Source organism: Pteronotus mesoamericanus, unplaced genomic scaffold (genome assembly GCF_021234165.1).
Source record: "Pteronotus mesoamericanus isolate MK-2021 breed Mesoamerican mustached bat unplaced genomic scaffold, CSHL_Meso_final scaffold_31, whole genome shotgun sequence".
Classification (NCBI taxonomy): domain Eukaryota; kingdom Metazoa; phylum Chordata; class Mammalia; order Chiroptera; family Mormoopidae; genus Pteronotus; species Pteronotus mesoamericanus.
In genome coordinates, this window is record NW_026555312.1 from 21500331 (window position 1) to 21788688 (window position 288358).

Below are 288358 nucleotides of genomic sequence, written 5' to 3' on the forward strand. Positions count from 1 at the left end.
TTTTCTGAGATTTGTTGGGGTAAGTGCTCTCGTTATATCTTACTGCATTACAGATTACCTCAAACATGATGGCTTTAAAACAATAACCATTTAACATATCTCATAATTTTGTTAGTCAAGAATTTGGGCAAGGAGTGGCAGAGCGAGTCTTCTGCTCTCAGTGGTATTGACTGAGGTCACTTGATGGCATTCAGCTGGCAGATGGACTGGTCTGGAGGGCCGAGGATGGCTTCATTTTCATGCCTGGTGCCTTGGAAAAGATAGCTGGAAGGCTGAGCTGAGCAAGGATAGTTGACCAGAGCATCTACATGTAGATTCTCCAATATGGCATTTTCAAAGTAGATGAGCTTTCACATGGAAGCTCAGGACTTCCATGGAGAGGATTTCAAGAGACAAGGAGTGAAAGCTGCCAGTTTCCCAAGGCCTAGGCTGAGAACTGATACCACATTCCAACCATCAAAGCAATCATAGAGCTACCTAGAATCAAAGGGAAGGGAGGAAATTTGGACAGTACCTCTCAGTTGGAGGAGTAAAGATATTTTATGGTTATCAATAACTCTATCACTTGCTTTTATTAATAGAAATACTTACTATGACCCTTTACATTTGATTAGTTTCAGTAATGGTAAAATATTGCTTAGATAATTATTGAAGTCCTAGAATGATGATTTATTAATGTGAAATGGGAGTTTAAGAATTGTATCAGCAGTAAGCTTACCAAGCATCTTTTTAAAAATGTCCATTGTCTTTGGAGTTAGAAAATGCTCATTGTAACTCCTGGCGACTGAGATGAGCACAATTTCATAGTAAGTTTTCCTCCTGCAACTAAGGAGCTTTTTCCCGTCCCTCTTCTCATTTATTTATGTGTTTGTTTTTAAAGGATATCTGACAGGCACACTCAAAATATGTTGTTGTTATTGTTGTTTTCATTTTTTGAATAGTCTTATGAAAGCAAAATGGAACCTAAATTAGGCTCTAGTTGAGGTACTAGAACAGAAGGAAAACCTTGTCCTAAGATGGAAAGAAGTGTCTCTAGAAGCAGTTGGAGTTCTTGAGTTCTGAGTTGCAGACCTTTGCCTTTAAGGCAGAAGTGCACATGGCCCTCTGAAAAAGATTCTGAGTTGTTAGCACTCCTTACTCACAGTAATTCCATGGCTGCCCAAATGTTAGCCTCTAGAAAGTTGTCTGTCACACACTTGTATCAGTTTTTGGAAAGGGCAGCTCCCCTCACTACCTTTTCCACTTTGTCTACATCTTATTTCCCATATTCAAACCCAAATATAGCCACACCCTGACCTTGTACCTCTCTCACTTACCTGAGTTAGGCATTCGACCCATACTCTCTTGGCCTTGACCCACCTATAGTTTTTAGTTCTGAATCCAGTGTGTTAGCTTCCCTCAATGGCACGGCCTACAAGGAACAAATTCGCATTCATGGGAGTGCTCCAGCTATGACCCATACCTGCATTTCTTGGCTAGAAATCTTTGCAGATACTTCCTCATGCATGATCTCGTGAATCATTATGGTGAATATGGAAAACTGTGCCTCTGCTTGTGGATATTTTCTCTCTTGTCATACTCAGCTAATTGAAGTTCTCTAAAAGGGCCATGTTCTTCCTGTCCTCTAAGCTGTGACACAAACTCTTCTCTGCCAAATGATCTCCAACCTACCTCCTATTCTTTTTTTTTAAGATTATATTTAAATCTTTTCCATATTCTTGCAGATTTTGGGGGAGTCTTTTTCATGCATCTTTTTCTGTTTATTTCTGTGGTACTCTGGACACACTTGTATTAACATATCTATCCTTTTGTACTTTATTTATGTATCTGGCTCCTCCTCCTCTGGCTTGTGAACTCTTCCTGGGTAGGGACCACAGAGTTTCCATCTTTGAATCCCCAAGCTCTAGTATGATGCTTAATATTCAATAAATACTTTCTAAATTCATTCCTGAATACATTTATTAATGAATGGTTGGGTCATTAGATGGATGATTGGAATAAAGAATGGACAAGTGGCTGGAAGGCTGGCTGGCTCGCTGAATTGTGGGGGGATGGCTGAACGGTAGAAAAAGTGAGTGAATGGATGGTTGAGTTGAGTACTTATCAATTTGTAATAATATTGGATGGATGTTCATAAATGAGCTTATGCCTAGAATTCTATGATTTTTAATTGCCAATGAGTCTAGCACAAACTTCATTTCCCCCATATCACTAGTATATCTAAGTGCACATTTTTGTCTGTTATACTACAATTCTTCAAAAAGCCCTGAAGTTGATTTTAAATCAGCATTCTTAAAACTTTGGAGACAAGAAATTTAGAGTGCACAGAAATCCAGAGGTTGCTTTCACTGCCTACTCCCACCCCAGTTAATTTGCCACAATATATGGCTTCTTAGTCCTTTTTTAAGTTCCTCATCAACAGTTTGGAAATAATTACATTACTCCTTTTACAGGTTGGTGAAGTAAAATTATTTGAAGAAACATCACTTTTTTTGTAATATCTATCTATCTATCTATCTATCTATCTATCTATCTATCTATCTATCTTATCTATCTACCTACCTATCTATCATCATCTATCATCTATCTACCTAGTTTTGTATGTGTTATTGTTAAGGCTTTCTTCATATGTCCCTCAGAAAATCCATGTGGAAATGTAAGTATTATTACCCTCTTTAGTTATTGAAACTATAAACACAAATAAGGATTTGTTCAGAAGCACAGAAGACTAGCACAGGCAGAAACTAGGATTCAGAATCTCTGCTGCTATCTGTGATACATTGCTTACCGTTGCCAAATACAATTTGTAGAGCAACAGTGTTATTACATAGTGTAGAATCCCAGCTATCAAAAGAGTTAGGCTGGATCTAAGGTAGGCATAGCAAATGGATTTTGTGTACCAACTCCAAATTAGTTGGTAACAGCTTCCTGGAGTACTGTACTGTGTTGAGAAGGACTTGGAGGTTCTGTCTGAGCTACAATTGTTTAGTGATAACTGCCATAAATCAAGGCTCCCCTGTGAATATTTGCCATATATTTTTTATCTCTGTTTTAAGACCACAAAAGGTGTTCATTATGTTAGATATTTGATAGGTATTCATGCTGGCTTGTCCACTGATTCACCCTAATGATTCATGAGATCATTCATGAAAGTTTCTGCAGATATTTTGAAGTTTCTAGAAGCTAGTTTTTGAACTAAATATGTAAATATCCTACTTCTGTGGATGTGGTTAAAATGTAGAGAGAGCAGTGAAGAAAGCTAACTGTGACATCAATAACTATTAGAGTCATATTTTTGAAAGGGGAGATGCTTGTTTTCCTATCCAGGTGGATAATACACTGCTAAAGGAGGGTGACTCATTGAGCAGTAGTGATTAGTAGTATGTTGTATTGAAAATTCAAAGCATTCACTTCTGTGCAGATGCAAATACAATCAGATTAACTTTATTTTAAGCTTTGATTACATTCTAGATAATAAGAACATACTATGTTAAGCCAGTTTAACAGTCTAGCAAAATGCATTTAATTTTAAAATTGGATATTGGAAGGCTTGGCAAATGCTGGGTGATTACTTAATAGAGTTAGTATGGTGTTCCTATGGGGACCAGCTACCCTCATGGATTCCTGGCGCTGAAGGCTCAGGAATAGTCTCGAAGGCTTGAAATGTGGTTATATAGACCAGAGAATTCCACTCTTGTTTCTCCCTCAGGTTTGTTCCTGCTGTTTTTTTATTTGTTAAGAATCACAATCTATTGATCTAACTCACACCCTAGGCATACCAGTGGATAATTCTGACCATGAATCAGTCTTGCAAATAAATACCCAGCAGGCTTGTCTGTTGAAACCTTGGAGCACAATACAAATGATAGGGTCTGCAGTACTGCTGGCTATTTGCAAGGTGGATTTTACCTCTCAGCACCTGAGTGATGGGCTGAGGTCTCCACATGGGTAATGTGAAGGACACGAGAGACTTAGTGGCTGCCCATCCTCCCACATGCTTGGTCACTTACTCTGCCAGCTTATCCAAATTGTTGGGCTTATTCTTATTCTATCTCTAAAAATGTACCTGGGTCTGAATCAGTACGCAAAGATGATCCTGTAGAGACAGGTGAAGTATAATCACTAATTAAAGAGACTAATTCCTCAGTCCTCCCGTCCCAAGCCAGCCTCATCACTTTATAGTACAGGCATACTTACATTTTTTTACAAATTGAAGGCAAGACCCTCCACCACCACAAAGATTACAATTTGTTTTATTGGGATAATCACTTAGTGAGGCAGTCCGGAGTGGAACCTGCAACGCCCCTGAAATATGCCTGTACCACAGCCCAGAAAGGGTTAAAGTAAGGGCTATTGGTCCCTGCTCATCAGGCCATGGTGTGACACCTCCTATAAAGGGCACCATAAAACTACATTATTTAATAGATATAAATATTGCACCTGCTTTCTTAGCTCCTCCTAGATGATTAAGTTTCTCAAAAATGCAATTTGTTAATATGGGGCCACATCTTTTCACAAGGTAAATCTGTGAAATTTGGCAGGCAGTTGCTTTGCTGCAGGTGCAAGATGAAAGACCTCTCCCTGGCTTTGCCAAGAAGACAAATGATGTTGTACTCAATCCATGGGAAAAATACTCTGACATAGAGGGCAGAGCCTGTTTCTATGAAAGGAGAATAGAATGCTAGGGCTCAACTCATGTGCTTCCCTCATTTGGGGGGAGTATGTTACACTTAAAGGCTGAATGCGGGACCAGAAGTCTTACATGAGGCCAGGTATTAAGCGAATCCACTTTCTAAGGGAATCCTCTGATATTTGAAGCTGCAGCCGTTTGCGATGATAAATGATGACTTTTACTCTTATGATCTATGAGAGCTTAATTAGGGCTTAATTAAAGCTAATGCTCAGAATCCTTTGGAAGGTGAAGCCATTACAAACTAACTTCCTCTCTGAATAGCCTGGGTTTGGAAAGTGTGTCTTTGCATTCCCCCTTTGGTGCCCTATCCAGTCCTCTCTAGGTCTTCACACCTAAGATAAAGCAAGAGCTAACTATTTTTGTATTAGAATTTCTTTAGGCAAGACTACAAGAGGCCAAGTGCCTGGTTGCATCTCAGCCTCCAGTGCAGTTAGGCAGAAGGTTGTCTTTGAATCTGCAAATCCAGCTCGCCATACACATGTCTCAGGGAGTCACTGGTCATGCTGGCTATCAGCTTCCGGGGGCCGGAGACCCAAGGCCGACACACTTCTTCCCATTGCACAGTGGAGTTGGGCCGAATTTCACTGAAAGGATGAAAAGAGAAGAAAGGTTTTACTTCCAAAAGTGGCAGATCCCATTTCTCACCTTGATCAGGAAGCAGTGAGAACTCCTGATCTCTTCTCTCAGCTGGTGGTGGTGGAAAGTTTGGCTGGTCCAAGAGTTACAACCTAAATAAGTTCCCTAAGAATGCTCTGCCACAGGGTCTGCCAGTGACAGTCCCTTGGGTCATGTTTTCTCCCTTTTGGATGCATCAGCATGTCTCTCAATATATGTGGTCCATGCAGTGTGTGCTGGAGTGGGGCTGAGCTGTATGAGCTACAAGTTAACTGAACTCTAACTTGTTCCCAAGCCTCCACAGTAGCCTTGTCGATGTGACTGACCTTCCTTGGCTGAATTTTTGACTCTCTAGTTCCCATCTGGGACTCAGCTCCTATCTGAATCCCCTGATGCCTTTGCTCAGGTGCTGACACTCTGATACGTTCTTATCAGCCCCCTTGGGATAGACCTTGTTCCCTGGCCCCAGGTCACAACCCTGCCTGCTACCCTTGAGTATCTGTATGTTCTGTGGTTCGTAATCCTGTTCAACCATCAGACTGGGTCCTCTGCCTATGTTGTTGCCTGCTCTACCTTTCTGCTCCTCATTTGTTGCCTGCTGATAGTGGTCTTGGCATTCCTCTCTCCCTCTGCAATCCATGCTCTGAGGCCTAAGCTTCATGGCCAAGCCCACTCCAGTGCTTAAGTAAGGTCAGTGTTGGGGGTATGCAGGCTTCTCTGGAGGGCTTCACATATATCACCCCATGCAGGCTTTAAAAGGAGATTATAGCAGGGTTTATGTGTATGATAGTCCCTTGAAGTAGATGTTATTTGACACATTTTAGAGTTAAGAAAAATGGAAAATAAAACAAGTGAAACAATTTTTACCAGATCACAGATATATTAATGGGCAGGAATAAGATTCAAACCCAGTTTTATCTGATTTCCAAATCCATGCTTTTTCTACTACTATATACTCTATTTCATACTATCTATATCTTATAAAAAGATGACATTTTGATCACTGTGCTTGCTTTTCCACCTGTTTGATTTCTAGAGCAAGATAGATACTTTTTTTATTCTGTACCAAGGGCTTCCTCCAAGTGTTGTTCATGAACTCCTGGTCTTTGCTCTCTGACTCTCAGGGAGGGCATGTGCTGGGTCGCTTAGCATGGGACCCTCGGCCTTTTCTGGGAGAGCATCAGGGAAATGAATGGAGGCCCCATGCATGTTTTGAAAAGAGGGAAAAAGGATCTAATTATTTTCAGGGTGTATTGAGGCACAGCATGTGAGAATTGGAAAGCACATTGACACGGAGAGTATAAAGGTCTCAATTAATTTGGTATTTGCTAACACTTTTTAAAATTTTTGTTCTTTATAAATGTGACAAACTATGTGAAAAGCACACACACATAACCTATATATGTATTTTTCAAAGTCAGTAAATTGATTTTATGATTCAAGGTTTAAAAATCACTGGCCTCACAATGGATTTCCTCACCAGTAAAAGGTGGACACTATGGAATATTGAATAGGATGTGAAGAGTTTATATTTGTACTGTCCTTAGAACTATGACAAGCTATCATAAATGCCAAGTGTTAAGTATGTGGTATTATTTTTGTTATCACCATAACTTTTATGGTTGCTGTTTGCTCTGCCTGGACCCTCTGCAAAATAATTTAGAATAAGTTCCTATTGCCTGTATGAAGAAAAACTGTTCTCCATCCTTAATTTATAGTGATTAATTCAATAGGTGTATAGGTTTTGAGACAATTATTTCTCAATGGCTATGTTAATTTACCCTGATCCATTCATTTTCTTTTCTCTGGTTTCCCCAAGTGATCAATCAGAAACATTTCATGGAATAGTCATCTTGCTCAAATATCTGACTTGGAGCTGGGTAATGCAGGTAAGTATTGGGTTGGCCAAAAAGTCCGTATGGCTTTTTCCACAAAATAAACGACACATTTTTCATTTTTACCAATAACTTTATTGATATGGTTATTTTGAGTATGTTGGCAATCTCCTGCTACTGGCTTCTAGTGGGTAGAGGCCAGGGGTGCTGCTAAATATCTTCTAATGAGTAAGACAGCCCCAGAGCAAATAATTATTTGGCCAAAATGTCAATAGTACCAAGAAACTTTGTGAACCACTTTTGACACATGTCATCAGTCACAACACTTTCTGTATACACCACACAAATATTTTTTTGTGTGTGTTTCAGTTGCATTTTTATCTTTTTGGAAATAATATAGCATAATATGCTGAAAATGTTGCATGTCTTCTTCCATCTTCAATATTAAAATAGCTCCACAAAAATTCACCAATTTTGATAAGTTTTTAAAAATGCACACTGATATGACAGCTGTCACAATACAATCTAACAGAATTGTTTTGAATGAAGTTAAAGACAACTAAGCACTACTAGAGACATTGCACAGAAAAAAACAAATGGACTTTTTGGCCAACCCAATACCTCAAAAAGAAACTATAGTCTCCAAGCTTTTCTTCATCATTTATGCTTGCTCATTAACTTGTCCACATGATGATATTCATACCTGTATCTCATACATGTATGTATATACAGTCATCATATATGAATATCACACAAAGATACTCATAAAAGAAGATACACATGCATGTCTAAGTATGCATTTACCTACAGATAAATAGATACAAAAAGAGAGAAATAAATCCTTTACCCATCTTGGTAAGTAGAGTAATACTGGAATAATTTCATTTGCCTGGAAATAGATGTGGTGATAAATGGTTCTCAGTAATGTGCTGAGCCATCAGGATATGCTGGCCATTTATCATCCTGAACACACGCAGGCAAATGGGATTATTATTACAATAAACTGCAACTCTCTATAGTTTGTCCTTTGTGTATCTAGCCCTCAGCTTCTGTCTTACTTGAAAAACTCAAAATTTAAATCAAAATCACAAAGTTGGGGAACTTTTCTCTTGAAATAACTCCCTGAACCTCATCATTTTTTTAAAAGAGAAAAATGAACTTGGAAGATGAATTATTTGATGTCCTGGGAGTATCAAGTGCAGCAACTTGAAAGCTGAGTGTCTGTGGGAGGATGATGGGGGAAGAGCAGGAAGGCAAGCCTTCTTGGAGTAGAACTGGCTTGTACCCGATCACGGAATGAGACACAGCACCCACTGCCTTCCTTGTTTCTAGTTCAATTCCCTGCTCACCGGCTCCCACCTCCCAGGCCTACTGCTTTGAGTAAGAAACCCCTGCCTTCTAGGATCCTGGCAGGGGTGTGGGTGGACAGGCGGAGCAGTGACTCTCTCGACTATTCACGATGGGTATCCTAGAAAGGAACACAGTCTTGTGAAGGATTCTGGTTTTACAGAATTGCCCCTTTTTAGGAGTCCAAGCTGTTATCTAAATCTGCCACTTTTAGTTCAGATCTTGGCAGCAGAAGGTACACTGGCATGTTTCTAATTAGCTGGCAATGGGGATGTGGGCACCGGCTGGCTCCAGGCTTGGTTGTGAAGGTGTGTGCTGGAGTCAGAAGGAAACAGATAAACTAATGCTCTCTCCAAAGTCCGAAACCCAGCCTAGATAATAAATATTTTCCAGTTTGTTGGCAGTCTCTGAAAAAAGGCTTCCCTGGTTTTGGAGAGATCTACCCCCTTCTTCCCAGGATCTGAATTCCCATAAGAAACTGAGGACCTGGTGTTCTGTCTGTTACTTATCTGCCATAGACAGATATATTGAAGTAACTAGTTATAGTACCTTAAGCAGAGTATGGGTAGGACATTTGCCTAGCGTCCATGTAGGGACTGGTTTCTTTCACCCTTTCATTGATTAACTCCATTTTGTCCGCCCCAATGTCAGATATTAGAAATAAACAATTCACTGGACACTCAACCTACTTTGAGCATCATACCTCCCAAATGGTGGGTCATTGCACTGTATGAGCATTAATTTTTCTTTTAACACATAATTTCTTTTCATGCATTGACTTTTGACCAAGGTAGGATTCTTGGCACAGCCCAAGTTTAAAGGTATCAGGAGGTTCTGGTATCCTCAGAAGAAACTTGTGCAATTACTGTTTGAGAAGAAAAAACGGGATACAGCAAGGGGCTGTTTTGAAGATGAAACGTGTTTCACTTTGCCTGAGCAATTTTTGCATCTGATTCTAGTGGGAAGGTGTGAGGATGGGTGAGTGAGACTATCATTTCTGACGAAAGTGGCACTATTATTGCTGACCTCTCCCTCTAGCTGTGGTTGATTTCTAATTTAATTCTTTTTTTTCCTCCTGCAACTTTCCTATTAGCACAGGAAGGTTGTTATGTTTTGTGCTTGCATATTTTTAAAGCACTCAAGTTATTTTCTCTGCTGTTTATTGCATCCACAATCATCAGGCATCTCTCAAACTATGGGAAGCAAAAGCTGTGGGCACCGTAATTTGAAAGAAATGCAGAGAGCCTTTAGTGGGCAAATTGGTTTTTAAAGGTGCCCCAGAAGGGGTGAAGGAGGCCTTGCAGTTGTCCCACAGATTTCAGAGCAAGGTAGCTTCTATAAAGGACATTGGGGAAATTCCTAACGTATCTGGTCAGCAGGCAGTTTCCAAAGCTTTCCACATCCCTTTCTATACTTTAGAAGGTCACTCCACAGGAAATTTGCTAGATTGATTGATCCTGGCAGGAACTTATTTGTGGCAGAAATGAAAGTAATAAACCTCAAAGATTGGGATCTGTTCTGGGTGTCACACTCTAAGGGAATCAGTGACAAATTAGAGTATGTGGGAGAGGGAGGGAGCTAAAACCACATTAGAAGTAAGAGGGATGAAGCCAGGGCAGTTAGAGAGAAGACTCAGGGAAGATGTGGCAGTTGTCTGTAAACATTTGCAAGCCATCAGATGGAAGAGAGTGGGCCTTATTCTATGTATAGGTCCAGATGACAAAATTAGGTTCAAAAAGTACAATTGTTTTCTAACAATTAGAGTTACCTGACCATGGAATGGTCCGTTTTTTTGGGTGACAGTCTTTGTCAGAAGAGGTCACAGAAGCTGAGAATTGTATGGCATAACCTGATGGTGTTAGGTATGAATGAAGCAGTGTCATTATGTTATTACAGAGCCTGGGTTAGTCATTGGTTCCCTGACTAGGGAACTAAATCTACAACTTTTCAGGCTTACCTTTATTCTACTGAGAGCAATAGTTCTAGAAAGAATGCTTGGTTGGTAAAATCTGGGAGCTGGAGTTGGAAAGAAAGGATCCAAGAAAAGGAACACCTAAGGAATAACTTTATATTTGACACATAGTACATACTCAATGAATATTAGTCAAATTGTTACATGAGGAAGTAGTATGGCAAAATGCTTGAAACTTGGGTTCTGCAGTCAACCACCCTGAGTCCAAATCTTGGTGCTACTCTTATAAGCTGTGCACCTTGAGGCAAGCCAGTTGACCTCTCAAAGCCTCAGATTTCTCTCTTAGTGAAGGGAGATAATAATGGTACCCACATCATTTGGGTGGTTTTAGGGATTAGAAAATGGGAGTGCCTATCAAACCAAACCTAGTTTTGGCCCATGCCCCACAGAACTGCCAGTAAGGAAGTAGGAGCTTCTCAGACATTTTCACTGGGAATTAGACGTAAGTTGGGAAAAGACACACAGAGAGAAAACTTCCCGGAGTCCCACATCCCCTTCCTACAACCCCCAGCACATACCGGAACATCTTCCTCATTGGTTTTATCACTCCAGGACCATCCAGGCGTATCCAAACATTTTGCAGAGTTTCATTTAAAGGATTGGTGAACTCAACGGTCACAACCATGTCATAACCAACCATTTTAGCTCCACGGACCTGAGAAATGAGTTGGGGGAGAATGCAGCTCATTAGCAGCATATAAACCTCTCTCTGTTCTCCTATGTCCTTAAGCACCTTCACTTCTGCTTTGGTTTTACAGTAGGATTATTTTTTGGCAGTGGAACCGGTGTGATGAGGATTATTTACTGCTTTGACTGGGAGATACCTATTGAGAAAAAGATGGAAAATTACTAATTAGAATCATACTCTTTTCCTCATTATAAAACCACCCTAATTAGAGCTCAGGTTAATAGCCTGGCTACCGGCTGCTCTTTGTCAGCAGGAAGTGGAAATGCACTTGGTGTAGCAACAGATTTCCATGGTGAGGGCAGCAGGGCCAACTCTGCTTCTGGATAGGGCTCAAGTTTCCTGTCAGGATTTTGGGGGATTCCTGAGTTCAAGAGGAAAAGGTGCTCCAGGGGGCCTGTGCCTTTTCACTATTAGAGACACTGTGGAGAAATATGTCCAAGAAGGGAGTCCTCATTGCTGAACTTGAAGGAAAGGAAGCTGGACACTAAAACAGTCAGAAGAGGCTTTATCTACAGCTACAACATCTGAGTCTGGGAGGATGTGAGGCTATTTGTGGGTGAATTTATCCATGAGAAATCCTAGAAACATCAGGTATCTGGCAGGAGATGACAGAGTTCAATGCCAGCTTTAACACTTCCTAGCAGTAAGACCTTGTGACTTCCTCAACCTTTCTGAGACTGTTCCCTTTTCTCTGAAATAGACTGACATTTCCATGGGGTGATCTATGGAGAATGCTATTATTAGTAGTTGTTTTGATGCCATGTTTACTCTGTGCCAGCACTGTGCCACACATTGAGAGCTATATGCTTCTGCAACACCAACACAATGTGCTGGAAAATGGCCTTTGCTTGTTTGCTTAGGGGCTGGGTATCCCAAATGGATGGATCTCTATACATGCTAAGTAACTTGGGAACAATATAATAAAAGGTCTCCCTCATAAGAAAGGGGTAGAATGAGATAATATGTAAAAAGCAGCTACCATACTGCATAGACCCTCCTTTTTTGAAGTGGCAATGCTTAGAGTAGTTTGTTTTATTCACCTTATATTCTAACCCACTTTCTACTCCAATATGTAGCCAATGCCCAGTAAATATTTGTTAGATTAGGTTGACTGCTTAAAAAAGGAATTTAATGATTATTTGATTTTTCTATGTAACAAACCATTATTATACCTTATTTCTTTAAGCAGTATGTATAATATAGGAAATAGCATGTGGAAATGAACCTTTCTTATGAAGGAGCAAGAACAGTATCCAGAGAAGATGACTCTACAATCAAGAATAGAACTTTATGGTTTTACTTTTTAAGATGCAGTTTATGACTAAATCTGTATTTATGGGATCTTTCAACTCTGCAAGAAAAATAAAAATTGCAGTCAATTCCCACGCCCCCATCTCCTGGGGTGGGATCGATGGAGAGTAGGTTCAGAGGAGTCAGGAGTGGAGCGGACAGTGATCACGATGCTGACTACAGCTGACGTCACCGACAGAGCCCAGACTGCGGGCCAGGCAGTGTGTTCAGCACTGTAGCCCATGGTTTTCAGCCTGGCATGCACAACAGAATCACTTGGAGATCTTTAAAATTACAGACGTCTACGCCCACCCCAAGCAATGACATTAGAATTTCAGGTGGTACAGCCTGTCTACTTCAAACACCCCTGTTGATTTCTAAGACTAACTTAGAAAACTGCCCCCAACCCCAGTTGCAAATTGCTGATGCAGACAAAATATTTGGAAGACAGACTGGATTTTTCCTTTTTCCCATATGTCCTGACTCTATCACAGATTTTGGAGGTATAGAAGTGCATTATGATACTACTTCACATGATACCCTAGGTTTAATTCTCAAGTATGTCCAGAATATATTTCCTAAGTTGAAAAATTTTTTTCAGAACATTTTTGCATTTTTAAAAATACAAACTAAAGATAACATTTACAAAAACTGTCTAAATTTGAGAAAGTGGGGCTGCTTCAGAGATACTATTGGTAAAAGTATTTGCTCTGGTCACCTGATTAAGCTGGGGGGGAATATTTTGGAGCCATCTGCCTTCACTTGCATGCTTTGATAAGTCTGAGCACAAGCCCCTTAAAAATATCCAATAATAACTACTGACTCTTCCTCCACACAGGCATACACAGTGACAAATATAAGAGACAGGCACAACTCACATGTAGTTTTAGGGGAGTCATTTAGGTAGACCCATATCATCTGTCCATGGCCCTCTGGGGCTCATGGGCTCCAGGTCGAGAGTCATTTCCATACTGGTGGGCGAGCTCTACAGGGAGATCCTGGGGCTGTGGAAAGCCAAGTGTACCTTTCCAGGTCGCTGATGACAGTGGTGGAGGATTAGGTATTTAAAAGGTTGGCCTATGTGTTTGGGCCTTCATGGATAGGTTTTAGATCTGACTATATTTAGAAGAGTAAGTCTTCTCAGGTAATTTCATATGTCATGCCTAATCAGTTTGCTTCTAGAGATTACCTTTACAATTAGCTGCTGACAGGGGTATATACATACTGCCCAGGCTTCCCTGATGCTGGAGGGGGGAGGAAGATGGGGAGGGGTGGGAGATGAAAAAAAAAAAGAGGCTGTAGATTGTTTCTTTTGTGATTAATGGACTCAGTGCCCCTTTTCTGACATTTGTCTCCTGTACCCAAATTTAAACTTCCTTTGCCTAACTACTGAGATGATAATGAGCCTTAAAACTCAAACCAAACCAAATACAAAGGACTGCCTAACATTTAACATCACTATTTTTTGTTTAGGAATTTAAGTGGTGATATTTTCCTCCATTCTTTTGAGGAAAATGGAGCATACACATAGTATTTTCATATCGTGTGTTCATTTAAGTGATGTGTCATGTGATGGTATCTGTGAAATGCTGTGAATGATGACTGTTGTGGGTGAAAATGTCTGTTCAAATCTAATTTTTTAGGGAATCTGCACTGCTTTCCTTCAATGCTGTAAAAAAATAATTCCATATCCACATAATTATATTTCTGATTTTCTTGTTTTCATAAAACCTTAAGTAAAGGGAGCCTTTAACAATCCAGAGATGGTTAGATTAAGATGACACTTTTGTGTACATTCCCCTTACAGAAGAGAAGCTATTACTTGAACCAGAGAAAAGGATAAAGTTTATGTCATAATTGGTGACATTAAATTCTTTTCCTTGTGTTTGATGATGCCGATTCTCTAAAATTTAAATATATCTGTTTTGAAAAGTTGACAAAATATGCTTACCAAGGTAAACATCATTCACCAATATTGATGTACTGAATTCTTGTCTTTTATGCTATTTCATGATAATGAACAACTTATGATCCTTTAGGAAACAGGAAAGTTACTGACACACATACACATACACAAACTTTGGGAGGATAATTCTTTTTAGGAAATCACAAGATCTCTTCCATGGAGTATATGCTTTACAATATACAAAGCTATATTCAAAACTGAAACTGAAATGAAGGAAACATCTGAGAAAGAATGAATATAGTTGGCAATATGATTCATATGATTTATGAATTCACCTCACAGCCCTTACTTCCGGTGCTTTCAATCATTTGTTACATGTATTGCTGGAAGATGAACTTTTTCTCCTCCTCAGCCTGTGATCACTGCAGGTAATAGGCAGCTGCCTGTTTGTAAACTGTGGTCCTTGGAGCCGGCACCACTACTGCTATTAGCTAACACACTTACGTTGGCATTTAATAAACAATGCTAATGGTTTAAGATAGCCAGAAAGCCCTGGCCTGTATGGTTCAGTTGGTTGGAGTGTCGTCCTGTAAACTGAGTGGTTGTGGGTTCAATTCCTGGTCGGGGCACGTGCCTGGTTTGTGGGTTTGGTCCCCAGTCAAAGCACATATGGGGCACGTACGAGAGGCAAACAATTGATGTTTTTCTCTCACATCAATGTTTCTCTTCCTCTTTGTCTCCCTCTCTTCCCCTCTATCTAAAATCAATAAGCATGTTTTCAGGTGAGGATTAAAAAAAAGAGATGGCCAGGCAATGTTCTACATCTGCTCTGTCTATTATGGTGGCCATTCACAACATGTGGCTATTTAAATTTTAAATTAATTGAATAAAATTAAAATAAAATTAAATAAAATGAAAAATTCAGTTCCTTAGTTGCACTAGCCACATTTTAAGTACTCAGTAATTACACGTGGCTAGTGACTATTGTATTGGACAGCACAGGTTTAGAATATTTCCATAATCATAGAAAGTTCTAGTGAATAGTATTGTTAAGTGATTTATGTATATTAACTCATTTAATCCTCACAACTGTATGAGATAGATACTATGAGTCTTCATTTTACAGATGAGGGAAGTGGGGCACAGAGAAGATAAGTCACTTGTTCAAGTTCACACAGACAGTAAGTAGGGGAAGGAAGTGAGGCTTAAATGCAGACACTCTGGTGCCAGAGTCATTGTTTAACTGTACTCCTAGACTGACTCTGATTAGTAATAATAATATTAATAACTTACGTTTTTTAGTGTTCAGTTAGTAATGCAGGTGTTCTGCTCATCATTTCGTTTGTATTATCTTATTTAATCCCTACAGCCCTATGGGTTTGGTAGTAGACATGATCATTTCATATTGCATATCACATTCCACTGATGTGAAATTGAAACTTAGAAGGTAAACAAAATGCCCAAGTTACCCAGCTGGTAAGTTGGTAGAACCCAGATATAAATTGAGGTCTTTCTGACTCCAAAATGTTCATATTTAAACACCACATACATTGTAATCTCTCACACAACGGAGGCAAAAACAGTAACTTCTTCTTTGCTGGCAATAACATCATTATATTCTGAAATCCACTGAGGAATCATTTGCTGTATTACTTTACATTGTCACTAAACTACCAGTTGAGTGCAATGATTATAACTTGACCCTGAACTAAATTTGAAAACATATATACAACCAACTTTTTTTTTTTCTTTTTGACATTATGGGGAGAGAATCAGATTCTTATGCCAGAGTAAAATGTGGCAAGATAGCCTTGGGGCCTTGATATATTATATTACCCTATGATAATAGGATTTTCCATTTAGTATAAAGATAGAGATATCATTTAAAAAATAACCAGTAACCCAAATATAGGGGGTTTATATGATAAGGTAAATGGGACTCATTATTCTTGATGTCTCACTTTTTTGTGCGCCTTTTTTTAAGATTAAAAAAATGGCAAACAGGCTATGCATAGAGCAAATTATGTTTTAGGCATCCCAGTTATGAGAGGTTTCTCATTTCACTCTCCAGTACAGGCTGTTCTGCAGCTGCACTGCCAAGGGAGATGGAAATGTGCACGCTCCGCCAGCCGGGTTCACTCACTGCCATGCTCTGTCTAGGGTGTGCTCTCCTGGCTGATGGAGCACACCCACTGTCTGGTCCTTTGTGACCACCAGCCATGAGCAGGTGGGGAGTCAGCAACCTGAGCATGTAAAGTCATGGCTGGTGGTGCCTTGCCTGGGATCCTCCCAGGATATGTAGGCTTTAACTGCTCAGAGTCCCTCATTATAGGATCTCACATACACGTGTTTGATTTTCTCCAGAGAGAGTCTAGCACTGTGCCATGGGACACAACCAAGGTGGCTGAGACAGAGACAGTGACCATATTTGGGGAAGCTGAGGGGGAAGCTTGCTGGACTCAGGGTCTGAAGATCAGAGGTTGCCACAGTGTGTCCTTGGGCCACGTGGTTTGACCTCTCTGGCACTGGTTTCATATGTGATTATGGAGGGGATTCAATGTGAACAGGTCTGGTGGAGCATCTGAAACTTACTAGTATTTACTGAATCTAAATGCTGCTGAGGTTTAAAGGAAGAAATGTTGTTGGGGTGACCATGAGAACCTCCTCCTCATCTCTAAGTTCCTCTATGGAGAATGAGATGGACTTCGTTTCTTAGGTATTGTGGAAGAGAACCACAAAGGAGAGAAGCTGGGAGCCTCCACCAACACTCTCTAAAGAGAAATGGAGAAGCCTATCTCCCTGTGCCCCTGCCCTAGCCTCCTCCTGAGGGGCCACGGAGCCAGGCAGGGCAGTGGTATGTCCTGGTGCACAACAGGGAGAACACAGGGAGGTGGGAAGGGAGACAAGTGCTTGGTTGGAGGCATGGGAGGGAAAATCATTCAGGGTCAGGGCTTAATTAGAACATAGTCTCTGTTTCGTTTTCTGTCTTGATGGAAAGTTTCAGATATTTAGGTTTTCACAGAACAAAACTAAACTGTAGTTAGGTCTCACAATTTACCCACTGGCCGTTAGGCATTTGGGGGACACTGAATACCTCTCCAGTGGTTCTCCCAAGTTTAACCATTCCTGTGGGATAAGGGTATATGAATTTGGATGTTGTAGGAACAGGGCCCAGACACCCACCACAGCAACCATCCTGGTCTTGCTCCACTCTGGTTAAAATGGGGACGTCAAGGGCACGAAGAGAATTCTACACTTAACCCCAGGGAGAACTGTGTGCTCAGTTAGAACACAACATTAGAACGGCTGTTAAGAAAAACTGTGCAGTCTCTTGAGTCAGAAGAAATCTGGGCATGGAGCCAGCACTGGGTCTGTTTGTGCAAGTTAGAAATGGGTGCCCCTTTTCTGGGTGGGTGTAGCTCTCTACATGCCTTGGTGAGGGGTGAGTGAAAACAGGGCTGGTTTTCGTGCCTCACAACCACCCTACCTCCAGGCCAAACACAATCTGCATAAGGAGGTGTTGGCGTGGAGTGGAGCACACCCAGATGTGGGCGCCAGCACTCCCCTGGAGGGTTGGTGAGGACATTGCCCATGTGATCTGAGTTACCTCACTGCTGGAGGACCAGAGCACTGAGGCCTGGCCAGTCAAAGCTGGTGGTGCAGACATCCTGGTGGTGGACTTCTATGGATTATCCACTTGCATAGGCCCTGTATACACTGGCTGTGGGAGAGGAACCCCCTACGCTGTGTGGCAGTGGTGGTCAACCCATGAGAAAACAGGGCAGCTGTGCTCCTGGAGCTGACCAAGGGTTGAACAGAAAGACCAGCAACCTTTCAAAGAAAAAGTCAATAACAATGTTCTCAATATTGAATTTTTCTCTGATAATTCTTAGAAAGCATTTTTATGACTTATGTACAGAGGGGGCACCAAATAACTATTTTTTTGAGTGAATTAAATAAATGAATTAATTAATGTGATAGGCTAAACAAAGGGATGAATAAACACTAGAAGTTTCCTTTAGTCAACGGAACAAGTAAGGAGCAAATGTGTGTAAAATCTTGTTAATGCCACTCTAAGACATTTAACTTGTGGGAACTGTGTTCACCTAGGGGTGGGAAGGGCAGTGAGGCATGTTAAAACACATGTTAAAAAAATCTTGGAAACAGTTTTTTTTTTTTTATTTTAAAAGTTCAAAAGAATTTTTTAAAATTTGGAGGCACCTGTATGTTTATGGTTGTAATTTTAAAAATTATACACATAGAAAGTTGTTATATTTTCTCTTAGCAAAACTGCTCCTAGCTCATATGAGACAATGAGTTCTGCTGGTGTTTTGTGATGTTCTGCAAAGGCTGCAGGACTTGTTTCACCAGATAATACTACCAAGGTCTTGGCACTTGAGCTTTTTTAGAAGGGCACTTGGAAGAGTTCATTTCCCAGGTACTAAATGGAGGTTATCTGAGGGATATGTAAGAGCTTCTGCTCTCTCCCCCACCCAGGCATACTCCATGCTCTTGAGGACTGGCTTCCCTCACATGAGGGAACAACAGCATACACTAGACACCCAGCAGTCAGATTCAATGCCACCAGGTGTGTGTCACCTTCACTTCAGGCCAGAGGGCCACATGCTGCTCCAAGCAGTTCTCAGGGTGTGACTGTGGGATTTCCAGGAATAGATGGGACTAAGTGGGGTGGGAGGAAACTTTTATCAGCAACTCTCAGGTCCTGGCATGGGCTAAGCCTTCTCACAAACATTACAATTGTTAACTCACAAAAACTTTGTGTTTTACATGTGGTTGTAATTAATAGGAATAATGTTTTAATTATTAGTGGGTTGATCATTTTGCAAAAGAGGACACTGAAATTCAGAGAAGGAGGATGTGTGTTTATTGAGAGAGAGAAGAAAGAGGAAGAGGAGGAGAGGAGAATAAAGAAGGAGAAGAAAATTAAAGTGGAGGCTAGATATATGTGGTGGAAGCTAAAAGATGTTGGTCTTCATTGAGAACTTACTATGGTCAAGGTATTGTGAAGTCATTACTATTATTGGACACATTTTACTTCTGAGATGGTTGAGTAATTATCCCAAAGCAGCCCTGGCAGGATTATGAATCCAGGTGGTCTGACTGCAGCCATCTCTAAGCCATCACCCTACTCTGCGTCTCTACAAAAGGGGCTGCAGGTGTCCTTGCTGCTGTTCTTGATCTAGCAGACTTGGAGAAAATAAAAAATGTGAGATGTTCTTGTTGACTGACAGTGGGAGAAACCCCTAGAATGCTATTCCCACGTTGTATACCACAGATTCCAAACAAACCAGTCTGTGGCCTGGAGACTGGCTGAATTTCCCCCCAGTGCCTCTATCCCCTCCAAAAAAGTAGCTGTTCATTAAAAATCAAAATACTGAAGAGTCTTTTTCTGACTTAAAACATCTTACAACTATCAACACATGGAAAGGCAGAGAAAAATTCTATGTTGGATTTTAATAAAATATACTTTTCTCATCAAAATATTTTGATAGCATGGAAAAAGAAATGTGTGCTCATTAAAGTTTAATGAGTGTCTCTCCCTGCCATTTTCCATATGAAGATCACACACTATGACTCATGCATGGTGGGTGGTGGGAATAGTTGAATAGTTAACTTATCATCATGGGGAAGAATGCAATCCAAAACTGGGTTCACAAGGATGTAAGTACATGTCTACTGGCCAACTGCTTTTGTTGACAGGTGCCTAAATCCCACCTGTGGATTCAGACAGGCAGGCTCAATATTGTTGCAGGTTGGCTTTTACTTGCTCTAAAATGGGGGCTAATTAAGGACAGCTGCAAACTTGCTGCCAGGTAACTCTAGTCCCAAGGCTGAACTCGGGACTCCCAGAATAAAGCAATGACTTGGGCAAATGCTTTGAGGAAAAGGGAGAAAGAAAAGAGGTTCTGACTCTTGGGAGAGCAGAATTGACAATAATGTTACATCTATGTTCTAGAATCTTCAATGAAGCCTCTGTTCATAGACTGAATTATAGAACTCTCATCCAAAAATTTTAGGCTCACCCTAAAATGGGCCCAAGCTGCTTTTCTGCATTTTATCACCATTAGTCCCCTGCTTCCAACCAAAGCAGGCTCTAGTTTCTCCCCATACCTGTCATCTACTCTCTCCTTTTCCTTATTTACACTTTTTTTCAGGATCTTCAGTGATCTCTCCATCCATCTCTACTGCTTGAAATGCTGCCCATTCATTAAGGATCATCTACTGCTCTATGGCCTTAATTTTTGATACCCCACTTCAACTTAACTCATGTGATCTCTCTCCCTTGAAAAACACAGATGCTTTTGTGAAGGCAGTCACCATCTTCCACTTTCTGTGAAGGTTCCAGTGTGAAAGCAAGGTAGCCTAGCAGTTATCTGCAAAGACTTTCAGGTCAGAAAGACCTTGGTAGAAGGTTCACTCCTCCCCTTATTTAGGTACGTGATCACAGGTGAGTTGCTACAAACAGTAATAATGACAATAATAACAACAACAAACGTACTCTTGGCATTTACTGTAAATTGGGCGTTAGGTATCCATTAACTCATTATACACTCACAACAACCCTGTAAAGTAAGTATTGCCATTATTTCTTTGTCACAGGTAAGAAAAAGATGCTAAGAGAGATCAAGTGACATGTCCAGGGTCACACAGTTATTATGTTGACTTTGAACTCAGTTTGGTCCCAAAGCCCATGTTTTGAAAACTGTGCTGCAGGGGCCTACCCTCTCTGGGCCTCAGTTTTCTCATCTGTGGTTAAGATTACAAAAATGTGGGTTACAGTAATAGCCACCTTGTAAGTTGGTATTGAGGATTAAATAATACAAGAGAAGCATAATATAGAGCTCACTAATTCATAGCTGCTATCGTTGTCATCACCCTGTGCTAGTTTGTCTCCTCCTCCTGCCCGAGGGCTAAGAACATGTCCCCCTCACTCTTTGGCTTTCATATCATCTCCCCTGTGCCCAGCACATTCATTGCAGAGCTCCTGAGAGGTTCTGCCAGCTGTGGACCCATGTTAGGCTCGGAGAGATTGACGAAGTCTTCTAGCATTTTCCTAGAATTTGGGGAAGTGTCCTAGGTAATTCTAAACCTCTGAGCCATTGTGCTTTTATTTTTTTTGTACTTTCACTGCATTTAGCTCCCTCCCGAACTCCTGTTTTATTCAATTTATTTGACTCCTCTCCATGAGGTCTCTTGTGTAATACTTCAATGTAACATTTTCTTTCTCTTCTCTCCTTCCCCTTCTCCTCTCTTCCTTCCCTTCGGCTATTCCCTCCTCTTCCTTCCTCTCATCCCCCTCCCCACTTTTCTCTGTTCTCTTTCCCTCCTGCAGTCACTGGCAGGATGAAGACTGCTGTCTGAATGCCACGACTGTATTTTATTTCTCCAGTAGGCCAAGCAGCCTCCCAGATCCTTAGTCCATTAGCCAGAGTTTCTGGAATCAGTCGGAGGTGCTTTACCCAGGAACACCTCTTTCCCTGCTCTGATTTAGTTTGTTCTTGAGGTTAACATGGTTAATAGGGTTAGTGGTTAAGGGGCAGTTTATGGGAGTCTGCCTCCTGCCTCCTTTCCTGAACGATCTGGGCACCGGACCGAAGTCAGAATTTCCATTTCCCTCATGCTTGAGTCCCTGTCAAACAGTTCTACCTCTAAATAAGTTTCCTCCAGGAAAAGTATCTCTGATACCTTAGTGGATATTAAAAACAAAACAAAACCACAACTTTTTAAAAAGTGCACCCTCCTTGCCCAGCTTGCACAGCTTGTTGTAGAGGGTATTTTATTGATTCTGCCCCTGGGGAATGAAACTGCTCTTTAAGTAAACGGGGAAGATAACTAACAATCTTTCAAATTAGTAATGTCTAAAAGATGAAAGTTATTAGTTTCTTTTATACATCCAGTTTGCTAGCAGCAGTGCAATTCAATTCCATTCTGTGCCATGGTGTGAGTGCTGCACAGCTCAGCAGGGCTCTCTCCTGAGCCCTTGACAGGGACAGGCTGTCGTTGCATAACTGGGGAGAGCATGCAGGCCTTCCCTCTGCTGGGAAAGCCTCCTAGACTGAGACCATGAAAGAGAGCAGGAGGGGATAACGGAGAGGCCTTCAGGGCACTGCCCATGTCTCCCAGGGCCAGCAGGCCAGGAGGGCAGCCTGCCCATTTGGGGATGGTAGGCAGACCAGCCCTGCTTAGGGTGTCCAGCGCCTTACACTATTAAGTTCATGTTTTCACAGATGGATGGCACCCCTGGAGGAACGCCAGTACTATATCTCCATTTTGGGTTTATTTCCTATTCTGCGTGCAGACCCTGCACATCCTCATTTTTGTCTCCTCAGGCCTCTTGTGCAGATGGTGCTTAGATGGGCCTGTCAGGGGTGACCGGCGTGAAATAACCAAAGAGAGATGAAAACTTAAGCCTTTTAAAAATGAAGGGCCAGGGCTTCTTATTGTCAGTGGGCACTGCATGTCTGTGCTTGGATGAGCCTTATCCTAAGGTGACTCATTGTATGGTAGTCCTCAAGTGTCACCCACATAGCACGAGATGCGACAAAAGCTGCCATTTGGAATGCTATTCAACAATTATTAGTTTTACAAATGATTCACAGAAAATCATTCATAAGAAACAAGGTCCAATTCCCTCCAACTTCCATTGCTTCCCCCTGTCCCAGCTCTAGGGGCATTTAAAATATGAGAAATTTTGTAAGACTTTGATTTAGCTATTGCTTTAGAGGAATGCAGCTTAGGATTTGCACTAATCACTCTTAATCACTTCAAGAAGTATGTTCTCCAGAGACTTGGGAAGGTCTCTAAGCCCTGGATAAAGCTAGCAGGAGATACCATGCCCCAGGGACCTGCTGGAGGCCTGGTTTTGTGCTCACAAGGCAGAAAGCTGTGTCAGGGATGCCGCTATGATGCTGCCAGTGCTCCTGAGATGCGGGAGCTCATGGGCTACCATACTGAGCCCTTTTCTGCCAACTCCCTTCGAGCCATCTGGGCAGAGATTTCTGGTGGTAAATGGAGAGACAGTGTTAAAACTGCTAGTCAAGTGGGCCAAAAAACAAAACAAAACAAAAACAAAAACAAAAAAACCCTGGGGACAAAAGTCAGAATGGTAAGCGGGGAGGAGGTTATTTACTGGAAAAGGCATGAGGGAACTTTCCAGGGTGTTGAAAATCCTCTGCATCTTCATCTGGCCAGTAGTTGCAAGGTGCGTACACATGTAAAAAGTCATTGTCATCAAGCTGACATTTCAGTTTGTATATCCTGCCGTATACAATTATATCTTAATGAACAAGAGTACTGTCCAAAACACAGGTGGGAGATGGTTCAAGTGGTTTCCATTTTGTGCCATGCCTGACCCACTTTGAGCTGGAGTCAGTGAGAGTTCTAAGTTTATGTATCCATTACACATCTTTATCTTCCTCCACATGTGTTTTTATACCTACAGGTTATATTTATATCTGCAGCCAGATCTATATATGTAAATCTGGAGAGGAGAGAAAAGTGTTATATATGTAAGTCTATATATAGGGTGGTTTACTTCTTTCCAAGAACAGGAGGATCCTAGATCCATTTTTATTTTTTTTGGAGCCAGGGGACACACACACACACGAAAACAGAGTAAGCCTGAATAAATAATCAACGACCTTGCTATTCTCTCTTGCCTGAGATGCTAAAACTGACCTTGATGATGATCTTGGGGATCGTCAGCACAGTGGACTTCTGCTTCGCTAGAATATCCCCAGTATCATTGACACGAGCGGTGACAAAGAAGTGCAGGGATGCTTGCTCCAGCAGCTGGCCCATGTACTCTCCGGCTCTGACCAGCACCTCCTCTTTCTTGACTGGCAGAGGGAAACAAACATGCCGGGTGTCAAGATCTGAGACAGGATCTGCTTCACTTTTCCCTAGCACCCCCATCTTTCCCACATTAGCACATCACCCACTGGAAACACAGCAAAGGTCGGGGAGGGGCAGATGGCACAAAGAGTCAATCAGGAATAAGCTCTTCAGTGTCTGGGTAAAGAAAGAATGTGTTGGAAATTTAATATTCAGTAAAATCGTCTTAGAGAAAATGTGTCACATTTTCCAAACAGTGCTTTTTCTGTTGTAAAATATAATGTCATGTTTAAAATCAAGGACCAAGGGATTTAACTGTAGTTGCTTTGATTTGGACAAAAACAATCTGAACATAGCTGATGTGGAGGAGTGAAGTTCAAGGATACCATTCCGTGTGCTGACCCCTCACGCAATAAGAAACATTTCATGCAGGCCAGAGGCCACACTGGAGCAAGACTGTCAATTACCCAAACCTTTCATTCCCGTGTAGTGCTCCACATTTTCTCTCTAGCTTCTTCTGAACCAATCTGACATTGTTTCTCTATTTAAAAGAAAGAAGCTGTTGAAACCAGTTTTCACCGTAGGCATTCAACTTCTTCCCACCCCCTCTCCTGTTTGCCACTTAAAAGACCTTTGTGCCAAAAGCTTGTTTCCTCAAGTCACTGAGGTTAGCTTTTGGAATGGTGCTGGAGGATGTGCAGTGGTCCTGGTTCTCTGTGCACCATCAGGCTGAGGACGCGGATTCTATCATGTGGCTCTGGCCATAGCAATGAGGTTCAATTTGGCTGCATCACCCACTTCCTCTGTCAGTTCCATGCCCCACAGCCCAGGGTTCTAGAGAGGAAAGAGCAGTCTTTCTGCAGGCCGAACCTGGGCCACAGTGCAGCACCTGCTGCTGCCTACATGGTCAGAGCCACAGCCACCCACGTGTTAGTGTGACATTGTCAGGCAGCAACCCAGCAGGGAAATGGTGACTCACACCCCCACCCCCACGCACAGAGCACAGCTCTGCAAATGTTCAGAGAATTGAACATCTCTACCACTGCTTCCCTGCCTGATGTCTGCCTTTTGCCAAAGTTTCCTTCTTTTTGTGAAAATTATTGAAGGAAGTAACTCCCATGATCGATAGTTCCAAGTGCAGAGGGTAGTTCCTTACACCCCTCCGTAATGAGCAGTGGCCCCTGCAACCAGGAAGGACCACTGTGTGGAGGCAGCACCAGGGCACAGGGAAGCCTCCTGACTGGCTGGCTCACAGGTGAGGGTGCATCAGCCCCTGATTCAAAGCTCCTTACGAATGAGCAGGCACTGTGACAGCCTCCAGCTCTCTGACTGAGGAGTTCTCAATCTTGGTTGCACATCACAATCACCCGGGGATATTTAAGAACCTGCTCTGCTGGATCCCACTCCAGACCAATTAAATTAGAATCTTGTGGGTTGGGGCTGGGCATTGTTTTAAGTGCTAAGGCAGACTTTAGTATGCAACGGTGGGGGGAGGGTGGGGGGGGGGGACAGAGAAGCAGCTTTCCAGCCACCAGGGGTTCTCCATGGAATCAGCCCTGAAAAAGCTGTGGTGCAAGCAGAAAGGATGTCCTTCCCAACCCAGGCCCCTGCTGCTCCAAGTGTGGTTTGCACCCCAGCAGACCGCCATCACCTGGGGGCTTGTTAGAGATGCAGGTTCTTCAGCTCTACCCCACCTACTGGATCAGGCCCTGCTCTTGACTAAGATGCCCAGATGATGGGTATGCAGGTTTGAAAAGCTCTCAGAGACCAGAGGTTTTAGCAGCAGAAGTGGCAGAGTTTGAGCAGACTTAGGACAGCCTCAGTTTTAAAATGGAAAGTTCTGTACCCCAGAACCTACTCCATTCTGTACAAAGTGGAAAGGCTGGCCATCCTAGACCAATGGTTGTCGACTGGGGGCAACTCCCCATCCCCATCCCCAGGGGATGTTTGGCAATGTCTGGAGACATTTTTGGTTGTCAGAACTGAGGGTTGCTACTGGCATCTAGTGGGTAGAAGCCAAGGATGCTGCTAAATTCCTGCAATGCACAGGACAGCCCCCACAAGAATCACCCATAACCTGGAATGCAGGTGGTGCCTCTGCTGAGAAACCCTGCCCTAGGCTGTGCAGAGTTAATAGAAGGTTTTGGTCCATCCTAGTCACGTACTAAACAACCTGGATTGATTCCTGGGGCAGTCTTATTCCAGTCAGAGCCAGCCATTTGAATCTATGAACTGGCCTTGATCTGGGCCCTTGAATTCTGCGCTTTTGAATGACCCAATTATACCACCTTTTTTGGGCCTGAGCCTGGACTCTGCATCCTCCATGGCTTCCCCATCAATTAATTGTCCAGATGAATAAGATTCTGCCCCCCAATTAGACATAGTCTCAGATGAGCATATGGGGCCTGCTTTTCAGTTCCCCTGATCTGGACAAATGGGATGGCAAAATGACAGGCCTTGAAGAATGTGCATTTTTCCTCTAGATACCTCCAGAAATAATAAAATATGGGTCTCTCTGGCTATTTCTAAAGGATTGTGTTTGACCATTGGGTTACTTTAGGTTGCTGAGATTACCTGACTTCTTTCCATCAATCCTTTGAGAGGCTCTTGCTACCTTTGTAGTGTTGGCATCAGGGCCCCTCTATCTCCGAGGCAGAGTATTCTCTCTCATAGCACCAGGGAAACTGGGCTGTGCTTCCAGCCCAAGAGAACAGCATGCTTGAAATAGTATGTTACATAAGTGCTGTATTTTGCCACCCCACAAGAAATTGTTCTAGATAAAGTTTATTAAACGTGGCAAGAGAAAGAAGAATAGGTTTTCATTCTATGAGTGGTGGAGCTGGGATCCTGCCAATATCACTTACGGTGTCTGGGGAAAGCCAAGGGAGACACAGACTGGAGCTGCCTCGTCTCTTTTCCAAAAAGCAAAGAAAACTAAATATAGCCATGTGGAAATGATAGCACCTTTGAAGGTACTGGCAGGTTTAAGTTATTTAAGTTTTCCAAGCCGATTCGAGCCCACACATTTTCTTTAATCATCTATCTGGAAAGTATGCCTCCCATTTTACTTGAGAAACTTTATTTGCAAGACAGCCTCCTAGGAATGTACTCTGACCTGCTAAATCAAGGTCTAGAATCATGTGGCTTTTTACAATAAGGCACAATTTACTTTAGATTGCAATATGCAATTTATTGCATGTAGTTAATGCCACCTACTTGTAGGGTAAAGCAAGAAATAGTCTCCAACTCCCTTCAAGTTATTCAGGACGAGCCTTGGGGTGGGCTGAGTGGGTAAGGCCAGTGTTAATACTGAGTCCAGCTTAGGTTTGGTCAGCTGTCCCCAGATCAGCAACTGAGAGGGCTAATATATCATTCTAGCTCACTAACTCATATGAGCTCATTCATTTATTCAGTTATGGAGAGAAGGAGAAGGAGAAAGAGAGATGGGGCTTTCACGAAGTGGAAAAAGAAGGGCATGTAGTTCCCTGTTCAGTGGAAGGAGGGGTAGCTGGACTCTAGGTAACAAGGGCACAAGTAGGGAAACTGGCCCTCTTAGGGCCCAAGGTTACAGCAAATTGGCTCGCTGTCATTGCCTGAATGGGACCTGGATTCTATTATCTTCTTTGCCTCTAATTACTGTGTGTGACCTTGAACACATCAACTCATCTCTTCAATCTCAGTTTCCAAAAATGTAAACATGTTGGAAATTAACATTTACTGAGAGCCTACCATATGTGAAGCATTTCACATATATTTATCTTATTTAGTTTCCTCCACACTCTCCTTTCACACTACCCATCCAATCTGTCAACCAATCCAGTGGGCTAAACCTTCAGAACATCTGACAAGTTCTCACTAACTCCCTTGCTACCCCACCATCTCTCACTAAGTGATTGCAAGAGGGTCCTAACTAGCATCTAAGCTTTAGCCCTACTTATCAGAGTTTATTCTCGACATAGCAGCCAGAGTGATCTTTCAAAATCTAAGTTATGCCATACTTCTGCTCTGAATCCTCTAATGGTTCTTCAGGTCACTTGGAAACAAAGTCAAAGTCTGTAAGGGCCTACAGCTCTTTCCATGGGTTGCACCCTCCACTGTCCCCTTGCCGCTTTTGCTCCTGACTCTGATCTCCTTGCTGCTCATTGGAAACATCAGACATGCTCTGGCTTCAGGGACTTTGCGCTTATGGTTTCTCCTGACTGGACAGTTTACTTCTACCCTTCTTTTAGGTTTCTCTTAAATCGTTTCTTCCCCAACCACCCCATCTCCACCACCAATTCATATTTCCCTTAACCTGCATTCTATTTCCCTATTATAGCCCAACCACACTACATATTTGCTTGTCTGATTGTTTATTGTCGAGCCCCACCCCTACCACAGGAGATCATAAACTCCATGAGGGTAGTAGCCACTTCCCTCTTGTTCATTGCTATACCTCCAGTACAAAGCAGAACTGGACTTGTGAGCATAAAGTGAAGGTTTGAGGAATGAATCAACAACCCTGTGATGTGGGTGGTATTGCTTCCATGTACAGATGAGGGGAGTGAGCTCAGGTTGCTAAAGTACTTGCCTAAGGACATACACCTAGTAGGTGACATAGTCACACCTCAAATCCAGATTTGGCTAATTCCAGGCTCAGGCCCTAAAATTCACTGTGTCTTCCTGTGCTAAACAATTGTAATGACCATTCTGCTCCTGAGTCCTTTACCAAATGCTCTTTTCTGTAAGAATTCCTTTTCCAACCCCTAGGGCTAGGAAAAGTGCTGGGTCTTCCAGTTTTCAAAGAAAAATACTCTATGATTGATTTCCTAGTTGTTAAAACCGCATTACTGAAACTAGGGAGCATTGCTTCCTTCAAGTTTGGGTAGGTTTCTTAGAATTAGGGTTTTTAGGAATAGTTTCCCATTTTTTTTTTTTTCTGGGAATGTCTTTCTGAACTTATTGTGGCTTGGGACAGGCACCAAATCCAGAAAGCTTGAACACTATGGAGACATGATTTGGTCCTATGCTTTGTGAAACTTATGATTCATATACCTTTCCTTTTCTTTTCTTTTTAAGTGCCACACATCAGGTCAACAAAAATCTGGTGTCCTGAAGTGTTCAGATCCTTTCCAATCTGCTCTGCCTGACTTGACATGCTCTGCCTGGAGACTAGCTCTTTTTGCTTGACTTGTTCTGCCAGTTGTGCCCAACTGTTGTGTCCACAAAATATTAGGACCTGAGGAAATGAGATTGATTGAAATTGCAGTCCTCATTGTAAGCTGCAGCATGTCAATCCCAATCCTTCTCAAAATATTCTGGATTTTTATAGTGAAGAAGATGCTTTGGAGGGCCACGTATACAGGGAAGGCTGGAAGGGATCAAGGATGAGAAAGAGTCCCCTGAGAGATGGTAGAGAGAGAATAGCCCCTCAGAGGCTCCTGGAAAGAATATCCTGAGTGCCCCACCTCCTCTCCCAATGATGGGTTCTCTCCTGTCTTTAGATATCAGACAGATCAATTTTCAGTAATGGCCTTTATGCAGAACTTAGATCTCCCAGCCTCCTGAATGGTAAAGCAATATCCATTATTCCTGCTAGGGCAGCCCCCTAAAGCCTGACTTGGAGAAAGGCAGCACCAGGAGACCTGCTTTCTGAGGTGTGCTCTTTACAGACTTTCCTTTGTACTCCATACCCTTGGGATCTTATTCAAATGCAGATCCTAATTTGACAGGTCTGGGTGGGGTCTGAGAGTCTACATTTCTAACCAGCTCCCTGGGGATGCTGATGCTTCAGGTCCTCAACCCACACTTTGAGTAGCAAGAAATTAAGTTATATTTAATTTCCATGACTCATGGGGCTGCTCTAGGTTTTGAAAATTTCAGTGTTCACTTCTATGCATGGGGCATGAAGATGAAAAGTGAGGCCTCTCTAAAAGAGGTTGGTTCTACCATGTGGCTCCCGCTTCTGAATTCTGGGGCAGAACTTGACCTTCAACAGAAAGTTATTAGAAGGTATCAGCACTGAGCCATACAGAGAAGCAGATCACAAGTCCTGGAGGGAACATCCCCCTTGATGAGCTTACAGGACAAAGGCTGCAGGGTCACTTCGAATGTTTCCTTCTTGAATTCCTCTTTGGAGACCCCAGTGTAAAAGACGATGTTGCCAGAGAGATAGGCTGAGATGGTGTAAGTGTTGGGGCTCTTGTTCTGGAAGGTGATGGTGAGCTTGAAGTCTTTTCCTAGCACGGCATTTTCCACTTCAAAGTCCATATCTACGTCAGACTTTGACTTCACGATGTCTTCTGTGTTGAGGGGTTTTTTAACCCCGTACATCAGGGCAGTTTCGAGGGCCAGCCTCTCTTCTTTTTGACCTAGGAAAGATGGAGAGATAATGACAGGGTAAAAGAAATGAGAAGAGAAAGAGAAAGTTGTGGTAATAGACACCTTGTGCTTGAGCACTGTGTGCTGTACCTGTTGCACTGCCTCTAAAAGCCACACACCTTGCTTTGAGACAGGTGTCAACATTATTCTTAAGTTACAAATTCTGCCAAATCAAGTTCCCAGAGACCTGCCCAGGTTCCAGAGTTAGGCGGCATTCCCAGGACCAATCTGACGGGGTTTATAAGGGGCTTGCTTTAACAATTGTTTCTGTAGTGTTCAGCAGTAGAATTGGAAAAATCTAACTCTCAAAATGTCGTATCAATTTCTTCCCTCCCCAAGTCCTAGCCATGTAGCTAGCTAGAATTTGGGGATCTCTTAGCAAAGATGTTGGCAATAGTAACACCTGGCCATTTCTCATTCTGCATTATGAATTTTCTACTATTCCTGAATATCCCCAACAATACCTGTCTTCCCATCTCTCTTTCCACTTAGGCCTGTTCCATGGGCTCCTGCTGAGCTAATCCTGGGAAGCTCTCAACCTGCCTTCCACTTCTTTCTCTGTTGTCACTGGCTTCCAGCAGAGTGCAGAGATTGCTGTTTCCCAAACAGTGTACTGCACTGTAGTCTATGATCTAGCAAACCGTTCACAAGCCTTCCCTGCTAAAAGGCTCTAAGGCCAAGTTCCCTTGGGGAGCACTGGGTTCTCTAGTGCCTCCTGGGTGTCAGCAATGTCCAATAGCATATGAAATGTTCTGATATTGAGCTCTGCAGTGGGGAGGCTTGTTTAACTAGGTTCTCCAAACTCATCTGACACCGAACATTTTGTTTTTGAGGAACGCCTATTAGCATGGTGGTACTGTTGAGGCAAGTGAGCTGTTTTTAGGAATGTCTTTTGTAGGGTTTCCAAGGTAGTGGTGGTAGAGATGAAGGTAGGGAGAAAAGGAGTAGGGGTGAGCACTAGACAAAGAAATAAATAGTTTTTCTGCAGGTGAGGATATGAGAAATACAGGTACAAGTTAGATCTCAAAGTTTGCTGCTCCCAACTCCAAGCTGGGCAAACATTCCTCGCAGAGCATAGTACAAAAATGCTTGGCCTTGAGGGACAGGGATTGAAGAGGTGTGGAGGAATAGTTGCTAGTCTCTTTACCATCCTAATGCCTTTGGGTGTATCTTAGTGTGCTGTGAAAACTAGAGAGGTGCATTTTTTGGCTTGTAAAAAGAAATCATGGGAATGGCTGGCAAAAACAAAAAACACTTCAATGTAAAAATGCTGGCTTTTATAATTATGTTAATTTTAAGATATTGTCTTTCAATTAGTTTATAATAAAATACAATGGAAATGAAGAGGTCAATTAATAATAATAACTATCATTGACAGCTAACTATGCAATGGGTGTTGTGGAAAGTATATCGTATATAATCTCATTTAATCCTCAAAATAACTCTACAAGGCAGGCACATTATTACCATCAGTTTCCTGGTTTGCAAAACAAGGGAGCAAACATCATAGAGTTATTAGGTGGATTTAAGGTAGTACATGCATAAGAATTGACAGCTACTAGTACTTTGCAAAGACAGAGAAAATGCCAGAAGGTTTTGCAAACAATGGAAAATGTGTATTTGTGTGTGCACATGTATTAATAATTTCTGTGATTGTTCAGACTGCCAGAATGGCCCTGATTGGTGTGGCTCAGTTAATTGGACCTAGTCTCACAGAGCAAAGACTTGTGGGTTCAATTCCTGGTCAGGGCACATGCCTGAGTTGCAAGTGATGTCCCCAGTTGGGGTGCATGTGAGAGGCAATCAGTCAGTGCTCTCTCTCACATTGATGTTTCTCTTCCTCTATTTCTTCCTCTCTTCCCCTCTTTCTAAAAATAAGTAAATAACATCTTTAAAAAAAAGACTGTCAGAATGTGCCAGAAACCATTTGTCTAGGACAAGCATTGGCTAGAGCACACGTTTACAGATCAATAGCGGGGGAGATAGTAAAGAGGGAAGGAGGGGCTGTGACAAGGAAAGTGCAGTGAAGTATTTTAGCAGAATGCATCTGGCAAGTAGCTTTGTGAGAAAGAGAGCATTAGTGGCTATCATTTTGGATGAATACCAAACATGCATTTAGGAAAAACCCTGGGGGTGAACATCAGCAGCAAAAACACTGTCAGGGAGGTTTCTCCGTGGCTTTGGGGAGAGAGGCTGAGCTGGGTAGGTTGAAGGGAGGGGGCCAGGGAAGGCTAGTGGGGCTCTAAGAGATTTTACAGCATGTGGTGTCATGGGTGGGGCAACCTCTGGTTTCCTTCTGGGGACAAGAGTGCCCCTGTGAGCAGGAAGTGCCAGGCAGAGGCAGGCTGGGTTGTTATTGGAAGCAGAGGTCCGCACAGGAGACAACAAGTGCAGGGTTGCCCCAGAGCTTGGCAGAAGTCCCTGTCACTCTGAAGTTGGGCTTTGTGCTCGGATATTTCACATAAGTCAGGCCATGAATTTAATGCTGTGAGAGAATGATCTAAAGCCAGATTATATTTTCTGAGATTCCTCCGTGCCTCCAGGAGCAAGGCCACCAACATCTTTCTGTTGACTGGAATGCAGTGAGAGTGCCCTTCTCTTTGACCGAGGCCCTTCTCATTGTTTGAGTCTTAGCTCAGATGTCCTCTTCTCAGAGTGCCCTCCTTCCAGTTACCCTGGATAGTGTGTCCCCAACCCCAGTCCTCTCATCTCTCACTAACATATTACCTGGTTTTATTTCCTTTTGTATGTACATGTCACTGCATTATATTATATTATTTCCTCTGTTGTAACACAAGCTCCGTCCTAGGACCTGGCCTGTCACAGAGCTCTGAAGGACCGAGGTTTGGGGAAGCCCTTTTCTTTCATCCAGACCCAAAACTTTCATCTTTGTAATAGATACTAAATAGTCCACTTTAGGACATTTGGTGTTCAATTAATCTCACCCATAAAACTGCCACCTGAGTTACCATGCATTTGATCATTTTATGCTAGTTGAGTCCCTACAGTGTCCAGGCACTGTGCCCAGGTGAGAAGCACAGCACTTCCCTTAGAGGTTTAGGGGGCCAGTGAAGAGGGATCACCATACCCCCCTCTGTCACAGATGCTGGGGCAGGTGTTTTCTGTGTGATGCAGGAAACAGAGAGAGATTCAATAGCACCTGGGGGGCAGGGAAGGCTTCTCAGAGGGGTTTTCCCTCCACAGTGAGAACAAAGACCTGGAGGCAAGTGGGAGCCTGGCTTGAGGGAGGAACTGTCAGCAGCTCCCCTGGCTGCAGCCTATGATACCTGTGGGCATGGTGAGGAGGGGCAGTGAGGGGGCCAAAAAGACAAATAGCAGAGGCTGGGCCAAGCTCTGACTGCAATGCCCAGGAGATGGCTGAAGAGAGTGAGGGCTTTTTAAGTAGTGCGGTACCGGGCTCAGTTTTACGTTTTAAATATGTCACTTATGGTGGCAATGCAGGGTTTAGAATGAGGTAAAGAGGATAAGGGGAAAGGTAGAATTGGGAAGCTTTAGCAGGTTTCCAGGAGAAAAAATATCCTAGCCCAAGCTAATGGTAGAGTAATAGTAGGAATAATAAAATTACTAGCAGTAACAGAGACTTAACTTTTATTGGATGCTTTCTGGGTTTCTGGCACTACGCTAAGGGCTTTCTGTACATGATACCAGTTAATTCTCAGAGAGGGGCCATGGAGAGAAAGAGGAGCAGATGAATTTCACCTCTTTCAGAGGGGGCATTTAGAAGATTCGCTGCTTGACTGATTCTCAAGTTCTAAATTTGGTTGGATCCTCGTTCTCTTCACTAGGGTAGGGAGTGGAGGAGAAATAGATCTGGGGTTGGGGAAGGGCGGGAAAGGTGACATTTGGGAAAGTTCAGTTTCAGGTTTCTGGGGGACATTTAGGTAAATGTGGAGCTGAAAATTGAAGTCTAAACTGGAGTCAGTGACCTGGGAGTGATCAATATATATGTGGCTGTGTGCAGAAAGAATGTAAAGGAGGTGGGCCTAAAACCCAAGGATGGGAACCTAGAATGAAGTAACATTCAGAGGGCATAAGAGAAGGGGAGCTTAGAAAGTAGGAGGAGATAGAAAAAGGAACCCAGCAGTTTGAGATGGAAGCAGGAGACATTTGTATCAGAGAAATAAAACAGAGAATTTCAAGACTCAGGAGTGAGAAATTGCATCAAAAAGTGTAGGAAGGTCAGGCAAGCTGAGGCCTGCAAAATATTTGTTCCACATGGCAATCTGGTGGTCTTGGCAACCTTGAGAAGTTCTTCAAGGATAGGCTGTAGCAGAACACAAGATACAATAGGTGAGAAATAAAAGGAAAAGGAACCAGACAGGATGCCAGGTGCACGTAGCTCTCCCAAGACACCTGGCTATGGAGGCAAGGAGAAAGCAAGCACAGGCATATCTGGTGGGGGGGTATATTGTTAGGAAAGAGTTTTGTAGGCTTTTTAAACATAGGTGGCATTTGAGCCTGCTGAAACTCTAGTGGGAAGGAGCTCATAAAGGAGGGATAAAGATATAAGTGATGGAGGGAATCACTGACAGGGCAATGACGAAATGGGATCCAGACACCCTCATAAAGATACATTGCCACAGAACAAATTTTAGGGATTCTGATTTTCAAAGTTTTATAGTATAAAAGGTATAAAATTAATGTTAAGTTTTAGTTTATCAAAGTGAAAAGTGATCTATACACAATTTAGTTAATTAAAATAATACATTTCTAAATCTGGTAATAATTTCTTTTTTATGTTTTTACTCATTGCCAAACTTTAGCGGCCTCCCTCAGAATTTGTGGATAGAAACATTAGATGAGAGATTAAATAATGAGGATCAGCATGGCCAGTGCATGGTCACGAATGCTGGCAGCCCCTTCCTGGACGCCCAGGCAGACAACAGTTATCACTCACCCTTTCCACTATATTTAAGAGCAGTCTCAGCATCCTTCTCTATACAGTTCTCTACTTGGTCATTCCCAAAGCTAGAATTTGAAATGCATATGCCAACTATGATTAAGAGGCTAATTATCCATCTACCTTGGATCAAACTCCAGCCCAGAAGCAGATTGGGTGCGTCTTACAACTATCTATGCAAATTTAGGGGCTTTTCTTTTTTTTTTTTTTTTTTAATTAATTTATTTACTTTTTAAATACATTTGTCTCTGCCTTCCCCCCCCTCTTTCCCTTGCCCCCTCCCACCTTCCCTCCCTCAGCTCTTCCCCTTTGGTTTTGTCCATGAGTCCTTGCTATATGTTCCTTGACTTTCCCCTTCCCTTCCCTTTCCCTGCCCCCGCCTCTTCCCTCTTGTCTCTGTTGATTTCTTTTCCTTTCAGTGTTGCTGGTCATATTTGCCTTGCTTCTTTGCATTGTTGGTTAGGTTCCGCTTATAGGTGAGATCATATGGTATTTGGGGCTTTTCTATTCTAGACCAGATTGCCACACAGTCCACCTATCTGAGCCCTGCCTTCTTGCCAAACTCTGGAGGCCTGGACTGCAAATGTTTTTCCCATTCAAAGCTGGCACGTTTTATGTGTTTTAATCTGGTGTCCACCCCTGGCAAAACCCCTGACTTCTTTTTTGTAGACTGACTTTGGGTCCTTCCCTCTTTGGCATCTGACCCTTATGTGGATTTCACTGTCGCCTCTGCGGCTGACAGCTAATGGCATTCTGCTCTGTGGCTTAGACAAGAGAGCTGATGGTTTGGGCGGCTCCCTGTAGGCTTATGCCTTGTTCTCTTGTCCAGTTTCCTAGGGGAGTTTACCCACAATCCTTGTCCTGCTGTCTCTTCCTGGAGCGCTCTTTCCCCATGTTTCACCTAGCCAATTTTCGTTTGTCTTTCTATCTCAGTGAGCCCATCATGAAAGTCCTCTGGGATCCCTGAGCCTGACTTGTGGCTCCCTTTTCTGTGCTTTGTAGCAATTGTCCACCTCCTTTTCAGGACACCCATCACACAACTTGGTGATGGTTTGCTTCCTGCTTGTCTCTCCAGCTAGACGGGAAGGCAGGGGTCTTCATGTCTCCATTTGTACACAGTGTTGAAAATATGGGGGTGGCTAATAGCAAGTTGTTGAATGAATGAATGAAAGAATGGATGTTGCAGCTAGTTTATTCTACCCTTTTTATGTGCTTTTCTTTTTCCTTTCCAAACCTTTTTGCCTGTAACTCTATAACAAGAGGGCATTTGCCTGTTTGGTTTATTTTATCATGCTTATTTTTTTTTTTAAGCACAGAAACATTTTTTTGTTTCTATTGCTATGTCTTCAAATTAATTATTTCTCTCTCTTTTTAGGAAAAAGCCAAAAAAAATCTTTTGTATTTATGTTGTACAATGGATGATAACCAACATAAAAGAAGGATGAATCATTTCAGAAGTACAGCAACAATTCACTAGGTCAGTGACAGAAATTTTGAATTTCTAATACTATACTCAAGAGTTCTTAGTTCAGCAAACTTTCTCTTTATAGTGCAAATTGCTTTTGTAAATAAGAGCACAAAGAGTGTCTAAAATATTTGAAATAAATTCTGCACTCCTTAGCACTTCAGGAATACTGATAAATATTTAGATATATGCTAATTATTATCATTTTTATCCATTTACTAAAATAAAGACCACTCTTAAGAACTCTGATGGTGAATTGTCTATAAAATATACTCTATAATCCCCATCAAGAGACGTAAGCTCCTTCACCTCCTGTTTGCTGTTGACCTTGGGCAGCTTTGTCTTCAGCCACTAGGCACCTGGAGCTTGATGCTTTAGTAATGCCTGCAGGACCCTGAGCACACCAGGTGCTTCACAATTCCATGCTTTGGTCATGTTCCCACATGACTGGGAGCCCCTGGCCAGCTCTCTTTAAGTATGGTCTATGATTTCTCTCACCCAGCTTTGCTTTTTCTGCATCTCTTAGTGGGATTGAGTGTCCCTCTTCTTTGCCATCAAAGATCAAAGCCTCCTCTCCATAATGATCCTATTACTTGGCCAGAACAGAAATTGGGTCCTGCTCACTAAGATGGTCCTCAGCACCAAACACAAACCCAGGCATAGAGTAGGCAATTAATAGTTATTAAGAGAGAACTGAATTCAATGGCTCCATTTAAGGCATTCTACACAATAAAAATTAACAAAACCATCTTTTCATTATTTTATAATTGAAATAGGCCTGCAACTTAATTGGCCTGAATTAGTGAGATTGCACTGTCCTGTTAATATTGTATTATCTACCTCAAGGGATTTCCATGATAATTCAGTGGAACTATGTATATAAGAATAGTGTATAAAGTACTAAAATATATGTGAATAATTATTTAAATTTATATTATAGAACTAAAATTACATTAGTTATACAATATTTTCTAACATAATTATTTAAAGTTATTTTTGTTCTTTCATATATTCAGTATGCTGTTAAAGTAGATATGACTTGAAATCAAATAACTTTGACAAGTCATGTGAAAGGGGATTCCGCTCAAAGAAAACATACAAATGAAACTACAATGAAAAATTGCAGGTGTAATGTATCTTTCACTAATGAGAGTTCATACTTCTGCTCTGACTCCCATATGCTGAAAACGCCAGTGCATCCTCTGGACCACAGCTTGTAGGGACCGTGGGTAAGTACTAAATGGACTGGGGCAAAGAAATCATCACTCAATTATAGTAAATTACCTTCTTGGAATTTGTAGGTATCAGTAATATCTTTCATGCCATCTCCTTCAACTTGTTTTGTCACAATTAATTTCCCAACGTGGGTGGTATCAACAGCTTCTACCACATGAGTGCCATCTTTCTTTGCTGTAATGTAAACAAGATCACTGTTGACCTGAAAATGATAAAAAGGAGTGTTAGCCATCATAAAATGTCTTTGTTATCAAAATCTCTAATTCTCAATGGTGTAGTCATCTAAAATCCCTGGAATGACATGTTTCTTCAACAACATTGGATTCATGGGGCTAAACTCATTTCAAAACTGTTCTGAAAGGGGATCTAGTCTAGATTAATGACCAGGTATTTTCAATTAAGAATACTTAAGGCTGGGAGCATCAGTTGTCTAAATATCAGTCACCTCCCACCCCCTTTTTTCTTGCTGGCAAACTCTACCTTCTCAGAGAGAGCTGAAAACTCCCTGTTAACTGTCTTTCCCAGACTTCTTTTAAGCTAGCATTAGCTGTGTGATATACTTCTAGGAAAAAGAGAAAATCTGTCGGGTGGCTTCTGGGAAAGGCTTTTTTTTTTTTTTTTTTTAACAAAAGGAGAGAAGGACTTGGGAGAGTTTGCACTTCTCTTTCTGTTTTTGAATGTTTTCATGTGAAGTGAAGTGCTGCTTGGAGCTGCTTTAGCCATCCTGAGACAGTGAAGAGCAACATTGCCAACAATACGAAGACAGTAGAGTAGAAACATAAGCACTGAAGGCTTCACAATGCTTTTAAATGGCTAAGCCAACCTTGGAACTACCTACTTCAGGACCTCTTGAGTTACACGTCATTGAGTCACTTCTGACTCCTGGCAACTCTATAAATGAGTGATTTCCCAAATATTTTATCATCAATGGCCCTGCTCAGCTCCTGTAGACTTATGCCTATGACTTTTTATGTACCCAGTTCATCACATACTTGGTCTCCCTCTTTTCCCTCTCCTTTCTATGTTTCCCAGCATAACTGTCTTTTTACAAGAACACTCTTTACACAATGTGCCTGAAGCAGGACAGCTTCAGTTTTGTCATTTTTGCTGCCAGTGATGTCTCAGGCTTAATTTGCTCTAGATTCCACCTGTTCATTTTTCTGGTGGTCCAGGGTATCCACAGAGCTCTCCTCAAATGCTGTATTTCAAATAAATATTTTTTCTATTAGCCTTCTTTGCTGTCAGACTTTTGCATCCATGTATATTAGTTGGGAATACGAAGGTATAGGTAATCTTAGCATTGGTCTCTAATGGCACACCTTTGTTCTTGGTGATCTTTCCTAATTCTCTTATTGCTTCCCTTTGAGTCTCCATCTTCTCTTGATTTCTTGGCAACAGTCTCCATCTGAACTGATGACTGAACCAAGATAAGCAAAATCTTTAATAGTTTTAATGTCTTCATTGTCTAGGTTAAAGTTGCATATTTCTTTTGTAGTCATGATTCTTGTCTTGATGTTCAAGGGCAGTCCTGTTTTGGCCCTTTCTTCTTTCACTTTCATCAGAAGTCATTTCAAATCATTGTGACTTGTATATCTCAAGTTATTATTAATATTTATGCCACCAATTTTTACTCCTCCTCCCTCTGAGTCTAGCCTAATGGTTCATATGAAATGTTCCATGTACAGATTAAACAATAGGGAGATAAACTGTACCTTCGCCTGACATCTTTGCCTGTAGGAAACCATTCTGTCTCCATATTCTAGACTTACAGTGACTTCCTGTCTCTGATACAGGCTAAGCATCAGGACACTCCAGTGTTGAGGTATGCCCATTTCTTTCAGAGCAGCTTTCCAAGATCCCCACAGTCAAAGCTTTACTGTAGTTTGTAAAACATAATCTAACCTTTCAACCTTTAGGTTTTCTTAAATGAGAAAAATTAAACTCCTTAACTCCTTAAACTCCTACTGTTTAAGTCATTTTAATTGTTATGTGCAGTATAGCATTTTTATTGAAAAATGATATTATCCCTGGCTGGTGTGACTCAGTGGATTGAGTACCAGCCTGCGAACCAAAGGGTCTCTGGTTTGACTTCCAGTCAGGGCACATGCCTGGGTTGTGGGCCAGGTCCCCAGTAAGGGGCGCATGAGAGGCAAGCATACATTGATCTTTCTTCCCTCTTTTTCTCCCTCCCTCTTCCTCTCTCTAAAAATAAAAAAAAAAACTTGTAAAAAATAGCTTTCTTTAAAAAAAAGTAATATTAGACTATCTAGGCAGAATTCAGGCAATTTTCTGGTGATTCAGCAACTAAACCATGCTATCTGTGGGGCTTGGAAATAATGTTTTGGGGCCATGGTAGCTGACCCCAAACTCTTCCAAGGTTCTGCCTCATCACTCTGCTTTTGAGAGACAATGTCTAAATCTGTGCCTGAAGGCTGATTCCCTCAGAGTTCCTTATTATATTCTTTACACTTTCTTGGTGGTCCACGTATTATCATGGAAGCAGGTAGGAAACACAAATTTCACTGCTATATCAGGTGCTCCAGCTGAAAATTGTCCCTGATAGATTTACTAAATATTTTCCAACACCCCTTTCAAGCCTCAGTTCCCTCCTCTTTAAAAAAGGACAATAATAGCTCCTTCCCCAGGGTTGCTCAAAGAATTAACTGAAATAAACCCGTGGAAATTACTTACCATAGTGCCTGGCACATAGCAAACACTCATAAATATTATCAGTAATAAAAATAACAAATTATTCATTAGTATGGCCAGATATTGTTTTAGGTGCTGGAGTTCTAATGACATAGATGAACCACATAGATTAAATCACTTAGAGGGTTTATACTCTAGTAAGAAATATCCTGTGTATCAGAATCACCCGAGGGAATGTAAAAAAAAAATTACATGTCTGGTCAAGGAGGTCTTAGATGGGGCCCTAAACCTATTATCTTGTAAAAAAATGTCCCAGGTAATTCTATTGGACATATAAGCTTGAGAGCCCCTGTAATACAGTACAAAGAGCACCTTACAGGGGAATGTTTAAGATACCACGGTGGGTTGGGGGTGCTAAGAAGTAACAGCCAAGTGGAAACTTGAAAGATTCATAGAAGTTAGTGAACTAAATGATCCCATGTTAAGTGTTCTTACCAAAAAACAAATAGACAAACACACACAAAACTCACAAAAGAGCACAAGGACATTTTTATGAGATGATGGATATGTGTAGTACCTTGGTTGTGGTGATGGTGACACAGAATTAAATGTGTGCAATTCAAAATGATCGGTTATACCCCCAATAAAGCTAAAAATAATTAAAGCATAAAAATGGAGAGAAGGAAGGCTACAGCAGGCAGAAGGACCAGTCCCTGTAAACATTGCGAAGAACATATTCAAAAGGCATACCAGATTAGCTAAAAGACACTTGGGTTTTGATTTTGCATGTGTACTTTTAGAAAGTTACCCTATCCTCTATGACCTTCACTATATGCTTCTATAAAATGCAAATAGTTGTACTTGTCTTGCCAATTTTACAGCAGCATTTTAGGACTGAGTGAGATCAGATCTAGGTGAGCATGACTTGTAAATTTCAAAATGGAGTAAAAAATCTAATGGGGAAACTTAAATTTTAACTTTTAAATAGAGCCTTAAGTTTTAAAGCTGAGGTTAAAGAAATTTAAAATCTCTATTTTCTCACAAAATGTTTTTTAACTTACATAAAATTTGATTCTACTAAGGAGAAAGTAAGTAGCCAACATTTATTAAATACACACAATGTTTCAGAAGCATGTTAAAATTATTTAACTTAAACTCCACAACAATCCTGTGAGGTGTGCACTATGATCCCAGATTTACAGATGAGGCCACCAACACTCAGAAGGTCAGCCCAGTGTTTGTGGACACATGGCTGAGAGCTGGTAGAGAAGAAGTACAAACCCTGGGTTGGCTCATTGTCTGCTCCCTGACTCTGACCCTGAACCGGCCCCTGGCATATTCCTTGACCTTCACAGCTCATGGCCTCTCCCACAGCACCCTGCAGGGCCATGAGCATCACCGTGCATGGCAAAAAGTTTCCCTGCTTGGGCCTCAGAGTTCTGAGGGGAGAATAATGGCGACCCTGCTCCTTAGCAGAGCCTCTGGGATAGGTGGCACTATCCATAGGAAGTGAAAGACCGAAATGTGAAATCAGGAATCAGGGCGGGACATGACAGAGCAGACTCCTAAGGAATGTTTGTCATTTTGGAAAAAAAAAAAAGTTAAGTAACCTTTAAATGAGCCTCCTGAGAACTTTGCCTTTTCCTCTGGGGGAGGCCATGCAAGCACAAACAGCCCCTTCTTCACTCACAAATTACAGCAAAAATAATGACAAATATCCTCTTAGTCATAGCCCATACAACAGCTTATGGTTATCCAGGGAGACAGGGCTAAATATGAAAATGGCTAAATCCTTGTCTCCTCTTGCACACAGCTTAGGAAATTTATGTAGGCGAAAATCTCAGGACAGTCCAACATCACTGCCCCTTGTAGAGAGAGAAGAAACACGTAAGAAGTGGCTTTTTGCATGTGTATATTGGGAGTGGGGGGAATGGGAAGTATTCTATCAAATCAGTATGACACCCTCAAGCTTTTCTTTTCAGTTTCAGTCACTACACTAGTGGTTCTCCATCCTGATCGTATATTAGAGTCACAGAAGGGCTTAAAAACCTGCAGCGATAGGCCCCCACACAAAACCAATTGCACTTCTACAATAGAATAGTCATAAGTGCAGGGGATGCTGGAAAAAATACTGGATCCAGGATGTGTAACCTTAAGCAAGTTACTGAATGTCTCTGGGTTTAATATTACTATTCTTGTAGGGCTGGTCGGTAGATCAGTACTATTTGTGAAAACCTGTTTAAGACCAATTTCTTTTGAATGGAAAGAAGTCTTCATGATTATCTAGTCCTACCCCTATATCTGAAGGGACTATGGTCCCAACCATAATCTGAAATCATGCATCCCAACCTGAAATCTGGTGCTATTTTTTGCATACTGCGCCCTTGCCTCCTGGTCAGACACAGGCATTTCCCACACAGCCTCTGCTGAGGTACAGACCTCAGGGGCTCTGTGAAAGTTGGCCGGTGTAGAAGGCTAGAGGGGACTCTGCAAACTTCTGCTTGTGTTCTTAGAATGGAAACATATGTCCACTGCTGCCAGAAGCTACACTCTTCCCCACCAAGGATGGAGATTTTCTTCAGAACCCAGGACAGGGTTTTCTTTGTTCATTTCTTCCCAGAGATTAACTACACAGCATGTAAGTTGTGCAAAGTGGTGGTCCTCCGAGGATACATTGAGGCAGTTGGCACCTGCTGGGCCCAACTGCCCTATGTCTGCCCTGTGCTCACTGTTCCTGCAGCCTGTGGCGGCCATGCTGCCAGGCCCCCCGGGCCTCATCTCCCACCAGCGCTAGGGGATGCCATCTGGTCCCTATCTTGCTGAGATGCTGTTCTTAGCAGCGTACTCAAGTCAGCTTTTGTTTGCTTGCTTGCTTGACTCATTCATTCATCCAACAAGTATTTATTCATGACTACTATGTGCCAGAACGTGCTTTCACCAATGAGAACATAGAAAGAGAAATAATCAACACTAAGGCAGCATAGAAGGATTAAAAACAACAGGGGAGGGTAGGGTGAGTCAAGGCCTCTTTGGGAGGTGACCTGAACAGAGAGAGGGAACAGAACATTCCCCTAACATACAGTAGGGAAGAGCTTTCACAGCAAGAGGAACAGTATGTATAAAGACTCTAAAATGAGAGGATGTTTGGAAGTTTTCAGAAGAGAAAGAGGGTCAGTGTAACTGGAGGGGAATGACCAAGGGGTGTGTGTGAAGGGGAAGCCAGGGACCAGATCACAGCAAGTCCTATAAAGATTTATGTTCAATTTTATTTTAAGGGTGGTAGGAATCTATTAGAGTTTGGAGGCAGAGTAGTGACACACTTTTATTTACATTTTGAAAATAAAATTCTGGCTGATTTATGGAGAATAAATAGAAAATGGGCCAAGAGGAGGATGGAGATGGATTAGCAGGCAACTTCACAGGGCTCAGTGTTGTGAAGAGCTCAGAGGGTAACGATCAACCATCATAGACATGGCTGATGAAAGACAATTTTTAAAAAAAATTTTATTTATTTCTTAGAGAGAGGGGAAAGGAGGGAGAAAGAGAGTGAGAGAAAGACCAATGTGTGACAGATACATCAATTGGTTGCCTCTCACATGCTCCCAACTGGGGACCTGGTCTGCAACCCAGGCACGTGACCTGTCAGGGAATTGAACCTAAGACCTTTTGGTTTGCAGGCCAGTACTCAATCCACTGAGCCACACCAGCCAGGGCACAATTTTTAAAGGTTTTCCTGGCAAGATGCCCAAGGAAGATTATGGAAAGAAGCCAAGATGATTTCCAAGTTTTGCGTTATTTAAGTGAATAGATGAATAATTTTAGGTCAGATAAAAGGTGCCAAAATGGGCTGCATCTAATAAGTGGTCACAATATAAACAACTTTGAATTGAGAATAAAGAGTCTGCAGAGAAGCAACTACACAGGCTGGATGCAGAGAACTGACAGCTCGGAACTTGGGAAGGTTCTGGAGCCACAGGGTGGTTACTTCTGGAGCCACAGGGTGGTTACTGTGGTCCTCAGGAACCAGTCATCACCACTGCAAAAACCAGCTCAGTGCGCAGGAGGGAAGACAGGAGTGTGTGTGTTTGTGTGCATGTGTGCAAACATATGTGTTTGCATGCATGTGTGTGTGTGTGTGTTTGAGTTTGAAGTGTAATGGTGTGAAGGAGACAACAGATCCAATCAGAAGAAGCTGAACTAGAGGAGAAGCAGCAATTCCTGAGAGCTTAGTGAACACAGGAATTCAGAAGGTGATTCCAAACTTCTAGGGCCACTCTGTTCCCCTTTCACCTCTTTGGGAGCCTGAGGGCACTGTGAATTGGGGAAAGAAAAGGCAGATGGCCCTCCAGAACTGAGAAACTCACCCCTGCACTCAGGGCATGAGAAGGGAGGAGGAGAGAAGTAAGTTTTAAGCCTTGAAAAGAATCTATAAATGCTCAGGATAAATTTCCAAAATGGAGGAGGAGAGGAAAAGGGACAGAGGTAAGATGCTCTCTATTCATAACCCCTCTTAGTTGGGGTTCTGCTTCACTAAAGAAGACCAAGGTCCTGACAGGAGCAAAAATGTCAATAAACAATGCTTGCTCTGGCTCAGAAATGAGTAAGGAATGACACAAAAAGCATGCCAAGAGACAAGGAAAGGCAGACTCCAGCTGATCTACCTGGGGTAGGTGGAGAGAGGCAAGTTTACGCAGCCAGGAAGTAAGAAGGGGAAGAGAGGACGCAGTCTAAATCCTGAGTCATGAGATGCCCCCCGTGGTGTCCTATTTTAGGTACCATTGAGAAAAGATTCTTCATACCCTTTTCAACAACTCAAACATCTCTTATAGGTGACTCAGCCCTGGAGCTCAGCCTGTACCAGAGCAACAGACTGTACACTGTACCAGATGAGTCTGCAACGGTGAGTAGAGTATTTATAATCTTCAAATCCCAATGACATTCATAATGCCCCAATCTATATTTAATAACAGCAAAAGTGTTTGCATTAACAGCTATTAGGCAATTTGCTCTTGGAGGGAGGTTCCTTCTTCTTTCTTTCTTTGCAGTAATAAAGCATAAGAAAAGTATAAAAACAAAGCTTTGTGGATTTTAGAGTGATTTTCTGTTAAGAGGTTCTCATAGCATCATATACTATTAGATGGCAGCTGGGAGGTTTAGATAAATCTTCAAATCCCAAGGTGAAATTGAGGAAATAAAATTCCAAATATGATATGCTTGTTCTCCCAAGGCTATTAGAAACTATAATGGGAGATATGGTGGAAGAAACATTGTTCATTTGTGTATTTCACATTTCTGAATTTTCTGTTGAAATATTTACACTTTTTGTACTTCTAGAACATTCCCCAATCCTGCTTCCACCTTCGCCCTCAATTGCTATTTGTCCAGTCCTTTCTGGCGTGGAGTAATGCCGCAGCCTTCTAGCTGGTCTCTGCACTTCGGTGGCGTTGCTGTCCAGTCCATGCTCTCCAAATCTCATGTCTCTCCCCTGTGGCAATGCTCTTGTTTGCAGGGTGAAGTGCCCACTTCTCAGGACCTAAGTCCCTTACATCTACTTCCTTCAGCTGTCATCTTTTGACACCTGCTGATGCGTCATTTTTTTTGTGAGCTTTGAATAGATAGCTTTGAATGCCTCCCATCCCCATTTGGATGCTCAAATAATCCTCCCTAACTGAAATTATTTCCTTCCTCTGGCTTCTTTCTTACCCCTTTTGCCCAAATAACTACTAATTATCCAAAAAGATTCAACTCAGGCACTGATTCCTGCAGGCAGTGTCTGGACGCTCCTTCCAGGCTTTGGCAACACTCTGATCATCTTACTGTGACTGTCACCAAGGTGTCATTACTGTCTGTCCCTAGGCCACCATCCCACCCTAGACATGGTGTTATGGCCTTTGCTCCCCTACTTCAGTTCCTGGCCCATATTTCTCAGTTAATGAATCTGTATGTATAAATGCAGGTAATTTATCACTTACATTGGCCATCTGACAGTTAGTTCTACAGCATCTCTCGAACTATTATTTAACTTTTGATATGTTTATGTATTCCACCCCCTCCCCATCAAGAATCAAGTTTCTTAAGGACATAGGCCTCTGAATTCCCCACAGTACACTGCCTGGTGCATATTAATAATAGGTATTTACTCATCCCAGTCATAGAGTGTGGTGGTTAGTAAAGCAGTTGCTTTCAAGGGAAAAATAATCTCAAAACATCCAGGAAAGAAAAATGTTAGCTAAGACCTGCATTTAGAATTAATAGCCTGGAGGTTGAAATGGTGTCTAGTTAACTTTGTAAGCACAAAGCATATGCCACATACCTGGGAAATTTAGAAGGAAAAACTCAGTATCTTACTCTTTGAGGTGTTAAGAGGTCCAGGAGTAAAGCAGCAGTTTCCCTGGCTTTCCACTTACCTCTGCAAAAACGAAGGGTGCATCAAACTGGAAGCAAACATGACCATGCTTAATGGCTTGAACAGAGGCCGGACCACACCGATACATCCCTGCACCACACAGAGGAGAAGAGGGTGAGTTTGTGTCTTCAAGTCTGTCCAGATTCAGGATAGGACATAGCACTGAGAAGGCTCTGCAGAGCTAAGTGTTCCTCAAGTTTGTCATTGACTTAGCTCAATACTTTCCATGACATGGAGGGCAGAGGACCAATATGTGTAATCAGGATTGTTTTAGTGGTAACGTCTCCTCAAAAACAAATTTTAAGCCATGAAAAAAATGCAGGAAATCACTACTCCTGTGTCTACATTCTTCCACCTACAACCACATACTCAAGTGTGAGTCCCACGCTGTTGGCTAATATAACATTTATGCTTTTACAGTTGGAATCTGGAATGTTGGAAATGGTGATATGTCCTCAGGGGTTGTGTTGTTGTTTGTTTTGTGTTTTGGACATTGAGAACACCTGCCAAGAGGATCTGGGCGCTAATCACACACATTGACCAAAGCCCAATATGCACTAAGGAAGTCAATAGGCCCATGTTTGTTTATGTTTACAAAGTTTTAAAATTGTAACCAGCTGTCTCTAGTTAATAAGAGATTTACTGCTATTAGTCATCTCTAAAGTCTTTTCATGATATACGGTAAGGCAAAAGTAGGTTTACAAAACACAGTATGCAAAACACAGAATTTATTTTTTTATTACTATTTATTAATCATTGTATTATTTTCCATACAAACAACTGTAAACCAACTTTTCCCCACACTATATAACCTGGAACACCAGAAAGTATTGAATTTTCTCCCTTAAAATCCACTGTTTTTTTTAATAAACATGTGATGAATGTTTATGTACATGTACTCGTATACATAAACACATGCTAAAATCTCATATCAACACCCGAGGAAATAAACATAATGTCCCCAGGCCATCACTTTTCATCATCATATTAAAGATAAATAGAGGCTTATGATGTGATTTTATTAAAATCTTGTAGGGGAGTCATAGCTGCTAATCTCTGCTTAGCATAATTTGCAAGTTAGATGACAAACACCCACATACTCAAGTTTTGAAAGAAATCATACAATATAAAAGGAAATTAGATTCTGGGAAAACACCAATTTTTTGAGTCCTTTATTTTCTCTACTACCTTATTTCTTACCACTGTATACCAGGGAGGGTGGAAGTATGTTTTATAGCCCAATAAAAGTGCTTACACAGATATTTTTCCCCCTGTCTTTTAAACTGCTTATCAAAGCAGGAGTAGATGAATTATGTATGTTAAGTTTTATGCTTTTTTTCCCCTAAAAGTTATAAAATAATCAGGGTAAAGCCAACCATTTAAATGAAATTAAGTTAAAGAACAAGTTTAAATGACCCATGGACATGGACAACAGAGTGGGGATTGACTGTGGGAGTGGGGGGTGGGTGGGGAAAGGGAGAACAGTGGGGGAAAATTGGGACAACTGTAATAGAACAATAATAGAAAACAAACAGAAAGAGAAAATAAAAAGAAATGAAATTAACCCTGATTGGCAGGTGGTTACTACTGTGCATGTGCACAGGAAGCTCATTTTTGATGTTGGTTCCCACTGGGAGTGTTTCCCACACTTCAATGGCAATCATAAAAGCAAAATGAACATCGGCAGTTAGGCGGTATCTTAAGAGGAAGGATGCAGGTTTACCATCACTGTTTTCCTGTGGGGTGCTGTCCACGGCTTGCCAGCCTCCAAATCCAACAGGAAGATCAGGCCTCGTCATCCAGGCTTCATTCCAGCAGTGGTAGTTCCTTGGAAAACACCAGTCCAGTGAGAGCCAATTTTCCATTATAGTCAATGCTCCAAAAAATTAAAAAGTGACCAAAAATCCTTATAATACACCATCTACTAATTATTGGAATGGATTAAATTAACTGAGGACTGTCAGAGATATTCTGAGCTCTAGACTTGAGTTTGCTAGGCAGGTCCATTCTCTTCGGTACCTCTAGGGGCACTCACCTGGCTGGACATTGCTCTTCTCCAGCTAATCTCAGTTTCAAGTCCCCCCAGAAATATTCTAATTGGCACATTAAACAGTTTTGATCTTAACCCTTCTCTGTTGCCTAATGAAACAGAACTTACTACATGCTAAAAGGGTAGGAAAAAGTTAATTGAAAACAAAATACATACATCTTTGCATTTCTTTTGTATTTATGTATATTAGATTTATAAAAAGCATATCCCTTGTAACAATTAAGCAAGAAAATGCCTGTGTTTATGGGTTTAGACCATTGCAAAGGATACTATAACATTAACTCTTGACTAGAATTGTCTATAATTGTGGCAAATTTCCATTTGCTGTTCAGCAAGAAGGAAAGGTTGTTGGGGGGGGGTGTCTCTTTACCCTTTATCAAGGTGGACAACCCACAAGATGAGGGCCATTCAAAACTTGTCACAACTTTGCATGTGACCCTGAAGGCAAGAGCATGGAACAAAATGTCATCATGAATTGTATTATTATGTCCCTGGAAAGACCTGAAATTATATGACACTATAGAAACAAATGAGAACACATGAACCCATCCACACCACAGAAAACTACAGAAAAATATTCATGTAGTAATAACAATTTAACGGGAGGTGAAGCAGGTGCAGCAGTCTTTGTTTACAGCACTGATTAATTTCAGATACAACTACTAACTATCCTTTTCCTAAATGTCCTTCAGTGTTATTAATTTGTGCATGTTCCCATCTCACTGATGGCTCAACTTTGATTGGCTCAATTAATAGGTATTTATTTAACTATGACCCATTATGTGGCAGACACCATGCTAGACACTGGAGATTCAGCAAAGATCAAGATGTAGGTTTTTGCCCATAAAGAGCCTTACAATCTAGGAGAAATGAAAAACGTGTAAACCAATTGTTCAAATGTTTCCTAAGTTTGCTATGAGGCTTAAACAAGATGATAAATGTACAGCGCTCTACATATGTCATATAATAATGCTCAAAAATGGTAACTCTCAGACTATTAAAAATAATTGATGTGATGCACACTACAGTGGAAATTCATCTGAAGTGTAATAGGCCTTGGTGGGAAACTCTCAGGGCATACGCAAAGACTTCACAGCAGAAGTGATATTTGAACTGAGTCCTGGAAAGTAAGTTGGACTTTTACAAGTCGACAAACAGAGTAAGAACAAAGTTGTGAAGGCATTAAATAGATCCACAGTGTATTTGGGGAACTGCATGCTGTGGCTGGGCCTGGAGGGTAGTTTTTTTTTTGCATATTAGTGTGCATGAGAGAAGAGGATGGTGGGTGAGGGTGGGCAGTAAGTCACAACGCTGACAAATACACATAACACTTAATGTGTGCCAGGCATCATTCTAAAGGCTTTTTGTACATTAACACATCAGATGTTCCTAGTGTCCTATCAGAAGGGCACTGTTATTTATTATCCCCTGTTTACAACAGAGGAAGCTGAAGCACAGAGGGGCTAAGACTCTTGCCTGTGGTCACACAGCTAGTTAGTAATAGAACTGCAGGGTCTGAGTTATGCTGCAGGTAAGGATGAGGTAGGTAGTGAGACCCTTTTATCTCAAATTAAATATTTGGGTTTTATTCTTGGGAAAGTTAAATTTGCAATTCTGTATTTGTGAAAGATGTGTGAACAGGCAACATGAGAGATTGAGTCAAATTACCCCTGCCCCCAAATACTACAAATAGTTGCAATGGATCAAAAATGTATTCACTGCAGAGGTGGTCATCACAGTGGAGAGGGAGAGGAGCCACTGGGAGTTTCAATGATGGCTTAATGGAGATAAGTTGAGGAAGACTTTTACATTTACCAAGACTGAATGAAGGAGGCACTGAACAAGGTTTGTGCTGAAGGGGGCAGTGTTGGGTGGGTGATAAGATTATATTGGACATGATGGACTTGAGTGTCTGTGGCAAATCCAGGAGATGAAACCCAAGAGGGATTTCTATATACATATGTCACATTCAGGATTGGGAGGAAGAAGTCTGTGACATCTTTATGGGTGATGGAGGAGAGTGGGGGGAAAGAGCCAGAGGAGGAGTGAGTGAAGGGGAGAGGTGCAGAGTAGATTTCTCCCCTGATAGTGATCTAGACTGTGAAGGGAAGAAGAGAAGATAGGGCAATGGCTAGAAATAATGCTATGCCAGGAAGAGTGTTTGGATTATTTTTATGGTAGGAGAGATTGTCAGCTTGTAGGGGGGAAAAAAACAGTCTAGAAAGAGTGGGAATAAAGAGAGATGGAATGAAAGGAGGTTCCAATACCAAGGATGCAAGTGATCAAGAGCAGCACCATGGACATGTGTGGGGAGCAAGATATTGTCTATGGGGGACAGAGGTGCAGATGAAGATCAGAATCAGGGTATGGAGGCTCTGGGGCAGGAACATGGGTTGGTTCCTACTTGAGAGCCTTTATCTTTGCCCTGGAGCTGGAAGACAGGTCATAGTATGAAATGGTGACTGCTTGCCTCTCTTTAGAAGAGTGGAGGTTGCACCATTACATTAAGAGATACAGAAAACACAGCAATGAAACATTTGCAATCCCAAATGGACACAGTCCTGCTTCCTACATATACAATGCGTGGTGTTTACCAACCCTGGCTTTCACCAATACATTACCACTCTAGATTAATAGGCCCCAGAATCTCCTTATTTAAATTTAAATATCTTGAGCAAAATTAAGCCTTGAACAAGATACACAAGCTTTGCATTTAAGATCTCAGGTAAAAACTTTTATTTGAGGATAATATTTCTTTTCAAATGACCAGGAGATGGGGAAAACATTGTTTTCTCTTGTTATGATATCTAACTAGTTATTTGCGATCTCTTCCACTTTAACCCATGACTGAGAACTTATCTAAGGGTGGAAGAGTTTAATAAGAGGATCAGGAACTTGTAAGCAGTGGGAAAGGTAGACATAACTATGAGCTGTATACCTGACCTACTGCCTAAGAGTTTCTGGTGGTTGGGTCTTAGCACACAGAAAAGCAATGGCTGGGCTCCCAGCATGGCTGTGAGCAGAGGAAGCCATGGGGCTTTTTCCCATCATGCTATTCTCTGTTCAGCAATGGCTAGGGAGAGTGTATTTTGGGCCACTCATGCTATGAGGATTCCCTTTTGGATGGATGTTAAGTATTTCTGGGTACACATACTTGTCCTTTATATTTCAAGTTCCCCCATTAAAGACGCTAATAATAATGATAGACATTCCATAATTCCATTTACCTACTTTCTAGGTTGGGAAGTCTAGATGCTTCTTGAAGGGTCATTCTTATTTTGTAGCTTCTTTATCTAGATTCTTAATAGCTATTCTGCTTTTTTCCTGTGGTTTCATCTTGCATGTGCAGAGTACATGGATTCACTTTGGAGCTCTGTCTTATTTGCCATCACATTCTCAACACCAAGCTAGCCCTTGGGAGGCACTTGCAAAGTAATGGTTAATTAAAAGGTGAGGACATCTAACAAGGCAGGTGTAATTAAACCTTTGTTTTTGAGATTCAAAGTTTTATATTTTTTCAGAGCCTTAATTTGAAGCCTGACCTTCCACTATACCACCAAAATGTGCAGTGTCCTTTTAGAGTGAAAAAAATTATAAACCTTCAAAGAGATCTACTTTCCTTATTGCTCTTTCTAAAGAAGCAGTGTCAAATTAAAACAAAGCCCCTGTTTCACAGAGAATTATTTAATCAAGTTGAAATAACTTTTTTGGGGGGTGGATGATGATGGAGATGACAAGTGAAGAACACATTTTTGTTTTATGTTACTTTCTGTGTGCTTCCTGCAGTGGCAGTGATTTCTGGAGCTCCTTTCAAGGATACTAATAATACAGCAGTTTCAGTACAAAGGACCCAGAAAATCTTCATTGAAGGCAGAAGCTCCCTAATAAAACAGAACCATGTACTGCTTGGGGACCCTTGAAGGTATGTCACAGTGTTGAAACTAAAGTTTATGCTTTGATTCAGGCAACCCCTGTCCTTGGAATTTGCACACAGGAGATAATCATGCAGATGCATTGGCAAGTGCATATCCATGTTCATCCTTGTGTTATTTGTAAGAAGGAAAAATTGGAAACAGCCCAATTGCCCAATATGTAATTAATGTTCTGAAACACAAACTGGAATACTATTTAGCCATAAAAATGTAGGTCTATATTTACTAGACAAAAAAGATACCTATGGCATATTAATTTTTAAAAATCACACTACAGAACACCATATATGGTGTATATGCTTATTGTGTATGTAAATAAGTATGAAAGGCAGAATCTTAAATGACCCTCACTCTTGTATAATTTTTTCCCCTTAAAATCTATTAATAAGATGGTATATCACTCTTGAAATTGTGTTACTTTATATGGCAAAGAGGATTTTGCATATGCAATTAAGGTAATTAATCTGTTGACTGAGTTAAATGAGAGATTACCAAGGTGGGTCTGACCTAATCAGGTGAGCCCTTTAAATGTGGGTCTAGAGCACAGAGACTGAACAAACCAGAGATTCAAAGCAGCAGAGACATTATACTGCTGGTCTTGAAGAAGATGGCTGCTTATATGACCTTTAAAGCTGCAAGAAACTGAGTTCTTCCATGAACCTGAATGAGCCCTGAACATCAAATTGGACAACAGTCCCAGCTAACACTTTGATTGATGTTATTTGAGACCGTGAGCAAAGGACTCAGTTAACCTGTGCTCAAACTTCTGACTCACAAAAATGGTTTGATAATAAATTTTTGTTGTTTTAAGCTGCTAAATTTTTTGGTAATTTGTTATGCAGTAATAAAAAATGAATACAATATTCAAAAAGGCATGTTAAAGAATGTTTAACAAAATGTTGACAATATGAATAGTTAGAAGTATATGACTCTTATTTTTGACCTTTTTTTGCAATGTTTGATATTTTTATAATAAACATGTACTAGTTCTCCCTCCCCTCCCAAAGAAAACATTAAGAGGACTATTTTTTATTAAAAGATGTTGGATATTCCAACCAAGATGGAGGTGTAGGTAGATACACTAAACTTCCTCACATAACCAAAAGTATAACAACCAATTTAAAAACAAAAAACAATCAGAACCGCCATAAAACTGAATTGTATGGAAGTCTGACAACCAAAGAATTAAAGAAGAAACATTCATCTAGACTGGGAGGAGGGGTGGAGACAGCAGTTGGGGCAGAGAAGATTGTGGCAAGGAAGTGGCTGATGGACTGGGTGACACCACATTCTCATGCAGATAAGCTGGGAGTAACAACTGGGGGGAGAGAGTGACTGGACAACCCGGGGTTCCAGTGTGTGAAACTAAAGCCTCAAAACCTCTGGCTGTAAAAATATGTGGGGGTTGTGGTTGGAGGAGAAACTCGCATTCTCACAGGAGAGTCCATTGGAGGGGCCCATGGGATCCTAGAATGTACACAAACCTACCCATCTGAGAATCAGCACCTTAAAGGACACAATAAGCTTGTGGGGCATGAGGGAAGTGACTGAAAGCTGGGAGAGAGCCAAGCAAGTGGTATTGTTCCCTCTATGATCCCTCCCACACATAGAACAAAATGGGTTGCCCTGATCTGGTGAACACCTAAGGCTCCACCCCTTACAATGTAACAGGTGTACTAAGAAAAAAGAAATATGGCCTAAATGAAAAAAAAGATGAAAAATCCAGAAAAAGAACTAAGAAACAAGGAGATAACCAACTTATCAGATACAGAGTTCAAAACACTGGTAGTCAGGGTGCTCACAGAATTGATTGAGTATGGCCACAAAATAAAGGAAGAAGTGAAGGCTATACAAAATAAAGAAAAATATACAGGGAACCAACAGTGAAGGGAAGGAATCTGGGAATCAAGTAAAAGATTTGGGACAAAAGGAAGAAATAAACATTTAACCAGAACAGAATGAAGAAACAAGAATACAAAAAAAAATGGGTAGAGGCTTAGGAACCTCTAGGGCAACTTTATACACTCCAGCATCTGAATCATAGGGGTACCAGAAGGAGAAGAAGAAGAGTAAGACATTGAAAACTTATTTGGAAAAATAATGAAGGAATACTTTCCCAATCTGGCAAGGAAATAGACATGCAAGTCTAGGAGCTCAGAGAGTCCCAAAGAAGTTGGATCCAAAGAGGAACACACCAAGACACATCATAATTAAAATGCCAAAAGTTAAAGATAAGGAGAAAATCTTAAAAGCAGCAAGAGAAAAACAGAGAGTTACCTACAAAGAAGTTCTCATAAGACTATAAGAAACATTCATCTAGACTGGGAGGAGGGGTGGAGACAGCAGTTGGGGCAGAGAAGATTGTGGCAAGGAATCTTAAAAGAAACTTAAAAGAAACTTAAAAGAAACTTAAAAGAAACTAGCAAGAAAGATTCAATGTGATGAAAAGGAAGGACATACAACCTAAATTACTCTATCAAGCAAAGTTAAGCTTGTGCTTCCCAGACAAGGTAAAGCTAAAGGAGTTCATCATCATCAAGCCATTATTATATGAAATGTTTAAAGGGACTTTTCTAAGAAAAAGAAGATCAAAACTATGAACAGTAAGATGACAACAAACTCACAACTATCAAAACTGGATCTAAAGAAAGAAAACTAAGCAAATAACTAGAATAGGAACAGAATCACAGAAACGGACATCACATGGATGGTTATCAGCAGGGAGGGTGATGGGGGAGAATGGCGGAAAAGGTACAGGGAATAAGAAGCATAAATGGTAGTTACAAAATAGACAGGGAAAGGTTAAGAACAGCATAAGAAATGGAGAAGCCAAATAACTTTTATGTATGACCCATGGACATGAACTAAGGAGGGGGAATGCTGGAGGGAGGAGGGGTACAGGGTGGAGGGTGTTAAAGGGGAGAAAAAAAAATGGGACAACTGTATTAGCATAATCAATAAAATATACTTTTAGAAAAGATGGCTGAGCACAGTCAAATCTGCCCTGGTTGTAACAGCTGGCTAAGGTTACATCCAGATTGCAAGAGCTCATGGGAGTGTGGAGAAGTAGACAGAGAACACAGCTGAAACCATGATGGGCTTCAGAGCTCTTTATGCTATATATTCAAGGAAAATAATGTGGATCATTGAAGCAAAGAGTCTTTTACTGACTTTAACTTAGCTAACTCTTTAAATATTCCACAGGGTCATCTCATTTACAAATTGTCCAGAAAGGTTTCAGAGAATAGGAATCCCTAAAAGGGAAGAAAGAGTTATGAGCTTGTAACTTTGCTTCTGCAGCTTTATTAGGGCTCAAGGGACAGCAAAAACAAGATCCAGAGAAAGCCCTGGAGGAGATGTCTTAGACCATCTTCAAGTGTAAACCAAATGTTTGAATTATTTTATTTTAAAAATGGCAGGGGGTGGAGGAAAGGCACTCATCTTGCTTGCAAATTATTTGTGTATTCATAGAAAATGAGCACAGCCCCACCACTCTGACTCTGCTGATATACTTCTGATGCAAGCAGTGATGTTAGTGACAAAATGACAGCACACCCTGGAACTATTAAGCCTTGGCCATTGCAATGGCAGCAGGGGTGGGGTGGGGTCAGAGTTTTTGGAAAGAAGTTGGGACAAGCTGGTGGATTTGGATACTTGTCTAGTAAGACATTCCAAAATGGAAATGAAAGCTTAAACCAAGAAAACACTTGTTAGTTAGGAAAGGTAACGAAGCAAGACAACAAAAAGGGATTATTCAGAGGACCAGAGGCAGGCTGGAGGAAACTTGTATGGATCTGGGAGCTGGAAATACCACACTTATTCAGAATGCAGCTGTTCACTCTCAGTGGCTTTTGGAGTGCTGAAACTGGGAAGGAGCATTCAGAGTCTCTCAAAGGTCATGCCAGTCAAAGGCTGGAGGCTCAGTCAGGTGGAGACCAGGCCAATCCCCTCTGTAGGAACCAACTGCTCACCAAGAAGAAAGAGAGAATATGAAAGTATTTGCTTTTGCTTGTCTTGTTGGGGGAAGTTGTCCTACCACACTCATTGAGAAGTCAAAGTTTAAGCACAGTCTGATGTAGCAGGAGAGAACCCATTACAGGGGGATGAAGATGGTGGCAGACTTGAGTGTATACTGTAACTTCCAAAATGAAACTATGAGGTATATTTACAATAGGGGTTATACACAAAATAATAACTGCCCAGACACAGACATGAACCAACTGGAAGATGCAACCGATCAGAAAGGACACTCACTCTAAATACCAGTAGAGTCCTACAAGGACATAACAGATAAATGCCAGCCCACATGTATTCAATTACATGTATGATGGTACTTAAGTTTCTTTCCATTTACAAAGTTATCTGGGAGTATGTCTTTCCTTAGTCCTGAGAGTATAGCTTTTCCACTTTTCTTAAGCTTCCAGGTACTGATTTCTTAAATATTTGTTGAGAGAATTCTTGTTGGTGGAAATGCAGACTGGTGCAGCCATTGTGGAAAGCAGTGTGGAATTTCCTCAAAAAACTGAAAACGGAACTGCCTTTTGATCCAGTGATTCCTCTGCTGGGACTATACCCTAAGAATTACAGTAGTCTTATTGACAATGATTTTTAGAAAATTAGGAGACGATCATGTAGATTTCTTTTTTCTTCTTTTTTGATAGCTCCCTTCTTTTTATTATCTATTTTTTTTCATTGTGGGACACGAATATGGAAGAGTCAGAATGAAACCAAGTTTGGAAAAAACAAAACAAGCAAACAATCCCCCGAAATGCTCAGGAAGTAGATACCACCCATTCAAATAAAGCACATTTGCCATCACTAATTAGTAGAAGTTCCTCTTTAGTTCTGCTGGAATCATTTTTGAAAATAAGCCCATGTCCCTCTTTACCATTCACTCTGACATAGCAATTAGGAATTGATATTCCACCTGAGAATAAAGAAAAGGTTAGATATTGGGAGTATTTGTTTGGATAATGCTAATGTGTAAAAAACTTTATATAATAAATTCTGGCCAAGTTTATCTATAAATATTAAAGAAAATGTTTAAGAAATATAATCAACAATCTTTGTAAGTACCAAAGTTACTGTTTTGCACTTTAAAGCTGTTTATTAGTATAAGATCCTAAGGTTGATTGCTCTTATTTATATAAAGTTTTTCTAGAAGTCTTATTAATCATCAAAAGAAATTAATTTACATTCAGTATAGCTTAGGTGGCACATACTTTATTAGCTTTTAATTATTTGAAAACTAGTATTCTTCAAATGTTGTACATGATGACTCTATTAGGCAGAATTTATGATTAACCAAAACACTATTTTTTTATGATGAAAAAATACCTTATTATTTTCTGTGGGGTTTATCAGATGACTTCCAGTTTCTCTTTCATTCTAATCTCCTGTCATTTGTAATGACATCTGATTTTTAAATCTCCCAACTTTCTCTTTGTTCACTCTCAAATGGGACTTGAGTAGAATGGGACTACAGGCTCTCTTTGCAGATAATGCAGGACTAGGGTAGTTGCATGAGAGGCATGGGAAAAGAGTCTAGTGCACTAAGTTTCAGCCTTCAAAAAAGGCCCTTCCTAACTTTAAAACAAGTATTTTAAACAAACAAGGGGTTTAAAAACAAGGGGTATTTTATAACACCCCTTTATTATACTGAAATGTAAACCACAAATAGCTTTCCATACACATAGTTTTTCAAATACCAATATAATGCCCTATAATATTAAAACATGGAGAAATAAAAGGATATACATAAAATAACATGTATTTCAATAGGTATATGTCAGAAAGATGATGATAGGCACCAAAACACTCCTACAAAATATAAAATCTGTAAGGAGTGTGGCAGACCCCTAATTTGGGACCACTTTGTAGTGGTTAAGTGTATGCTCTTAGGAAACACTTTCAGGACAGCAGAATGAGGACCTTCAAAAACTTTTCCTCTGTATAAACAATGAGAATACTAGCAAATATGATCAAAATCAACTTTTCCAGAACTCTGAAAATGAACCAAAGACTTTCAACAATCTAAGGAGGATTAATACATAAAAAAAAATGAGTCTCTTAAGAGTAGTGACCTTTGTAACATTTTAATTTGCCTTATTCCCACACCTCTATATCTCCTCTCTATATCTCCTCTCTATATCTCCAATGTAGTCTTGAAAGCCAAAAGCCTTGCAACTATGGTAGTTATAAAAACTTGCACCCTATCAACCAACGAAAGGGAGGAAATGGCTTTGGAATTCTCTGGAAGTACCATTTTCAAAGAATTATTACTATTTAACCTGTCTGGAAGCTCTCTAAAAAACTGCACTCTCAGGGATTATTTTAATTTGATCTGATTCAGAGGTCACTCTGTGCAACTAGTCCTATTTTTATGATGTTTTTCAAAAACAGTTAGAAGGAACTGTTTAACATCATGCCTCCCTGAAGGGGTGATGCAAGTTGGAGATAATAAAGGCTGCCCCCAAAAAACTTAAAAGGAAAACCTAAGACTGAGATGCCTGTAGGGGGTTTTGAACAACTTTAATAGGCTCTGAGAGTCTAGATGGCCACATACATGTGTGGGGTTGTGTGCATGTCCAGGAAAGCCCCAAGAAAGTCCTAGTCCCTAACCTCTGGGTGATCCTAAGGCTTTGTATAAACAGGGAGTGAAGGCTACAGCAGAATTGTAAACTTCCTGCTGGATCAGTGAAGTCACCCAACATATTCATACACAGAACTCCTGAGTAAGACTGGGAACTTGTTGGTTCAAGATATGTAAGGAAATCTGTCCAGTTGTTAGTAGCCCACAAAGTTAACTCAGCAGAGATATTTTTGTGGCCAGACATGATAAAGAATACAGACTATAGAATTAGCACAGGAAAGTCACTAAACAAACAGCAGCAACAACAACAAACATCAACTATGGACTCTGGAGGAGGAAATCTGATTTTTAGAATTTCCATATTTATTATCTAAAATGTCCAGTTTTTAACAAAAATTGCAAGACATATAAACAAAACAGAAAAGTATGAACCGTACACAGAAATAGAAAGCAGTCAAGAGAAACTGCCACTAAAGAAGTCAAGACATTGCACTTACTAGACAAAGATATTAAGTCAGCTATTATAAATGTATTTAAAGAACTAAAGAAAACCATGAGAGTGATATCTAACTAAAAAGAGAAAATTAATGAAAAGTTAAAAATTATGAAAAGAAAGCAGACAGAAATTCTAGAGTGGAAAAGTGTAATAACTGAAATGAAATTTTCAAAACTGTACCTGAGGATCTCAAAAGCAGATTTAAGTAAGCAGAAAGAAGAATAAAATCAGTGAGGGCAAAGTGAATTGAAATGATTGAATCTGAATAACAGAAGAAAAAATATAAAGAAAAAATGAACAGAGGCCCGGACATAAGTGGGACACCACGAAATGTTATCAACATACTTTACAATGTGGCTCCCTAAAGGAGAGAAAGAATATTTGAGAAATAATAGCTGAAAACATTCCAAATTTGATTATAGATATTAATATACATATCTGAGAAGTTAAAAACTCCAAATATGATCAACTCAAAGATACACACACCAAAATATTTCATAGCCAAACTGTCAAAAACTGAAGACAAAAAAAAAATCTTGAAGATGGCAGGGGGAAAATGATTTATGTACAAGGAAGTATCAGTAAGATTAAAACTAATTTCTTTTTTCTAGTACATTGTTGGTGGGGATGCAGACTGGTATAGCCACTGTGGAAAACAGTTTGGAATTTCCTCAAAAAACTAAAAATGGAACTGCCTTTTGACCCAGCAATTCCACTGCTGGGATTATACCCTAAGAATCCCAAAATGCCAATTCAAAAGAACCTACGCACCTCAATGTTCATAGCAGCACAATTTACAATAGTCAAGTGTTGGAATCAACCTAAATGCCCATCAGTAGATGAGTGGATCAAAAAACAATGGTACATTTACGCAATGGATTACTACACAGGAGAAAGAAAGAAAGAGCTACTACCTTTCGCGACAGCATGGATGGAACTAGAGAGCATTATGCTAAGTGAAATAAGCCAGGGGGCAAAAGACAAATACCATATGATCTCACCTATAAGTGGAACCTAACCAACAAAACAAACAAGCAAGGAAAATAACCAGCGACTTTGAAAGAAAAAAGAAAATATCAGAATCAAGAGGGAAGGGGGCCGGGAAAGGGAAGGGAAGGGTCAAGGAACATGTATAAAGAACCCATGGACAAAGCCAAAGTGGGGAAGGACTGTGGGAGGGAGGTGGGGGAAGGGGGCAGGGGAAAGTGGTGGCTGGAAGGTGGAAACAAATGTATTTGAACAAAAAATAAAAGTTAAAAAAAGTAACTTCTTTTTTAAAAAATATTTTATTTATTTTTAGAGAGAGGGGAAAGGAAGGAAGAAGAGTGGGAGAGAAACATTGATGTGGTTGCCTCTTATGTGCCCCCTACTGGAGACCTGGCCCGCAACCCAGGCATGCACCCTGACTGGGAATCGAACCTATGGACCTTTGGTTCACAGGCCGGCACTCAGTCCACTGAGCTACACCAGCCAGGGCAAAACTAACTTCTTATCAGAAACCATAAAAGCTAGAAACCAGTGACAATGATATATTCAAACTGCTGAAAAAAAAGATGTTAACCAAGAATTGTATATCTTGCAATACTGTCCTTCAAAAGAAAAAATAAAGGTAACTACATAGAATAATAGGGAACACAGTATAAATGTATATTTGTTTGTAATTCTCTCTGTGATTTTTAACAGAACTTCATAAAGCAATAATTCTAAAATTGTATTTATGAGCTTATAATGTAGAAAGATGTAATCTGTATTACAGCAATAGCACAAAAGGCAGGGGGAATGTAACAAAGTTATTATATGCTATGGAAATTAAGCTAGTATTAATCTGAACCTGATTGTTGTAAAGTTTGATGTTAATTGCAATCCTCAGGAAAACCACTAAGAAAAAAACTGAAAAATATATAGTAAAAAGAAACAGAAAATGTATTAATATGATATACTAAAATACATGTTTTACACAAAATAAGAAAGTAATGGAGAAACAGAAGAAGAAAAAATATAGTACATATAAAAAGTAAATAGCAAAATGGCAGATGTGAAACCTATTTGTCAGTAATTACATTAAATGTTAATAGATGAAATGCTCCAATCGAAAGACAGGGATTGGCCAAATACATAACAAAACATGATTTAACTATCAATATATACTGTATATAATAGATAAACTTTATATTAAAAATGCATATAGGTTGAAAGTAAAAAGACAAAAAAAAATACCATGCAAGTAGTAGCCAAAAGATAGCTAGAGTGGCATGTTTGTATCAGAAAAAATAAAATTTATGACAAATATTGTAGTAGAGACAAAGAAGGACTTTTTTAATGACAAAAGGATAATGCTATCAGGAAAACATAACAATAATGAATACATCTGCATCTAAAAACAGAATCCCAATATACAGGAAGGCAAAACTGAGAGAACTGAAGAGAAAAATAGACAATTTAACAATTCAAACAGAGGTAAGGTGTATTGGTTGGATGAAATGGATGAAGGGAGTCAAAAGGCACAAACTTCCAGTTACAAAATAAATGTCATGGGTTTGTAACATACAGTATGGTAACTATGGTTAGTAATATCGTAATGCATATTTAAAACTTGCAAGAGAGTAGATCTTAAAAGTCCTCATCACATAAAAAATATTTTATAACTATTTATGCTGATGGATATTAACTAGTCTAATTGTGGCAATCATTTTGTGACATATACACATACTATTTAATCATTATGTTATACACTTGAAACCGATACGATATGTCAATTATACCCCAATAAACACAAATAAACAGCCCTGGCTGGTGTGGCTCGGTGGATTGAGCACCACTCGAGATCCAAAAGGTCTCCAGTTCAATTCCCTGTCAGGGCACATGCCTGGGTTGCAGGTCAGGTCCCCAATTGGGAGTGAGCAAGAGGCAACCAATCGATGTTTCTCTCACACATTGATGTTTCTCTCCCTCTGTTTCTCCCTCCCTTCTCCTCTCTCTGAAAATAAATAAGTTTTATTAAAACTTAAAAACTTTAAAACAAATAAACAAAAACAATGAACAAATACAAATTTGAGACTGTAATGCTGCACTTTCAATCATGGATGCACAAACAGGTAGAAAGTTGACAAGGAATTAGAAGACTAATAATAAGTCACCTAAACATAATAGACACTTATAGAACACACTACTCAACAGCAGAAAAATACACAATGTTCTCAAGTGCAAATGAAACATTTTCGTAGCAGACAACATGTTTGGTCATAAAACAAATCTTAAAGTTTGTTTCATTAATATTTAATGTAATTATCGATAAATAGGATTTACATCTGCTTTTTGTTATGTCTTGTTCATTCTTCTGTTTCTCCATTACCTCCTTATTTTGTGTAAACAAATATTTTCTAGTATACCATTTTAATTTTTTCCTGTTTCTTTCCACTATATGATTTTCAGTTTTATTCTTAGTAGTTTCCATGGAGATTGCAATTAACATCATAACTTAAAACAATCTAGCTCAGATTAACAACAGCAGTTTAATTTCAAGAGCATACAAAAATTTTTCTTCCATTCCCCTTGCTCTTTGTGCCATTAATGTAATATAGATTATGTCTTTCTATATTATAAAAACATCAACACAATTTTATAATTACTGGGGTTAATTTATTAAAAAGTAGGCTCTAGGGTGAGACATCTTGGGTTTGTAATTTAGATTCTGCCACTTTCTGGCTGTAGCCAGGGTCAAGTTACTGTGCCTCATTTTCTACATCTATAATGGAGGCAGTAATGGTAATTTAAAAATTCCCATTACCTTAACAGGTTGTTAGAAGGATTAGATGAGCTAGTACATGTCACCCACTTAGATGAGGATCCAGTTCCAAATAAGCTTATTTCATAATCATGAGCTATTTTGATTTTTGTGGGGTGGTAATGCCTTTCAATTCTTTCTTCAAGACACTGGTGTGGGTTCACAGTGTATATTCTTAGTTTTCTAACAATGACAGCTCTCGTGATTCTGCTCCAGGTAATTTTCCCAAAAACAATCTGGCTGACAGTAATGTGGTTAAGAAGATGATCTATTTGCAAATAATATTATCTCTCACTCTCCCTTCCTCTTCCTCTCTAAAATCAATTTTAAAAGATTTTAAAATTAAAGGAAAATAAATATCTTTGGTAGGTGTTCAGAACTCGTAACTTAGATGCATTGTAGGATAATTTTATAAACACTTAAGTATCTTGAAGTAGTTTGGTCTGTATTTATAATTTTTTTCCTACTTTAAAAAATTTTTGGATTCATTTTTTTCACATGTAGTCATTAAAACCCAGGATAATAGAGCAATATGAAAGTCCAACTTGTTGGAACACATTGAACATCTCAAACAATGGACAAGGTGGATTAGTCGAAATCTCAAAAACACACTGACAGCGTGCAAACGACCACACCAAGGACTGCAACGAGAATTAGAATTGGTGGCTGTGTTAAACCCAGGACTGACTTCAAAGTGTGAAAGCTGCTTAATTTCTGTTCTAAAACTTGCTTTGAAAGAGCTTTGCTTACAAATTCAGTACTACTCATTGCAGCACAGAGATTTTTGCATTTGGAGTTAAAAAACAAAACAAAACAACAGTAGCTATACTCTCTAAAAAGTATTAAAGAAAGTTGGAACTTTTTTCCTTTTCTTTCTTTTTTCTTTTTTGTTCATTTTTTGTTATTCTGTTACAGTTGTCCCAATTTTCCTCCTTTGCTCTCCTCTGCCCATCCCACTCCCTGCTCCCACAGTCAACTCTCACACTCTTGTCTATGTCTGTGGGTCATTCATACATGTTCTTTGTTCCTTCTCCATCTTTCAAAGAACCAGATGCATTTAAGCCAGCCAATAGCAGAAATTTTCTGTGATATGTTTTATTTCAGTTTTGTTTTGTTTTGTTTTTTCTTCCTGGGGAGCTGATGTGAAGCCAATGTGCAAAGCAGCAGCTAAATGTGAGTAAGCAAATCACAGCCTGGCCCTGTGCAGATGAATAGGTCTTCACACAAAGCAAGTGGTAAAATCTGATGAATACTGGCTGGAAGAGCAGTAAAAATCATTTAAAACATAAATAATTAGGGTCATTTAGAGCTGAAAATGACCCTAACACTCATTAAAACCAAACTCATACATTTATATATTTATATCTGAGAAAATTAAGGCCCAGAGACATCAAGTAACTTGCCCAAAGTCACCCAGCTAATTTGTGGCAGAGTCAATCACATTGCTTTGCACCGTAGAGAGAGAAAAATGACAAGAATAGTTTGACTTGATTTATTTGGTGTTTTTCCATGAAGCCCTGAGGAAAATCAAAATAAAACTGATTTCTTCCCACTTGAATCATTGACTAATTTTTAGATTAGTTGAAACTTTGAGTCAAAACTGAAAAATACAAATTTGCTAGTTCACAATTTACTTTAAAAGATTAAACTTAAAAATTCAGTTTAATCAACCTTATTTAATTTTGAATGAAGAGGCAATAAAGGAAATAAAGACTCTTGCTAATTGTTTTAGCACTTACCATTTTTACAATTATCAGTAATATCATACAAGATGTTTACCACTCTGAGTTAGGCTGTTTTTTACATCTGCCAATTGGCCAATCAGCTGGACTTTGAGAAGCAAATGGGTCAGCTTACGGGCCTTAGTGTAAACACGTGCTCAGCCCCCTTCTCTTCCTGTCCTGAGGGCTCACATTTCCCCACACTGCACTTGGAACTCCACTGTCCAGAGATGAACAACTTTCTCTCGAACATGTGCATGAGGAAGGGGCTTAGGAGCTAGACACAAAAGAGTCACAGCATCTAGAAAGCTGTTGGCTCCAAGAGGGAATCTGAAACTATTGACTATTGGACCCACAAAGAGGGGGAGAGAGGGTTTATCTCAAAGGAGTCAGAACCTAAAATTAGACAGCACCTAGAGGATTGACAAGCAGAAGGGGTGACAGAGGGGTAACAGATACCTGTCCTCACCCCTGAACAGCATTAACTCCATCTGCTCCTTGTGAATGCAGGCCCGGAGGCATTAGCCCTTTCAGGAAGGCAGGCAAAGGGCTAAGTGTTCTTGATGCTGCACAGGAAGGAGCAGCAAGGGAGTGGATCATGAGAGTTACAGTGAATTTCAGTATTCAAAAACTGTAGTCATAATACAGGATAACTCTATGAAACTCATTCCTTCCTGCCTGGTCTATGAAACATTGATCTTTGGTTGTCTCAGTACGTGAACAGCTTCTCTCCTTGCTCCCCTGGGCTTACGACGGAAGCCCCTTCCCCTCATCTCCATGACTTCTGGCTCACATTACAGCCTATCTGATATGTTCTGTGGAGTGTTCTATACGTGCTTGTCTCACCCACAAACAGTGAATGGAGCTCCTTATGGTCAGTGACCTGATTAATTTCTCTCTGAATCTTTTGCATCTAGGTATTCACACATATTAGTGCATGATAGTGTCTGTTGAATGAATTATATGACATTCATTCAGTTAAATGAGCATTTACAAATTTTCAACTAATTCCATTTGTTAAGTTCTTATTCTATGCTCTGCACTCTGTTACATGCTGGCAAAATAAACAAAAATAAGTTAGATCAGACACTGCTCTCCATTGTAGGGGTTGCATTCTGATGAGGGAAAACAAGAGATTGGCATAGTTCTTTCACCCAGAGTGATAAAATCTGACTAAATCGTTTCCAGCAAAAGCACCCAGATAATGCTTTTATTTAGGAGAGAAACCTTTTATTGAAATATCTTTCACAACCCTAACAAATGCCACCATCTACCTTTCTTTTAAAATTGTTTCCATTTCCATTGTGATCGTCATGTAATGAGGTAACTAAATTGACCTTTTTCAAGGTGAGGCCAAATAGAGACTATGCCCCTGCCCATAAGAGTGAGCCTGTACTCTCCCTCCTCAATGAGCCCTCATTTTCATATTCACTGTGAACTGCAGCTTAAAGTGGTGCAAGTGTCTTCATTAGAGTGTCCACAGTGATTCATAGATGTCTTCCCCCAGAGGTTACGCATAATTCAAAAGCCATCAGCACACTGGGGACAGGCAGCTTAAATTGATCCTTCCAGGATATGTTATTGTGCATCAGCCCACTTGGAATTTCATTTGCTACCCGGAGGCCCAACTACTCTGCCTAGCTGTGTCCGTCTAAGGTTTTTCAGTCCTTCTCTCTCCCAAATTGCTAAGAAGCTGACTCTTCCCTCTGTGGGCATCAACACTGTGCCCACTCTGTGCAAAATTGCTGCCCCCTGTCTGCCAGGGCACTCTCAGAGGGAAACCTACCATGCAGGGACCTAAGGAAGCAAACCAGAAAGGAGGTAAATAAGCAGTCAGTCCATGATGGTTTGTGTTGATGAAGGGAGAAGGGTCAGAACCCGGGAGGAAGTCCAAACCTCACTTCTTTTGTCTCAGGATTATATTGAGCATGATGCACTGTCATACTCACCTTTGTACTCTCCTCTGAACACATGAACTGGCTTATTTCTGCCTTGGGCTTGCTGGACCTGGCTGTCACAGAGAAGAGGACACCCTGGGCTTTGAGACCCAACCAGATAAATAGATACACCACAAAATTTGTACCGTCAGGACTTGAGCCAAGAGATGGTGGATATACAAGAGAGAGAAAAACCAAGAAATCATTCTCATGGTTTCCTTTGAAAAGAGAGGAAAGAGGGCAAGCAGGGCAGGAACCACTGACAAACTGAGAAGGAGTTGGGGCAAGTCTGTTTGACTGGAGTCTATGGAGGAAGGTGAGTCTGGGGCTTGGGTGAGGCCAATTGCTCCTGAGACCCTTGCAAGAAAATTCTCTAGGCCATGCATTGCCAGCCAAACTGCCCTGGACTCTCAGGGGTCAGTGGATGCCCACTAAATCTTCCCTGCATTCACCTCTGCCTCTATTAGACTTCTTCCCCCTACCACCTGTGCCCTCCCAGCAGCTCAGGTGGTCCCTGTCCCTAATTTCGTTAGCAGGTCCTGATGGAGCACTCCTTCTGGGCCCACTACCGTGGTAAGTGCTTTGCCTGGGTCACCTCATTTGTCACAGCTACCCCACCAGGAAATAGTTGTTATCAAGATTATCCTCCCTCTACTGATAAGGAGACTGAAGCTCAGAGAGGTAAAGCCATTTTCTCAAGGTCACATGACAAGTAACTCCCCAGGACAGAGCTGCTCTGGAGGATGTGACGGTAGTGATCCTGTACTGGTTAATGTGTCAAGAGCAGCCCCCTGCCAACCTCCTCAGTCAAGAAAGGGCTTAGGAATACTTTTGTTTTGAACATCTGTATTCCTACATCTGTAGCTTCTAGGGTCTAGTAGGGTTTTTGCACTGGGGAGGCATACATTTCTGGTTTTGTTTTAAAAATACCCCAAAGTAACAGAAATAGCACAGTCATCTTAGCACAATGGCCATCTTTTTTTTTTTCTGACTGCTTCTGTTTCTGGTTAGGTTGATAATGACATATGGCCTCTAAGAAATTCCAGCTGTGTGACTAATAATGAAGGCAATAATAACAGCTAACATTCATGAGGCACCTGTTATGCTTGGCTTTGTGTTGAGTAAAGTAGAAAATTTTGTCATCTCTACTTCAAAGGAGAAAAGGGAGGCACAGAGAGGTTATGCCTTACCCAAGGTCACACAGCTGGTCAATGGCAGAGCCAGTCCTTGGACCCAGACCAGAGTGAGCCCTTTGTTCTCTGTGGTCCATGATCTGGTGTCCCCTGAGTTAGTTTAACATCAGCCATTCAGTTAGTCAGACGTCAGTCATACAATATATTAGGAACCCACTATGCCTGCATCAAGTGAGGGGAAAGGAAGGGAGCCTCAGTCAGTAGTCTGATTGTGGAGTATGGGTAATGGTCCCAGACCAGGGAACATAGTTTCAGGTGATGGGATATTTGGGGAAGGCAAAGGAGCAAAGGATGACAGGAACAGGGAAAGGAATTTGGAGCAGGGAGCTGAAAGATGAAAGGGTTACCAAGAACAAGATCTATCAGCTTCACAATCTTGTTTATGGCCTTGTGGGGTTATTTGTTGGGGTGCTTCATGGGAATTTACGATAGGAGGCATTTGGATCAAGAAATAGGGAGGAATAATTTTGAATTGCAGTTGACTACAAAGACTGTGTGTGTGTGTGTGTTTGTGTGTGTGTGTAAGGAAGAAGTACACAGTGCAGAAAGCCAAATAATTCTCATTTTGCCAGTTTTGACTGTCACAACAGGCTTTTGGGTCAGCTATTTGGGCCGTTTTTTGTCATTTAATGTACATGCAGGGCTTCTATACTGCAATTCCAAGGGCTTAAATGTGCTTTAAATTGCCATTCAGCTTAAGGGGTGAGGTGTTGTCTTGCCTATACTCTCTAGCTTACCATTGCTCAGCTCATTCCCTGCAAATGAACTGCACTATTTTTTATTCATAGTAGCACTTTGCTACTAGTTCAGCGATTTCCTTCTTTCAACATTCTCAAAAGAGCGTTTACTGGTACTAGTGAGTTAATACTACTCCTACAACTGTGATCCATTCCTGTAGTATGGGGGAGTTAAGGCACTTCTAACTCTTAATTTCTCTTAAAATGAGCTTATAACTTCCTACCATCCCTATCTGGATGCTTTTACAACTGACAGTGTTTTAGCTTTATTACTTACAAAAAACAACCAAAGGGGACACATTCTGAGCTTAGAAATTCCACCTAGTTCAATGCCTGGCAATTTCCTCCCATACAGACCCTCATAAATGCTTTTTATATTTGGATTCTTAGGATTTTTTTCTTCTTTTTTTGAATATTGCTTTAGACTGAGTGGGTGCCATGGACGAAAGAAATTCCTTTGGAATCTTCAACTCTCTGTAGCCAGCTCGTGGTGTAGCTATTCAGAGCAGTGAAAGAACAGTGTGATTGACATTTGACAACAATGTCACCCCTACTCTTATTTCTATCTCTGAATGAATGATGATGTCATACACTAAAGGGAATCACATTGTTACACTCAAAGATCAATCCTATACTGCAAAGACAAAAAAAAGGTTGTGGTTAAAGGTCAGTTGGTTTTCACTCTCAGCTTACCAGATATGTGACCTTGAGTAAATTACTTTAACCTCTCTTGGCCTCAGTTTCCTTATCTATAAATGGAGATATTAATAAGCATTCACCTGATCAGAATTAGATAAGAGCATGCACACACAAAGACTGGTACATAGTAAGTGCTTAATAAATATAGCTACATGACTCAGAGTATTGACATAGATAATGCCAAGCTTCCATATCTCTACCATTCACAATTTTCATAAACCAAGGTAGAAAAGAGCTAGTGTAGGTTCTAGCCACTAAAACAATAGCCTTTATCACTGATTGTGGTCATAATGGGATGCTTGATTTTTATTACGAAGAGCCCAAACTGCCTGTTCAGTAACATTTCTCATTCAATAGGTAAAAACAATCTCTGACAGTTAGACATTTCTGCCTATGGTATTGAACAGTTCTTAATATAGAAGAGAAAGAAATAGTAGACCAAGTCTGTCTTGTAGTAAATGTGTAATGTCACTTTACTTAGATATCAGCAAATGTCCTTGTAAATCAAACTCACCACACTGAATCCTTTGTGAGTTTGGAGTTTACATTCCCATCTTCTTCCAGGAAGATATCCATTTGCAAATTGGCATCATTATCATGGGCTGAGAAATAATTGGTAACAACTCTTGCTGGTATCCCAAGGCATCGCAAAACTGCAGGAAAGAAGGACAGGCCACAACTAACCACATCACCAAAATTTAATAAATACACAGGGCACAATCTCTTCTTATAGGGACTGTTTTCTTTAACAATGTCAAAAATTCTGAAATAACAGAAGGAAAACCAATGAATCACCAAAGTAGTAATAAATGAGAATTTATTGTGTAGACACCAAAAAGACAGTTCACAAACCAGCAACACTCAAAATAAAAATGAAAGGTGGCTCAAGGATATATTATTATAAGGCAGCTTATATAGTGAGGAAACAGTGACTGTTTATTTTTCACAATGAATTGGTTATATTAGAATTTTCCTAAAAAATAAGGAATTGGTTGGTGGTTACCTTATATTGACCTTAGGAAGCAGTTCAAGTTTTGCTGACAGTTTCCAGAGGTAGAAGCAAGAAATGACCCAGGTCAAGTTAGACTTGCAAAACAAGCTAAGCTTTGTATGACCAAACTGATTTTTTCTGCTTGGTGTATCTTCAAGGCTGATCTCTGTTTTTGATTTTGACACTAACATGAAAAGCCCTATTGGCACATGTTGTCCTCAAATATTCGACACTGGAGACGGGGGCTAATGTCCGGCATACAGACTTCAGAGAGAAACCTCACTGCCTGATCATTCAGAACTGCATTTGGGCCAGACAAAGCCAACTGGAAAAGGAGCCCAGAAACAGGGTTCCAATTGTTTAGTCACTAATCATACACCAATCAAAGTGGTGTTATTTTAGTCCAACTAAGGAGATTATGTGCCTGGAGATAAAATAAAATAAGAAACCAGATAATGGAAAGTTAGGAATTTGCAAAGCAGATCCTCTCCTTGCTGGCATTTGCTCTGTGACACTCGGTGGAGGGTGACACCAGAGATTCATTTTAATTGTTAGATAATAAATTACTAGGATGCATCTTTTGCCATATGTATGTATTGATTAAACTTAATCCAAATGCCCTCCCTGGCTCCCAGGATGCCACACATCAGGGCTCATTGAAAATAATTCTGCTGACAATTTTAAGATTAATGATTTGGCTTGCCTTTTATTTTCTCAGAATAGTTTAGCATTTTTAAAAGATTTTATTTATTTATTTTTAGAGAGAGGATAAGGGAGGGAGAAAGAGAGGCAGGGAAACATCTATGTGTGGTTGCCTCACACGCCCCTTACTGGGGACCTGGTCTGTAACCCAGGCATGTGCTCTGACTGGGAATTGAACCTTTGACCCTTTGGTTTGCAGGCTGGCACTCAATCGACTGAGCCACACCAGCCAGGGCTGGTTTAGCATTTTTAACCTAAGACAATCCACCTACTTCAACAGAACAGCCTTGGAAGTCCAAACTGGAGTCTGCTGAGGTGGCACTTGACAATGGGTCACCAGGACCTCCTTCCCCCCAACTTTCCTCTTTGGGTTCATTCTCACTGTATTTCTCCACTTTGTGGTTCTGCCTTTTCCTAGCTTACCATCAAAGCCTGTAATAGATCTGATGACCCTTTAATACAAAAGGCATAAATAGATAGAGGGTGCTCACTGTTTCATCTGGTTATAAGCCTGAAGGAATTACACAGGCATAATGAAATTGTAGGCAGCAGAAGGACATGGAGAGGCAGAGGGCCCTTTCTATTTTCCTGGAATCATTTCATAAGAGTGGCTGCCATCTTCTACATAGTCTTGGCTTGTGAACCATGAGGGAGGGGAACTACTATCTTGAAGCCTGGGCTTCTTCCTGGAACTTCAGAGACCAGCCTTTCTAGGATACTGATAAACTGACCTTGATTGCTCTCAGGAAATATGTATATATTCCTTTAGTTCTTGGGTATACTCAGATGGCTGAGAAAATAATCTTATTCATTTTGAAGCTATGGTGAAACAAAATACCTGATTAAAAAAAACCTCATTATTTCTCCTGCTTGGATCACTAATTCTTAGACTGTCACAACATTGAGCTGAAACTGATAGGCTTCATAATAATTTATGGAAGAATGGCCTCATCCCAGCTTCCAGCTTCCAACCCCTCCTTGATATTTCTAAATAAAAAAATGCTAACTAGGTAAAACATTCTTTATTAATGAGCAAGCAGAGAGGACGCTCCCATTCAAGCTTAATGTTTTCTCTAAGGCTGTTGAAATGGCATGTGAATGAAAATCATTACCAATGATGAGATCACACTGAAATATATGTATTTTTAAAAGTAGTCACTGAATTAACAATAACGTTGGGCTTAGATAGGCAAATGCCATTTCAAAAAAATGATGCATGAGGCTGAAGAGAATAATTTTGTTCTCATGTGCTCTCTTCTATGGGTTGGATGTTGGGTGGATTAAATGCCAGAAGGGAAAGTGGGGAGTAAAGATTTTTCATTAAATTCTGATATCCAATTGCTCAGGGTCATTGAGACTTGCATGTAAAAGTGGAGATGAAAAAAAAAAATGGAGATGAGACCACCTGCCACAATCCTTCCATAGCTAGGATAAAAATTCAGTAAATATATTTATAAAAGCTTTCAGTGATAAACAACAAACAAGTAAGCATATTTATAAAACTCCTCAATAACAAATAAGCAGCATCCATCTTTTCTTACTGGTATTTATTATTTTAAATTTGGCTACTTTTAACCTTTTTAAAATGTGGGGGTTACTGAAAAGAAATGCCACATCCTTTCCCTTACATCCTTACTTGGGCCCTGGGACCCTCCATTTCTCTGGGTGTAGAATGATGAATTATGTAGGAAATAGTCTGTCATTCTTTCTATAAAGATTCTGCAGTCAAAGAGAAACTATGAGCATATTTGGTTGAAGACAATTTAATTATGCATCGACTACATCCCAGAATAGCCACCCATAAATTCTGTAGAGCCAACAGGGATTGCTAGGGCTCTATGCCAGGTTATAGATAAAATGTCATGAAGTGAAATTTCTTTTACATTAAAAAATATTACTCAGTTGGATACTTACATGTGTTAAAGACACCAGCAAAAACCCAGCACTGACCATAACGAACTGGATTCTTTGAACTCTGATACTCCAACAGAATATCAATGCTTCCAGTCCAGGCTGATGGGGGGACACCATAGGCATAGATATTATCCCAGGATCCAACAATGACTCCTTCATCATCTTTGGAATTAACCTAAAAAAGGCCACAAGTGGTAAGAGGGAAGGAAGATCATTTAGAAAAGTTTTCTCCAGCCTTTGATATTGGGCAAGATAAGACTCCCAGTGCCTTCCATAGGTCCTACATGATGGAAATAGTTCGCTACTGTTTAATTCACTGCTATATTATCAGAGAAAGTGATGTAATAACTAAGTGTGCAAGAGGAAACCCAATAACCAGACTTCCTCTTCAACAGCATATCATTGTAATAAGGTGGTGTTGAATAGCAGATAGGAAGACTTGTAATGTCTTCTCCAGTGCTTAGGAGAAGACACACATAAAGTTCTTGGTCTGGTTGAAATAGTGCTGGAGAATAATATGAGAAGGAGAGGAAGAAGGCCTACAAAATAAGAGAGCTCAAGTAGGGATCAAATAGAGATCCTCTGTTGGTGGAAGGAAATTCAAAACTGACAAATGATGAAAGACATATAGGTAGAGAGAGGGCCAAAAGTCTCAAGTTCTAAGGAGTTTTGACTTCGATGATGAATGGCAGACACAAATGAACGGAAAAGTAAACAGATGCTGACATAGGAACCATTGAAAGTTAGTAAGGTTCCCATTGGTACTTTATAGAATCTGTTTTAAATTGTTGCATTAAAGAAGTATTTTAATTTATGATTATTTTAAGGTGATTAAGGTTTTATAGTTTTGTTAAAAGATATTTCCATTTACATAAAGGGTCTGGCGTATTTTATAGTTTAAATATGGAGGAGAGTTAAATAATGGCAACCTTGGATATTTAGGAAAACCTATCTGCATATTCAGACCATAGCCATCTGGTTGCAGCAGACCTTAAGTGCAGGAACAAAAACACTTTGTACTTAGAAAATAAAATAAAGTTTGGGAAGTAACAGTTTCAAGGCAGTCTGTCAGTCATTTTTGGGGGAGGGGCATTGCTGAATCTTACCTCTCTTGGTGTAACTTTTTAAAATTAATTTACTGGGGTGACATTGGTTAATAAGATCATATAGGTTTCAAGTGTACATTTCTATGATACTGGATCTGCATATTGTACTGTGTGCCCACCACCCAAAGTCAAACCATCCTCCATCACCAAATATTAGGATCCCCTCCACCCCTGAACCCCGACTCTTTTCCCTCTGGAAATCACCACATTGTTGTCTGTGTCCATGACTTTCAATTTTATATCCCACATATGAATGAAATATGGCTTTTACATTTTTTATCATGTTTAAATACAGTCAGAAGAATGTCTGTGTGAGTAGCTGTGGGAGTTTTTCAAAAAACTGGTGCTACTTCAACAATGTTTATATGTTGACATGACTGTAGTTTGCAGTCTTCCTCCTCAAAGTGTGATCTGTGCCTGCAGTAGTGGAATCCCCAGGGAGCTTGTTAAAAATGCAGAATCTCAGGCCCCTCCCCAGACCTGCTCAGAGTCTGCATTTTAACAAAATGCCCAGGTATGTGTCTGCACATTAGTTCGAGAAGCACAGGTTTAGCCTATGCTGAGAAGACATCAGTAAGCAATGTGAAACATGCAGTTAAAACAGGTATGTTTGGACTATGAAAACCATAAGAGATATATTAAAATATGGTGAGTTTTAATGTGTTCACTTCTTTACCACTCATAGCTCAGCATCAGTGCTTGCGCAGACCCCTCTCTCAGGCGTGCTGCATTTAGCTATACAGGAGTCTATCTTTTCCAGCAGGTTATGAGTTAATTGAGAACAGAGATAAAAATCTGTCTTTCTGATTTCTAGCAAGTATTGGCAAAAAGCAGATGCTCAATAGTTGTTGAATAATCACTCGTATAATCAACAAGCATATGGGCATTGTTTACAATTGACTACAAGTAAAACTTTCTCCCTGAGGAGAGAAAGGTAAGAAACCAATCAAGTCCAGGTAAAGTTTACTGGTATTAAGACCAAAATATGTACAGGTGGGAGGGGCCCAAAGGAATGAGGAACCCATTTTATCAGACAGGAAGGTGGTGATGGTCGTGGTGATGGGCTGAAAGGCCACTTAAGTAGTGGAAACAGTTTGAATAAACACTTGGTGTCATCAAACAACTTGGCAGGTTTAGGGACCTGCTAGGAGGAGCTGCCTGGGTATTGTGTAAGAAGGCAATATTGGATGAAACAGAAAATACTAGAAGAAAACAATTAAGATGTGCAAGTACTTTCTACTTTAAATGACAAACCCTCCACTAAAATATGAAAGTTACTCTGGCGCTGAGGGGCATTTCCCAAAGACGGTCCTTCTGGGGAACGTTCTCTAGATCACTATTACATTTGATTTAGGTAGACTACTTTTCCCCTTTAACTCTGTCCAGTCAGGTTACAGTGAAGGTAATTATCTTGTTAATTCGTTTAATGTAGAAAAATGGTAATTCTTTGAAGATTTCTGAAGAACTTGGTTCAACTAATTGCAAACTTAAGCCTTTGATGTAAACCTTTGACTTCATTCTGTAACACGAGATGATAGGGCCAGTGAGGTTAGCCAACCATTTTGGCTCTATTCCTGATCAATACTTTTTGCTGCAGTTAAGTTGATTATTTAAAATTATTCATTTATAATGAAGCCTGAAGAATGTCTTTGCAGGCTATGATGTGGTTTGAGTTTTGTGGGTAGGTAGATTCAGCTTTAACTCACATTATTATTTCCTTATCCTTATCATTGAGAAATAGAATAGGGCTTATGATCCTCAGAGGTAAAAGTTTCTAAACTATTGGTCAGTGACTGATTTTCAAACAGATAGCCATTAATTAGAAGGGCTATTTATAGCTTAAGGTTGAACCAACTCAGCTAAGGGGAAGAGTTAAGATAAAAAAGGATATCTCCTCTACAGACCTTTTAATTGTTAATGCTGAGCTGTTCCCCTGTTGTTAGATAAATCACAACTCTCACTTATTAGCATTTGGCCAGATTAGCTACTGTTTTCTAATTATAACATTGATTTTTGGGGAGCACAGACGCAGAAACAGTGAAGTTTTAGTTACAGATGTAAAGAGTTAAAGCAGTAACTTTCTGCCTAGACAATAAGGTATGTTTGGGGGTACTTCAAAGGCATTTTTAAAATGTCACAATGGGCTGTTTTTAAGACCTATCATGAACTCAGAGTTTGACCAGTGACAGAATGAAATGTCTTGGTCTTGCATCACTGATGGTCAAGGAGACAATATGGGCTTTGGATAGGGAGCGCTATTAAACTTTATTAAGGTTTGTGCTAAATTATCCTCCCATAAGAGCTACAATTATTAGAAAAATGAAATACCAGCCCTCCTCTTCAAGTCACTGTCAGAAACCTCAGGTGCATAACATAATTAAATAAACTTCAAAATCTGGTTCCAAGAAAAAATGATTATGGTGGGGAGCAGAAGGACAGCATGGCTCCGTTCCTAACCCTAACCACAAGGTCTTCAGAAGCTCTACTGTTAACTCAACACAATCCTGAGACTTATCATTTGTATTTCAAAATCTGGAAAGAAACAGACCAAATTAAAATGCAGATCATTTTCTTGTCCTGACCAGAATAGTGGATACAGCTGCTGTGGACAAATGGGTGAAAAAGGTCTGCATCTGTAAAAGGATAGAGATTCTGGGACAGTGGGGAAAGGATACAAAGCCTTAGAGTTATTCCACCATAGAAGTGATTTATATTTCCAACCAGGTGGGGTAGATTCTGGAATGAGAAATTTAACATAATCTTAAAGAGAGAACACAGCTCAAGTATTCTAACAGAGATTGTCATATCTTCAGCTAAACTCCCTCCCCTGCTCCAATTATTCTCAGGGTTCTAAAGATAAAAAACATTGGTCTAAAACTGACATTCAGAGGACATATCAAACTAATCTCAGACTGGGAAGAGTAAAGATATTATCTACACTGTGTCAGAGCAAATAGAACACTTGGAGAAGATTATGCAAGTATGAACATGAATAAAAAAGAAGCAGTGAGAAAAGAAGAGAAGGGGTGGGAGAGAGAGAATATTACAAAATAATTCATACAGGAAAACAAAATTAGGGAACACAAAGAATTCTCTTACAATCTCTAAGGTGATCACAGACATAAAGGAAAAAAAATGAGGACTAAATTACATCATCATGGCACTAAAAAAATATAAACAGAAGAAACAGAATAGTTACTGCTAAAAATATAATTAATACAAGGAAAAAAGTTTGATATAAAGAACATACTAATGAAAAAGATGGACAAATGAAGCTATTCAGGCAGAGGCTAACAGTTATGGAAGAGGAGAATGATATACTGTAAGAATAGTTTGTATCCTTAAAATAGAGAACTCCCAAAATGAAACAGAAGATATATTCACGACATAATATAAGGAAATTTTACCAAGTTGAGAAAAAACTGAATTTATACATTGAAAGAGTAATCTGTGCTTCAGGGTAACTTGATGCAGAATGCTCATTGCCTAGGAACTTCATTAATTAAGCCATTTGAACTTAGGGATAAAGAAATAATACAGATGGAAAATGCAAATTAGCAACAAGGGAGGAAATCAGGCTGCCTTCATAGCACCATAGCACCATTCAAGGGCAACACAAAGTCAATCAAAACAATCAGTAGTCCTGAGAGAAAGAAAGGTTGACCCAAGAATATTATGCAGAGCTAAGATGTTCTGCAAATATAAAGGCTACCAGCATACAGTTCAAACATGAAGGATCTTGGGAGGTAGAACATCCATCAAAACCAAACTACTTGAAAAGGGATATTAAGATAATTAAGGACTGAATCAAATAGAAAACCCAAAACATAGACTCTGTGGTAAAAAGTCCAGTGTTAAGAAAATCCATACAAGTGTAAAAATCTTTGAGAATTACAGTAGTAATAGAGTGGATATGAATTATAAAACTTGATAATATAAAACAGTAATAATCCTAAGAAAAATTAGACATGAGGGAGGAAAGAAAGAATGGAAGTGCTAATGTCTTAGCAAGTTGATCTCTCTTAGTTAATTGACACCATATAAAATTAAAATATAATTAAAAATATAATTACTTTATTCTTTTAATGGTTTCATAAATTTTTAATAACCTTAGGGGAATCTGTTAGGAAATAAAATTTTCGGTAGTGTAGAAACATTTATTTAAAGTTAACAATTTCATCTATGATAATTTAGTTTTCCTCATCTGTGAAAGTAAAATTAAATAAAATTTAATACAATCTGAATACAATTAAATGTAGTACTTTAAACTAAATAGCACAATACTATTTGGTATCAATATGAACAAACAGAGCAATGGAACACAATAGAAAGCACAGAAATAGACCCCAGAAATATAATTAATTAATTTTGACAAAGTTGTAAATGCAATTTCAAGGTAAAAGAATAATTTTTTCAACAAATGTTGCTGGAACAATTAGATACTCATGCAAACATGAACTTTGATTCACACCTTTATCATAGACAAAAATTATCTCAAAATGAATCTTAAACTTAAATTTAAAGCCTAAAATTATAAAACATCTAGAAGGAAACATGGGAAAAAAATTTGTACCCTTTGGTTAGTCAAGTATTCCTTAGATATAATACTGAAAGAATGACCCCTAAAGAATATATTTACAAATTTGACTTTATCAAATTAGAAATTTTTGTTCTTTGAGAGTCACTGTTAAGAAAGTGAAAAGGTAAGTTCAGAGTGGGCAAAAATATCTGTAAATCACATATATGATAAAGGGCTTATAATGAGAATATTGAAACTTGATAATAAAAAAATGAACAAAATTTAAAAACATGGACAAAATAAATGAGCAGATACTGCATCAGAGAAGATACATGGATGACAAATAAGCACAACAAAAGATGCTCAACATTACTAGTCATCAGGAAATGCAAATTAAAACTATGGGATAACATTACACACCTATCAGAAAGTCTAAAAATTAGAAAGACTGATCATATCAAGCATTGGGGAATATGTGAGCATTTGGGACTCTTATACACTGCTGGTGGGAATGTAAAATGGTACAACTGCTTTGGCAGTTTCTTAAAAATTAAACATACACTGATCATATGATTCAACCATCCCATGCCTCGGTATTTATCTAAGAGAAATAAAAGCTTGTGTCTACACAAATATTTCTATATTAATATTCCTACCTTTATTTCAAAAACTGGAAATACCTCAAATGTCCATCAATAAATAAATGGATAAACAAATTGTCATTCATCTATACAATGTAACACTCCTCAGCAGTAATATGAAATGAACTACTGATGTACACAATAGCATAAGTGAATCTCAAAAGGAGATAAAGAAGCATGAAAGAAGCCAGACAAAAAGAGCACATACTGCATGATTTCATTCATAGAAAATTCTAGAAAATTAAATTAATGTTTAACGACAGAAAGCAGAGTGATGATTACCTGGGGACAGCAGACAAAGCAAGGAGTCATCAAAGGGAGAAATTATAAAGGAAACTTCTGGGCAGAGATGGACATGTTCATCATTTTCATTTTGGTGATGGTTTCATGAATGCGTCAAAATCATTAAATTGTGCATTTTAATTTGTACATTTTATTGTATGTGAAAAATATCTAAATAAAACTTCCAAAAGTAAGTATAATATTTTTAAATTAAACTACCATTATAGTATAATACACTTTATGATTTTAAAATTATATATAATTAGTATGATACACACTAAATATTAATAAAGGTTATTTCTTGGTGGTGAAATATGGGGTGATTTTTTTGAGAAAAGAATTTTTTAACTAACTTTTAAAAGTTTTTCTAGAATATTCAAATTCTTTTTCAACAGCATTATCTTTTTTTTAAACCAAAAAATAAAAAAGATCTTTCATTAAAAATCCTGGAAGCAGGTATGCCAAGATACTAATTGTTATCAGTTCTTGCAGTGCAAATATGTATAATAATTATTTTCTTATTTATACTTTAAAAATGTTTAGAATTTCCCCATATATTTATCTTAGGGGAGATAGTAGTTAAAATTTCTTTTATGCTTAGAGAGGGTGGGCTGCTTCTCTGAATTCAAGGCATGGGTCCATGGGGAGTGATTAAACTGGTTTGTGCAAAGATGAAGAGGGATAGAAGCAATGTTCTTTGAGGGCTGACAGGGGAGGCCAGCCATTCAAGAGGCAGGGCCAGCAGGGACTGAGGAACTGTGGAAAATCCAATCAGTGCTTTGGAGTGAGGAGCCCTTTAAATGGGGTGGCTGTAGGAGGACTGGCCTGGGCTTGGTTCTAAAGTGGAGATGCCTGACTTTAGGACCTGGTACTGGAGTCACATTGAGTAGCCCTCACCCTAGGTCAGTACAAACCCTGGGTCCCTATAAAATTCAGAGGAGAGGGAGGGCCTTAAAGCATGACCAATACTGGACTTCTTTTTAATTATGGACATGGGAGGAGTGAGTAGATTTTAATGTGGTGCTGAAAAAAAAAAAGAAATGTGATATTTCTTATTTCTGGATTCTCTAATTTTCTATAACACATACCTTTACATTTTACATAATTACTATTTTTTTCCTGCTTTTTTTTTTAAAGGTTAAGGTATTTTTCTTATCCTGTGTGCATATTTTATTTGGTTATAATGAAGTGATTTTTCTGTTATAAACCTATATTCTGTTAAATTTCACTGTTAAAAGTTATGTTCTCATAAAGGCTAGGATTACTGTGACTCTTGTAGAATGCAGTTTTATACCTAATCTTGTCTGTAATAGTTTCTCAAAGACAATTGGATATAAATTTTGGGTAATATGAGTTAGCTTCAAATGTGGAGAGTTTACATTTGGAAAGGAGAAAGAATATTCCTTGAATAAGATCTTTCTAGGTTTTGTGAGCCACAAGCACCCAGCTATAGTCTTGGGGTGATCAATCTCATTATAGGTAGAAGGCATGCAGGTGTGATTGGGCTCATGACACTCTAGGTTCTGCAAAAGAACCTCAGTAGTCACCGTTTGGGGAGGTTGAGAAGGAGATTATCAAGTGATGGGGAGTGGGAGTTATAGGCACCAACTCTCTTCAATAACAACAGCTCTGCTTTTCTCTTCTACATATTTAGGTTTGATTGATACTTGTTTTAAAAAATAATTCCAGTTCTGGCCAAGATGGAGGCATAGGTAGACATGCTTTGCTTTCTCGCACAACCAAAGAAGGCTAACAACAAATTTAAAAACAAAAAACAACCAGAACTGCTAGAAAACTGAACTGTCTGGAAGTCTGACAACCAAAGAGTTAAAGAAGAAACATTCATCCAGACTGGTAGGAAGGACAGAGATGGGCAGCCAGGGAAGTGAGGATGAATGTCAAGGCTGCATACTGGGTGGGCAAGGCAGAGGCTGGAGAACCAGGTGGCCCCACATTAGTGTGCAGATAATCTGGAAGGAACACCTGGGGAGCTAGACAGACTGTGCAACCCTGAGTTCCAGTGCAGGAAATTGAAGCTTCAAAACCTCTTGCTGTAAAAACCTGTGGTGGTTGCAGCGGTGGGAGAAACTCCCAGCTTCATAGGAGAGTTTGTTGGAGAGACCCACAGGGTCCTAGAACATACACAAACACACTCTTTAGGGAATCAGCACCAAAACGTCCCAATTTGCTTGTGGGTAGCAGAGGAAGTGACTGAAAGTGGGGAGACTGCCAAACAAGTGGCATTGTTCCCTCTCTGACCCCCTCCCCCTCATACAGCACCACCAATGCAGCAAAGTGGGGTGCCCTGCCCTGGTGAACACCTAAGGCTCTGCATCTTACAACATAACAAGTGCTCCAAGAAAAAGAAATATAGCCCAAATGAAAAACAGATTAAAACTCCAAAATTAGGACTAAGTGATGAAGAGATAGCCAATCTATCAGATGCAGAGTTCAAAACACTGGTAATCAGATGCTCACAGAATGGTTAAGTATGGATGCAAAATAGAAGAAGAAGTGAAGGCTATCCAAAGTGAAATAAAGAAAAAATATACAGGGAACCAACAGTGAAGAGAAGGAAACTGGACTCAAATCAAGGATTTGGGACAGAAGGAAGAAATAAGCATTTATCTGGAACAGAATGAAGAAACAAGGATTCAGAAAAATGAGGAGAGGCTTAGGAATCCTTGGGACAACATTAAATGTTCCAACATTTGAATCATAGGGGTCTGAGGAGGAGAAGAGGGAGAGCAAGAAATTGAAAACTTATTTGAAAAAATAATGAAGGAAAACTTCCCCAATGTGGTGAAGGGAATAGACTTCCAGGAAGTCTAGGAAGCTTAGAGAGTCTCAAAGAAGTTGGACTCAAGAAGGAACACACCGAGACACATCATAATTAAATTACCCAAGATTAACCCTGGCTGGTGTGGCTCAGTAGATTGAGCGCCTGCCTGTGAAGCAAAGGGTCGCCGGTTCAATTTCCAGTGTAGGGCACATGCCTGGGTTGCAGACCAGGTCCCCAGCAAGGGACATATGAGATGCAACCATTCATTGATATTTCTCTCCTTCCCTTCTCCTCTCTAAAAATAAATAAATAAATAAATCTTTAAAAAAATATCCAAGATTAAAGATAAGGAAAGAATCTTAAAAGTACCAAGAGAAAAGGAGACAGTTACCTACAAAGGAGCTGCCATAAGACTATCAGCTAATTTCTCAAAAGAAGCCTTGCAGACAAGAAGGGCCTGGCAGGAAGTATTCAAAATCATGAAAGGCAAGGATCTATATCCAAGATTACTCTGTCCAGCAAAGCTATCATTTAGAATGGAAGGGCAGACAAAGTGCTTCCCAGATAAGGTCAAGTTAAAGGAGTTCATCATCACCAAGCCCTTATCATATGAAATGCTAAAGGGATTTATCTAAGAAAAAGAAGATCAAAACTATGAACAGTAAAATGACACAAACTCACAGTTATCAACAACTGAACCTAAAAAACAAAAACAGAAACAAATTAAGCAAACAACTAGAACAGGAACAGAAACACAGAAATGGAGATCCCATGGAGGGAGATCAGCGGGGATGGGGAGAGGGGAGGATGGGGGAAAAGGTACAGGGAATAAGAAGCATAAATGGTAGGGACAAAATAGACAGGGGGAGGTTAAAATAGTATAGGAAATAGACAAGCCAAAGACCTTATATGTACTACCCATGGACATGAACTAAGGAGGGGGAATGCTGATGGAAAGGGGGTGCAGGGTGGAGAGAAATAAAGGGGAGAAAAAAACCGGGATGACTGTAATAGCACAATCAATAAAATATACTTAAAAAATGAAAAAAAAAATCCAAAAAGTCAAATTTGAGAACCCAGTGGTCTGGAAATTTGGAGATATATTCGTTATGTCTCTTCTGCCATTTTTCAAACTGTGTGGTGAGGATAGGAAAGGAGTTGTGCTGAAGATGAAATACTTTTAGGTTATTCCATGGAGGGGGTGGGGCTCCCAGCAAATACACAGAGAAGAAAGGTTTAGTATGCAGAATCTTTTCCCTCCCTTGTCTGGGTCCTCATCAATGATTCTTTTTGAAATTTCATAACACCCATAACAAAGAAAAAGAAAGCCATGTATAATCTTGGCTTTTTACCGTGGTGGGCTTAACAGCAAGCTGTTTTCTACCTCAGTGCTATTGGAAGTGTTAGTCTTTCTGGAATGCCCTTCCATACTGAAACCCTTTCCTTACTTGATGCATTCCTACTGATATTTGAAAACTCAGGTCATCTCAGTCTAGAAATCTTTACCTGTCTCTTTGTTCTGGATGTCTTTTCTCTGTGCTTACATAGTATTCTTTGCTTAGCACTATCCTCGTATTTATTAGATTACCTGTGTCATTGATTGATTGCCTTTGTTCCCATTACCTGATGCACATTCCCAGAAGGAAGGAAGTCACCATGCTGTTTTGACTTTGTATTCCCAGTGCCAGCACAGAAGCAGGCACTAAATAAGTTAAACTGAATGAATGGATATGGTAACAGTGGAAGGTGGGTATAGGTCACCTTTTTATATTTCTTTACCACATCAAGACAAATGGGTTAATCAGAATGCTAACAGACATTCTGTTGAAATTGACAAGTTGTTTCTAAGATTTATATAGAAATGCAAATAATCTAGAGTAACCAAAACAGTACTGAAAAAGAACAAAATTGATGGACCAAATGGTTTGAAGATTTACAATAACACTACAGTAATTGAGATAATATGGTATGTAAGTATAGATAAGTAGACCAATGGAACAGAACCGAACCAGAAATAGATCTATATTTTTATACTTATTTGATTTTTAATGCAGCCACCAAAGCAATTGAATGTGGGGGGTAGGGGGGCGGGCAGGATGACAGTCCTTTCAACAAATGAAAGTCTTTTCAACAAATTAGTTTCCAACAGTTTTTTTTTCAACAAATGGTGCTACAACAAATGTGTAAACTGGGGGGAAAAAGACCTCATACCATGCAGGATGATCACAGACCTAAACATAAGCCAAAATTATAAAGCTTCAAAAATATAGTATAATATCTTGATGAACTTGTGGAAATAACATATTTCCTAGAGAGGATTCTTTAATTTTTGAATTTCATAAAATTTAAAAACATTTAATTTAATGGCAAGCCATGTTCTGGGAGAAAATATCTTCCATACATATTTGACAGAGAACTTGTATTAAGAATATAGAGAAAGCAACTACAACTCAGTAATAAAAAGACAAAAAATCCAATAACAAAATGGGCAAAGATTTGAAAAGACATAACACCAAAGAAGATATATGATTGGTCAATAAATGCATGAAAAGATGCTCAGTATCAGTAGTTATCAGATAAATGAAAATTAAAATCCCAATGAAATGCCACTATATACCCATTAGAGTGGGTAAAATTAAGAAAGCTGAAAACACCAAGAGGTAAAGCTATGGAAATACTGGAATGCTCATGAATTGCTGCCAGAAATGTATAATGGTCCAGTCTCTTCAGAACACTGGCAGATTCTCATAAAGATAAACATTTATGTACCCTATGATTTAGACATACCACCTTTATCTACTTACCCCAGAGAAATGAAAATATATGTACATAAAAAAGACTTGTACAATGATGTTCATAATATCTTCATTTCTCATAGCCCCAAATTGAAAACATCTCAAATGTCCATCAGCAGATGAATGGTTAGACAATATGTGATACAGAATACAATGCAATACTGCTTAGCAATAATAAAGAACAAATTAAAGAAAGGTGCAACAACTGATTGAGTAAAAGAAGCCAATCCCAAATAATACATACTGTATGCATCCAGTTATTTGAAGTTTAAGATGGACAAATCACCATGGCTGGTATGGCTCAGTGGATTGAGTGCTGGCCTCCAAACCAAAGGGTCACCTGTTCAATGGCACATTGAACAGTTAGGGCACATGCCTGGGTTGTGGGCCAGGTCTCCAGTAGGGGGTGTGTGAGAGGCAACCACACAGTGATGTCTTCCTCCCTCCTTTCCCCTCTCTCTAAAAGTAAGTAAATAAAATCTTTTAAAAAACCTCAGGTAGATGGTGGAGGAGTGAGTGAAAGTCATACTGACCTCCTCCCAGGACCAACCTGGAATTACAACTTAATTGTGGAGAAACCACCTGGAACAAACAACTGAACAATAGTGAGAGAGGAGCCTTATAACTTCAAACAGACAGAAGAATCATCCTTAGTACAACCTAATTGGCAAAGAGTGCAGTAGAGACTCAAAAAAGTGGGTGGAGTGCCCACAGGCAGCAGTACCAGAAGGATATTGACATGGCCAGTTGGATCCTCCTGAGAAGAGCAGAGTCTAAACCATAAGTGAGGATCTCCAGCCTACAGGACCAGAGCCCAAAAATACAGAGATAACAGCCAGTTGTGAAAAGCAGCTGGGTTGTTCTCTGCCAGAGACAGGTGACTGGAGATGCCAAGAGCCATTTAAAGGGCCAATCCATAAATTTTTATTTGAAGCCACTTACCCTGGTCTCTGGCAAAGGCAGGGGCAGAGTGGGCTACAGATGCTTGAGGAGAGACTGGGAAAGGAGACTTTGGGGAGAGAACTGAGAGAGTAGCCAGAGGGATCCCAGTGCTAACCCATCCCCTATACAGCAGCAGCCATCTTGCTCAGGCAGACCACTCCTCTGAGTGGCGACTATGTGAGAGGACACAATAACCCAGACCCCAGGAGGGACTTTGCCCTGCCCTGTGGTGTCTAAGCCAGCCTACTGAGTGCAGAGTGACTAGATTAACAACTGAAGGAGACAGACACAGACAGTAGATTTCTGGAAGTCTGGAACAGATTGTCTAAGTTCACACAGGGTCAACATCTGATATCATCAGAGGCAGATCCAGAAAGAAAAAATAGCAGTCTCCTACCACACAAGTTCACCCCACAAAGTCAGGAAATCAAGACAGATTAATTTAAGAAGCAGAAGCAAAGAAGAAGAGTCTCACAAAGAATGGGAAGAAAAATAAACACCATCCCGCCCAGTCAAAGGGAAAGGGGGATTCCCCAGAAAGAGAACTAAATGAAATAGAGGCAAGTAAACTATCAGATATTGAGTTTCAAATAACAGTTCTAAGGGAGCTCAATGGGCTCAGTGAGCTCAGAGAGAATTACAAAAAACTGTAGGGGAACTACAGGGGAAAAAGGACATAGAAACTGCCAATAAGAGACAAGAGGAAATGAAGAATCCAGTTTCTGAATTGAAGAACACAGTAGAAGGAATCAAAAGCAGGCTAGGTGAAGCAGAGGATCAAATCAGCAAGCTGGAGGATAAGGTAGAAAAAAGCATCCAGAAAGAGCAAGAAAATGAAAAAAGACTCAAAAAGAATGAAGAGGTGTTTAGGAAAATGCAGAACAACCTGAAATATAATAATATCCATATAACAGGGATACCAGAAGGAGAAGAAGAGGAGGAAGGGATAGAGAACTTGTTGGAAAAAGTAATGATGGAAAACTTCCCTAATTGGAGGAGAGAAAAAGTCCAGGAAGCACAGGAAGTCCAATGAGGCCCACTCCAAGACACATCATAATTAAAAAGGCAAATATCAAAGACAGAGAATCCTAAAGACAGCAAGAGAGAAAGAGGTAGTAACATATAAGGGAGCCCCAGGATGGCTGGAAGCTGACGTCTCAACACAAATATTACAAGCCAGAAGGGAAAGGCAAGAAATATTCCAAGTATTGAAAAGCAAATGCCTGCAACCAAGACTGCTCTACCCAGCAAGGCTCTCGAGTAAAATGAAAGGTGAAATAAGGAGTTTCTCAGACAAAAGAAGGCTAAAAGAATATACCTCCCCCAAACAATCATTGCAAAATATAGTAAAGGGACTGCTTTAAAAAGATGAAGAAAAAGAGTCAATGAATACCCAGTTCCTTTCACAGTCACCAATACCTGATATTACCAATATTTTTAATACTTATTAATCTGATTGTGACAATGATGTGTTATTTTAATTGTTACTTTACTGTTAATTGAAGCTAAACTTGTTTTTGTATATTTCTTGCCTATTTCTATTATTTTTAAAAAAAGCTTTAAGTGACTTTTTGGGATTCTTTATCCATGTTTTGATTAACAGTTTATAGAATTTTTTCCCTAAAAAAACCCCTATTAGCCCTTTCTTAGATGTGTTGCAAATAGTTTCCTATTCTATTACTTGCCCTTTAACTTTTTTATATGTATATTACCATATAGTCCTAAATGTTTAATATAGTCATATTGTCAATATTTTACTTTATAGCTTCTGGGTTTGAATTTTTACTTCAGGGTAAGAAAAATATTATTTTGTATTTTCTGCTAAAACTCCTTAGATTTTACATATTGATTTTTAACTCACCTGAATGTTTCTTGTATAATATGTGAAACAGGATTCTATATTTGTTTTATTTTAAGTAACCGTGGTCCATGCACCTTATATGTTGAATAAGTCTTATATTCCCCATTGATTTGAAATATCAATTTAATCATATATTACATTGTTAGATATATACATTTGTTTATAGAATGCTCATTATATTTCATTGATCTACTTGATTATTTCTGTGCTGGTGTCATGTTGCTTTAATTGCTGAGACTTTATAATGGATTTAAATTTGTTAATATTTTATAATGGATTTTGACATTTAAAAAATAAATAAAATTAATCTGCATTTCAGAAAGAAAGAAGGAAAGAAAGAAGAAAGAAAGAAAGAAAGAAAGAAAGAAAGAAAAAGAAAGAAAGAAAGAAAGAAAGAAAGAAAGGTAGATCCTTCTACCATTTGTGTCAACATGGATGGAACTGGAGAGTATTATGCTAAGTGAAATAAGCTAGTTGGTGAAAGACAAATACCATATGCTCTCACATATAAGTGGAATCTATTCAACAAACTAAACTAACAAACAAAATAAACTACAGGCACGGAAACATGGAGCAGACTGAAAGTGACCAGAGGGGATGAGGAAAGAGGACAATGGTGGAAAGAAGGGGAAGGGACTAGACAAAAAACATATATGAATGACCCATGGACATGCACAACAGAATGAGAATTGACTGTGGTAGTGGGTAGTCGTGGTGGGATGGGTTGAAGGGGGTGAAGAGAAAATTGAGACAACAGTAATAGAATAAACATGATTTAAAATTTTTTTAAAAAAGTCTTTACACACAAAAAAACAAAATCAAGAAACATTTCTAAGTTCAACTGAAGGGTCACTTAAGTGCATCTACTAATTGCTATCTCACAAAATTAATTCCTGCAATAATGGCTAGGTTTTTCAGAATAAAAATATATTCATGTAAAAACAATGACAGTAAATGTAATCTATTTCAACAAATCAGAATAGAGGTTGCCTAAAGGGATGTGGATTGATTAGAAAGAGAGCCCAAGGAAATTTTTAGCTGATAGTAATGTTTATATATTGGTTGGGTGGCGATTATCCTAATCAAAACTAGCTGAATTTTGCTTTTAATATTCACAAATTTCATTGTTTCACTGTATGAAAGTTTATTTCAATTAAAAAAAAAAACTTGAATTAACCCTAACCTATAGTGTGAAGTGTATGACCACTCTTATGCAAATGTCCTTTGGTATATACACTCGACACAATCTTGGTCAGGGGTGGGTAATTAGATTCATTTTTCATGAAAACCATTACAACTAAGGATTATTAATCTTGTCTCCCTTAATAAGTGAGGACACTTATTTGGCCAAAAATATTTTACTAATTGATCATCACGAGAGAAATAACCAAATATGGATAGAGAGAGAGATACTTGGTTTTAAGCTTTTCTAATGTCTGCTTTCTTTTCTTTTAATTTCTATACCACTGCTGCATTGTGTAGCGCTGATGTAGAACAGGACTTCAAAAAGTTTTGAATGGAAGAAATGGATAAATGGGAAGGAGAGAAAAGCAGGAAAAAAGAGGAAAGAAGAAAGATGTCAAAGGAGGAAATAAGGTGAGAAGGGAACCCAAGGTGCACATCCTAAAGGGGCATATCCTAAAGGGTTGTGCTGGCTTTGCTGCATTTCTATCCATCTGTCCTGGGAATGTCTGCCCAGAAGACCAGAACAGCCTGACTGCACAACATGGAGAGAGTGCTCAAAGCATCCCCATGTTTCAGAAATAGCTAAGTGAAATAAGCCAGTCTGTGAAATACAAAGACCATATGATCTCACCTTGTAAGAGGAATCTAATAAACAAAATAAATTAACACACAAAATAGAACCACAGGCATGGAAACATGAAACAGACTGATAGTGATCAGAGGGGTCAGAGAACGGGGATAATGGTAGACAGAAGGGGAAGGGACTAGACAAAGAACATGGATGAATGACCCACAGACATAGACAACAGAGGGGGAATTAACTATGGGAGTGAGGGTGAGATGGGCCGAGAAGGGCAAAGATGAAAAATTTGGGACAACTGTATTAGAATAACAATAAAAATGATTTAAAAAAAGAAATAGCCTGTGCGATTACAAAATAGATGCAGCACTGAAACCTCATTCCAGAGAAAGCAATTCAGGGAAAGCAGGCATTTAGGTTGACTATGATTATCACATTTGAGAGATGGCTTGTAATAAATATCTGTTTTTCTCCAAAAATATGGGGAGAACAGGCATAAGAAATGTAACCTTAATAATTGAGAAGCCAAACTGTTTGCCCACAAATGAAAACTTAATTACATTGCTTGTTTTACCATAAGAGAGAAAAATGATGTCTCAACAGTTCATTGTTTCTTCTGCCCCTTAACCCTACCCTGAAAGAGAAGGACTGAATCAGGCGAGGCTTATAAAAATCATTATATTTATATCCTAGGAGCTCATGTGATATAAAGAGAGGACAGACAGAGGACAAATCCAGGGAAATACAACATTGAGTATCGAACAGTGGGGTCAGGTGACATAAGGTCCATTTCTAGTTCTACCAGTGACCTTGTATAAGTCATTTAACTTCCTGAGACCTGTCTTTTTATCTGCACTTTGATTACTTATGGAATGAATATAAGTTCTCAACAGTGGCTATGAAACAATTTCTAGTAGGTAAATTCCACTTTCTCACTGCCTTCCAATATCAGAAATAAAAATCTTTAGTGAGTAAGGAGACATTATGATATATTTAATTTGAAATGCATGAGAGATTGTCCTGACTCTGGACCTCCCATTCGTCATCGTATTCCCTTGGTCCTTCCTAAACTGTAGAAACTTCTCCCATCTCAAAGATATCTTGAAACTTCAACTTTAAGGGTTTAAGAAATCTTTTTAGAATTGGCATTTTAGCATTTTATTCTGCTGGACTACAGTAACATTTCTCATTAATCCTCACCAGTGGATTCGCCAAAGGTGCCATCACTGCTTATTGAGCCCCTACTGACCGAGATGCGTCACCAATGGAGAGGTTATAAAGAGCACCAGAAACCTCTGTCTTTTCAGGCTATCCCAGAGTGAGGACTAGCATTCCTGATATTTCTGGGAATGAATCTTGGAGAGAGGAAGTAACGATTTAAAATGAGAAAGCTGATAGGGTTGGAGACCCAGACTAAAATCTGTCTTGGAGTCTACATCCGGGAATGCTTACCAGCCTGGAAATTTTTAGCTCCTAGGCATTTGAAAAGTCAGAATGCAGGTGTGTTAGTCATTGCCACTCTTACTATGCAGCAAAAAGAAAAAAAGAACTACTAAACTTCGCGACAGTATGGATGGAACTGGAGAGCATTATGCCAAGCGAAATAAGCCAGGGGGCGAAAGACAAATATCATATGATCTCACTTATAAGTGGAACCTAACCAACAATACAAAGATGCAAGGAAAATAAGACCAGCAACACTGAAAGGAAAAGAAATTAACAGAGACAAGAGGGAAGGGGGCGCGGGGAAAAGGAAGGGAAGAGGAAAGTCAAGGAACATATAGCAAGGACTCATGGACAAAACCAAAGGGGAAGAGCTGAGGGAGGGAAGGAGGGAGGGGGCAAGGGAAAGTGGTGGGGGGTAGGCAGAGACAAACGTATTGGAAAAAATAAAATAAAATGTAAAAAAATGAAAAAAAAGAATCAACCAATGAACTCAGAGCATAAAAAGAAAACAAACAAACAAACACACAAACACCAAATGGAAGTTGTATCTTTACCTTCACAAAGGTGGCACTGAATCAGAGTGTGCTGCACTGACTGTCTGGTGGCAGTGATTACCACTTCCACTACTATTAGAAATTCTGATGGGCAGTTATATAAACCTTTGATACAAAAATTGGGAAACTGATTATTATCACATAATCATACTTTTGTGATAGGCTCAGTTGTTCTAAATATAAGATCCATATGGGGAAATGTGAAAAAGCTCTTCAGTGGTGAAATGGTCGTGAGCAATGGTCACTGAGCACCCAGGACCTCAGATTTCTCTAGGACAGTTCATTTCAAGAAAGGAGATTTTCCCTACTTATAAACCAAAGGAACAGATAGAGAGTGCTTTTAAAATTTTTATTTTAAAAGGAAAAATCAAAATGATCAAAGAGCTGTGCCATGTTTGGTGTATTGATCAGGAATAGACTTCATGTATTTATTTCTGACTTTAAAGTTCATGTGGGATAACAAGAGTAAAATTTCTAGCGCAAGTGAATTTTTAAATGTAATATGAATAGTCATAATAATTTGTTGCATGAAGAGGTTTACTGAAAATGAAGCTTCCTATAAGATGCCCAAGTAAACAACTGGAGGAAAATAAAAACATGGTTTTGTAGTAAGCCTCTTGTGGAGCTGCTTGGCAAAATATCAAAGGAATGAAGGTATTACTGTTTTTTTTTTTATGCACAGAAAAAAATAACTTCCTAAATACTGAGACAATAAGGAGGGAAATAAAGAGGGACAAAATGAAAAATAACTATTTTTAGGTTTTTTTATGAGATCATATAAGCTTAGGGATCACAAGCCCTAAAGTTCATTTTATCTCAAAGGTCTATAGTCATTCATTTTGAACTGGGCCCTAGGAAACTTCAGGACCTACCTCCAGTTGTGGTCAGTTTGATTTACTAGCTGGAGTTCAAGACTTTTTTTTTTTTTTAATAACACTAAAGAGTACACTGAACATCGATTGGTTAAAAAAGTTCAATCTTGACTTAGTATCCAAAAAGCACAGTCAGAACAGGTATTAATGGGGATTAATGATGGCATTGCGGTTCGAGATTAGCAAAAGATCAGGGTTAAAAATAAACCTGTATACCTCAAGGGAAGCAGGAAAGTCTAGGTTGGCAAGAGTATAAAGACTGGAATTTTAAAATATGTAACTATATTGACATTTTTTTCCTCTCCCTGTTTCCAAAATTTCTCAATAATGTCACAGTTTAAAAATTACTACAAGTGAATCACATAAGCCCCCAGAGGAGCAAATTACCCTGGTCTCCATTTTCTTGCAGTGTCTCTGGTTACTGGCTTTTTGGGTATAATTTCCACCATGGAGAAAGGGTTTTCTTGAATAATAGCATGGTTTATTATCACTAGGGGCCCTTGTCACTCATTGTTCTACCCTTTGAGCCATTATCCTAACACTTGATAGGCCAGGAATTAATTTGGGGAGAACACTGAGCAAAGCTTGAGAGATTTACTCTCCCATGTTTATTTCATCAGAGAATTTGCCATACTGTGGTGAAATTTTCTACTTACCAGTCTTTCTTCTCTATTAGATTCTGAGCTCTGTAAAGTAGGAAACCGTTTTGTTCTCTACTGTTTCCCAGTATCTAAACTGATAGTTTCTCAATGAATACTTGGCAAATAAATGATTGTTTACTACTGTCAGCATCGTTACAGCAGTCACTACCACCATCACCACCACCACCACAGCTACCAATACCACCGCCAAACCACAGTTGGTATCTAATCTTCTTTTGGAACTCTTTCCTCTGGGCCCCAGTGCCTCTTGCTATTAAGAATTCTCAGATTTGCACCTTTCTTCAAGTATTCCCCTATCTCAAAATTCACCTGTCTCTGGACCCCATTCCCTTGGATCCCCTTTTTCTAGGAGACAGATACCTAATTTGATATAATAATTGTATGTTGGTACTAGTGAGTTGGTAATGGCCCTCTAAGGTAATATGATCTGAGAAAAAGAACAACATCTGGTTCTAGCTCAATCACTTATTTGCTGTGTGACCTTGAGTAACATCATTTCCAAGGACATTTGTTATTAACCTGGAAGACTCCTGAAGTGTCTTCCATATCTCATGTACTAGTTCTTTGTGCATTTCAATACAGTTCTTCTATTGATAAAGTCTCAACCCAAAAGAGTATACCTGCGCTGAGGCTCGATGTTAGGGCTTTCACAATGAATAGGCAAGCAGTTACCTGCCTAACAAGCACATAAACTAATAAGCAACAGAGGCCATCCACAGCAACAGCGTGCCTCCCTGCAGAACTTCTCTGCTGACGGTTGCTGCCAGATTCAATCATTCAAGGGGTTGAAACAGACACAGACATGTAACCACCCAGCAGCAATGCCAGGCTGTTGTCACTGTCTCCCCATTCCCCAGGACCATGCTGTTCTTATCACAATGTGACATAGCACAGCTGTTTTGTTAGTTTGACCAGGGCTCAGAGTCCAAGTGTGGTTTCTTCATAGTAATCCAGGCCCAACAATGGAATGCTCTATGAATGCTCTGTGAGCAAAGTAAGTTTTCAAATGGCACAAAGCATCTTTCTCCAATTTTCCTGGCACATTTCCTGACAATTTTCCTGGTGGGTACTGTCACATCAGATACAAGGTGGAAAGAAAACAGCAACCAAGCAATGTAATTTAGAGGTGAAAGTATAATTGAGCAAGTTTCTTCTTTTTTATAATTTTCTCTTATATCAATCTACAGTATAGGTTTGGTAAAATGTATCACTCAGTATTGAGAAGAACCTAAATAAGAGGTAGCTTACATAAGGTTATAACATCTCAGGCCCAATCCCCAGACAATGAAATTACAAATTTTTTAGACTTTCTTTCTCCTGGGAGTCTCCAATAGCCAAAGGCTGTCCAAATTGTCATAAGCTTTTCCTATTTTTGCATCAAAGTAATGTAACAGCAACTTGAAATAAGAACCAAATAAGATATTGAACTTATAAAGGGAAAAATAGAAGACAGAAGATCATCATTTTGAAGAACAAAAGGATATTTTTGCTGCCACCAGGAATAACAAATGCAGTTTGAGAACAGGGACAAAATTTCATTTTAAAGATGAAGTGAGGCCTGGAGATGTTGAGTAATTTGTCCTGGGTCACATAGGAAGTGGCCGAGCCAGAACGGAGTGGTCTGACATGTTGTGGGCCAGATCGATGTTGTCTCCACTTTCTCTTCAGTGGAGGAATGAAAACCAACAGGTTTCAAATGAGGTAAAAAAACAGAGCCTCTGTGCAGGCAAGAAGAGAGAGTTATGTCTATTGCATAGGCAGGGAAACTGAGCCACAGAGGGGTTTACTGCTGTCGTCCTCACTGGGGTGATTTTGATCCTAAGGGAGAATTTGGCAATATATGAAGATGTTTTTGATTGTCACAGCAGGGTGGGGAGGATGATACTGGCATATCTTTAATCAAAGCCAGGGATGCTGGTAAACATGCTTAGTGCACAGGATAGCCCCCATGACAAAGAAGTTTTCAAGGTCATAGACACTGGACAATAACATTTTTATATGGGGATTTTGCACTTGAAATCCATGCTTATTATTATTACTATTGTTATTTTTATTATCATTACAAAGTTTGCACAACCTGTGTTACTATCTGTGCTTATTTAGCATCATGCACCCAACTACTCCCTGAACACTCCTTGCTAACCTTCAGTGTTTGACTTTGCTGTGACCATATTACACCAACATGTCTTTGGGGCCCCAGGCTTCTGCTCCTGCCTTTTGTCTCCACTTCACCCTTTCCATGTGCCCAGGCAGGGCCAGGCTGCTCATCCCCACTCCTTCCTGGCAAGAACTGATCCCAGGAAATTTCTGCCCTCCATGACTTTCTTCTCAGCATGAATTGAAATCAGTGTGTTGCCCTTCTCAGAACATTTATGTGTCATGATATATTTCTGTTTCAGAACTTGTATCCTGTAAAAGGAATTTCCAGCCTCAGTGACCAGGCTGGGGAGATGTTTGAAAGCAACTCTAAAACAACATGCAACAGACCTCTGTTCTTCCAGTGGACTGGGTCAGCCCCTGAGAAAACACACACAGGCCTATCTGCCTTGGTACTGGCTAGACTTGCAACTTCAGAACATTTTCTTTCTGGGCTCTCCAATTACATTGTCTCACATATTGAAGCAAAGCTCTGAGAATTTGAGAGTTTGTTCATGGGTTTTTTTTTTTTTAGCCTTTGCTTAACTTCATCCAACAATTTCTTTTGTTCTAAATTTATTTCTCTTTAAAAAAATTTTTCACATACATCTGTCTCCATTTACCCACCACCACTTTACCCTGCCCCAGCCTCCCCCAATTCCCCCCATCAATCCTTCCCCATCTTGGTTTTGACCATGTGTCCTTCACACTTGTTCCTTGATCTGACCCTTCCCCTTTCCCTTCCCACTACCCACCTTCCGTCCTCCCTCCCATCCCCATCAGTTTCTTATTTCTTTCAATGTTTCTGGTCATATTTTCCCTGACTACTTGCTTTGCTGATTAGGTTTGACTTATAGGTGAGATAATACTGTATTTGTCTTTCACCTCCTGGCTTATTAATTTTGATAGATTTCCAGGGTTTGTTAACAGGGGAGGAACTGCCTAAATGACCAGAAAACAGTTGATTTCTTTTTAAAATATCCTCTTTTTTATTGGTCTCTGGAGGCTGAATTTATTTTCTAAAATAATTATAACTGAATGGGTTTTAGGAATATTCACAGAGCTCTTAGATGGATTAAAGGGAATAATAGTTTTGAAAAGATTTTGAAAACTATCAAACATGTATTTTGTGTATGTAAACAATGCTGTTGATGAAAACAGAGATATTGCCCCTAACACCCAAGGCCTTCCCCTCCAAAACACTAAGTAAACCAACTAAACCATCCCCTGAATAGATTCTGTTATAGATTTTCAAAACTAGAACTCTAAGACTTCAAGATGGAGGAGGAGTGGGTGGAAGTCACACTGGCCTCCTCCTTGGACCAATCTGGAATTACAGCTAAATTGTGGAGTAAGCACCTGGAAAACAACTGAACAATAGCAAGATAGGAGCCTTAAAACCTTGGACAGACAGAGGAATCAGCTTTGGCACAACCTAACTGGTAAGGAGTGAGGTAGAGGCTCAAGAAGGTAGAATAGGTGTCCACGAGTGGCAGCACAAGAGGGATATTGAAACGGCCAGTTGGATACCTCTGAGAAGAGCAGGGTCTAAACTGTAAGTGGGGATCTCCAGCCTCCAGCACCAGAGCCCAAAAAGTACACAGATAGCAGCCAGCTGTGAAACTTGGCAGGGTGCTCTCTGGCAAAGACAAGTAGCTGGAGATGCAAAGAGCCATTTAAAGGGCCAACACAAAAATTTGTAGTGTCAGCCACTTACCCTGGGCTCCGGCGAAGGCAGGGGCAGAGTAAGCTGGAGCCATCTGAGGAAAGACTGGAGAGGGAGGCTTTGGGGAAAGAACTGAGAAAGTGGATGGTAGGGTCCCGGTGCTGACTCCTCCCCGACACCTGGGTGCTGAGTACACAGCAGCAGTCACAAAGAGTAGATCCCTGGCTAAAGGGGACACAAAGTGGTCTAGAGACGCTTGAGGAGAGTGTGGTGGTGGAGGCTTTGGGGAGAGAATTGAGGGAGTAGCTGGGGGTATCCCAGTGCTGACTCCTCCCCCATATAACAGCTGCCATCTTGCTCAGACAGGCCACTCCCCCAAGCTGCAGTAGTGTGAAAAGACACAATAGCCCCACCCACAGGAGGGACTCTGTCCTGCCCTGACTGCTGAGGGCAGAGTGACTAGATTAACAACTGGAGGAGTAGACAAAGACAGTAGATTCCTGGAAGTCCTCTAAAGATGCCTAGGTCAGATGGAGTCAACAACTGACATCATCAGAGGCAGATCAAGAAAGAAAGAAAGAAAAGAAAGAAAGAAAGAAAGAAAGAAAGAAAGAAAGAAAGAAAGAAAGAAAGAAAGAAAGAAAAAGAAAGAAAGAAAAAGTCTCTTACCATAAAAGTTCACACCACAAAGTCAGGAAGTCAAGACAGATCAATTTAAGAAGCAGAAGCAAAGAAGAAGAGTCTCACAAAGAATGGGAAGAAAAAGAAACACCCCCCAAATGAAGGGAAAAGAGAATCCTCACAAAGAGAACTAAATGAAATAGAGGCAAGTAAATTATCAAATATTGAGTTCAAAACAATGGTTCTAAGGAAGCTCTGTGAGCTCAAAGAGAATTACCAAGAACTACAGGGAAACTATGAGGAACTTATTGCAGACTTTATCAGCATGAAAAAAGACATGGAAATTATCAATAAAAGGCAAGAGGAAATGAAGAATACAATTTCTGAATTGAAGAATGCAGTAGAAGGAATCAAAAGCAGGCTCGATGAAGCAGAGGACTGAATCAGTGAGCTGAAAGATAAGGTAGATAAAAGCTCCCAGCAAGAGCAAGAAAATGGAAAAAGACTCAGAAAGAATGAAGAGATGTTGAGGGAAATGCAGGACAACCTGATATGTAATAATATCTGTATAATAGGGATAGCCAGAAGAAGAGGAACAAGCATAAAGAACCTGTTTGAAAAAGTCATGATGGAAAACTTCCCCCACTGGAGGAAAGAAAAAGTCACACAAGTCCAGGAAATACAGAGGATGCTATTCAAGAAGAACCCAATGAGGCCCACTCCAAGCCACATCACCATTAAAATGGCAAATATCAAAGACAAACAGAGAATCCTAAAGCAAGCAAGGGAGAAAGAGGTAGTAACATATAAGGGAGCCTCAATACAGCTAGCAGCTAACTTTTCAAGAGAAACACTGCAATCCAGAAGGAAGTGGCAAGAAATATTCCAAGTAATGAAAAGTAAAGGTCTAAAGCCAAGACTGCTCTACCCAGCAAGGCTTTCAATTAAAATGGAAGGGGAAGTAAGCAGTTTCCCAGATAAAAGAAAGCTAAAAGAATACACCTCTACCAAACAAGCATTGCAAAATATGCTAAAGTGACTGCTTTAAGAAGATGAAGAAAAAGAGTGAGAAAGACAGGATCACAGGTACAAAGGGAAAAAATGAATAAGTACCTATCAATAATAACTTCAAATGTAAATGGATTAAATGCCCCAATCAAAAGACATAGGATAGCTGAATGGATAAGAAAATGTGATCCACATATATGCTGTCTACAAGAGATCTACCTCAGAACAAAGGACCTACACAGACTGAAGTAAAAGGATGGAAAAAAATATTCCCATCAAATGTACAGGGAGGAAAAGCAGGGGTAGCAATACTTATATCAAACAAAATAGATTAGAAAACAAAGGCCATAAAAAAGAGACCCAGAAGGACACTTTTTAATATTCAATGGAAGAATCCACCACAAAGACATAAACATTATAAACATATATGCACCCAAAATAGGAGCACCCCAATACATAAGGAAAGTCCTGGAGGACTTCAAGAAAGGTATAGACAGCAAAACACTGATAGTAGGGGATTTTAACACCCCACTGTCAAAAATGGATATATCTTCTAAACAAATATGAACAAGGATATTGTGGAACTGAATGATGCATTAGATCAAATGGACTGAACTGACATATATAGAACCTTCTTCCCAAACAAGCAAAATACATATTCTTTTCAAATTCACACGGAACATTTTCAAAGACAGATCACATGATAGGACACAAAGCAAGCCTGAACAAATTCAGGAAAATTGAAATCATAACAAGCATTTCTTGGTCCAGAAGAGCTTGAAACTAGAAACCAACCTCAAGGAAAAAACTCAAAAACATTCAAACTCATGGAGACTTAAAAGTACACTATTAAACAATGAATGGGTCAATAATGAGATCAAAGATGAAATAAAAAAGTTTCTGTAAACAAATCGAAATGAACAGACAATAGTCCAAAACCTATGGGACACAGTGAAGGGAGTCTTGAGAGGGAAGTTCATAGCAACACAGGTCTACCTAAAAAAGATAGAAACATTTCGAATAAATGACCTAACCCTCCAGCTTCAAGAACTGGAGAAACAACAACAAACAAAGCCCAGAGGAAGCAAAAGAAAGAAAATAATCAAGATCAAAGCAGAACTGAATGACATAGAGACTAAAAGAACAATTCAAAGGACCACTCAATCCAGGAGCTTGTTCTTTGAAAAGATAAACAAAATAGACAAACCTTTAAGCAGACTCATTACGGAAAAAAGAGAGATGACCCAAATAAATAATATCAGAAATGAAAGAGGAGAAATAACAACTGATACCACAGAAATACAACGATTGTAAGGAATCACTATGAACAATGATATGCCAAGACATTTGAAAATCTGGATGAAATGGACAAATTTCTAGAAAAATATAACCTTCCAACACTGAATGAAGAAGAACCAGAAAGCCTGAACAGACCAATAACAGCTGATGAAATTGAAGCAGTAATCAAAAAACTCCTGGCACACAAAAGCCCTGAACTGGACAGTCTCACAGGAGAATTTTACAAAACATTTAAGGAAAAGCTGACTCCTGTCCTTCTCAGACTATTCCAAAAAATCCAAGAAGAAGGAAGCCTCCCAAACTCTTTTTAGAAGCCAGCTTCATCCTAATCCCAGGTAAAGACACAACCAAGAAAGAAAACTACAGGCCCATATCATTGATGAACATAGATGCTAAAATCCTCAACAAAATATTGGCAAACTGCATCCAGCAATACATTGAAAAGGTCATCCACCATGATCAATTGGGATCCATCCCAGGGATGCAAAGATTGTTCAATATTCACAAATCAATAAACGTAATACATCACAAAAACAAAAGGAAAAACAAAAACCACATGGTCATGTCAATAGATGAAGAAAAAGCATTTGATACTGTACAGCACTCATTTATGATGAAAGCACTCAGCAAAGTGGGAATAAAGGGAGAATACCTCAACATAATAAAGGCCATATATGAAAAACCTACAGCCAACCTGATACTCAATGGGCAAAAACTAAAAGTTTTTCCACTAAGATCAGGAACAAAACAAAGATGTCTGCTTTTACAACTTCTATTCAACATGGTATTGGAAGTCCTAGCCGCAGTGATCAGACAAGAAAAAGAAATAAAAGCTATCCAAATTGGAAAGGAGGGAGTAAAACTATCATTGTTTCCAGATGAAATTATAGTGTACATGGAAAACCCCATAGACTTCACCAAAAAACTGCTCAACCTAATAAGTGAATTTGGCAAAACAAGATACAAAGTCAATATTCAGAAGTCGAAGGCATTTTTTATTTCTATCTCATCAAAAATGAAATATCAGAATCAGAAATCAGGAAAAAATTCCCCTTTGCTATAGCAACAACAAAAAAAATAAAGTACCTAGGAATAAACTTAACAAGGAGGTAAAAGATCTGTATGCAGAAAACTATACAACACTGAAGAAAGAAATTAAGGAAGACACAAATAAATGGAAGCATATACCATGTTCATGGATTGGAAGAATTAACATCATCAAAATGTCCATACTACCCAAAGCAATTTATAGATCCAATGCTATCCTTATTAAAATACCAATGATGTATTTCATAGACATAGAACAAACATTTCAAAAATTTATATGGCACCATAAACAATCCTGAATACCTGCAGCAATTTTGAGAAAGAGGAACAAAGTAGGAGGGATCACAATACCTGACATCAATCTATATTACAAGGCCACTGTAATCAAAACAGAATGGTACTGGCAAAAGAACAGACACATAAATTAATGGAAGAGAATAGAGAACTCAGAAAGAAACCTGTGCCTCTATAGTCAATTAATATTTGACAAAGGGGACAGCAGCATAAAATGGAGTAAAAATAGCCTCTTCAACAAATGGTGTTGGGAGAGCTGGACAGCTACATGCAAAAAAATGAAATTTGACCATGAACTTACACCATACATAAAAATAAACTCAAGATGGATAAAAGACAAATATAAGTTGTGACACCATAAAAGTCCTGGAGGAGAACAGAGACAGGAATCTCTCAGATATTCCACACAGCAATATTTTCACCGATATGTCCCCTGAGCAAGGGACATAAAGGAAAAAATAAACAAATGGGATTTCATCAAAATAAGAAGCTTCTGCATGGCTAAAGAAAACATCAAGAAAATGAAAAGGGAAACAACCATATCAGAAAATATATTTGCCAATGATATCTCAGACAGAGGTTTGATCTCCAAAATGTATAAAGAACTCACAAGACTCCACTCCAGGAAGACAAACAATTCAATTAAAAAATGGACAAAGGAACTGAACAGACACTTCTCCAATGAAGACATACACAGGGCTCAGAGACATATGAAAGGATGCTCATCATCACTAACCATCAGAGAAATGCAAATTAAAACCATAATGAGATACCACTTCACACTGGTCAGAATGGCCATCATCAATAAATCAACAAACAACAGGTGCTGATGAGGTTGTGGAGGAAAGGAAACCCTAGTACTCTGATGATGGGAATGCAGAGTGGTGCAGCCACTGTGGAAAACAGTTTGGAATCTCCTCAAAACGCTAAAAATGGAACTGCCTTTTGACCCAGCAATTCCACTGGTGGGATTATACCCTGAGAATTCCAAAACACCAATTCAAAAGAACCTATGCACCCCAGTGTTCATAGCAGCACAATTTACAATAGCCAAGAGCTAGAGCCAACCTAAGTGCCCATCAGTAAATGAGTGGATAGAAAAACTATGGTACATTTACACAATGGAATACTATCCAGCAGAAAGAAAGAAAGGAAGAAAGAAAGAAAGAAAGAAAGGAAAGAAGGAAGGAAGGAAGGAAGGAAGGAAGGAAGGAAGGAAGGAAGGAAGGAAGGAAGGGAGGAAGGAAGGGAGGGAGGAAGGAAGGAAGGGAGGGAGAAAGAAAGAAAAGAAAGAAAAAGAAAGAAAGAAAGAAAGAAAGAAAGAAAAAGAAAGAAAGAAAGAAAGGAAGAGCTACTATCTTTTGCCACAGCATCGGTGGAACTGGAGAACATATGCTAAGTCAAATAAGCCAAGTGGTGAAAGACAAATACCATATGATCTCACCTATAAGTGGAACCTAATCAGCAAAGCAAGCAGGCAAGGAAAAAATGACCAGCAACATTGGAAGAAAGAAGAAACCAACCGGCATGGGAGGGAGGGAGTGGGTAGCGGGGAGGGAAGAGGAAGGGTTAGAGCAAGGAACAAGTGTGAAGGACACATGGACAAAGCCAAGGTGGGGAAGGATTGAGGAGGGGAGGTGAAGGGGGGTGGGGCAGGGGGAAGTGGTGGCGGGTAAAGGGAGACAAATGTATTTGAAAAATTTAAAAAAAAGAAATAAATTAAAAAAAAACCTAGAACTTCATAGACTTTTCATGATTAACAATATTTTAAGGTAATTTGCATTAAGATTATGTCCTTAATTCAAAATGTAACAGATTCTACTTGGCCAGATCCCATTATAGGAAGTATCGGATTAACTGCTTCATGTTTGCTTCCCTCACATTGACTTGTGGTAGGCAGTGATTTCTGGACGAGTGAAAATACACACAAAGTGTGAGTAAGTTTAGTCTGATGAGCACGTCATTTTAGAATGCTTAAGAAGGAATTTATATGCAACCGCTACTAGCTATTGCTTCCTTCTCACTGCAAACCTGTCACGGTGACTTCGAAGGAGAAGAAAAAGGGGGATCTTGTCTGTGAAACAGAAAAAATTGTGATTGACTACAGGTCTAATGTATGTTATAAATAGTTTTTGTGAATAAATTCCTAAATTCTTTAGAATTTATTGTCTTTTCATATGCAATGTAAACTAGCAACAGAAAATAAAACTGCCTTTAGAGGTTAGCTTTTACTTCCTTTGTTAAGCTACACTATTTCATAAATTCGCATGTAGCTTAGTTATTAATAAAAACAATCTTTCTTAAGAGCTAACCAGAAATTACATTTCCTTTCATTCTCAGTCTAATATTGATTGATTGGACAATACTGATTTCATTTAATTCAAACCAAACTTAAAATTCTTCCAAAGACATTATTTTTTAAAGAAAACTTAAGGGAATTGGTAATATAAGATTTTTTGTTTTGTTTTGCTCAGTCTTTGATGGAATAAGATAGCACCTAGCTTGCTGTGTCTTTAGGAATATCCTGCTCATGAGTCAGCTTTAATGCGCTTTTGTGAACCAAAGACAGGATCTATGTGCTGCGTCTATCAGTACAGTCCAGGACTGCACAAGAGCTGGACATCACATTTAACTCACCCCTGTGCCTGATCTCCCAACCTTCCCTCTCATGGGAACTCTGTTTCCTCTCCCAGGAAGCTATTCCACTGCAGGATGTCTGCATTCTCAAAAATAGCTTCCTCTTCAGGATTTCCTACCCAAGGCAATGGGGAAGGGAAAAAATGTCTAGATCTGGGGTCAGCAGACCTGGGTTCAAGGGGTAGCTTTGTCACTGACAACCTGTCATCATACCGTTTCTTCCTAACTTGTGAAATGGCGTAATACCCATCCTACCTATCTCATGTGATTACTATGAAGAATCAAAACCCACTTTATAAATGATAAAGCCCTATGGTAAGGTATTATTGTAATAGAAGCTAGGATTAGATAGAGTCACTTATTTCTTAACTCTTACAGTGGGTGTGAAAATGGAGAAAAACTGTGTCTTGTACATTTTTTGGTGCCCCCTGATGTTTGTTTGTTTGATTGATTTATTATTGGTTATGGTCACTGACATTTTGTCATGATCACTCCTTAGTCTCTAGGCAGGAGATTCTTAAGAATAAGTATAGCATCATGTCAGCTATCACCATTTGTTTGAAGCCAAAGAAACATACAGTACTAAGAGAAGAACTTTATTTTATAGCACATGACAAGTTCAGAGAACTGCAGACTATTAAAACAAAAGTTTAAGTCACCATTTCAATAGCTCTTAATGAACTGGTATCTATACTGAGGCAAATGATGTGGACTTGATTTTAGTACTCAGGAGCAGTTGCTTACCATTGCAGACCCAACACGGCTGACTTTGATGGGATTCCCTCGGCCTGAAAGGTCCATCTCTGCTCTGTCCATCATATACAGGCAAGCATCCAGGATGCCATCCTCGAACTATTTGGGGAAAAAAAATGAGAAACTACTTAATGTCCACTCTGCAAGCAAAATACTCTCTGGAAAAAAGTAAAATGAAACCACAAGATAATGTTTAGAAATGTACATTTTCTATAGAGTAGTTTCTCATAATCTTTTATACTTAATATTTAATACTAAAGTGGAATGAAGGAGACATCCTCTTTTATTTCTCAGTAAAATAAATAAGAACTTAAAAGCAAGCTAGAAATAGAAACAGAACTATTAGAGAACTGATGTACAATATTTAAGGATCATGAACTGACTTGAAGTTCTTCAGAAAATTGTACAAGTAAATTTAGAGGATCTCTCCAACATATTGGCTCCAGTGCCCAAGGCAAAGGAATAAATGATTTACCAAAGTCAGGCCAAAGACTCGAGACCTCAGAAGTCACAAGAGTCCTTGTATGTCTAGAAAATAAATGGCTCTCAGGTATATCACAGGAAGGTACAGCAGGCCTGTATACCTTGCACGGGAAATAGAATAGACTTCGCATAGTGAATGTCTGTCTAAGGTTTTCCTGATCCTGATACAGGGTGAACTCCAAGGTCAAAGAGAGGGCTGTACAAAGTAGATTATATTATCAAGGGAGCAACCTAGTAGTCAGTTCAATTTCCTTAGTGAGAACAGCTAGCCACTTGCAACACTTCTATTTTCTAAAAAAGAAATAAAGTCAAGTAGTGATAAAATGATAAAATGGAAGGTTTCACCGATATTGTACCTCACTGTACAGGAGATTTTCCTGAATACAGAACTCTTACAATTGTTCATACAAGCACTTGTGACAGAAATAACAATCTTAATGGCTAATTACCATGCAATTCTTCACTAAATCCAGTGAGAATACCAATTCTACGTATACTCTAAACAGATGTGATGGAAACAGTAGTGGGTAGTTGCACTAGTTCTTCAGGTATATAAAGAACTCATTATTCTGGTTCTTCTTAAGTAACATCTTTCAGCCATGTCTATGGGACATGGTATCAGCTTGCTGAAGAGGTAAAATGTTAGTCATAGAACTAGTTGTTTCTCTGCATAACTGCAAACCACTGGTTTACTTGGTTCTTTGTGTTTAAGGACCGAAATTAATAGATTCTGAATGACAGTAGAGACAGAAAGTGGCTGTGTTTAAGGGTGACTATCAAAGGTATCCTGGTTGAGGAAGACCCTTTTCCAGATCTCTTTGCTACCCACCTTGGAGACTTTGTCCTTATTAGCTCTCTATATATTTTCACATGGGGAACGTTAAAAGAATCACACCTAGATGTTAGGGATCAGTGACCTAGAGCAAGGGCACCAGACAATAGGCAATAGTCAAATTGTATGTCACTTGGGAAAGGGTCAGCTTATAACCAGAGAACCAGGCAGGGATGCAAAAAAGGGGAAGAAGACATAGGCCATTAGCTTGATGGGATGTCAGAAATGCAGGGGGCAAGCCTGCGTCCTGGGCATGTGACACTCAGGAGTCAGGGGGAAGGAGTGGGAGACAAAGCTAGGTGGACACAAGTTAGTGATGACACAGGTGTTGTGGATCAGGCTAGAGCAGGAGAGGAAGTTGAAGGGAGAGCCTCTGTGGAAATCAAAACAAGGCATGAAGAGGCCAAGAAATATCATGCTACCTGGGGAGGCTGTAAACTTTCCACCCTGGGCACCAGAACAATGTGCACGCTTCCAATCCTCTCAGCCAAAACTCTGAGAAAGACACATTCACCCCCTTTCATGCCACTAAGAAAAAGTTGCTTCTGAACTACAGGACATGCATTTATTTATGGAAATATGGTAAATAGCATCCATTTGCTCAATTGTTAAAGACACCAAACTGACATAGTTTGAATAATTCAGTGTCTTAAATGAAATCCTTTTAAGATATTTTATATCCAGACAGTAACTTCAGATTGCAGGTGATAAATAAAGTGTCTTTAAGTAAAAGCACAGTGGGCCCTCCTTTGATGAAATGGTAACATTTTTTTCTTATCAGCGGAATTTTATACTAACACTTGAAAGACTTATTTCTTTGAGTTGGGTACACACCTTGTGGTATCCTTTGCATCATTATCGAAACAGCTTTCCTTAACAATAAAGCTTATTCCATTCCAGGTTGCAGAGCAAGGTCTGAGCTGATGAGACTTCACTGTACTAAGATGCCAGAGCACTTCTCACTAGAATGCCATGTTTTCCATAGACTTTCTGGTCTCTGTCACATTGTAATAACTTAAGATATGTGATTTCAGCTGATAAATTATGCAGCTGCCTTTCTAAGTCTCTACTTCTGGGCTCTCAGTCTTGGAGTCTCAGATCCTGAAAAGCAGGAAATTATGCTTGTCTAATATTGACATTTGGCACCCTGTGGTGATACATGTGACAAAAATATTATGCAAAAATGTCCTTGACAATGACAAATTTTAAATGGCTCACCTGGCCATAGCTCCAGCTTCTAGCCTTGATGTTATTGACGTCTCCATAAAAAATAACCCCGATGTCATTCAGGACATACTCTTCCCTTTCTTTCTCGTCTTCTAGGTACACAGCATCCCCTGCATCAGAAGTTAAACATAATGGTTTTAATCAAACCAGACTGTAGTCATATGTTTGAAGTTGGTTTTGTTTGTTTTGTTTCTATACTGCAATTTAATCAACTAAATGAAAACAAAAGTCTTTTGTTTCACTAAATATAACTCATTTCCCAATATAGAATTTTAGCAATGGTGATCCTAATCAGTGGCCAAGGTCAGTCTGTAAATGATGACATTTGCCAGCAAAATGCTGGCAAACTCTGGCTAAGTTCCAAGCAGAACAATTAAATGGACATGTCTCATTAAACATTTCAGGATTCTGGTGCATTGGTAGTTTTAGTATCAGAATTCTGTGAGGCAGACACAAATCTGTAACCAGATCAAAAAATGATTTTCAACCTATTAATGTTAATAGAAAGCTAGCCAAATTGAAAATGATATTTAAAACAGTTCTGGGGCATATTAGAAGACTGTAGCATTGTCTGTCATGCCCAGTAGGTGGCCCATCACTGACAGGAAGAGGGAGGCTGGGGTTGTCTCTTTTCAATGCAAAAGTTGTTGTGGATGTGTTGGGAAGTAGGTGCCCAACCAGCCTCTCTGGTCGGCTTCCTCCATGGCAACTTTTCTTCCCTGTGGTTCTAATGTTAGAAAGGCCTCGCTACCCATCTGCCTGTTTAGTAATCAGTCTGGAACGTTTCCTAGGGCAGGTGTGAAAGCAGGAAAAGCATCTTTAACACAGGCAGAACAATACAGGTATAAGTCACAGGTAAATTTGCATGTTTGGAACAGGCTCAATTTGTGTTCTCATTGGGGACATGGTTCATTACATTTCTCTGGCTCAGGTTGTACCTGCCATCTCTTTCAGCCTTTCAGGGTTTTTTCTCCCTCATTCCCTGATAAGGCTTTAATCATTTTCTCTGGAATAGTAGTTATCAACCTTGGCAGCATATTAGAATCATCTGGGTAGATATAAAAATTCTTGAGTCCTGAACAGAACTGAAGATTGATTAAATCAAAATCTATAGGGGTAGGGATAAGATCCAGGCATGGAAGCTTTAAAAAATATTTATTTATTTAGTTTAAGCTCTCCAATGATTCTGGTAGAGAGCCAAAGTTGACAGCAAATGCTCTAGCCCCTTGCTACTCCAAGACTGGTGGAAACACCAGCACCACCAGGAAGCTTGTGAGAAATGCAGAATCCCAGGCCCCAGCTCAGGCCTACTAAATCAGAATCTACATGTTAACAAGAGCCACAGGGGATTTACATACAAATTAAGGTTTGCAAAGTACTGCTCAGCCCTAACCAGCTTTGATCCCCATTCTGGGCTGTATATAGCTTTGATGGAATCCTTTGGAGATTCCTTGGTCTTGCCTATTCTCCAATATTTTCTTGTATCTTCCTCATTCTGTTTTCTGCCTCTTGCCTACCGTTTGCGTGGTTTCATTCAACTGTAAATACACACACACATACACACACTTACATATATACTAATGTCCAATAAACTGTACACATTTACACTGTACAATTTGACAATCAAAACAAAAATATCCATCACACCAAAAGTTTCCTGTGCCCTTTTGTAATTCTTCCTACCTGAGCCTCTCTCTGATCCCCTCAGTTCCTCCAGGGAATCATTAGTCTGGTTTTTGCCACTACAAGTTAGTTTGCATTTTCTGGAAATTTATATAAATAGAATCGAACAATATGTACGATTCAGGGGAAGGGTCTTGCTTCTTTCACTCAAGCTAATTATTTTGAGATTCATTCTTATTGTAGCATGTAGCAATGGTTTATTCCTCCAAGAGTTGCTTTATATTTCTATGAAAAATCAGCATTACATGGCAAGTGTGCAGCAACCCTTTCCTCAGCACTTCAGGTATGAGCTTTGATGCCCCAAACTGCTGGTCTTGCCAGGTTCCAGAGGCCCAAGGCCATGGTTTCACCAGCAATCTTCCTATGGGCCTATGACTCTAAGTGGAAATGACAGCTTCATTCCAAGTGGATAACACATGAAGAAGTCACAACCAAGTTTGAGGCCAATATTTTTGGATAAAAATATGAAAGAATACTTTTATTTTAAAAGAAAACGTGAGGATATAAGCCAAAAGCCATTGATCGTTTGCACATATATAGCACTCACTGGATGCTCTCACATGTCCTGAAAAGAAAAAGCTACTTTTGCTTTTATTCTTTTGTAATAGTGGTTTAACTGTTGGAACTATTGTAAAAATAAACATTTTAGCCATTTGGGTTCTAAATGCCTGTTGTTGAGATAGACATTTCCTCGTATGACCACTGAGTTCTAGAAGTGCCATTTAGGAATGTTTTAAATCTGTTTTCCTTATAATATGAGATGTATATGGATTTGTCCTATAAGATATTAAATGTTAGATTGGGTTATAGAGCTATAATAAGTAATTGGTATAAAAAGAGATGAGTCAAAATGAATAGCCTAGAAATAGATGTTATAATATGTATAGTTCTACCTGTAAAATTAATATATAATAAAGTATTGCAAATCAAAGGAAGTGACTAGAGTGTTCATTAAATTCAGCTAGGAAAACTGGTTGTTTGGGGAAAAGTAAATTTTATGTACATCAAAATAAGCTGAAAATTAATGTAAACGAGAATTTAAAGCATAAGAAATCTAGAATAAAATAAAGGCGAATATTTATTTGGTCTCTAGATGAGAAAGTTTTAGCTAAACAAAAATAATAGAAAAAACCAAAAGGAAAAAGTGATTAATGTATTTTTTTTAATATAAATATAAAAATTGCTTTTAAAATATAGTAAAATTTAAAGTATATAACAAACTAGGGAAATATTTACAGAAGCAGAAAATGTTAATAAAATTCCCTTATATGCAAAAAGTTCTAATAATTGATAAATGTGCTGATTGAGAAAGATGCAAATGCAAAAATCATTAAAAAATCATAAAGTGTTTAAAAGAAAGTCAGCAAGGAGAAAACTACTTCACAGACGAGGAAATATGACCGTACATTCATAAAAACAATTTTAACTAAGTAGTATTCAAAGAACCGTGAAGGTTTTAAAGGAAAAAAATATATATATAAAAAAATAGATATGTTTTAAACTTATAATACTCAGTACCAGTTAATGTGTGATGAATTGTCAATCTACTAATAGAATTGTAATAACTACCATATTTGTTTTTGTTTTTTATTTTTTAAATTTAACCTTGAAAATATACATGATCTTTGATTCAGAGTAATGAATCTATCTAACCCATACAAATAATGCATCAAAAAACTTATGTATAGAGTTTGTTTATCATAGCACTACTTATAATAGTGAAGAATGAGAAAAAATCTGAAATGTTCCCAAATAAATTATTTGCCCACACAACAGATTAGTATGTCATTAAAATATACTCTGAAAAAATATTTAATCATACTGAAACTAAAAGACAGCGACTTAAATGTGAAAACAGAAAATCATGTATAAAATAAATATAATTATGTAAAATTAATTAAAATCGAGATCATTTTGTAAAGATAACTGGTGCATTCATCTACCTTCATTATTACTGCAGATTCCTTGAAATTACAGAAAATTACATATATGAAATTCATAACATTAGAGGTGAGGAGCAAGAAAGAAAAGCCATGAGGCTTTCTGGAAAAATTGAGGAATTCCTAGAATTAAAAATATACATAAAAATAGGAAAGTATGGTAATAAGCCTGGAAGATATCCAGAGAGTTCAACATCTGCTTAAAAGGCATTTTATTGTATGATTATACGGAAAAATAAAAGGAAGAAAAGAGTCAAAAATATAAGAGAAAAGAAAACCCCAGCTCTAAAGGAAGACTTATATTGTCAAAACTGGAAAGAATCATAGTGTGCCAAATATGATAAATGAAGATAAGACCGACACCTGGATGCAAACTGTTTCAATGTCAAAACTTCTAAGGAAAAGCAAAAACTTTAAAGTCAAGTTAAAAATATCTGTAAAAGTATAAGAATAGATTGAAATAATATTTTCATAGATAAAACTTTTTTTTTTTGATAGCAGACTCTTCATAGGTGTTGTTGGATGCTAAGAAGCAGATAAGTAATTATCATGGACAGCCAAAGGAATAAGTGATTTTGCATTCAGAATTCTATTCCCACGCAAAACTGTCATTCAAATGAAAGCTAGCAGACATATTTGGACATGAAAAGATTCAAATTTGGTTACTTGCACATAATCTTTATAAAGGTTAATCATAGTACTAAATGAGAAAAATGCAAATACAAGAGCCTTATAAAAGCTGATTTGAAAAAGTATTGAGGAATGATATAAAACATTATTAACAACATGAAACTAAAATTCCAGATAACTTAAACATAGAAAGTAATAACAGTTGAGCAGAAAAGGTAAGTAAACATTTGTAGAGGTCCCTGTCATGTCCTGAAGGAGATCACATACATTAATTTTTTTTTAGGTATTGATAGAAAAAAATTAAATATGTGATGTAAAATTTAAATTTTTTCTTAAACACATGAAGATATTCTTAAATTTCTTCAAAGAAGATTGGAAATATTAAAACTCCAACTGAAATACTATTTATCATTTTTTAATTAGATTTTCTGAAGATTGGCAAAAATGCAAAAATTTGACAGCATACTCAATTGAAACACTGGAGAAAAAAGATACCTTTATATATGAGTTGTGCTAGTGCAAATTACTATATACCAGTGAAGGAGAAATTGGTGGTTTCTAGCAAAATTATATCTGTACTTAGGCTTAGAAAAATTACTTCTAGAGATCTGTCCCAAACACACAAAATGTCACACACACACACACACACACACACACATACACACACACGCACACACACACACATAATCTAAGCACTATTTCTAATAGCAAAAGCAAATACTGGATACAACACAAATATTGTCAAAGGCAACTGGTTGAATGATGTATGGATATCCATATAATGGAGTAGTATGCAGCTGTATAGAGACATTGGGAAGATTTCTTTAAACTGCTATGTAAGGACATTCAGAACCTATTGTTAGAGTAAAAAAAAAAAGTAAGGTATACAAAAAGGTACATAGTTTACTACATTTTTAAAGAAAATATTTTATTTATTTTTAGAGAGGGGAAGGGAGGGAGAAAGGGAGAAAAACATCAATATGTGGTTGCCTCTAACACGCCCCTTCCTGGGGACCTGGTGAGCAACCCAGGCATGTGCCCTAAACTGGGAATCGAACTAGCCCCTTTTGGTTCACAGGCTAGCATTCAGTCCACTGAGCCACACCACCTAGGGTGGTTTATTACCTTTTATCTAAGAAAGAAGGGAGGTAAATAGGTAGTAATACACATTTACCATATTTTGCTGTGTATAATGCACACTTTTTTGTTCAGATTTTTGAGGGAAAAATAAGGATGTGCATTATACATAGGTAGTACTAATTCCATATCTGTATAAATGTTTTTAATTCTTTTATGCTTTAAAAATGAAATTTTAGACAGCAATAACAATATCTGTTTACAAAATAATACCCTGGAATATGATAATCGTTTTTGTTTCTAAATATAAATAAATAAATAAATAAATGTATTAAAAAATTAAAACAAAAGATCTTTTTTCTGAAAGTTTGGGCCAAAAATATGGGTATGCAGTATATGTGGCAAGTTACGGTATATACATACATATATGTGCTTTTATTTTCAAATGTAGAGATAAGCCAAAATTAACAAAGTTATTATCTCGGGGTGAGAGGGTTGTAAGTTGGACTTTCTCTCTGAAGTGTCTTGTTTTGTTTTGTGAATTTGACCTTGGAGTCATGTAAATGTTTTGTAAAGTTATAAAACAAAACCGAATAAAAATGAAAGACAAAGCAATTTCTAAATAAATGAAATATTTAGTTTCACTAATGATTTTTTCAGGCTGAGCTTTTAGCAAAATATTTTTCTATGCTTTTATTTACTATGCACTTAGATTATGCACTATTTCTGGAATATTTTGTAAAAATTTTTTGTACTTTTGCCATTTAAAAAGATTGTGGTGTAGTTGGTCTGTATTTAAGTTGCAAAGTTTAAGCCACTGTTGGCTTTGTAAATGAAAATATTGGTTTCTCTGTACTGGTATACCATCATTCCATCTGCAGCTCAAACTAGAATCCCATTGACCTTCTAGCTCCCATTCACTTTTTCATAGTTAACAAAAGAAGAATGTGAAATTCACTGAATGAAATTAATAATCCTTTCAGGAGATGAATCTCATTTCACCAAAATTGAATTATGGGGTTTTTTTTTATGCTAAAATGATGATGCAACTTGAAGATATATCTCTCTGAAATAGGAAGACCTTCCTTGTCTCCAAAGTGGTTTCCTCAGCTGGACTCTAGATTGCTAGTCTTTACTTTGTTCACCTACTGGGGAGTACGATTATTCTAAGTGTGGGAGAAGGCCATTCTAACTACTATTTTGGGAATATATAACAACAACAAAAAAGAATATATATAAATGGAGAGACTGGTTATCTCTTCCCATTTATTTATGCTTATCTCTATGACCTACAAATAGGTTTCTGGAGGTTTGCTTAAGAGATTTTTTTATATCTACTAGTTCTTGAAATACTGTTAAATATTCAATCAAAGTATACTGTAATAATCATAAACTTAATTCTATTATAATAAAAATATCAAGCAAGAGGATTTTAGAAAAAATTAATTTAAACTGAAAATATTAGTAATAGCTCATGATGAATTTTCTCTTCAAGGTCTCATGGACAAAACCAAAGGGGAAGGATTGAGGGAGGGAGGGGGGAGCGAGCAGGGAAAGGTGGTGGGGGGAAGGCAGAGACAAATGTATTTGAAAAAATAAAGAAAATAAATTAAATGAAAAAAAGATTATTTACCATGACAAATGGTATAATAATACAATAAAATTATGTGTATTAGAAAAAAACAAAAAAAATCATATTTTCTAGTTTTGTCCACTGAAAAGAACTAGAAAAAACAACCAACATAGTAGCAACAACTGCCCTGAGTCTGAGTATATTCTCTAAGTAACATTCTTCCTCCTTCCTTCTTCCCATGAAAAGGTACCTGGCCTCCCTAAGAAAAATGACCCACAAAGGTCTGTGTCAGGAAATGTGAAAAAACAATGAGGTCATTACCAGAAAACAAGGAGGTCATTAAAGACTCTAAGGGACATGATAAAGGCATTAGAATCCAACTTGATGGGGATTTTACTGGCAAAGAATGGGAATCATTCAAATATCAAAAATAATAGTCACTTAAAAAGATTAGAACAAATAAAATATTTCAGTAATTATAAATTCCTAATGATTTTAAATGTTTATTGGTCACCTTTGTAGGAATCTAGGAGCCAAATCATTATTCTGAAAACTTAGAAATAAGGAAAGAGACATGTATCTAGACTCCTATAAATACTACATCAAGGCAATAAAATAACTGCTATAATAAATGCAGAAGGAATGACAGATTAGAATAACACCATTTGACAATCCCTTATGAAATAATGGATCTAGACTAAAATTTGGTAAATGACTAATAGGGAATTTCATAATGGATGGATGAAACTGATAAAACCTAAATGTACTGATAAAACTAAACATCGAAAAGAGGAACAACTAGACATTATGTATTTCCTGATAAGATGAATGCCCTGGGAAACATATATCATGATTTATGAAGTATTCTTCCTCTCCTTCTCCTTACCCTCCTGCACCTTCCCCAACTCTGCAAAGAAAATGATTCACTTAAAGCTGAATCTGATTTAGTCTCTAGATCAAACTAACTGCTTAACAGGAAATATAAGGATTATACAAATGTTACATGACATCAAGAAATAGAAGTCAGCAAAACTGAGAATTTGTAAAGTTCTACATGACAAATGACTGAGTTTTTGTGTCAAATTTGTGGCAAGAAAAATACAGATGAAAAGAATTGCTCTAGAGTAAAATGTTTTGAGGATATATCAACCAAATTTTATTGATAGACATTGATTCAAACAAAGTGTGAAAATACATTTTTTTAGAAATATGGGAAAATTTGAATATGGTCATTAAATGATACAAAAGAATTCTTGTTAATTTTATATACACAAAAACATACATACATGTAGATATACACATACTTATGGACACATATACACATATGTTTATATATGCTTATTTTTAAAAGATGCATGCTAAAATGTATAGGTATACAATAATTGATGACTGAAACTTGCTTGAAAATAGTAAGGCTAAAAATAATGGGGGAGAAAAAGGATAAATTTTAAAAAGGTAACCAAATATGGACAACTTAAATCTGGGAGATCTATAAATAGGTATTCATTGTACTATTCATTGTACTTTTGAATTTGTTTGAAATTTTTTATAATAAAAGTAAACTTTGCAAAAAGGTATAAAAGAAAACTTGAATAAATGAAAGAACTCAGAATGTTTCTAATTGGATTCAAAGATTCAGAATTGTAAGTATATAATTCTAACCAAATCAGTCTGTACAGTCAATGTAAACCCAAAGAAAATTACACTCAGAATTTTGAGAACTCTGCAAGCTGGTTCAAAAGTTTATCTGAGAGTCTGGTCAGGGTGGTGGAGTAGGTAAACACTGTGCTTACCTCCTCCAACGATCACATCAAAATTACAACTGTTACAGAACAGTCAATCTAAAGGCCCATTTTAAGACTAGCTAAACAGAGGTCCTATAACTAAGAATATAAAGAAGAACTTGCATCAAGGCTGGTAAGAAGGGTGGAGACCCCAAAGTAGGCCAGCACACACACACACGTGGTGGTTGAAAATTGAAAAAGTTCAGCTGTAAAGGTCCCCCCTGAGGATCAAGGGGCTCCAGTCCCATACCAAGCTTCCCAATTTGGACCACCAGTGCCAAGAATAAGAGCCCACACAAATTCTGGCTGTGAAAATCAGCAGGAATTTTGTCCATCTGGATGAGACAGAGGACTGCTGGAAACCCAGGTGTTGTCCTATGAAAGGGCCCCCTACAGATTCACTCACTTGTAGGCATTCACTTTGGGCTCCAGCAGAGGAACAGCAATTTAAGGGGTGAGAGAGACATAGAGGGAGAAACTAACTTGTGCAGCTTTAGGGCAAGGGATAGAGAGAGAGCTGCCACTCTCTGGCACCTCTCAAGAGGTCCCAGAACCAACATACCCACTGGCTGGCTTCAGACTATAACAGAGCACCACCTAATTAGCCTCACAAGTAGCACATCCAAAGGATGGTCTTGGCAGGCGCCAGAGCCAGCTGGAGAAAATCCTGCTCCATGGAGTCAGCCCTCACACAGAAGTTAGTACGTGGTAGTTGTGGCAATACTCACAGCTAGTCAGCCTGAGGCTCAGCAGCAATCGAGGCTCACAACATGCCAACAGCAATCAAGGCTCAACTTCAATAGGAGGTCACATACAACCCACATGAGGGATACTCCTGGAGCACCCAGCTCAGGTTATCAGGGAGACTTTGCCACTGGTTCCCAGAAGACACCTACCACATAAGATCATACTGCTAAGACTGAGAGACACAGAAGATATATCTACTACATAGAAACAAACACAAAGAAGCAGTCAAAATAAAAAGAAAAAACAAACAAACAAAAAAAAACTATTCCAAATGAAAGGACAGGAGTAAATCCCAGAAAAAGAACTAATGAAATGAAGGCAAGAAATTTCTCAGATATAGAGTTCAAACACTAGTTATAAAAATACTCAAAAATCTTAGTAAGATATTCAACAAAAAGATAGCAAGGATAAAAAAGAACATAAAATTATTAAAAAGAACAAATCAAAAATGAGGAATGGAATAACTGGAGAAAGAGTTAACAGCTGATTAGATAAAGCAGAGGATTAAAGTAGCAATTTGGAAGACAAGATAGTAAAATCACTGAATTGGAACAGCAAAAAGAAAAGAATTTAAAAAATGAGGATAGTTTAAGGGACCTCTAGGACAACATCAAGAGTAACAAGATGCACAATATAAGGGTGTCAGAAGTAAAAGAGAAAGAATAGAGTGAGAACGTATTTGAAGAAATAGTGAAGAAAATTTCCCTAACCTGGTGAAAGAAAAAGACACACAAGTCCAGGAAGTGCATAGATCCCAAACAAGATGAACCTAAAGAGGCCCACACCCAGACACATCATACATAATTAAAATGGCAAAGATTCAAGACAGAGGGAGAATATTAAAAGCAGCAAGAGAAAGACAGTTCCCTACAAGGAAGCTCACATAAAACTGTCAGCTGGTTTTTTGACGGAAAGTTTGCACACCAGAAGGGACTGACATGAAATATTCAAAATGATAAGAATCAAGAACTACTCTACCCAACAAGACCATCATTCAAAATTGAAGAAGAAATACAGAGATTCCAAGACAAGGAATAACTAAAGGAGTTCATGACTACCAAGCCAGTGTTAAAGCAAATGTTAAAGGAACTGACTTTTTTAAGAAAAAGAAGGGAAAAAAGAAGAACATAAATATGAATAATAAAATGGCCATAACTATATACCAATCACTAACCACTTTAAATGTAAACGGATCAAAAGATATAGGGTGGCTAACAATACAAAGATGCAAGGAAAATAAGACCAGCAACACTGAAAGGAAAAGAAATCAACAGAGACAAGAGGGAAGGGGGGCGGGGAAAAGGAAGGGAAGGGGAAAGTCAAGGAACATATAGCAAGGACTCATGGACAAAACCAAAGGGGAAGAGCTGAGGGAGGGAAGGAGAGAGGGGGCAAGGGAAAGTGGTGGGGGGTAGGCCGAGACAAATGTATTGGAAAAAATAAATTAAGATAAAATTAAAAAAAATATATATAGGTGGCTGAATGGATAAGAAAATAACATCCATACATATGCTGTGTGCAAGAGACCCACTCCAAATTGAAAGACACCCATGCTGAAGGTCAAGGATTGAAAAAGATATTTAATTCAAATGGAAAGGGGAAAAAGCTAAGGTAGCAATATTTATATCAGGAAAAAAGCTTTAAAATAAATGTTATAATAGAAGACAAAGAAGGACATTTCATAGACATTTATGTACCCAACGTAAGAGCACCTAAACATATAAAACAAATATTGACAAACTTAAAAGGAAATATAGATAATAATACAGTCAGAACAGGGGATTTTAACATTCCATTGTCAGCAATGAATAGATTTTCCAGGGAGCATATCAACAAGGAAATGGCAGTCTTAAGTGACACATTAGATCAGGTGAATCTAATTGATATCTTCAGAGTATTTCATTCCAAAGGAGGAGAGTATACATTCTTTACAAGTGCACATGGAATATTTTCCAGGATAGACTATATGTTAGGACACAAAATATGTCTTAATAAATTTAAGAAAATTGAAATCATTTCAAGCATCCTCTTCTCCAACCACAGTGGTATGCAACTAGAAATCAATTACAAGAAAAATAAAAATAAAACACACACAAACATACAGAGGCTAAAATTACATGCTACTAAACAATGAATGGGCTAAGAATGAGATAAAGGAAAAAATCAAAGATCCCTTGAGATGTGAAAATGAAAACGCACTGGCACAAACTTGATGGGACACAGCAAAGGCAGGCCTAGGAGAGAAATCTGTTGCAATACAGGCCTACCTCGAGAAACAAGAAAAATATCAAATAAATACTCTAACTTTACACCTAAAGGAACCAGAAGAAGAACAAATCCCAAAGTGAGAAGTAAAGAAATAATAAAGATCGGAGCAGAAATAAACAAAATAGAGTTTAAAAAAATACAAAAAACAAATGAAACCAAGAACGGGTTAGTTGAAATGATAAATCTTTAACTGCAATAGAGAGAGAGAGAGAGAGAGAGAGAGAGAGAGAGAGAGAGAACCCGAATAAATAAAATCAGAAGAGCAGAAGAGACAACTGAAACTACAGAAATACAAAGGATTATAAGAAAATACTAAGGACAGTTATATGCCAACAAATTGGAAAATCTGGAGGAAATGGATAAATTCCTAGAAGCATACAATTTTCCAAGACTGAATGAATAAACACAAAAATCTAAACAGACCAATCGCTACTAATGAAATTGAAGCAGTAATCAAAAACTCTCCATACACAAAAGTCCTGGACTGGTTAGCTTCACAGGGAAATTTTACCAAACATTCAAAGAATTAGTGCTTATCCTTCTCAAACTATTCCAAAACATTCAAGAGGAGGGAAGGCTCTCAAGCTCATGTTACAAGTCCAGAATTACTCTGACTCCAAAACCAGACAAAGACAATATTAAAAAAGAAAATTGCAGTGTAATATCCCAGATGAACATAAATGCAAAATCCTCAACAAAAAATTGGCAGACCAAATTCAGCAATACCTTAAGTAGCTACTATACCATGACCAAGTGGGATTTCTTCATGGGATGCATGGGTTGTTCAATATCCACAAATCAATTAATGTGTTACAACACATAAACAAAATGAAAAGTAAAAATTATATGATCATATCAATAGATATAGAAAAAGGATTTGACAAAATCCAACATCCATTTATGACAAAAACTCTCATGAGGGTGAGAATGGAGGGATCATATCTCAATATAGTAAAGGCAATATATGACAAATCCACAGCTAACATCATACTCAAGGAGTAAAAGTTAAAAGCATTTTCTTTAATATCAGGAACAGGACAAGGATGACCACTTTCATCACTTTTATTCAACATAGAATTGAAAGCCCTAGCCACAGCAATCAGACAAGAAAAAATATAGGCATCCAAATTGGAAAGGAAGATGTAAAACTGTCATTATTTGCAGATGGCATGATACTGTATATAGAGAACTCTATCTGACTAAAAAGCTATTAGAACTGATAAATGAATTCATTAGAGCAGCAGGATACAAAATCAATTTTCAGAAATTGGTTGCACATTTTAGCCACAGCAATTTTGAGAAAGAAGAACAAAGTTGGAGGTATCACGCTACCAGATATCAAGTTATACTACAAGTTTACATTAATCAAACAGCATGGTTCTGGTAAAAAACCAACATATAAATCAATGGAACAGGATAGAGAGCCCAGAAATAAATCCATGCCTATATGGTCAATTTATGACAAAGAAGGCAAGGTTATATAATGGGATAAAGACAGTCTGTTCAATAAATACTATTGGGGAAATTTTACAGATGCTTGCAAAAAATGAAAGTACACTACCTTCGTATACCATATACAAGAATAAACTCAAAATGGATTAAAGACTTACATAGATGACCTGAAACCACTCAACTTCAAAAGGAAAACTTAGGTCATAAACTCTGACATTGCTCATAGTGATATGTTTTCTGACACATCTCCTAAGGCAAGGGAAACAAAGAAAGAATGAACAAATGGGACTACGTTAAACTAAAAAGATTTTGTACAGAAAAGGAAACCATAAATCAACAAAATGAAAAGACAACCCACTGAATGGGAGAACATATTCACCAATGATACACCCAGTAAAGGATTAATATTCAACATCTTTAAAGGACTCATACAAGCACCAAAAAACCTCAAACAATCCAAGCAAAAAATGGGCAGAGGACCTAAATAGATATTTCCCCATTTGAGACTGCATAGATGGACCTAGAGGGTATTATACTAAATGAAGTAAGTCATACAGAGAAAGTCAAATACCATTTGATTTCAGTTATATATGGAATCTAAGGAACAAAATAAATGAACAAACAAAACAGAAACTGACTTATAGATAGAGAACAAACTGATGGTTGCCAGATGGGAAGGGTATTGAAGGGGTCTGAGTTGAAAAAGTGAGAGGATTAAGTACAAATTGGTAGTTGCAAAATAGTTGCAATGCTGTAAATTACAGCATAGGGAATATAGTCAATAGCATTGTAATAACTATGTATGATGTCAGGTTATTACTAGACTTATTGGGGTGATCACTTTGTAAGTTATGTAAGTGTCTAACTACTATGCTATATACCTGCAACTAATATCAAATAATATTGGATGTCAATTGTAACTGGAAAAAGAAAGTTTATCAGAAAAGACAATTTGAAAAAAACAGCCAAAAAGAAAAATGTTAAAAAAGAAAATTTGGCAGCTTGCCTCACGGTAAAATTGAGCTTTTGACCCCAATTCACCCATTCCTGTATTCATACCTTCTGCTATATAACTAGCTGTTTTTCTCTGTAAAGGCAGAGAAAACTTTGGGCTTATTTCGGTTAAAGAGGTACTAGTAGAAGTGATGAAAGTAGGGGTTTAAAGTGTACTTGCACAATTAAGCATATACTCTTGAATTTTTGCCAGCACCACGAGCAAGCCCACTAGTCACAGGAGGATGAGACACATGTGGAGCAGAGCATTTCCATAGTCATGCAGTGAGGGCAGAGTATCTCCAGCTCCTCTCACTTGAAGCAGAGCTGGCCTATCAAGCTTGATCTGTTCTAACCCAACCACAGCCAAGTCCTGGAACCATAAGATTAAATGCTTATTTTTGTATGCCAGTAAGATTTTCTGTTTTTTTTCCCTTACAGAGCCAATTAAAACAAAGCTGTAATTAAAATAGATTTTGACACAGTAAGAGATAAATATGAGGATAGAGCTAGATGCATATTTAGTCTCAGTGTATGATACAGATGGTGTTTAAAAGCAATAGGTAAGAGAGATTGGATCAATAAGTGCTAGTTTGACAACTGGCTATCCATGTGAGGAAAAAAATTCAGTTAGATCTCTTTGGTCAACTATATACACAATTTACTTATAGATTTAAAGATTCCATTTTATTTTTTATTTATTTATTTTAGACAGATGGGAAGCGGGGAAGAAAGAGAGGGAGAGAAACATCAATGTGTGGTTGCATCTTGTGTGTCCCCTACTGGGGACCTAACCTGGCCTGCAACCAATGTACGTGTCCTCAGCAGGAATTGAACCAGAAGCCCTTTGGTTTGCAAGCCAGAGATCAATCCACTGAGCCACACCAGCCAGGGCAGTTTACTGATAGATTTAATGGGCACATATGTGTCTCCTCCTTCCAGTCTTTAATTCATGTAAATTGTCCCACAAATGTACAAGTAGAGAAATACAACATTCAATAAATATATTAAAAATATAAATATATTAAAGTACTAATAACATAATGTAATTCAATAAATACATTAAAATATATAAATATATTAAAGTTGACTGATAAGTAGAGACATATAAACTAAACCATGAAATATATTCTGCTACTATATCGGCAAATTTTAAAACAACTAATAAAACCTAGTGTCAATGAGGGCGTGAAGAAATGGAAACTCCCATGTACTGTGGCTGTGTTATAAAATACTGCAGCCTTTTTAAAGGGTGATTTTACAGTCTATATGTAAATCTAAACTGTGAATTCACTTTGACCAAGCAATGCTATTTCCAGGTATCTATTTACAGAAATACATTTGTACATAGTGTATGTGAGACATTTAATATAGTATGGTATACTATAGTGAAAATAAGCAATCTAAATATTTGTAAATAAAACATATCAATTATGGATATAAGTATCTCCAGTAGTCATTCAAAAGAATATTATGTATTGATATTGAAAACTCTCCAAGATATATTGTGCAAGAAAGTAAGGTAGAGTAACATGCATAACACCATCCCATGTATTGTTAAAAAAATCCACATTCTATATATATATATATATATACACACACACACACACACACACACACACACACAGTGACACATAAAATTATAGCAAAGTGTCCAGAACAATATACACAAAGTTGGTTTTCTCTGGAGATTCTCTAGGATTGGATGTTAAAAAGAGAAAGTCCACTTTTAATACTGTATATGAGTACATGTGTGTATATTTGAAAAGGACAATGTATTAAATTGATTGTTAATTAAAAATTAAAATATTCAAAAATATATTAAGTAGATGAAAATACACCAAAATGTTGTGTCTCTGATGTGTAGATCTCTGAATTCTTTTTATGCTTTCATTATTTTTATTTCTGTAAGATTTTCATCATCAGAAAAAAAAATTATTTTTTAAAATATGGTTGCATTTAAGTGAAACTACAAATTTAATAAGAGGTTACCAAGTTCAACTTTTATGTATTAATTTTTCTTCAAGAGCAATCTGTTTTGTTTTTTAAAATTATCAATGTATTTATTAAGTATCATCACCTAATTATAACTTTCCCTCCTTCTTTAAGTCTCCTTGAACCCTTTGTTTACCAGCACAGATTGGGTTAAGCCTTGTTCTTTTAGGGTCCTATGGATGCTGTGGCAACATGCATCCTAGTAGGAGGAGGTTGTTCTGTGATTTACTTATTTATCGAACAAACATGTGTTTGGTATTTATTATGTGCCTGGAACTTTCTAAGTGCATCACAGAAACAAATAAGCTCATTAAAATTCATAGCAGCCCTGTGAGAAAGGTATTATCTAATACCCATTTTACAGATGAGAAAACTCAGGAACAAAGAAATAAAGTATCTTTCCCAAGGCCACAGTGCTAGTAAAAGGAAAAGCCAAGATTTGAAAACTATGCTGTCCCCCAAATGGGCTGGGACTGGATTTGAGGGGACAGGCCAGTGCAGCCCCAGCACCCAGCACAGAGTGCCTGGGAACACGGCACCATAAATGCCTCCTGTGAGAATGAGAGAGGGGATGGGTGTCTGGAGCTTGGTGAGTCAGAGAGCAATCTGCAAAAAGGGAGGATTTATCTTTGGCTTTTGGTGACTATTGATGGGAAGTTATAAATTTAGGTGGCACACTATGAATCGTGAGGAGTTCTGTAGTCAAGATGAGGCAACCCCTTTGGTTCCCGCAGCTGAAGTAAATCTTCCCTGAAAATGGGCAGGCATAAACATGAATCCTCAACAAGGCAAGGAAGTCAAACGGGAAGCCTTGATTTTTATTTTAAATTTATTTATGATTTTATAAAAAGAGTGAGGGTGGAAAGTACCGCTTTATTTCCCATTTTTATTCAGATCTGTCACTTTAAAATATAGTTGTCCAAAGCCTGGATAAAAAAAATCACCATGGAAACTCCAAAAAACTTCCTATGTTTGATAGACTAACAAAAATAAGAAAACCTAATCATTTGCCTCTAAAGAATTTTGTTGTTAGCTTTCTGGGATTGCTTTTGCTTGTTTTTTAAAATTTTGGTTAGTGTTAAAGGCATAGTGGGGTTTTACTAGATCCAGGGGAAAACTTATTCTCCACTTAGTCAAATAGAGGATGCTACTAAGAGGAAAAGCAAATAGCACTGACCAATAACTCAGTGTTCTAGAAAGCCAACAATCTGAAGTGTTAAAAGGCAGATATATGCATGTGTGTGTATGCTTATAAGTGTGGTGATTGGGGGCTATATTTCTCAAATAAATGAGAACTGACAGGAGAAACTAGGTCTCGATAGCTCACAGAGTTGGAGTGGCAGCACAATGGACCTGCTACTGACAATTCCTTGATCCTAAGTGATCTCTGGCAAACAACCACCAGCATAAAACTCAACAGGAAAGCAGACTACACATGGTGCCTTGGTGAATGTGGCACAATACCTTCATCAACTGTACCCAGCAGCTCTGCCCCCAGACGAGACCGTCGCTATGCCTTGTAAATAATCACCCTCCCAGGTGACTAACATGAGGCAAGTAATAAACAAGAATGATCTCATTCATGTTACTGCTCCTCTGGTGGGAATAGTGAGGTAGTTTAAAAAAGAACATCGTGGGCTAAGAAATTTTGTGACTCAGTTATAAGGCTGATTTCAGGTACCCTTGGAAATTACCACTTGCATCCCCACCCAGAGAAAGTAAGAGTTTACAACAAACATGTGAAAGTCAATGCTGAGCCTACTGATTTTAGCATCCATGTAACACCTTTGGGAGAAAGAGGGTTATTCATCACCACCTGAGCTAAAAGTCTTTTTTGCTTATTTACATGCTGTTTTAAATTTAAAGCAAGTCCCACTTCAAAGTCATTGAAGTCAAGCCTAGCAGAGTGAACTCAGGGATTGAAGAAAACTATAGGCGCCAGAAATGCCTTCATACAAGTTATATCTGAAAGACTGCCGGTCGGTCTAAATTACTTTGGTTTTGTATCTAATCCTTTAGAAGGAATAATGGTTGGGTCCCTTCAAAAAGGAAAAATGTGTCACATTTTTAGTGAAGGGAGAAATTTTGAATGAAGGGATTAGGAATAACTTCTACTCATCCCCCTTTTATATAAAAGCTGAACATCACTAAAGAAGGAGGGACGACTTGTGCTGGGCAAGTGCATTCGCTCTTTGAGAGAGCAGCTTCATCTGCAGAGCAGATGTGATTCCAGACTGGTGATGATATGGTTTTCCATCTCAAAGTAAATCAGAAGGGGTGGCAAACTCCAGCAGGCTGTGTGTGCTATAGGCATGTTGGGAATAACTTCGTGTCCAATGGAGCACATTAAGAAATGGCATTTCCAGAGTCTCTGCTTTCTCTTTTTTTCTGGAAGTTTCCAAAGTCACTGTCTTCCTAAAGTGGTTTAGTATGTTCTAGAGGCCTGCTCTTGTTCTTATTAACTCAAATGGAATGAGTCTGTAAAACATGGGCAGGTGAATCCATTTATGTAATATAAACATGTTGTATTACGTTACAGCTTAGATCAGCTTGAGAAGTATATTTGATTTGTGTTAATTTGTCAGTTTTGCTGGTTAAGGACCTTTCCAGTATACTCAAATATCTTCAGAAGATATTCAAGAAGCAATTCTACAGAGAATGTCAGAGGTTCTTCACTTAGCATGAAGCCTCAAAGGGAGTCTGTGCCCCTGTTGTCAGGCTTACATTGTTTTTCAAACAAAATAGTTGTTTGATCTTATAGCTATCAACCTGGTTTTCTTTTTATTTATGTTTAATGGCAAGACTTTCCAATGTTGACTAGAACATTATAGAAGCTTTCTGACTGGCATATACTTGTTGTTTCTCATGTGACACAGGACAGGATAGCCATGGTTCTAGTTTAAAAAAAAAAAAAAAAAAAAGAAAGCTTATCCTTACCAAATCAAGATATCCAAGTTTTAGCCCTAGCTTGTTTCCTACTTTTCTATGGGACATTGAGAAATATTTGTAACACTACACAGTGTTTTCTCTCTTGAAATATGAGGCTAATGACCATCAATTCAATTACGTGAACATTCACTGAGCACTAAGTCAGTGCCTAGCACAATGCTAAGCTGAATGAGAGAAGGATCCTGCTTTCCAGAACATACAATGCAGGGAGATACTGGCTATGAGCATTCTTTGATGAGTATAAAAAACTACACATATAAAGAGTTGTAAAACACATTAATTGGCAGATTCATGTGATTCTATATTATATCTTTCCAAAGTTGTTTCTTCCAGAAACATTTCATAAACAGCTTTGGTCACTGATTCTGGGGTCACCTATATACCACTGAAAAGAGTGCTTACTTTGTGCTCTTTGGGATCCCTTGTGATTGCAATGTTACACTGAATGATACTTGGTATAAAAAAGATGAATGAGCCTCTAATGATCCAGACAGTGGGGAGAGTAATATATGCAATTTTATTAAAACTCCATAAAAATTCAATTAAACAACTATTTGATTGTTATTGTATGTGAGCACTATTCTAGGGGCTAGAGAGTTGTAAAGATATCAAGTAAGCCAGATGCCTTTATTATATGTTCTTGTTGTGACATGACTTATTTTAGTACTTTTCACGTTGTAATTTGTTTTCACTAGTAGCTCATTTATGAAACCTTTGCTAGAAGCTCTATTTAGGGCAAAGCTTGTCTTTTTTACTGATATATCCCCAGTGCCTAATACTGAATTGACCCTTCATGTTTGCGAATGAATAAATAATACTGTTGTACTACCCATGGGTAATTATGTTGTCATGGACATGGGCAGAGAAATACTCTCAGTATTTATGGATTGAATGGACAAATGGCTCTAGTCTGAGGGTGTGAATTCTGGTTCTGGGCACAAGGGTTGGTTTCCAAGAGAAATGAGTGTTGGTCATTCTTACTCTGAGAAATACCAGTCCTGGAAAATTACTCCATTCCCTACTGAAGAGTCTAAAAGGCTTGAATAATTACAAAGCAAATAGTATAAGGATGAATTTAATAATAATATACAAGCAGGTCATATTTACTTACTCTCTATTAAAGTATCCAGATGTTAGAAATTCATTGATTTCTTTACATTAAATTGATTTCTTTGTTTCAAAGAAAATACAAAACTCACATGGAATAAAAATGTAGAAATACCAGGTACTAATTGGGTGCCAGATGCTGAGAGATAAAAATCTACACACACATGTTCCTACAAACACACTCCTACACATACCATATAGGTTTTTGACATTTTTCAAAATGGTATGGTGTGAGATGACATTTACAACTCATCTGTGATGTTAGGTGGAAAAAACCTAAAAAGCAGTTATTTGGAATTATTAAATCAACGTGGCAAATATTCATTAAACATTACATATGTACTAGGCACTGTACTAGGTGCTAGGTACAAGGCTGAATGAGGTCAAGAAAATCAATAATGGAGAAGGTGGGTAACAAGTCATCAAGAGAAGAAATACCCCATGTAAATAAACGATGGTCAACCAATCAAATACTTCCCTGGATGGAGTACAAAGCACAGGTATGGGACATCTACATTGTTCAGAACATACTGTCTGGCACTAAGGCTAAACTACCAATCTGGAACATTCTGAATTTAAATAGTAAAATACATGCAATAATCCAGTTTCTGAGTGGTCAGAAGAACAAGATGAATTCACAGTAACTGTCCAACTCACACCTGCTGCCTTTGTGGGTACAACTCTCCAACCTCCTGGAGAAGGGCTCCCTTATGGAATGGATCTTAAGCCCATTGGGTGCTAATGAATTGAAAAACCTGGACAAAAACTCCCCCTGCATCTGTCCCTGCCCTCACTAGTGTGGTATTGCTATTCATCCCTATTAATGATTCAGTGATTAAGGAGGATAGATTGTCTATGAATGCAAAGCAGGATGAAGGGCTCCTGGCAGCATTCTTTTATCAATAAGCACTGTATGTGCCCATAACATTTCAACCCAGTGTCCTAAGCCACCTTGGATATCACTTTCACATTGAGTGTGCTATGCTTCAGTATCTTGCTCATCCTGTTCTCTTTTGACAATTTCTGATTTGCTCTTCTGTTATCTTTTCCACTTGAGCAGTGGCCAAACTCCTCTCTTTTTGCTTACTTTCCAATTGTCAGACCATATCTCTAAGAGTCCCTTGTTATGAATTAGCATATGCATGCACAAAACCTGGTGATTGTCAGGCTACTATGTATTTGAGTGTGTGTGGAGTTCATGATACAGATATTTTGGATTATGCCTTAGCTTCTAGGCTGGAAAAATCACACAATGAGTGCAATGAGATGATCTCTTTCTGCCATTTCATTAACATTCCCTGGGAGATATCAGTGAATATTGATATAAAAATATAAAAAGTTATCTTAAAAGCTGACCTTGGAAATTTTTGGAGAGAATGGAATGGTCTTCCAAAAGTGTGTGGTCTCCAAAAGCCTGACTGTTGGAGGAGCCCAAACAACAAAATAAAAAGAAAAAACTGGCTGAACAGCTTTACATGAGAATTTGCTCTGAAGAGGGGATGGGAGTGAAGTTTGGAGAACAAGGAAGAAAAGGAGGGAAGAGCAAAGTGACAGTAAGAGAGGGGGAGACTGGGATTAAGTTTAGGGAGGAGTCAATACAATTTTAAGAGTAAAAACATTACCCTCTGTTTTGTCTTTATTGATTTATGATTATTATGTAAACCAGAGGTTCTCTAAGTGAGGTCTCTGAATAGCATCATCAGCATCTCCTGGGTATGGTTAGAAAAGCAAATTATCAGCCCCTACCCCAGACCTACTCAACATCAGGATGCTGCTCAGAAAGCTGTTTTAACAAACCCTCCAGGTGATTCTGATACACGCCAAGTTTGAGGATCAGGGTAAATCTTTCTCCCCTCATCTTCCACATCAAATTGTAATTAATTTCTAGACATTTACAGATGTTTTGTGGAACTGATCTGTTGGTTTTGAGGTAGCATATGTGTTAGCACTGGGAGAAGTAGGATTTCTAGAGGCAGAGATGGCCGTAAGGACATAAACCCCCAAGGAATTTACAAAAATGTTTGGAATTTCACAGGCCAAGGAATTAGGGGAATTGTGGTAGTTTCTCTGTGTTCTGAGTTTCTGTAATAAGCCCACTTCCCACTTCCAACTCTCATGTCTCCTTTTTCCTTGCTTCTTGTTCTCCACAAATGACTTTGTTTTACACTTCACTGAGGAAAAGAGACTCACACAAGGGCAACAACCTCACCTTTCTTCATCCTCCTTGATTCAGTGGAATCCAGAAAACCCATGTTTTCTCCCATTTCCTGCTTTATTCCTGTCACCGTGGAGGACGGGAAATGCCACCTGTCAAGCCTTTCAGACATCTGTTTCTTGGGTCTCAGCCACTCAAGGGTTTTGCTCTGGAAGTCAGTGCTTCTCAGTCTTGGCTTCAAGAATGAGCTGTAGAGTTTTTTAAGTACCCTGAAGCCCATGCTGTGCTTGAGACAAATTACCTCATAATGTTTGAGTGAGGAGACTGAAGCCTCAGTAATTTCTAAAGCTCCCCAGGTGGTCCCACTGTGCAGCCAAGCATTTGAACTACTTTCCTCTCCCTGGGCATTAATCCTTTTCCCTTGAGTTGTCTCCATCACAATAACATTATATCTACTCTCTCGTGTCTTTAAAAAACTCTCCTTTGATGTTCATATCACCATCTCTGTTTCATAGAAAGTCTTCCTGAAGAAAATGGCAATACCAGCTATCTCCATTTCCTCACTTCACATTACACTGCAACCCATGCCCACCTCTCTGGCTTCTTCCTCTAGTAAAACAACCTTTTTATTCTTGTGTTTCCACAATGTATGACCACTGTGTCTTCTTATCATTCAGCTTATCAGCAGCATTGCTACCAGAGCTAATGACTGCCTTCTTGAATCCACTGATACGTCTGGCTCTGTGACACCACACTTTTCTGAATGCCTTTCAGCCGATGACTACTCCTTCTCAGTCTAGACTCTTCTCCTTCATTTGCTTTCCAATTGTTGATGACACTAAGTCCATTTTTGTCCTTTCTTTAAATATCTCTGCCAGCTCCTGGTGGTGCCCATGTTTATATCTCTAGCTCAGCCATCTCCTTTGATCTCTGGATTCACTTATGCAGAAGCCTACTTGACGTTTTTACTTGGATGTCTCACACGTGTCACCAAATTAATATTTCTGGATGAAACTCTTAGTTTCACCCCTAGGTCTCCCTCTCTACTTTCCCCTGGTCTTTCCAGCTCTGAAAATGGCAACCCAAGTTGGTTAAACCAGATACATAGAGTAATTCTTGAGTCTACCTTCTTCTTAACCTCCCAAGCTTAATCCCTGTGCACTTGCTGTTCTGAATTTGAAGTAGATTTCTGATCTATCTCCTCTTCTTCAGTGCCACCACCATAGTCTAGTCTGCTATCAGTTTTGTTCTGAACTACAGCTTTCAAACTGACTTCTTTGCTTTAATCTCACCTTCCCCTAGTTGGTGATATCTAGGGTGGTCCCCCTGCTCCTTTTCTGCAATACGGCATCTAATGCTGGGGCCACTTAGGTGACTTTTTCCAAATAGAGGTCACCAGAAGCTGCTCACCATGAATACAACTGAAGGCAGGGTAGTCAAAGCTTATTAGACTCTCTACCTCCTGAATATTTCTCCTGTAAAGTTAATATGCAAGACAACAGGACTAACTCTTCCCACCTCTAGAAGACTGGCCACATAGGTTGAAATGAGTGTAGACATATATCCCATTTTACACAGATGATGTAATCCATAAAGCAGCAAATAAAGCAAAGTCTAGGTAAATCATATGATTCTTTAAATATCTCAGGGTGCTGGATCATTACATAATTTTCCTTTTGCAATGCAAAGATAGTCCATAACAAATTCCAGTCTTATTTATTTTATAAGTATGGATTTTTTCAATTAAATTTTCTTACAGTAGGTCACTTCCTATGTACTCCTCCATTTTATTCTCCTTTGCTGATACTTTCTGTATCAGAATCTTAAATGTTGGTGTTATTTAGGACTTAGTAATACACCTTCTTTCTTTCTTTATCCACATTTTTTCCCTAGGTGCAGATAACTCCCAAATATGATCTCTGATTTTCATCACCATACTCACATATCCAGGTACCCACCTGCCATTTCTGCTTGACACCTAAAGTTATCTCTAACTTAACATTGTCAAAATCTTTGTCTCTAGGCCTTTACTCCTCTCAGTCTTTTCCATCCCTGTAAATAACACCCCATTCACTCAGTTGCGGAATGCCTTCTATCTGGTTGACAAGATTACTGTAAACAGGAGTTTATCTTTGAACCACAGGTGGCCAGTTAATGTGTTATCATCAACCATGATCATCTGTCACATAGATAAGATTACTGGGTATGAGATAATAGGAGTGGTGGGCGGGGAGTATGGAATTAAGCTCAGAACAGTAGTGGAAAAGATAATTCAGAAAAAAGATCAGTAGTATACATATTAATTGTTACAAACGCACAGAAAACGTTGTTGTTCACTTATTATCTATGTGCAGATCAACCCAGATTCAAAGGCAGCTTTCACAAACAAGGGTCATTCAAACTTAGCAATACTATTGCCTCATTTTGGAAGGTTTTAGAGAACAATACATTTGGAGTAATATGATGTGAGAAGTCCCCTGTCCTATGTCAGCTTTTACCTGTTTTATTACTTTTTTCTCAAGATCTAAAAATGGGCCCTCACCCACTAGTGCTGCTGCCTCTGGAAGTAAAATCAGCCCTACGCCAGTATGGAAGCAGGGGCAGAGAGAGAAAGGTAGAAAACATTGTGCGTGACTGAGTCTTTAAACTGAATTGATAGAGAAATCCTTGGACTTAACTGAGTTTATTTAAACATAACTAGGTTAAGCTTCTGCAGTGACTCAAAAGAGCAACAGAGATCAAGTTGTATTATAAAAAAATAAAGTTATATGTTTGCACATCCAGAGTTACAGTTCATGAACTTTGTATCCACTATGCATATAAACAAATTTATGGGATTCTTTAGACATTAAGGCTTTCTGTTCTTGAATTATAGATGTAGAGAAATTAGTTTCACTATGGACAGGATCAACTTTCTTGTATTGTATTTTTCTGAAACCAGATTATGGATCTTAATACTTTTGAAAGTCAAGTTTAATAAACCTATTTTGTTCCCAGAGCAATCGCAAGCACAGAGGTGATGCCATCAACATATGATTTAACATTAACTAATTGTGCAACTTTAGGCTATCTTTAATCATTTCCTGGAATAAATGTATAGCAGCATTAATGATATATATACACATACATACATACAAATTTTGTCCTCATATACGTTAAGGACAAGTTTCTCATCTTTTTCTGTCTTTTAATCTTGGGGAAAAAGTGTATGTAGAAAAGGAACATGTCTTCTTGAATAATTTCACTATAACTCTAAAAAAAGAGAAGCATTGTAAATATATGAACTATTTTTTAGGAGAAAAATTAACACCTGCCCTTTACCTTCACACCAAGGATTGAAGAGAATGTACGTGTCCGTTTCTGTGTTCCGGCTGGTGCGGATTATTCCGTAGGGAGTCCAGATGGCAACGTACATGCGGAATTTCCCCACAATGCACTCCGGAGAGGACTGGATGGACAGCCGGACAGACCTGTCCTCTCTCGTGATGACTTTGGCCCCCCACTTGCCACTTCGCAGCTCCGAAACGACAGGAACGGGAATGTAGGTTCCTTTGTTTTTTTGAGGGTAGCGCCCTGTGAGAAGACAGAACAGTTTTGAGTAGATTTCATAAACCAGTTTTGTTCCCACTCTGTCATCTTATAGTTGAAGGTGGAAAATAATTTATTAGACTTGAAATCATAAGAATTGGGTCGAATTTCATTTCTGCTACCAACTAGCTACATGACAGTAGTCCATTTTCTTAACCACTTTGAGGCTCAGATTTGTCATGTCTAGCTAAAACCCCCAATATTTATAGGAATTTTTTTTGGTTGGTTAGACAGTGAATTCAAGTAAGACATAGAAATACTAATCTGGAATTCAAAAACAAAAATGGAGTTTATGGGGTACTGTGAAATTATCATTTCCTAAAATTCTGCCCTCTAAAAGTTAAAGTTGCTTTTTTAAGGATATAAGGCATTCTTTTATTATTCTGGATATAATTTTATTATTTGTTACATTACCCATAATGTGTTTATATTTATAGGTTGTCATATGAACCATTTTCATACTCAGCCAAAATATGTGTTTATTGACAATCTCAATGATTTAGGAGTATGTCATAGGCAAGAATTCAGCCTTCAGAGGTAAATTATCTTGGTTTGAATCTTGGCTTTACTATTTCCCTAGCCTTGCATTTTCTGGCAAATTACTTGACCTTTATAAATTCTCCTTTCCTTCTCTTTTTCTTCATCAGTAAGGATGCTTTGTACACCACTTCTTATGCATAACAAATATTCAGCTGTTACTTCAGTAGTAGATTAAACATCATTATATGTTACCATTTTTCCAGGCTCATCATTCTTTATACATAAGCTATCTCAGGGTAGATCTTATTTCTCTTTATTACTGCCATTTTGGACCAAACTCTTATTTCATATGTTAATCTCATAACTATATTTTACCAACAGGTTCCTGAAAAATCAAAGTCTTCACTGAATATACAAAGTGAACCTCAGCATTCTTTAACTCTTTTACTGACAGTTTAATTTACAGTTCAGTTTATAAGATAATCAAGTGCATCAATAATTTAAACCAAAGCAAATCTTTCCATCACACACACTTCCAAAACATATTCAATATGTAATTTTTCTTCACTTGAAGAAAAATGCCTATCAGACTGAGACTGCACATTATTTTGATTGTAAACAGAAGAAACTTCAAGAACAAAACTTATTCACTTCAATTGTTTTATATAAAAAACACAGAGGATATTACATTAAAACAAACAAAAATGGTGCTTCATTATAGCTTCTGCAATTACTGAGGTCTTTAAATTATTCTTTGGTAGGTATTTTGTTGGAGATAGAGCATTCTGAGGAGGTGGTTGCATAAGTTACCGCTGTGAGAGCCTTAATCTTAATGAAAATCATTTACACAGTGCAAGACAGGGAGAAAGATTAGAACCCCAGTGCTTTGCTGTATATTAAGGGTATCAGTTAATCACCACTCAGAATGAATGTTATCATAAATCTGATAAAGCTTTAAAAATGGTTTTCTGCCAAAGTGCAACAGGGTCTAGGTGGTGTTCTATGGGGCTCAGCTTCTGAGAAACCTGCACAAAATTCTACTTTAAAAAGCTGTTTGTTCCAAATATATCTTCATCCCAGTATTTCCTGTTTATGCTCCTCTTTGTGCATGATCAACTGGGAGTGAGGTTGCCCTTTTCCCCGGAGGCATTGTTGCCCTCTACAGCCCTCATCACTGTTGAAGTGTAGACATCAAAGGCAATCAGTCTTGCCAGCTAAATACGACCATAATTCATTTATCACAGTAGCTGTTGTCACTAAATACTGGCTTGAATTTAAAATACAAGGCATTAACTATGACACAGGTATGGTAAAAATAAACTTTCAGAGATAAAATCAATGCAGTAATGACAGACATGATTTTTTTAAGAAAAAACGATGAACAGGATTTTATTATTTTTAAAATAATTTTAAATAGCTTATTTTTTACTGTATTTTTTCCATTACCATTTATCTCCCAATACCCTCCTCCACCTCCACCCACCCCAAAGGATGGAAGGGATTTTGAAATGAATTACATAAGAATGCTCCTTTGGGACTAGCAAAGAACTAGGAGAATGTATCTGAAACTACATGCAACATGCCATGAGCCTCAACATCATCTTTGTACTAACATCCATTTTTGTTGGGAACATTGAAATCATGAAGACAATTACTAGTTTCCATTATTACAAATTATGATTTCAAAGATTCATTAAATTTGACCTATCAAATTCACGTTATACAAAAAAAAATTTTCTTTGAACCCAGACATAACCTAATTTAAGCATTCTTGTTTGTTTGAAAACTTTTCATTTACGCAAAAATATTGCCTGCTATGTGCTAGGAGTTATTCTAAGTGCTAGGGATACAACAGTGAATAAGACAGACTCCTGTGATCATAGAGCTTATAGTCTATAGAAAAAGGCAATGCATGCGCTATGTATTATGTTACTGTCTTATTATGTGTAACAAACTGTGGGACGGAAATCATGATCATCATTCTAATTTGACAAATTAGGAAACTAAGACACAGGGTCATTTACACCGTGTAAGACAGGGAGAAAGACTAGAATGCCAGTGCTTTGCTATGTATTAGGTGTATCAGTTAATCATCACTCAGAATGAAAATTATCACAAATCTGATAAGGCTTTTAAAATGTTTTTCTGCCAAGGTGCTACAATGTATAGGTGGTATTCTTGGGACTATGTGGGGCTCAAGGTGAGCCACTAGTAAGTGGGGGAGCTGAGATTTGAATCCAGTCTGTCTTGAGAGCATGTGAGTATTACCATTAAGCGCCACAGCAGTTATATGTGCAGAAAACACTTTGTAGTTGGTGAGAACCATGTTCAAGTTATGACTCCACAATTAACTATTGATGCTTCCTTGGGCAGATTTCTTAATTGTCTAAGCTTTCATTTTCTTGTCTCTTTGCAGTTTAGTTCTGGAAATGGAAGGAAAATAAATTTCATAATATAATGGAAGCTTCATGCCTGGCACACAGGCTGACTCAGGGGATATTTATTGGTTGTGTTTGAAACAACTACTGGGAAGTAAAGATAAAAGGAAGAAGAGGCAATTTTAACCCTGCTGTTTCTAAATCTGAAGAGAGGTGGGTGCCCCAGAGCAGGGAGCTTTTGTGGCCGCAGGGAGAGCTGCCTCCAACATTTGCTATGTGGGTATGGGTGAATCACTCAGCCTCTCTCAGTGAAACCTTCATTTATTCTGTAAAATGGGGATAACAGTGGTCAGAGTTGGTGATGAGAAAGGCAGTTTAATAACCGGCAGTTATTATTATTTCCCTGTTTTCTCTGGCTTTCTGACGTCTCTGCTCCAGAAGTGGGAAGCCAGGGTAGGTTCAGACAACAAAGCTATGGAACCCAAATCTCTTTACTTTCAAAAGTCAGTTTATTCTGGGTTCCAAAATCTTGAGCTGACTAATATTTCTGTAAGGAAAACTACAGGCCACCCTGCCACACACACAAAACACATGCACATACATGGTGGTGTTCCTTACTAACTGAAAAAGCCTTAGTAATTCTGGAATTATCATGGAAGAATTACCTGAAACCTTTACCTCTTGATAATTTCTGATTTTCTGAATTGTCATTGCAATTTTCATTAATGCCCCAGGGCAGGAGTTGGTTAATTCATGTCCAGGGCCCAAATGTAGCTTACCACTTTGTGTAAATAAAGTTTTATTGGAACACAGTCCAACTTATTCATTTGTGTATTATTGTGCTATAGCAGCAGAGCTGAGTAGCTACAACAGATACCACATGGTCTACAATGCCTAAAATGTTTATTTATCTGCCCCTTACAATAAAGCTTTGCTGACTTTGCCTTAGATTATTTTACATTTTAGTTACTTAAGGGGTAATTTATCACAGATGCAGAGTCTCAGACTCGGGCCTAAGAAGAAAATACTATCACCTTGTTTTTTCTTTCAAAGAGAAATTTGTTATTAAACCAACAACATTTACTGTTAGGTTAACATTTAGTTTCCTTGAAGCTTGTGAGCTAAATTTACTGTTAGGTTAACATTTAGTTTCCTTGAAGCTTGTGAGCTAAATTTCTCACAGTCTCAGAATGTTGAAGACATAGCAAGTTAGTTGTAACTTTTTATTGATTTCACTATACATACCTAAAATGTTTAATTTTATTGCTCTAACAGTTGTCAAGGTCTTTCACATAGAGATGGAATTAAAGTGACAGGAATAAAGGTTTGTTTCCTGGGGTCCTTACAACATTCCTGTGAGGGATTTTTCACAGATTGGAAACTGAGGCTTCAGGAGGTTGTCACTTGCAGGATATCGAGTGGTTAGGCAGAGAGGAGACAGGGCTTGGACCAAGGTCTCTGTGCTGTGAAGGCTGTTCTCCTCTCCCTGCATCATGCTGCCTCATGGAGGTAAGGGGAAGAGAGCTGGAGGGATTACAAAGATGAAGAAAGCCAAGAGAGGAAGAAAAGTGGGACAACCTGAAGGGATATGAGTCAGGAGAAGACTGAGGAGATACACTGTGGTGGAAGGCAGATGTGTAAGTAAGAAAGAAGTATGAATCCAAGGGCTTAATGCCTGGTGGGGATAAAGAAGACCTAGCAGGCAGGAGCCTGCAGAGAGGGTCTCAGGGCTCCACGGGATTTGAGTTGGGAAGACTTCTAGGGTGATGTCAGCGGCTGAAGGGAAAAGGGTGAGCAACACTGATGATAGGTCAGGCCGTGTGGTGCCAGACCAGCGTGTGAAAGCAAATCAGGAGCAGGTGGCTATTACATTCAATCCAAAGGGAGAAAAAAAGAATCCAGGTTTGTGGACCTTTTCATATTCACTGTATGGAAAAGGTGATTATTAATGTGAGACCTGACATGTCAATAGTACCTCAGGGTATTGTCGCCTGCTCTATTACAGCATGTTTAATTCTGGATGTAATGATTTCAGTGACAGCACTGGGGAAGAATTTTCCATGATTGAATTGTGAGTAAGGAAGTTGTGACAGAGTAGTATTTCATTTCATTAAATAGCCCTTCTCACCCCCAGGAGGTGGCACATTTAAGAAACCACAATCAGGCTGCACTCTGAACACCCATCCATCAACACCCATGACTGCCTGCCAGCTATCCTGGGCCTAGTCTGGATGTGAAACACAGCCCATGCGAGTGACCACCATTTACACATTTACTGAAAGTGTATAATACTTAAATAGATGTCTTGTTTTGTACCCCACACCTCCACCAAACAGTGTAATTTTGTGTTTAAAAAAATCTGAGCAAGAAAAATAGAATCAAGAAATATAATATCCCAGAGCAGATCCCCGTTTCATTTTTAAATTTAATCATTATTGTATTTTTCCCATTACCATTTACTCCTCTTATATCCCCCTCACCCAGCAATCAGCACACTGTTGTCAATGTCCATGAGTCCTTTTTCCTTTTTGCTTGAACCGCCCATTCCCTCACCTCTCACCCCCACCATTAGCTGTCATCCTGCTCTCCATCTATGAGTATGTCCCCATTTTCCTTGTTAGTTCAATTTGTTCATTAGATTTCACATATAAATTAAATCACATGGTATTTGCCTTTCTCTGATTGGCTTATTTCATTTAGCATAGTGTTCTCCAGGTCCGTCCATACTCTCGCAAAAAGTAAAATTTTCTTTTTTTATGGCCAAGTTGTAGTCTGTTGTGTAAATGTTCCATAGTTGTTTTATCCTCTCATCTACTGATGGACACTTGGGCTGTTTCCATATTTTGGTGATTGTAAATAATTCTTCACTGAACCTAGGGGTGCTTATGTTCTCTCAAATTAGTGTTTTGGTTTCCTTCAGATATATTACCAGAAATGGAATTGCTGAGTCAAAAGGCAGATCCGTTCATAATTTTTTTCTCCATACTGCTTTCCACAGTGGCTGTACCAATCTTTATTCCCATGAACAGTACAAAAAGGGATCCCCTTTCTCCACATCCTCACCAGCACTTGTTTGTTGATTTATTGATGATAGCCATTCTGACAGATATGAGATAGTATCTCATTATGGTTTTAATTGTTGATGTTGAGCATATTTTCATATGTCTATTGGCCATCTGTATGCCTTCCTTGGAGAAGTGTCTATTCAGGTCCTTTGCCTATTTTTTAATTGGGTTTTTTTTTTTGGTGTTGAGTTTTGTAAATTATTTATAAATTTTGGATATTAATCCCTTATCAGATGTATCGATGAATATGTCCTCCTATTCTGTGGGTTGTCTTTTTATTTTGTTGATGATTTCCTTTGTTGTGCAAAATATTCTTAGTTTGTTATAGTCCCATTTGTTTATTTTTTTCTTTTGTTTCCCTTGTTTGGTGAGATATATCCAATAAAATATTGCTACGAGCAATGTCCAAGATTTTGCTGCCTATGTTTTCTTGAAGGATTTTTATGGTTTTGGGTCTAACATTTAAGTCTTTGATTCATTTTGAATTTATTCTTGTGTTGGATGTAAAAAGGTGATTTAGTTTCATTTTTCTGCATGTGTCTGTCCAATTTTCCCAACACCATTTATTGACTATACTATCTTTAGCCCATTGTATGTGCTTGCTTCCTCTGTCAAATATTAACTCACTATAAAGGTATGGGTTTATTTCTGAGCTCTCTATTCTGTTCCATTGATTTATGTGTCTGTTTTTATGCCAGTACCATGCTGTTTAGATTACTATGGGCTTGTAGTATAGTTTGATATTAGGCAGTGTGATTCTTCCAACTTTGTTCTTCCTTTTCAGGCTTGCTCTTGCTCTGTGGGGTCTTTTGTGGTTCCATATTAATCTTCAAAATATTTGTTCTAGTTCTGTGAAATGTCACTGGACTCTTGATAGGAATTGTGTTGAATCTATAGATTGCTTTGGGCAGTATGGACGTTTTAATGATGTTATTTCTTCTTGTCCATGAACAAAGTATGTGCTTCCACTTATTTGTATCTTCTATTTCTTTCATCAGTGTCTTATAATTTTCTGAGTACAGGTCTTTTACATCCTTGGTTAGGTTTACTCCTAGGTATTTTATTCTTTTTGTAGCAATTGTGAATGGGATTGTTTTCTTAATTTCTCATTCTCTTAGTTCATTATTGGCATATGAAAATAAAACTGATTTCTGAATATTAATTTTTTATCCTGCTACTTTGCTGACTTCATGTATCAGTTCTAGTTGTTCCTTGGTGTAATCTTTGGGGTTCTCTATGTACAGTATCATGTCATCTGCAAATAATGAAGTTTTACTTCTTCCTTTCCAATTTGGATGCCCTCTTATTTCTATTTCTTGTCTGATTGCTATAGTTATGACTCCCAGTACTATGTTAAATAAGATAGGTGAAAGCAGACATCTCTGTCTTGTTCCTGATCTTAAGGGGAACGCTTGTAGTGTTGGCCCACTGAGTATAATGCTAGCAGTGGGTTTGTCATATATAGCCTCTATTATGTTTAGGTATGGTCCCTCTAATACCACTTTGCTGAGAGTTTTTATGATAAATGGGTGCTAGATTTTATCAAATACTTTTTCTGTGTCTATTGATATGCTCATGTGGTTTTTATCCTTCATTTTGTTAATGTGGTATATAGCATTTATTGATTTGCAAATGTTGTACCAACCTTGCATTCCCAGAATAAATCTCAGTTGATCATGGTTTATGATCTTTCTGATGCATTGCTGTATTTGGTTTGCTAACATTTTTGAGGATTTTAGCATCCATGTTCATTGGGGATATTGGCATATAATTTTCTTTTTTTGTAATATCTTAATCTGGATTTGAAATTGGGATAATGCTGGCCATATTAAATGAGTTTGGGAGCCTTCCCTCCTCTTGAATTTTATGAAATAGTCTGAGAAGGAGAGGTGTTAGTTCCCAGAATGTTTGGTAAAATTCACCTGTGAAGCCATCTGGTCAAGGGCTTTTGTTTGTTGCGAGTTTTTTGATTACTGCTTTAATTTCACTAGGTGTAATCTGTTTATTAAGATTCTCTGATTCTTTCTGATTTAGTTTGGAAAGACTGTATGTTTCTAGGAATTTATCCATTTTGTCCAGTGTGTCCAGTTTGTTGACATGTAGTTCCTCATAATATCTTCTTACAATCCTTTATATTTCTTTGGTGTCAGTTATTATTTCTCTTCTTTCATTTCTGATTTTATTTGTTTGGGCCCTCTCTCTTTTTTTCTTGATGAGTCTGGTTAATAGTTTGTCAGTCTTGTTTATCTTTTCAAAGAACCAGCTCTTAGATTCATTGATTTCTTTGTATCATTTTTTTAGACTCTATTTCATTTATTTCTTCTCTAATATTTATTATTTCCTTCCTTCTATTCACTTTGGGCTTTGTCTGTTGTTCCTCCAAATATGAAGTTAGATTGTTTATTTGAGCTTTTTCTTTCCCCAGATAGGCCCGTGATGCTATGAAGTTCCCTCTTAGGATTGCTTTCCCAGTGTCCCACAGGTTTTTTATTGTTGTGTCCTCATTTTCATTTGTTTCAAGCTATCTTTTGACTTCTTCCTTGATTTCATTATTGACCCATTCATTGTTTAATAACATGTAATTTAGCTTCCATGTCTTAGTATGTTTTTCAGTGTTCTTCCTGTGATTGATTTCTAGTTTCATAGCATTGTGGTCAGAGAAGCTGCTTGATGTAATTTCAGTCTTCTTAAACTTATTGGCACTTGTTCGTGTCCTAACATGTGGTCTATCCTAGAAAACATGCCATGTGCACTTGAAAAATATGTATATTCTGCTGCTTTGGGGTAAAATGCTCTGAATTATCAATTAAATCCCATTTCATCTAGTATGTTTTTTAAGGCTGTTGTCTCCAGTTGATTTTGTCTGAAAGATCTATCCATTGAAGTCAATGGGGTGTTAAAATCCCCAGCTATGACTGTATTACTGTCACTCTCTCCCTTATGTCCATCAAGATTTGCTTCACATATTTAGGTGCTCCTATGTTGAATGCGTAAATGTTTATTTGGGTTATATCCTCTTGTTGGATTGTTCCTTTTAGCATTATGTAGTGTCCTTCATTGTCTCTTACTACAGCCTTGGTTTTAAAGTCTATTTTGTCACATATAAGTATTGCTACCTCAGCTTTCTTTCTTTTCCATTTGCATGAAATATCTTTTTCCATCCCTTTAGTCCATTTGTATCTTTAAACCTGAGATGGGTCTCTTGGAGACAGCATATATATATGGGTCTTTTTTTCTTAGCCATTCAGCTACCCGGTGGCTCTTTGTTGGGGCATTTAAACTCTTTATATTTAAGATGATTATTGATAGATATATATTTAGTGCCATTTTATTCTTAGAGACTATTTTCCTCCTCTTTTTCTTCCTCTTAAAGCAAGCCTTTTAACATTTGTTGCAATACTGGTTTGGTGTTCATAAACTCTTTGAGCTTTTTCTTGCCTGGGAAACTCCTTATTTCTCCTTCAATTTTAAATGATAGTCTTGCTGAGTAAAGTAACCTTGATTGTAGGTCCTTGGCTTTCATCACCTTGAATATTTCATATGACTCCCTCTGGCCTGAAATGTTTCTAGTGAGAAATCAAATGACAATCTAATTGGTACACACTTCTATGTAACCACCTGCTTTTCTCTTGCAGGTTTTAGGATTCTCTCCATGTCTTTAAGCCTTGTTATTTTAATTATGATATGTCTCAATGTGCCTGTTTGGGTCCAACTTGTTTGGGACTCTCTGAGCTTCCTGTATTTGTGTGTCTTTTTCATTCACCAGATCAGGGAAGTTTTCAGTCATTATTTCTTCAAATGGGTTCTTGAACCCTTTCCCGCTGTCTTCTCCTTCTGGTATTCCCATGATGCAGATGTTGTTATGCTTCATGTTTTCCATGATGTTTCTTAAGCTCTTTAAGAAAAATTTTTTAAAATTCTGTTTTCTTTATGCTGCTCTGTCGGGATGTTTTTTTCTACCTTGTCTTCCAAATCACTAATTTAATCTTCTGTTTCATCTATCCCATTGTTTATTCATTCCAGTGTATTATTTATTTCAGATATTGCATTCTTTATTTCTGACTGGTCCTTTTTTATGGTTTCTATGTCTTTTTTTCATGCTATTGAGTACCTTATAATCATTACTCTAAACTCTATCTGATAAATTGCTTGCCTTTATTTCATCTAGTTCTTCTTCTGGAGAATTCTCTTGTTCTTTCATTTGAGGTCTGTTTCTTTGTCTTCCCATTTCAGCTGCTTCTTTGTATTTTCTGCTTTAGGTAAACTAATCAGTGATATAGCCTCAAGTACTAATCAGCAGTCTGGCTTAAGTACCACAGGTTGGGGCAGAGTAATTCCTGCAGGCAGAGATATTGCTTCCCTTCAGGCTGATGCCACTTGGAGAGGAGTGCTCTGCCTGAGTAAGATGGCTTCTGCAGTATATATAATGTCTCAGCACAGGGATCCTGGGAGCTGTTCCTTCAGTTCTCTCCCAAGAGCCACCATCCCCAGACTCTCCTCAAGCATCTCTAGTCTACTCTGTCCTCCCTATACCAAAGCTCAGGTTAAGTGGCTGCAAATGAAATTTTGTGCAATGGCCCTTTAAGAAGCTCTCTGCAACTCCAGCCATCTCTCTCTGGCAGACAGGAACCTCTCTACTTTTCACAGCTGGACATTTTCTGTATTCCTTTCCAGCTCTGGTTTTATAGGCTGAGGAACTCAAGTTGGGGTTTAGACCCCACACTTCTCAGGGGGAACCCCTCCCCCAGCTGCTGAAATATCCCCCTGGAACTTCAGTTGCCACCTGTGAAAACCCAGACAGCCCTCCCACACTTCCTCAGCACTCTCTACCAGTCTTGTTATGGTGAAGTGGTTTCTTCTGGCTGTCCTTGGTCATAAGGCTTCTCTCCAGCTAGTGTTCAGTTGGATATTCAGGATTATTTCTCTACAATTTTGTTTTAATTACAGATTGGTCACGGGAGGAGGCTAATGTAGCTTCCACTTACTCCTCTACCATCTTGGATCATCCTCTTTTTTTCTTTCTCTTCTCAGCTAAAAAGACATTAGCGCTGCAAAGGTGGAGGAGGTAACTCATTTGTTTTTAATAATGTAGTCTTTGAAATTGGACTACTAAATGTGAAGAATATAATTACAAATTGCATTCTTTCACACTCATTTAAAATTGGTGCCATCTTCCCAAGTGATCTAGAAATTAATATATGCTCTTAGTTTATTTGCTTGTTTTAATTTGCAAATTATTTTTAAGGCCACAAAAATACTATATTTTGGATTAAAAAATAGGGAAAACTTGGTTGGACTATGTGCTTATATTGGAATGCCCCTGTACTTTCTTTAATCTCACTCTCTCCTTACACACATATATGTACACATTTATCTCACACATATATGTGTGAATAAAGAGAAATGCAGCCACCTTAACCCTTTAGTCCCCAGCCAGAAATCAGGAGGAAGATGGTTAAAATATTTAATTCCTTTGAGATTTTATTCTTTTCCACCTTTGGCTTGATGGACCTAAACTTTTTGCATGGCATTCTCATATGATTGTCACTTACAAGGTGACAGGAAAAATTTACCTCTAGCTCTAGACTCAGCTATACATGAACTTAAGGAAAATTTACTCTCAATTATTCATTTCATACCTGAGAACCCACTGTAGACAAAGCCCTACATAAGTAGTATCCCAAAGAAGAATGTGTTGCATTTTAAAAATTAATTTTTAGTCAGTTGATGGCTTTGGAGTGTTTTCAATAAAAAACACAATATCCTATATGGTGATTATATTCCTAGGTATTCCAGGAAAACCACTAATTAGCATGTAGTATGGTCAGTATGGTTGAATGTTGTTGCTAATAGAATGATTCTGACATCACCTTGCTGTGTTTAGAACCTGGAAGGATGTATTCTGCATGGAGAAGTATGTCCCTGCAACGGAAAAATACTTGCCTGTCAGTCACTGTTTCCCCTGATGTTCTGACATGAAGAAGCTTATGTGTCAGGACACCCCAATATCTGTCATCTCATTGGTATCTCAACTGTAAATCAAGTGCCTTATGCTATACTTAGTAATAGTGACACTTCTGGTTGTGCAAACTTTAATTAATCACAAGAAAACCCCACAGAAACATTTACCTTTAGTTACTTAGATATCTATCTTTTTTATTAAACTGAACTAAAGATATTATCTTATTTGTCTCCATAGCCCCACAGAATGTCATAATGCCTTGCATTGAATGGGTGCCCAATAAATGTCAATGGGATTGAACTGAGCTTTTGGCAGCTTTCCAGTCCCATTGAGAACATCACAGAGACTTTAGAAGCCCTGAGAGAGATGCCTGCAGTAAGCTCATCATCCGTTACAAGAGTCCTCCACACGAAATGAAAACTTCTAGTTCTGAACTTTTCTTTGATGGTGTTTTCCATTCAGATATAAATACTTTTAAGCTGAACTTTGACTCCATGTAACTGCAAGGCTTTCTTTAACAGTGAATTCCTCTGAGAGGATTGTCTCTAAGGAACTCATGAATATATCATGCCTCCAGCTGGTAAGTTAAATTTTATGATATTAATTCATTTTTCCATTTGATTCATTTGTTTTTCCAAGATGCATCCTTCACATTCAAAATAATCAGTCTACTCCCAAATGGGCCCTGCAGGTATTTCTGTGACAGTGTGATGCATGGGGCAGAGCTTGAAGTATGAACACAGTGCGTTGTGTAGGGAAGCAACCTAGTTTCATCAGTATAAGGATGGAATGGGGGTGCATAGAGACCAGGATGCAGTAAGCCCCTGAATAGTTTAGAAACACTGAGTCACCAACTACAAAAAAGCAAAACAAAACACCACCACCAAAAAAGAAACAATCAAAAGGCACAGAAACCTCAGATGACAGCAACAAAGGAGAGAAACACAAATGTTTAAAAGCAAATCATTTTATTAAGGATGTCCAGGAACCTGCCCCTTCTATTTAACACCTTATTTTATATAGATGTGATGGATAGATAGATATAGATACATGCATAGATGGATATATGATATTTCCTAAAGGAAGAAAGCTGCCTGGAAGTCTTACTCTGTAACTCCAGCACACTGGGGAAGGAAGGGGAACTTCTTGAGGACAGGGACTGTGTTTATTTAACTTTGTATATCCAGTGGCTTGCATGATGTTTGGAATATAGTAGGTGCTTAAAAAATAGTTGGCAAAGAAGGTAGGTAGTCTTTAAGGTGTCTTATGTATTTTAATTTTATTTTACTTTCCTTTCTATCCTACCTAATTCTCTTAAATTTTTTTTTAAGTAAAGTGTAAATTTTTAGAATGTATATGAAACCAGCACTATGCTAGACTCTTTGAATGATTCAGAAAAAAATAATAAAGTGACCACCTGCTGCTTACCATCCACATAAAGAAGCACATGCCTTCAGTGTCTAACTATGGCCATAATCTGGATGTGAACAGATCAGGCCCTGGCTCAGGGTGCTGCCAACAGCATAGAGAGGAAAAGAGGATGGGATTAAAATCTGAGGAAACTTCAACAGTATTGAGATAAGAAAGTTTCTTCCTCTGTGAAATAAGACTGTAGAGTTCCTTCAACAAATTTGATGTACATTTTAAGTGTGCCTACAGTATAACAGGCTTTAACTGGGATTACTTGCTGTGAGGAACAGGTCGGGTGGAGGCTTCAGAAACATAAATCATCATAACTGTTGGGTGTAGTACAAACCCAGAGCCTGGGCCTACAAAAGTTGAAGAGAACCCCCCAGAGAATGTGGTTTTGAAATATAATCTTAAAGGTGGACAAGATGAGAGGAGCCCTCCCAGCAGAGGTAATAATGAAAGCACGGAGCATAAGGGAGCAAGGAGACACACTTGAGACACCAGTGGCAGGAGTAGCAGCTGAGTTTGGCAGAACCATAGAGACCTTTGTTGTTATGCGAAGGCATTTAGGCTGTATCCTAGAGGAGGGGGATGCTGGACATGGGGCAAGCACCATCAAAATTCTTTAAGTGGCCTGATGAAATTTGCACTTACTTAGAAGGATCACTCTGGCTGAAGGATAAAGAGCAGTTTGGAGAGGACAAGAGTGGAGCCAGGGAAACCATTCAGAAGGCTGCTGAATTTCTCAGGTGAGACGTGACAGTGTTTCCAGAATGATAACTATTGGCTCTGGAGGTGCAATAAGTTGAGGCATGCAGGTAGAAGCAGGAAGCTGGGCCAGAAATGAGATGCTGGCTCTGAGTGGGAGGTGCTTGGCTAAAGATAACACCAGGTTTTGTTCATTCTTCACCAAAGAGATTTTGAATGCCTGCCAGCTGCCAAGCACCATTTTAGATGGTGGGCATACAGTCACAAGAAAAAGTCATCTCTTCTAACCCTCGGAGTTATGACTGAGCCTCAAGCCTTGAGGAGCATGCTCTTTTGAAGAGTCTGCTCTCAAAATAAGAGGCTGATGTGGTTAACTGCTATGCTGATTTACTCATTGAAGCTGGTTTTTTGGAAATTCCCTTAACCACATGTATGTGTTCCCTCAATGGAGAGAAGACAGAATATTTTTAGTCTTTAAGAAAAAGATAACCAACATTGCAAAGAAGCAAGGAAAATATGACCAGCAACACTTAAAGGAAAAGAAATCAACAGAGACAAGAGGGAAGGGGGGGCAGGGAAAGGGAAGGGAAGGGGAAAGTCAAGGAACATATAGCAAGGACTCATGGACAAAACCAAAGGGGAAGAGCTGAGGGAGGGAAGGTGGGAGGGGGCAAGGGAAAGAGGTGGGGGGAAGGCAGAGACAAATGTATTTAAAAAGTAAATAAATTAATAAAAAAACAAAAAAACAAACAAACAAACAAACAAAGAACCCTACTGGGGCTTTCACAATAAACTTCTTACAATAAAAAGAAAAAAAAAAAAAGAAAAAGATAACCAGCGTAAAATCTCTACTATTTAAATGAAGTTGGTTATAGAACATACCACTACACTGTAGATTTTTTCATATTGCTGATACAACTCCTAAGGAAAATGAGGAATAAGGGTTAGAGAATTTTAATTTTCATTTGAGTCCCAGGGTATCCACTGGGGTATAATAACCACTGTTTGTGCTTATCTACTGTGGTCACGACAGCAAAGAAAGCTTACTAAACCTTTTTTATTTTTATTTCTGAGCATGACCACATGGGTGGTAAAGAAGGTAGCTACTGATATGGTATGGTTAAGGGATTTACTCTACAGGCAATTACTGAGCATCATGTAACTCCCAGGTACTGTTCTAGGTACTGAGAACACAGCGGTGTCAACCCAGATACGTTCATGGAGCATAAAAGTGATCACAAATTATCTGCTTATACATATATTCTATGGCAAATGGAAATAATTACTATGAAAAAATAAATAAAGTAGCTTAAGGGGGCAGAGGGTGGTGGGGGGGATAGGTGAGCTAATTGGGAAAGAGTGGCCAGAGCAGGACACTCTGGTAAAGTGACATTTGAGCAGCGATGAAAGAGAAGTAAGGAAATGAGGCGTGTAAACATTGGGTGAAGAGCATTGCAGTAAATGCCAAGGTCCTGAGGAAGGTGGCACTTGACATGCTCCAGAAGGTTAATGTGCTAAGAGCAAAGGGAACTATATGAAGAGCCATAGGTGTAAGGTCAGGGAGAGCCAGGAAATCAAGTCAGGCCTTCTACACAGTTTTCAGGACTTTGGAATGTATTCTGATTGAGAAAGGAATTCAGTAGAAAAGAACCATGGATGCATGAAGTTATTTTTAAAAAAATCACTTTGGTTGCTATATGAAGACTCTAGAAGAACAACTAAGATTGTTATGAAAATCTCTTGACTTCTCATAATATTCCCATTTTGATTGTTGATCATGAAAGTTCTTCCAATAGAGAACAAATCAGAGAGAATGCTAAAATGTTTTTATCCCTGGAAAAGGCGTAAAAGGCAAAAATTCATTTTCTTAAAGTTGTTATTCTACAATAAGAAACCTTTCCTAAAAGCTGGTCCTAACAGCTGGGATAGAACTAGACATTGGGAATAGGGAAACTTGCTCGTGGGAGACAGTATAAAAATGTGGCCACTGGAAGTATAAAGTTTTATGTCACAATTGTTTTTAGGTCAAACTTTAGTCCTTTCCAGGCATAAGTTTAAATGAGGTTCTGTTATTTTATCATTCCACAGAGGTTGAACCCTACTAGGATCTAGGGATATGAGGAGAGTGTTAGGAAGCTGGTGTCACAATGTCTAGTTTATTGTACTTTGATGGATTTCATGATTGTAAACCAAACTGCATACTAACTTTTTGTTCCTCCTCACTACAACACTTTCAACTGACAAAAGATCTTTCTACATGTCTTGTGGTTCGTCCACCTTCAAGCTGGGCTCTGGAAGCCCAAGGCAGGTTTAGAGGTGGCAGGAAACACACTGTAGACTGAAAGTAGGGATCACTTTATTTGTAGACCTACACACTATAATTTGGCCTTCCATGAATGACACCTATATCCAGTCCTTTGGAAAATGTCACAGAGAGAAAATTTTGTCTAAAACATCTGTCACTACTCTTAAACACCAAAGTTTAACTCCAAACTGAGAGCATGTATTCTGAAGTTTCACATCGTCTGCTGTGTGGCCAAAGAATCCTCACTTCAGGACTTCCTCTGGGCCTGCCTTCCCTGGAAGCTTCTAGTTGCCCCATATCTCCACATTGTACCCCATAAAAATAGCCATTTGGGAACTGGTCTCAGTTAGCTGCTAATGGCAAGATTCTAGTAAATCCATTATTGCTAAAATTTTAATATCTGATAAGATGAATTGTATTTTCTCTCACCTCTTTGTTTTTCCTTTATAAAAAGTAATTCTTTAACATCTTAAATAAATAACTATCATAGTTAAAATACTTTCATTGCATACAATTTGGAGAGGAGGATGGACTTCATTCAGTGGACCCTGTATATTTCCAAGACCTTTCCAGATTCCAGGAGGGGCATTAGGCCTGGAATACTGCTAATCAGGATTCAAATTCCACTCATTCTTCTTGAGGGAAGAGATTAAGTATGAGGAGGAGCTTGGTTAAGGTATCATTACACTTATATAAGTCATTATCATTATGCCTAATGTCAAAATAATACATTTTTGTTGTTTTAAGCACGAAGATTGTGATCATATGTTACAGCAGCAATAGCAAACTAACCTAAACAAAGCACATTTCTGGGATGTGGTGAAGATTCACTAAATGTCACTTTATGAATGATGTTACTATTGGCCTTACACTCATACTCACTCTAGTCTATTCAGATATGAATTAAGAGAAACTTCAAGGATGAGAAATGTTATGAAGTTGAGGGGTCAGGGGTTATGGTCAGGGGTCACCATAAGCATACCATGGAGGCAAAAATAATGGTAAGTGAGATAAACCTAGGTTAAGTTAATATTGAAAGGAGGTAAAATAGCAATGAGCATACCTCAAGTCCAAGTCTTGATTTCTAAATATCACTTTTTATTAAACAGAAGTAGAGTTTCTTGGAGAAATTGTTTCCAGGACTGGGGCAAGGAAAATATACAATGAGCCTGGAACATCTTGTTATGCCAGAAATTAAGGAAATAAAAATAGTAAAACCAATTGGAAGAGTTTCCAAGTCACAAAATCTAGGATAATTTGAGCATTAAATTAGTTAATGGTAGTAACACATTTAAGCAAGCCATTTAATTATAGAGGAAATTATGAATTCATATTGATATCAATTACTCCATCATTAAGAATTTGATGATGAATAGAATAATCTCACAGTGTCAAGGTACTTTCTTATAAAGCACTTATCACCTATAAAGGGAAAAAAGAGTAATTCTGCAGTGCAGAATCCTGAAAGATACCTCTGTGCTGGAGTCTGTGATGTACTGCCCAGAGGCCCCTTCAGGAATGACAGACTTATGCAGAGCTTCTGGAAGTGATATCAGAATATGTCAAAGAGGATCAGCCCTCTTTGGGAATGGCCTCAGCTAAAGAAAAACTGTTTCATCCAAGACCCTACCTCATTCTAGGGGCAGTTCACATCCAATGGATGAACAACATAGGGGTATAAAAACCCAGTTCCCTTGCTCCCCAAAAGGAGAATTTTAAGAGCCATCCCAGATCCATAGCTCCTCTTCCTGGTTAGCTGTGGTCTTTGTTGGGACTGCATCACAGATCAGCTTCTCCCTTTGCTAATTCTGCTTTCTTCCACAGGAGTTGATCCCAAGAACACTCCCTAATCAACTTCTTGCATGCTAATTTCAAAGCCTATTTCCTGGGGAACCCAGCTGCTACAGACTGAATGTTTTTGTTTCCCAAGATCCATATGTTGAAACCTAACCCCCTATGATGGCATTTTGAGATGGGGCCTTTGGGATGTGATTATGTTTTTAAGGTGCAACCCTCATGAAAGAGATTAGTGCTCTTACAAGAGACTGCAGAGAGCTCCCTTATCCCCTCTGCCATGTGCGGACACAGAGAGAAGGCAGCCAATCATAAACTAGAAAGTAGGTTCTCACCAGACACCAAATATGTTAGCATCTTCATCTTGGACTTATCAGCCTCTAAAACTATGAGGAAGAAGTGTTCTTTGTTTAAAAGCCACCTAATCTATGGTATTCTGTTATAGCAACCCAAATGGACTAAGACAGCACCCTAAAACAGTGCTCAATCAAGTGATCAAAGTTAACATCATCAGTAATGGAACCTGTAAAAAATTATGTGTAACCAGATAGGATTCACTGAGAACACAGCATCACTTCTGTGTTTTTACTGCCAAAGACACATAACCTGATTCTAATCATGAGAAAATAGATAAAACCAAACTGAAGGGCATTCAACAAAATTACTGCCTTATAATTTTCAAAGGTGTCAGGTAATGAAAGTCAAAGAATAATATCCTGATTTTGATGGTTATATAGGAGAATGTCTGCTCATAGCAAATATGTACTAAAGTGTTCAGGGATGATGGGGCATCACATGGACAATTCTCTAATAATTCTGGGGAACCCCCCCCAGAGATTCTTTGTACTCCTTTTGTAAATTTTCTGTAAAGTGGAGTGTTTCAAAATTAAAAAAAACTTTCCAAGAATAACGTGTATAGTCGCTCCTTGTACAATTATCCTGTATATTCATATCCTCATTTTTTACTTTTTTTTACCACCAGTAAAAAAAAATTAAGATGAGTAATAATTTTTTATCTTTCTCTCTAGAACACCAACATCAGTTCTTCAAAAGTATGTACTGAAGGGATATGCCTGGTTGCCCTGTATTAGGCAACACCCTATCTCAAACAAAGGGAACCATGTACCCTTCCCTCTCAAGAATCATTGGCTCTAAGAGGATACAGGACTAACTGGTAAGAAGCAGACTGTCAGTGAGGAGCTCAACCTGTAGCATAATAATGCAAATGAAATCCAAAATTGGAGAAATAAATATGCGGGGAGGGGGGGTTATTAAATCATTGACACAGGGATGATTTAGTGCCTTCAAAGCCAGGTTTACTGTGCCATATAAATCTAGGGGAGATGAGGCAGAGAGCAAAAAAAGACTTTTTCTGCCTTCTGAAGATGATTACCCTATACTTGTGCCCTAAATAATCAAGACTGCAATTTTTTTCTTGAAATTTTATCTTGATGGTTATGAACACAAGTGCTATCTTTATGAATCATCTTTATTTTTAAAATTTGGCTAACACTCCACTCAAGTGTCTTTGACATGTTTAAAGCAATTTGTTTAACAAACATGAAAGTTAGAAAAGATTGGAATGATGGAAATGAAGTAATGGAGACAGTGTATCATTTTCCATTGCTTAGAAATACAGTTACACAAATAAAAAAGTTGTTTGATGGAAAATACCACCCTAGCTGTTTCCACTTCTTCATGTCCATCAATTTAGTCATAGAATCATTATTTTTGTCTCTTTTTGTGAAATTAATTGCTTCAGAATACTGAAGGCTCTTGTCTACCCTGTGCACTAATTTTCCAGAGAACTTACAGCATACATGTCAAGGTATTTTTGAGATACTGAACATCAAATCTGGCTTCTCTCTTTGGGAGCCTGTTATGGAATTGAGAGCAAAAGATATTTTGCCTTTGTATTATCCTACCTAAGTAAACAGGACTTGAAATAGCATTAGTTCTTAGGTTATAAGTTCAAATGGAAAGCATGATACTTTTCTTGGAAGAGTTGATAGCATTATGCTGATGACTGCTATACAAAATAGAAAAATTCTGCCCATGTGTTTCTCCTCAGGTAACACCACAGTGTGGAATGCTGCACATATTCATTCAGCTCAGGCTTCTATAACAAAATGCCATAGACTGGGTGGTTTAAATAACAGACATTTATATCTCAGTTCTGGAGGATGTGAAGTCCAAAATCAAGGTACTGGCAGATTAGGTTCTTGGGGAGATCCCTCTTCCTGGCCCTTGGAAGACCATTTGTTTGCTGTCTCCTCACATGGAGGAGGTGGGTCTCAGAGAGAGAGAAAGCTCTGGCCTCTCTTTTTCTTAAGAGGATATGGACCCCATACCATAGGGCACCATCCCCATGACTTCATCTAAACTTAATTACCTCCCAAAGGCCCCACCTCCAAATACCATCACATTGAAGGTTAGAGCTTCAACACATGAATTTGGTGGTGGTGTGGATGGACACAAACATTCAGTTCATAACAATATCTCATCCCTCTTCTCCATCCCCTCTTACTAAAGGTCTTCAGGTTGTCCTGTCCAGACTATATCTCAGCCAGGTTCCTCATACATAATCTCTCTCCTCAAGGGGGAATCAGTAGAACTGATATCCACATTACTGGCTTATCCCAGAATTCCTGATGCTGGACCAAGAATCTGGAAAGGTCTTGGGAGAATATGGAGTCCACTGAATGGGAAATGACAATAGGAACCTACCCCCCTCTCCAAATTTTGTGTGATGAGTGGAATTAAACTCTGATAGTTTATCCTTGTAAGATGTTAAGGAATTATTTCCATAAAGAGTAAATATGGAGATGGGAGGAAGTATAATTAATCTTATCAGATATTAAAATTCTAGCAAGAATGGGTTTACTAGAATTTTGTGACTAGCTGTTGGTTAAAACCCTAGAAGGAGTTGCCAAAGGCTGTATTTATGGAATATAGCATGGAGATGTTTGGTGACCATGTGTTTGCAGGGAGGGCAGGCCCTGAAGAAGTCCCAGCACAAGGATTTCTGAGTAGGCAAGTGGGCAGCACAAAATTCTTAGCATATTTGGAAGGTTACTGATTCAGTTTTCTCATGTGCAAAAGGTGTATTATAATTGTAACTACCTCCTATAGTTAGATCACACACACACAGATTGACTGTAGACCTGGATTTCCGCACTGGTTGAGTCACATTACGTAACTTGACCCATTTATTTGCCTATTGGCTCCACATTTCTGTCGGTGCCTGCCCTTTCAAGTCCTAGTCCTCTTGCATGTGATCTTACTGAACATCCAGGTAATTCAAGGCTGCCACCGTCACCCAAAACCCTGAAGGATTTTAGAGCTCTGTATCAACACCCTGCACAGCCCTGAAAGAGAGACCTGAAGAGAGGCTTGGCTTTTATGTGCTGAATGCACAGGTAGCTGGTACCTTGCTTAGGCCCTTCGTTTTCTTTGCTCCTGCAGTGAGGAGGTACAAAGGAGCCCCGCTATACCTTCAATGACAGTTTTCAACTCAGTGCCTGTTCACCCCTTTCATGTGTCTGGGCCTTCTTCCGTCTGCCTTGCCTCATCTTAAGTGAATGCTCTGCTTGACCTCACTTATCCTGGATGAACTCACCATCTCTACTGATTTGGTACTTCCAAAACCACTTCAATACTATACCCCACCCAACACAATGCTCTAGGCTTCTGATGTCTTCTCTTGCCTGCACGGATTTTCTGTGCCCTTTTTGGGACACTTATTCTCATTGTTAACACCATGTGATTGCTCTCTTTTGTCCTCTACATTCCTCTCGCTTTCTAGTATCTTTGTCTTGCTTCAGCTTTGATTTGGCAATCATATATCTAAGATGTGCTAAGTCCCAGCTTATGCCTGCTTTTCTAGCATCCCATCCATTTAGCCCTACCTCCCCCATCAAAAGTCCCTGGTTTGAAAGATAAATGATAAAATGATAGCATTACCCTAGCTGTGACCCACTGAATTTCATCCAGCCCTGGGCTGACCTTGTAATGGAATGTATTTGACTCTGTTACTGGGTGTGGATAGTTTTCAGACCTATAAAACAAAGTGAGTTGGGTAAAGTGGTTGCTATAATTCCTTTCATCCCTAACATTTCTGATCTTGTGATTCTATGAAGCACATCAAGCACTGGATTGCTTCATTTTTGACAAAGAGCAGACTCATACAATAAAGCATTTAGAGAGGCATGTTTTTTTTGGACCAACCAATCCTAATTGTTCAGTAGATAGTTATACCCAGGTAGGTCTCCTCCTCCTTTAGTTTCCTGTTTCTGCTGTGTATACAAGTTCAGCCCTCAGCATCTTCATTTCACCCACTTTCAACTCATGGTACCTTGTTCTTCTTCACCTGTCCATGCCTGACTCCCTATGGTCTTATTCTTTTCTCTCAAAGTGCACTGTTAGTACATTGTATTTCCTTAGGACACTGCTCTTTGCAGAACATCAGCTAGCTATTCTGCAAAGCCAATTTGTGCAAATTTACAAATAGGAGCCAGTTGGATAGTATTGTCTATTCTGAAAAAGCATTTTTATTTTGTTCATATAATGTTATATATTAATACAAAAGGAAGGTTCAGATGTTATGTAGTAATTCAAAGGAGAACTGCAATGAAAGGATTCAACATGCTGTTGCTAGCACACCTTCCATGTCTCTCTATTTGTTCATGGCCTATGTTCATCAACACATGACTGGTGAACATAATGTGCAAATGAGTGAATGAATGAATGAGGTTGAAAATCTGTTTTTATTATGACCCATTTTATTGTTATTCTACACATCCATCCCCTACAGTCTTTATTTTTTAAAGAAATATGTGGTTTCATAGTTCAAACTATGAGAATCTGATCATCTCTAGATTAGCAGAGAAGTGTGAATTATATATATGCCCCCTTTCTCCTCTCCCACAAGCATTTTTGGAGAATAAATAAAAGGCGGTGGATATCATTCAAGTCTCTCTTCACTCCCATGTGCACAGAGACCTACACCATTTGTTGAGCCCTTCTTATACTGTTGTTGAAAACTAATGGTAATCTAATTGAATTTGTTCATGTTAATGAATTCAGATTTTTGACAAAGGGTTGTTTTTCAAGCCTCCTGTTTTAATCTGACACAATTAAATGGATTGTTTAGGAAGGATAATGATTATGCTGTGTGGAGAAAGCAGATGCCACAGCTTACCTCTACACAAGCAGAAGGTAGAAAAGATCAGAAGGGCTGATATTGAGGAAGAAAGAAAGAAATGGTGAAAAGGAGAGCAAAAGAGAAGTACAGCTAGCTATTTATAGGTTATTTCATGGTCCTCTAGTACCTGTCTGGCTTTGACTGCTGTTATAGTAAAGCTTTATGAAGGCTGTACGTCCTTAAGGAATACTATAAGGATTTAGCTTTCCTATACAGTGGCAATATTCAAAATAAGGCTGGTAATTGGGTCACCTCATCTGCAAGCAGCTATCACTAAGGCATTCCAAGAGCTTCCCAGTTAGTCCCTCATCAGGCCTTACAACACACTCATGGAGTAATGAGAGGGTGCAGATTATGAATAATTAGTCCACTATTATTCTTTCTTCAGTGGGTTTTAATTTTGCTCAGACAGTGTCTCTTTTTTCACACATTGGAGACTTTAGAGCAAGGTATAACAGTGGGCACATTAGTTTTCATTAAATATTCCCCTCCAACTTTTTCACCCCTAACTTCACATAACTACAAGAATTTCTCAGAATTTAAATAGAAAAGGCAGGGAACGCCTACACTGTATATTCCCTGAGTCCAGATCATGAGTGTCCAGTAGAATATAGTTTCAACTATATGGGTGTTAATTAACCAAGGTTATGAATTCTAATAAGTGAGAGAGGTCAGTGTATGACACAAGCAGAGAGAGAGAGAGAGAGAGAGAGAGAGAAGCAGAGAGAAGAGTGAGGGCAAAGGCAAATTAAGGGAATAAAAAAGAGAGGGGAGGAGGAGTGAAGGCAGTCACGCATCTGTGTGGGAATTCCCATTGCAATATCCATGGTCCTTCACAAGTGCTCCACACAGTGCACTTGATGTTATGAAACACACTGGCAACTCCATTGCCCTAAGGACAGTCAGCTTCACTTAGAAACTCAAGCTCTGCAGGATAAGTTGTGGGTCACAAGGCAAAGCTGAGGGGGGCTCCCTGTGGGTCTCTGGAACTAGAATATGGATGGCAATCCCTCTTGCATTAAGACTCGATAGCCTCTGTCACTTCAGCTAGAACTGTGGACAAATAATTCCGGGCGGAGTTCCTATGTAACTAAGTTAGCTGTCATTATAGATGTTGAAGACTCTGGATATTTTTGTTTGGAGGTTCAGTGATTGTTATCTTTGCTTTGCTACCAAGAGAGAAAAGACAGAAAATGATAGTCTCTTATTTGCCTTTTTGATAGCATTTTCTTATTTAGTACTAGACTTCCATTGGAGAATTTCACTCAGCACCACTGGCGCTGACTACAAAGTCTTTAAGGGCTCACCCTAAGGGGGAGGAGGTAGGAACCTTTTCTCTCACTCCCATCTCTTTAGACTCAGAATGGGGGTGAGCATTTCTGAGTGGATACTTAATAATGAAGTGGATTCCATAGAAAGCTTCTTGAAGAGTCACACATATCTTGAGCCAGGCTAAGCTGGTGACTCAGCAAAAGTCTTCATTTACAGGTAGATAGTCAGGGAGATCAGAAAAAAATACATGAATTAATCTAAACAATGTAACAGTAATCTAAAAAGTAAAAACATAGATCTTTTAAAAACTCCTCCATAAATGCTCCTAGCTCTTTGTAGTATAAGATCTAAATGTCTTATCTAAGTATACAAGACTATCAATACATTTCCAACTGTTCTTTCTCCATGGAACTTTCTATATACTTTTTTCTTTTTTTTTTAATCGAATATATTGGGGTGAGTTTGGTTAATATAATTGTATAGGTTTCAGGTGTACAATCCTATAATATATCAACTGTATGTTGTATTGTGTGTTCAACACCCCAAGTTAAGTCTTACTCCATCACCATTTATTCCCCCTTTACCTTCTTCTACCTCTCAACACCCCCTTTTCCCTCTGGTAATCACTGCACTGTTGTCTGTGTCTATGATATTTTTGTTGTTGTTTCACCCAGTCCCCTAAAACCCCTCCCCTCTGACAGCTGTTTACTTTTTCCATTCAAATGGGTCAACTCCTACTCATTCTTTGAAAACTAACTCAAATAACACTTCCTGGGGACTCCTCCAACCAGTATCACAATTTCTCCCTCTAAGGTTCTTTCCAAGTATTTTGCCTAGGAGGCTGGCATTGAACTCAACTTCTGTACAGGCTGAACCTGCCAGATTCTTGGAGGGCAGAGGATAAACTGTATTGGGGTTAGAATATATACATATACTAATATATACTCACATACACACACACACACACACACACACACACACACAGTGCTTTGGACATAAAAGTTGTTCAGTAAGAGTTCAATAACACATTCAAAAGGAAAGCAAGTTGGCTTTATGATAGAATAAGCCAAGTAAAAATCAGGAAAATAAATATAAAGAAGTCATCATTTTTGAAAAGAAAAGATACTTTATATGAGTGCCACATTGATAGAGTTATTTTAATGTAGGCACAAAATCTTAAGTGTCAAAAAGAAGAAACACATATTATATTAAGCTACCATGACACATGGGCTACAAATCCATGCAAGTTTCACCATCCCCTCTCCCTCGTATTCTAAAGAATAAAGGTAATTTGCAACTGTACTTAGACATTTTCTAGAGTGAGTTCTGCATTTTACAAAAGGGTATTATAAAATAAAAATATGGTAGAGTTGTGTTTGTCATAAAGCAATTTGGGGCAATGTTAGGTTAGAGGAGATTTTTTTTATTTCTGCCTTCTCAGATCTTTCAATATACTAATGTGTACTGGAATTGGGACTCTCTGAGAGGAGGCATGAAGTACAGCATGACCCAAATGTATTTTTCCACGAAATTTATGTTAAGGAGCATTTCACATGACAGGTGTTCACAGATAACAAACTCTAGGAAACACTGCCTTAGTTTCTTAGATGCCATTATTAGTCGCTTCAAGAAGGATTTAAAAATGAACACACTGATTGTCATGATGCCAAAACACAGAGAAGGAAAAATTTAAAACGATAGCCTATATAAATGTTGCTTCAAAATAATGGAACAGCCTGTTCTCATGAAAACACGGCATAATATAGCGGAAAGAGCACAGGCTAAAAAAATGTTTCTTTATATCTTACTAGCTGCATGATTTTGGGCAAGATATTTCTCAGCAGAGAAAATGCTATGTCTTTGAAAATCACAAATTGTGATTTTATTTGGAATTTCTGAACCAAAAATTCATAGGGACACATAAACTTAAAGGATTTGGGTGATGGCCTCAGGTATACGAAATGATCTTTTGCCTGGTCTTGACTCCCTTTGGCTCTTGTGACTGGACTGTAGGGAGAAATAAACTTGCTCATGGACCATGTCTTAATTTTGGAGGGCCCACTGGGTAGGGTGATTGACATCTATTGTTTTGAGGGGAAAGCTGGTAAGAAGTACGGCTGAGAATTCTTTCCTTACAATGAATGACGTTTCCTCAACAGAGTATCAATGACGTAGGGAACAGCAAATTAACACCATAAGCTGTTCCTAAATTTTCACAGCTCCAGCTACAGGTTAGCAAAGCCTATAATTAGCACTCTGCACTGCGCCTTTCATGGTTTGCCACTGCCACCTCAGAGCTAGGAAGAGACAAAAGAGCCTACACACTACCAGACACATTTTTCAGCCATGCCTCCTACTCAAATTCATTAACACTTCCCACCTACTTCACAGGTATGGCTGTGCTCTGCCAGCAACTAATGAATGCAGTTACCAAAGCCCTACGACTGACCCACTGACTGACCATCTGCAACACCTGTGCCCCTATCTACCTTCCTTCATCAGAGAACCTGGCACCCAGTGGGTTTATCTGGGAACGTTTAAGAGAGGCACTTAAATATTTAAAAAGAGAGAAAGAAACTTAATTTGAAGGCAGAATCACTTATAAATAAATCCCATGACCTAGGTTTTGAGAACAGCAACAAAGTAAAACTCCAGTGTATTAACATATGTTAGTCCATCTCATATGAAGTCACAAGAAGATAGAAAAAAAAACAACTATGGGCAAACTGAAAAAAATTAAGTATAAAGTTATTTTTTCTGTACTTTAACTATAATAATAAATTGCTCTATGGCACAGTTATATTTTTTTTAAATTATTGCATATATTGCCCTGGCTGGCAAGGCTCAGTTGGTTGGAGCATTGTTGCATAACAGAAAGGTTATGGATTTGACTCCCCATCAGTACATGCGCCCAGGTTGCCAGTTTGATCACTGGCCTGGGCACATATGGGAGGCAACAAATTCATCTTTCTCTCTACCACTGATGTTTCTTTCTCTCCTTTCCTCTCTATTTAAAAGCAATGAAAAAGAATCTTAGTTATTATAAATAACGCTGCTTTGAACATAGGAGTGCATATATTCAGTAGAAGAATAGATACGAAAGCTGTGTTACATTTACACAATGGAATACTATACAGCAGTGAAAAAGGAGGAATTCTTACCTTTTGTGACATCATGGATGGAACTGGAGACTATTATGCTAAGTGAAATAAGCCAGTAAATGAAAAACAAATACAATATGATCTCATTTATAACTGGAATCTAATGAACAAAATTAACTAACTAGCAAAAAAGAATCAGAGGCACAGAAACAAAGAACAGCCTGATAGATGTAAGAGGGGAAGGTGAGGGTGGGACTGGTTGAAAGAAGGTGAAGGGATTAGTCAACGAACATATATGTGTACCCCTATGTTCATTCAGCATTATTTATAATTGCCAAGATATGGAAGCTGCCCAAGTGTCCATCAGTAGATGAGTGGATAAAACAATTATGGGACCTTTACACAATAGAATAGTACTCAGCCATAAAAAGAAGAAAATCTTACCCTTTACAATAGTACGGATGAACCTGGAGAACACTATGCTAAGTGAAATAAGCCATTCAAAGAAAGAAAAATACCACATGATTTCACTTGCATGTGGAATCTGATGAACAAATTGAACTAACAAATAAAACAGAGACAAACGCATAGATGGAGAGCAGATGTCAGCTAGTGGTGGGAGCAGTTAAGGGGTGAAGGGATCAAGCAAAAAGGAAAAAGAACTTATTGACATAGATAACAGGGTGGTAATTTCTGGGGGGTGATATAAGGGGACTAAGTGGTAATGGAAAAAATACAATAAAAATTAAATTTAAAAAGAACATATATGCATGACCCATGGACATGAACAATGGTGAGGGGATTAACTATGGGAATGGGAGGGCAGACTGTGGGGGACAAAGGGGGAAAATTGGAACAACTGTAATAGCATAAACAATAAAAAAAGAAAATTACAAAAAGGTAAATAAAAGCAATGAAAAAATGTACTTGGGTAAAGATAAAAAACATTTTTTTTAAAAAGTATTACGCATATTGATCTTTGTTGATTAACCTTGTTATATAAATTCTAAAATAAGCATTTGAAGAGATTCTTTTCTGTATCTTTTATTTTTTATAAAGTATTCTCTTTTCTGTTTTTTAAATCACCATTTTCACATCCTAGGTTTCCTAATTTGAGGTACACCTACATATACAAATGTATATACTTAATTTCATTTTCAGTTCATAGTCTATGCTTGTTTCTTCTCATTACAATTACTTTTAAAATCGAATTTCCTTGGCTTTATTCAAGTCTACTGAAATAAGTACTGCATTTTAAGAGGATTCTTTCTGAGCCCCAGTGAGTGTTCAACACTGTTCTTTTTCTGTCTTAGCCCCACCAAAGCAACGGAGCCCAAGGTTCTGTGGCACACCTGAGTGACAGGAGAGGCAGAAGGGCATTGCCATCACTGATCCTTTGAGGCCCTTTAGAAATGTGCTTGATTTCTCATACATTAATTAGTGGAATGTGAAATTTTGTCATCTTCCTTTTCTTGTCTTTACAATAAGTTTAGAAATAAAGTCCTCAAATGTATAGCAAGCCTCAAGTAACAACACTTCATTCAACATCACTTTATTGTCATTAAAGAATAAAAAAAAATCAATTCTTAGCTGGGGCCACTGTCTGTGGACTGCATGATCTCCCTGTGTCTGCGCAGGTTTTCTCCAGGGACTTCATTTTCATATCACATCCCAGAGACTGCAAGCGAGGTGAATGAGCGTGCCTACACTGTCCTCCTCTAAGTGAGTGTGGGTGTGTGTTTGAATGACCCAGTGATGGAAGGAAGTCCTGTCTGGTGTTGGTCCTATCTCGTGCCCGAGCTGCCAGGAGAGGCCCTGGACACCCACGACCCTGAACCTGAATCAGTGGGTTGGAAAATAATGGTTTCACTGGTTTTTGCTCATCCTACTTAAATGTATAACTAGCTTACATTTATTTGAATGTTTAATATTAGAAGTGCTTAGGGTCCTTATTTAGAAGTTTGGTGATTTTTTTTTTTTTTGTGATCAGAAATATGCTGTAGGAACTTAACTCTTGTTTATATCAATTAGCCTATGGTAAAATTGGTTTCATTATACATCATTTTTCTTAAAGTGGCAATTCCAAGAACCTACAGGTGACGTTAAGTGAGGACTTACTATAATAATGCTTGCAATAGATCATACATATTGGAATACAGCTTAACTCTGAAAGTACACTTTGCAGTCTCTTAGAAGGGTTTAAAATACATGTTGGTTTTTTAAAATATACAAATTCTTATCTCAAAGGCAAATTTGCTATGCTTCCCTCTCCCCACCTTTTCACTTTTGTAAAAAAGAGGACTTTAAACGCTCACTGCAGTGGGTGCTGTGATATGGTGCCCAGACCTCTCCTATTCAGGAAAGGGTCATTGATGTCCCTGATGCTGAGCAAGTTGGTGGCCACAGAGCTCTCGCTGAGCTGCTTCCAGGGGTTTGCCATCAGTTATAGAGAGCCAAATGTAGTAATTATCATCCCTTTGCAGGTGGCATGGAGCCAAAGTCTGGTATGTGCTAGGGTATATAGGCCCACACCCTTGCCTCAAGACTGGACAACTCTGAAAATCCAATCCAGGTCCAGAACTCACCAGGGATCCATGGAGGCATTTGTTGCAGGTAGTTCAACTACTCCCTCTGACCAACCCTGATTCTTTACTCCCTCAGAGCTTCTCATCCTGAGAGCACTACCCAATAAACTTTTTCCATACGAATTGTCTTCTCAGCGTTCATTTCCAGAGAACCCACCTTATCATTCTTCCTAAGACTTCCATTATTATAATTATTTTCTGACAAGTCCAATACAGGGGCTAAGCTTCCCTACCCTGCTTTCATTGCTATAACTATTTGGCTAAAAGCAGAGATAAAAATTACTGTGAAGTTGGAGCAAAACTGTAGACAGAACTACATGAACTGATCACTCCATTATGTGTCAAGGGCATTTTAATCAAATCTGGTCCAACAAGAATGTACATGGACACAAAAAAGAAGGAGGTAAATAAACTTAGGGGAAGAAAAATAAACTTTCATCAGGTTTTAAAATATTGTTAAAAATACTAGCTGTGGATTCCTTTTTCAACTAAAGTACTCATTATTAAGCAATATTAACCCTAATAGTCTATTCTCCAAATGCAATTCAGTTGTGGTTATTTCATTTTCCCTAACATAGGAACAGTAATTTAGTTTTCCCCTCTCTTACCCCACATATGGAATGGCAAACAATTCTATGTACAACCCAAGCATCACACTGATGTTTATTCTGACTCAGGAGTCTCTTTTCTCCTCCCCCCACTTCTACTCTGGCTTCAACCAATTTTCCAACACTAATGTACAAATTTGCACTGTAAATGCAAATAAGCACAAATGATATTACTCAAGTAGTAAGAGGTTGCAGTTTTTTTTAAAGAAAGTATTTTTGTTTAAATTGAATTATCTTTAATATCTTTACATATACTCCCACATAGATCGATCATTTTACATAGATGCCTTCATATAGTCATATTATTCTTGCTTTTCCCTCCTCCCTCTCTTGCTTGGTTCCTCTTCCTTTTGTTTCTCCTATTTTGGATACACTCCCACCAGGAACCCACGTTAGCACTTCTGTGTGTGCTTCATATTCTTTTCTGCACTCAATACTATACAGATCTATTCACATATACAGCTACACATACATAGATCTTGTGCTCACTTTTCTATATTTTGTTTTCTCTGTTTTCTTACTCACTACCTCTCTTAAATTGTTATTTTAAAAAATAACAATTCATTATATGAATATATAACAATATTTTAACCATTTAACTATTGAGAGACATTCATTTTTATATTGGGTTTTTTTTTTGTCACTATAAACAATGCTGCCCTGGCTAATGTGGCTCAGTGGGTTGAGTGTTGGCCTGAGAACCAAAGTGTTGCTGGTTTGATTTCTAGTCAGGGCACATGCCTGGGTTGTGAGCCAGGTCCCCAGTTGGGGGCACACAAGAGGCAACCAAACATTGATGTTTCTCTCCCTTTCTTTCTCCCTGCCTTCCTGTCTTTCTAAAAATAAATAAATAAATAAATAAATAAATAAATAAATAAATAAAATCTTTAAAAAATAAACAATGCTGCAGTAAAAAATACCTACCTTTATAAACTGGGTTTCAATATTTTTGATAGAGATTCCTCACACTGGAATTCCTGGGTCAAGGGCATATGCCTTTTTAATATTAAATGATACAGTAAATTGCTTTCAAAAAATTATAAAATTGTCCATCTTTATCAGCAATGCATGCTTTTCTCTTTATACATGCCAGCAGACATTACAGTCTTTTCTAAATTTTTGCCAGTCTGATAGATATTACTTTGATTTGTTTTTCCAACATACAAGTGAATATGAGCACATTTTCATATGATTATAGACCATCTGGATTTTTTCTTTTGCAAAATATCTCTATATACTTTACATATTTTTCTATTGCTTTATCTTTATATTGCCAATTTGTAAAGAAGAAGAGTTTTTCTTCTTTCTCTGTTAACCCTTTATCTCAATGCATGTTTTGAATATTTTTCCAGATCTGTTTTGTCAATTAACCTCATTTGTGGTATTTTTGGTCATTTGGTCATACATTTGGTCATTTGTGGTATTAGGGTATATATATTACAAATGTATATACATAGATATTATATGTTATATATAATATATATTCATACATATGCTAAAATATCAAAATGCAAAAAATTCACACGTTTTTCTTAGTCCATTAAACAACTATATTAAGTAATCTTATATATGGAGGTCTATTTCTGGATTCCCTATTTTACTAAATATTTTTTATTGTATATTCTTATAGCTGCTTCTGATAGAAAATGATTTATTATTATTTCTTTGTGTAATTTTATTGGTTATTATCAGGTAATTATTCTTTCAAAATAACTTATTTTATCCAGTCAAAAAATAATAAAACTTCTAATGGGATTCTAATAGAAAATCAATTAAATATACACTTTAATCTTGGGAAACCATTTTTTAAAATACATTGAGACTTCAGAATGAACATATTTGTTTTTTATTGGTTTCTCATGTCTTGTACATGTCTTTTATTAAGATTTTATATCTGCTTTATGTAGGTTGAATCTTATTTTATAAAACTTCTTTCTATACTACATAGTTTTATTTACTTTTATATGTAGCATTTTTTTAAATTTCTTTGTCCTTATAGCTAGAGAAGTGAAAAGCTACTAACTTCTATCTAGCCATCTTACAAAGCTTTATTAATACTATGCTTTTTTTCCCCTTTAATCTGTTGAGTTTTCTGCATATACAGTGATTGCATTAATACAGTATAATTTTTCTCTCTTAGTTTTTAGTGTTTATAGTATATATTTCTTTTATATTATTTATTTGCAACCTTTAAAACAATGTTTTTTAAAAAATAAGGAATGGTGATAGTGGACATCTCTAATTTCTGATTAATATTGAAATTGTTAAATTTTTGCCACTAATGATACCAAAAGTTATTGGTTTGGGGTAAATAATCTTAAATATAATGGAAGAGAGTCCTTCTATTTTGTTTTATTTAAATATTTTCTTAAAAACAGCTGTTGAATTTAATTATTTTTTTTAGTGACTTGGCTTGATTGCTTGATTTTTCTTTTAATTTATTTATGTATATAATCATATAGACAGGTTTCCTGATATTGAGCCAACCTTTCTTTTCTGTCCATGTATTTATTTGCTACTCTTTTAAATTTCTAGAAAAATACTTATCAAATGTGTCAAATACTAATAGCTATAACCTAATAAAAGTTTCCACGATAAACTTAATTTAAGAAGCACTAGATCAAAGTTAAATGGTACTTCCCAGAACCATTCTAGTTAATGAACATTGTCAAGTTACAAGAGGAGAATAGGGCAAAAGTGTTTAGTGAAATTTATTTGACCATCCATTTTTCATGGGCCATTTGATGTTGCCATGTTAAGCAGAACAAACTTTTGGGAAATGCTTAAGTGGAGATTGCATGCTAAGATTTGCAAATATTTCAACACCAGAGACCAATTAAATCATGAAGGCAGAAGAATAAATTAAAAGTCACAAGTGTAGGATACTAAAACTTTGGGGAAAAATAATTTAACTAATATTTGTGCCAACTGAATTCACTTTTACTTATACCAGAGTTTTGCCAGGGTAGGTAAAAATTATTGATGTTTGGCATTATATAGACCCATCTTAAAGTATAGGGTTGTCAGGGGATGCATGTAATATCACCTTCAGCCAAATGTTACAGTATGATTCTAGGATATAATGCAAATAAAACTATACCCACTCTATTTTATGACCATAGCACCGTGACTAACATGACATGATGATATAGACTCACAACAGTGACTTGGGCTCACATATGGCACTCACCAATGACGTATTCCACCCTGAAGAGATCTCTTCGGGGGTCGTACGGACGATTGAAGTCAATCTGGATGTAGAAAGGCTGTCCTCTACGTACAATTAGCTTGTTGTTATCATACTTGTCAGTGTGATGATCCACTTTGTTGCTGTCCCATCTCTCCTTGAACAGGTGAACACTCTTGACATTAAGGTAGTCTATGCACAAAGAAAACAGTCAAGGGAAACCACTTAGTAACTTTGTCTAAATGTAAACTCAAAAACCAAGGTCATTTCTCCTGAAGGAGGAAGGTCTACTGGATCAAACTCTATACAGAGGGCCAAGAGGTTTGAGAGTCAGTGTCTTGTGACATTTTTGCTTTCAAACAGGATTTTAAAAATGCTTTTCCCCACTCTGATTTCATTTCAGACCACAGAGCACTGACTTTGAGAGAGAGAGAGCAGTGTTGATAATGCCTAGTGTACAGGTCTAGATACAGAGAAATTAGGGCTGAAGTTGAAGTCTTTACATTCCCTGGTTTTCCTTATGTTAGGTCCTTCTCATGGTGACTGCCACACTGTGTCACTAACTAGAGATAAGCAGGAAATAGCCACTTCCATTTTCTTATCTTTAAAAAGGGAAAGATACAATCTGACAAACCCTCAAAGAATGTTCTAAGGACAAAGTTGACCATTAACCCAAAATTATCTACTTACTTCAGGAAGGGTCAAATACCCTTCCTTCTGTAATTCTAAAAGTAGATCTTGTCCCTCAAAGGCAGAAAAAAGAGGGAACAGGTGTGGAGAAAAGACACTAACATTTCTTTTTTTTTTTCTTTTTCTTTTTATTTCTTTTTATTTTATTTTATTTTATTTTTTTAATTTATTTACTTTTTAAATACATTTGTCTCTGCCTCCCCCCCACCTCTTTCCCTTGCCCCCTCCCACCTTCCCTCCCTCAGCTCTTCCCCTTTGGTTTTGTCCATGAGTCCTTGCTATATGTTCCTTGACTTTCCCCTTCCCTTCCCTTTCCCTGCCCCCCCCTTCCCTCTTGTCTCTGTTGATTTCTTTTCCTTTAAGTGTTGCTGGTCATATTTTCCTTGCATCTTTGCATTGTTGGTTAGGTTCCGCTTATAGGTGAGATCATATGGTATTTGTCTTTCGCCCCCTGGCTTATTTCGCTTAGCATGATGCTCTCCAGTTCCATCCATGCTGTCGCAAAGTTTAGTACTTCTTTTTTTCTTTCTGCTGTGTAGTATTCCATTGTGTATATGTACCATAATTTTTTGATCCAATCATCTACTAATGGGCATTTAGGTTGCTTCCAACACGTGGCTATTGTAAATTGTGCTGCTGTGAACATTGGGGTGCATAGGTTCTTTTGTATTGGCGTTTTGGTGTTCTCAGGGTATAGTCCCAGCAGGGGAATCGCTGGATCAAAAGGCAGTTCCATTTTCAGCTTTCTGAGGAAATTCCACACTGCTTTCCATAGAGACACTAACATTTCTATGGAATAAGTATAATTGCTCCTACTTTGAATATGCAGAAACAAGCTTCACATTTCCCTAGCTACTAATCAACCTATCTGGAAAGCAAAACCTGGTCTGATGCCAAAACCTACAGGTTTTTTTAATGTTGAGAGTTTAACTGTCAATAATACATTTGTCAGAAACATGATAGCACTGGGTAAAGGTTAGATATCCTCCTGTCTTTCTCCCATTCCATCTGCAAATGAGTACTGTATGTGAAGCTAACTCTAACTACCCATTTAAACTGTAGTTTATAAAATCTAGTCCAGAGACAGATTTCTGTCCATGCATTTGTAGTTTTAATGGGACACTGGGGAGAGAAGCCTGAGTGGGGGGTGCACTGGTCTTCCTTCCCTTTCCCTGATGCTGCCTACTGCATGGTTTGCCCTTACAGCTGTGAAGACAGAGTTCACATCTGCTGAGCTTGTGCTGGGCATCACTCTGCAAGACTCCAATGACTTCTTTACTCTTACACAGAAGTATGTATAATGTGCCTGATATTCTCCTGCCTAATTTTGTTTTCTCATGGGAAAGAAGTTAAGCTCATCAAGATATTTTCCAGTTTGAAAGTCTAGAAGTTCCCGAAATACTCTGAATTAATGAAATTCAGGTAATCCTAATTTTGAACCTCAAGTGTCATAATTACTTAGGTAAGAAACATTGCCTCTTAGAAGCTGAACTTTCCTCAACTTTAAAATGGGGATACTAATATCCAGAGAATTTCTGTGAAGATTCAATGCCATAATGATGCAATGTGTCTGGCACTATGCCTGGCACATAGTGGGGCCACAGGCTTGCTTGCGGCTCACTGTATATATGCTCTGATGGAGCCAATTTATATTTTACATGGTGTTCAATGGGCTATTCTGACTGCAACATTACAGCAAACAGAAGTGCAAGATGCAGTTTTATTTTTATCTCATTTCAGAACCCTGCCATAATACATGGTCCCTGAAGAACAATTTCCTTCCTTTATGATGTAGAATAAGGATGTTAAATTCTCTACACCTTTCTCCTCCAAGTTGCCTTTCCTCTAAGTGTTCTGGCCTTATTAAAGTTATAATTCCCAGTGTTAAATCAGCTTTAGAAAAGCTGAAGAATAGAGGGTCAAGACTGTGGGGTAGGAAAACCTTGAGCTCACTCCTATAGACACATCAAAACTACAACTACACATAGAACAAATATCTTTGAGAATGACCTAAAGACTAGCAGAACAGATTTTTCTACAACTACGAATTTAGAGAAAAGCCACATTGAAAAGGGTAGGAGATTCTAGTCAGGAACCACACCCCCAGTGTGGCTTCCTGCAAGCTGGAGATATTTCATCACCAGGGAGGTCCCCCTGGGAAGTGCTGGATCTGAGCCTCACAATGAGCTCCCCAACCCAGGTGAACCTAAACCAAGAAGGTAAGTCCCTATAACAGTTGGCTATGAAAACCAGTGGTGCTTATGTCCAGGAGAGCTGAAGGGCTCTAGGGAACCAAGACTCCGTTCTTAAAGAGCTTGTGCACAAACTCACCCTCTTGGAGTTCCAGAACTGAGGCAGCAGTTTGCAAAACTCCTGGGTCATACATAAAGGAGATACTTTCACTAATTTTAGGGCAACTGCTGGAGGGGCAAGAATCTGTTTAAGCTTTCTCTGGGGACAAAAGCACTGGCAAACACTATTTATTCTTTATACTCCTAGTTAGCCTAGAGCTGGCAGGCACCATTTCTAACACTCTCCATTAAACTTGCTAATATTGTTCACCCTGCCCTGATGTTCCCATGAGATCCCACCTGGCCCAACCTGCCACTCTATCTAGCATCACTCCTAACACATCTGTTTGGCAGCTTTTGCTGGCACTGGCACCCCTCACAAACAGCCCTAGCTCCAACCTGCCACACCTGGTGAGCAGCTTTTTCTATGACAAGTGTCCCTACAAAGTGACTCTCCCTCCACAGGGCTAGTCCTCACACACCAACATGTTCACAACAGTTGAGGCTGAGCCTTGCAGCTAGCCATGTTTGGGATCTACCTGAACACCAGCATACCCACAGAAACTTCAGCTGGGTCCCACAGTCTGGTAGGTCAAGGAGCAGCCCTGCCCACAAGTGCATCTACAATAGTCATATACAGGCTTCGCCAAAAACTGGGCTGGGAACGTCTTGTTCACCAGTGTATCTGAAGCAATTGTGGCAGGGTCTCACAGCCTGGGGACCAACCTGCTTACAAACATGACTTTAACATCTGCAGCCCAATCTCAACAAGTACATGCAACCTACACTTTGGAGCACCTGGCTCTGATGAATGGGAAGGATTATATGACTGGGCCCCACAGGACCCTTTTTACAATAAGCTCTTTCAATATGAGGAGACACAGCAGGTATGCCAAATACATAGAAACAACACAGAGAGTTAGGCAAAATGAGGAGACAGAGGAATATGTTCCAAAAGAACAAGAATATTCCAAGACCCCAGAAAAAGAACTAAAAAACATAGAGATAACCAGTGTACCAGATAAAGACTTCAATATAGTAATCATAAGGGTGCTCACAAAATTTGGAAGAAGAATGAATGAACACAGTGAGAATCCCAGAAAATATAATGAGAACTGAAAAATACAATAAATAACTGAAATTAAAAAAATACTCCAGAAGGAATCAACAGCAATTAGATGATATAAAAGAACAAATCAGCAATCTGGGAGATATAGTACTGGTAATCACCCAATCAGAATAGGAAAAATAAAAAATAAAAAAGAGGATAGTTTAATGGGACAACATAAGCATACTAATATTCACATTATAGAAATCCCAAAAGGAGAAGAGAGTTAAAGGGAAAAAAACCTATTTGAAGAAATAGTGCCTGGAAACTTCCCTAATTTGGTGGAGAAAACAGACAACCCAATCCAAGAGTCTCAAAGAGTCCTAAAAAAGATAAATCCAAAGAGACTCACACCAGACACATAATAATTAAAAATGTCAAAGTTAAAGAGAGAATCTTAAAAACAGCAGGAGTAAAACTGCTAAAGTACAAAGGAACCCCCATAAAACTATTAGCTAATAGTTCAGCAGAAATTTGCAGGCCAGAAGGAAGTGACATTATATTCAAAATAATTGAAGTGTAAAGCTTACAAGGTAAAACCTACATACAAGAATACTCTAATCAGCAAAGTTATTATTCAGAATTGAAGGACAGTTTCCCAGACAAGCAAAAGCTAAAGGAGTTCATCACCACTAAACCGGCATGATAAGAAATGTTAAAGAGACTTTTCTAAGTGGAAAAGAAAGGCCAAAACTAGTGGAAAATATCTGAAAGAAAAAAATTTCACTAGTAAAGGAAAACATGGAGTACAAAGCTAATAGATCAATCACTTATAAAGCTAATATAATAATTACAACAAAAAGTAGTAAAATTATTTATATCTACAAGAATTAGTTAAGAAATACACATTCATGAAAATGGAAAATGTGATATGAAAAAGCATAAAATGTGAACGAGGTGAGAAAAATTAGTGCTTTTAGAATGCATTTGAACTAAAGCAACCATGAACTTAATATATACAGCTATATTCATAACTTATTATATATGAATCTCATAGTAACCGCAAACCAAAAAACTATAATAGACACACAAAAAAGAGAAAAATGAATCAAAATATAACATTAAAGAAAGTCATCAAATGAAAAGAGAAGAGAACAAGAGAATGAAAAGGAACAGAAAAGAACTACAAAAACAAACAGAAAATAAGATGGCAATAAGGGCATTCCTATCAATAATTATTTTAAATTTCAATGGACTAGATTCTCCAATCAAAAGACATACAGTAGCTGCCTACAAAATATTCATTTCAGACCTAAAGACACAGACTGAAAATGAAGGGATGGAATAAAGATTTTTAGTGCCAATAGAAATGATATGAAAACTTAGGCATCAATATTTACATTAGACAACATAAACTTTAAAACAAAGACTATAACAAGAGACAAAAAAAAAAAAAGGCATTACATAGTGATAAAGGGAAAAGTCCAACAAGAGGATATAACACTTGTAAACATCTATGTACCCAATATAGGAGTATGTAAATAAATACATAAAGCAAATATTAACAGACATAAAGGGAGAGATTAACAAGAATACAGTAAGAGTTGGGGACTTTAACATCCCACTTGTATCAATAGATAGGCCATCCAGATAAAAAATCTACAAGGAAACATTGGCCTTAAATGACACATTAGACCAGCTTGAAGTAAGAGATATATACAGAACATTCCATCACAAACAGTAGAATACATACACTTTTCAAGTGTTCATGGAACAGTCTTCAGTATAGATCACATGTTAGGCCACAAAACAAGTCTCAATAAATTTAAAAAGATTGAAATCACACCAAACATTTTTTAACCAAAAGGCATGAAATTAGAAAGCAATTCTAAGAAGAAAACAAGAAAAAAAAAGTGTATACAAGGAGGCTAAACAATATGCTACTACAAAACTAGTGAGTCGGAGGAGAGAAGATGGCGGAGGAGTGAATGGGAGTCACGCTGAACTCCTCCCAAGACCAAACTGGAATTGCGACTAAATAGTGGAGTAATCACCTGGAAAACAATGGAACGATAGCGGGAGAGGAGCCTTGGAGCCGCGGACAGTAGATTTGACTCTCACACATCCCCAATCAAAATTGCCCCAATCAAAAGACACAGGGTAGCTGAATGGATAAGAAAACATGACCCTCACATATGCTGCCTACAAGAGACCCACCTCAGAGCAAGAGACCTACACAGATTGAAAGTAAAGGGATGGAAAATAATATTCCAAGCAAATGGGCATGAGAAAACGGCCGGGGTTGCCATACTTGTATCAGACAAAGTAGATTTCAAAACAAAGGCCATAAAGAGAGACCCAGAGGGGCACTTTATAATACTGAAAGGAAAAATCTATCAAGAAGACATCAACATTGTAAACTTCTATGCTCCCAATATAGGAGCCCCCAAGTGTATAAAGAAATTGTTGGGTGACTTCAAAAAAGATATAGACAACAACACACTGATAGTAGGGGATTTCAACACCCCCCTGTCAAAAATGGACAGATCTTCCAAACAAAACATTAATAAAGATATTGTGGCGCAGAACGACACACTGAATCAAAGAGACTTAACTGACATATGTAGAAACTTACATCCCAAAGAAGAAAAATACATATTCTTTTCAAATGCTCATGGCAGTTTTTCAAAGATAGACCACATGATAGGACACAAAGCAAACCTCAGCAAATTCAGGAAAACTGAAATAATACCAAACTTTTTCTCGGACCACAAGGGCGTGAAACTGGAAATCAACCTCAAAGAGAAACTTCAAAACTTGCAAACTCATGGAGACTGAACAGTAGACTATTAAACAATGAATGGGTCAATAATGAGATAAGAGAAGAAATCACAAAATTTCTGGAAACAAATGAAAATGAACAGACAACGGTCCAAAACCTATGGGACACAGCAAAGGCGGTCCTGAGAGGGAAGTTCAGAGCAATACAGGCTTACCTAATAAAGATAGAAACATTTCAAATAAAAGACCTAACACTAGAACTTCAAGAACTGGAGAAACAACAACAAATAAATCCCAGAGCAAGTAGAAGGAAGGAAATAGTCAAGATTAGAGCACAACTGAATGACATAAAGACAAAAAGAACAATTCAGAGGATCAGCCAATCCAGAAGCTGGTTCTTTGAAAAGATAAATAAAATTGAAAAGCCTTTAAGCAGACTCATCAAGACAAAAAGGGAGAGGACCCAAATTAATAATATCAGAAACGAAAGAGGAGAAATAACAACTGATACCACAGAAATACAAAGGATTGTAAGAAACTACTATGAACAATTATATGCCAAGAAATTTGAAAATCTTGATGAAATGGACAAATTTTTAGAAAAGTATAATCTTCTAACACTGAAGGAGGCAGAAACAGAAAGCTTGAACAGACTGATAACAGCTGGGGAAATTGAAGCAGTAATCCAGAAACTCCCGGCACACAAAAGCCTTGGGCTGGATGGTTTCACAGGAGAATTGTACAAAACATTTAAGGAAGAGATAACCCTTGTCCTTCTCAAACTACTCCAAAAAATCCAAGAGCTGAGAAGACTCCCAGACTCTTTCTATGAGGCCAGCATCACCCTGATCCCAAAACCAGATAAAGACCCTACAAAGAAAGAAAACACAGGCCAATTTCGCTGATGAACATAGATGCTAAAATCCTCAACAAAATATTGGCAAACCGCATCCAGCCATACATTAAGAAGATTATCCACCATGATCAAGTGGGATTCATCCCAGGCATGCAGGGATGGTTCAATATACGCAAATCAGTAAATGTGATACATCACATAAATAAAAGAAAAGACAAAAACCACATGATCATCTCCATAGACGCAGAAAAAGCATTAGATAAGGTACAGCACCCATTTATGATCAAAACACTCAGCAAAATGGGAATAAATGAGGAATTCCTCAACGTAATAAAGGCCATATATGAAAAACCTATAGCCAATATCATACTCAATGGCCAAAAACTGAAAGCTTTCCCACTAAGATCGGGAACACGACAAGGATGTCCGCTCTCACCGCTTCTTTTCCACATCGTATTGGAAGTCCTAGTCACAGAGATCAGACAAGAGAAAGAGAAAAAAGGCATCCAAATAGGAAAGGAGGAAGTAAAGGTATCACTGTTTGCAGATGACATGATAGTGTACATAGAGAACCCTGTCGACTCTACCAAAAAACTCCTCAACCTAATAAGTGAATTTGGCAAAACAGCAGGATACAAAGTCAACATTCAGAAATAAGAGACATTTTTGTACACCAGCAATGAAATAGAAGGAGAAGAAATCAGAAAAAAAATACCATTCGATATAGCAAGAAGAAAAATAAAGTACCTAGGCATAAATTTAACCAAAGATGTAAAAGACTTGTATGCAGAAAACTATACAGAATTGAAGAAAGAAATTAAGGAAGACATAAATAAATGGAAGCATATGCAGTGCTCATGGATTGGAAGAATTAATATCATCAAAATGTCCATACTACCCAAAGCAATTTATAGATTCAAGCGCAATCCCTATTTAGATATCAATGATGTATTTCACAGAAATAGAACAGACATTTCAAAAATTTACATGGAACCATAAATGACCCTGAATAGCTGCCGCAATTTTGAGAAAGAAACACAGAGTAGGAGGGATCACAATACCAGACATCAAACTCTACTACAAAGCCACTATACTCAAAACAATCTGGTACTGGCACAAGAACAGACCCATAGACCAGTGGAACAGAATAGAAATCCCAGAAATAAGCCCAGGTCTCTATGGGCATCTAATATTTGACAAAGGGGGCAGAAGCATAAAATGGAGCAATAATAGCCTCTTCACAAATGGTGTTGGGAGAGCTGGACGGCTACATGCAAAAAATTGAAATTGGATCATCGGCTGACACCATACACAAAAATAAACTCAAGATGGATAAAAGACTTCAATATAAGTCGCAACACCATCAAAGTCCTCGAGGAGAACATTGGCAGGAAACTCTCAGATATCCCAAGCAGCAATTTTTTCACTGATATGTCTCCTAAAGCAAGGGACATAAAGGAAAGAGTAAACAAGTGGTACCTCATCAAAACAAGAAGCTTCTGCACGGCAAAAGAAAACATCAGCAAAATGAAAAGGGAGCCAACCATATGGTAAAATATATTTGCTAATGATACATCAGATAGAGGTTTGATATCCAAGATCTATAAAGAACTCACTCGATTCCACTCCAAGAAGACAAATGATCCAATCAAAAAATGGGCAAAGGACCTGGGCAGACGCTTTTCCAAGGAGGAGATACAGAGGTCCCATAGGCATTTGCAAGGATGCTCAGCATCACTAGCCATCAGAGAAATGTAGATCAAAACCACCATGAGGTACCACCTCACACCGGTCAGAATGGCCATCATAAACAGATCAACAAATAACAGGTGCTGGCGAGGCTGTGGAGAAAAGGGAACCCTAGTCCACTGTTGGTGTGAATGCAGACAGGTGCAGCCACTGTGGAAAGCAGTGTGAAATTTCCTCAGAAAGCTGAAAATGGAACTGCCTTTTGATCCAGTGATTCCCCTGCTGGGACTATACCCTAAGAACACCAAAATGCCAACACAAAAGAACCTATGTACCCCAATGTTCATAACAACACAATTTACCATAGCCAAGTGTTGGAAGCAACCTAAATGCCCCTCAGTAGATGATTGGATCAAAAAGTAATGGTACATATACACAATGGAATACTATCCAGCAGAAAGAAAAAAAGAACTACTAAACTTCGCAACAGCATGGATGGAACTGGAGAGCATTATGCTAAGTGAAATAAGCCAGGGGGTGAAAGACAAATACCATATGATCTCACCTATAAGCAGAACCTAAGCAACAATACAAAGATGCAAGGAAAATAAGACCAGCAACACTGAAAGGAAAAGAAATCAACAGAGACAAGAGGGTAGGAGGGAGGGGAGCGGGGACAAGGAAGGTAAGGGGAAAGTCAAGGAACATATAGCAAGGACTCATGGACAAAACCAAAAGGGAAGAGCTAAGGGAGGAGGGAGGGGGCAAGGGAAAGTGGTGGTGTGTTGGCAGAGTCAAATGTATTTGAAAAAATAAATTAAGATAAAATTAAAAAAAAGAAATAGTTACAAACCTCCGGTTATAAATAAGTCATGAGATGTAATGTACAGTATGGCAACTATAGTTAATACACTGCACTACATATTTGAAAGTTGCTAAGAGATATTTTAAAAGTCCTCATCACAAGAATAAAAATTTTTGTTAACTATGTACGGTAGCAGATGTTAACTAGACTTATTGTGGTGATCATTTCACTACATATACAAATATTGAGTCATTATGTTGTACACCTGAAACCAATATAATGTTATATTCAATTATACCTCAATAAAAAGTTATCTTTTTGGGAAAAAAATACCAAAGAAAAACCAAAAAGAAACTAGTGAATCAACAAAGAAATCAAAGAAGAAATAAAAAAAATGCATTGAGACAAATAAAATGAAAACATAGCTTTCCAAAATCTATGGAACATGACGAAAGCAGTCCTAAGGGGAAATTCTTAGTAACACAGGCCTACCTTAAGAAACAAGAGAAATTTCAAATAAATAATCTAACCTTAAACCTATAAAAGCTAGAAAAAGATAATAGAAGGAAGAAAATAACAAAGATCAGAGCAGAAACTAGTGAAATAGACAAAATAAACGATAGGAGATCAATGAAACTAAGAACAGGTTCTGTGGGGAAAAAAAATAAACAAAAGTGATTAACCTTTAGCCAGGCCCAACAAGAAAAAAGTAAGAGGGCCAAAATAAACAAAATCAGAAATGAAAGAGGAGAAGTGACAATTGACACCAGAGAAATACAAGGGATAACAAGAAAATAATGATCAATTATGTACCAACAACTTGGACAACCTAGACAAAATGGATGAATTCCTATCAACATACAATCTTCCAAGACTGAGTCAGGAGGAAATAGAAACCTGAACAGACCAATAATTACTAATGAAACCAAATCAATAATAAAAAAAAACCACATACAAAACAAAAGTCCAGAACAGGTAACTTCTCAGGTATCATTAAAGCAAACGTGTGAAGAAGAATTAATACCTAGCCTTCTCAAAATATTCCAAAAAAACTGAAGAAAGAATGCTCCCAAACTCACTCTGCAAAGCCACCATAACCCTGATACCAAGACCAGAAAAAGACACTAAAGAAAGAAAGGAAGAAAGAAGGAAAGAAGAAAGAAAGAAGAAAGAAAGGAAGGAAGGAAGGAAGGAAGGAAGGAAGGAAGGAAGGAAGGAAGGAAGGAAGAAAAAGAAAGAAAGAAAAGAAATAGAGAAAATTACAAGTCAATATCTCTGATGAACAGAGATGCAAAAATTCTCAACAAAACATTAGCTAACTGAATTTGACAGTACATTAAAAAGATCATACACCATGGTCAAGTGGGATTTATTTAAGATATACAAGGATGGTTCAATGTTTGCAGTTGATCAGTGTGATATTCCACACTAACAAAAAGAAAACACACATGAGCATCTCAATATGTGTAGAAAAACATTTGACAAAATTCAACATTCATTTATAATAAAAACTCTCAACAATGTGGAGATAGAAGAAATATGTACCTTAACATAATTAAGGTCATATATGACAAACCCACAACCAACACCATACGCAATGTTGAAAATCTGAAAACTTTCTCACTAGGATAAGGGACAAGACAAGAATGCTCACTCTCACCACTTTTATTTATATAGTATTGAATGTTCTAACCATAGCAATCAGATAAGAAAAAGAAATAAAAGAATTCAGGTGTAAAACTGTCAGTATTTGAAAATTACATGATACTACATATAGAAAATCTTAGATTCCTCCAAAAAGCTTTTGTAACTAATAAGTAAATTCAGTAAAGCTGAAAAATACAAAATCAATATGCAGAAACCTATTGCATTTCTATACATTAATAAAAAATATCAGAAAGAGAAATTTTAAAAATTATCTCATTTACAACTGCATCAAGAAAAGAATGTTTAACCAAGAAGGTGAAAGAACTGTTCTCTGAAAAGTATTAAATGTTGACAGAAGAAATTTAAGAAGACAAATATATGGAATGATACACTATGCTCTCTGATGTGAAGAACTAATATTGTTAAAAATGTTACCCAAAACGATCTGCCAATTCAATTCAATTACTATGAAAATATTATTTTTTTCACAGATCTAGAACAAATAACTGTAAAATTTAAATAGAACCACAAAAGATTCCAAATAGCCAAACCAATCTTGAGAAAGGAGTGGGTTGAAAGTATTATGTTCCCTGATTGCAAACTATAGTACAAAGTTGTAGTTAACAAAACAGCATGATACTGGCACAAAAACAGACATATAGATCAATGAAACAGAATAGAGAGCCCAGAAATAAACCCATGCTTGTATGGTTAAGTAATCTGTGACAAAGGAGACAAGAATATACAATGGGGAAAAGACTGTCTCTTCAAAAAATAGTGTTGGGAAAACTGGACAGCTATATGCAAAAAAAAAAAAAAAAAGGAAACTGGACCACTTACACTATATACAAAAATAAATACAAAATGAATTAAAGACTTAAAAAAATTGAAATCAAAATTCTTAGAAGAAAACATAGGCAGTCAATTCATTGACACCAGTCTTAGCAATAATTTTTTTTTAGGATATCTCTCCTTAAGAAAGGGCAACAGAAGCAAAAATAAACAAATGGAACCCCATCAAACTAAAAAGCTTTTGCACAGCAAAGGAAACATGAACAAAAGACAACCTATGAAATAAGATATGTGCAACACTGAAAAACAACCTAATATAAAAAATGAGCAAAATAGACAATTCTCCAAAAAAGACATACAAAGAAAAATACTGTAAGATTTCACTTGTATGTAAAATTTTAAAAACAAAACAAAAATAAATGGACTCATAAATACAGTGGACAAACTGATGGTTGCCAGAAGGGAAGAAAATGATGGATTGGGCAAAAAGGTGAAAACATTAAAAGGTACAAATTTCCAGTTATAAAATAAATAAGTTATGGGGATATAATGTACAGCATCAGGAATATAATCACTAATATAGTGACTTTTGACAGATGGTTGCTAGACATACCATGATGATCATTTTATAAAGTATGTAAATGTCAAATCACTATGTTGTACCCCTGAAACTAATATAATATTGTATGTCCACTATATTTTCATTTAAATAAAAAGGAAAGGAAGACCTGGAGAATCATAACCGCCCCAGTTTAAAAGGACATCATCTCCTTTCACCTAATCAGGCTTTCTTTTTTAGTACTGTGCCTTTCAATAATATTTCTTTAAAAAAATCTAAAATCCTAAATGCTCAGAAATGAGTTTAATCAGCTCTTCATTCATCAGCACCAATGAGAAAAATATAATGATATTTTAACCTCATAGAATTTCAGAGAGCAAAGGTACTTTGTGGACCATCTGGTCGACCTGCTATATGCTACATAAAATATATCCATGAAATCTCTAATAAGTAGGCTTCTAGCCTCCATCTTTACAGGGAACCCAACATCTCACAAAACAAATAGTTCATATTTAAACAAATCTAATTATTTGAAAAGTCCTCTTACCATGAACTGACATTAGTTTTCCTGTAATTCTCTTAACATGGAACCTGGTTCTAACTTCTGCGTAAATATAGAATACATTTTATTCATTTTACCTGTCATTATTGAGGTTTAAAGTAATAGTTCCTCTAAGTAAAACATTCTTTGTATCTTTATTCTTTAAGAAATTATTTCCATACCTTCTACTCATTATTCTGTTCTGGAATATATGTTTCATTTTATAAATTTATCTCTTGTACTATTTTCCCTAGATTTAAACACATTATTCTAGTTCTGGTTTTTCCAATGAAGAACAATGAGACCACTATATCTGTCAAAAGAAATAATATATTTCTATTAGTTCAGGTCAGGCTATCATTAGTGTTTTGAATACTTATTGTATTGTTGATTTAAATAAAGCATCCAGTAAAACAAAAGCCTTAAAAATACATTCCAATGTCATTTTAACCAGTAGTGGATTAAAATTCATTCTAGACCCTTATAAGTTACTAGATATGTTGCTATTTAGCCACATCTATTTATGCAATTTTTCCTCCTTTTTAGCTCAATTTTAAGGCCTTACACATACTAATATTACATTTTATCATATTAAATTTAGTTAATTGTTTCAAGTTCTGAAGATAATTTGAGAACCTAAGCATATATACTTAGTGTATTTAATATCTTTTCTAACTTCCTGTCTTCCAGAAGTTTTTATAAGTATGCTATTCTATATGACTTTCAAGACATGAATATAAATGATGATTAGGTCAGGGCCTAATCAATGTAAGTTAGGTAAATGCACAGTGGTACACTTAAAAACATGGAGAGATAGTTATGATATAGTGTCATAAATACTCTGATAAACGAAGTATAGGGTATTGGATGATGATTTCTAGAAGGTATAGGAGAGCCCTAACCCAGATTAGAGGAGATTAGGAAGCTTTCTGGAAGAAGTGAGGTATAAGCAATGGTCAGAAAGATGAGCAAGTTACACAGGTAGAGAGAGGTGTGGGGGAGAATATTTCAGGGAGAGGGGAGAATGAGTGAAGACTGGGACAAGAGAGTGCATGGTTCACTCAAAAAACTGATAGAAGATTGGTTGTCTAGAGTGCAGTAGTGGGATCGCAATGGCAGAATAAGAAGGAGCTGCTCATGCCAGGCTTGTAGGCCCTGTTAAGGAGTTCAGACTTTAATTAATTGCATTGGGGATCCAGTGAAGAATCTGAAATTGCAAACTGACATAATTACACACACACACACACACACACACAAATTTAAACTACTGCTAGTGACAGAGTGGAAAACATTGGATGATGACAGTCCTGGAGGCAGGAAGGTCAGCTGGGAGGCTGTCGCCGCATTCCAGCTGAGGGATGGGGTGAGTCTAGCCTGCCTGTAGAAAATAGATGCACTGATTCTGGAGAACTACCAGGATTTGCTTCACCTCTTCTCATACCCACCCCATGATAATATGTCCCTGAGAATGAGTAGGTTAGCTTAAGGCCTTGGTTTCTCAAGCAGCTCTGCCTGAAGGGAAAAAATAAAGCCAGAGAGGGAAATTGAAGTATATCTTTGGTATCTATAGTTCTCATTGGTTCTAGTTCTTACTGCAAAAGAAAACCCTGGATTTCCAGTTCTATACCCCAGTCTAATGAACCTGCTTAATGTCGAGTGACTGACCATCCCAAGATCATGTAGTGCAGTGCTAGTTCTATGGGATATTTGTAGGTATTTCAATAATTAAGAGTTTTGTGATTAAACCAATTTGGGAAATGCTGGTTTTAATCAAGATTAATCAGGATCCCTGTGAGATTTATGTGGGACTTTAATATGCTACTGTATATTGCAAATCTCCTATGAGTACAATATTTTCCAAATTTAAATAACTGTGGAAACTACTTTTGTGGAGTGTTTTACAGAATATGTTTTAGGAGATGTTTCACTATTTACTAACTTTGCAAACTTAAAAAGTTATTTAATCTTTCTGAGCCTAGTTTCCTTATTTTTGAAAAGGCAACAAAATATCTTAAAAGGTTGGTATAAGTATTAAATAAAAAAAATGAATGTAAAGTGCTTTAGCACAATGTCTGGCAACAAGTAAATTCTCAATATTTGTATTATATAATTATTGTTGTTATTAGTAGAGATAGAGTAGCCTAATGGATAAGAGTATGGATTCTGGAGCCAGGCTGCCTAGACTCAAATCCCAACGTGGACATTTACTATCTTTGTGATTTTGGACAGTTACATAAACTTCCTGTGCATCAATTTCCTAATATGAAAAATGGGGGTTGTGTGGAACTAAATGAGAAAGTACTCTGTTTTCTGAGCTGACAGTCTTCCTTTCCTTTTTTTGATTTTTTGTAAGTAGATGGAATTATTCTGCTTCTGATTCCCAGAACATATTTTTTCTTTAAAAAGAAAAACAGCCTGTTATTATTAATCATTTGGTATTACCTTAATATAGATGATTTTGTTTGTGGATCTGTAAGCCCCTTGAGGGCCAGACTCTGTCTTAATCATCTTGTTATGCCTGGGGCAATGTGCAGAACTTCCTCAGCAAATTTGCCACTTTTTACTTTCAACAAATTTAACACCTGGAAAATTGAGCTTTAAGTTGGTTATTCATTTTAAAATAGGTTATTCCATTTACCATAGCATTAACCATAGGAGTCTTTTCAATGATTTATTAGACAATTCATTCTCAAAACATGCCAGTTTCAGAACTGTGTATATATACTGCTGACAATGGTAATGTGGGGTTTTATAACATGGGATCTTCAGACCAGCAGTTTTGTTTCAAATTGGAATGAAAGTGCCATGTTCTTATAGCCCATTTATACAGCTTATAACAAAGGGTAAGCAAAAAAATATTAATGAATCCCTTTAAGTATAAAAAAGTAAGTCCCCTGGAACCTATATAATTTTATTAACCAATGTTACTGCAATTCAATAAAAATTTAATAAAAATAAACAAATAAGTAAATTAATAATAAGCCCCCTAAAATAAATCTCATTTTTTCTAGTATTTAATAATGAAAACAAACATATTATAAATATATAAAGTTTTAAAAAATAATGTAATTTATATTGCTATGTATGTGACAATATTTAATTAAAAAATGTAGTTTCTAACATGTTATTTTTTCCAAGTGATCTTTTTATTCTCTATTTTAATATCCCTTTAAGTCAATGCCTTCAGGAAGAAAAAGAAAAAACTCACAGGAAATCACAGTGGTGCTCTATGTAGGGGAAAACTAAGGCAATGGTAAGTAGAATTTCTCTGTATAAGCTCTTAAAAGTCCATATTAAAATAATTTAAGCTAAGAAAAATATTTCATTTAAAAATGAAATGACTAAAATATGAAAGGTTAAAAGCTGGATGATGAAATCAAGAGTTTAAAGAAATAATGTTCTAGACTGTAGTCAAGTTTATAAGACACACAATTTATCCTTCAGAAAAGGGCAATGGCACCCACACTGCCCTCACTCTATGTCATCTCCTAAATCTATGGACATAGATGTACTAGGGTTTGCTCCAATATTGGGGCATGAGCCAATACCACTGATTGAACAACACTTCTTTCATTGCTCATGGAGAGTGACCCATGGATCAAGTTAGGCATAGATTTATTTACAAATATAATTTTTTTTGTTTGTTCGTTTTTCTTAGTGTTGCCACTTCCTACCAAGTAGGCACTTGGTATACATCTGTTAAGTGAGCATATTGATTTTTGCTTTGTTTATTGCTTAACAAAACATAGTTTAGATTGAAAGAGCTTTCTCATCACCCAAGCTCCATTTCCCACAAACAGGAAATTAATTTGCTTCTCCCTGTCCAAGTCCAATTCCTGGCAAAATGGAGCAACTCATTGCTAAGCTACTTTTTTGTTTTTTAGAGAAATATTGTAGCTGGAAACTTGGCAGCTCACTCTTTCAAAGTGACAGCTAAAAAAAAAAAGAAAGTCTACCTAACACAATTTAGCCTAATTCTAAACACATCAGAAAATGTACTGTTAAAAAAAAATCTCTTCACATGAGCCAGCTGCCTCCTCATCCTCCTACCCTTTCCTTAATATGTAAAAAGTGGATTGTATTCTCCTTAGGTTACACAAATACTCTTCAGAGAATGATTATACCTGTCATGGATGGAATCTTGAAATAACTTAAATGTTTAAGTTCACATCCTAGGAATTCCCAAGTGAATTGAATTCTCAATGCCATTTAAAAAATATTATTTCCAAAGTATAGAAATATATACCATCCATGAGGAAATAGATCTGTTTTTTGTGAAAACAACAAGATAAAGTTTCTTTTCTTATATTTCTTTTGGATAGCCATAATTTTAAAGTATTATTAACTAGAATGATTAAAAACATTATCTTAAACAGCATAGTGTTTTTTAAATGTTGCTATTAAAACTGTCCTGCACCTAAAATGCATAAGACATATTCAGCTGTTTAGAGGAAACTAGAATAAGAAAAACGAGGCTAACAGCCTCTCCGGGGACTGAAGTCTCTCTGGTCAATTTTTTTCTATCCCAAAGTATCTCAATTGCCTTCAAATGCATTTCCTTCACCCCATTTTTTCCTCATGGAGTGATTTCCCTTTATAATAAATGATTCTGATTATGTCATTCTGTTATTTAGAATCCTTTTCAAGCAGGAGGAAAGGTAAGTCTTTGATGTGATCCCTGCCTACTTGTCTCAGGCTCATCTCCCTCTCTTGTCCTCACTACTTGATATACAGTGTTCCCTATGCTAGAAATGCTATTCCGTGCACGTGTCTGCCTAAAACAACTTTATTCATCTTCCTCACCTTCTTTCCTGCTCCACTGGCACCACTAGTCATTCCTTTAACTTGTTTCATCTACTAGGTAGAGAGTTGCTTGAGGACAGGGACTGACTTATTCATCTTTGTGTCCCCAGAGAGAGTGTGGCATAGTTCCTGACACATAGGTAGTAATCACTAAGTGTTTTTCCTTAAACCAACTGAAAAAATAAACTTGCTCTATGCAACATCGTTTCTTAATCACACCTTGAATGCCTTTCTTGTTCTTTCAATAACCTTGAATCCAGAGAAGTTTACTCTGTACAAATGGCAAATTAATCATTAACCAGTTAATTAGTTGATTCAGTTCTGATATGGAGTAGTAGGAGGGAGGAAATGCTCAGAAAGATACAAAACCCCACTGACCTAATAAAGACTAGATTCTGCCTGCATTTGATTTTTAAAAATAGGTCCAGACTTGCTTTGCAGTTTGAATTCTGTGCATTAGACCTGTCAAATAAGTGTTAACATTTACTGCTGCAAATGATCACCTATTGTTAATACCTCAGAGTAAAACCAACCTGAGAATATAAAGTTGTGTTCCAGAGAATTACATCTCCTGCTAAAATAACCTTTGAGATAAGAACACTGTAGAGAAATTTTCAGAAACACTAACTGTGTGTGCAGAACAATCTATTAGAAATAGTTGCAAATTCAAACAGTCTGAAGCTATTTTCACATACTTTTCTCAGCTCTAATGGAGTTCAGAGGAAGGTATTAAGGATCCTTGAAAACACATGGACATCAAACCCCACTGCTGACTGACTGGTCCCATGGCTAGGGTTCCACGGTCACCCCAAATATTCCTGTTTTTCTTAAATACTGTGCTGCTGTATGGGAGGAACCTTACTTAAGTTTATACATTTTGAGTATTTGGCTAAAATAATTCTTAGCCAAGTAATTATGAAAGCTGTGAATTAAAGGTATTATACCCACCTCCTTAATATATATTATATGCATTTCCTGTCATAGGATTATTCGAAATGAAAAATCTACCATTTTCCCCCTTTTCTCTGCTTGTTTCTCTGCCTTTCTTGGTCAATTTTACAAGAGCAGCTTGCTTTATGGACATTTTAGAAAAAGACTCCATTTAAATAAATGAGAAGAAAGAGTCCGATTTGGGCTTTGTGTTCCTGGAGCCAAAGTCATGTTCTGATAAGGGGATCAGGGAGCTATAAGTCCTCTTGGAGGCCACTAGTGGCCACTCAGTGAATTGCAAGAAGGTGGCATTTAAACACATGACTGCCTTATCAGGGATGATATGGGGGAGAAATTGGTATATTTAGTGCCAGAAAACCCTTTAACACAATTAAACAGAAATTTGAAATGCAAAAGAAAATTAGGAGATAGACCTATTTGATCAGATGGTTTACATGCTGTTTTTTTTTTTTTTTTTTGTCTTACTCATCTGGGACTTAATACTATGATTCATGGGTTCAGGGACCCTCCTACCCTCAAAGAATGTAGCACTTAGCTCATCTGTGTGAGAAATATTAAATTAATTCATGTTTATAAAATCTAGACGCTCTTATTAATAATAGGATCCTAATGACTCTTGGGCTGATGACTGATGGGTCATCTAATTCTCAAGTGACTGACTGTTCATTCATTCTACAAATAATCATTGGATCCTCATACTCCTATGTCAGGGCCTGTAATAAGTATCCCAGAATGTCAGTTAGGTTATGGGCATATGACTACCAAGCAACTAATGACAGATTTTTCAAAACAATTTAGTTCAAAATAGTTCCCACCCCAGCCTCCAAAAATAAACAAAAAACAATAAAACCAGGTTCTTTTTCAATTGATCTCACTGCTTAAGTTCTCTGGCAGTTTTGATTTCTTAGTGACAACATTTTGTTCAGGTTTCAGATACACAGGGACTCCAGGCTCTACACATTTGCCTTAGAAGCTGGAGTGGGCTCCTGACCATGTAGAGGTATGATAATTGATGTGCTAAATAAATGAGCATTTATCAGTTATGTGGTATGGGTCAGGAACTCTCACAAGCACTAGTCATTTGATCTTCATAACAACCATGAGGTAAGTATTGTTTCTATTTGCTTATGGAAAAACTGAGGCTTGGGACAGTTACATGACTTTGTCTGAGCCCCAGGATGAGTGAGTGGCAGATGTGGAACAGGAACCCAGGCCTTCTGAGTCCTGGTCCAGTGGGCTTTTGGCCACACCTTGCTGTCTTTGCGCAGCTTCACAGTTCTCCTCAGTGAAAGAACCTGAGCCTCTCTCTCCGTTCTCTCTGCCTACTTCTTCCATCACTCTTCCCTGGGGCCCAGGGTCTCTTCTGTCATAGAGGAATTTTGCTAGAAAGCTGCATACATCAAGGTAACCTGCTTGATAATTTGACACCTGCACACTTTCCAATTTATTTGTATTCTTAAAACACACACACACACACACACACACACACACACACACACACACAGACTGCTGCACTGGGCAATGAAGGAATTGGACATCAATTGCTTACTTTGTCCTCAATTTCCTAACCTATAATAAAGGGATTTAGATGAGTTGATTAGCAAATCTGTTTAAACTCAGTTCTGTGGCTCTAATGGTGGAGTTTTAGAGAGTGCAGCATTCACTGGTACAGAGAGCTCAGAACCACACATTTACAAGTTCGTCTTGCTTCCTCTACTAAACTGAAGATGCCCTATGTTTTGTGAGCCACCTCCTCCAAATTTGGATGGTGTCTGATGGATGGCAGTGAATATCTCTCTGTTTTCACAATTGGATATCAAATCATCTAGACACAAGGTAGCACAGTCAAAGCCGTCCACAGTATCCAGGTGGTGTTCTGACTTGCTGCCCTGTGGGGATCAGCACTGTCCTTACCTTTGTTTTCAATAGTGGGTCTCTTTCTGATGAGGCAGCTTAACTGCACGGTGACCTTGGGTCCTACCCCAACAAGTAGGAGCTTACCCCCGAGTGAAACCTAGCACTGAGCACCCTCAGGAGCAAAAGTGGGTCTTGGTACTTGTGTGCTGCTGACAAAAAGTGCTCCTTGCTAGATACCATTCAGAGACCTGAGCCTGCATGTTCCTGCCTGGCCAAGTGAATGGTGTCTGTGTCACCAAGCACCACTGGCACCTGGGCCCTGTCACAGCTGACAGGGCTGAGAGGAGGTCAGACGCTGGCAGCTGCTTCCAGAGCAGATCCCTCGAGATTGGCAGAGGCAAGAGCAGAAAAAGCAGCTTGCCTCGCTGGCTCTCCAGGCCACTCTGGAGAGACATAGAGGGCTTCCATCTCCATTACTGTCAGAGTCTGGCATCTCTTGTCAGCTCTGAAATTCACAGCCATGGATAGAAAATAGAGGAGGGAAGAGGGAGAAGGAAGGAGGTCAAGCCAGACAATCAAAACAGCCACAATATTTAGAAAGTGGAAACTTCCAGCTAGAGGACATTCTTAAAAACAGAATAGTAGGACTGGAAGAGGCCTCAATAAATCAGCGCCCTTGTTTCGTAGAGGTAACTTCCCTGAGATTACTAAACTATTAAGTGGCAGAACTGGGGCAATAATCAGGTCTTTGGTACTTTTACCACTCAAAAGAGAGTTTTGGAGGCCTTTCTTTAAAACCAGAGACTGGTCGGGGGTCCTCTTCTAGGGGAGCTCAGTGGAGACATGCGGTGTTGACCCAGCACCATGGGGAGGAGGGACCAGGCCAGCTGTGCCTTGGCTGAAGGTGCCGGTACCTTGCAGGTTGACGCCTCGGGGCACCAGGCCCTGCAGCTCCATAGTGGGGGGGTCGTTCTCTTCGGCATTGGAGTTGTTGGGGGGGACAGCTCTCCTGCCTCCAAAGGTGGTCCTGGGGGTCTCTGACATGGTCAGTTTTACAAGCTCCTTGGAAGCTAAAAAAGGAGGCATAGAAAAGAGTTACATTTGACACAAGGGTTCAAAAATAGAGAAGGAAGCATAACTGTGCATGATAGCACCTGAGCAACACATTCTGAATTTCATGTAAATAAAAACTGAAAAGTGGCAATAAGGATTACTCTAATAATAAAGTAGAGTTCTTCAAGAATCTTGGGAAGATTTATCAAACATATGGAACGCAGAAGAAAAGGGGTTGATTAGAAGAAATGAAAACTGTAAAAGATTTTGGGGAGCAAGTTTTCTTTCTCATTACTCTTAAGGCAATATTTTTGTAAGAAATGTTTACTGTTGTGTATAGGTACACATGCCCATTTTACATGGACTTATAAGGCCTAAGTTCTTTTGAAGAAAACTCAGACAGCCATGTACAGATAAGTGGAGTCTTCCCCAGCATTTGTGTTTGCAATTTCCTTCAACCCATATTGATTGAGGGTGCATATGGACCAGACTGTGGTCTGGACACTTGGGATATATCAAAAATAAGACAGAAGGATTCATGCCTTAGAAAGCTTCTGGTCTAGTAGGGGTTAGGATCCAGCCCAACAGAATTCATACGTAAACTCAGTAGGGTGAGAAAGTGGTAACTGTTTAGGAACCAGGACAGAAGGAACAGGATAAGAGTGATGGAGTTTCGGTTGGTGAGAAGGAGACACATCACAAATTAAATAGGGCTGTAAATAGCCCATTCTCTAAATTTACTTGGTCAGTGGGGTTGACAGTGCCCTGGCTCCAAGCCTGCTTCCCCTTCCTTTGGAATTTGTGCAGGCAAAGAGCCAGTGTGAACACCACACACCTTACTGTCAGGGCCTAGTAATTACTGCTTGTTGACCAACTGACCAAATGAAGGGAGACTTTGTTTCTGGTCCCAGTGAAGTGTGCCCTTGATCACCTGGATTACTCAATCAAGACTCCTGGTGATTTGGTTGTTTTAAAAAACAGACACACCCTCAAAAGATGAGGAGCTACCATTACAGAGGCAACTAGAAGAGATTGTTCCAGAAACATGTTAAAAAAAGGCAACACAGCGGGAGACAAAAGAACCACTTCTTCAGGTATTTGGTCTTGAGAGAAGACAGCACTGTTTGGAAGTATACAATCTGAACAAGTATCCATAAATAGCTACAGACACATTTATAGACAGTCTCTAGTGAACTAGGGAGACAGGGAAGGAGAAGAGAGAAAAGGGTTAAGGATGGAGAGAAGGCATGAAATGACAGACCTCTGGTGGAGAACAGCAAGGGTAGGCTATGGGGTCATGGTGGGGAGGGAATGGTTTGGGAGAGAAGAACACAGAACTATGCAACTATGCAGTAGCCTGTTGGGAGAGAGAACTCACAAAGCAGAGAACTGGGGAGTCTGTCCAGGTGGACAGAAGCTTCCCCTTCTCCCAGGTCTGAGGGACGGGAAGGTGCTTAAGTTCAGTCCTTCATGGCAATGCAGCCAAGCAGGTGTTCTTATCTGGCCCTACCTCACCCTGTCTTCAACCATTTGTGTCCCTTCTCCGTAGTCTGCTCCCCCGAGGAAGATCCCCAATACCCCTACTCCCATTAAGTGGCCTTCTTAGCAAGCAGTGCCTTCATGAAAGCTTCATGGAATGCCTGAGAGAAGTCCCACCTAGAAGAGTGTCTGGGTAAATGTGGGGTTAGGGACCAAGAGTGGGGGAAATGAACAAGTGGGGCTGCCTTGGACCCCCAACCCCTGGCACTCCCAGAAGCCCCCTGAGGGACCCTGTTTCAGGGGCATAGACACAGCAGGCCCTGGGCAGCCTCTGGGTACAGGGCTCTGGCTATGCTGGTGGAAGGGACAGCTGCTTACCTGCAGTCCCCTCCTGAGGTGTCCTAGCACGGGCTGGCTTTGTGCGTCTCTAGGGTACTTCCTCAAAAGGACACAGAAAAAACAGACAAGAAAGTTGGCTCTTAAATAACTTCCTAACAGCTCCCTCCCTCTCTCCCATCCCACAGGGTTTTCTCCTCCCCTTTCTTGACAGCTGGAGAAAGTGAGCCTCTTCTGGACTTTTTATTTACTTCTTCTGTCCTGCTCTGTTATTCTGGCAGGCACTATTCCTCCCACCCTTGGCCCCCTTACTCTCAATTTCCTAACCCAACTTCTCCCCATCTTCCCCACCTCAAGTTGTGCCTCTCCCTTCTCACTTGCTGGCTGGAAGGACCAGCTAATGACCCTGTAGTGCCCCACACCCCACCCTCTTCCCTTGGGTGAGGAGGGCTGGAAGGGTCTAGAGTTTTGCCATCCAGGTTAGTGGGGCTTGGCAGAAAGGAAGGTGTGCACTTCTGCAGACAGCTCACAGACAGCTGTGACCATGCATACAGCAAGAATAATGTGTCTTTTTTTGTATAAATAAAGCTGAGAGACATGGTCTGTATTCTTGAACCACCCATGGGAGCCACGGCCACCACCTAACCACAGACTTCCTGTAGGAGGGGGTGCCCAGCTGGAGGGAAAATGAGTAAATACTTTTAAGAGTGCCACAAAAATTAGAAAATTGCACTATTTTTGGAAAATTATTTTGGTTTATCTCAAATAATTGGAAAAAAAGAAATTTTTTTTCTAAAATTTTCCATTTGTCTTCTGAGTCTTCGTATCTCTAAATACTACTCTTTTCAGTCATGGCCATTTATAACCTTCTTTTACTGTTTCCAAATTTCTGGCCCTGCTACTTAGTCTAATTTTGCGAGTGGCAGTGGAGAGACGGTGGCGGGGGGTGGGGGAGAGAGAGAGAGAGGCACCATTTGTTATACAATCTCTCAATTTTCTGCTACCAAATCTATGAACTTACCTGCAACCTTACAAATCTTTTTCCTCTTTCTTCCTGTTACTAACATGGGAATGATTCACACACCCCTGTCTGTGGCCAAGTATGCCCCTAGGTGCCCCATTTGCTCTTCTTCTCCAGGCCTTGCTGTGCTGCCCAGGAGTACATCCATTCTGCCTCCTGAGTCTCTAACTCCTGCCCTCTAGCTGCTGCTTCCCATCAGCATGCACACAACTTGAAGTTAAGTCTCTGAAAGAGTTTTGAAACCCTTCTTCATCCCACATCCACCCAGCCCTTGTTCCTCTTTTTCTTCCTCTTCATTGCATGTTTCTTCAACTTGGCTCTGGTCTCCATCATTCTGCTGAAACTGTAGGTCATCATTCAATGGCCTGAGCTAAATCCAAAGGACAGGATTCAATTCTCAGTTACTTAACCTTTGGAAGCACTGAACTCCAGTGCCCACTCTAGGTGTGAAGGCCATTTTCCCTGGCTTCTAAGACACTGCACTCTCTGAGATGTCCTCAGTGCTGCAGAAGCTCCTTTGATAATCTCAGCAACTCCCATGTCTTCAATTTCCATCTATATTAGACACTCCTAAATCTAGATCTTTAGCCATGATATTTTACAGGATGCCAAACTCCCCCACCTAACTGCCCACCAGCCATCTTTACTCAGCATGTCCCAATGATAACTCATATTAATCATGTCTGGAATGAGATTTATAATTTTCCCTGAAAACCTGGGTCATTTTAGGAGTTCCCTATTTCAATAAATGCCATCACCCTACAGCCAGTTGCCTAGCCAAACATGTAGCATCATTGTTGATACTTCCTTCTCACCCCTTAAGTCCCCAAATCCAAACCACTGACAGATATTTTCTACTCTACTTCTTAAATATCTCTTGAATATACCTATTTACCCCTTCTAATCTATTCTCCACAGTATGTCCTGAATGACCTTTGTGGAAATCAAATCTGAAATCCAATACTTTGAACAAAGTCTTTCTGTTGCTATTTCTTTTTGCTCTTACTACAAATTCCAAGCATCAGCTGACAAGGTGCTTCATAGTCCAGGCCCTGCTCTACCCTCCAGCCCCATGTCTTTCACTTTCTCTGACACACTATTCCCTCTCCAACTTGACCTGCACCCTGTTCATCCTGTTCTATGCTGCTGTCATAGTGAACTTCTTGTCCTGTGCCTCTTCCTTCTCATTCTTTCAACAAGAGACTGTTTTTTATTTACCCTCCAAATCTCAACCTAAAATTGCTCAGATGCTTTGCATGGAGTTTGCCTTTTCATGTTGCCTCTTACACTGTCTGACCATTTTCTGTTTCTTTGGCTATATCCTCATTAGACAAGAGAGTAAAGAATCCAACACTTCCCCAGTGAGAGGCTGCTGTCCATTCAATTACTCAAAGCTCATCTTTTCCATACTCTTCTCTGAGTGGTAGATAAAGGACCCAGAGAAAGTGTCACCAAACATTGGTAGTTCTGGCAAACATCAAGCCTGAGTGTGCTGCATTGCTGTTTACCCTTGCCCATGTGGGATGTGGGAAGAGTGGGCAACCTTGCACCCTCCAGATGAGGTTGTACAGTTGCCAGGTCCTGCTGGCTGTGTTGAGCATTTCAGGAAAGGCTTGTCAACCTCACAACCACAACCACAATGTCATTCTGGCCTGAGGGACACTGATTATTTTGTAAGCATACACATATGCTGGGTAACTTTCTAACTCTTCCAAACTACCAACCCAGATGCATTGAAAGGAAACTTGTGCCTAGCAAATAGTGTCACTAAGAGAGTGAACATGCTAAGTCTTCACACGTGGTTGAAGACCATCAATGTTACAGAGCCATTCCTCACAGTTCTGTGACTTAGAAATCAGAATGAAGTTTTTCGGCCATCTGGTAAACCGTGAGCAGTGCCAAAAATGTGACTTTTGCAGAAGCAGCTGTGTGTGTGTGTAGGCTCTGAGGTCTACAGTATCTTTTATTTCTGAACATCTGCTGCATGGCACAGAGTAGGAAAGTAGCAGGTGGGGTCCTGCCAGGAAAATAAAGACCACTTTAGGTATTTTTTGAAAGAGGGAATTTCACACAGAGGATTGGTAGCATGGGTGATAGAAGAGACAGAAGCTAAATAAGGGAAAGTAAGTCAATTCAGCCATTGGCAACAGCAGGGATAATTGTTGTCATTATAGCACAAGGCTGGGGTTATGTGGCAGGGACTGGAACCACCCGAGATTCAGTCATTACCAAAATCACTGTCTGAGGTCAAAAAGGAGGGAATAATGATCCTAACTTGTCTCTCTCTCTCCTTCCATGTCTCCCATTTGCTGCACTCAGCTGAAGTCAGCTGACAAAAAAAGTTGGAGAAACATGACCTGTGAAGTTTGCACCCACACACCTATGTTGGGGGTGTGTGTCCCAAGACCACTTCCATATTCAGTGATTCACAAAGTGAAACCACCAGGCTGTCATCCTCACAGCTGTAACTTACTACAGTGAAAAGATACAATCAAAGCCAGCAAAGGAACAAAGACAGAAAGAAATCAGGCACAAGTTTTCAAGAGCCCCCTCCCATGAGAGTCACATGGGAATTGTTTAACTCCCCCCAGCAAAAAGGTGTGACAACATGTGTGAAATGTTGTCTACCATGGAGATAATTGGAGACTTAGAGCCCAGTGTTGTCATTTGACGTTAGTCACATAGGCACATACCAAACTCTACACTCAGAAGTAAAGCAGGTGAAGAGTGCTCACCATATACCACATTGTCTGTGCAAACCGTGTAGGTGCAAAGAGCCACACTTGTCATTTAGGGAAAAATGAGACAACTCCTGAAATCCAAGTTCCCAGATATCAGCCATGGGCCAGCCTTGCAAAGGAGGCCTTTCTGTGGAGAGGAACTTCAGGTATGTTGTGTTGATTCCTGTCTGCACACTGTCTCCACCCCAACCAGAGACAGAGTACAGCAGAGAAAAGGTGAGATGTGGACCTCAGAACAGTTTCATCAAACAGTGGATCTTTCATCACAGTACAACCAGTCTTTTACTCTCTCTTCCAAACATTGCTCTTGAGTCACAGCACTGTCCTGGAGCAAGAGGACACGAGAGTGGGAAGGTCACTAAGATCATGCAGTTTGGCTCCCCACTTTCCCGGGCCTCCCAGGCTTAAAATGAAACCTCTGAGGAGAGGTGTATTTTCTTTGGGCACATAAGCACTAGCATACCTTCTCACTTCTGTGCACCTGAAGAAGTATTGATCTCAATGTTCAGTTGATTGCAACTTGAAGAAAGCTGCAACCTACATCTCATTGCCTACTCCAGGGTCAGGGCAAGAATGCCTAAACAGTCACTTAGAAACCCTGGCTCCTGTTAGAAGCACCTAGCAATCTTTGGAAGCTGTATGCGATAGAAGACATGTGGGAAGAGGGATCCAAGTTTCGTTACTTTGACTTTTTAATTATGAGTTTTCAGTTCTATGGTATGGACCTTCTTCTCTCTGGATAAAATACTGTCTTTTTCTTAGTAATATCTGGGAAGCAGACTATATTTGCTCAGGGGATGACTTTTCCAACAAACTCTATTTGATTGACATACAAAACTTCACATCCCAAACAAAACAAAACAAAACAAAACAAAAAAGACAAAAAACTCAGTCATGTCTGGACCTTGCTGTTTTTTTCCATCTGGATTTTGTTGGTTATAGATGTAGCAACAGAGGGAGGTGAGTGGACATAAATAACACCTGGCTGGGTACAAAGATGCCAAACTCTCCCACATGAATGATCAAAGTCCATCTCCTGTGGGAGCCTTTCTCCTCCAGTGCCCTTGAGCCTGAGAAGTTTGGGGGAAACTTTCCACTCCAGAAGGAGGTACGGTTGGGTTGAGGATGGGAGGGAGGCTGGCAAAATGTTTATAATCACTTTTAAGCTTCAGTAGTGAGCAGCTGGTGAAGGAGAGTGGCCTTCTGCATTCATTCACATCTTTAGAAAAGCCTCAGGGGAGTTTTCACAAAGTCTGACAATGACATTTAAAGCCCCAAGACAGAAGGTATGAAGCACCAGCTCAGCCCCACAGCAATAGAACTTGGGGTCTCAAAGAGGAGCTCCCCTCCCACAGCTCTTCTCCCTTTTCTCCGGCTAGGAGAGATCTAATCCACCCCAATGACAGCTCCAGATGGCAGACACCTCTGGTTGCTCAGCCTCCCCAGGCACAGCTGTCTCTTGCCGGTGCCCTGCCATCACCCTGCCATCACCATGACCTGTCTTCCAGAGGAGCAGTGGACTGCTGGGCTGTCTGTCCTGGTGGCAGGGTTCCCCAGGAGGACAAGGGGAGGAAAGCTGTTTTCTCCTTAGAATGAGTGATTTAACTAATGCACTCACTTCCTTGCAGTGAATGTCTTTATTATTATTGTTATTTTAAGTATATTTTATTGATTATGCTATTACAGTTGTCTCATTTTTTTCTCATCTTTATCCCCCTCTGCCCTGAACCCACCTCCCTCCAGCATTCCCCCCTGCTTAGTTCATGTCTGTGGGTTGTACATATAGTTTTTTGGCGTCTTCATTTCCTATGCTATTCTTAACCTCCCCCTGTCTAATTTGTACCTATGATTTATGCCTCTTTTCCCTGTACCTTTTCCCCCATTTTCCCCTCCCCCTCCCTGCTGATAACCCTCCATGTGATCTCCATTTCTGTGATTCTGTTCCGGTTCTAGCTAGTTTCTTAGTTTGTTTTTGTATTTGTTTTTCAAGTTCAGTTGTTGATAGTTGCGAGTTTGTTGTCATTTTTACCTTTCATAGTTTTAATCTGATTTTTCTTAGATAAGTCTCTTTAACATGTCATATAATAAGGGTTTGGTGATAATGAACTCCTTTAACTTTATCTTATCTGAGAAGCACTCTATCTGCCCTTCCATTCTAAATGATAGCTTTGTTGGATAGAGTAATCTTGGATGTAGGTCCTTGCCTCCATGTGGCAAGGTGGCAGCTGGTGGACTGGGTGGGCAAGGCAGTGGCTGGCAGACTGTGAGGTCCCACATTCACATGTGGATAAACTGGGAGGACCAACTGGGGAGTGAGACAGACCGTGCAACCCAGGGTTCCAGGGCAGGGAAAAGAAAGCCTCAAAACTTCTGGATGTAACCTGTGGGGGTTACAGTGGTGGAAGATATTCCCAGTCTCACAGGAGAGTCCATTGGAGGGACCCATGGGGTCCTAGAATGCATACAAACCCACCCACCTGGGAATCAGCACCAGAAGGGTGCAATTCACTTGTGGGTAGTGGGGGAAGTGATGGAAAGCAGAGTGAGAGCCCAGCAAGTGGCATTGTTCCCATTCTGACTCCTCCCCCACATAGAGCATGACAACAACTCAGTGAAGAGGATTGCCCCGCTCTGGTGAATACATAAGTTTCCACCCCTTACAACATAACAGGTGCATTGACAGAAAGAAATATGGCCCAAATGAAAAAGGAAGTAAAAACTCCAGAAAAAGAAATAAGCAATGAGAAGATAGCCAACCTATCGATGCAGAGTCCAAAACACTGGTAATCAGTATGCTCATAGAAATGATTGAGTACAGCCACAAAATAAATGGAGAAGTGAAGGCTATACAAAGTGAAATAAAACAAAATATATAGGAAACCAACAGTGAAAGGAAGGGAACTGGGAGTCACATAAACCATTTGGAGCAGAAGGAAGAAGTAAATATTCAACCAGAAGAGAATGAAGAAACAAGGATTCAAATAAATGAGGAGAGGCTTAGGAATCTGCGACAACTTTAAATGTTCCAACATCATAATCATGGGGTGCCAGAAGGAGAAGATGAAGAGCGAGAAATTGAAAACTTATTTGAAAAAATAATGGAGAACTTCCCCAATCTGCCAAAGGAACTAGGTATGCAAATCCAGGAAGCACAGAGAGTCCCAAAGAAGTTGGACCCAAGGAGGAACACACCAAGACACATCACGATTAAATTGCCCAAGTTTAAAGATGAGAGAATCTTAAAAGCAGCAGGAGAAAAGGAGACAGTTACCTACAAAGGAGTTCCCATAAAACTATCAGCTGATTTCTCAAAAGAAATCTTACAGGAAAGAAGGGGCTGGAAGGAAATATTATTGTTATTTTTAATTGTGGTAAAATATACAAAACATAAACTTACCATCTTAACCATTTTAAGGGTATAATTCAATAGTGTTAAATATATTCATACAGTTGTGCAACCCATCTCCAGAATTTCTTCATCTTGCAAAATTGAAAGTCTATTCCCATTGAACAACTGCATGTGAGAATATGTACCTGTATAACTACATGTGTGTAAGGGTATTTGTGAATGTGTGTTTGTATGTGAGTGTATGCTTGTGTGAGTGTAAGGGTACTTATGAAGTGTGTGCCTCCATAAGAGTACATTTTCTATATCAGTAAGTATGTCTGACCATATTTGTGAATGTGTGCCCATCTCTGTGAGTATGTTTATGAGTGTTTGTGCAGGGGAATGGGGAACACTGAAGGATTCCTGAGGGTGTGTCTCAGCCATGGGGTTTATTTAGCTCCAGAAAACACTCTCCATGGTTTCCTAGCATCTCCAGAGTTCTGACTGGACTGGCTTAAAGAGACTCAAAGAGTTTTTTTTTTAACTTTAAAGACTTTGTAAAATATCACAAAAGTCAAAGAGAAGTTGATCTCTTAGAAATGAAGACTTTCAAGTTTGAGGAAAGTAAATTTCTTATAAAATTTAATTAAAGATATTTAGAATTGGGAGAGATGCCCTTACAAAGCTCTAAGCAGACCCACCAGATCTTACAGCATGGAAACATGGCAAGACCTGCTTGGTTTATTCGGTTTCATTTATTTGGTTTATTAAATTTCATTTGTTACTCCGGTATGGCCCAGACTCAGCTGACCACAGAAGCAAAGCAAGAGTCCCACATCCACCTATCCCATTTACCTCACTTTTCTGGAGAAAAAAACAATCAGTGGTAACAAAGCATTATGAAAAAAAGCAATTAAAATGGTAACATAGCAATGCATATGAACAAGATGATCAACTGAAGTGAAACCTTATAGTAATACCACAAATTTATTACAAATATATTAATTTTTAAAAATGTAGCAATGGAAAACAATTGCTAGTGCTTCATATATTTCTTCTTGGGGTTTTAAATGTCATTGTCAGCCTTTGTGAAAACTCCCCTGAGGTTTTTCTGAAGATGCACTACAAGCAATGCTTGCTTCATTAATGCTGCCAGAATGCCAACTACCTGTGTGTGTATGTATGTGCACATGTGTATAAATGTATGGGTGCAACTTCAGTAGAAGTTTTCAATGTCCCCAAGGGTTATATGGCAGCTGGAGTTAGAACCTAAGCTTCCTCAACTGCTACTTATGTCATCTTGGGCAAATTACTTAATGTGCCCTGACCTGTAGAGTGGTTATCCCAAGTGTCTACCTCTCAGGTTATGAAGATCAAAGAAGATACACGTGAAACACCATGTGCAGCTCCTGGTACAAAACTAACACTAAATATTACCAATAGTGGGAGGTGGGAACTAAGCAACCTCAACTCATCCATGAGGAATATTTTAACTTTTCCTAATAATTGATATCATTCATACTTCCTCACTATCTAGGAAGTAGACTGGTTGTAGTCGCATTTATTGTCATAGTTTTCAGTCCAGAAACCTAGGCATTTTCATCTGCCATTCACACTTGTCAATGAGGAATTAGATTTATAATTGGTTGGTTGCATTTGTATATGTGAGGATACATATGGGTCTATTTTGAACTGAAACTAATGAAAAACCTTCCAACACAAAGAAGATGTCAGGGAAGTAGGTCAGAGAAAAATTTTAAATGAAGTATGTCAAGTTAGCGGATCAGTTTTTGAATGGTTCGCAGCTTTCTTTGGAAGGCTACATCCAGGGAGGTCAAAGGGCAAATCTGCCTGGGCATCTCACCAGCCTCTTCCAATGAGGCCCACAGGTGCCAGCAGCAGGTTACCCTAGTTTATATCAGTCACTGGCTGCTCCCTCGTGTGGTTGCACAACATGTTGCTCATGAGGTAAAACACTAGAACCAGGCCTGTAGGACTATTCTGAAGGGGAGCAAGAGCAGAGACAAAAAGACGAAACTTGAAAACTGGAATAGGAGCTTCTGTTACAGGCCAGAAATGGGAAGGATGTGATGTTCTGCAGGGTCTTCCTAGCAGCAGAACTTCTGGATAAAGATCTTTGAATTTCCAACACAAGCCAAAGGCCATTGCATAATTACATATTTGAACCCTAAAATACAGCCAAAGAATTGGGCAAGTTCTCTTTTCTTTGATGCTCACTCCGCAATTCCTGCAGTGAGGCTTGCAAATAAATATGCCAGAGTCCTTCCTGCGAATGTGTTCCTTGTTGATGCTTTTCTCCTATCACAATGGAGACTATAGGTTGTTAAAGTATCATTGTAAATATTACCTCTACAGTATGGACATGTATCGTGATCCACTGAAAATATTTCCCACCACTCTTTTCCAACTTAAATAAAAATAATTTACTCACAGACTATTCATGTTTAGTAAATTCAGGCACTGTGACTTAGAATATTAGGCATCTTCAGTGGTCCATCCTGCCTCCTGTGTTCTATGTGCCGTAATAGCCTAGCATCAATTCCAAAAGGAAGTCCTCTAACAGCCATAACTTATCATAGGATATTGACCTTGATTATTCAAATTCCTTCTTTTATTACTACTATTTATATTTAAAAATTGTCAATTAAAGTTTACATTTAATATTATCTTGTATTACTTTCAGATGTATAGCATAGTAGTCAGACAATCATATACTTTACAGAGTATTCCCCTTGAAGCTCATTAAAAAGATTTTTGGCAGGGGAACAGAACCAGTAATGTGTAAGTAGCATTGCGCTTTATGGAAAATTGACCTGGCCCCAAATGTGTCCATGTATTTCTCTACTATATTTTCATTTTGTATGTAGCCTTCTAGGGTACCATCGTATAGTATATACATAGGATTTTAGATGTATATGGTTTTATGCAGTGCTTCCTTTGGCTTTTTCTAAAACATCCTCTCTCAAACCTGAAGTATTCTTTAAGGGTTGTGTTTATTTATTCATTTATTCTTGAATTAGCTAGTTTGCAAAGATAGCCTCAATTACCCACACCTCCCAGTATTCATGCCCTCGTGTAGTAGCTGCCTGCCCACAGGGAACCTGGGCATTAACTAGCAGAGTGCAGTGGAAGTGACAGTGTGCCAGTTCTCAGCCTAATCCTTAGGGGGTCCTGACTTTCCACTTTGTGATTTTGGGACCTATGCCAGCATAAAAAAGTCTAGCTATACTCACGGAGTTCAGCTCCCATGTGGAGAGATCACACAGAGAGGTCAGGTGGAGTGGTAGAGGCCCTGAGACTAGAGGGAGAGAGAGAGGAGCTGAGCTGCTCCAGCATCCTATCTGAGCACACACTTTACCTGTTCATGCCAACTCACTACCCATGTGAGTGAGCTGTCTTGGAAATGCGTCTTCTGGCCCATTTGAATCCTACCGAAGTCATAAAACTTTTAGCAATTAACTTAAGTAGCTGTTATTTTAAGGCACTAAGCTTTGGGATCACTTTTTATACAGCAATAGGTAACTGATATATATTAATCCAACAAATATTTATCAAAATTCCTACTATTGGTGGACTGAACAATGAATAGAAATGATACTTACCTTGAAATAATATAGTTGAGGGGGGGAAACTATATTAAAAGTTAGTCTTTTTGGAACTTAATCAGAAGCCTGTTTGAATGATTTTATAAACTTCAAAATATTTTTTTTATTGCTCTCAGGACAAATATCTTTTATAAAGACCAATTTGGTATATAATGTAATTCAAAATATATGTTGAATAATTAATGAATTAAAGTCAGTAACTATCTTTGATCCGTGAAAGTAATGTGGGTTGCTGACAAAAAATAGGAAGTAAGCCTTTCAGTGAATTATGTATGGGGAGCTGGATTTTACTTTTTTCCTGCTTTAAACAGTAAGCCACTCACTTTAAACTTTGGTTTCCAAATCTGAGAGCAACATAAATGGAGCACTATTTGTATGTCAGCGCTCAGAGAATTTGAGCCAGGAATTCTGCTCGGTGCTACAGAAGACTGGTGCTTGATTGATAACTGATTGATTGGTATAAGGAAATTTCTCATTGAACTTGAATCTCAGAAGGAGCCAATAGCAAGCTACAAAAGGTAGCCCTGTGCTCAGTACTACTTGCTCCTCAGGGCCACACACAGTGGCCTAAGGCAGGGAGTGACCTGTTGGTCCCCAGGTGCCTTGCTCTGCCAGGCGGCTTGTCATTTGTTCATTGCACTGAGTGCCAGCTGTGTAGACCAGGGATTGTTCTAGGTGCCTCAGAAGGTTCAGCAGGGAATGAGAGAGATTATCCTTAAGGTCATCAGTGAAGAAAAGAGCAACATATATTAGTTTCCTGAACACCTCAATCCTGATACTCCCACCCCTTAAGGCACTTGCTGATGGCTTGGCCTTATGGAAGTTTGCTCATGTTGTGGACCTTTTGATTATCCATAGCAGGTTAAAACCACCCAGTTATTCTTAATACACCAGCCAACTACCATCCTCATTTCCTACCACTTCTTCTTTAATACAAAAATGCCTTTCAACACAGGCAAGAAATATGACAGAAGAACTTTCCAATCTAACAAATGATAAGAGAAAGTACTTTTTGTTGCCAAGCCTTGGCGATCAAAGTGCATCACACATGTTCATCAGCTGTAGTTCAGATGATTTCTATTTTATCCTGTGTTAATTTTTTATGAAATCTCTTGAGAGCCCATGGGATCTGTAATTGGCTTTTAGTCATTTATTCTGCACTGTCATGTCTAATTGCTCAGATAGTTCCATGATAAAACTCACATTTTAAGGTGGCTTCAGTGTATTTACCAGCCTTTCCATCTGCAGGCAGGCTCATGTCTTCGTATGAAACTTTATCATATTTTTCCTTTAGAATGGAGATGGAGGAATTATTGAATTATTTATATATTTGCTTTTTAGCATCAGTTTTTCACATTGGTGGCATAACATATAGAGCACTACCAATAACAAACCTTAGACTTTACTTTCCAATTCAGTTGGTTCTTTAGGAGAGCATGATATCCTTAGGGCAGAGGCAAGGCCTGTTTAAAAGGAAGCTTGCTTTTCCTATGAAACACACTCCTGTGGTTAGGTGTGATATGGGGCCTACTGGGTCCAAGGGGCATCTTCTCTCCCCCTTAACAAAAGCAGCCCCTATTTTTGTAGCAGGTTGTCCATAGATCCTTCAGTGCAGCCCACTGGTAGCTCTCACAGCTTGTCTCTGGACCCCTTTTGCAACCCTCAATAACAAAGAACCTCATGGACAGTGTAGAAAACACTATGATACAAAAATGAGAGGGCTTGAAGAGTTGCTGGTTGCCAGGACTGTATGTCCAAGGCCAGTGCTACAGTCTTTCTAATTTCAGATGCTCCTTTTCTTGCCAACTTCATATGTTTTCTGAAAAATAAGAAAGATAAAAAGGAATCTGGTTTTCTGGCCTTATTTCCTTAAAGTGAAGCTAGTGAGGTACATGGCATCTGCCTACTATGGTTTATTTTCTCCCAATAGAGATTGTAGCAACACACCCTGTACAAACATGCATGTTTCCCCCAAAATACAATTTCACATTCTTGACTTCTCCAACTGGTTTCAACTGTTTTCAGAGTCCATATTTTGCAGAAGTCTCCATGTTTGTTGAGAAAGAAAAAGACTTTATTTTTGACCATTTTGTTGTGATGGCACTACTCCCTCTTTATTTAAAAATTGAATTTATTGGGGTGACATTTGTTCACAAAGCCATACAGGTTTCAAGTGTACAACTCAGTAAGACCTCATCTGCACACTGTGTCATGCCCCTGTTGCTCCAAGCAAAGTCTCTTTCTGTCCCCATTTCCCTTACCCCCTTTCCCTCACTCCCTTTTCCTCTGGTTGTCACCACCCTGTTGTCTGTCTCTTTGTGCTACATACTTACACACACACACACACACACACACACACACACACACACACACATTTGCTTAATTCCTTCACCTTCTTTCATCCACTCCCTCTTGTGCAGTGACAGCTTGAAGGTATCAGGGACTTTATTCCCTTGAGCATCAGGCTTTTGATCCAGCCCCTGGACAAGAATCGGCACTCCCCACCGTCATTAACCTCCCTTCTTTGTCAAGACTTTCCATCTAATACCAGCTTTGGCACTATTGTTAATTCTGAATTTGCTAGTATTTAACTCACTCTTCAAAGACCATAAAAACCACTGCTCCTTGAAGTCTTTCAAGTGTGTGAAGGCCAAATGTGTGAGGAGGAGTTGCCTTTAAATGAGTATTTTACACTGTGTTCTCAGGGCAAAGGCATATTGTTCACTTGCATTTGTTCAGTTCTTGAAGGCAGAAGGCAGTGCTTCTATTTGAAGCTTTAGTTCATTCAAAGGGGAACAATCAATTTAATTCTGCAAGTATTCACTGAATACTTCCTATGACCTATGAAGAGTGCCCAAGGCTGTAAGGTAGTGTCTCTCAAACTGTCTTGTGACTGACAATCACTTGGAGAGCTTCTGTTTAGATGGGTCTGGTGCAGGGTCCAATTAATTTGTCTGTGAACCCTACTTTGAGTACCACTGCTGAGAGAGACTCCTTGATGAATTTGCCAAGGATTTGTGGAAAGACATTCCAACACATTTAAATTAGAGATGAAGACAACCAGTAATACAGGGCTAAATAACCCAAGTCCCCAAATGCACACTGGAGATATCAAATGCCAAGGACCATCAGGGGGTGATGAGAATAATGTAGGACAAATATATCAGGCTACAGTTGATCCTTGAACAACACAGGTTTGAACTGCATGAGTTCATTTATATGTGAATTTTTAAAAAATTAATACATATAATATTGTAAGTATATTTTCTCTTCCTTATAGTTTTCTTAATAGCACTTATTTTCACTAGCTTACTTTATTGTAAAGTACAGTATATACATATAACATCAAAATATGTGTTGATTGGCAGTTCATGTTATAAGTAAGGGTTCTGGTCAACTGTAAGTTATTAGTAGTTATGTTTTGGGGGAGTCAAAAGTTATGTGCAAATTTTTGACTGCAAGGGGGTTAGTACTTCTAACTCCTGTGTTACTTAAGGATTAACTGTAGTTGCTACTGGTCTGGGCTAGGGTTTTGGAGGAGGCTGGGTTTTGAAGGAAATGCAAAATATAAATGGGTTAGGAGGGAAAGACTTTCTAGAAGAGAACAATAAAGGTGATATTTAGTGATAGTAAAGGTGATTATTGAATGTGGAGTTTGTACTGATGAGATTGTAGAGCTGATGAGATTGTATTTACAGGGTACATAATTTCTGTGGAAATAAATGAAGACAAACCAAATGAGAATAGGCAAAGTTCATTTATTTTGGCCTTGCTCTAGCAAGGGAGTCAGCACTCATGCTTTGGCAGAGACTCAAAGAGAGACAGAGGAATGGGACAGTTTTACAGTAACCAAATGGAAATGTTTCAGGTGTGCCTTGATTAGAGGCTGTTAACATGAGGAGGCTGTAGATGGGCTAAGAAGAAGCAGGGTACCTAATGTGATTGGTTACGGGTATATTTGGCTTTCTCTGGTTAGTCCTATGTTGGAAGTGGTAACAAAAATTAGAGAAGCTTCCATTCATTTAGTCCTGTCCATTTGGGGCCAATTGTTACAGAAGTCATTGTTTGGCTTTCTGGATGGTTACTTGAGATAGGAGTGAGGCTTCCTGCAAGTTCTGACTTAGCGCAGATGGGCTTTCTGGACTAGTTATTGCAGACAAGGGCTTGGTTTCCCAGGCAGGTTGCTGTAGAGCTTCATTTTCATATATGGTCTGACCATTGTCCATTCATATATTCAGTCTTTCATTTTTGTTTAAGGAAGATCTAGATAGTAGGGTTGATGTCATCTCTCTCATTTTATTACTGCTATTTTTATTTATTTTTCTGGGAACGTGGACTTGTAGCCTCAGTCCACTTAACTGGTGACTTTTTAAGCATCTCTATCATTTTATTCTGAGCACTTCTGAGCCCTTTCTATGTTCTGTTTATTCTATAAACCCTCAGATTGATGATGAGTAAACTTCTGGACAATATACTGGCCCAGTTGGCCCTTAGTAAAGCCCAGTTCTTGGTGAAAGCCATGACTTGTAGCCCCGCAGAGATGCCAGGGCTGCTTGGGAGCCATGGACTGGCCTCATGTGAAAGAACAACTTAACTGGGTGCTTTTTGTAGATGCTCCTGAGCCTCCATACAGAGGGAAGTTCTGCAGAATCTCATTGAATGGATGTGGCTGCAGGCCCCAGCACCTCTGCCGATGGAGGGAAATGGAAACTCTGCATAAGAGGTCCTTGTCACAAAGCCAACATCCTATAGGCCTGCAGTCCCCAAGCAACTGAGTGAGGTCAGCTTTTTTTCTGGCAAGCACTTTAAAAGGCTCCACAGCAGTGCTCCTTAGACACTTAATGGAGGCTTTTTTGGAATACCCTCTGCACTCACCTGTCTAAAGCTGCTTTGGCTGCAGAGTTGGGATGCTACCTTCCAGGAGAGGTGTTCTTCCTTCAACTTTCCTGACCTGCTCCTATTTATCTCATTTACTTTTGCTCTCTGAAATTCTTCTTGATTTGTTTCCCAGGATGTCCAGTGAGCCATGAATACTAATTCAACTCTCTAGATGAAGCTCATGTATTAGGCCTTCCTTTCTCTCTCTTTTTTCTGAATTGCTTATTTGCTGTACTTAAATTTATTTCTCATGGAAAAATTCAGCAGGTAAATCAATCACATATTAGATTAATCTAGTAAACTTAAATGGCCATGGGCACTCAATGTAAAATATTTTAACATTTAAAAAGATCATTGCACAGATTTATCAATTATAATAAATACAGATATTCTTAAAATAAATAATACACCTGGAAACTAGGGCTTTTTAAGTTTTGATTTCACATATGTTGAGTTTGTTTGGACATACATATATTTTCTGGGGGAGAGAACAAAAATATATGTATTTATTGAACAAGAGATGAAAATTGTTACAGAAATAATTATTCTGTTATGTATATTGAAATAGAGATTCTTAGCTATTTGCCAATATTTATTTTCCTTTTCTACAGTAATTGAGCCCTCAGTTTTTGGCTGAGCACCTCTCTAGAAGAAGAATCTCATTTCCCAACTTCTCTGGAAGCTGGTTATGGCCAGGTATCAGAACTCTGGACAATGAAAAATAAATGAAGATGTGTGTAACATTTCTGGCATGAGTTCTTGAAAGTAGGGGTGTGCCCTTTCCGGCTGTAATTTCCTTTCTGCAGGCTGGAATGTGAACCTGATGGCTGGAACCAAAACAGCCTTTATGAGCTTTAAAGATGATGAATGAAGCACTAAGTTAGAAAGAGTCTGAGTTCGTAATGGCTGTGGAGCTCCTATTCCAGCCCTTAAACAGGTGCCTAGTTTAAAGCACTATTTCTCTTATCACTTGCAACCAAGCCTATTCTTCATAAATACACCAAAATAATCAAAGAATAGGGAATACATTTTTCATTGTTCTTAGAAGGCTGGAAATAGCATTGATGTCATATGGGACTGCTCTTGCCTTTGTCACCTTAAATCAACCTGGAGTCACAAATAGTAGCCCATCTTGCTCCCAGACTTTAGTGTATTAGAGCTTCTCATAAGCACAGGAAGATATAGAGGTGGCTGTATCCAGCCACTGATGTTTGTTTGCCTTTGTGTTTTCATCAAGAACAAGTAATGTCATGTCAACTACATAAGCAGTGATGATATAGCATCAAGAAAGCTTCAGGTTAGATACGATGGAAGGATGAGTTTTCTTAAAAGAAGCTTGGTAAAATGCCAGGCTTCACAATCTCTATCTATCTCTAGTACCTTCAGGGACAAGGAGGTTATATAAATGTAGCCTGATTTAAGACTACTGGAGTGTCAGGAACTCATGCTTAAAGCCTGAGAGTCCATTCCTTGCCTGAATATACTAGGTTTTTCTAAAACATGCCTTGTGGCCAAATAAAACACATATCTCAGCTGGCCCTATGCCTGGGCCACCAGTGCACACCCCTGGCATATGATGAACATTGCTTTGGGTTATAGCAGATTCTATTCTTGGCACAAGACATGATCTCAGGCCTCAAGGAGTTTATAACCAAGGGAAAGAGGGCACAATGAGTTTACACAATTTCTGTTTGTATGATGACTCTTAGAGCCTGAACTGCCTCACTAGGGTCAGGAGTTATATTCTGGGAAGGTTATCTTTGAGCTTGGCATGAGGTATGGAGGCTAAGGGAGTGACCCATATCAGAAACCAAAACCCAAATATTAGACAGAGAAAGGAAGGAAGTGCACACATAGGATTAGACAAAGAGATACCTAATTTGCAGAACTAGGGTTTCCAATCCAAACAGTAAGCCACCAGCCTTTTTTCCCTTTCCAGATTTATTAGTTGACATAACACATTGTGTAAACTTAAGGAGCACAAGGTTACAAAATATCAGTTTTTGATGCCTATAACAAGAAATAACCAGAATAAGAAGCAGAATTTTAAAATGTTTTGAATGAAACAAAATAAAACTAATGTCTTATGTGTTATATATCAAAATCAGGCTTATATTCAAGAAGGATAATAGACAGACAATATTGACTGATATAGTGATAGTCATCCTTCCCCTCTACCCAATCAAAAATACAAGACTTAAAAATAATTAATAACATCAAGGTTAATAGCAAAACCTGGAGTTAATGACCTATTTGGTTTAAATCCTCTTTACTATAAATTGGTGATACAATCTTGGAAATTATTAGGACTATATCTATTCTTTTCAATCTCTAATTATTGACAAATGTACATTATTTTATAGACTGTTGTAAAGATAGCTACACTGGTTTAACTTCCCTTATGACAAAACTGATAATGATTCAGAAAAATAAAACACATTTTCCAGTCATAGCATTATCCCCAAATTAACATTACCTAGCTAGAAAAAAATTAGTTTCATTTGAGAGTTAAGGACTAGAATATTAGAGGAGACTATGAGAAACCATATACCACTAAAAGGAAGAGCTGAAAACGAATCACAGATCTTCAGCTTCATCCTTACACTCTTAACTTGTGAGATATCTTCACTCAGGGGAAGGAAGGGAGCTAACGTATGGAAAATTGCTGCAGAAGCTTTATATAAGAATCAACATATTGACATTCAAAAGTAGTAAATCATGGCTCAATAGCACACATCCAATTTCTCACATATATGTCATGAGACAGCTGGAGAAACAAATTGATATCAAAAGGTTACTGATTTTTTTTTTCAAAAAATGACTGATTTTCATATTCTTCGGATAGAAATGTTTCTGACTGGAAGTAAACCCATGAGTCACTGAAGTGTGGAGGGTTAATACACTTTAATGTTGTGTCAAATATTTAGAAATGGTACAATACTCATTGGAAAAAACAAAAGGATAAGAAATATTTATGTTATATGGTTTAAATATGCACAAGCTATACACTTTATTAAAACATCAGAATTATTTTTCTATGAAAACAAGAACTTCTTTGTGGCATTTGAGAAATAATCAATGGGACTGTGTATCCAAAAAGTATTGCCAGTTTTACATATGTCTTTACATAGTAACACTAAAATCCCATAGCATAAAAGAGACAGAGTGATCATAGGCCAGATGAAAATGCCTGGTCTGCTGGCCCAGTGACTAATTTTTTACATTAATCTGATTTGACATTACAGATATACATTAATGGCTTGGTTGCTGAAAAAGAATACCAACAAGGCTTCCTACACTAATCTCTCCCTTCCTCAAAATTGTTTCAGAAGCATGAACAAAAAAAGTTCACTAAACTGTATGTGGCTATTTTTTAGAATAATTAAGTGTAAGGCCTTCAATATGTGAGGTTGATCCCTAGAATAAGAGCTATTCTGGGATCTACTCTAAATATAATGAAATAATGCATTAAGCAATAATGCAACAGCTCCAAATAAAAGCGTCCCCCTAATAATTTTAAAATTCTGCCAACTAAACAATGAAACCTCAAGAATCCATCCACAATAAAATTTGGTTCAATAAGATGCAGAAGGTTACAATACAAAACAGCAGTCATCACAAATTAATGCAGCTTTGCTCCCCAAGTACTATAGTTCTTTTTCTGAACACTGGATGCCCTTTTAAATTTTTATTGATAAGGGACAAAATAACTACACAAGACCAGAATGTTGAAAGGTAATCTATATTCTCAAAAGAAACTAAAGGGTATTGTAAACAAGTTATATCATATAAAATGCACTTACCTTTCTCTTCAGTATAAGTTATGGTACTCACCAGCAGCTGGAGTCCCTAAGCAATGGAAAAACAATCAGAATTATGTGCTTTGTTTTTGATTTTATTAGGTAAGATGAAAAAATAGTCTGGTATTGAAAGCACAATAGATTTGAAATAATAATGCCCAAGTTAGAGTCACAGCTGTACCACAACTTTGGCTGAGCAATCTTGGACAATTTATGTATTTTATTTCTTGTCTTGAGTTCTTTTCCTATAGACTGAGGAATTTCAATAGATTATCTCTAACCGCTTTTTAAGATATGACATTTAGTATGTTTACGTGCAGCTATTCATTCCTTTAGGAATTCCTAAAAAGTTTTTTTCTCATTTTTTCATAACACCTATTGGGACCACTGTTACTTTCTCCTTCATTCTTCCTATAAAATCCCCCAGGCGTAGGGCAAACCAGTTTTGTTTGTGAATAGTTCAGAAACAAAGTATGACTCAGGTTGGAAACACTGAATTCAAGAGATTCTAGGAAACTTCATTCTTGTTTTTCCGAGAAAGCTCCTATTCTCATTTTCTGGACCTTGTTGGGTACAGAATGTAAAATTGGAAATGTTATCGCTATTTCTCTGCCACTCTAGAGGTGAAACCAAAGTTTTAAGAAAGGCTGAGTCAAGGAAATGTTGGAAAAAACTGAACCAGAACCACCGGATTAAGTCAGCCCTGCAGATGACCCTGTTCTGGACTTGCAGTTATATGAGCCAACACATTTCCTATTGCTTCAGCCAGCTGAAGTTGGTTCTTCTGGTTCTTGCATACAAAGGCATTTGAAATTTTCATTTCATTGTACTTGAAGTATTCATTCATGCTAATCTTTTCTCTGTGCTCACTCAGCATGCTAGAGGGGAAGTAATACAAGTGATTCACCCACAATGTGTCCACTTGATCTAGAATCTCAGAAGTGTGAAGACCATACACATGTGGTTGTTAGGTAGAGAAACTGCATTTCATTGTTCACCTTTGAATCCCTAATACTTAACAAGAACCAGGTAGAGAATAAGCAATTAATAAATAAAAAACAATAATATTGACTGCTAACACTTATTGAGGACTTACTACTTGCCAAAACACACTGTAGGAAGTGTTCCTTATGAATGTTCACAACCCAATCAGATACCACCATAATTATCCCCCTGGTCAAATAAAGTGAGAAATTAGTAACTTGCCCAGGAGCACTCATAGGATTCAAATCTTGACTTGCCTGATTTCAGAGCCCAGGTTCTCTACTTGTAATTTTAACTACTTTAGATATTTTCTAGTTCGGTACTACTCAAAATGTGGTCCAGGAACAAGTTACAGATTGTTTGTACAGTGTAGTTCAGCTGACTTTTTTTTTCATAACAAGACTTTGCCAATGAAGGAAGCATGTATACTATTTGAATAAAGGCCAGTCTTTCTCAAGAAATGAGTTTCCAATCTTTCACCAACAATTCAGTGTTGGCAATGGTGTGCTAGTTCAGTTCATTACCTGAAAGAAATCTCTCATTGTATGAAAATCACATATATAGAGAATTTGTATCATGGTGCAAACTGTTTTTTCTTGCTATTCCTTTCATGTTACTAGTCAGCCCATAAATAACTCACTTTGGGTTTCTTTTTATCTGATATCACTCCTTTTCACTCTTGTCCCATGTGCCCACACACCTCTCAGCATTTCCATCCTCTACTCACTCACAGGGTCCTCACTCCATCCTAGGTGAGCTTTACCAGGTCCCCAAGGTTCTGAGCATCCTGGCTCCAACCAAGATACATGAAGGCAGGTCCTCACTGTGTTTTGAGGGAGGAGGCCTGAGGTCTTGGAGATTCCTCAAAGTAGAGCATTGCAGAGCAGATAAATACACAACACAATTCAAAACCATCATTTTTTGCTAATATCAGCCACTTCTTATAGAATAGCTTTAGGAATTATTTTGTTAATAAAGCACTCTTCTTCCCCAAAAGACAAAGAAAAAAATAAAGAGATAAAATGGAATGAAAATCCTACTCTATCACACATACACCCCCTAGTTGTGCTAATTTTTCCTCACATGTTGAAGAATATGGAAAGTGATATCCCACTTGAATAGCATTTGGGACCCACTGGTCTTTGACGAGCAGCCATCTGTCAGACACTAATGCAAAATTGATCTTTTACTCAGAAGAGAACACAAAGGGCCTTTAAAAACAACAAGAGTAGATATTTTCTTCCTTACACTTTACAGCTTCTTACTCTGAGGTCATTTGTTATCTGGTGAATTAAAAAACAGAATGAAAAATCTTGTATATTTGCACATTTTTCTGGAGAATCTGTGACTCCAAATAGATTGATGACACATTCTTGATCTTTTTGCCCAATGCAGAGTGAGCGGTCAATTCTGTGTTTAGCATATTTTTCTCCTTCTACTTACTGGATTATGCAAGCATATATATTTAATCACATTTTAATGAAATTAAATTAATAAGCAAACTGAGTAGCATAACCACCAAATTCTGTTGCATAGTTTCAGGTTTTGGCCCATGTCTTTTCCAGCCATGTCACATAAAGAGGAGGTGCTGAAAATGAGATATGGGAACCTATAGCAAACCTTTCATCCATAATGGGAGAAGAAAGTAAGTGTATGTTTTATTTTATGTGGGTCAGTGAAGGAAGGTATGTACCTTTGAATTTCATTTGAGGATGGTTAAAAGAAAAGGACATATTGCTTAAAACATAATGAGGCTTGGAGACAATAAATGTCAGTTTGGAATTTAGCTGTATCATGAAACAATTTGGAGCTCTACTAGAGATGAATATTTTCACAAGCTGAAAGAAATCTCTAAATTTTTCAGTAATGATAGATAGGATGTGATGTCTGTTCTTAGCCTTGAACCCTTATTTTGTTTCTCCTTTGGACATACATCACCTGAAAAATTATCGTAGTACAGACCCTCATCTGTACTTTGCAAACAAATAAGAAAATTAGCTTGTTCTACATTTAACAATATTTTCTGAATGAGAAAGAAGACGGTAAATATAGTAAATAGCTTAACTGAATTAAAAACCACATGTTATTTTTGTAGTTGTAAGTTTAGATAATTATCATTTAAGGACTTTATATTTATTTGGAGCATCTTGTATCTTAATAGAGACTTTTGTAAATAAGCACATTGGATTAAATATCAATTGATTTATAAAGTAAGCACTAAACAGTTAAAACCATCTGTTTTCTTTGTTGTCAGCTTTAGATCCCAGAGCTTTACTAGGTCACCCTGAATGACTCTCAGTGGTCACCCCTGACATTTTCTGACATGCTTCTCAGAATTCAGGGACCAAGGAACATCTGGTGCCACATTTATGATTTATCGTTACATAAACCAAAGAAGCTGAGATTGCCCACATGAAAGAAGCACACTGCAAACAAATTTAGTTCCATTAATAACCATTCTTTGATTTGTGCTGTATACTTTTCAAAGAACTTTAATAAATGTGTAATATGAAAACACATTTAAATAGTACTTTATTATTTATGGAACTCCTTTACATTCGTTATTCCATTTAATCTTTCACAAAAAATCTGTAAGATAGATAGAGACTCAATACTCACAGCTATTTTTTCAGATGAGAAAACCGAGGCTCAGAAAAAGGAAGGTATTTAACTGAATCACACAGCTAGTAAGGGAAAACACTAGAAGTTGGTTAGTATTCTTTTTATCATATCTTGATGTAACTTACTTTTACTGCCTCCCATTGATCTTACAGCCATCTTTTCAGATGATTTGGTGAGATGCTATGATAGATATCATAATTAAATAAAAATTATAATTAAAATGTAGTCTCAGGTTGGGGAGTAGTTTCAAGAAGCCACTTCTGTATTTCAAAGAAATAGAAGTGCTGTTTGATTTGAGTTTTCTGGACACAGTATGTCCCAGACTCCAAGACTAAATACATTAAAGAAGTTTTTTGTTGTTGTTCAAATACATTCATCTCCATTTTTCTGCCCCCACTTTCCCCTGCGCCACCCACCCCCATCTCTTATCCTCAATCCTTCCCCACTTTCGCTTTGTCCATGGGCCCTTTATAATGTTCCTTGATTTAACCCTTCCCCTTCTTTTCCCTGTTACCCCCCTTCCCTCCTTCCCTCTTGTTTCTGTTGTTTTCTTTCATAGTTGCTAGTTATGGTGTGTTTTTTTTGCTTGTTTGTTTTCTTGATTATGTTCTACTTATAGGTGAGATAATACGGTATTTGTCTTTCACCTTGTGACTTACTTCATTTAGCATAATGCTCTCTAGTTCCATCCATGCTGTTGCAAAGGGTAGTAGCTCTTTCTGCTGCATAGAATTCCATTATGTAAATGTGCCATAGTTTTTTTTATTCATTCATTTATTGATGGACACTTAGGTTGCTTCCAGCACTTGTCTATTGTAAATTGTGCTGCTATGAACACTGGGGTGCAGAGGTTGTTTTGAATTGGCCTTTTGGGATTCTTAGGGTATAGTCCCAGCAGGGGAATCACTGGATCAAAATGCAGTTCCATTTTTAGCTTTTTGAGGCAATTCCATACTGCTTTCCACAGTGGCTGCACCACTCTGCATTCCCATCATCAGAGTACTAGGGTTTCCTTTCCTCCACAACCTCATCAGCACCTGTTGTTTGTTGATTTATTGATGATGGCCATTCTGACCAGCGTGAAGTGGTATCTCATTATGGTTTTAATTTGCATTTCTCTGATGGCTAGTGATGCTGAGCATCCTTTCATAAGTCTCTGGGCCCTGTGTATATCCTCCCTGGGGAAGTGTCTGTTTGGGTTCTTTGCCCATTTTTTAATTGAATTGTTTGTCTTCCTGAAGTGGAGTCACATGGGTTCTTTATATATTTTGGAGATCAAACCCTTGTCTGAAGTATAATTGGCAAATATATTTTCCCATATATTTAGTTCCCTTTGCATTTTGCTGATGTTTTCTTTAGCCATGCAGAAGCTTCTTATTTTGATGATGCCCCATTTGTTTATTCTTTCCTTTATGTCCCTTGCTCTAAGGGACATATCAGTGAAAATATTGCTGAGTAGGATATCTGAGAGCTTCCTGCCTATGTTCTCCTCTAGGACTTTTATGGTGTTGTGACTTCTATTTTAGTCTTTTATCCATCTTGAGTTTATTTTTTGTGTATAGTATAAGTTGGTGGTTGAATTTCAATTTTTTGCATGTAATTGTCCAGCTCTCCCAACACCACTTGTTGAAGAGGCTAATTTTACTCCATTTTACACTTCTGCCCCCTTTGTTGAATATTAATTGACCATAGAGACATGGGTTTATTTCTGGGCTCTCTATTCTGTCCCATTGATTTATGTGTCTGTTCTTATGCCAGTACCAGACAGTTTTCATTACAGTGGCCTTGTAATATAGTTTGATGTCAGGTATTGTGATCCCTCCTACCTTGTTCTTCTTTCTCAAAATTGCTGCAGCTATTCAGGGTTGTTTACAGTTCCATATAAGTTTTTTAAATGTTTGTTCTATATCTGAGAAATATGCCATTGGTATTTTAATAGGGATTGTGTTGAATATATAAATTGCTTTGGGTAGAATGGACATTTTGATGATGTTAATTCTTCCAATCCATGAACACAGAATATGCTTCCATTTATTTGTGTCTTCCTTAATTTCTTTCTTCAGTGTTATGTAGTTTTCTGAATACAGGTCTTCTATCTCCTTGGTTAAGTTTATTCCTAGGTACTTTATTTTTCTTGTTGCTATAGCAAATGGGATTTCTTTCCTAACTTCTGATTCTTATATTTAATTGTTGGTCTGAATATTAACTTTGTATCCTGCTGTTTTGCCAAATTCACTTATTATGTTGAGTAGCTTTTTGGTGGAGTCTAAAGGGTTTTCTATGTACACTCTCATGTCATCTGCAAACAATGACAGTTTTACTTCCTTCTTTCCAGTTTGTATGTATTTTATTTCTTTTTCTTGTCTGAACACTGTGGCTAGGAATTCCAATACAATGCTGAATAGAAATGGAGAAAGTGGACAACCTTGCCTTGTTCCCGATCTTAGTGGGAAATCTTTTAGCTTTGCCCAATGAATATTATGTTGGCCATAGGTTTTTCATATATGGCCTTTATTATGTTGAGATATGCCCCCTGAGTGTTTTATCATAAATGGATGTTGCACCTTATCGAATGCTTTTTCTGCATCTATTGATATGATCATGTGATTTTTGTCTTTCTTTTGGTTTATGTGATGTATTACGTTTATTGATTTGTTTTGTGAATATTGAACCAGCCTTGAATCCCTGGAATGAATCTCACTTCATCATAGTGGATGATATTTTTAATGTGTTGCTGGGTGTGGTTTGCCAATATTTTATTGAGGATTTTAGCATCTATGTTCATTAGCGATATTGGCCTGTCGTTTTCTTTCTTGTTTGTCTTTATCTGGTTTTGGGTAGCATGATGTTGACTTCCTAAAGAGTTTGGCAGATGCCCCTCTTCTTGGATTTTTTTTGAATAGTCTGAGAAGGACAAGGGTTAGCTCTTTCTTAAGTGTTTTGCAAAATTTTCCTGTGAAACTATCTGGTCCCGGGCATTTGTGTGCTGGGAGTTTTTTGATGACAGCTTCAATTTGACCAGCTGTTACCAGTCTGTTCAGGTTTTCTGTTTCTTCTTTATTCAGTGTTGGAAGGTTATATTTTTTTAGAAATGTGTCCATTTCATCAAGGTTTTCAAATGTCTTTGCATATAATTGTTCATAGTAGTTTCTCACAATCCTTTGTATTTCTGTGGTATCAGTTGTTATTTCTCCTCTTTCATTTCTGATATTATTTATTTGGGTCATCTCCTTTTTTTTCTTGATGAATCTGCTTAAAGGCTTGTTGATTTTATCTTTTCAAAGAACCAGTTCCTGGATTGGGTGATCCTTTGAATTGTTCTTTTACTCTCTATGTCATCCATTTCTGCTTTAATCTTGATTATCTCCTTCCTTCTACTTGCTCTAGGTTTTGCTTGTTGTTTCTCTAGTTCTTGAAGCTGTAGGGGTATGTCATTTATTTGAAATGTTTCTATCTTTTTAACACAAGCCTGTATTGCTATGAACTTCCCTCTCAAGACTTCCTTCACTGTGTCCCATAGGTTTTGGATGGTTGTGTGTTTGTTTTAATTTGTTTCCAGACTTTTTTTTCTTATTTGATCTCATTATTGACACTTCCATTGTTTAATAGCGTGCTATTCAGTCCCCATGTGTTTGAGTGTTTTTGAGTTTTTTCCTTGAGGTTGGTTTCTAGTTTCAAGCCCTTGTGGTCTAAGAAAATGCTTGTTATGATTTCGATTTTTCTGAATTTGCTGAGGCTTGTTTTGTGACCTATGATGTGGTCTGTCTTTAAAATGTCCCGTGTGTGTTTGAAAAGAATGTGTATTTTGCTTCTTTGGGAGTTAAGGTTTTATATATGTCAGTTAAGTCCACTTGATCTAATGCATTATTCAGTTCCAGAATATCCTTTTTGATGTTTTGTTTGGAAATTCTATCCATTGTTGACAGTGGGGTGTTAAAATATCCTACTGTCAGTGTGTTACTGTCTATGCTTTTCTTGAAGTCCTCCAAGATTTTCCTTATATATTTGGGTGCTCCTAAGTTGTGTGCATATAGGTTTATAATGTTTATATCTTCTTGGTGTATTCTTCCTTTGAATATTATGAAGTGTCCTTCTGTGTCTCTTTTGATGGCCTTTGTTTTGAAATCTATTTTGTCTGATGTAAGTATTGCTACCCCTGCATTTTTTCCTTGTCTATTTGCTTGGAATATTTTTTTCCATCCTTTTACTTTCAGTCTGTGTAGGTCCTTTGTTTTGAGGTGGGTTTCTTGTAGGCAGCATACATGTGGGTCATGTTTTCTTATCCATTCAGCTACCATATGCCTTTTGATTGGATCATTTAATCCATTTACATTTAAAGTTATCATTGATACTGCTTATTCATTTTTTCCCTTTGTACCTGTGTTCCTCTCTCACTAACTTTTTATATTCATCTTCTTAAAGCAGTCCCTTTAGCATATTTTGCAGTGCTAGTCTGGAGGAGGTGTATTCTTTTAGCTTTCTTTTGTCTGAGAAGCTACCTATTTCACCTTCCATTTTAATTGAGAGCTTTGCTGGGTAGAACAGCCTTGGTTGTAAGCCTTTGCTTTTGGTTACTTAGAATATTTCTTGACATTCCTTTCTGGCTTGCAATGTTTCTGTTGAGAAGTCAGCTGCTAGTCATATTGGGGCTCTCTTGTATGTTACTACCTGTTTCTCCTTTGCTGCCTTTAGGATTCTCTGTTTGTCTTTGATATTTGCCATTTTAATGATGATTTGTCTTAGAGTGGGCCTCATGGATTCCTTTTGAATGGGACCCTGTGTTCTTTCTGGACTTGTGTGTCTTTTTCTCTCTTCCAATTAAGGAAGTTTTCCATCATTACTTTTTCAAACAGGTTCTCTATTACTTTGTCCTCTTCTCCTTCTGGTATCCCTGTTATATGGATATTATTATATTTCAGGTTGTTCTGCATTTCCCTAAACACCTCTTCATTCTTTTTGAGTCTTTTTTCATTTTTTTGCTCTTTTTGGGAGTTTTTTCCTTCCTTGTCCTCCAGCTTGCTGATTTGATCCTCTACTTCATCTAACCTGCTTTTGATCTCTTCTACTGTGTTCTTCAATTCAGAAATTGTATTCTTCATTTGCTCTTGTGTCTTATTGATAGTTTCTATGTCTTTTTTCATGCTGATATAGTTTGCAGTAAGTTTCTCATAGTTTCCCTCTAGTTTTTTATAATTCTCTCTGAGCTCTCTGATCTCATTTAGCTTCTTTAGAACCATTGTTTTGAACTCAATATCTGATAGTTTACTTGCCTCTATTTCACTTAGTTCTTTTTCTCTTCCTTCCCTTTGAGTAGGGGGTATTTCTTTGTCTTCCCCTTATTTGTGAGCCTTTTCATTTTTGCTTCTGCTTCTTAAATTGATCTGTCTTGACTTCCTATCTTTGTGGTATGAATTTCTATGGTTGGAGATCACTTTTTTTTCTGGAACTGCCTCTGACGATGTTGGATGTTGACCCAGTCTGAATTTAGGCAGTCTGTTCTAGACTTCTGGGAATCTACTATCTGTGGCTGTCTCCTTCAGTTGTTTTCTAGTCACTCTGCAATCAGCAATCAGGCTTCGGCACCACAGGGCAGGGCTGAGTCCCTCCTATGTGCAGGGCTATTGTGTCCTTTCATGCTGTTGCCACTCAACAGGAGTGGTCTGCCTGAACCAGACGGCTGCTGCCATATGGAAGAGGAGTCAGCACCAGAATCCCACTGGCTACTCTCTTTGTTATCTCCTCAAATTCTGCATCTCCAGTCTCTCCTCAAGTGTCTCTAGGCCACTCTGTGCCCCTTTAGCCACGGATCTACTGTCTGTGGCTGCCATCTGTACTCAGCAGTGAGGCTTAAGTACCACTGGGTAAGGGTAGAGCCTGCTAGGGACAGGGCTATTGGGTCCTCTCATGCTGTTGCTGCTCTGGGGATTTGTCTGCCTGAGCATGCTGCATGTGCGATGACTCAGCACTGGGATCTCACCCGCTATTCCCTCAGTTCTCTCTCCAAAACCTCCTTTCCCAGTCTCTCCTCAGGCATCTCCAGCCCACTCTGTCCCCACCTTTGCCGTAGCCCAGGGTAAGTGGCTGCAAATAAAAATTTATGCGTTGGCCTTTTAAATGGTTCTTTGCATCTCCAGCTGCCTTTTTCTGTCAGAGAGAAATCCTGCTGCTTTTTGCAGCTGGCTGTTATCTGTGTACCTTTTGGGCTCTGGTGCTGTAGGCTGGAGATCCCCATGGTTTAGACCCCATTCTTCTTAAGGGGATCCAACTGGCCTTTTAAATATCTCTGTGGCACTTCTGCCCATGGACACCCAGCCCATCTTCTTGAGTCTATACCATAATCTTTACCAGTCAGATGGTGCCAAACCTGATTCCTCTGTTTGTCCGAGGTTAAAAGGCTCCTCTCTTGCTATTGTACAGTTGTTTGTTCCAGGTGATTTGTGAAAGAAGTTTTTAAGAGTGGAAATGTGGAAAAAAAGAAAACTGAAGGGTAGAGTTCAAGATCAGTTAGGGGTAGATCCATACCTAACTGACCATGTGGCCTTGGTCAAATCACAAGGAATGGGTATTAACTTTGTGGCCAGTTAGGCCAAATGCTATGGTAAGTGCCCAAATTTCATATTTAGTGCTCTTAAAATCCTGTCTTCCAAATAAGGAGAGATTAACTATCCCTCAAGACTACATAACTTGGAAACAGAATTGGGGTATTTGCCTCCCAAACCATCACTGGCCTTAACACCTTCACTAACTTTATTGATTGCAATGACCTTTAAAAGCTTCTTCCATCTCTCAAGTTCTGTGTCTGCTTTAGATATTATAGAATTCCACTAACAAATCAAACTCTCCCAGTTGATTTCATTGCTCTGTAATGTGGTTTTTTTTTAGGATAATTTGAACTTAAGTTAGTAAATTGTGATGTATTTTAAAAAACATATCGTTCAATAGTGCTAGTTTCTTCTTGTTGTTTTGTCATTGTTATTGTTGTTGTTACTGTTTTTAGTTTTATGTTTTTCTAATTGTTTACTAACATCTAGTTTAAATTTTATTTGTTGCACCAAATCATGTATTTTGAAAGACTACTCACACCTTGCCTATTTTTCTGCTACACAAATAAAACATTGTCTGGCAATAAAAATAACTATCTTTTTTCAAAGAAGCCCAGATTGACAAGTTAAAGTTTAAATTTACTTTCAAGTTTTCTTAGGAAGCAACTAAATATAATCTTCAGTATGAGCCATAATTAAATACCTTACATTTTTAAGCAAGTTTAGGAAATTTATAGTCTCCTCCTCCTTAAATATATTTTTCTCTATTGTTCTCTTTTTTCCTTGGAGGATTTCAAGTGCATGTATTTTAGAATTTTGGAAATTATTCCATTGAGGCTTTGTTTATTTTTTCCCCAGCACTTTTTTCTCTGTGTTCTACAAATTAGATAATTTCTATTAATGGCTCTATTGATCTTTTTCTTATGTCATCTCCAGTACACTGTTAAACCCATCCATGAATTTATTATTTCAGAAATTTTATTAATTAAAAAAATTTCCATTAGATATTTTTAATAGTTTGTTTCTCAATTGAACTTTTCTATATATTCTTATATGAGATTTGCTATATGTGCATTCATTATAACTACACTCTCTTTTATGTTTTTGAGCATGGTTATAATAACTACTATAAAACACTTGTCTAGTAATTTCAGTGTCTGAATTGTTGCAAAGTTAGTCTCCAATAGGTTCTTTCCTTTTGAGCATGGGCCACGTTTTCCTGGTTTTTGGTTTGGTTTTTTTTTTAATGTTTAACAACACTGCATTGTACCATTATATTATAAATAATATACTGTAGAGTCCATGAATTGTATTATGTTCCTCTAAATAGTGTTGATTTGTTTGTTTGTCTTAGTAGTCAGTTAACTTGACCGAACTCAAAGTCCAAATTTTGTCTCTTCCATGATGGGCAGTGGTTTAAATGTCTGTTTATTTATTTTTCAGCTGCTTGAAATCTACCCCATGCATGAATGCTTCATGCGTTAGCCAAAAATTTGAACAAATTTTGTTTGCAGAAATTGGAGCTTCCTTCTAATGCTTTCACTCCTTTTTAAGACTCCTCCCATTATGTTCCAGTTGCTGTGGTAGAACCAAAGTCTGTGTTCTGATTTCTCAATCATAAGATGACTGGTTCCTATCTGTGTTTGGGTCACTTTGGAGGTCACTGACTATGGCCTGTCCTTAGCTGAGAAAAACAGGAAACTGACCTCTTGCTATTTCCTTTTTCCAAGAATGGCTCCCAATCCAGGTTCTCATTTTAGCCACTCTTCAGGGATGTCAGAGAGTTATTTTATATTTTGTTATTTTTATATGAAGAAGAATTGTTCTATATAAAATTTTCATTCATTATAAGAATGAAATTCCTAACTTTTTACTTTAAATGGATTCTTTGAAGCATGTAAAGAACCTGATAATAATCACTTAGTCATGTTTTTAGAATTTATAACCTGAACGAATATTATTATATCCTAAAGCAAACTAAATAGAGGGTCTGAATAAAAGTTTACAGGGATCCTCAGTTTATAGAGAATCCCCAACTAAAAAAGTTAAAAAAAATAGTCTCTCATAGCTCTATGTTTTCTAAAATTAAAAAGTTGATAAATTCATTAGATCATGAAAGCATCAGCCTTTACATTTCTGTTAGTTATTGTGCAGATATTTGAGTTCTATTGATATGAACCAGATTGACATTTGGGGGATTTCTTAGATGACTTAAGTGACTTGTACTTCTGGAATGAACCAAATTTGGTCTCAAGAAAAATCTTCAGTTAATGAAACTACATATTTTTTTTTGTTTTATTGTTCAAATACATTTGTCTCCATTTATTTGCCACCACTTTCCTCTGCCCCTCCTACCCCTATCTCCCTCCCTCAATCCCTCCCCACCTTGGCTCCATCTATATGTCCTTTATACATGTTCCTTGATTTGACCCTTCCCCTTCCTTTCCCTGCTACCTCCTCCCTTGTTCCCTCTTGTTTCTGTTGGTTTCTTTTTCCTTTCAGTGTTGCTGGTTATGTTTTCCTTGCTTTTGTGTTTTGTTGATTAGGTTCCACTTATAGGTGAGATGACATGGTATTTGTCTTTCACCACCTGGCTTATTTCACTTAGCATAATGCTCTCCAGTTCCATCCATGGTGTCATGAAAGGTAGTACTTCTTTCTTTCTTTCTTTCTGCTACATTGAAACTACATATTTTATTGTTACACACACTGTAAAAAACAAAATAGCAGTGTTTAATGAAACCAGTCTCTATAATGCAGGGTGGAAGACTGTCTGAAATTGATCTAACAGTAAAAAGTAAATGTATGTCCTGGGTTAGCTGCAGACCAGTTCAGACATGATTAACTCATGCTTGTGCTGCAGATGATTTCACTGGTACTGTGTTAGGAGGTTTAAAGATGATATTTTTGCAAGAAAAAAGACCATCTTGAGGTGCAGTTCTGAAATTTTATTATTCATAACACTTAAAAGTCTTAGGGCCCCAAGTAAGATGTTCAAGATAGAGCACTACATAAAGCCATCTTCAGATGACTATAAATGAGATGACTATAACTCGAGGTATAATCAAGTTGTCTCCAGTTGCTGGGTGTCAAGAAACAATGTTACATCAGATGATAACAGCTGACAAATCACTTTATAAGAGACTTTATTTTTTTGGCTGGCAAATAGTCTTCAAGAATTGTAATTAACCCACACTTAATTTTCCTGGAAATCAAGTAAGTTAGCTTCTTTATATAGAAGTTTCCACTCATCAGTGTGAAGAAGAATGTTGAATCTCTATGGAAAGGAATTTATAACTGTAGAAATCACTATGTTGGGAATTGATAAAATTTAAACCACTGAATGTGTCAGGTTACCAACAGTATTCTTATCTAACTATCATGCCATTTCATGTAAAAGCTGGATGTGCAATATTTAGAACTAAAGGAAACTTTACAGATCATGTATTCAAGCCCATATTACTTCTAGACCTGAGGAATTGAGCTCTAAAGTAGAAATTTGCTTCAACAGCTAACTGAGCATAGAGCCTGTTGGCTTGTTGTCTTTCATTTTTGTGTACAGAAATAGGATAAAAACTTTGAGGGTGTTAGTCAGTCATCATACCAAGAATCATCCATGAAAACACACATACTCTGCATAGCTGAGCCTTGGATTCCAAATACCTATTTGATTTTTCTATCCTAGGGTAGCTGAGCCAAATAACAGATGAGCCTCAAACCCTATGTTTACCCATGATCCTAAGGCATAGACTAGAAGCTAACCAAGTAGCCTACTCTCTAAAATTACACCCTGGCCTCTGCACTGAATATTACCTTTCTGCAGTGGGAGATACAAGTATGTAAAAAAACAAAACTAGCAATGAAAAATAAATCCTTCCTCCCAAGCCTAGCTACTATCTCCTTGATCTCTCCCACATTTTTTACTTCACCTGAGTGCCACTTTAATTTGCTTTCCAAATATGAAGGCATTTCCTAAGATAAAGACCCATTCAAGATGGCGGTATCACATCAACCACTTGAGGGAAAGGTAGAAAAGAGCCATGTGGAGATAACCACTACTACTGTCCAGAAGTAGTGTCCTATGGAATGTCTCTCGAATTGGGAGCATACATGTCAGGGAAATCTGTGCCAAATGCCCAGGATTAGGGTCCAGGTATTCTCTGATACCCAAAGAGTGAATAAGCCCATCTATGGGGAGAAAGGAAGGTGAAAGGGGAGGAAAAACTATAAATCTACCAAGTATTCTTTCAAAATAGACAGTTTAATATGGAAACCTCCAGCTAAATTTAAATTAACTGGTTTATTACATTTATAGAAATTGAAGCTTCATGAGCTCAGTAATAGAGCAAAAGATTTATATTTTTGCACACACATGTTTCTAACAATGAAATGAATCTCCCTACAGAAATATTTGCTGCACGCCCATTATGGGTTGCATGTCCATTATGTGCTGTGTGTAACAATTATTTCACAAAGCACATTTTCCTGGAATAAATACTAAAAAAAAGAAACTGCAGGGTCATGGAGATTGCATAGTTGTCATTTTCATAGATATTGCCAAAATTCCCATTAAAATAGCCATACATTTCTGTTTCAACCTGCACTGTATGAGCATACTGGTTCCCCAGTTTCATCAGAACATATCGTCAAACTTAAATTGATATTTAGGAGGGAAAAAGATGGTGAAGGAGTGAATGGGAATCATGCAGACCTCCTCCCAAGACCAAACTGGAATTGTGACTAAATAGTGGAGAAATCACCTGGAAAACAATGGAATGATAGAGGGAGAGGAACCTTGGAGCTGCGGACAGACAGTGGAATCAACTTTCACACATCTGAACAGGTGAGAAGTGTGGTGGAGGCTTGAGAGGGTGAGCTGGGTGCCCATGGGCACCAGCACCAGAGGGATGTTGAAAGGGCCAGTTGGATCCCCCTGAGAAGATCAGGGTCTGAATCATAAACAGGGACCCTCTAGACTACAGCAGCTGAAACCAGGAAAACGCACAGACAAAACGCAACCCTGAAAAGCTTAGGGGTGCTCCTGCCAGAGGCAAGTGGCTGGAGATGCAGTGACATTTAAAGGGCCAATGCAAAAATTTGCAGTGACAGCCGCCTTCCTTGATCTCCGGGTAGAGGTGGTAGGAGAGTGGGCTGGTGCCTGAGGAAAGATTGGTGAGGGAAACTTTGTGAAGAGAATTGAGAAGGTGGCCAGCGGAGCCCCGGTGATAACTCACCTCCCACTCTGCAGCTACCATCTTGTTCAGGCATAAGTGATTTGATTAACCTGCCTTTTGTGCACTCTGCACACATCTTGTGCATGTGTGGGCTAGGGGTTGAGTGCAGATTGGCTGGAGGAAATAGAGGATCCCTGGCCAAAGGGGACACACAGCTGTATAAACACCCTTGAGGAGAGACTGGAGAAGGAGGGGTTTAGGGAAGAACTGGAGGATTATCTGAGATTCCTGGAGCAGACTCCCTCCCCATTCCCTGGTCCCCATTTTGCACAAGCAGGCCACACCCCCAAAGAGGCAGAAGGACCTGCGTGGGCCAGCAGGCATGCAAGAGAGCCAGCGTGCAAGTACAGAGTGGTCTGCAGAAATAGTGGATCCCTGGCTGAAGGGGTCACAGAGCTGCCCAGAGACCCTCGAAGAGAGACTGGAGACAGAGGCATTGGGGAGTCCTGGTGCTGACTCTCCCCCAGTCCATGATCTCTATCTTGCTCAGGTGGACTATTCCCCTGAGTGACAGCAGCCTATGAGGGCACGATAGTCCCGGCATCAGTAGGCACTGCTTCATCCTGTGGTGCTAAAGCCTGACAGATGAGGACAGAGTGACCAAATTGACAATCACAAGACACAGACACAGATAATAGATTCCTGGAAGGCTCAAACACATGGCTCAAGGTCAGATAGGGTCAACAAATGTCATCATCAGATGTAGACCCAGAAAGAAAAGTAAAGAAAAAATAAATAAATAAAAAGACCTGCCTACTACCATAGAAGTTTAATCCACAAAGTCAGGAAATCTAGAAGGATCATTTGAAGCAGAAGTAAAAAAAAAAAAAAAAAGAGAGAGACTCTTACAAAAATGGGAAGAAAAAGAAGTTCCCCCCAAATGAGGGGAAAGGAAGAAACCTCACAGAGAGAGCTAAATGAAATAGAGACAAGGGAACTGTCAGATATTGAATTCAAAACAATTGCTCTAAGGAAGGTCAATGAGCTCAGCCGGCTCAAAGATAACTATGAGAAACTGCAGAGAAACTATCAGGATCTTACAAAAAACTATATCAACCTGGAAAAAGACATAGAAACTATTAAGAAGACACAAGAGGATATAAAGAACACCATTTCTGAATTGAAGAACACAGTAGAAGGAATCCAAAACAAGCTAGATGAAGCAGAGGATCAAATCAGTGAGCTAGAGGATAAGGTAGAAAAAAGCTCCTAGAAAGAACAAGAAATGGAAAAAAGACTCAAAAAGAATGAAGAGGCATTCAGGGAAATGCAGGGCAAACTGAAACCCAATAATATCTGCATAATAGGGATACAAGAAGGAGAAGAAAAGAAGCAAGAGATAGAGAACCTCCTTGAAAAAATAATGATGGAAAATTCCCCCAATTTGAGGAGAGAAAAGGTCTCACAGATCCAGGAAGCACAGAGGTCCCATTCAAGAGGAACCCAATGAGGCCCACTCCAATACACATCATCATTAATATGGCAAATATCAAAGACAAAGAAAGAATCCTAAAGGCAGCAAGGGAGAAACAGGTAGTAACATACAAGGGAGCCCCAATATGACTAGCAGCTGACTTCTCAACAGAAACACTACAAGCCAGAAGGGAATGGCAACAAATATTCCAAGTCATGAAAAGCAAAGGCCTACAACCAAGGATGCTCTAGCTAGCAAGGCTCTCAATTAAAATAGAAGGGGAAATAAGGAGTTTCCCAGACAAAAGAAGGCTAAAAGAACACATCTCCACCAAACCAGCACTCCAAGATATGCTAAAGGGACTGGTTTAAGAAGATGAAGGAAAAGAGTGAGAAAGAGAAAAACACAGGTATAAAGAGAAAAAATGAATACATTTCTATCAATAATAACTCTCAAAATAAATGGACTAAATGCCCCAATGCCATAAAAGAGACCCAGAGGGACATGTTATAATACTTAAAGGAAGAATCTATCAAGGGGGCAAGGGAAAGTGGTGGGGGGTAGGCAGAGACAAATGTATTTGAAAAAATAAATTAAAATAAAATTAAAAAGATAAAAGTAATTATTAACTAAAAAAAAGAAGACATAAACATTGTAAACTTATATGCACCCAACATAGGAGCAGCCAAATATATAAGGAAAATCTTGAAGGACTTGACAAAAGATATAGACAGCAGCATACTGATAGTAGGATGTTTTAACACCCCACTGCCAAAAATGGACAGATCTTCCAAATAAAACATCAAAAGGATATTGTGGAGCTGAATGATGCACTGAATCAAATGGACTTAACTGACATACCTAGAACCTTACATCCCAAAGAAGAAAAATACACATTCTTTTCAAATGCGCATGAAACTTTTTCAAAGATAGACCACATGATAGGACACAAAGCAAACCTCAGCAAATTCAGGAAAATGGAAATAATACCAAGCTTTTTCTTGGACCACAAGGGCTTGAAACTGGAAATCAACGTCAAAGAGAAACCTCAAAAACTTGCACACTCATGAGGACTGAACAGTAGACTATTAAACAATGAATGGGTCAATAATGAGATAAGAGAAGAAATCAAAAAGTTCCTGGAAACAAATGAAAATGAACATACAACAGTTCAAAACTATGGGACACAGCAAAGGCAAGTCCTGAGAGGGAAGTTCAGAGCAATACAGGTCTACCTAAAAAAGATAGAAACATTTCAAATAAAAGACCTAACACTACAACTTCAAGAACTGGAAAAACAACAACAAATAAATCCCAGAGCAAGTAGAAGGAAAGAAATAGTCAAGATTAGAGCAGAACTGAATGACATAGAGATGAAAAGAACAATTCAAAGGATCAGCCAATCCAGAAGCTGGTTCTTTGAAAAGATAAAAAAAAATGACAAGCCTTTAAGCAGACTCATCAAGACAAAAAGGGAGAGGACCCAAATTAATAATATCAGAAACAAAAGAGGAGAAATAACAACTGATACCACAGAAATACAAAGGATTGTAAGAAACTACCAGGAACAATTATATGCCAAGAAATTTGAAAATCTTGATGAAATGGACAAATTTCTAGAAAATTAAAATTTTCCAACACTGAAGGAGGCAGAAACAGAAAGCTTGAACAGACCAATAATAGCTGGGGAAATTGAAGCAGTAATCCAGAAACTCCAGGCACACAAAAGCCCTGGGCTGGATGGTTTCACAGGAGAATTTTACAAAACATTTAATGGAGAGCTAAGCCCTGTCCTTCTCAAACTATTCCAAAAAATCCAAGAGCTGAGAAGACTCCCAAACTCTTTTTATGAGGCCAGCATCACCCCAATCCCAAAACCAAATAGAGACCCTACAAAGAAAGAAAACTACAGGCCAATTTCGCTGATGAACATCAACTCTGAAATCCTCAACAAAATATTGGCAAACTGCATCCAGCAATACATTAAAAAGATTATCCACCACGATCAAGTGGGATTCATCCCAGGGATGCAGGGATGATTCAATATACATAAATCAATAAACATAGTACATCGCATAAGCAAAAGGAAAAACAAAAACCACATGATCATCTCGATAGATGCAGAAAAAGCATTCAATAAGGTACAGCACTCATTTATGATCAAAACACTCAGCAAAATGGGAATAAATGGGGCATTCCCCCACGTAATAAAGGCCATATAAGAAAAACCTACAGCCAACATCATACTCAACGGGCAAAATCTAAAAGCTTTCCCTCTAAGATCGGGAACACGACAAGGATCTCTGCTTTCACCACTTCTATTCAACATAATATTGGAAGTCCTAGCCACAGCGGTCAGACAAGAAAAAGAAATAAAAGGCATCCAAATAGGAAAGGAGGAAGTAAAACTATCATTGTTTGCAGATGACATAATAGTGTACATAGAAAACCTTATAGACTCCACCAAAACCTTCTTAACCTAGTAAGTGAATTTGGCAAAACAGCAGGATACAGAGTCAATATTCAGAAATCAAAGGCATTTTTGTATACCAGTAATGAAATAAAAGAAAAATAAATCAGAAATAAAGTACTATTCAATATACCAACAAGAAAAAAAAAGTACCTAGGAATAAATTTAACCAAAGAGGTAAAAGACCTGTACGCAGAAAACTATACAACATTGAAGAAAGAAATTAAGGAAGACACAAATAAATGGAAGCATATACCATACTCATGGATTGGAAGAATTAATATCATCAAAATGTCCCTACTACCCAAAGCAATTTATAGATTCAACGCAATCCCTATTAAAATACCAATGATGTATTTCACAGAAATAGAACAGACATTTCAAAAATTTATATGGAACTATAAATGACCCCAAATAGCTGCAGCAATTTTGAGAAAGAAAAACAAAGTAGGAGGGATCACAATACCGGACATCAAACTCTACTACAAAGCCACCATACTCAAAACAATCTGGTACTAGCACAAGAACAGACCCATAGACCAGTGGAACAGAATAGAAAGCCCAGAAATAAGCCCAGGTCTCTATGGACAACTAATATTTGACAAAGAGGGCAGAAGCATAAAATGGAACAATAATAGCCTCTTCAACAAATGGTGTTGGGAAAGCTGGACAGCTATATGCACAAAATTGAAATTTGATCATCAGCTGACACCATACACAAAAATAAACTCAAGATGGATAAAAGACTTATATAAAAGTCACAATACCAAAAAAGTCCTAGAGGAGAACATTGGCAGGAAACTCTCAGATATTCCACACAGCAACTTTTTTTTACCGATATGTCCCCTAGAGCAAGGGACATAAAGAAAAGAATAAACAAGTGGGACCTCATCAAAATAAGAAGCTTCTGCACGGCAAAAGAAAATATCAGCAATAGAAAAGGGAGCCAACCATATGGGAAAATATATTTGCTAATGTTACATCAGATAGAGGTTTGATCTCCAAGATCTATAAAGAACTCACTTGACTCCACTCCAAGAAGACAAATGATCCAATAAAAAAATGGGCAAAGGACCTGGGCAGACTCTTTTTCAAAGAAGAGATACAGAGGACCCAGAGACATTTGAAAGGATGCTCAGCATCACTAGCCATCAGAGAAATGCAGATCAAAACCACCTTGAGGTACCACCTCACACTGGTCAGAATGGCCATCATAAACAGATCAACAAACAACAGGTGCTGGCGAGGCTGTGGAGAAAAGGGAATGCAGACTGGTGCAGCCATTGTAGAAAGCAGTGTGGAATTTCCTGAAAAATCTGAAAATGGAACTGCCTTTTGATCCAGTGATTCCCCTGCTGGGACTATACCCTAAGATCCCAAAACGCCAATTCAAAAGAACCTATGTACTCCAATGTTCATAGCAGCACAATTTACAATAGGCAAGTGTTGGAAGCAACCTAAGTGCCCATCAGTAGATGATTGGATCAAAAAATTATGGTACATTTACTCAATGGAATACTACGCATCAGAAAGAAAAAAGAACTACTACACTTCGCGACAGCATGGGTGGAACTAGAGAGCATTATGCTAAGCGAAATAAGCCAGGGGACAAAAGATAAATACCATATGATCTCACGTATAAGTGGAACCTAACCAACAAAACAAAAATGCAAGGAAAATAAGACCAGCAACACTAAAAGAAAAGAAAAGAAAAGAAAAGAAAAGAAAAGAAAAGAAAAGAAAAGAAAAGAAAAAGAAAAGAAACCAACAGAGACAAGAGGGAAGGAGGGAGTGGTGGGTGGGGAAAAGGAAGGGAAGGGTTAAATCAGGGAACGTATAGCAAGGACTCATGGACAAAGCCAAAGTGGGGAAGGATTGGGGAGGGGGGAAGGGGCAGGGGAAAGTTGTGGGGGGAAGGCAGAGACAAATGTATTTGGAAAAATAAATAAATTAATTAAAATAAACAAATTGATATTTAATCATACCTACTTTTGTAAAAACTCAAATCTCATTGTTTTAATTTCTCTCAATGCTAATGAAGCAAAGCAAATGTTAATTTGTCTAATTAAATAATTGGATCTCATTTGTGAATTTTATATTCACATTCTTTGTCTATATATTATTGGTTATTTGTATTTTATTTATTAATTAGTAAAATTATTTATTGTAATTGTTTTCTTAACTCTTACACATCTTGCAAATATTTTCATGTAATTATAATTTGTCATTTAACTTAAATTTTTAAATAGAGGAGATATTAATTTTTATGAGTTCATGTCTGCAAATCATTTGCATTTTTTAATATTTTAATATTTATTATGTATTGACATGACGATATTTTAGAAATACTAAGATAAATAAAATTTATTATTAACATTAATTTTACTTTTTTTAAAGACCTTCTCTATGTCAATTACTAATAAAAAATCTACTAATAACTTATAATTTTGTTTTCAACATTTAGGACTTTGAATTTGAAATTTAATATAGGTATGGTGTAAGACTGAAAGTTTAATTGTTTCCATCAAATGGATAGCCAGGTATTCCAATGTAATTTGTTGAATTTCTTCTCAATTGCTGATTTGAAATGACACAGTTCTCATACACCAAATTTCCATAGAAACCCAAGGCTGTAACTCTATCCAATGTTCTTTTTCATTGATCTATTAATATCATCTTATGCCACCATCCCAGTTCAATTGCTAGACTACATATGCACTCATGCACACACACACAGTTGTCAATGTTCTTGTTCTTTTCTTTTAAAATTATCATAGCTACTCTTGCCCAATTTACTCTCCCAGATGATTCTTTAAATATGCTAACCACTTTTCATGCAATATCCTGGTGTTATGTTAATTAAAATTGTGGTGTTTACATATTGATTTTGAAATAATAGCTGCCTTTAAATTACTGAGTCTTCTTTTAAATTAACATGATCTATCCTTCTGTTTGTTCACATTTTCTTGTTATATATTTTATTAAGCATTATTCTTTTTAATTTTTTATGAGGTTCATTTTTCAGATTTCATAGTCTTTATTTCATCATAAACTATTCTTTCTCTTTACAATATCAATTGATTATTGGTTATAAAAAATATACTGATTTTTAGATATTGTTCTTATAAATGATCACTTTACTTATTCTTTTATTAGTTCAAATTATTTTTCAGTTTGTTTTATTCTATTTTGAAAGAAATTCTATCTCAAGGAAAAAAATTCCCCCAAAGTTTGTTTCTCTCTTTTTCCAATATTTAAAACCCATATTTTTCTCTTGCATTGTATAGTCCAGAACCTTGAGAACAACATTAAAGAGAAGCAATAGCGATAAGAATCCTTTTTAGAGTTTGAGAAGCAGAAATGTACCATTAGTAAATATGAAAATTTCAAAGACTATTATTTCATATTACCAAATTATCATCTAAAAACATTTATAGTAAATCTTATCTTGACCAGCAGTATATGAGAGTATCAAATTAATTCTTAGGCTGCATTTTGCATTCAGTAATTATAAGAAAATGAATGTGATAATTTAAAAAATGGTTCTGATGTTGAAAGGACTGCAAAGGAATAAAGTATGTATTGGACAACTTAGCATATCTTTTCAAAGATACTGACCAAGAGTCTATATTGATTTTATAAAATCATTACAAGGAAATACATTTCTGATGGTGATAGATAAATACATTCTCAAAATGGCCCCAAAGTTACCTCATTCTAGCACAAACTGTAAACAATCATTGTTCGTATCCAGTTATTGTTACACTTGGATTACACCACTCCATTGTTTCTGACGATGCATTTTTTTTGTATTTGCATTAATTGGATTTATGAAATTTTTATATTTTGTGTTTACTGAACTTTTAACCTCTCATATCTCAATAAATGGCCGCTGTAAAAATTGCAGCAAACTACTAAAAGTTCTTTGCAGTGTAATGTTGGATGAGATCTACTAGACAGACTTACCAGATATATTTCATTATTTCACCTCATGCTCAACCACGGGAGTCCAACCTGCTGGATTATAAATGGAATGATATTTCTCATTTTCTTCTATCTCTACCCTGACTTAGATAAAGATTTTAATAACTGGGGAAAGAAGGGGACGTGTCATCAAGGAACATGTGTAAAAGATGCATAGACAAAGACAATGGGGCGAGGGGTAGGACTGAGTGTGGGAGGTAGGGATAGGTGGGGCAGGGAGAGTGGTGGGGGGGATGGGGAAAACTATAGTTGAACAGCAATAAAAAAGAAAAGAAAAATAAAAACAAAAATACCTCTGGGCACTGCTTTCTACATGGTTTTTCTTGTGTTGCTCATTTTAAACACAAGAAGTATCCATTTTTTAGAAATCAAGAGCTGGATAAACATGGATTTTTTTCAACCTCATGGAATTTGGGCCTTTAGAGAATCAAGGTGGCAAAGACAGAATTTGAAAAGCGATAACTTATTACTGGACATAATATTAACATAGTATTTCTACATCCACTTGTACTCCAGGTATTCCCACCTAGTGCCTTCTGGATAGTTAAAGGATTCTGTGAACTAAAGAAGTGAGTACAGGCTATATTAGTAATTTTGATCCTTTAGATTATTGAAGCATCCTCTCATAATTGCTTCTCTTTTATTTTTACACATGCATGTGGCATTCATTTAGCATACAGTTAGCTTAGGATAGTTTTTATAAAAAATAAAGAGCTGTTTAGTGAGGGTCTATGGGCCCCTTGCTTGTTTTATTATTGTCAGCACAGCACTAAAAAAGACTATTTAATAAAGTAGCAAGATTTTAAATGATTGCTCAACCAGCTCATCAAAATGATCTAACAGAGCCTCACAGGGCAAACTGTCCTTGTGTGTTCCTTTCTTTATTATCTGTTGACCATCAAACAAGGAACAGCTGCACAGACAAGCCCCTGGTAGCAGCAGCTCTAAAACAATAAACGTGGAAAAGTAGTAACTTAGTAGTGGAGACATCTGGTAGACACCTCCTTAACCAAGAGATCAAGCAAGTCCAGTGATGAAACAAATCATTATCCTATGCCCCCTCATATGATTCACTGAGAACACAACATCACTCTGGAAGTATTGCTGCCAAATGCACAGCCTGCATCTCATTGTGAGGAAACATCAAACAAACTTAAATGGAAAGACATCCTACAAAATATCTGGCCCCTTGTGCAAAAATGTTAAGGTCACAAAAATCAAGCAAAACTGAGGATCAACCATTCCAGATTAAAGGGGACTAAAAAGGCAGACAACTGAATGTTATACATAATTTGGGATATTATTTTGGTATAAAATATGTTATTGGGATGATTGGCAAACTTGAAATAAGTTCTATAGATTAGATGATAGAATTGTCTTAATGTTTTTCCTTGATTTTTAGATTTGTATGGTGCTAATATAAAAGAATGCCTTTGTTTTTCTGGTACTGAGTCATCTGACCACTGCTCATTACCATAGAAAATGAAAAAGCCAGTATATATTCTAAATATATATCAGTGAGCTAGTTAAGAATCAGGGGTCTATTACTCAAGAGGAGGGAGAGAGGGTAGATACCAAAACAAAGCTAGTGGTCTTAGTTACAAAGAACATGTTTTGGGAAAGTTGACTGTAAAAAGGCAAGGTCACATAAGAGGAGTACTTATTTTGAGGAGCACATGTTTGAAGGAGCTATCAGGTGATCTCATGGATGGGAATGACACTATGCCCGGGCATCATGCTACCTGGTATAGAAACATCAGAGGCTGAACCTCTTCACTATCATGGTTTCTCAGGGGCCACACGATCTCCTTCACCTCTGTTTTCTTTTGTCTCAGTCTCACCAGTTTCTACTACCTACCTGCCCCATGAATGTTCCAAATAGCGTTCGCAGTTTCTAAGTCTACATTATATGCCAGTCCAGCTTTTGCTATCAATTAACTGCCAGTGCTTCTGGTACCTCAGTTCACATCTGATTCATCCCACTCAAATGTTTGTGGAAAGACTAAAGTTGACTATGCTATGCATAGAAGTGTTTTAGGACAGCTATGCACCCCTGGTCAAATCATACACAGTTTAAGAGAGAAGAGGCAATGTCACATGGGTTCCTGGACTCTGTAGTAGGGTTACAGTTAGAGATGATCCTGGAAGAATAAATAATTGGATAAAATGGCTCAATATATTACTTTAGATATGCTGCAAACTGAAAGGTACTTCAGAATACTTGCCACTTGAAAAAAAGAAACAAACAAATAGAGACGAAATGGACCATTCATTTCCAGAAGGAAAAACTACTAGGATCCATCTTGAAAGTAGCAAATCAAGTAGTCAAAGAGTAAATGTACAGTAAACATAATGAAAGAAAATTACTCCCAATAAGATAACTCCATTGGCCTTTTTTCATAGGAGTTTTCTGCAGAATGTATGTGTGAAAATGGACGGGGTACAGGAGGGGAGTCAGCACAGGCAGTCTGCAGAGATTAGACAAAAACATGTTTGAATGACCCATGGACATGGACAACAGTGTGAGACTGACTGTAGGAGTCAGGGGGTGTAATGGGGGGAGGAGGGCAAAAGGGGAAAATTTGGGACAACTGTAATAGAATAACAATAAAAAATGATTTAAAAAAAAGAGAGAACTGAAACCTGGGAGGTACCGCCTCCCTAGTAAGCTTTCCGCCTTTCTTTGAATCTTTTTCCTAGACTCAGAAGGTCTTGGTAAATCTGTCAGCTGTCACAAAATACCATCTGTCCTAAGAAAATGGGTGCAGAGGTGGCTGTAGCCCAGGGGATTTTCCCAACTGCTGTCAGCAGGCATTTTCCCTGGAAGAGGAACAGCATCAAGACCCTGACAGGATAGTGAAAATTCGTGAAGCAAATTCCTGAAGTTGTACTCACAGGGGATGGGTGCAGGTTTGGGTGCAGGGTGTAGGTGGTAGCCACCCACCTGGGAGAGAAGGGGAAATGAGGAAGAGTCCACTTAAGTCCACTCATGCTCAAGAGAGGCAGGAGGAAGAAGGGAGGAGCATAGGGATTATGTAAAGTAGACAAAGATTGGTTGGCTGAGAGAGTTCATCACACCTGGTTCAGTGTATGGACTCTGTCCTGCCTGTAATTTCAGCCCACCAGCTGAGGACATGCTGCTAACTTGAGGCCCTGTTGACACTTAAATGCTGTTAGCACTCTGTCTAGTTAACTGACAGATTCAAAACTGTCCTCATAAGCTCTCTTTAAAGAAGTCAGCCAAGCATTGGCGAGGAAACTCTTTTAGCCCTGTTATGCCATCATTGATAAGAGGAGGTTTCCTCCAAATTGCAGAGAAAGCCATCTACCTGCATTTAGGATAAACTCAAGCTGCTGATTCTCTCAGAGGGTAGGCACATACTGGTGCTAGTGCCTACATTTTGCAAGAGTCAGAGTAATTGCTTATATATCTCCCAGCAAAACTGACTCTCAGTCTCAGTTGCTCTGAAATCACTCCTTGGGCTTTCACTCAGCTCTGTGACCATTGTTCTGAGATTCTGTTAGGACAACAGCAGGCTTGGAGACAAATACTTCAAAGTCTGTTGTCCACGTGCTGAAGGCAAGCAAAATGCAGCAAGAACCCCTTGATTGCACCAGGTGTTTGAGAGACATTTGACAGATACCTCTAAAAACTAAACCCTTAACTAGGCAAAGGCCAAATGCAAATAGATGAGAAAAGCCCAGAAATATGCCCAAAGGAAACATACACGCACACTCATGCACATACCACACTCATACTTTTCAAGTCCACAGTGAACTCCAGGCAGCAGCGGTTTGCGCACACTTCTCTCTCACATGTAAGAGACAGCATGAATTTATTTCTGGACAGGTGTGAGCTGTGGGTGGAGTCTCTCCCCCTTAATGATGAAAGGACTTGGGGGCATGGAAATGTCAGTCATAGGGCTTTTCTCCCTTGAAGGGGCTGCTGCAACTTCTGGGATTGGGAGCAGATCCCTTTGCAGGGGCTGCAGAGCCTGTTCATTTGCCTGGACAGAAGACATCACAGCCTGGTGTTCACTTTGAGTGAACCCATCAGGTACCTGAAGCCTGAGTAGGAGGATGCAGCCCCCTGCCTGTGCTGAATGCATCTGTTCTCCTGGAGTTTCAGGCACTTAGGCTACATGTCTAGGGAGATGCTCTGCCCTTCTGGTGATATATGTATTTTCTTAAATCTCTGGCTGTGTCTACCAGGTGGTTAGAGGAGCTTCTTTACAGGTGGTAAATGGGCCAAAATGCCAAAGGAATGTAGGAAACTCCACTGTCACACTGGGTTCCAGGTTTCATTAAAAAAATAATTTAAAATATATACATGTAGATATACTATATATTATATAAACATACATATATGTATATATTTTTCATTTAATTAACAAACACATATATACCAATTCTTAGGTATACTTGTATACCATTTACTATGTGTAAGGCATTCTTTTAAGCCTTTTATAAATGATAATTCATTTTATCTTCACAACTCCAAAACTACAATTGTGTTTCTTATTTCCACTTTACAAGAGGAAACTGAGGTGTAGGCAAGCTAAGTAAGAAGCTCAAAGTCCCCTAACTAGCATGCAGTGAAGGCTGTGTTCACCAGCCCCTCTGACTCCAGAAACTTTACATCCCTGTTATAGTCCACCAGCTTGTCACATCTCTGCCCACTCTCTACTGAAAAGGGGCCTGTGAGGGAGAATTTAATCACACTTAGTTGAGTAATTTGGTACTATTCAAGTTTTTACATGGATATTTTCCCAGGCTACAAACTCTCTAAAATGGGGGTATGTTCATCTATACCTTATAACCTTTCAAATTCAGCTTCGCAAAGCCTTAGGCTTTGTATAAAGTTATAGATGATGAATGTGTTAACACTGAAAACAAATGCTAAGCGTGGTACAATTCATACTAAAGAGTGAGAAAAGTCAGAGACAACCCATTCTCACAAGATTTCATTTAAGCTATTCATTTATTTACCTCCAAGAAAAGCAGAAATAGTCTTAATCTAGTTTTAAAAACTGCCACTAAATGGTGCAAAGGACAAAAAGAAAATCTACTGTAAGTGTTAATTCCTTGTTACTTGCCTGTTATTGAACTTCACCTTGTTAATCCCATTGTTAACTGGTTATTACTGCTCATCACTGATCTTTTGTGCTATTTTTACCTGCTTTAATTTGATTCTCATTTTTAGGGAATTCTACAGATGTGTTAAGTCCCACATTGACGCTTTATTTTCCTTAACATTGTTTGAATGAAGTCATTGTTTGCATGTACAATGTGATCAAACATATTCAAGGGTTAAAGTATTTAACTGCAATAACAGTTGCTTGTATAGTGTCTTAAGCAGCAATAGCAGTTGCTGTATAGTGTCTTAAAGACATTATGATCTGAGTAAGAACAAGATTTTGAAACTGGAGACATGAGTTCACATCCAGTGTCCTCTGATCCAAAGTGCCAATGTCAGAATCAGGTGGCCTACATGGAGCGACTTTTGAAGATTATGAGAACTCTTTTTCCACATAGCCCGTGACAGACCACAGAAAAACTACTGTCTTGGGATGCCCACCATTTTTCTGAAAGATGTAAAGACAACAGACATGGGCATCCAAAGTAGCCCAGGGACAGGCAGAGACCTGACTCCCATGGAGCAGGGCTGTCTAATTTAGCAAATAAAAATATAGGAAGGCCAGTTAAATTCAAATTTCAGACAAATAATTGTTTAGGTAAACATATCCCAAATATGGCATGGGGCATACTCATACATAAAAAAGCTATTCAAACTTAACTGGGCAACCCTACCTGGGGCAGTGAGAGCATAGACACATTGAGGCCACCACTCTGCCAACAGACAAGTACAGAATTCTTTGCATCTGCTTTGCCCAGATGAGTATCATGAACTAATCAATGTGTGAACATATTTGGGGAAGATTCTGCTCATCTGTGAATGAGAAGATTGTGTTTGTAAAAAAATGAGTGAAACTAGAAGTCAGAAGTACTAAATTCAAGCCATGCCTCTGACACCTGCATGAGCAATTGAACAAGTCAGTAAATGTACGGGGAAGGGAGAAGGAACTAAGGTGCTTCTCATATGCAAACTATGGCTCAGCTTCATCCATAATTGAGGATAATATCTCCCTACTCATTACAGTTTTTGTAAGGAATAAATAAGATCACCAACCATAAAAGTTCTTTTTTCACACAAAAAATATTACACAAATAAAAGATATCATGACCACAATCATCAACTATACCTGTCCGTGAAGGAAAAAGGGGAGGAGGTAGATCACATGAACCTCTTTTCCTCCATTCTGGTCTCTTCTTGATTGTGAGGACCGGATGTGTATCTTTCACATATTAAGGAGTGTAGTATTTCTATGACCACCCCAACTATTATTAATTAATTTAATTGAAGCTATCAGTAAGTGAATGGTTCATCAAAAATTGGTATTTTGCTAACTTAAACTTTTTAGCTTAGAGCAGCCAGGCTATTTCACAACTAACCAAATAGATGTCAAAGAAAGTTGACCTTTTACATGCCACAGATATACAACAGGGTTATTTACAAAGTAAATATGTAGGGTTGATATTCACTGAAGCAAAAGGCTGAAACATCTAAATCTCTACCCAGTATAAAGCACTGTTACTGTGTCAAACACTTTTAGAGTCAGAAGACCTGGATTTGAAGACAAACTGATAGAGACCCTGTGATCTGGAGCCTGTTCTTTAGCCGTCTGAGCCTCAATTTTATTATTTATACTGTCAACATAAGAAACATTTAAGCCTATAGAAAATGTTTAGTTTATTTAAGTCAAACTGATGACAATTTCCAGGAAGCCAAAAGAATGGAAGTTATGTAATTTATTTTATACATAATAATCAAAGGAGAAGATGTATGGGGGGTATACATGAAATCCATGAGTGGTAAATTAGGGAGGAGGAAGAAAGCAGAGCAAGGAAATCTCTGGAATTGAATAAAGGGTAAAATGGAGAGACACGAATACTTCTTTGACATTGGTGGGTACAAGATAGTTAACATTTATAGAGCACAGGGATGGTTTGAAGGGAACAAGATAACAATCAGAGGTTCTCTGGTCTCCTGCTTCATGGGAGGTTGTGCCCTGAGAGGCTGAAAAAAAGGATCACTCTGACATTCCAAAGGTATGTTATCTTAGAAGCAAAATGACAATAGATGGGCTCTCTTAAGGTGAAGATTAGCCTTTGTCAAGGAAACTACCAGTCTAGAACATGACTACCCACTGTATTTTTGTTCAGACCATCCTATGTGATTAATTTCAGTCTCTGAGTCTGTAAGGCCACATGCAGGTCTCCTCTGAGTTTGTCAGGTTTATATGTGGCCTCTTGTTCATCCATAATACAATAAAACTAATAACCTTCTATCTTACATAGGCTGTTGTAAGGTTTAAATGAGGTTTGCATACATATATATCACTTTGGAAAACGTAATATACAGTAAAATGTAAGTCGTTTTTCCTGTTAACCTATGTTTATGTTTGTTTTATCCTAACTGAAATAGGAATAAAATCTTCTAAAAAAACCCGAAAGTGTCAAAACCCTAGCATCATTTTTATTATGTATTTTCTACATTGATTTTTTTTTAACAATATACCTATCTAAAGTAAAATTGCCCCTGTTTTCTTTCAACTAAAATCACAAATATTGGGAAGACATACACAATTTAGTAATTTGAAAGGCTGTTCAGTATTTAAAATGTTTTTCTCCCCCACTGAGGATTTGAGATCCTCAAGATAATTTTGGTGTGTGCAGATACATTCTCTGACAACTCAAAATCAACTTTGTGAAGCTCTTCAAATTTCATCAGCAGATAAACTTTTTAACAGTGCCAACAAATGAGAATCACAGCACAGTTCAGACAAAGGGGTGTAATAAGTCAGAGGAAATCTGCTTTGGCAAGAATCACTCATTGAAGGCAACAAAGACAGCTCTGAGCTGCAAATGTCAGTCCCTCTCTCTGCCTCACGTAGGTCTCAGCCGAGCAGGTGGGGGTCCGCAGTACCTTGAACCACTGAGCCATTGGGAGCCTGGCTAATATTTATTATTCATAAGAAATGGAGCCAGTACATTTCAGACATTTGCAAAGCATTCCAGCCATTAATGAGGTGGGGGAAGTGATCTGTTCCCCAGTGGTCCCCCACTGTATTTATTTGAATGTGTGATCATTAGACTGCACAGGTCTCTCTGGGGCTCAGTGCCCAGAGTGCATTACACCCTAGAGAACGTGAAAATACTTTAATTAACAACAGGAGTGGGCAGGCCTGCTGGGCTTCTTCTGTTACTATCCTCAAGACCTGAAAAGTCAGCACTCAGCTATCACCCCCACCGTATTCATTATCAACATAAAAGAAAACACTAAGCAACAATTTTATTTAAAATTTATTTGGAAAGACCTCTAAATATAAGATCTTACTGGCTCAACTTTATCAGTAACCAACACCATGTCAAAACATAGACCCACTAGTATGCACACATCCTTGAGACATGCACTTGATATTCCCTTATATTCTACATGCTCTGCAAACAGTACAGTACCCTGGGGTGTTATAGATGGATAACATGCTAAATTGGCTGGGAATATGCAATCATATGAATACGCAAATTTATATTCATCACTCAGATAAATTATTTGGCTCATTAATTTAAAAAAAATGCTGGCAAATTCCTAGTACACTATTTAGCTGAGAGACTGAGAGACAATGTGGTCTTGTTTGCTTGTTTGTTTGCCTACTTGTTTTAAAATGTTGTACCAGTGATTCCTGCCTGAACTCATTGGTTATACTTAAGCCCATGTCACAACAAACCAAATTTGTAGGTAGGGAGAGTAGCATTATTAGGACCATTGTTACAACAAAAATTGTCATTTTTGAATCTTGTAACCTATGTCCCAGACTAATTTGTTGCCATGTGCGAGTGGGAATGTGAGCAGAGCTGGTGGCACACACATGTGCAGGCTGGCCATCAGCGCAGGCCCTGTAGCTCAGTCCGTAGACTGGCTTCTTGTAAGATAAATTTATCTGATGGCAAGAACTCAAGTTTCATCAGAATTCAGAATTCTTTAATGAAGACTTAATCATTGCATTGTATCAATTAGTATTTATTGAGCATGTACAGGAATCCACCATTGACTTAGGCCCAAAAAGCACTGGACAATCCAGATGAAAAGAGACCAGTATCTGAGACACATTTGGAGAAAATTAAATGTTGATGTGTGAGGCTGGGACTTCAACCTTCTTGAAAGCATACTATTTTTTTCCCAGGCATTTTGGGGACATTTTATTTTTGTTTTTTAGAATAGTATGTGGAAGTAGAATAAATGGTAATATAAGAACCTTCTTAAAAAATTAAAACATCACTTCAAACAACTTTAGATTTGCAGAAAAACTGCGAAAGCAATACAGAAAATTCCTATGTACCTCATACATAGTTTCCCCTCTATCATATCCATAAGCTCCCTGATCCACTTCCTGGACCATGGCTGGCCTCTTTTTTGCACTTAAATGGTCCTAGTCAAAATCATTTTCAACATTAACCTTTTAAGATGCACAGAGACTAGCTCTCATACAGACAGCATAATTTCAACATCATTCTAGAAACTCAAGGAAACCTTGATATATTTATATATGAGCAGTTGTGGCAATTGGAAAGAAATTTCGCAGTTTCTTTTTTTATGTATGCTAAACCTTTACATATAACTTGCTGCTGTCTTTATGTTACATTTTAAATGTTCCAGTCACAGCTGAGAAATTATAGGTAAAATTTTTCTTTACTTCCTAGGGTTGGGAACATGAATATTTACTGAGCATCCACTCTGCATTGGTATTTTACATATTGTATCTAATTTAATAATCATAGTAGCCTTACAATATGTGCAAGCATGTGCATTTTGCAGATAGGAAAGTGGCTCTGGGAGACCAGGTCACATGATTGATGAATGATGAGCCAGAATGTCTGAATAACCCAGGCTCTTTCTATGACGCACTCAGTCCTGCTGGAGTTGATAATGGTGTATTTTGAGTGAGGACAGACAGGCCTCTCTCTCATGCCAGGAATGCCCCATTAGAAGTGCAAGACTCTTGGCCTTGGATCCAGGCTTCAAAAATCTTCTGGAAAAATGCAAGTTTTATTCTTACAGACATTTCTGTAGTCTTTGCACATTTAAATAATGGTTCCTGCTCCATTTCTGATAAAAAATATTAAAATTATTATCCACAGTATAATTTTTTCACAAAAATTTACAATTTTGCTGGAAAACCAAGTGAGAGTAAGTTTAATAGTAGAGTAAAATAGAAGAATACTTCACAGTAATTAATAATTAATCAATATGAAAATAGCTGCAACTCTGGGACAAAGTAGGATTTCTTTCTATAACATATAAGGAACTCAAAAACTTAATGAGCAAAGGAGCAGTACAATGGAATCATGGGCAAAGCTCATGAATAGGCAGTTTCTAAATGGAAGAAAAATGGCTAGTAAATCTATGATATTTACTATAAAAATATTTAGACTACTAATCAAATAAATGCAAATTTAAACAACAATATGGTTTTTGACATGTTAAATTGGTAAAGACTGAAAATGTTAATACCCAAGTACAGCCTAAGGAATAGATGCAATAATATCATACTAACTATGTGTGGGTGCTAGACTTACCATGGTGATCAGTTTGCAAGGTATATTAATGTCTAATCACTATGTTGTCGACTGAAACTAATATAATATGTCAATTATAATTTAAAAATTAATGTAAAAAATTTTAATACCCAGAATTGTCAAGAATGTGGAAAGGAATAATTTTTAGCAATACCTATCAGCTTTAATGTACATTGCCTTTTAACCAAAAATTACCTCTCTAGGAATTTATCTTATAGCAATATTTGTTCAGGTATGCAAAGATATGCTTTCCAGGATGTTAACTGTATCATTATTTACAAGTTATGAGAGAGAGACAGACAGACAGACAAATAGACAGAGAGGAAACAACTTAAATGCCCTTTGCTGGGGGCCTGTTGCAATAAAGTGTAGCACACACAGTGGAAAGCCCTGCATCCTTAAAAAGGGTAAGGAAGAGCTCTGAACATCCACATTATATTTCTGAGTAAAAAACATCAGGTTGATGAAGAGTTTGTACTTTTTACCCAGTTTATGTCAACATATGTGGCTTTACCTATATATTCCTAAGCCTCTTTTGGATGTAGCAGTGATGGGGCTTTACTTTTAAAAGTCCTACACTCAGCATGTTTTTAGTTCTTTGTATGAAATGATGTATTGCATATGCAAACAGACCAGCACTTTAAAAATATTTGTAAGCAGAGTGAAAATGTTATAAGCAGGAAGCTCAGAAATTCATTGAAAGCATGTTGGATTGAAGTCAATATATATTAAGTGAGTTCATGGTGACTCTAGAAAATATCAAAAGCACAGAAGTTATATAAAATGACCTTCAAACATGCAGATTTAGAGTAGAAAATATGGGTACAAAAAAACTTTAATGAGGGTGAACAGAAATACCACATCAAATGACAACCAGTAAAGAGAAAACAACAATAAATGAAGCAACTGTAGAAAATGAATCAGGAAAATGTGGCAGCCTGACTGGTCCCAAGAAATATTTTTGAAAAGCAGCAAGCTCAGGAAATAGCAGCAGAATTTAGCCCAGTCATATGTTGCAGTCTGGTCTGTGGGCTGTTGTTTATTCAGTGTGGTCTTTTTGGTAACCTCTACTCATAAAGGTGGGGCTCAGTGGTATAAGACGCTGTTATTACATCTACAGTCTGGTGTTCATTTTCAAATTGTTGCATAATATTTACATGCAATGACACATACCAAGTTTTGAATGATAACAAACAATCCTCAAAGGCACCAAGACTGGAATCAGCTTTCAAAAAGTCCAGCTCCCTGGTTAAATGAGTCATAATCTCTTTGATCTAACATCTGGATGGCAATCCCTTTAAGGATCTTATTCCCTATACATTCACTTCTCTTCCTCATATCACAAGATCCAGCCTTTGACACACAGGCTAAAAGCAGGGAAATTTTTCAGAGTCTAAGGTAAAGTGGTAATTTTCTTTTTTCAAAGATCATGGTTCAGCCTTTTGTTAATGCTTATCAAACAATGTTAAACAAATTTGATATCTTTTATCACTCTAGTTCCAATGTATCATATAGTGCTTGGCATAAGGTAGATTCTTTATCTCATAAAATTGATAAGGGTCTAAAATTTGGGAAAGTCTCTGTACGGAAGTCCTGGCTCAGGACCTCTCATGAGATAGCAGTTGGATATTGGCCAGGGCTATAGTTGTCTGGAGGCTTGATGGGGGCTATAAGATCCGCCTTAAGGTGACTCACTCCCATGGCTAGGTGTTGATGGAGGCCTCAGTACTTCCTGAGATGGGCCTCCCCACAAGCAGCTTGAGCGTCCTAGCAACATGGAAGCTGACTTCCTCCAGAGCAGGCTGAAATGGCTACACATGTCAGCTCTACTCAGTCTGAGGCAGGAAGGGTACCACAGAGAAGTGTGAACAGTTGGAAGTTAGGATAGTTTGGGGGCTACCCTAGAGGATGACAACAATAGAGCGTTATTAATATTTGGGCCCAGACAACAGATACAAATAAAGCACCTCAGGCAAATTGAGCTGCATGGTCACCCTAGTCTGGTGATTTTGAGCAGAACAGTTTCAGGGGAATAAAATTATAGAGATGAGAACCACACACAAAAAAAATGCAATCCAAAAACTCATTCAATAGTTGGACAAAAAGTAAATTTTTCTTCCATTTCTTTCCATGAGGTATGAAATTGATAGAATTGTGAATATGACTGATAGCCACTTTGCCACCAACTTAGTGTCAAAGAATAAAGTCAACAGACAACTCTCTGTTAAGAGATGGAAGTTCCCGATAGCATTGTTTAAGCACTTGGATCCAGTGAAGCCTAGAGCTCACATTAACTGGAACAGTCATCTCATTCTTCTCCCATCCCCTGTAAAAAAAAACTTGTTAGATTCCTCAAATTTACAACCAAAAAAGTAACCCAGACCAATGCCTCCCTTATTTAAGTAGATCATTGTGGCCTGCAATCCACTAGTCTCTCACACACATCCAGTCATGTCTGAGTGCAGGGTAAACACAACTTAAACTCAGTCTGGTCTCCCTGCCATGCCAGGATGACTGTTCAGGTCAACTCCTTTAAACACTTTTACTTACACCAGCACCTTAGTTGGTGGCTAGGATTATATGGTAGATTTTATACACAAGGTATTGGTATTTGAGCAATTCATAAAAGTCAGTTTTCAAGATGGGCAATGCCACAGGTTCTTCTTTAGAAACAGCTTTACTTTATGAAACACTGAGGGTTCTTTCTTAAATAAACCCAATAACAAAAGTCTTGCCTGAGAAAGTGCTGCCAGCAGAACAGCTGAATCACCCATCTGGAAGCAAACTGAAGTCCATCTCTATAAGGAAAAGAAAATGTCTGTTTTTAAATTTTATGCTTGTTACTTTCTCTTCTCTTTCTTTCTAACCCCCCTTCAAGATCTTGTTTCCTTCAGTTATCCAGCAAGATCAGCACGGTTTTTTTCACATAGCCTCTTAGGATTTATTCTACTTATAACTATTTTGAATTTGAAAAACAAACAAACAAACAAAACCTTGATTGGTAGAGGGACACAGAGGAGAGGCTAGAGGTGATTAGAAAAAGGTGACTAGCTGAAATCAGCCTGTAGGGCTCTCCCTTACAGGAGTATCCCAAGCTGAGAAACAAGGCTTCCTTCCTTAAGCAGTGCCTGTTTGAAATGTGCATTCAGAGGGAGGAATAGAACTAAATTGTGCATACAGAAAATTGAATGTGTCCATTGATCTGGCAAATCTGAATAAATTTTATTCTTGTTAGCACGGCAATTAGTCCTTGTGGTCACTGGGGTGAAACAAGACAGTTCTGGTGCCACTTGTCTTACTCCCCCATGTTACCCAAACACGACACACATCCTGACGGGGACAGAGCAAATCTCCTTAAATTTCAATCACCACCTGCTTCAATTTGGGAAATGGGATGAGGAGAAGGAGCAACATGGAGGTGACATTTAATTTCAAGATCTTCCCGCTGCTGCCACTTTGCATTAGGTTGGCCCTTTCAAAGAATACAAACATTTGAGCGGATTGCAAGATCGCAGTGAAGTAGGAGGACATATCGCACACCTCCTTCCAGAACCAAACTAGAAATAAAACTAAAGAGGGGAACAGTCACCTGAAGTAAACAAAAGACTCCCCAGAAAATAGACTTTTAAGCAAGGAGGGGCAAAAAAAGCATAAGACTGGTAGGACAGATGAAATTGTAAAGGGGGCTGATCCATTCACAGAGGTGGTGGACCAAGTTGGCAGCACAGCTGTGGGAGCTCCTCCTTGAGAGGAGAGAAGCCGGGACTGCAAACTGGGCCCCCAACCACAGAGCTCCAGTGCTGGGATAAGCAGACCATGTGGCACCCAGCAGTGAAAGGCTGTGGGGTTTTCCTCTGATGGGGAGAGATGAAACCCACTGAAAACAAAGTCACTATTTTTTTTTTTTTAATTCTCAAAGGGGCCAAAGCACCGGTTTTGTGTTCACAACCACTTACCTTGGGCTCCAGCGAAGAGAGAGTGGTATGGACTGGAGTCTCTCCAGGAGAGTCTGGAGTGGGAGGCTCTGGGGAGAGTGAGGGTAGTAGCCTTGGGGTTTTCTGCACCAGGATATACCTGGATTCTGGAGCAGCCATCTTCCTTGAGAAGAGGGAGCCCCTCCCAAGAAAAAACAATTACTTTACCCTGTGGAATACAGCTTGTCCCACCTCCTGGAATCCTGCTTGCCCAACTCTGCATCTTTTTTCACCTTTTTTTTGTTTTGTTTTGCTCTTTTTATATTGTTTGGTTTGGATGTTTTTTTTCTTTTCTTCTTTCTTTTCTTCCATCCTGCATCTTAATTTCTGCAGAAGAGACAGCAATATATGCAGACTCAGGGAATGTCAGCCATTCCATACACTTTCCCAAGAAACAGACTAGTGCTTCCCTCTCATGGGAAAGCCACAGAAACATCCTCCCAGTTTCCAGCAGACCCCATATCTGGGCTCTAGAGTCCCCACCCATTAGCCTACTAGAGGCCCAGCCTTGCTGAGTACAGGGTAAAATTCCCAGACTCAGGCTAGTGGCTCATCTGCAGGGGAACACACCCACCATCTTCCCTGAAGACTGAAAAGTACCTGCCTTGGGAGATCCAGAAGTCCCATCCCCTGATTCTGCCAGAAGCCCTCTCAGAAAGAGTCAGGTCTGTGACTAGTCTAAGACTGACAGCATACCAGAAGGCAAAGACAGGCAGAGGCAGATCCCACAGTACTTGGGTCATTTGCTGACACACCCCTGGTCCTGGTTCTGATAAAACCTAGCTTTGCAGAGCAGGCTTAGCCCATCCTGGGAGCAGCCAAGCTGGGAGGAATCAGTCACAAACTATGGATTGCTTGTAGCTTTAAACAGGCTGCCTAGGGCTAGACATGGTCAGCATCTGACATTGGCTTACACCAGCCTCAGACAACACCAGAGCCATATCCAAAGGGAGAAACTAGCAGGCAAGCCCTACACTCTGCTGAGACAAATTCCACTTTGTTCTTTTTCATTATTTCCATTAGTTTTTCATAGCTTTGTTATTATTTTTTCTTATTTTGTTCTTTTTCTTCTATTTTTGTTGCTCTATTTTTTCATTTCTTAGATCGTACTCCTACCATTGATCACCACATTGTTCCCTTCTTCTTTTCTTTTATTTTTGTTACTTTCTCTTTTCTGTCCCTTTTTCTTGTTTTCCCTTTTTAATTCATTATTGATATTAGTTCTATTCCCTTTTCTCCTCTCATAATCACTTTTCTGTGTTTTGGTCTTCTCTTTTTCTTTTTTCCCCTCCTTTCTCTAATATTCCATTTTTCTCTCCACATTTAGTATTCTTTGATCTTCTGTCATTAATATTGCTGTTGTTTTTGGGATGGGTTTTGCTTCTTCTGGTGTGTGTGTGTGTGTGTATGTGTGTGTGTGTGTGTGTGTGTGTGTGTGTGTTGTTTTGCTTTGTTCTGTCAGTACCTATACAACAGCATGAAAGATGTGGTGGGCGTTGAGCCTCTCAGTCAGCCAGCCAGAGGGGAGATCCCACCAACAAACAGGCCAACAACATTCAGAACCCAAACACAACAGGAGAGCCAACATGATTCATGTGGAGGGCATTCCTAGAGCATCTAGATCAGGAGATCAAGAAGTGTGCACCACTGGGTCCCATAGGACTCCTACCACATAAGCCCATCCCACAAGACAGGGAATCAGTGCAGATCTATCTAATACATAGAAAACAAACAGAAAGAGACAGCTGAAATGAGGAGACAAAGAAACAAACTCCAAACAAAAAAAGGGAGGAGTCCCCATAAAAGGAGCTAAATGAAATTGAGACAAGCAAATTATCAGACATAGAGTTCAAAGTAATTCTTATAAAGGTGCTCAAGGATCTTAATAAGAATTACATAAGCATGAGAAAAGACATAAAAACTATGAATAAGAACCATTTGTAAATGAATAATGCAATGTCTGAAATGAAGAATACACTAGAAGGAATTAACAGCAGGTTAGATGAAATGGAGGACTGAATCAGGGATTCGGAAGGCAAGGTAGAACAAAAAACAGTCAGAGAAACAAAATGAAAAAGACTCAAAAAGAATGAGGATGATCTAAGAGAGCTTTGGGACAACATGTAACATAACAATATTCCATCATAGGAACAGCAGAATGAGAGGAAAGGGAATAAGAGTTAGAAAACCTGTTTGAAGAAACAATAACAGAAAATTCCCCTAACTTGGTGTGTGAGAGAGTCACAAAGTTTCAGAAAGCACAGAGACCCAAACAAGATGAACCTAAAGAGGCCCACACCAAGACACCTCACAATTAAAATAGCCATGTTTAAAGGCAAGGAGAGAATCTTAAAGGCAGCAAAAGAGACAGAGTTAGCTACCTACAAGGGAACTCCAAAAAAGCTGTTGCTGTTAGCTGATTTCTCAACAGAAACACTAGAGGCCAGAAGAACTAGCATAAAATATTCTAAGTCATGGGAAGCAAGAACTGAAAAGAGACTAATCCATCCAGCAAGCCTCTCATTTAAAATGGAAGGTGAAAAAAAAGAGCTTCTCAGACAAAAAAGAAAAAAGAGCTAAAGGAGTACATTGGGGCCAAACCAGCATTGCAAGAGCTGCTCAAGGGTCTTCTTTAAGAAGAAAGAGAGAGAAACACACGTACAAAGGGGGAAAATGGCACTGGATAAGTACCTATCAAAAATAACCTTAAATGTAAATGGATTAAATGCATTAATCAAAGAACATAGGGAAGTTAAATGGGTAAGAGATCATGACTCACATATGTGCTGTCTACAAGAGACCCAGCTCAGAACAAAAGAATTACATGGACTGAAAGTGAAGGGATGGAAAAAAATATTCCATGCAAATGGAGGCAAAAGAAAAGCTGGGGTAGCAATACTTCTATCTGACAAAATGGACTTCAAGACAAAGATCATAACAAAAGACAAAGAAGGTCATTACATAATAAGGAGTCAGTCCAACAAGAGGATATAATCCCTGTAAACATATATATACCCAATATAGAAGCTCCTAACTATATAAAGAAAATATTGGAGGTCTTTAAGAAAGAGATTGATAGCAATACAGTAATTGTAGGTGATTTTAACACCCCACTGTCAACAATGGACAGATTTTCCAGACAAAAAGTTAACAAGGAAGCAACATCATTAAATGACACATTGGATCAAATGGATGTAATTGATACCTATAGGACATTTTATCCCAAAGAAGTAGAATATAGATTCTTCTCAAAATCACATGGATCATTCTCAAAGATAGACAATATGGTAGGACAAAAAATAAGCCTTAACAAATTCAAAAAAATTAAAGTCATATAAAGCATTTTCTTGCATCACAATGGCTTAACCTAGAAATCAACCTTAAGAAAAAACTCAAAACCATCAAATACATAGAAGCTAAATATAGCATGTTATTTAATAGTAAATGGGTTAACAATGAGATCAAGGAAGAAATCACAAAGTTTCTGGAAACAAATGAAAATGAACACAGTGAAAGAATTCCAGAAAGAAAATTCATAGCAATATAGGCCTACCTAAAGGAGATACAAAGAGTTCAAATAAACAGTCTAACTCTATACCAAATAGAACTAGAAGGAAAGAAGTGAATAGAAGAACAAGAGAATCATGATCAAGGCAGAAATAAATGACACAGATATTAAAAAAAAAATTCACAGATCAATGAATCCAGGAGTTGGTTCTATGAAAAGGTAAACAAAATTGGCGAAGCTTTAACCAGATCCATCAAAAGAAAAAGAGAGAAGACCCAAGTAAAATCAGAAGTGGAACAGAAGTAACAGCTGATGTCACAGAAATACAAAGTATTGTAAGAAATTGCTATGAATAAATATATGCCAAGAAATTGGACAACCTGGGTGAAATGGATAAATTCCCAAAACAAGAAAGGCCAATAACAAGTAATGAAATTGAATCATTAATTAAAAAACTCCCAGCACAGAAAAGCCCTGGACCAGATGGCTTCATAAGCAAATTTTACCAATCATTCAAAAAAGGACTAACACCTATCCTTCTCAAACTATGCCAAAATATTCAAGAAAAAGGAAACTCCCAAACATTTGTTATGAGGCCAGTATTATCTTAATTCCAAAACCAGGTAAAGACACAACAAAGAAAGGAAAGTACAGGCCAATATCTCTGATGAACATAGATGCTAAATTCCTCAATAAAATATTAGCAAATGGGATCCAGCAATACATTGAAAAGATCATACACCATGATCAAATGGGATTTATTCTAGGAATGCAAGGATATAAGCATATGGAAGTGGATACAAATTAATAAATGTGATATATCACATAAACAAATGAAAGACAAAAATCACATGATCATATCAATAGATGCAGAAACAGCATGTGACAAAATCCTGCACCCATTTGTGATAAAAACACTCTGCAAGGTGGGAATACAGGGAGCATACCTCAACAAAATAATGGCCATATATGAGATATCTACTGCTAGTATCATAATCAATGGGCAAAAACTAAAAACATTTCCCTTAAGATGAGGACCAAGACAAGGGTGTCCACTTTTTCCACTCTTATTAAACAGAGAACTGGAAGTCCTAGCCACAGCAATCAGACAAGAAGAAAAAGAAAGGCATCCAAATTGGAAAAGAAGTAAAACTATCATTATTCTCAGATGATATGATATTGTACATAGAAAACCTTATAGACTCCACAAAAAAAATTATTCATCCCAATAAATTAATTCAAGAAATTAACAGGTTACAAAATCAATACTCAGAAATCAATGGCATTTTTATACACCAGTAATGAACTATGAATCAGAAAGAGGAAAATAAGAAAATTCTATTTATTCTTGCAACAAAAAAAGTACCTAGAAATAAATTTAACCAAGGAGGTAAAAGGCCTGTACTCAGAAAACTATAGGACACTGAAGAAGGAAATGGAGGATGATACAAATAAGTGAAAACATATACTGTGTTCATGGATTTAACATCATTAAAATGTCCATACTATCAAAGCAATCTACAGATTCAATACAATTCCTACTAAGAAACTAATGAAATATTTCACATAGCTAGAACAAATATTCCAGAAATTTATATGGAACAAAAAAAAAATACCTCAAAAAGCCTTAGCAATCTTGAGAAAGAACAAAGTTGGAGGAATCACTATACCTGATATCAAACTGTACTACAAGGGCACTGTAATCAAAACAATGCGATACTGGCATGAAAACAGATAATTAGATCAACAGAACAGAATGGAGAGCCCAGAAATAAACCCAAGTCTTTATGATCTATTAATATTTGACAAATGAAGCAAGAGCATTCAAGGAAGTAAAAAGAGTCTCTTTAATAAATGGTGTTGGGACAATTGAACTGGTACATGCAAAAAAGGAAACTAGACTATCATCTTACACCATACACCCAAATAAACTCAAAATGGATATAACACTTAGATATAAGTTGCAATACCACAAAAATCCTAGAGGAGAACATACACAGTGAAATTTCAGATATCTCGCATAGCATTATTTTTGCTGATAGATCTCTGAGGGCAAGGAAAATAAAGAAGTAAACAAATGGGACTACATTAAATTACAAAGCTTCTGCACAGCTAAATAAACCATCATCAAAATTAAAAGGGGACCAACTACATGAGAACATATTTGCTAATGATACCTCAGAAAAGGGTTTAACACCAATAAATAAAAAGAACTTACACAACTCAACAACAGGAAGAGAAACAATCCAATTAAAAAATGGGCAAAGGGGATATAGAGATGGCTCATAGACATATGAAAAATACTCAACATTGCTAGCTATCAGAGAAATGCAAATTATAAGCACAATGAGATTTCACCTTATACTTGCCAAAATGGCTAACATTAGTAAGTCAACAAACAACACGTGCTCTTGAAGATGTGGAGAAAAGGGAACCCTAGTGCACTGTTGGTGGAAATGTAGACTGGTACAGCCACTGTGGAAAACAGTATGAAATTTCCTCAAAAATTAAAAATGGAACTCCCTTTTGACGCAGAGATTCCACTGCTGGGAATATACCCTAAGAATCCTGAAACACCAGTTCAAAAGAATTCATGCACCCCTATGTTTGCAGTAGTGCCATTATAATAGCCAAAATTTGCAAACAGCCTAAGTGCCCATTGGTAAATGAGTGGATTAAAAACCTGTGGTAAATTTATACAATGGAATACTACATAGCAGAGAAAAAGGAACTCCTATCTTTTGCAACAGCATGGATGGAACTGGAGACTATTCAGCTAAGTGAAATAAGCCAGTCAGTGAAAGAAAAATATCATAAGATCTCACTTATAAGAGAAATCTAATGAACACAATAAACTAATTAGCGAAATAAAACCAGAGACATAGAATCATGGAGCAGACTGACAAGTATAATAGCATAAACAGGAAAATATTTTAAAAACAAAATTAAAAAAGAATACAAACATTTCCTGAGCATCTGCTTTACATGAGATACCTTCCTATACATTATCTCATTTAATTCTCACAATTAGGACATATATAGCTTCTCGTGAAGGGTCATAGCTTATACAGATCACCTAATATTGTAAAAACATTGGCAATGGGCAAAATATGCTAATGGGTTGAATCTAGTGCCAAGAACCAGAGTCAATTCATGATCCCAACTTCACCACTACTCTTGAGATATGGACTGAATTACACCATCTGTTGTTCATTTTCCTTTAAAATGCAATGTACCCACACTAATATAAGCAGAGGAGTGGTGTCATCAAGTTAAATGTAACACTCTGTTCTTTAAAGAAAGATGTTTGAAAATGCATGGCAAGATAACGGCTGAGCTGCTGAGTAAATAGGAATCTCACACTCAGACATGCCCAGTGGGGGTGTGGAAGATGATGCGAATTGAACCCCATGCTCCCTCCAAGCAGTTCAATGTTCCCAGATGGTGCATTCAATTAGAGTTTATTTTAGCACCACTAAAATCTATTGAGAAATCTATTGAGAAATGATAGTTCATCTTAATAGTGTACACTCTACAAGGGGGGAAAAAGCATATCACCATGTTATCCCTAACATACTATGTTATTTTTCCATAGCTCATGGCATAAAAACTGTCATAACTTTCCCAACCACACAGATAGAGAAACAGACTTTGTCATTTCCTCTTTTGAGCATCAGTTTCTCCCCCTTCAACAGAGTTTCACAACCTCAACACTATTGATATTTGGAATTGAATCATTTTTCATTGTGGGGCTATCTTGTGCACTGAGGGCTGTTTAGCAGCATCCCTGGACTCTACCCATTAGACACCTATAGCAATGACTGGCCTGAAAGTTGTACCAATCAAAAATATTCCCAGGCTTGCCAAAAGTCTCCTGGAAGTAAAATAAGCACCAGCCGAAAACCACTATCACAGAAGATGGATAGTAACTGAGCCACAGAATGTTTGAGTTAGAAGGTCTAGAGAGGTGAGCAATCATTTATACAATCATCCATTTCATAGATGAAGAAACTGAAGCCAGAGAAATTTAGTGACTTGCTTTAGGTAGCACAGAGGTATTCAGGTGACTTGGTTTTAAGTAGCACAGCAAACATTAAGACTCGTGCCATTGACTACTCTGGTCCCCTTTAATGGTTGTTGGGAACAGTGAAGGAATTATTCTTATCAACCTGAAAATATTAAGGAAGAGAATATGAATTCCCTTTAAAAGGAGCCCATTAAATCTGGAAGGCTATTTTCCAGAACTAAAGTCATGCCTAAATTATTATAGGCCTAATGCAAGTTCCTCTGAGGTCATGTCAATTTAGGCAAAATAATCCTTCACCAATTTCATTCCCCTCACACATACCTCCCATAATCCTTCCTGTGCCTAGAGAGGTCACACTATTTTCAAGATATATAATCACAGAGTATCCTGAAAGACTGGACACCTTGAAGTTCTCTAAGACACAAACCCTAACCACTACAACATGACAAGGTGATGAATGAAGTTAGTCTCCACCACTATTGTCTCCTTCCTCAGCTCACCTGATTTTCCTTTCTCAAACCTTAGAATAGTCCATGCCTTCATTCACCAAAGTCTCACATACCTTCAACCAAAAATCCCTAAAGTGGCCTCTACTGTCAGAAGATCCGCGCTCTACAAACCTGAAGTAATCTTAAACACTTTAATTGAAAATCCATTTATTCTTTAAATGTCCATGATGTTTTTGGCCTTGCCTAACCATCAACAAACAGATAATGTGGAGAGATAAAGAGTAACTAAAGATTTCAAAAATGCCTCTTAGGCTTGAAATTTTCTTTTCACTTTTATTCATTAAGCCACGTCCCCTTCTCCTCTAAAACACAGTTCAGGTATTTCCAAGAATCTCCCTTAAGGCTTCAGTCCCTATGGCATCATAAGCACACATCCAATTGCCCTTAGCATAGTCCATGGTTTTGCATTGCATGTAGAAAAACATGCTACAAGAACAAACAAGAAGAAAGAACTTGCTGTAATTGATTCCAAATTTATAACAATGTAAGAAACTTAATATATATGATTGTTGTAATACTTCATGGAATTTCAAAATGGTCAGTTCTCAAAAATAAATGATGTTAACTGTGCTCTCAAATAAATAGCATATTTTTTCTTCTAACTTAGCTAATTCTGTAATCAGTGTTAGTGTTAACAACTTCTCAGGTACTCTCTGGAAATGCTCATCACATATGACATCGACAGGTACTCTCACGCAATTAAAAAAGTAGACACCCAGGTTTCCCTTGCCCCTCTCTTACACTCATCCTGCTGAAGACCAGGTTTCCTGGGCCTTATCCATGTGCACAGGACATCCCACTGCTTTCTCCACAGCCACTCCACCCACAACGTCTGCACTGGTGTTCTGGGCAGCTTCTGCAGCTGGGCTGGACTCTGAGAACCATGAGTCCCACCATCAAAGAACATAAAGTAGAATGAGGACCTAAGCAGATAAATGGTAATGAGTAGACACAACCCACGGGACAGGCGGCTAATCCTATTTGGAAGCTGGGCTCCAAAAAACCTTCCTAAAGAAAATGGCATCTAATTTATCTTTAAACATAAATGATCCAGGCAGAGAGGTGGTAGGAAATTTTTCGAAGTCTAAGTAATGGAAGCTGTTAGAAAAGCTCAGGGAGGGCAACTGCTTCCTTTGACTCACACTTTCTAACTATCAGCAATAGGTTACGAGGGGTCTGTCATTAGTCCTTAAGGGCAACATGATTTCAGGTCAAGCACAGAGTCCCCTGAAGCCCCCAAATATCTCTCTATCTGTTCAGTAGTACCTATAATAAATTGGGAGAATATATGTTTCATTCCATAATCAGAAATAAATGCTTTCAAAGAGGTAACTTCTTAAGATTTATAAATTTTGAGCCAAAATACAAATAACAATGTCAGATCTTTTCTAATTTCATAAGGGCAATAGTTCTTAAACATTAAAAAGCAGTATATTTTTATTTCCTAAATGCCATCCTATACTGATCAAATTCTTAGGTGTGTATTTGCAGCTCAAAGATAAAGCTATATTAAGGGGAAAAGAGAAAACACCCTGGTCTAGATGCAAAGCACACTTAGAGCAAGTTCTACTTTTGGTCGTATTTTATTTGTTTATTATAAAAATTTAACTTTGCAGTTTGAAGTAAAACATTTTAAAACTGTATACTCAACAATAATTATTGAAATATTTGCAGTGTACAAACAAAAAAAAGAATTACCTGAACATCTTATTTAAAAGCTGGTTGAGCCCAGGCCAGTGTGGCTCAGTTGGTTGGAGCATTGTCCCATACACTGAAAGGTTGTGGGTTCGATTCCTGGTTAGGGCACATGTCTAAGTTTTGGGTTTGGTCTCCAGTCAGGGCACATACAGGAGACATCCAATTGATGTTTCTCTCTCATATCGATGTTTCTCTCTCTCCTCCCTTTTCTCTCTCTCCAAAAGCAATGAAAAAATGTCCTCCTGTGAATATAAAAAATGACATTATTAAAAATAAAAGCAGGTTTAGATATTTTTGCACTCATATGCATAGCAGCATTTTTCCTCATAGCCAAAAGGTAGAAGCAACCTAAGTATCAACTGACAGATGAATGGAAAGACAAAATGTGCTATATACATACAATGAAACTGTGTTCAGGATTATAAAGGAAATTCTGACACATGCTCCAACATGTGTGAAACTAGAAAACAATATGCTAAGGAAATAAGCCAGTCACAAAAAGACAAGCACTGCATGATTCCAGTATATGAAGTCTCTAGTGCAGTCAAATTTATAGAGATAGAAAGTAGAATGGTGGTGATTAGGGGCTGAGGGGTCGGGGGAACAAAGGATGAGGAATTAGTGTTTAATGGGGACAGAGTTTTAGTTTGGGAAGATGAAAACGTTCTGGGGATGGAAGGTGGTAATGGTTGCACAACAACATGAATGTACTTAATACCACAGAACTGTACACTTATGTTATATGTATTTTATCACAATTGAAATAACAATACAAAGGTCAGGGGAGTAGCTTCCTGGGTCCTGCTATCAGAAAGTCTGATTTCATAGGCATATCTGTTAGGATCTCATCAGAAGAGAGAATTTATCCCACATGGCTCCAATGAGGGGACTAAGATGAGTGACTACTTAATTAGATGTGGACAGAGTTAAGAAGGCCAAAAAGGATGTTGAGGCCCGCAGAAAGCAGTGACAGAAGACAGACATTAGTGGTGCAAGGCCTGAAGAGGAAGAGGACAGAGAGTGTGTTACCCAAGTCCTGAAGGAACTGAAGCCATGATGAGGCCCAATCCAAGATGAAGGCTGTCTCTCAGGGGCCCCGCTCCATCCATGAAGATGCAGGTGCTGCAGGGATGTGAGGACAAAGCTGGGAAAGAGTGGGAAGAAATAAGCCGGCCCCTCTTCCCTCCTATTCTCTCATCTCCCACTGCAGTTTCCCATTCATCAGACCCAATTAGAAGCCAGATAGCAGACCAAGAGCCAGAGATACAGTTAGCAAGGGTCAACCTGGCAGGACAGAGAGCAGAGAAAAGCAGGGAATGGGTCGGAGAGGCTAACAGGATAACCAGCATAATAGTTTAGGAAGGGGCTCTGGAAACTGTGTTTTAAAAAACTCACCTTAAGAAATCCTTTTGCAGCCCTCCCCCCACTTCCACCCCCAAACACACCTTGAGGACATGGTTTTAGGGGAAGGGGCCAGAATGTAAGAAATCATTGAGCAGCCAGAGGTGCTGATGAAGGTGGAAGGGGTACTAGACACAAAGTCACAACTGTGATTCATAGTCTGGTGTGGCTGCTCCGCTTCTGCTGACAAAACAAACCTTTATGTGAGGACACCTTCACATACTATACCACCTCAGCAAGCTCTGTACCACAATGCATACCAGTTTGGTTTCTGTGGACAGGCAAGCACCTAAAATAGACTTACCTGGTTGGGAAAGGTGAAAAATTTCACCTTTGCCCACCTAAATGTGATATAGACCATGTTAAAACCATAACCATCATCATTCTAAAGACTGCATCCACTTTCCAGTAAATTCTTGGATTAAGTAATAAACCTGGGTATTTCTAAGAAAGCCAGATACAACACAAAGAAATTTTGTAAATGCGTGTAAATACAAATAAGTTGGTATCTGTGGACAAGTAGTAAGTAGCTATATGAAGAAATCATTAAAGCTCTGTAGACATTAAATGTGAGGCTTCTCATATGAAACAAGCATCAACTACACAATCATAGGATTCTTTCTTATTTATTCACTTATATACCTAACATTTACTGAACTCTTGTAATGTGCTAGGAGTTAATCTAGGTGCCAGGACTATAGTGCTGAACAAAACAGATGAGACCAGGGCCCTTGCACAACTGAAGTGGCGAAAGATGTGCACTACACTCCAGGTTTCACTTCCCCTGCCCCACAGGCTTCAGCGTTTAGCAGGCCTCAGTTGCCCTCACAGGACATGAGTGAAGGTGCTGATGTTCTCATAAGAGTGGGTGGATGGAGTAAAATTCCAGGCTGTGTCCCATATGCTCTGTCCATTAAAACTTGGCACATCAGGTTTTTTCTTTCCTCCTCTTCCTTCCCCCTCCCTTTTCTTTTCTTTGGGGGTAGTTCGTTTTTTACCAAGTTATTTAAACTGCTATACTAGTTGTGATTTATAAAGCATTACTACAACATTCAGTCTCAGTCAAATAGTTCTAGAAAACAACCTTAACTCACCCCCCAAACAAATTCAGTAAAGGGTCTTTTAAATTGAAGTTTAAAAAAAAACTTGGACTTGGTCAACTAAAAACTTGTTTAGTGTTCCTATAAGCAAATGGAGAAAATACTAGCATGTTGCTACCCAATCACATTTTATTTATCACTGATGCCCCAGCTCTAACCAGAGTCACCAAATCATTTTGGTTTTAACACTACGGTCCCATGTCCCTGAGTATTCCTCAGTCCCTGGAAAGCTCAGTTGTCCATCCTTCCTCTAATGCAACAGTACCTAGCAGGTTCTTAATACATATTTTCTATATGAATGAATGAATAAATGGCCTCATTTAAAATATGCAATACCCACTCTCACGCTACACCAATCCAGTTTTCTTCCTTTTTTTAAAAAGATATTTATTTATTTATTTATTTATTTATTTATTTTTAGAGTGGAGATAAGAAAGGGAGAGAAACTTCAATGTGTGGTTACATCTTGTGCTCCCTGTACCGGGGACCTGGCCTGCAAACCAGGCATGTGCTCTGCACTGGGAATTGAACCAGCGACCCTTTGGTTCACAGGTCAGCACTCCGTCTACTGAACCACACCAACCAGGGCCAGTTTTCTCTAAAACATTTTGTTAGATAACATCAGAAAAACAAGACTTTCATACAGAAAGCTATTTTCACTTACAACCATTAAACAGTAGATGGTTTAGGTTTGAACCTTAAAACACTTAAAACCCACATATAAACTCAATCAGTATGCAATATGTTGATGTCAGGATTCTTAGAGAAAAATGTCATGATATTGGGAGTAGCCAAAGAACATATATGCATGATCATGGACATGGACAATGGTGAGGGGGTTGCCTGCGAGAGAGGTCGGGGGATGGATGGAGGGGAGCAAAGTGAGAAAAAAGTGGGGACAACTACAATTGCATAAACAATAAAATACAATAAAAAAGAGAAAAATGTCATGTTTATTCTTTTTATGCTCTATAATTTTCATTCAGTTAAGCGTAAGTGAGGTGAGCAAATAGATTTTGGAAAGTAGAGTTTGCAAATCTAATGTTTAAAAACAATCTGCTGGCTTAAGCAATCATAACCCTGACCTGATGGCTTTCTTCCAGGCAGAAGCAATGAGGCCTGTGTGAATGTGGTTGGTCTTGCTTCTCCCTTCCCTGAATGGCCAAAAAGAGCCAAATACATATGTAACATCACCTTTACATGAACCACAGACCCCAAACAAGCTCATTTGTATTTTATCTTTGAAGGCAGCCCCTGTCTCATGGCCTCATGCTTATTAAGCCAGTGCAGATCCAGTGACGTTCATCCCGCACAGATGTTTCCCAGCCCAGCTTGTCAGAAGAGGGCAGGTTGCAGGCTCAGCCTCTCCCACACAAAGCTTTGTTAGCCACTATCCTTCATGACTTCAAGGTGGGATCTTGGTGTGCCATAAAAACTGCTCATTTTCTATGGTTTCTCACTTAAAAGGCAAATTTATCTCCCATATAAAACAGGAATCGCAGGTGTAAATGCCACCTACACAGCTATTTTACTGCAGGGGCCGTTCCTGAAAAAGACAGTGTCTTGTCCACAGGATATGCTTTTCTGTGTTTTAAAACAAATTAAATAAGAAGCAGCCACAAATTTATTTTCTTTTTTCTTTCTCACTTGTTAAACATTCTTTAATATTTAATTTGTCTGCCATGGAGTACAGTGTTAATCTCTTGTTTTAGCTTTGTTGAGTTATAATCAATAAATAAGATTGTAATATATTTAAAGTGTACAATGTGATGATTTGATATAGTACACATTGTGCAAGGATCCCTATCACTGACTTAATCATCACCTCACATATTTACTATTTTTGTGTGTAAAAGAACACTTAATTTCTATGTGTTAGCAAATCTCAGTTATACAATACAGTATTATCTACTATATGCTCTACGTTAGAGTATCAGACCTTACTGATTTTGTAACTGAAAGTTTGTACACTTTTACCAACTCTTCTTACCCCCACTCCCTGGCCCATGGCACTCACCATTCTACTCTGATTCTACTGTTATAATGTTAGATCTTTTTCTTTTTCTTTTACTTTTTTCTTTTTTTAAGATTTCACATGTAAGTGGTACCATACATTGTCTTTTTCTGTCTGGCTTATTTCATTTAGCATAATGTCCTCCAATTTCATCCATGTTATAAATGATAGAATTTCCTTCTTTCTTAAGGCTGAATAATGTTTTATTATGTATTTCTTTATTCATTTGTTTAGAGACACTTATGTTGTTTCTATACCTTGGCTTTTGTAAACAATGCTACAATGAACATAGGAATATAGATATCTCTTTTAAATAGTTTCCTTGGATATATACCCAGAAGTGGGATTTCTGGATCATATGGTAGTTCTATTTTTCATAATGGCTTCACAAATTTACTTTTCTACTAACAGTGTACAAGAGTTCCCTTTTCTCTGAATCCTTGTGATCATTTATCCTTTTTTCTTTTGATAATAGACATTCTAACAGGTATGAAGCAATATCTCATTGTGGTTCTGATTTGCATTTTCTCAATGATTAGAGATGTTGCACACATTTTCATACATTTATTGGCATTGGTATGTCTTTAAAAAATGTCTATTCAAGTTCTTTTCCCATTTTTAATTAAACTATTATTATATTTTGCTATTGAGTTGCATGAATTTCTTATATAATTTGGATAGTAACTTTTTATCAAATATGTGGTTTGCAAATATTTTCTCTCATTCTGTAGTTTATCTTTTCATTTCGTTGATAGTTGTCTTTGCTGTGCCAAAGTTTTTAGCTTGATGTTGTCCGATACATTTATTTTTGCCATTGTTGCCTTTGTTTTTGGTGTCAATTCCAAAAAATCATTGCCATGAGCAACATCAAGGAGGTTATCCATTATGTTTTCTTCTGGGAGTTTTATGGTCTTAAGTTCAGGTTTAATTCATGTTAAGTTGATTTTGTGTACAGTATGGTAGGGATTCAGTTCCATTCTTTTGCATATGGATACCCAATTATCCCAATACTACTTACTGAATAAACTGTTATTTCCCTATTGTATACTCTTGGCTCCTTTGTCAAAAATTAATTGACCATATATGCATAGTTTTATTTTTGGGCCTTCTATTTTTGTTTCAGTGATCTGTCTGTTTTGATGTCATCTTTCTTTTGTCTCTCTCTCATTCTTTTCTCCCTTTCTCTCTTTCCTTCTCTCCATCTACCTTCCTTCCTCCCTTCCTGCTTTCCTTTCTTCCTTTACCTTTCTCTTCCTACTCCTCTCTTTCCCTCTCTTCTTTCTGTGCATGATCTCAAACTCATTTAACTGCAGAAACTATATCATAAATGCCAATTAACAATCTCTGATAATACTGTTCTTCGATAAACAATTTAGGAAATACTATCTTAAACATTAAATGAAGATTAATAGCCCTGACTGGTGTGGCTCAATGGATTGATCTGAAACGTCACTGGTTTGATTCCCAGTTAGGGCATGGGCCTGGGTTGCAGGCCAGGTTCCCATTTGGGGGCATGTGGGAGGCAACTGATCTCTCCACATTTCTCTTGCACATTGTTTCTCTCACACATTGATGTTTCTCTCCCCCCTTTATCCTTCCTTTCCCCCTCTATAAAATAAACAAACACACAAACTGCTCCTGCCTTTCAAAAAGCATAAAGCAAAATTTCTGTAATAGAGTGCTGCATAGTGGAAATTCATTAGTTCCAAGCCCAACTTGCCCAATAAATAACTACTTAATCTCTTCAAGTCTACAATGGGAGTTTGGGACAAGGTACTTCTTAATGTCCCTTCAGTTCTCATCATCTTCTATAGTAACTGGTACACACACATATATATATATACATGGTGAAAATCATGTAGGAAGTTTGTTTGGGACTAAATTATATCCCCCAAAATCATGTTGTAACTGTATCTGGAGATAAAGTTTTTAGAGTTGAGTAAATTAAAATGAGGTCCTTAGTGTGGACCCTAATCCAATAAGATTGGTGTCCTTATAGGAAGAAGAAGAGACGCCAGGAATGCATGAGCACAAAGGGAAAACCCTATGAGGACATAGTGAGATAGCATCATCTGCAAGGCAAGGAGAAAGGCCTCAAGAAAAACCTTGATCTCAGGCTCTTGACTTCTAAAACCGTACGTTTCTGTTGTGTTATGACAGCCCATTTTAGGGTTTTAACTTTGAATCCTACCCAACAACTTCCACTTACACCCCACTGATCAGTACCATGAAACTCTTTTTTGAGGGAGACATTGAGAAATAATTTTTTACCTAGGCAGTTTGCTAATCACCCCTCCAACAAAATGGAAAAGGAGAGGTGAAGGGGAGAATGGAGTTGGTGTAAGCAGTACAAGCTTATAAGGCTACGAGAAATGCACTCATCTGTGATGCCCTACTGAATTTTTAAAGAGGATTTGGGATATGAGCTGGATCCAGATGCAAGCATGGGGTGAAGAGAAATCTGTGTGGAGGATCATCATAGCAAAGACTGAAAATCAGAGACCACAAATCATGTAAGGATCAGTGAGACTAGAGCTTCGGGTATATGGGCAGGTGAGGAAAGGTACTAGAAGATCAATCAGAACACGTAGGTTGGAAGCTCATTAGGGTGTATATACATAGTTTGATTTGGCTGACATAACAAATACTGAGTGGCTTAAACAACAGAAATATATTTTCTCATAGTTCTGGAGGCCAGAAGTTTGAAATAAAAGTGTCGGCAAGATTGGTTTCTTCTGAAGATTCTCTCTTCGGCTTGTAGGTGCCATCTTCTCTCTGTGTTTTCATATGGTCTTCCCTCTATGCATATCTGTGTCTTAACCTCTTCTATTTTTTTACTTCATTTATTTATTTTTTAATTTATAAATCATGTTTATTCTATTACAGTTGTCTCAATTTTTCCCACTTTTCCCCCCTCCACCCATCCTATCCCCAGCCACTGCTCCCACAGTCAATTCCCACTCTGTTGTCCATGTCCATGGGTCATTCATACATGTTCTTTGTCTAGTCCCTTCCCCTTCTTTCCACCATTGTCCTCCTTCCCCATCCCCTCTGGTCACTTTCAGTCTGCTCCATGTTTCCGTGTCTGTGGTTTATTTTGTTCATCAGTTTATTTTGTTGAATAGAGTCCACTTATAGGTGAAGTCATATGGTATTTGTCTTTTATTAACTGGCTTATTTCACTTAGCTTAATATTCTCCAGTTCCATCCATGATGTCACAAAAAGTAGCAGTTCCATCTCTCTCTTTCTTCTTTCTTAAATGAAGATTGACTTTATTTGTTTTTTAAATGTCAAAGTTAATTATATTTAAAAAATGTAAAACGCATATAAAGTCTCAGCAATTAAACCAACATGACACCAACACAGAAATAATCAAGTAGATCAATGAAATATAATGAACATTCTAGAGACAAATGTATATATCTAACAATATATGATTAAGTTGATATTTCAAGTCAATGGGTAAAATAAGGCTTATTCAACAAATAAGGTGCATGTCCACTATTATTTGAAATAAAACAAATATAGAGCCCTATTTCACACATTATACAAGAAATATTCAGGTGAGTTAAAAATAAATATGTAGAATCTAAGGAGTTCTAGAAAAAAATACAAACTAATAATTTTCATGACCTGAAGTAAAATATTCAAACCCAGAAGCTATAAGTAAATATTGACAATATGACTATATTAAACATTTAAGATTATATAGTAATATACATATAAAAAAAGTTGCAGGACCAGGAATAGAATAGAAAAGTATTTGCAACACATCTAAAACATGGTTCATAGGGTTTTGTTTTGTTTTTTGAAATAAGTTCTATAAACCTTTAATCAATATATGGATAAAGAATACCAAAAAGTCATTTAAAGCTTTTTTTTTAAAAAAAAGAAATAGGCAAGAAATATACTAAAACAGGTTTAGTTTCAACAAACAATAAAGGAACAATTAAAATAACATCAGTGTCACAATCAGATTAATGAGTATTAAAAATATTGGTAATATTGATTATTCGTAACTCTGAAAGGAACTGGGTATTCATATAAACTTTTTCTTCATTTTAAAGCAGTCCCTTCAGCATATTTTGCAGTGCTGGTTTGGTGGAGGTGTAGTCTTTCAGCCTTCTTTTGTCTGGGAAACTCCTTATTTCGCCTTCCATTTCAAGTAAGAGCCTTGCTGGGTAGAGCAGTCTTGGTTGCAGGCTTTTGCTTTCCATGACTTGGAATATTTCTTGCCATGCCCTTCTGGCTTGCAGTGTTTCTGTTGAGAAGTCAGATGCTAGCCGTATTGGGGCTCCCTTGTATGTTACTACCTCTTTCTCCATTGCTTGCTTTAGGATTCTCTGTCTGTCTTTGATATTTGCCATTTTAATGATGATATGTCTTGGAGTGGACCTCATTGGGTTCCTCTTGACTGGGACCCTCTGTGCTTCTTGGACTTGTGGGACTTTTTCTCTCCTCCAATGAGGGAAGTTTTCCATCATTACTCTTTCAAACAGGTTTTCTATCCCTTCCTCCACTTCTTCTCCTTCTGGTATCCCTATTATACAGATATTGTTATGTTTCAGGTTGTCCTGCATTTTCTTAAATGTCTCTTTACCCTTTTTGAGTCTTTTTTCATTTTCTTACTCTTTCTGGGAGCTTTTTTCTACCTTGTCCTCCAGATCGCTGATTCAGTCCTCAGCTTCATCTAGCCTGCTTTTGATTCCTTCTAATGTGTTCTTCAATTCACAAATTGTATTCTTCATTTCCTCTAGTCTCTTATTGATAGTTTCTATGTCCTTTTTCATGCTAATATAGTTTGCAGTAAGTCCCTTGTAGTTTCCCTGTAGTTTTTGGTAATTCTCTCTGAGCTCACTGAGCTCATTGAGCTTCCTTAGAACCATTGTTTTGAACTCAATATCTGATAGTTTACTTGCCTCTATTTCATTCAGTTCTCTTTCTGGGGATTCCTCCTTTCCCTTTGAGTGAGGGGTATTTCTTTGTCTTCCCATTCTTTGTGAGACTCTTCTTTTTTGCTTCTGCTTCTTAAATTGATCTGTCTTGATTTCTGACATTGTGGTGTGAACTTCTATGGTTGGAGACAACTGTTTTTACTTTCTGGATCTGCCCTCTGATGATGTCAGATGTCGACCCTGTCCGAACTTAGGCAGTCCTTTCGAGACTTCCAGTAATCTACTGTTGTGGCTGTATCCTTCACCTGTTCATTTAGTCACTCTGCATTCAGCAGGCCACCTTAGACAGCTCATGGCAGGGCGGATCCCTCCTGGGGGCGAGGTTATTTGGTCCTCTTACACTGCTGCCATATGGGGGAGGAGTCCGCAGTGGGATCCCACCAGCTAGTCTCGCCATTCTCTCCCCAAAGCATCCATCCCCAGTCTCTCCTCAAGTGTCATCAGACCTCTCTGTGCCCTTTCACCAGGGATTTACTGTCTGTGGCTGCCACTCTGCACACAGCAGGCAGCTTAAACAGCATATGGCGGGGTGGAATCCCACCTAGGGGCAGGGCTATTGGGTCCTTTGATGCTGGTGCCACTCAGAAAGAGTGGTCTCTGCCTGAGCAAGATGGCTGCTGCCATTTGGGGGATGAGTCAGCACCGAGATCCCACTGGCTACTCTCTCAGTTCTCTCCCCAAAGCCTCCTTCCCCAGTCTCTCCTCAGGCATCTCTAGCCCACTCTGCCAGCACTGGCAGCAAGGAAACACAGGGGTAACTATTGTTTTAGTGTAAGCAAGTGGTAATAATGATCTGAACTAGAACAGTAGTGATAGAAGTGGGAACAGAAGGAAATGGAGGATATTCCAGAATTTGGTGAGTAATTAGATGTTGGGGCCCTTGTCCAGGACATAGCTGAGTGCTTGGCCAGAGAGAAACACTTCTGTTCCCTTAACAGAGAGGGAAGTGAGTGAAAAAGGAGTCTAAGAATGGATATATGGAATAGATGAACAGCTGTCAGAGGGGAGGTGAATGGCGGAGTGAAGGGGCACCAAGTGAAAGAAAGTGAAGGGATTAGGCAAAAAACATATATACATAACACATAGATACAGACTACAGTGAGGTGCTGGCCAGAGAGAAGGGGTGGAAAAGGGGGATAGGTGGACATGGGCACTGGGGAGGGGGAAATAGAGGTAGAAAGACATTTTGCTTGGGGCAATGGGTGCACAAGCCAGCAGTGTGCAGATGGTGATTTATGGAGTTGTACACTTGAAACTTGTATGGGTTTGTGAACCAATATCACCCCAATAAATTCAATTAAATAAAAATTAAAAACAGAGTGTAAGAGAACAGAGAGTGAGAGAGAGGAGCAAAGATGATCATGTGTAATTGAAAATGGATACCACACCCTCATTTGCTTTCACCCCTAGGAGAAAAAGACATGTACTGGTCAAATGCACATGGCAACCCAGGCACACAGCAAATGACTATCAGGGAGGAGACTTCATAGCATGAAGGTCCACTCTGGTTTTATCTCAGGTGCCTCTTTCCTTATCTCACCCAAACTAACATTCTTCAAACAAAAGCCAGTGGGAATGAGCCCTCCTTTTATCATTCCACAGTCTGACTTGCTGGCTAAGATCTGAACTTGCAAGTTCACCTCTTTTCAAATTGTGGATCTTTGCAGTAAAGTGATACTGTCCCCTGAATTTTGGGTGGTTGTCACCCACCTGGCTCCCAGGACCCCTTTCCAGCAGCTCTGTGTTTCAATATGTTTAATTTTGATTTTAGGTAATGTTTGAGTAGCTTGGAATCATTGATTTCCCCTTTTTATTCAGGTTTGGGTTGGGCCTGTGTGTGTAGACAGCCCTACTCTTTTCAGCCAGAAGGAGAAAATATAAGTCTCTCAAGCTCAGATTTGATGCTAAATTAATTAGCTATTTTTGTTGTTTTCAATGGACAATATAATTCTGGAAACAAAATTATTACATTCTAAATTTCTGCACTTTCCAATACAGTAACAATTAACCTCATGTGGTAATTTAAATTTAAATTAATTCAAATTAAATAAAATTAAAATTCAGCTCCTTGGTCACACTAGCAACATTTCAAATACTCAGTAACTACATATAGGTAGCAGCTACCATGTTGAACAAGCACACATTCATAGTTTTGCCAGTAGAAATTGTGTTCTTTCTCAGAATCGCAAGGAAAACATTCCAAGGATCCACATACAGGAGACTGTGGCATGGTAAGATTTATTTTGTGTGGAAATAGAAGGATGTCTCCAGCTTCCCAATGTCTCATCTCCATCCATCTTACTGTGGAAAAAGTCCAGCCTTATTTTCATCAAGCCCAGAACAAAGGCCAGTGTCCAGAGATTCTTTGCCATATTAAAGCTTACTCCTTTGGAGCCCACATGGTCTGCGAGCAGGATACAGGTGGCTGCTAGACATACACTGCCGGCCGCTAGGAAATATGTGAGCATGTGTTACCCCAATGACAGGAAGAAAGTTTCTTTATTAGGACGATTACCTAATTTCAAACTTGGGACAGGTCAGACCCTTATTCTAACTAATCAATCAACTTCAAAGCTTTCAGAGCTTCTGATGGGCCCATCCCCTAACCAGTCTAATTTTTAAATCTTCAGGGGTTTTTTGTCCCTCATCCAATCTGATCCTTTCCCTAGGATGGACTGACAGACCCTTATGGTTGTCATCTTGGCTCCTACTGTGCATGTGCTTGCCTCCCCCTTTATTGTTCTAGCCCTTCCATCAGTAATATGTCAGAAACAAACTGGTTCCCTGGGGCATGTGTGAAGCTGTAACTTCCTAGTGTTGGATTCAGCTTCCCAGCCCGTTAGGCTCAACAATGTCCAATCCCCTTTGCTTCCTTCCTTCATTAATATTTAGCTACCTATGCTAACAATAGAACATTTCCAATTTGCAGAAAGTTCTACTAAATTAATTCTAAATAATCACTGTTTCAACTATTCCATTTCTTATCTTGGATTTTAAAACATAATTTCTTCTTTGCTCTGTGATCTTCCTGCTGCATGCATGGATTTGGTATAATTACAAAAGATCACTGGTTACAGGATATGTTTCATTTTCATTATTGTCTTAATTACAGTTATCATGTTGATTCATAATAATAATATACCTGCTGGGTTTTTGACTGGCTTCTTTATTTCACAGATATAATTTGCTTGTGTGATCAACACAAGCTTATTTGTGTGATTAATAAAGCTTCCCTCTAAGCTTTATTTTGCTTCTCCAACTGCTTTCATGTTCTTGACATTCATTTATTTATTTTTTATTCATTCACTACATACTTCTGAAGGCTGTGTTGAGAGTGCAATGTGTGAAGTATAGACAATATAACATGAATGATTAAAATCTGGGACTCTGGTGTTCTCTGCCTACCTTTGTCATTTACTAGCTCCATCCCTCATATGCTTACCTGTAAAAATAAGGAAAATAAATATATAGACCTCATGGGATTATGAAAATTAAATAAGCTAAAACATGCACAGTTCTTAACACAGAGGCTATCATATACTATATAGTCAAAATTTTATTTTAATAATTGACCTATTTACTTTCATTATTGCTATTAAGAGATAATATTTAAAGTCCAAGAATATGAAAGAAAAGTCCTGTTTGATCTTACTTTTAAGTACTTTCTTTTATTTTCTGGTCAATCATTCTACAAAGGAAATGAGAGGCAGGTCTGGGATTGTGGTTAGTATGAATATGTAGTTTCTTGCTAGAGCAATCATTTTGACAGTTCCTGCAGCATGGTGAAATTTCCTGTTCTTTATTTCACTGCTTTTTCTCCATAGATAAAAACTATGAGTAAGCTGAATAGTAGCAAGCAAGCAAACAAGAAATTATATTCTGAAAATGCTTGCTCTTCTTTTACAAAAGAATGGAGCTATCCTAGAACACCCACCCAGGATTAATAGAGTTTATCTTGCCCCCTCTGTCTCATTCCCTCCTCTTTAAAATGGCTTCACTGGAACAAGAATAAAATTGGTGATAAAAAAAACAATTTTGTTATCTGAAACACCTTGAATTTAGTAGAGGTTCTTTCAAAGAAATGGAAACACTTAAAGATATAGTTTCTTTCTAAAGCCTATACTCATATATGGGAAGAAGTCAGAGTTACTGGAGTAGATTCATATTTAAGATACTCTTTGTTGTTTGGAGGTTACTTTCACTTCTCTACTTGTTCCTGCTTTTACCTCCTGCAGTCTGACTTCCAATCCTATCTTGATCAAGTTAATCTTTGGACCTTTCCAGGAATATGACAATTTGACCTCCCCACTTCCTTTGGCATTGTTTGTCACCTCATTTCTTTCTGAAAATGTATCTCCAGTATTCACAGCTTTGTTTCTGCTCCTCACCTTTATGACTCTCTAGAATGGATTACATTAGAGATGCTGTCCTATTAAAATTTAATAGTATCTCAAATAAAGACTTTGATATTATGCTATTCAAATATTTGTATTCTATAGAGCTGAGAAACTTAACTACAATGTTAAATTACACAATGAAGACAATATGAAATCAACAGATTGCAACAATGAACTAATTGCAAAATCTTCATCTTTGGTACCTCCAAAGCAACATCCACATTAAGGGTGGGGAAAAAGAGAAGTGGATTAAGAGTTATGTAGGATAATTGTAAGTTTAATAAAGGAAATTATGGAATGAAGTTGGGATATGTTTAGAGAACACTGGGATATAGAACAAGGGAGTCTAACTTTTCTCATTGATTAATGAGATAGTGATTGATCAAATGGCTGTAGAGCATCTAGTGGAGTGCATGCCTGGCATATGCTATGTCCTCATTCAGGCTGGTCATCTTCCTTTTCTTGTTGCCCAAACCAGAGCTAGAGCTTTTTGAATGCTTCTGGGGTGTGTACTTTATAAAATTGGGCATGGACACTGAAAGCTCTCAGAGGGGAGTATCCCAATGGTGAGGAGATGAAAATCCCTTCCATTTAATGTGTGGGGCATGACGTCTACCTCATATCCCAGAGGGCTGTCAGTGGACTTTCTGATTTAGTGCCTCTCCAGAAAGGAAAAGACTGCTGTCCATCCCGAAGGGGATCAACTTGGAGTTGTGCTACCATTCATCTGTAATACTGAAGTTGAAATTAGTGGCTTTTGAGTTGTCTTCCACTTCTAACACATCCTGATCTTTTCAGTAAGTGTAGGCCATAATTTCCATGAGAGCAGAGGCTGCAACTACATTTTATACCCTTAAATCCCATATCTAACATAGCACCTGGTACAAAGGAAGCACTTCAACAATGGTGTGTTGAGTTAAATTGAAGGTTATTTTTCCCATAAATGCATGTGCTATCTATGGTTAAGTGCTGTCCTCTCTGAGCTTCTATCCAGTGCCCTTTTCCTTGGATATTTCATTTACTCACATGGTTTCAACCATCATTTCACTACAGCAAAGCCTCCTGCAAATCTGATGCTTCTGGCCAGGATTAAATTTTCAATTCCTGCTGGATATTTCAAACAAAATGGCTTAGTTCAACCTTCTTGTCTTACCCTCCAGAGCATTTTTCCTTCCACTTTTCTGTTTCAGTGCTGGCACAGTCATTCCCGCAGTTGCCCAGCTTCTCAATGACAATGCATAGGCAGGCACTTGGGGCTATGAATGAGAGATGTACAGTGTAGCCTGTGATCAAAATAAGACCAACTAGAGCTGGTCAGTGAGGCTGGTGAAGACCCAGAGCATAGGCCTGGTATATGAGCCATCACAGGTGAAGGCAAAACTAATTTGGCTCACATATGAATTTCTATGTTCACTTAGTAAATGAATTCATGTTTATCACCTTCTCTCCATTAATAGCAAAGACATTAGACAACAAAATGCAAGCTAGTTCTATCCAGTGTGGGTTTTTAGCCTAATCATTAAGACAATCTCAAATCTCAGTTTAACCATTGTCATTAAAGATCTTAGCATGGTGTCTAAATATAGTAAATGCTTACTATATACATACTGAATAAATGGAGATAAATCTATTTTCAGGGAGAATAAACAATGTCAGAAGTTATCTAGTTCCACTGCTCTCCTGGCATAGGACGACTGCTATTAGGCACTTAAAATATGACTAGTCTGAACTGAGGTGATCTCTAAGAATAAAAGAAACATTGGAGTTTAAAATAGAATATAAACATTTTATTAGTAATTTTAATTTTGAATATCAATTACAGGTTGAAATGATACTATTTTGGGTATATTGAATTAAATCATATAATTGTAAAATTAGCTTCACCTGTTTTTCTTAATTTTTTTAATGAGAATTCTAGAAATTTTGAAATGATATACACAGTTTACATTATGTTTCTGTTGGGCAGTGCTGTTATGGGCTCTTCTGTATTAGTGAGGGTGAGGGAGAGTTATTTTAAGGAATTGTTTCATGTGATTATGGAGGCAGAGAAGTCCCAAATCTATAATCTGTGAGCTGGAGATCTAGGAGAGTCAATGGTTAGTTTTAGTCTGAGCCCAAATGCCTGAGGACTAGGAGAGTAATGGGGTAAGTTCCAGCTGAAGGCCAGAGGAGACCTATATTTGTAGGCAGTCAGGCAGGAAGAATTCTCTTTTACTCAAGGGAGGCCTACCTTTTTGTTCTATTCAGGCCTTAAACTGATTGTATGAAGCCCACCCAAATTGGAGAGGGCAATCTGCTTTACTCAGACTACCCATTCACTTGTTAACCTCACCCAGAAACACCCTCACATGGAGCTCCACAATCAGTTAGTGCACAGTACTTATACAGAAACACCCTCACAGATACACACAAAATACTATTTAACTAAATATCTGGGCACCCCCTGGCCTACCCCAGTGGACATAAAATTAACCATCACACCTTCTATAGGTAACGTTTAGCCCTTGTCCACATTTCGGCAGTGAAGGAGTTCTTTGTTCTATGGGGTATGCATCGCATATAGGGTAACTGCCTATTTAAAAAGATATTAATCTTAAATTAGTTTTTATATCATTTCCATTCATCATTCTTAGGCAAAACCCCCAGCGAGTAATTTGGTTAAATGAAGCAGTTGGAATAGATGATCATGAGCCCCTCTCCTTGTCTAAGCATCTTTGAATTCTCAATTCCTTTCCTGTTCCTCTATCCATGCAAGGCCTTCTAAATGCCTGCAGGCAGCCCTTAGATCTCCCCTTAGTCTCTTTACCAGCTTTGTGCAGCTCCTTGGCACTGCTAAGAGTTTTGCAAAGCATTGCCTTCACAGCTCCTTCAAAAAATATCTAGTTGGAGCCAGTGTGAGTTGGAAGCAGCTCACAAGGCTTCTGGGGAGGGCAGATGCTGTCTCTTGCCTCCAGACGTCTCCGTTCTGCCTCCTGCACTCAGGGAGGAAGGGTAAAGAAGGCCTTCATAGGGGGCTTCTGGGAGGTTGGCTCCCACTTCATTGCAGAGGGAATGCTTTATCAAGCAAAGAAAGCACCATGGCTTCAAAGAGGGGGAAATAAGCACCTGTTACAACAAAAGGAGGGAACCAGATCTGGGATTTACTGCTGAGCCCAGATCACAAAAGCCAAGGGAGCACCAACATTTTCCTTGGAGAGGGGTATCCGGCAACCTTACTACCTTCTCCCTGCAGAGTGAGCTCCCATTTATCACTTGCTCTTGACTGCTCCTGCTAGTCTATTCTGCTTGAGCTTTCTTCCAAATTAGGATGTGAAATAACTGTCTCTCCTAGAACCAAGATTTCTTAAGACTCCAGAAAGAAATTAGTTTTTATTTTGGTTATCAATGTCCCCTGAACTAGCCATCTTTTAGTTGGGCAGCCCCGTTGTCAGAATGATTTCAGAGGATATTCCTCATGTAAAATGTCAAATATACAGCATTTTCTTCTCTATTATAACATCAAGAAGGAGGAAGAGGAAGAAGGACTTAGACAATTAAACAGCTTTTGCAACTCCATTTAGATGTGTGCAGTGCTTTTCAGTTTGCAAGGCATCTTACTGTTCATTTAACACAATATATTTTTAGTGAACAACTGCATAGCATTTGTGGCAACATGGCTACAACTTGAATAGGACACAGTTCCTACCCTCAGTTCACAGTAATCCTGGAAAGTATATAGGGTATATTTGGATCATCCCTCAGTAATGATGTGCAAACTGAAATTTGCTCAGACTAGAAAAGTACTAGTCCAAGAGCACACAGCTTGTGAGTGGGGGGACTGGGACTTGAATCCAAGGTTGCACTCTCTTCTTACACCAAGCTACCTCCTTTATGCTTTGATTAAATCAAGCAGTGTTCAAGCAACTTGTTGACTATAATAAGTGTCCCAAAATATCTATGCTGAGCAAAATATCGTTATGCATATTCAGCAACTAAAATACTGTGAACTTTGATTTTCTAACATAGTTCACTGCCCAGAGTCTGAAAAGGGAGGATCAAGTAACATTTATACTCCACATCTAGGCAATCAAGAGTTAACAACATTAATCTCCAGGATGAAATAAATGTCATACCAAACTATCTGTATGTGGTCATTAGCTGTATGCCTATCATACAACTGAGCAAACCATTGTTATTACTGATATTTAGATTTGAACTATGAACCTTGATCAAATTGAAAAGCAATACTTTGCTGAATTCTGAAATGGTAGCAAATAGTGAATACTACACCAGGATCAGAAGCAATGCTAAATTCCATGGAACCACCAATGAATCATTTTATACATGAATTAAGTTGGATAATACTGGACTTGAAAATGAAAATAATGTCCAGAACTAGATGTCAATCATATAAAAATTTTATAAAATTTAACCCCTGTAATTCACCAGGCATTCAACAAAAGGAGGATGGGCACCTTCTCACACGCTAGAAAGTACTGGTCAACATTGTAGTCAAGTTCACCAAAGCCAAAAAACTTGACCTTGTTATTTGGAAAATGATATGGATTGAAAAAAATAAAACCCCAAAACACTCATTTTTCAATGGGAGCCATTTTGTAAAGAACAGCTGCAGAAGCAAATTTCACGTTTCACTCTGTTGCAATCCTCAGAAACTGAGAGTACTGCTATGCTACTTCTATTTTTGTGATGTCACACACCCACAGAGTTCACAGACAAGCTAGCTAGAGGAAAGATCAGTTCTCCCTTTTGTGCCATAACCCTTGAGAGACTGGCATTCTAATTGCTGCTAAAGAAAGCTAATAAATGTAGTACCCAGAAAAAAAAAAAAGAACCAGAGGCAATCAATCAATTCATCAATCAGATTACTGAATTTATTGTCACTTATGTCAGAATTTGAACTGTTTGTTAAGGACATGGTGGGAGTGGGGCAGGCAGAGTTAGGAACTGGAACAAGAAACAGGTGGAATTTGGGCTGGAAGGCAATACTGGGTGTGACCAGAGAAGTTACCTGCTGTATTAGTTGGCAAAATCTTTCTGATCATTTCCTTTCTTCCACTTCAAACAAGCTCTGTCACCACCACTCCACTGAAACTGCTTTTGCCAAGATCCTAACTTTAAAAGTCAAGTTTTCTGACTAGGAAAACTGGCTGACCCTACAATGTGCATGTAGATTTGATTCATTATCACTCAGGAGCACAGTGTGGCTCCTCCTCTATTCACACAGGGACCAAGCCTCATAGAATTTAACTTTTACAGAATAACTTTTGCCTCACATGGAGAAGGCACTATGAATCTATTTTCACTCACTCATTCATTATTCATTCATTCAACTAATATTTATTATCTACTCTGCATCCTGCCTAGTTCTAAGCACTTGGGATGTGACTAAACATTTGAATAAGGTGGACACAGCCCTTGCTCTTGTACAGCTTATATTATAGTAAGACAATAAGTTAAAAACAAATAAATAAACACAACAACAAAAAACACAAGATAATGTGAAAGTAAGCAATCTTACACTGCGTATCAGAGAAATCCTGAGCAAACCATTGTTATTACTGATATTTATATTTGAACTATGAACCTTGATCAAATTGAAAAGCAATACTTTGCTGAATTCTGAAATGGTAGAGATGTTGTTTGAGTGTCCTATCTAAAGTCACCTCCCATACCCCCAGTGACAAAACTCCCATGGTTGTCCATTCTCTCTCATGTATCATCACATTTTATATCTCTACAAAATCATTCTTATCTGGATACAACTGGCCTATATTATAGTCCTCAATAAAATAACCCCCACCTTAGTCTTATTACCTTCCCCAGCTTCTTCCCCATTCATTGCTCTACTATTGTTCATTACATCTGTTGAAAAGACATTCATTCTTTTTTCTCCACCTCTACTTCCCTTCTCTCTTGAGCCTGCTTCAAACGGGCTTCTATTCCCATTGTTCTACTAAAACTGCTCTTGTCAATTGCTATCAGATGGTCAAATCCTATGGCCATTTCTCGCTTGTCACTTCATGATCAGTGCTTTAACCCTGTCCTCTGTCACTCCCTATTCCATTACACACAGAAGCCCTTCACTACGACTACCCATGACTCTCCCTCAGAGAAGCAAGCCTGGCCATGCAGAGGAAAACTAGAGATCCTAGGGTGTCAATGCCTCAGGACAATCACAGCCCTCAGCTAATAACATATGAGAGCTGCTGTACAAGTGACCCAGCTTCCCTCCCCTCTAATGGGGTGACTCTGACACAGATTCTGTTGAGCTTTCCAGAGATCTCCAGTGGGGTTGAGCTTAGTTTCTCACAATGAGAATCTTCCTGTGAACATGCCCTGCATCAGCTCTCCTCCATTCTTTCTCTTCTCTATTCCTTAAATGGTTCTCCTGAGTCTGGGCTGATCTTGAGATTGTTTTACCCTATGGAATGCAACAAAAGTGACAGTGTGCCTATTCTGAGCTTAGGCCTAAATGATTATTAGATGATCTTGCTATCCTGGGGTCCTGCCTTAGCTATTTCTAAGAGCCTAGGCTAACTTTCAGAATAATGAGATAACATGTGAACCAGAGAAAATCACTTCAGTTGCAGTGAGAGAGCTTAGCCAAGACCAAAGTTAGTCTGCAACTGACTGCTGACCATAGACACATAAAGTAGCCTAGCCCCCAACACAAAGAACTATCCAGCTAAGCCCAGCCTAAACTGCCAAACTACATAATCATGACATAAAGAAAAATTACTTTTTAAGCCACTAAAATAGTGGTGATTCATAATGAAGCAAAAGCTAGTGTTTCTAATGAAATGTTTTATACTGAAATGCTGGCACCAAAAGTCATCTTAGAAAGAAGGTCTGTAGTGTGAGATTCTGGAGTTGGTTTGCTTCTCAAAGAGATGGCACAAGTACCCCATTTCTGATGGTGAATGTGAGGGTGATATCCCCTAATTTACAGCATCACAAATACTAAATCCTCACATTTCCTTACTTTTGGTGGTTTGGGATGGGGTACAGGAAAAGAAAATACAGGGATTTTTCACAAGTTCTAGCACTTGAGAAAAGATGAGTAAGGTTCTATCAGTAATATCTCTCAATGTGAATGGACTAAATGCCCCAATCAAAGACACATGGTAGCTGAATGGATAAGAAAACAGGACCCACACATATGCTGCCTACAAGAGACCCACCTCAGAGCAAGAGACCTACACAGATTGAAAGTAAAGGGATGGAAAAAAATATTCCAAGAAAGTGGGCAAGAGAAAAAGGCCGGGGTTGCCATACTTGTATCAGACAAAGTAGATTTCAAAGCAAAGGCCATAAAGAGAGACCCAGAGGGGCACTTTATAATACTTAAAGGAAGAATCTATCAAGAAGACATCAACATTGTAAACTTCTATGCTCCCAATATAGGAGCCCCCAAGTGTATAAAGAAATTGTTGGGTGACTTCAAAAAAGATATAGACAGCAACACACTGATAGTAGGGGATTTCAACACCCCACTGTCAAAAATGGACAGATCTTCCAAACAAAACATTAATAAACATATTGTGGCGCAGAATGACACACTGAATCAAAGAGACTTAACTGACATATATAGAACCTTACATCCCAAAGAAGAAAAATACACATTCTTTTCAAATGCGCATGAAACTTTTTCAAAGACAGACCACATGGTAGGACACAAAGCAAACCTCAGCAAATTCAGGAAAATTGAAATAATACCAAACTTTTTCTCAGACCACAAGGGATTGAAACTGGAAATCAACCTCAAAGAGAAACTTCAAAAACTTGCAAACTCATGGAGACTCAAGTAGACTATTAAACAATGAATGGGTCAATAATGAGATAAGAGAAGAAATCAAAAAATTTCTGGAAACAAATGAAAATGAACAGACAACAGTCCAAAACCTATGGGACACAGCAAAGGCAAGTCCTGAGAGGGAAGTTCAGAGCAATACAGGCTTACCTAAAAAAGATAGAAACATTTCAAATAAAAGACCTAACACTACAACTTCAAGAACTGGAGAAACAACAACAAATAAATCCCAGAGCAAGTAGAAGGAAGGAAATAGTCAAGATTAGAGCAGAACTGAATGACGTAGACGCGAAAAGAACAATTCAGAGGAGCAATCAATCCAGAAGCTGGTTCTTTGAAAAGATAAATAAAATTGACAAGCCTTTAAGCAGACTCATCAAGACAAAAAGGGAGAGGACCCAAATTAATAATATCAGAAATGAAAGAGGAGAAATAACAACTGATACCACAGAAATACAAAGGATCGTCAGAAACTACTATGAACAATTATATGCCAAGAAATTTGAAAATCTTCATGCAATGGATAAATTTTTAGAAAAGTATAATCTCCCAACACTGAAGGAGGCAGAAACAGAAAGCTTGAACAGACCGATAACAGCTGGGGAAATTGACACGGTAATCAAGAAACTCCCGGCATACAAATGCCCAGGGCCGGATGGTTTCACAGGAAAATTTTACAAAACATTTAAGGAAGAGGTAACCCCTGTCCTTCTCAGACTATTCCAAAAAATCCAAGGAGGGAAGACTCCCAGACTCTTTCCATGAGGCCAGCATCACCCTGATCCCAAAACCAGATAAAGACCCTACAAAGAAAGAACACTACAGGCCAATTTCGCTGATGAACATAGATGCTGAAATCCTCAACAAAATATTGGCAACCCGCATCCAGCAATACATTGAAAAGATTATCCACCATGATCAAGTGGGATTCATCCCAGGCATGCAGGGATGGTTCAATATACGCAAGTCAATAAATGTGATACATCACATAAATAAAAGAAAAGACAAAAACCACATGATCATCTCCATAGACGCAGAAAAAGCATTCAGTAAGGTACAGCACCCATTTATGATCAAAACACTCAGCAAAATGGGAATAAATGAGGAATTCCTCAACGTAATAAAGGCCATATATGAAAAACCTACAGCCAACATCATACTCAACGGGCAAAAACTAAAAGCTTTCCCACTAAGATCGGGAACACGACAAGGATGTCTGCTCTCACCGCTTCTTTTCCACATCGTATTGGAAGTCCTAGCCACAGCGGTCAGACAAGAGAAAGAAATAAAAGGCATCCAAATAGGAAAGGAGGAAGTAAAGCTATCATTGTTTGCAGATGACATGATAGTGTACATAGAGAACCCTGTCGACTCTACCAAAAAACTCCTCAACCTAATAAGTGAATTTGGCAAAACAGCAGGATACAAAGTCAACATTCAGAAATCAAAGGCATCTTTGTACATCAGCAATGAAATAGAAGTAGAAGAAATCAGAAAAAAAAATACCATTCGATATAGCAAGAAGAAAAATAAAGCCTAGGAATAAATTTAACCAAAGAGGTAAAAGACCTGTACGCAGAAAACTATACAACATTGAAGAAAGAAATTAAGGAAGACACAAATAAATGGAAGCATATGCAGTGCTCATGGATTGGAAGAATTAATATCATCAAAATGTCCATACTACCCAAAGCAATTTATAGATTCAACGCAATCCCTATTAAGATACCAATGACGTATTTCACAGAAATAGAACAGACATTTCAACAATTTATAGGGAACCATAAACGACCCCGAATAGCCTCAGCAATTTTGGGAAAGAAACACAAAGTAGGAGGGATCACAATACCGGACATCAAACTGTACTGCAAAGCCACTATACTCAAAACAATCTGGTACTAGCACAAGAACAGACCCATAGACCAGTGGAACAGAATAGAAAGCCCAGAAATAAGCCCAGGTCTCTATGGGCATCTAATATTTGACAAAGGGGGCAGAAGCATAAAATGGAGCAATAACAGCCTCTTCAACAAATGGTGTTGGGAGAGCTGGACGGCTACATGCAAGAAATTGAAATTGGATCATCGGCTGACACCATACACAAAAATAAACTCAAGATGGATAAAAGACTTCAATATAAGTCGCAACACCATCAAAGTCCTCGAGGAGAACATTGGCAGGAAACTCTCAGATATCCCAAGCAGCAATTTTTTCACTGATATGTCTCCTAAAGCAAGGGACATAAAGGAAAGAATAAACAAGTGGGACCTCATCAAAATAAGAAGCTCCTGCACGGCAAAAGAAAATATCAGCAAAATGAAAAGGGAACCAACCCTATGGGAAAATATATTCGCTAATGTTACATCAGATAGAGGTTTGATCTCCAAGATATATAAAGAACTCACTCGACTCCACTCCAAGAAAACAAACAATCCAATCAAAAAATGGGCAAAGGACCTGGGCAGACGCTTTTCCAAGGAGGAGATACAGAGGGCCCAGAGGCATTTGCAAGGATGCTCAGCATCACTAGCCATCAGAGAAATGCAGATCAAAACCACCATGAGGTACCACCTCACACCAGTCAGAATGGCCATCATAAACAGATCCACAAACAACAGGTGCTGGCGAGGCTGTGGAGAAAAGGGAACCCTAGTCCACTGTTGGTGGGAATGCGGACAGGTGCAGGCACTGTGGAAAGCAGTGTGGAATTTCCTCAAAAAGCTGAAAATGGAACTGCCTTTTGATCCAGTGATTCCCCTGCTGGGACTATACTCTGAGAACACCAAAACGCCAATACAAAAGAACCTATGCACCCCAATGTTCATAGCAGCACAATTTACAATAGCCAAGTGCTGGAAGCGACCTAAATGCCCATCAGTAGATGACTGGATCAAAAAGTAATGGTACATATACACAATGGAATACTACGCAGCAGAAAGAAAAAAAGAAGTACTAAACTTCGCGACAGCATGGATGGAACTGGAGAGCATTGTGCTAAGCGACATTAGCCAGGGGGTGAAAGACAAATACCATATGATCTCACCTATAAGTGGAACCTAACCAACAATACAAAGAATAAGACCAGAAACACTAAAGGAAAAGAAATCAACAAATTCAAGAGGGAAGGAGGGAGGGGGGCGGTGACAAGGAAGGGAAGGGAAAAGTCAAGGAACATATAGTAAAGACTCATGGACAAAACCAAAGGGGAAGAGCTAAGGGAGAGAAGGAGGTAGGGGTCAAGAGAAAGTGTTGGGGGGTAGGCAGAGACAAATGTATTTGAAAAAATAAATGAAAATAAAATAAAAAGATAATAAAAGAATAAAATAAAATTATAAAATTCCAATTAAAAAGAAGTTCTAGCACTTGAAATTTATATAGACAATGGTTATGAGAATTGCAGAATTACTTGTCTTTTGTTAATGATCATAGAAGCCCTGATAGAAGAAAATGACAGCTGTCAACTCCAAGGTCTGGTGTGAAAGCCAGAAGTCTATAGGCAATCTTTGAATAGATAGACACTCATCTCCTATAGCCTCACCACAGACTGTGGTGAATAATCAGGCATTTGATCGTAACTGTGGCGGAGATACAAGTTACCCCCACGAAAGTCAGAACTCTAAGAAATGGAAGCCATTCAAGTGCCCATCAATAAATGAGTAGATAAAAAAAGTTTGGTACAGATACACAATCAAATATTACTTGGTCATAAAAAAAAGAATGAAATGTTGCCCTTTGTGACAGCATGGATAGACCTAGAGGGTATTATGCTAAGTGAAATAAGTCAGTTAGTGAAAGGCAAATACCATATGATTTCACTTATGTGTGGAATCTAAAAAAAAATAACAAACAAATATAATTAAAACAGACTCATACAGAAACAGACTGACTGGTGGATACCTAAAGGGTAGGGGGTTGGTGAACTGGGTGAAAAAGGTGAAAACATTAAGTACAAATTGGTAGTTAGAAAATAGTCACAGAAATGTAGAGTACAGTATAGAGAATATAGTCAATAACATTGTAATGACTATGTATGGTGCCAGGTGGGTACTAAAAATATTGGGGATGGGGAACACTTTGAAAAGTATATGATTGTCTAACCACTATGCTGTACCCCTAACACTAATACAAAACTACACTGAATACAAGCTGCAATTGAACAATAAAATATAAATAAAAATTTAAAACTGAGGACTCTGATCCAAAAGGGGTGGAACATTGGGACCTGGGATGGGGAACTTTGGATGGATGTACCTGAGGACCTTAGATTATCTTGAGTAAGCATACGTGCCTACTTGCCCTTTGTTAAAGAAGAGCAGCCTCATTATCAGGAGATAATATAAATGCCTTACCTGAGGTGCATGTCTTGCAAAATATTTATCTTCTTCACCATCTGACTTTTGCTCCTCTCAGTGTTTCTACATCAATAACCAGGGCCAAGTTCCTGCAAGCACACGTGAGAAGTATTGATCCTTCTCTGGGAAGAAAGACATCATTCACCAAAAGAACAATAGGCTCTGACAAATATATAACAGCAAGAACCAGAAGAATATAAGCTTGGGAACGCATATGGAGGGCCCAGTGATTGAAGAGAGGTATCTTGAGGAAAGATCCTGCAACATAATGGCAAAAATCAGTAGTTGTTTTTTCTTTTTTAAAAAATTATATTTTATTGATTATGCTGTTACAGTTGTCCTGATTTTTTCCTCTTTGCATCCCTCCACCCAGCAGCCCCTACTCCCTTAGGCAATCCCCACATCATTGTTCATGTCCATTGGTCATGTGTATAAGTTCTTTGGCTACTCCATTTCCTATACTGCATGTTACATCCCCATAGCTATTCTGTAACTACCTATTTGTACTTCTTAATCTCCTCACCTCTTCACCCATTCCCCCACACCCTTCTCTCATCTGGTAACCATCAAAATGCTCTTTGTATCCATGATTCTGTCTCTGTTTTTGTTTGCTTAGTTTGTTTTTTAGATTCAATTGTTGATAGATATGTATTTATTGTCATTTTATTGTTCATAGTTTTGATCTTCTTTTTCTTAAATAAGTCTCTTTAACATTTCATATAATAATGGTTTGGTGATGATGAACTCCTTTATTTTTTCTTGTCTGTAGAGCTCTTTTTCTGTCTTTTGATTCTAAATGGTAGCTTTGTTGGGTCGAGCAATCTTGGCTGTAGATCTCTGCTTTTCATGACATTGATTATTTCTTGCCAATCCCTTCTATCCTGCAAAGTTTCTTTTGAAAAATCAGGTGACAGTCTTTATGGGAACTCTCCTGTAGGTAACTAATTGCTTTGCTCTTGCTGCTTTTAAGATTCTCTCTGTAACTTTAGCATTTGGCATTTTAATGATGATGTGCCTTGGTGTGGGCCTCTTTGCGTCCATCTTGTTTGGGACTCTCTGTGCTTCCTGGACTTGCATGTCTATTTCTTTCACCAAATTAGGGAATTTTTCTTCTATTGTTTTTTTCAAATAGATTTCCAGTTTCTTGTTCTTTCTCTTCTTCTGGCACACATATAATGTGAATTTTGGACTGCTTAAAGTTATCCTGGAGGCTGCTTATACTATATTCATTTTTTTAATTCTTTTTTCTTCTTGTTTTGATGATTGTTTTTTGCTTCTTTATGTTCCAAATCATTCATCTGATTCTCAGCTTCATCCACTCTATTGTTGTTTCCCTATAAATTGTTTTTTATTTCAGTTAGTGTATTCTTCATTTCTGACTTTTTTTAATGCTGCTGAGGTCCTAAGTTCCTTGAGCATCCTTATAACCATTAATTTGAACTCCATATCTGATAGACTGCTTATTTTCATTTCATTTAGCTCCTTTTCTGGAGTTTTGTTCTGTTCTTTCATTTGGGCCATGTTTCTTTGTCTCTTTTTGGCAGCCTCCCTGTGTTTGTTTCTATGTATTAGGTAGAACTGCTTTGACTCCCAGTATTAGTAGTGTGATCTAATGTAGTCTGTGTCCTATAGGGTGGCACAACCTCCCCTATCACTCATTCTGGGTACTCAACTTGCACCCTTTGTGTGGGCTGAGTACACCCTCCTCTTGTAGTTGAGCCTTGATTGTTATTGGCAGATCAATGGGAGGGATTTACCCAGGCCCGTCAGCTGCAAGGACCAGCTCTGACCACTGACCACTAACCTCAGCCCTCAGCTATGCAAGGGCAGGATGGTGGTGCTCTGATGTGGCCTATAGCTGTACACTGGGTGAACTGTCCCTGGGGTTTCCCAGATGATATAGGCCAAAGTCAGCCCAGTTTGGATGGATGTGGTTTCTTTAATTCCATAGTTATCAGACTTTCATTCGACTCGATTGCTGATGTTCTGAGTGATGGTTGTTCTATATATTAGTTTTAATTTTGATATGTTTGTGGGAAGAAGCAAATTATGTCTAGTGTTGGTTCTCTAATCTTTCCCCTACAAGACTAATGGCTCTTTAACAGAGTAAATATGACCTGGAGAAAGAGGAAAGCCCAGACCTTCTGGATAAGGATATAAGTTGAAGTGAAGCCACAAATACCACCATGGCACCAGGGTTGGGGTTCATGGTTGCTAGAAGATAAATGGAGTCCTGTCTGAAGTGCATCTCACAATGAGTCTGTGGACTCATCTGTGTTCATATCCTTGGTCCCTGATTGCATAATAAGGGTGGGTATACATAGCATCTGACAGAAACATCATATTAGTTTCCTATCTTGTGGAGTAAGAGCCATAACTTACAGGGTCAAGTGGAAATTCCTGAAATTGTCCCCTTTTCCTCAACAAAGATAATAAGGCAGAAGGGTTATGACACCCAAGGAGAATGTTTGAGATTAGTACCATCCTCAGAGACTTAAAGCACGCAGAAGTGGTGGCTCCAATCACATCCCCATTTAATTCAACCATGTGACCTTTGCAAAAACCAGATAGGTCATGGTAGCTGATGGGTGATATCAGACACTTAACCAGTAATAGTTGTAATTACAATTGTGCTGGATATTTCTACTAGACTTAGAACTAAATCAACATAACATCTTATACTTGCTATGTGCATACTTATTTGGAGAGTGCTTTATTTTCCATGTCCATAAAAAAAAAATCCTGGGACAGATAACTTTAAGCATTTACAATCTTTATCTCTTCTGATATTTGTCAGAGCATAGTCTAAAAATACTTTCGTCATCTGAACATTGCACAGAAAATTATGCTTGTCTACTATATTGATAGCATCTTATT

At 38.4% G+C, this 288358-nt stretch overlaps 1 protein-coding gene across 1 annotated transcript; it reads right to left on the reverse strand.

Annotated features, from left to right (window-relative positions):
- Positions 1-3468: 3468 nt before the first annotated feature.
- Positions 3469-192509, reverse strand: F13A1 (coagulation factor XIII A chain). Its single transcript, XM_054591918.1, has 15 exons — positions 192436-192509; positions 190440-190595; positions 168219-168407; positions 133891-134142; positions 108208-108326; positions 105666-105773; positions 73987-74161; positions 70894-71032; positions 48962-49065; positions 47240-47328; positions 38232-38385; positions 30264-30551; positions 24046-24206; positions 10981-11117; positions 3469-5277 (listed from the first exon to the last, which is right to left on the reverse strand). Exons 2-15 carry the CDS (start codon positions 190567-190569, stop codon positions 5124-5126), a joined length of 2199 nt encoding a protein of 732 aa, XP_054447893.1. The 5' UTR covers positions 190570-190595; positions 192436-192509; the 3' UTR covers positions 3469-5123.
- Positions 192510-288358: the final 95849 nt, after the last annotated feature.

What these genes read in the sequence shown, in the direction of transcription:
- F13A1 (XM_054591918.1), bottom strand. Translation starts at nt 190,569, where the DNA reads ATGTCAGAGACCCCCAGGACCACCTTTGGAGGCAGGAGAGCTGTCCCC. An exon ending in CAGGGTGGAATACGTCATTG is followed by an intron (nt 134,143 to 168,218) that starts GTGAGTGCCATA and finishes GTCTTCTCACAG; the next exon opens with GGCGCTACCCTCAAAAAAAC. An exon ending in CCCACAGGAAAACAGTGATG is followed by an intron (nt 47,329 to 48,961) that starts GTAAACCTGCAT and finishes TGTGTGGTGCAG; the next exon opens with GGATGTATCGGTGTGGTCCG.